The following is a 288358-nucleotide window of genomic DNA, read 5'->3' as shown; positions in this document are numbered from 1 at the left end:
GTTGTTCTGCGTGGCGAGTAAACGGAATTGACTCGACTCGAGCTCTCCGTCTCCTCAGTCCTGCACTCCCACATTGATGACCCCGCACGTTGTCAAGGAACATGTCGACCCAAAGCGATGACGACACCGCTCCGGCTCCGAGTGATGCTAACGGTATGGCTCATGTTAGCGCTAGCATCTCAGCAGTGAGGGTGAAGTTGCCCGAGTTTTGGCAGCACAGTCCCCGGCCATGGTTTCAGCACATTGAAGCCCAGTTCGAGCTGGGGGGAATAACGCGGGACGTTACGAGGTATTTCCATGTGGTGGCGGCGTTAGATGCCTAGACGACGGCCCGAGCTATGGGGCTACTGGAAGCCCCCCGGTTGTGGGAAAATACGGCGCACTCAAGGCATTCCTTTTGCAGCTCTTCGAGCTGTTGGAGATGGAGAAGACGGATCGCCTGTTGTCACTTAACGGACTCGGCGATAGCAAACCTTCTGAGCTGCTGTAGAAGATGTTGGCCGTTTTGGGATCGGCGGACCCCTCCAATTTCACCCATATTTTTATGCGGCAGCTTCCAGCGCCTGTGCGCACAGCGTTAGCCAACTCCCCCTCTCCTCCACCAAAGACTACCGCGCTCTGGGTGCGGCAACGGATAGGATTTTCCTTGCCAACCGGCAGCAGTTCGTTCATGCGATGCTCCCCACCCAGACCTCGCCCCCGCCTCTGGAGGACGCAGCGGGCACAGCGGCTGCGGTGTCTGCCCGCCGCCAGCGTGACAGCGGGTTGTGTTATTACCACAACAGGTTTGGTGCCTGGGCCAAGCAGTGTCGCCCGCCATGCAGCTTTAGTGTCCAGGGAAACGCCAGGGCCGGCGCTCATGAGCGCCGGCGAGAACAGCAGGCTGGTCGATTCGGGCGCTCAGCGTAGCATCCTGCCTGCATCAGCCGCGGACACCATGGCCGGCGGTCAAGGCCCCCCGGATGGATGCCGCGAACGGCACGCCCATACGTACCTACGCACCAGGTATGTGGAGATGTGTTTCGGCGGGCGGCGTTTCGGCTGGGACTGTTGTGGTTACACCGCCCCGAGCTGCCTCCCCGGCACGTTCAAGCCACTCCCCCAGCTCGGACGTGCCGGAAACATCCGAGCGCTCGGCTCGCGCTCTGAGACGAGCGCTGCACTGCACCAGGTGTTTGCCATCATCCATCAGGCACACCTGTGGCAATCAGGCAGCCTTCTACAAGAAGCCTCCCAGAACGTCTCTCAGTGCTTCGACGTACTGAACCCTGCGGTGAAGTTCTGATAAGCCCTCCAGCGTTCCTTGCTTTCTGTTTATTCCCCAGTGTCTTATCTTCGTGTCTGTTTCCTCCCAAGACTCTCCCTCCGCGATTTCCACGGCTCCCCGCGTCTCCCTCGTCCCCAGCGACCTTCACGTTTCTCCCCGGACCCCTCCTTTCGGACTCGACTTCCCGGATCTCGGACCTGGACTTTCTCGGACAACCCCCCTTGGATCACGGACTGGACTTTCTCGCCAGGTGCACGCACATTTTTTCAACACCTCCTGGTCATTTACATACCGCACCACACATTGGCTAAAAACACTCACACATAGTTATACACGCAAACCACGGGACACCACACATAGTTTACTCACACATCCCACTAACAGAACGCCTTTTTTCACCATACATTTCCCTCCCACAATAAAACCTCCCTTTGCAGCTTTGGAAGTTATCTCGTGTCTGTCTGTCTTGGGTTTCGCCACACGGGTCAGGTTCTGGTGCGCGAGCATAACAGGGACTTCGTTATGGCCGCGGTGTCGGTTCCCCTCCTGGGCGCGGACTTCCTGTTCGCCTTCAGGCTGCTGGTGGATGTTACAAATTGTCACTTGATCGATGCTGTCACTTTCGCTACATACCCGTGAAGTAATACTTGGGGTAGTATTGGTCGAGGATCAATGACCACACCGGATTATAGAACTCAGGTTTAATCGTGGCTCAGTAGGCAGATGTAATAACCATACATGGTAGTGGTGTAACCATAATAACAGTCCGGGTAGTACATAACACCTAGTGTAGTTCCAGTGGATATACATGGCGTTATAGCACTACATCCCCCCTGTTTAGTTTTCAATTTTATCATTACACAGAGGTTGCCTTCTCTTTTTTTTTTTTTTTTTTTAGACAACACACTCAGAATTGTCCATCTCAAAAAACAATAAACATATTCAGAGCCCTCCTTTTGTGTGTGATTGTCTCTACTCATAGTCCTGGTAGTGAGCTGGTTTGGAAACGGCTCTTCCGTATCTTGTGCGTACTGTCTTGTGTGTTTCACAGGTTTGGCTGGAAGAAGTTCCAGCTGCATGAGTGTCCCGTTGAGGTTCTGTGAAGCGGGTTCTTGCGCTCCTCAGTGCATGGGGGTGGTGAATTTACCGCAGGTGGCACCTGCCACGTCTGAGTTTGTTCCCATTTGATGTTTGCACAATGTAGCTCCTTGGCTCATCGCACTTTTGTACGACGGTGGCTGGATACCAAGTCCCTTTTTCCTTGTTTAGGACAGATACGTGCTGTCCGGGACCGAGTGGAGGTAGTTCTCTGCCGCTGCTGCGGTCATGATGTTCCTTCATGTTTGCTGTTCTCTGCTCCAAGTGGAGTCGGTTTTCCTCCTTGCCTGGGTCCCCTCGACTCGGCAGCAGGGTGGTGACCGGCCTTCCGAAGATCACTTCTGCTGGTGATGGTAGTTTACTGTCGATGGGTGTTGCTCTGACCTGTAGTAAGGCCACTTGTATGTTACCTCCTTGTCTCATGGTTTTCTTCACAATGGATTTGATGTGTCGCACATGCCTCTCAATTAATCCATTGCTTTTTGGATAGTGGGGTGAGCTTGTCACGTGCCTGATTCCCCAGTCAGCCGTGAATTTCTGGAACGCGTGCCCTGTGTACTGGGGTCCATTATCTGTAAGTATCTCGTCAGGCCTTCCAAAAAGAGACATGTACATTTCCATTTTTTGTGCAACTACCCGGCTGGACACAGGCATGGGCATTTCATCCACTAGAGGGAACTTAGAATATCTGTCCACAATCAGTAAATACTGATGTCCATTGATCTCGAATAGATCAGAAGCTAGGGATTGCCATGGTTTTGACGGTGTGTTGTGTGGGTTGAGAGGTTGCTGTGGATTTGCATCCTGATGTTCCACGCATACGCTACATGACCTGCAGACTCTTTCGATGTCATCGTTCATTCTGATCCAGTAGACACTTTCTTTCGCCAGTCGCCGTGTCTTTTCGATGCCCTGGTGTCCTACATGCAGCTGTTCGAGTATAGAATCAGTCATGGAGTCTGGGATGAGCACCTGTCTGCCTTTGAATATGACTCCTGCTTCAACTGCGAGCTCATCTCTGAATGACCAGTACTCACGTAGTTGTCTTGGTAGAGCTTTGATGTTGTCAGGCCATCCCTGGTGGATCAGCTCTTTCAGTGCATTGAGTCTTGGGTCGCTGGTGGTTTCCGTGCGGAGTGCGTCCTGTTTCTCGGGAGAGAAGTTTATCATTGCAACAGTGAGCATCTCTGGATCCTCGACTTCTGCCTCTATTCCGTCAATGCGCTCGTCCAGCTCGATGTTGCTGTTGTTCTCAGGGTTGGGTAGTCGGCTGAGTGTGTCTGCCAGGACCATCTGGTTTCCTGGTCGATACGTGACCTCGTAGTTGTATCCTTGTGTTTTTATCAGCATTCGCTGAAGCCGTGGCGGGGCGGCATGCAGTGGCTTTGTGCATATGGTAACAAGGGGTTTGTGGTCTGTAACTACAATGAATGACTTCCCATACAGGTAGGTATGGTATCGCTGCATTCCATAGACCATGGCCAGCATTTCTCGCTCTATGTTGCTGTACCTGGATTGGCAGTCGTCCAGTGTCTTTGAGCTAAAGCTATGGGTCTTTTGTTCTGCACTAATGCCACGCCCAGTCCTTTCTGTGATGCATCGACCTCAAGTGTCAGAGGTGTGCTTGGATCATAGTACTTCAGGCAGTCATGTTCGTTGATAACTGATTTCAGGTCCTCAAAGCTCTTTTGGTGGTCAGTGTCCCATGTCCAAGGCACGTCACTTTTCAGCAGCACCCTCAGTGTGTGTGCTTTGTCTGCAAACTTTGGGATGTAGGGTGACAGGTAGGTCAGCATCCCCAAGAATCTGCTCAGTTCATCTTTGTTCTGGGGTGTCGGCATTTTCTGGATGTCCCTGATTTTGGCTGGGTCAGGTTTGATACCTTTGTCTGTGTACAGGTTGCCAAAGAATGAGATGCTTGTCTGTTTGATTGTGCACTTGTCACTGTTGAACACAATACCTGTCTTGGCTGCTCTCTCCATCAGGTTGGTCAGATTCCTGTCATGCTCCTCTTCGCTTGCTCCGTAGACTGCGATATCATCGGCTATGCTGACGACACCGTTGAGCCCCTCCAGGATTTGGTCCATCTTTGCCTGGAAGAGATCTTGAGAGACACTGAGACCAAATGGCAAACGTTTCCAGCAGTATCTACCAAATGGAGTTCGGAATGTGGTTAGCAGTTGTGACTCTTCCTCTAGGTGTATTGACCAATATCCAGCTTTTGCGTCAAGTTTGCTGAATATTTTTGCATTTGCAAACTTCGGGTTCAGTTCCTCCACAGTAGGAATCTTGTGTGGGCATCTCCTAAGGCTGGCATTAAGCTTTTGGGGGTCTAAGCATATGCGAAGGGAACCGTCTTTCTTTGTGCTGTATGCCAGACTCGAGCACCAGTCTGTGTGCTGAACACATCTTGTTCGACTAGGTTATTCAGTTCATCTTTCAGTTTGTCTTTGATGTGAATGCTGCACTTACGTGGTGGGTCTATGAATGGTTCAGCATCCTTTTTCAGGAAGAGCTTGGCCTTTCCACTGAAGTTGCTCTCTTTAGGTCTGCACTGTTAGATATGGTCATTTTGGGTTTTGTCTGTCTTGTGTTGACTTTTTTCTGGTTTGCATGTCCTTTCTCGGTCACTGCATCTACATTGACAGTCACTAGGTTTAACAGTTCACATGTTGGCAGCCCAACTATGGCTGGCCCTGGTACGTCTACAACATAGAACTTTGCATTGATCCATTTGGATTCTTTGTACTGGCATGTAATGTCAATGGTGCCTAGGCAGGGGATGGCGTGACCACTGTATGCAGATAGCCTCCTGTTGGGTTTTTTTTTCAGTCGTTTCTGGGTGCATGCATTTTCCCCGTACATCTGCTTGAAAGTACGCAATGGGAGTGTGTTGCCTGACATACCTGTGTCTATCTTCAGACGTAGTGTGTATCCACGACCAGGTAGGTCAGGTGGTGTCACCTTCAGGACTGTGTACGCCTCCTCTCTGGCCGGCTTGCTGTCTATGCTATGCATGCACTTTTCACTGATAGTTATGGAGTGGAACTGTTTCTGGTAAGTACTTTCGTTCTCACTGTCTGTTTCACTGCCACTCTCTACAGCATGTATGCGAGTCCTGCTCTGTTGCTTTTTGTCTATATAGGTTTTGCGCTTGTGCTGTTTGTCTTGTGGTGTGTGGGACTTACTTCCCCCGCTCCTGCTCTGGCTGGAGTGTGCCTGGCACTCTCGTTTGGCCTTCCTGCAGCACCGCTCCCAGTGACCTTTTGCACCACACGCATTGCATTCATCATCATATGCAGGACATCGACGTGGTTTGTGGCTTCTCCCACAGTTACGACATATGCGGTCCCTGTCCACAGCGTGGATTCTCTCATTGTGTGACAGGCTAAGTTTGTCTAACTGTTCATTACCTGCTGTCAGGGCTTCATATTTTCGTCCCTCGGCCAGAACCTCTGCTAAGGAATATCCTTTTGGTTTGCTGTATAGATCATTCCTCAGGGCATCATGGGGAGTGCTCGCAATAATAAGCTCAATCATACGCTCGTTACGCTCTTCGTCTGAAAACTGACATTTCTGTGCTAGTGTTCTGGCTCTGGTCACAAAATCATCAATATTCTCATCTGGTTTCTGTCTGTGTTGCATCAGTTGCAGTCTATGGATTCTGAAATTTACGTTCAACTTTAGCTGTTTTTCAAAGAAGTCCCATAGTTGGGCAGGCTTTTTCTTTTCATCATCAGTGAGACCACTGGCGTTCAGTCTTTTTAATCCTTCATCTCCAATTCCACGACATATTTTCCTAGCTTGTTTAGCTGACCCATTTATTTCTTCATCTTCTAAATACAGAGTCATTTTCTGTTTATACAGTGAAATTGCCTCACCCAGGTCCGGGTCGGACCAATTCATCGTCGGTAGATGCGATGCCATGACGTCTCCTGTTACTAGCTAGCTAGTTATCTTTGCGGCTAGGTCAGCTCCGGCGCACTCTTGCTTGAATAATGACAGAAATTATCCACGGACAATTTTATCAGCCTATCTTCATTCTTTATAGAGAGTACTTTACCGCTGCCACCATGAAGTAATACTTGGGGTAGTATTGGTCGAGGATCAATGACCACACCGGGTTATAGAACTCATGTTTAATCGTGGCTCAGTAGGCAGATGTAATAACCATACATGGTAGTGGTGTAACCATAATAACAGTCCGGGTAGTACATAACACCTAGTGTAGTTCCAGAGGATATACATGGCGTTATATCACTACAACCCGTGCACACTGGGAGCTCCGTGCAGGGACGCTCGGCCTGTCGCCGCCGGAGACACATATCAACGACTGCTCGCAGAGTTCCCTGACCTCACCACACCCACGTTCTCGTCAGCGGTGGCTAAGCACGGCGTGGAGCACCATATTGCCACCAACGGCCCCCCGGTCTACGCACGTGCTCGGCGCCTCGACTCTGCTAAGCTCGCGATCGCCAGGGAGGAGTTTGCCACCATTGAGCGCCTCGGCATTGTGCGCCGCTCGGCAAGCACGTGGGCTTCTCCCCTGCACATGGTTTCTAAGGCTGAGGGCGGTTGGCGTCCCTGCGGCGATTTTCGTCGCCTGAACAACGCCACAGCCCCTGACCGGTACCCCGTCCCGCACATACAGGATTTCTCCGTCCACCTGGCGGGGGCCACCATCTTTTCCAAAGTAGATTCGGTGCGGGGCTACCACCAGGTACCGGTCCACCTCGGGACGTGCCCAAGACAGCGGTCATCACGCCATTTGGACTCTTCGAGTTCCTGCGGATGCCCTTCGGTCTCAGGGGGGCAGCGCAGACGTTTCAGCGGCTGAAGGACTCAGTGCTACGGGATATGCCGTTCTTGTTTGTTTACTTGGATGACATTCTCGTGGCCAGCGCATCCGCGGAGGAGCACCTGACGTAGCTCCGGCAGTTGTTCGAGCGGCTCAGCGCACATGGACCCATAGTCAACCCAGCCAAGTGCCAGTTTGGCCTGTCGTCCATCGACTTCCAACAGTCAGGATTGCTGCCCCCCTTGTGTCTAAGAGAGAGAACCCCAGAGCGGAGAACAGGTCCAGGCCCATCAGGTTGGCCCCACGGCGTGCCACATGAAAAACTGCATTGGGCACCAGCTTGGTTCCATAGCGGACAGTCACTTGGAGAGAGCCAACCAGATCGATTTTTGAGTCACCATACCCAGAGGACAGCTGAGGGTGCGGACAGTGGCACTGAACCGAAAAATTGACTGTAGGTATCAACATTCAGGAGAGACACGTCTGCACCGGTGTCCAACAGCAGGGGGATGCACACATCATTAATGTTGACTGTGCATGATTTGAATGACACTGGCCCAGAGCTCACCTTGTGAATGACGGCGGTTGAAGACTGGGGGGTGTGGCCCTCTACCCAGCCGGGGAAGATCGACAGACGTTGGCAAAGTGATTTTGCTTACCGCAGCTACGGCATGTCTGGCCACGGGCAGGGCAGTTCTGAGCCCCTGAAACATGAGACCGAGATCCACACTTACCACAGGACTGTTGAGGGCGGGGCCGAGAACGCCGTCGTTGCAGTTGCAAGACGTCCCCAGTGAAGTGGGCGCCCGCCTCGCTCTGGCTGGGTTGCGTCCCGAGGGGCAGCCGTGAGTAGAGGGAGGAGTCGTTGGCAGCTTGACTGGAGGTGGCCACTTGCTGTGTATTTAGCATAGCAGCACACTCAGCTGCTCCCTCAACCTGTAGTGCGATGGTAATTGCTCTGGACAGCAGCAGATCGTCTTTTTCCAGCAGGAGAGTCTCACGCACCTTTGCGTTGTTGGTGTGTTCGATTAGCTGGTCGCGAACCATCTCGTCCTGAAGCGCGCCAAACTTGCATGAGCCAGCTAGCCCTCGCAAATTAGCTACATACTGCTGCACAGACTCACCAGGCAGTTGGTGTCGCTGACGGAATATAAATCGCCGAAGGAGGGCACTCTGTGGAGCAGCGAAATGGGTGCTCATAAGTCCCACAGCTTCGTCAAAGTTTGTGACGTTCCCCAGAGTCCCGAGCACACGATGACCCTCTGCTCCCAAGCAGTGTAGCAACAGAGCCGTCTTCCTAGCCTGGCTCACGTCGTCGAGCCCTGAGGCGATGATGTAATTTTCAAAACTATGTAGCCAGCGAGTCCATGGTACCGGAGGCTCGCCAGGTAATGCCAGGAAGGGGGCAGGTGGTGGGAGAGAGATATCAGCCATCCTCGTCGCCAATATTGTATTTAGAAATCACGTTAGGACACAGCGCTGTCGCTCGACACAACCGCTACGTTGCAATCTTTATTTAGACTGACACAGCATCACAGGCAGACCCGATCAAACAACCCAGAGCCCGCAGGCATCGCCAATCGATCCCAGCACAATAGAACAGCACCAAATCAAATGCAGCACTGTCGATGTGTGCAGACATAACACATGTGAGTTCAGAGGGCTAAAGGACGAACTGATTCGAGATAGGCTCGTGCTAGGTGTTGCAAGTGAGGACATCAGGAGGCGCTTGCTGCAGCAGTTGAAATCTGTCAGCTTGCGGAACTGACAGAGAAACGCATGAAAATTACGGAGGGCCCACAAGTGCACACAGACAATGTGAATGCCGTGGACAAAACTCAAGGAAAAATGGTGGGGAGAGACTCACATTGGACCTGTAAATATTGTGGAAACAGTCACAAGCGGGGCAGAGAGCAATGCCCAGCCTATAATAAGACACGCCAAGCATGCAGCGTTTCACATCACTTTGTTATAGTATGTTAGGCTAGAAGCAAGTCCTGCAAAATAAAAAAAATCAAATGTGCTTGAAGATTTTGAACAAGGGAAAGGGGACACAGATACTGATGATAGACTGTTCCTTGCCACTGGATGTATTAGCACTGTGAAATCCCAGGGGCTCAAATGGTTTGTGCATCTGCGTCTGAATAAGAAAAGGCACGTGTTATATATTGTGATTATACCTGGTCCGTTGCTGCCACCTATAGGCAGACCAGGGTATTGATTTTACAGCGGACTTGGGAGTGTCATGTGACCGTTTTGTATAGTAAAACCACCGGCTGTCATGACGACAAATTTCGAATCCATCTGATTTGTGTTGTAAACCTAGAAGTATAAGTTGGGTAATACTCTAAGGAAGATACAACAAAGTGGTGACGAGGATCTTATTCGACATCCGCGTGTGTTTCTCTGCTCGTTTTGAAGATTCTGAGCCGGACTTTACTGTGAAAGCTGGAAGCTAGTAGGTTAGCAAGTTAGCTTCACCGTCAGAGGCTGCAGTGTCGGCAGAGGTAAGATACTTGTGAAAAATCAGCTAACGAGGCGAAAATGGCGGGGATGATTGGGAGCATTGGCCCCTTTAATGAAAATACTGAGCAGTGGAGCTCCTACACAGAACGTTTTGAATACTTTGTTCAAGCAAATGGGATTGCAGATGAGAAGATTGTGCCAACGTTCTTGAGTGTAATGGGACCGAAAACTTTTGCTCTGCTGCGTTGCCTGGTCCAGCCAGCCAAGCCTGGGACTAAAAGCTACGCTAACATAGTGGCTACGTTGACGGCCCATTTCTCACCCAAGCCACTGGTAATTGCAGAACGTTTTCGTTTCCATAAAAGAAACCAAGAGGAAGGGGCGAGTGTAACAGTGTTTGTGGCTGCACTGAGGAGGCTAGCAGAGCATTGTGAATTCAATTATGTGCTGAATGACACCATAAGAGACAGACTCGTGTGCGGGCTGAGGAGTGAGGCTACTCAGAAACGTCTGCTAACTGAAGGTTCACGCACACTGGATAAAGCTGTCGAGATTGCTGGGTCAATGGAGCTAGCTGCCAGGGAGGCTCAGCACCTCAGTGCAAGTGGTAAACAACACCAGGTCTCCACCGAGAACAAGGGGGCTCACGAAAAATGTTACCGATGCGACAAAACAGGACATTTTGCAGCTGATTGTTGGAGTAAGGACATGGATTGCAGGAAGTGTGGAAAAAGGGGGCACCTGGAACACGCTTGCAGAAGTAAGGGAGCTGACAGAAACCCAAGGCAAGTAACCAAAAAGCCAATGCCCAAATTCAAAAAGAGACAGTCTGTACACAGTGTGGAACCAAGCCACACCACCGCAGAGCCCAACAGCTCATCAGATGAGGCATCAGTGTATGTACTGTCAGTGCAGGGAGGTCCAGATGGATATTGGGAAACTCCACTGCTGGAGAGGAAACCAGTGCGCATGGAAATTGACACCGGCGCAAGTGTCTCCATCGTGTCATATGCTGTTTACAAGGAAACCTTGCAACACCTTCCATTACAACCAACCAGCCTCAAACTGAAAACATACACCGGCGAGTCAGTGCGAACAAAAGGCGTTGTCAATGTCACAGTCCTGGCGAATGGCCAGACAGCTAAACTACCATTGTATGTAGTCAAAGGAAACTTTGAATGAAGGAGATGTTGTGCTTCTCAAGGATGCACAAGTCAAGAGGAATAACTGGCCTATAGTAGTAGTGAACCCTATTCCCAGTCAAGACATAAAAAAGAGTGGATGTGAAAGTGGTCAAGCAGGGCACTCAGAAGGTGTACTCTAGACCTATCTCTGAAGTTCTGTTGCTCATGAAAGGGACGTAGTGTTATAATTTATTATAACAGGCTGCAGGAGTGTTGTGGTGGTGTTTGGGGTTGATTGCAATTTTTCATTCGCCTTTTGAATTGTGCCTGTATAGTTGCCGTAGCCCGTGCAACAGGCATGGGCGCAAGTCCATGAATACTGAGATGGTATCCAGCGCTTTACCTGTTCCCCCATCCATAGGGTCAGTGGTTGTGTCAAGAAGGGCATCCGATGTAAAATTTAGTCAAATTATTATGCGGATTCTCAAGACCATACCGGATCGGTCAAGGCCCGGGTTAACAACGACCGCCATCGGTGCTGTGCCCTCACAGGGTACCGATGGAAAGAGCCCATTCTCACTCCCAACTCGTCACATATGGATGCTTGTTGAGAATGACCTCTTCATCACTGTTCAACACTCTAGGGACCCCTTTAACGTCAGCTTTCAACGTGGAGGGACTGAGATCACTCATAGGCACAAAAAAAAAACCCTAACCCTAACACTAACCTCATTACATCAAAATGAGTTATATCACACTCAAATCAGTGTTTTTAGAGAACAAAAAAAAACGTCCCTGGTGCAGGTGTCACAGCACGATCTTCTCGGGGTAAATATTTTCCCGGCTAAGACCCCCTTGTCGAATTTTTAGCGTGTTTTTAGGTAGCTAACGTTCTGCCCGTTTAAAAAGATCGTGAAACATAGCCTTTGTGGCAAAATAACGTTAATATTATACAAATCTCGGTGTAACAGAGTTGAAAATGACCTCACTCAGATAAAGTGAATTCTCCCAAAATTTGTATTTTAACATGTTATTGTAATCCAATGCTTTTTGATGGTTTGAGTAAACCCAAGATGTTGTACCGCATTCACTAAGGTTAAATATGAGGCTGCGCGACTGTTTGTCTATTTATTCTCACTTTGACACATTTTGGGCATTTGCGCTATCCGTACCTTAGAGCTAGACCATTTCCGCGGGAGGTAAGCGGGCTTTGGGAGCGCTCCGCGAATAATTTGATATTTTAAAAAATGAACATGCTTTTCTTTGCAAACTATGGGTTGGATATAAATGTATATAAGTTGTACAAACTAATGCTCTCGAAACGTAACGATACAAAGTAATTTGTAAGTGTTTTAACCGAGTTAAAGTATAATTTTGGCGGCAACCACGCTGCGCTGTGCGTTATGGAGAGCATTGTTCTTATTTTGGTTTTACGCTATTTTAGACTTGTATGCAGTCGCGTTGCAGCAGAAATCTCATGGATTGTTGTTTTATTTGTGAATGCAGGTACGTGGTTTATGTATAATGTAAATGTGCAAGAACTTGGTTATGAATATTGCAAGAGTCAAGAATTTCTATGTTAAAACTATACGATCACTCAGTGCGCTATGCCAGTGCTGTCTGTCCTTTTGTTTGGTTTGTTTTGTACTTTTGTTTACACGAAGATTAATGAGTTGTGCATTTGATTTCCATGTAAGTTTAGTATGCTATGCAACGCATGAGGTTAGCCAGGAGAAACATTGTTTGCTAGCTCATGCACGAGAGAGCTAGACCATTTCCGCTGGAGACTTGTATGCAGTCGCGTTGCAGCAGAAATTTCATGGATTGTTGTTTTATTTGTGAATGCAGGCAATAAAAGCCACTATTAGGAACCCCTGGTCTGAATCTCTATCACGAACACCTGCACAAGTGAGGGTCGTTACACTGGTGCCGTGACTTCTTCTGGATCAATTGGATCAGCTCCGCAAGCAGATCGCCGGAGGTGCCGCGCTGCGCTGCGCTGCGCTGTCTTCCTGGTATGTGCAGCGTGATTTTTCTGGTGATTCCGTATATGACCGCTAGGGGACACTCTAACACTGCATTTAAGATATATCTATGGTAGTTTTAATACGAGGAAGTGTAACTACACTGTACATTGTCTAGCCATTTCTCTTTAATTTCAGTGTACTATATTGCTATATTTAGAAATATTTTTCTCACATCACATTTCTAGTTTTATTATTATTTCTTTTTCTAATTTTATGTTTCTAAAGGTATCATGGCTGAGGGAAATAACAGTCAGGTCAATGGGTTTAAAGGCTTCTCTGTAAATAGGGGCAGGGGTGCTCATTTTAATGGTCTGAATGCTAACACATTGTCTAGTGGGTATGGAAGTAAGAGTGCAGGTGGTCTTCAAGAACATGTTAGTGATGTTTGGGACAGGGGGCATAGTGTGAGCCCGGGCTGGTCTCCTAGTGAACAGTTTTTGAGGGTGGATGCAAAGACTTCTACTCCGGTGAATGATAGCATTGCCATGCAACGCCTGACTGATATGGTAGGCCAACTGGGAGAGCAAATAGGTAACTCCATTGCAGCTAGACTTTTATCTTCTGGACTTACTGATCGTACTAATACACATGATACACCTTTGACTGACAAACCAGCGACTGTTCTGACTTCAGGCCCTACACAACAAAACACAATGCCAGTAGTAGTTCATGTCAAGACTGAACGTGAACCTGTGACTTTTAGGGGAAATAGTTCTGACAAGTACTCTGTTCAGGAATGGATAGCCATGACAAAAGCTCACCTTAGGAAACAGTCTTACACAACAGCTGAACAGGCGGATGAGATACAAGGAAGGTTTTTAGGAAAGGCAAGAGACGTGGTCAAAGTAGCTCTGAGGAGTGATGACACACTTGATGTGAAGCAGAACCCAGATCTCATGTATGACATTCTAAAGCGATATTTCAGTCAGTCTTCATCATCACTTCCGTTGCAAGATTTTTACACCACACTGCCCAATCCAAAAGAAAATCCAGTCGACTACTGGATGAGACTAAACAAAGCAGCAGACACAGCTGATGAGGGACTGCACCGTCAGGGTAGGAGAATGGAGAACATAAGTGGAGAGGTGGCACAAATGTTTGCGAAGCACTGCCCTGATCCGCAGCTTTCCTCAATTTTGAAATGCAAGCCTGTCAGTGAGTGGACCTCTAAAGACATCCAGCTCAGGGTAGATGAATATCAAAGGGAATGGGGTGCGTCTGCAACATCTTACAGTGTCCCACAGCTGAAAAGTCACCCTGCAGCTGTGTTCGACAATGATTCAAACACCTGCGCTCACTCTGATTCTCATCGGATGGACCCCCAGTCAACTTGTCCACCATGTTCTCATGCTACGTCTTTGTTTCAGACTCCCAGCTCATCCTCAGACTCTGCATGTGTCCAGCAGAACGTCCAGCGACCACAGCGCATCCCGCCGCCACAGCATGTCCAGCCGCCACTGCATGTCCAGCGCCCACAGCACGTCCCGCCGCCACAGAATGCTCAGCAGCCTGATGATGGAGTCCTTGGCTGCATGATGAGCATGCTTGAGAGAGTCTTGGCCAGGGTGGAGCCGCGCAATCCTGAGCGTAGTCAGAAACGCCCCAGCCCTTTCAGCGCACCGCCATGTAGAGTTTGTGGAGATGTTAATCATTCCACCTTGTTTCACTGCAAATCTGACCATCTCCGTTTCAAGTGCCTGGCCCCTGGTCACTCAAGGCAACACTGTCCAAACAATGCCCCGCCCTAACTCAGCCCGGCTTCGGGAAACTAGCTGACCTGTATTCAGAGGGAGGCAATACAGGTCATAAAGAATCCTCCCACTCGCTAGACACCGATATTTTTGATTCAACTTTTAATTTTGTCAATTTTTCTCAATTTCAGTCAACAAACATTGTGTATCAAAACACTCAGACTGTGGGTGGCAGTGACAGCTTATTTTACGTACCAGTGAAGGTGGGCGGCAAAGTGACTCTTGGGGGTATGCTAGATAGTGGCTCAATGGCATGTACAGTCAGTGATACTGCTATGCGTAACCTGCTCTCTGTTGGGGCAGTGTGTGAAGCAGAGATTCTCCACCGATGTGACTCTCATTGGTGTCGGTGGTCGACGAGTGCACCCTAAGTCAGCCTTTTACATTAACATGGAAGTTAATGACTGCAAAATGATTGTGCCGATGATTGTAGTTGAAGGACAACATGATGACCTAATTATCGGAACCAATGTGATCAAACACATACTGTGTGAGTCAAAGAAGTGTAATACGTACTGGACAGCAGTTTCTGCACCGTCCTCTACCGACACTGAAACCGAACATTTTCTCTCCATGCTAGCTGGCTTGCATAGATGGGGCGCTGGTGAAATGCCTGACAAGATAGGCACAGTACGTTGCAACTCGGCCACTTGCCTTCAACCCGGCTGTGAATACCTTCTGTGGGGAAAGCTGCCAAAACTCACACATGTGTCTCCTGGTAGTGCGGTGATGACAGAGCCTACGTCAGCATGGTCTGCACCCAAAGCACTGATGGTCGCCAGCGTTGTCACACCCCTGTGGGCAGATGGATGGGTTCCCTTGAAAGTGATGAATGTCTCTGACAAGCCTTTGTTTTTGAGACGTAACGCTAAGCTTGCTGACCTGGTGCCCTGTGTCGCTTTGGAAGATTTAGACCTAGTCAGTGGTCATCAGAGCGCTTCCACCGTGCCTGCTACTCCTGTCTGTCCTGATGCAAGATGTGATGGGGAGAATCTAGAGTCCATTGGCCTGAGTGAGCTGGACATCAGCCTGTGTGATGCGTCATCGGACTGTAAAGACAAGTTGTCTAAACTTATTGTTCACTACCAGGATGTCTTCTCATGCAACCACCTTGACTGCGGCAAAGCAGAAGATTTTGTCCACAGAATCCACTTGATTGACCAAAAGCCATTCAGACTTCCTTTCAGACGTGTGCCAGTATCAAAAACTACGTCAGGTCTTAAGTGAAATGGAAGAAAAAGAGATCATTCGAAAGTCAACAAGCGAGTATGCCTCACCATTAGTCCTTATCTGGAAGAAGAATGGTGATTTGCGTGTGTGTACTGACTTCAGGTGGCTGAACAAGAGGACTTTGAAGGATGCTCACCCTCTGCCACATCAGGCCGATTGCTTGGCAGCACTTGGTGGCAATTCACTGTTCAGCACAATGGACTTGACTTCAGGATTTTATAACATGCCCTTACATGAGGATGACAGGAAGTATTCAGCGTTCACTACACCTATGGGGCTTTACGAATACAACAGGCTGCCACAGGGGCTCTGTAACAGTCCAAGGAGTTTCATGAGAATGATGACTTCCATTTTTGGTGATCAAAATTATCTAAGTCTGTTATGCTATTTAGATGATATTTTGATTTTTGCTCCTGATGAAAGTTCTGCCCTTGCACATCTTGAAGTGGTGTTCAAAAGACTCCGTGCCCACAACTTGAAATTGGCACCTAAGAAATGCTACTTTTTGAGGAAGTCTGTCAAATTCCTTGGCCATATTGTTGACGAGCATGGAGTTTCGACTGACCCAGGCAAAGTTGAGAGCATAAGCAGTATGACTGTGACTGACTTGATGGAAGCGGATGGAGTGACACCATCTGAGAAACGTGTGCGATCTTTTCTTGGCATTCTAAATTTTTATCAGCACTTCATCCCAGGATACTCAGCCCTTGCGAAGCCCCTGTTCTCACTGCTGGCTGGTCAGAAACAGAAGAAAGGCCGAAAACCTAGGTGTGCTGTAGTGAGCCGCAAACTAAAGTCAACCGACTGGACTACTGATCATGATAGGGCATTTGCTGAACTCAAACAGGCCCTCATAGATTCCGTTGTTTTGGCCCACCCAGACTTTAGTCAACCGTTTTTGCTGTCTACAGACGCCTCGTTGGATGGCCTTGGGGCCGTTTTATCTCAAGTGCGTGAAGGTGACTCAGTGGCTAGACCAATTGCATTTGCTAGCAAGTCCTTAACTCAGTCACAGCCCATCGATTAGAGTTTCTTGTTAAGGTTTGTAGAACGAACCCAATAGCGACAACACAAGACAAAGTAAAGCACCAACCTGGCAGGACTCGTAGAGGAGAGCCGGCCGGGCCTGGACAGAAGGGGGAGGCGCTTCAGGCGGAACTTGAGAATAGCTTCTTGAAAACGGGAAAACGTAAACTGCTCCCTTAAAGTCCGAAAGGGAAAAAACGTAAACTGCTCCTTTAAAGTCCGAAAGGGAAAAAACGTAAACTGCTCCTTTAAAGTCCGAAAGGGAAAAAAACACAAACTGCTCCTTTAAAGTCCGAAAGGGAAAAAAACACAAACTGCTCCTTTAAAGTCCGAAAGGGGAAAAAAAAAACACAAACTGCTCCTTTAAGGTAGAAGTCCAACCGAGTAATAAGATCCACAGTGAGAGAGGAGAAATTAGAATATCAAAAACTTGATCTCAACTAGAAAATCACGATGGGAAAATCCAATGGGGAAAACACAAAGAGAGTTCTTCTCCGAACAAGCTCTCAAGGAGAACTGACACAAGGGAATAATCAAACAAGCAAAAACACGGAGAATACTACAATCTGTACTCCACCGGGAGACACAGAAATGTCACAAAACTCGAGACGAAGAATTTACTCACGGGACTGTTCAGGACGAACTCGCGACGAGTTCTGGAAAGCAAACAAACTTATACTAGAGTGGTTAACGAGTAGGTAGGCTGCAGGTGTTTCAGACGCGCCCTTCCCCCGCTCTCATTGCTGGTTGCCAGGTTGGTCAACGGACCGAGCCCTAACAGTACCCCCCCCTCTACGGGAGCCACCAGGCGACCTGCCAGGCTTGTCAGGGTGACGGCGATAGAACTCAGCGAGCAGACCAGGGTCCATGATGAGCTGGCGGGATACCCAGCTTCGTTCCTCCACCCCATAGCCCTCCCAGTCAACCAAATACTGGAACCCCCGTCCCCTGCGTCGGACGTCCATCAGCCGACGGACCTTCCACTGTGGATGCCCATCCACAATCTCAGGGGGAGGCGGAGCTGGGGCCGGAGGCATAAGGGGGCTCTCGGAGACAGGCTTTACTCGGGACACATGAAAAACCGGATGGATCTTCATGGAGGCTGGGAGCTTAAGACGCACAACTGCAGGACTGGGTACTTCCTGGATCTCGAAGGGTCCAACGAACTGGGGATTCAGCTTCTTGGCAGAGGACTGAAGGGGGAGATCCTTGGTGGACAGCCAGACTCTCTGTCCGGGTTGGTAAGCTGGTGCTGTGGATCGGCGACGGTTAGCTCCTCGTCTGGCACATTCCGTAGCACGGAGCAGCGCAGCCCTGGTGATCTCCCAGACACGACGACAGCGGTCCAGATGAGTCTGCACGGAGGGAACCTCCACTTCGGACTCCTGTGCAGAGAAGACGGGCGGCTGGTAACCCAGGGATGCCTCAAAGGGCGAGAGGCCGGTGGCGGAGCTGACCAGGGAGTTGACCGCATACTCGACCCAGGGGAGAAACTGACTCCAGGAGGTTGGCTTCTTGGCAGCGACGCAACGGAGAGCAGATTCCACACTCTGGTTCATCCTCTCAGTCTGTCCGTTAGTCTGCGGATGATATCCCGACGAAAGGCTGACCGAGGCGCCCAACCCCTTGCAGAAAGCACGCCACACACGGGAAACAAACTGGGGCCCTCTGTCTGACACAATGTCCTTGGGAAGTCCATGCAAACGGAAGACGTGGCTCATCAGGAGGTCAGCGGTTTCTGAAGCAGAAGGAAGCTTAGGCAAAGCCACCAGGTGAACACCCTTGCTGAAGCGATCCACCACCGTCTCAAGGCCCCAGGTCACCACGCCAACGACCTTGGTCTCAGGGAGGACGGGACTTGGCTCCACCGTTACAGGTTCCTTAAGGTGTTGACGAGACAGAGCATCTGCCTTGGTGTTGCGGGAGCCAGGACGATAAGTCAGTGTGAAGTCGAACCGACTGAGGAAACTGGCCCACCGTGCCTGCCGACCATTGAGACGTTTGGTTGCCCGGATGAACGTCAGGTTCTTATGATCAGTCCAGATGGTAAATGGATGCTCTGCCCCCTCCAGCCAATGGCGCCATTCCTCAAGTGCAGCCACTACAGCGAGAAGCTCCCGATTACCAACATCGTAGTTCTCCTCGGCGGGAAGGAACCGGCGGGAGAAGAACGCGCAAGGATGAACCTTCTGGTCGGTCTCTGATCGTTGGGAGAGCACAGCCCCCAATCCGGTGTCCGAAGCGTCCACCTCAACTATGAACTGCCTCTTGGGATCGGGATGGAGTAGGACGGGGGCACTGGTGAACCTCTCCTTGAGCGACAGAAATGCAGAGCGAGCAGCTGGGGACCAGACGAACGGCTGAGAGGGGGAGGTTAGACGGGTGAGGGGTTCTGCTACAGAGCTGTAGTTTCGGACGAACCTCCTGTAAAAGTTCGCGAACCCGAGGAAGCTCTGCAGTTCCTTACGTGACTTAGGATCCGGCCATTCCACCACCGCTTTGATCTTGCGAGGATCAGCTCGAGTCTTGCCTCCCTCCACGATAAAACCTAAGTAGTCCACTGACTCAGAATGGAACAGGCATTTCTCAGCCTTGACGAACAGCCGGTTACGAAGGAGGCGTTCGAGAACCTGCCGCACGTGCTGGACATGCTCCTCGAGGGACCTGGAGAAGATGAGGATGTCATCAAGGTAGACGACAACGAATTGGTCGAGCATGTCGCGAAGGATGTCATTCATGAGTGCCTGGAACACCGCCGGGGCGTTGGTGAGGCCGAACGGCATTACCAGGTACTCATAATGACCACGGGGAGTCTTAAAGGCTGTCTTCCACTCGTCCCCTTTCCGGATCCGAACGAGATGGTAGGCGTTCCGGAGATCCAGCTTAGTGAAGACAGTCGCCTTGGTCAGGGGTTCGAGGGTGGAGCTCATCAGAGGCAGGGGGTATTTATTCTTGATGGTGATGTCGTTGAGTTGGCGATAATCAATGCAGGGTCGGAGACCACCATCCTTCTTCTTAACGAAAAAGAAACCAGCTGCCACCTGGGAGGATGAGGGTCGGATGAGCCCTGCCGCCAACGATTCTGAAATGTAATCGTCCATAGCAGCCTTCTCGGGAATGGAAAGGCTGTAAAGACGACTGCTAGGGAGAGAGGCCCCAGGACGGAGGTTGATAGCACAATCATATGGCCGATGCGGAGGGAGAGACTGAGCCCGCGTCTTGCTGAAGACCTCCCCGAGATCATGATACTCGGGAGGAACAGAGGAAAGATCGGGAGGAGGGGCAATCGGAACAGTCTGGACTGCTGGACCAGGTGCGGCCTGAAGACACCGGGCGTGACAGGAGGAGCTCCACTCCAAAATGTTACCAGACGACCAAGCAATGTGTGGCTCATGCTGAGCCAACCAGGGACGCCCCAAGATCACAGGAACTAAGGGAGACTGGATGACGAAGAACTGAAGGCTCTCCACATGGTTTCCAGCAATAGTGAGAGACACGGGACAGGACTGTCGGGTAACACTGGCCAGGCGGCGCTCATCCAGAGCAAAGGCCTCTATTGGCCTCTCCAATTCCTCACATGGAATGTTAGCTTGAGCAGCAAACGTAGAGTCCAAGAAACACCCATCAGCTCCCGAATCGATGAGTGCGCCTACAGTGAGCCGCTGGTCTGCCCAAGCCAGGGTAACGCTCACAAGATGGTTAGCCGGAGCAGGATGGCGGGAACAGGAAAGACGGCTCACTAGGATCTCCCGGGGTCCCAGTGAGCCTAATCTTTTGGCCGCGTAGGACACTCGCTGATCCGGTGTCCCTTAAGACCGCAGTAAAGACAGAGACCTGCCTTGAACCGGGCCTCACGTTCAGCGGGAGTCAGTCGTGTACGCCCAAGCTGCATAGGTTCCTCCTCTGTCACTGTCTGGGAGGAGGAGAGGCTTGCCACAGGGGAAGTGGAGTGCGACGAAGAAGAGCCCCCTTCGGAAGCTCTGGATGGCTGAGAGGTAGAAACGGTTCCCCGTAGACCTCGCTCGCGCCTTCTCTCGCGGAGACGTCCATCGATGCGGATGGCAAGACTGATAAGGTCGTCGAGAGAGGTAGGATCCTCCCGGGTGGCTAGCTGATCCTTGACGGCATCGCTGAGGCCCCTACGGAAGGTTACCCGAAGTGACTGGTCGTTCCAGCCACTCTCAGCCGCAGCCAGCCTGAACTCGACTGAGTAGTCAGTGACACTGCCACTGCCCTGCTGGATCCTGCTCAATCGGACACCCGGATCCTGACCGTACACTGGATGATGGAATACCTTCCGAAGCTCAGCCACAAAGTCATCGTAGGAAGAGCAGAAACTGGCCCCCATGGACCAGGAAGCAGTGGCCCACTGAGCAGCGCGGCCAGTCAGCAGGTTAGTCACGTAAGCAACTCTTGCAGCATCTGTGGTGAACCCCCTGGAATGGTGGGCGAAGACAAGCTCACACTGCATGATGAACGTGGCACAGGTCTCAAAGTTGCCATCAAAAGGCTTGGGATTGGAGATACTGGGCTCCCGGAAATCCGAAACATAAACGGTAGGATTGTCTAAGGCAACGGCTGCGGGCACTGCTGGAGGAGGGGCGGCCGGAACTGGTGGGACAGCTGGCTGGATGGTGATAGCCGCTGTGAGAGTTTGCAACTGCTTAAGAACCTCCTCTTGTTGGCTCGCGAGCGCCGCTTGCTGGGCCGAAAGAGAATCCACCGAAGCCTGGAGGGGTTGCACCTGAGCCCGGAGGCCCTGCATGGCAACAGCGGCCTCTTGTAGTTGCTGGCCGTGGGAGGCTGTAAGCTGAATCTGCTTATAGAGAGCAGCCTGGACAGGATTGGCGTCTAGGTTGTCTGGGTTCATAGTGAGGGCGAGTTCGTACTGTTAAGGTTTGTAGAACGAACCCAATAGCGACAACACAAGACAAAGTAAAGCACCAACCTGGCAGGACTCGTAGAGGAGAGCCGGCCGGGCCTGGACAGAAGGGGGAGGCGCTTCAGGCGGAACTTGAGAATAGCTTCTTGAAAACGGGAAAACGTAAACTGCTCCCTTAAAGTCCGAAAGGGAAAAAACGTAAACTGCTCCTTTAAAGTCCGAAAGGGAAAAAACGTAAACTGCTCCTTTAAAGTCCGAAAGGGAAAAAAACACAAACTGCTCCTTTAAAGTCCGAAAGGGAAAAAAACACAAACTGCTCCTTTAAAGTCCGAAAGGGAAAAAAACACAAACTGCTCCTTTAAAGTCCGAAAGGGGAAAAAAACACAAACTGCTCCTTTAAGGTAGAAGTCCAACCGAGTAATAAGATCCACAGTGAGAGAGGAGAAATTAGAATATCAAAAACTTGATCTCAACTAGAAAATCACGATGGGAAAATCCAATGGGGAAAACACAAAGAGAGTTCTTCTCCGAACAAGCTCTCAAGGAGAACTGACACAAGGGAATAATCAAACAAGCAAAAACACGGAGAATACTACAATCTGTACTCCACCGGGAGACACAGAAATGTCACAAAACTCGAGACGAAGAATTTACTCACGGGACTGTTCAGGACGAACTCGCGACGAGTTCTGGAAAGCAAACAAACTTATACTAGAGTGGTTAACGAGTAGGTAGGCTGCAGGTGTTTCAGACGCGCCCTTCCCCCGCTCTCATTGCTGGTTGCCAGGTTGGTCAACGGACCGAGCCCTAACATTTCTTGCACTGAAGTGGTCAGTTTGTGACAAGTTTAGCCACTGGTTGAAAGGCCACGACTTTACTGTGTGGACTGACAATAATCCATTGACTCATATTATGACTAAACCTATACTTGACTGTTGTGAGCAGAGATGGGTGTCAAAATTAGCCAGTTACAATTTTGACATCAAATATGTGCCAGGCCCAAGAAATATTGTTGCTGATGCTCTCAGCCGTGTCCCTTTTTGCAAAAGTGTCGGTCGCAGACTGGTCAGTGAACCACTTCATGACCTCACCAGAGAAGCTGCTGTTTTGTCTGACACAGCTATTCAACAGACCTTCAGAGAGTCAACCAACCAGTCTGTAATGGCAGAGAAGCAAACACGTCTTGTAGCCACAAATACCCAGTCCCTTCCTATGTCAGCTCAGTCTTTATCCACACAGGAAGTCTCTGCTGTTATCCAGTCACACACTGAATGGGCCTCTGGAGCAAGGACGCGTGCGACAGCCCTTGTGCGTCACCTACCCCAGCTCATTCCTGACAGTTTGCCCAGCCTGCCTGCCTTTACTGCTGGAGATCTCCGTGATGCACAATCTAGAGATAGTACGTTGTCTCGCATTCGTTTTTTTGTGGAGAGGTCTCGGAGACCATCCAGACGGGAAAGAGCACAGGAGTCGAGTCAAGTCCTGAGGCTGCTGAAACACTGGGAAAAGTTTGTTCTGAGTGATGACGTCTTGTACAGAGTGTCACGTGATCAAATTTCGAAGACAAGACGCCATCAGTTTGTTGTTCCTGATTGTCTGAAGACTAAAGTCTTGAAAGGAGTGCATGACAGTGCAGGTCATCAAGGTCAGTCAAGAACCCTGAGCATTGCCAGACAGAGATTTTTTTGGCTGCACATGGACAGAGATGTGAGAGAATACGTTCGTCATTGTCAGCGTTGTATAGTGAGCAAAATGACCGAGCCTGTAGGAAGAGCTCCTCTTGAAAGTATTGTCACTTCCAGACCACTGCAACTTGTATGCATTGATTTCTGGTCAGCTGAATATTCGCACAACAAATCTGTGGCAGTTTTAGTAATGACCGACCATTTTACCAGACTGGCTCAGGCCTTTGCCTGCAGGGATCAATCAGCCAAACAAGTAGCGAAAGTCCTCTGGGAGAAGTATTTCTGCATCTATGGATTCCCTGAGAGGATCCACAGTGACCAGGGTCCAAGCTTTGAAAGCGAGTTGATCGCTGAACTTCTACAGTTATCTGGTGTGCGAAAGTCCCATACTACTCCATACCACCCGATGGAAAATGGCAGCGTCGAAAGTTTTAATCAAACGCTGGGCGATATGATCAGAGCTCTTCCCTCAGAATCAAAGCAAGACTGGCCCAGACGTTTACAAACTCTCACATTCACGTACAATTGCACTGCCCATGAGACAACAGGATATGCACCATTTTACCTGATGTTTGGAAGGGTGCCCCGTCTTCCAGTAGATATCCTGTTTGGAAACATCTTGACTGACCCTGATGTGACCGACATTGGCAGATATGTCACGAAGCTGTCTGAGGACCTTAAGGAAGCCATGCTAATTGCTCAAGAGCATGTGACAAAGGAACAGAACAGACAGGCAAGACTGTATAACAGGAAAGCGAAAGGACCGACAATTGAAATTGGAGACCGAGTGCTTGTGGCTAATAAGAAAGAGAGAGGAAAGAGAAAAGTTGCTGACCGATGGGAGTCTATTGTTTACACTATGACTGAGCTGAATCCCCAAACGCACACATATAAGATACAGGACACTGTCACAGGGCGTGAGCGGACTGTCCATCGTAATCTACTTATGCTGGTGAATTTTCTTCCTATTCAAGATGTGCCACAGTCTTCTCAGTCTGGTCTCTCAATGTCCTCCGTCCAGTCCTCCGTCTCTGTCCATTCCATGGCCTCAGGTCAAGCTACGTCAGAGCACACTCAGACTCAAGTGTCCGTTCAGCAGGATGAGACTCAGTGTGGAGTTGATGATGTGCACAGTCTTGTGAGCGTCCCTGAACCTGAACATTACTCAGATATCCTGCCTGCGTCTAAGGAGAGAACCAGAGAATGGGTCAGTCACCTGAACAACACCCCAAGTCAACTGTCTCCTGAAGGAGGTGCTAGGGAGCCTTCTACTGACTTTACTAACGACGTGTTGACTGACAAGGTCCCAGACTCACACTCTGAACTCTCTCACGCCTCACTCACTGATGACACTGTCGATAGGGATGACACCTCGACTGTTAGTGGCCATCACACAGTTTTGTCTACAGTTACTTCTGACTCTGTAAGTGACGCTGCACATACTGTTGCACCCACTGAACTGCCTGAGTCTGCACCACACCGCACTACACGTCTGGGTCGTGTCGTTCGACCAGTTAACAGACTCCTTTACACTATAGCTGGACAAGATGTCACTAGACGACTGCGGCAGAATGTTAAGACTGTATGCAGCGCTGTAGTTTAAGCTCTTAGGGCACAAGTCTCTTTTTTTTTTTGCAGATCTTTCTAATGTCCTTAGAAGTGCGATACTAGGTGAACACTTATACCTACTTCTATGTGTATTGACAGTTTTTAGGCAAGTGTAGAATGTGTAAGGCATTCTATAACCGGTGGTTGGTTGGAGAGTTTTTGACGTCGCTCTCTGTCCACTGCATCCTTAAAGGATACTTCTAGAGTCGGTCTTGTGTGTAGTCCCATGACACCAGATGAATCATAGGTATAGTTTGCGAACATGTGTATAATTTTGTCCAGAATTCAGTGGGGGTGGGTGTAACAGAGTTGAAAATGACCTCACTCAGATAAAGTGAATTCTCCCAAAATTTGTATTTTAACATGTTATTGTAATCCAATGCTTTTTGATGGTTTGTGTAAACCCCAGATGTTGTACCGCATTCACTAAGGTTAAATATTAGGCTGCGCGACTCTTTGTCTATTTATTCGCACTTTGACACATTTTACGCATTTGCGCTATCCGTACCTTAGAGCTAGACCATTTCCGCTGGAGGTAAGCAGGCTTTGGGAGTGCTCCGCGAATAATTTGATATTTTAATAAATGAACATGTTTTTCTTTGCAAACTATGGGTTGGATATAAATGTATACAGGTTGTTTTTTTTCCGTTACAAACGGCTTACAAAAGCACGGGCACAATAACTAAGTTATCAGATAGAAACTATTTAGTATCTAGTGCTAGTAAATTGCATGGAGTGAACGTTCATATAACTGTCACCTATGAAAAGTGACAATGGTATGATTGTAAACATAACCTGAAAGTACACAATAGTTGGTAAAAATGCAAGTAATAAAGGCGTAGTATATTAAAATTCCTCAACATTGCACAAACAATAATCTATTTACAGAAACAAACAGTAAATACAAAGTCTGGCTATTTGAACAGGTTGTCTGAACATTTTTTAAAGATTTTGTGCAGCTTAATTATCTTTAAGTGCAAATGAAAGTGCACACATTCAACAATTAACTATAAATAGTAATAGAATGGCAATAGGATAGAATACAAAATAGAACAGTGAAGTGGAACATAGAAAAGTGGAGTGGATCTTCACTTCTTACAATTTCTATTTATCAGGGATACCACCAGAGGGCTATTTACTGTAACAAAATCAAAATAAAGAAATCCCAAAAGAGAAAAAGTGAGGCTTGACCTAGTGTTGTCAGTGCATCTTGGCTTTATACATTTCACAAAGACCAAACCAGAATGATGAGGTGCTACTAGGTCAAACCAGGTATAAGCAATTCTGATAGTCACACATTCACGGCTTTTTTCAAAAGACCTCATAGTTGAAATGGAAAAGACATGCACCACAGCCTAATTCACACCAACAGCTTTTGATTAAGACTAATGAAGAAAGTGAAGCATATAATTTGTAAAAAGGGAAACACAGCAATTTGTATAGATTTGTAGAAACGAACACCTGTCCTCTGGCCACTTGTATAGATTTGTAATAATGAACACCCATTTTCTGGTCACTTGTATAGAAGTGTAAAAATGAACATACATGAACAGAGATGAACATACTGCCTGAGAAACAGCAATTGAATGAAAAAAATAACTTAAAAATCAACATCACACTTGTGTATGGATGTGTGCATGAGAGAGACCGAGTTTGAGAATGCGTTACTATTTAAACTACATTATTTTTATTGAAATTTTGCTCGTCTCTCTTTCAAAGCAGTAAAGTGATCAATAACCCTCTCATTGAAATCAGGCATATTCCTGACTAGTTCCCTCTCCATGGAAAGCATGGCCAGTGCATTCAGACGTTCCTGGCCCATTGCATTTCGCAGGAACGTCTTAATTCTCTTTAATGTTGAGAAACACCTCTCAGCTTCAGCAGTCGTCATGGGAGTGGTTATGAGGACGTTCAACAGAGCCACAGTCTCAGAAAATGTCTCCTGGAGGTTGTATGTCAGTAGAACCTGGTACAGTGCCAGCGCACCACAGCAGTCTTTGAATTCTAGATTATCATAGATAAGAGATAGTTCCGTCTTGTTCAACATGGGATATGCCTTCACAGTGGCATTTAGAGCCTCAACAGGAAATGTATGACAGTGCTGTTCAAACATCTCTGCTTGTAGTAGTGTGAAACATACATGGTGGTCAGTGAAGGAGAACGTCTTTGGCGTGAGCCAGGATGGTATTGCAGACCTCTTTAGACAGCCTCTGCTACTCATTTTCTCCTAAGGCCCTCCTTGGTCTTGTGGTTCCTGACACTACTTGCTGCTGTGTTTTCTGTAATGCATCCACCATGGCCATATTGCGGTAGCATACCTCAAAACAATAGACATGGAAGGACATACTCACATTGGGTTCATCATTAAAAAGTCGAGGCTGGCCTCACATGCTCCGCGCAGCATTCCCCAACTAGAACTCTGTGCTGCTGTCCTGGCTGTTGAGATGACAGACTTAATCACAGATGAACTAGACACTGACATCCATAAAGTCACATTCTACACAGATCGCCAGATTATATTAGGCTACATTCACAACACGAGCAGAAAATGTTACGTATATGTCACCAACAGAGTTGCCCGCATCAGGAAATCCATGAGTCCGGAGCAGTGGCACTCTTGTCAGTACAGAACACAACCCTGCAGATCATGGGACATACTTCGTGTCAGCGGCCTTGTTGAAACACTGTTTTAAAGGCCCAGCCTTCTTGTCCAGAGACACATGCTTACAGTCAGAGACCTTTGCCCTCATAGACCCTGTTAAAAGGTCCAGGGGACGTAACCAAGAAAATAAAAGTATCCCGGGGGAATAAGAAAGGTGGGAGGCGAAACCAGGTGTAAAAACAGATTAACAAAAGGAACCCTTACTCAAACTACAGAATAAACAGGCAACTAAAGATGCTGGCTCTTAACTAACCAGGCTTTAACCAAAACTCAGATCAAACCAAACCGAAACAAGAACACTAATAAGTTTCACCCTCCTTCTCAAGGAGTCTAGACACAAGAGCTTGCTCTTTGGTTAGCAACAATGGCCCACTGGCCGTCTCGCTCCACACACTGCTACCAACAACGGCCCACTGGCACTATTGGGTGCCTCTCTCCAAGTTATATACCCAGCTGATGAGGAATTGGGGTCACCTGGGCTCAATCAGCAGCTCCACAGGAGGCGGGGCATCACCTGGAGAGGGAAAACTACAGACACATGGCACTAGGGCCATAACAGACCCTAATGCAGATGCAGGCATACGCCTACAGTGTAAGATTTGCTAGTAATATTTGATTTGCTAATGTCCCTTACGGCTTTCCGTAGCGCCACAACAAAGTCACGTGATGTACGTAACAACGTCAGTGGGAATCCGGTCGGTGAATAAACACCCAGCACGAGAGAAGTCGTCCTTGCTTTATTAATGTTATAAGTTAACATAGCCAGAGGGCACAGATCATTACATGGTGTCAGAGTAGCGGAGTTTAAATACCCAATATGGATTCGTACGGCGTTCCAGCTCCACGGATGGACTGGGAATCGGCGAACTTACCTGAAGCATGGAGACGATTTCGACAAACAACGGATCTAATGTTCAAGGGCCCCCTGCGCGGGGAGAACGAAGAGGAGAAATGCAGCTACCTCCTGCTCTGGATAGGGGAAAAAGGGCGCGATGTGCACAACACTTGGACACTCAGCGGAGAACAAGCCAAGAAGCTAGAAACGTACTACGATAAGTACACTGAGTACATCACCCCCAAAGCAAACCCGATTTATGCCAGATATAAATTTCATGAAAAGATGCAGGGAGAGAGTGAATCCTTCGAACAATTTGTAACTGAGCTAAAGCTCCTAGTCAAAGACTGGCTACCCAAATGCCGACGAGATGGTCAGGGACCGCATCGTGTTTGCCACCAACTCACCCAGAGTGAGAGAAAAGCTACTTAGCCAGGGAGCTGAGCTAACGCTAGAAAAAGCCATAGATGTAGCCCGCTCACACGAGCTAGCAAAGCAACAGCTAAAGTTTATGGGCCAGGGCAGCACACATGAAACGGTGCACGCAATAGGCAGAAAGACTTACAAACCGAACGCACCCAAAGCAGCTAACGCTAACTTCAGACAAAGGGAGGGTAACGTTAGCACCGCCGCCAGGGCGTGTAGCTATTGTGGAGGGCTACACGGCGCTAAAGCCACTTGCCCAGCTAAGGGTAAACAATGCATTAAATGCAAGAAGCTCAATCATTTTGCTAAAGTATGCAAGTCTAGCTCCCAGGGACAGACAAAGTACTACCGCGGCACAGTACATGCCGTCGGAGAGAACCCAGAAGAGTACACCACTGACAGAGAGCAGGAAGAACTGTACTTCGACAACATTACAGTGGAGAGCACCGCTGTGGGAGAACAGACAGAGCTGTACATAGACTGCATCTCAATAGAGAACAACGGAAAAAGCAACGAGCAGGCTTACGTAGAGGTTGGAATTGGCACACTTCCACAGAAGGTAACGTTTAAACTAGACACTGGGGCACAGGCCAATACTATTCCCACCAACCTGTTCCAGGCGCTGTTCAAAAATATGACACTGAAACCAGCAATACACAGACTCACTGAATATGGAGGAGGCGCGCTGAGCGTGAAAGGCACATGCAAACTCAAATGTAAGTACAGAGACAATGCAATGATGCTGGACTTTTACGTCATTGACACAAACGCCCCACCAGTCATGGCAATGAAAACATGCCGTGACCTAAACGTGGTAAAAATAGTGATGGCTGTGAGCGAGGAAAACAATGTCACATCACAGAGCATAATGGATGAGTATGCAGATGTTTTCCAGGGAATAGGAGAGTTCCCAGGCGAGTGCACCTTCCGCGTCACACCAGATGCAACGCCGGTCGTCTGCCCGCCATGCAGAATCCCCATCGCCCTATGCAGCAAACTGAGGGACGAGCTTGACAGCATGAAGAAAGGCGGCAAAATCTGTAAGGTAACAGAACCCACAGAATGGGTGAACGCACTCGTCATTGTTGAGAAGCCAAAGACAGGCAAACTTAGAGTGTGTTTAGACCCCAGAGCTCTTAACAAAGTGATACAACGACCTCACTACCCCCTCCCCACGCTGGATGACGCCACCACAAAGCTCGCTGGAGCTGAGTACTTTAGCGTGTTAGACGCGCGGTCAGGCTATTGGGCCATGAAACTGAGCACTGAATCCTCAATGTTGACGACATTTAACACAGTGTTTGGCAGGTATCGTTTCCTCAGACTGCCATTCGGAATCGTGTCCGCTCAAGACGAGTTCCAGAGACGCGTGGATGAAACATATGAAGGATTGGACGGTGTGACGGCCATAGTGGACGACATACTAGTGTTCGGCAAGACTAAAGAGGAACATGACCAGCGTCTCAGAGCGATGCTGAAGCGCACAAGGGAGCGAGGGGTGAGGCTCAACCCCGACAAGTGTCACATATGCATGTCCGAGGTAAGCTACTTCGGCCACACGCTCTCACACGAAGGCATCAAACCAGACCCACACAAGGTGAAGGCGGTCAAGGACATGCAACCCCCACAGAACAAAGCAGAGCTGGAGACAGTCCTCGGCATGATCAACTACCTCGCCAGATTCGCTCCACACCTCTCAGATAAACTCACCCCTCGGACAGCTTCTGAAACAGGACTGTTGTGGTTACACCGCCCCGAGCTGCCTCCCCGGCACGTTCAAGCCACTCCCCCAGCTCGGACGTGCCGGAAACATCCGAGCGCTCGGCCCGCGCTCTGAGACGAGCGCTGCACTGCACCAGGTGTTTGCCATCATCCATCAGGCACACCTGTGGCAATCAGGCAGCCTTCTACAAAAAGCCTCCCAGAACGTCTCTCAGTGCTTCGATGTACTGAACCCTGCGGTAAAGTTCTGACAAGCCCTCCAGCGTTCCTTGCATTCTGTTTATTCCCCAGTGTCTTATCTTCGTGTCTCTGTTTCCTCCCAAGACTCTCCCTCCGCGATTTCCACGGCTTCCCGCGTCTCCCTCGTCCCCAGTGACCTTCACGTTTCTCCCCGGACCTCTCCTGCGATCTCCCCCCTTGTCCCTCTATCTGGACCCCTCCTTTCGGACTCGACTTCCCGGATCTCGGACCTGGACTTTCTCGAACAACCCCTCTTGGATCATGGACTGGACTTTCTCGCCAGGTGCACGCACATTTTTTCAACACCTCCTGGTCATTTACATACCGCACCACACATTGGCTAAAAACACTCACATATTTATTCACGCAAACCACTGGACACCACACATAGTTTATTCACACATCCCACTAACAGAACGCCTTTTTTCACCATACATTTCCCTCCCACAATAAAACCTCCCTTTGTAGCTTTTGAAGTCATCTCGTGTCTGTCTGTCTTGGGTTTCGCCACACGGGCCAGGTTCTGGTGCGCAAGCACAACAGAACGTCGAAGCCATTATGGACCCAGGCAAACCCAAGGAGCGGACGGTCCCTGTGACGCCCCAGAGCTCCGTCCCCCTAGAGGCAGTAGTAAGAAGTCACAGTTGCCAACTTGCCTCTCTCAGCTCAGAGCTTACTACTGCCTTCACCCGTGTCACCGGAGAGATCAGCGATCTTCAGTCCGGCTCCCAGGCCGCGATGAGCGCGTTAGATGCCCTCACCGCGCATATCGCTGCGCTCTCCACAGCGATCTCCAGGATGAGCGACCACCCTGCCCTGGCCTCGGTCTCTGCCCCCAGCTCGGCCTCCGGTTTCCCCGTTCCTGGTCCCGACGTTCCCCCTCCGAGTCAACCCCCACTGGACCCCCGGTGCGAGCCTAACCTCCCCTGCCCCAAGGCCTTCGGTGGGGAGTTCGAGCTGTGCAGGGGTTTCCTTGGTCAGTGTGAGCTCCTGTTCAAACACCAGCCAGCTAGGTATAGGACAGGAGAGACCAAGGTAGCCCTTGTCATGTCCCTCCTCACCGGCAAAGCCCTCAGCTTGGCCATAGCGGCGGTAGGCCATACCGAGCAGCTCGCCTCGGACTATGGTGCCTTCAGCCGCGAGTTCAATCTGGTGTTCGACCACCGAGCTGACGGGCAGGACGCTGCCGGCCGCCTCCATTCCATCCAACAGGGAGCCAGGTCGGTGGCAGATTATTCCCTGGAGGTAAGGATACTCGCGGCAGACAGTGGGTGGGATGACACTGCGCTCAAGAGCGCGTACAGGAGGGGGCTGAGCGAGCCCATCAAAGATCTTATCGTTCGGGACCGCCCTGCCTCCTTCAACGAGCTCGTCGCCCTCCAGATGGACGAACGGCTGCGGGAGCGGCGCCAGGAACGCGCCCCGCGCGCTGGCCCCTCCCATAGACCAACCCCCGTCCGTCCTACCGGTGCCTTCCCTGGGTCAGCGTCCCGTGGGCTCTCTCCACCCTCACACTCCCCCTCGCAACCCTGGGTGGCTTCTGGATCCAGGCCGGAGGAGGAGCCCATGCAGTTGGGTCGGTCACGGCTCCCGCTGGAAGTTAGGGAGCAGAGGATGCATGGCCACCTCTGCCTCTACTGCGGGAGGTCGGGCCACTATATCAAGGCCTGCCCGACTCGCCCAAAAGACCCGGCTCACTAGTGAGGGGTGTCCTAGTGAGCCTGACGACCCTTCCTCAGCCCCAGCCCAAGAAGGAGCACAACCACCTTTTTCCGGTCACTCTCACCTGGGGTAACCGCTCACTGTCTGTTGGTGCACTCCTGGATTCGGGGGCGGACGAGTGTTTGATGGACACCTCGCTGGCCCGGCAGGCCGGCATTCCACTCGTCCCCCTAGACACACCCCTCACAGCCCAAGCCCTAGATGAACGTTCACTTGGTAAAATCACACACAGCACTGCTTCCCTCACCCTCACTCTTTCGGGTAATCACGTGGAAGCTATCCGTTTCTTGGTTTTGCACGCCCCTGGTGTTAGGAAGACCGTGGTTGGAACGGCACGATCCCTACATCTCTTGGTCTACTGGGCGGATTTTGGGTTGGAGCGTTGCGTGTCATGCCAACTGCCTTCGCTCCGCCCACTCCCTGTCCAGCGGCCTCAGACCCGTGCCTCCTCCCACGGATCTCACTGGTGTTCCTTCCATTTATCACGATTTAGCCCCTGTATTTAGTAAAGAGAGTGCACTTTCCCTCCCCCCTCACCGTCCCTATGATTGTGCCATAGATCTCTTTCCCGGGGCCGCCCTTCCCACCGGTCGGTTGTATAACCTCTCCGTCCCAGAGAAGGAGGCTATGCGCAATTATATCAGAGTCCCTGGCCTCAGGAATCATAAGGCCCTCGTCTTCCCCGGTGGCGGCGGGCTTCTTTTTTGTGGCAAAGAAGGAGGGCAGCCTGAGGCCTTGCATAGATTATCGAATGTTAAATAATATCACGGTGAAAAATAAATACCCACTCCCCCTTATGAGTTCCACGTTCGAGCCACTCACTCACGCCACGGTGTTCACGAAGCTGGACCTGCGCAGCACGTACCACCTTGTGCGCATCCGGGAAGGGGATGAATGGAAGACGACCTTCAACACCCACCTGGGGCATTTCGAGTACCTCTTTATGCCCTTCGGCCTCACCAACGCCCCGGCCGTCTTCCAGGCATTGGTCAACGACGTGCTCCGGGACATGCTGAACACGTTCGCGGTGGTGTACCTGGATGACATACTCGTGTTCTCCAGGACTGAGGAGGAACACCACCAGCATGTCCGCCTGGTCCTCCAACGGCTGCTGGAGAACAGGCTCTTCGTGAAAGCCGAGAAGTGCGTGTTCCACTCCGCCTCCGTGGAGTTCCTTGGCCACATCGTGGAGAAGGGGCTCGTCCGCACTGACCCCAGGAAGACCCGAGCGGTGGAGGAGTGGGCACGGCCCACCAACAGGATGCAACTCCAGCGCTTCCTGGGGTTTGCAAACTTCTACCGGCGCTTCATCAGGGGGTTCAGCCGTGTGGCCGCCCCCCTCACTGCACTCACCTCCAACCTCCGCCCCTTCTCCTGGACCTCGGAGGCGGAAGCCGCCTTCTTGGCCCTGAAGAGGCTGTTCACAACGGCTACGGTGCTCGCCCACCCGGACCCGTGCAGACAGTTCATCGTGGAGGTGGACGCATCGGACACGGGCATCGGAGCCGTCCTCTCCCAGCGGTCGGAGGAGGACCAGAAGATCCACCCGTGCGCCTTCTTCTCCCGGCGTTTCAGTCCTGCGGAGAAGAATTATGACATCGGCAACAGGGAGTTGCTGGCCGCCCACGCCGCCCTAGAGGAGTGGAGACACTGGCTGGAGGGAGCAGGGCAGCCGTTCATCGTATGGTCCGATCACAAAAACCTGACCTACGTACGGACGGCTAAGAGGCTCAACCCCAGGCAGGCGCGCTGGGCTCTCTTCTTCAGCCGGTTCGACTTCGCCCTCACCTACCGCCCGGGCACCAAGAACGTCAGGGCAGACGCCCTCTCCCGTCTGTTTCCCAAGGGGTCCCCTGACGCCCCAGACACCATCCTTCCCCCGGCCCGGGTGGTGGGTGCCGTCACCTGGGCCATCGAATCAGTGGTGAGAAGGGCCCAGCGCGCCCATCCCGACCCAGGCAATGGACCCCGGAACCGGCTATTTGTGCCTCCCTCTGTCCGGCCCCAGGTGCTGGAGTGGGGCCACTCCAGCCATCTTGCCTGCCACCCCGGTGTCTACCGAACGGCGGCCTTCATCCGCAGGGGTTTCTGGTGGCCCACCATGGAGGCAGACACCAGAGAGTTCGTGGCAGCCTGCACCACCTGCGCCCGCAGCAAGGCTCTCCATCGCCCTCCAGCAGGTCTCCTGCGCCCCCTTCCTGTCCCCGGCCGACCTTGGTCCCACATTGCCTTGGACTTCGTAACTGGCCTCCCCGTATCCCAAGGCAATGACACCATTCTGACCATTGTCGACCGGTTTTCCAAGGCCGTCCATTTTGTTGCCCTCACCAAACTCCCCTCTGCAGCCGAGACGGTGGACCTTCTCGTCTCCCACGTCGTCCGACCTCATGGGATTCCCCTGGACATTGTCTCTGACCGTGGTCCCCAGTTCACTTCGAAGGTATGGCAGGCCTTCTGTAAGGGGATTGGGGCCACGGTCAGCCTCTCCTCCGGGTATCACCCCCAGACCAATGGGCAGGCAGAGCGGGCCAATCAAGCCCTGGAGGCGGCTTTGCGTTGCGTTACCACCAGCAACCCCGCCTCCTGGAGCAAGTACCTGCCCTGGGTGGAGTACTCGCTCAACTCCATGGAGAGTTCGGCTACCGGTTTGTCCCCCTTCGAGTGTTCCCTTGGCTATCAACCCCCTCTGTTCCCCCATAAGGAGTTGGAGGTGGCGGTCCCGTCCACGAGGGCCCATCTCCGCCGATGTCGGCGCGTTTGGAAGACCGCCCGGGCCGCTATGTTGCGAGCTACAGAGCGGGCCCGGCGCAGCGCCAACCGGCGGAGAGTGCCGGCCCCAGCTTATCGACCTGGCCAGAGGGTATGGCTCCTGGCCCGGGACCTGCCCCTCCCTACCCTCAACCGGAAGCTGGCTCCCCGCTACGTCGGTCCCTACACCATCGACCGCATCGTCAACCCTTCGGCGGTGCGTCTCCATCTCCCTACCTCACTCAAGATCCATCCCGTCTTCCATGTCTCGCGCCTCAAACCGGTAGCCACCAGCCCCCTGTCTCCCCCTGTCCAAGCTCCTCCACCCCCCAGGGTCCTCGACGGTGGTGACATGGTCTGGGATGTCGACCAGCTGCTCGCCGTACGCCGCCGGGGGCGTGGGTACCAATACCTGGTGGACTGGGTTGGCTATGGGCCCGAGGACCGCAGCTGGGTTCCCCGGTCCTACCTGGCTGACCCCGCACTCCTGGAGGAGTTCTATCGGGCCCACCCCAACGCCATCGGACGGTCGCCCGGTGTCTCCCGTAGGAGGGGGGGGGTCCTGTTGTGGTTACACCGCCCCGAGCTGCCTCCCCGGCACGTTCAAGCCACTCCCCCAGCTCGGACGTGCCGGAAACATCCGAGCGCTCGGCCCGCGCTCTGAGACGAGCGCTGCACTGCACCAGGTGTTTGCCATCATCCATCAGGCACACCTGTGGCAATCGGTCAGCCTTCTACATGAAGCCTCCCAGAACGTCTCTCAGTGCTTCGACGTACTGAACCCTGCGGTAAAGTTCTGACAAGCCCTCCAGCGTTCCTTGCATTCTGTTTATTCCCCAGTGTCTTATCTTCGTGTCTCTGTTTCCTCCCAAGACTCTCCCTCCGCGATTTCCACGGCTCCCCGCGTCTCCCTCGTCCCCAGCGACCTTCACGTTTCTCCCCGGACCTCTCCTGCGATCTCCCCCCTTGTCCCTCTATCTGGACCCCTCCTTTCGGACTCGACTTCCCGGATCTCGGACCTGGACTTTCTCGGACAACCCCTCTTGGATCACGGACTGGACTTTCTCGCCAGGTGCACGCACATTTTTTCAACACCTCCTGGTCATTTACATACCGCACCACACATTGGCTAAAAACACTCACACATAGTTATTCACGCAAACCACGGGACACCACACAGTTTATTCACACATCCCACTAACAGAACGCCTTTTTTTCACCATACATTTCCCTCCCACAATAAAACCTCCCTTTGTAGCTTTTGAAGTCATCTCGTGTCTGTCTGTCTTGGGTTTCGCCACACGGGTCAGGTTCTGGTGCGCGAGCACAACACAGGACAGTGAGTTTATGTGGGATGCAGTCCACGACAAGGCGTTCCAAGAGATGAAGAATCTCATTACACAGCACCCAGGTCCAGTACTCTCATATTTCAACCTGCAGAAAGAGCTGCGACTCCAAGTGGATGCATCCAAAAGTGGCCTTGGGGCTGTCATGCTCCAAGACGGCAAACCAATTGCCTATGCGTCCAAGTCACTCAACAGCACTGAAGAAAACTACGCACAGATAGAGAAGGAGCTCTACGCTGTGGTCTTCGGCTGCAAGAGGTTCCACGAGTACATGTACAGACGAAAAGTGATTGTGGAGTCAGACCACAAGCCTCTGGAGGCAATACTAAAAAAGCCACTGGCAGCAGCACCACCCCGGCTGCAACGGATGATCCTGGCGCTCCAAAAATACGACATCCAAATTATCCACCGCCCCGGTAAGGACATACCGGTGGCCAACACACTGTCACGCAAGTCAATAGAACACCACGACAGTGACCTACAGGAAGGGATGGAGGCCCAAGTGCACACAGTCCTCAGCAACATCCCTGTGAGCGACACAAGACTCACAGAAATCAAGCAGGAAACAGCGCAAGATCCACAGCTCACCGCACTCAGACGAGCCACACTCACTGGCTGGCCAGACACAAAGAAAAAGTGCCCGCCCAGCATCCAGGAATACTGGAACCACAGAGCAGAAATCTGAGAATTGGACGGTATCCTGTTCAAAGGTGAGAGAATCATTGTCCCCCAAAAGCTTCGCAAGGACATGATACAGCGCATCCATGCCAGCCACCTTGGCGTGGAAAAAAGCAAATGCCGAGCAAGAGACTTACTGTTCTGGCCTGGCATAGGGAAACAGATCGAGGATGCGGTAGCAGACTGCAGCATATGCCAAGAACGGCGCAGCGTAAATGCAAAGGAACCAATGATGTCACACGCCATACCCGAGCGGCCGTGGCAAGTGATAGGCACAGACCTATTCACATGGAACTCACAGGACTTAATAGTCACTGTGGACTACTACTCCAGATTCTTCGAGCTAGAGAGACTTTACAGCTGCACCTCATCTGCCGTCATCATGAAGCTGAAAGCAGCAATGGCTCAACACGGAATCCCCGAGACTATCATCAGCGACAACGGTCCGTGCTACAGCTCTGGTGAGTTCCGCAACTTCTCACAGACATGGGGTTTCTCACACACCACCACAAGCCCCCACTACCCACAGAGCAACGGCCTCTCCGAGAAGACTGTCCAGACGGCCAAACGCATCCTGGACAAAGCCAAAGCTGAGAACAAAGACCCCTACATGAGCTTACTGGAGTATCGCAACACACCGGTGGACAACCTGAAATCACCGGCACAGCTACTGATGAGTCGGAGGCTGCGGTCCATTCTCCCATCAACAGCAAAACACCTGCAGCCACAGATCGCCAGTCAGGAGGACGTTCACGAAAGGAGAGAGGTATTTCAACAGCGCCAGCAGGCATACTACAACCGAACAGCCAAACCTCTGCCCCACCTGCCCGCAGGCACACCAATCCGCTTCCGGCAGGAGGATGGATCCTGGAGACCTGCAACTGTGGAAAGACCAGCGAACACAGACAGGAGCTACCACATCCAAACCAAAGAAGGTCAGATCTACCAACGCAACCGTCAACACCTGCGACAAAGCAGAGTGAACACTCACACTACACACACACACACACTTCACAGCATACTGTTACCAGCGCTAACAACAACACACAAGCCCATCAGCAAGAGCATGCTGAACCTCCAGACACGAACAATCAGCGACAACCAGACACACAGCCTGGTTACACCACGAGGTCAGGTCGCACGATCAAACCAAGACAAATCCTTGACTTATGAATGTTAAAAAAAGAGAGAATTTTACACCAACCTGTACTATACCTGCTATGTTTTGAAAAGAAATATTTACAGCGTTCACTTACCTTGTGTACCTACCTGCTGTTTGCAGTTGCCAGTAATGAAATGGAAAAAAAAAGATGAAACGTTATTACGGTGTCACATTTAGACAGTGAAGGAAATGTTTTACTCTACTTTGTTGCAGTCCAGTTATATAAGAGTTCCACTTTCATATTCTTTCTTATTAAGATTGTATTCGCTTATAAACGTGCTCAACGTGGTCTGTATCTCTGCAGAGAAAGCAGCACTTTTCAGAAAAAGGGAGATTTAATATTTGCTAGTAATATTTGATTTGCTAATGTCCCTTACGGCTTTCCGTAGCGCCACAACAAATTCACGTGATGTACGTAACAACGTCAGTGGGAATCCGGTCGGTGAATAAACACCCAGCACGAGAGAAGTCGTCCTTGCTTTATTAATATTATAAGTTAACATAGCCAGAGGGCACAGATCATTACATACAGGTCACAGCTTTCACTACCAAACCCTTGAAAATGAATTCGGCTCACGCCGGTTTGAACGCTTCTCCAGTTGGAAAACTCTGTCAAGCTATAGCCAAGCTAATCCTGAGGTCCTGCACAAAAAAACCCCTCAAAACTCAAAGATTTTCACAATTACTTCACAATCAAACAATATTTAATAAATCAACGGATGTGATAAATACCTTTAACTAAATATGTATGGTGATGTGATCGTATGTCGTCGCCTTCGACCTTCTTTTACTTCGTGTCGGTAACGGTGGGTAGCGCTCAGTTAAAGTAAGCGGTGGTGTCTCGCGTGAGTTTGGAGGCAAGGATACGTATGACGAAAGCACGTTAGTGCAAGCCCTCCCGGAACCCATAGGGATTGCATTGTAGAGCCTGCGATTTGGAAAAAGTTTGATTTTACATGGGAGTCAATCAGAGCAATCTGGGCGATTTTCAACCTGACTGAAATCGCCCAAAAGGGGCGGTACTCCATGGAGCACGACCTTACGCTGATTGGACAGTGACATACAGAGGCAGGTAAAACTGTCTAGAACAGTCACAACTACTGTAACACTGCGGTAGAATATGATAGAAAAAAATTCCCTCCTTTTTCCCCTTTGGCGGTGCGTTGCTCGATTGCCCTTATGAACAAACCGCCCATGATCTCAATCTCAGTCTCCCCAAATCACCCTCAAAGTTGTTACGTTTTGTCAGCTGTATTTATAGCTAGTGTGAACATAGTGACTCGTGACTCCACACAGCAACAAGAGAGAGCACAGAGTCGGGCTGTGTCGCTTAGTAACATGTATTCACCGGCTGTGCCCATAACGCAACTGAGGCATGTTACACAGGGCAAGGATACATCAATCAGTGCCCCCAGGGGGAGCTGTTGGCTGCATAACATTACCCTACAACATCTCCCTTCCTTTCATAGAATACAATACCAAATAACATAATGGATAGTATTAGCCATTAGAACATTGGTGCTCATATCCCAATACTAAATAGTGCAATGGAAATAGTGCATCAAGAAGGAACAGCAAGTCAACATCAACCAAAACCTCTGCAGAACAATAACGACAAAATGGTAGCATCAGAACATCCACAAGACCACTGAATAAGAACATTAGAAGTGAACATACAGTGTATGACCTAGAGGTCAAGTCTTTCTGGAGACTTAATCTGCCTCCCGCTCCGGGAGAAGGCCCGGCCCTGTAACTCACGGCATGGTGTGGTCACAGCTTGTGGGCGAGATGGCGGCGACCTCGGGGCTTACGACCTTGGAGACATTACCGGGCTGCTGACGACTTCCTCCATGCTGCCCCCGCTCACATGGCCCCCTTCAGCTGCACACGCGCCCACAGGCTGCTCCGGTGGCCGTTCTGTGTGGGCTGACGGCTGTGGAGGGGCAACCTCTGCTGGTCGGAGATCAACCCTGTTGCGACGGTACGTGGTTCCCTCCACGTTGACGAGATAGGACCGCGGTCCCACCTGCTTTAGGCATACTCCTCTCCTCCATCGGCCTGTCCTGTCACCCGGGATTGGTTTCATCCTGACAGGCTGGCCGACGTTTAGCTCTGGCAGATCCCTCGCAGTTCTGTCATATGTCAACTTCGCTGCCTGATGCTTCATCCTCAGCTTGTCTGTGACCCCAGTGATGATCTGAGGTGCTAGTAGCTGGTCGGCCACAGGGAGAAGAGTTCTCAGCCTCCGTGACATCAGCCGTTGTGCTGGGCTGCAGCGCATGTCCTCAGTGGGCGTGTTTCTCCAGTGTAGAAAAGCCTTCCAGGGGTCTTCGTCGGCCCGGTCTGCTTTTCTGCATAGGCCTTTCACAATCTTCACTGCAGACTCTGCTTTGCCGTTAGCTTTTGGGTGTCTCGGGGAGGACATGACATGTTCGAAGCCCCACTCCCTCGCAAATGCCCAAAACTCTCCACAATCAAACTGACCTCCGCAGTCGGAAATGACCCGGTCAGGGATACCGTACCGTGCAAACTGCGCCTTGCACCTTCGGATGGTCGTTTCTGCCGACAGGTCTGGGAGTAGATCAATCTCCCAGAAGTCTGAATAGTGATCCACCATGAGCAGGAAGTCCTGCCTTGCGTAGCTGAACAAGTCCATGCTCACCAGCTGCCAGGGATGTGTGGGGAGTGGGTGTGACATCATAGTCTCTTTTTGTTGCTCGTGTGCATACTCGTTACACACTGAGCACTGCTGCACATAGTCTTTGATTTCCCCCTGCATATTTGGCCAGTAGAGAGTATCCTGGGCCTGTCTATAACAAGCCTCACCCCCCACGTGGTTGTAGTGGATCCGTTTCAGCATCTCAGGATGCATAGTTTTCGGAATGATGACACGCTGGCTCCTAAAAAGCACACCGTCCTGTGCGCTTATTTCATCTCTGATGGCCCAGTATTCTCTGATGGCTATGGGGCTCTCCTCTTTGTGTTCTGGCCATCCCTCCAGCACAACCGACTTGAGTGTTTGAAGACACACATCCTCCTCTGTGTGTTTTCAAATCTGTGCGAGGCGTTGGCTGGTGACGTTTAGATAGTCTGCCTGCTGAATGGCTGCCGTGTCGTACTGCACCTGTTGCATGCTGCAGACCATTTCACGTCTGTACTGAGTGTCCGTTCTCTGTGGCGGGGTGGTGGCTCTGCTGAGCGTGTCACTGATGTACATTTCAGGGCCTGGCTTGTACATCACCGTGAGGCAGTAGTTCTGAAGTGTGAGGAGCATGCTTTGAAGGCGCTTTGGTGCACTGAGAAGGGGCTTAGTGAAGATTGACACCAGCGGGCGGTGGTCGGTCTCTGCAGTCACATCACCCCTCCCATATAGGTAGTAGTGGAAGCGTTGACAAGCGAATACGATGCTCAGGCACTCCTTCTCAATCTGTGCATAGTTTTGCTCCGTCTGGTTCAGCGCGCGGGAGGCGAACGCGACCGGCTGTCCCCCCTGAATCAGGCAGCAGCCCAAACCGGTCTGACTGGAGTCGCTCTGTATGGTGACTGGCTTGCTGACATCATAGTAACGTAGTACTGGCACCGCCGTGACCAGCGTTTTGATTTCTTTCATAGCAGCATCATGTTTGGGCAACCAGTGCCACAGCACACCTCTGTCCAGCAACCTTCTCAGCGGTTCACACACCTCTGACAAGTGGGGCATGAACCTCGATAAATAGTTAACGAAGCCAACACACCGCTGAACGCCTTTTGCATCCGTGGGGTTTGGCATGTCCAGGACTGCCCTGACCTTCTCGGGATCAGCTTTGAGGCCCTCCACCGACAGTATGTGGCCGTGGAAGCAGACCTCCCTCACACGAAACTGTAGCTTTTTTATGCTCAGCCTCAGCTTCACTTCCCTGCATCTGTCCATCAGAGCAATGAGGTTTGCGTCGTGGTTGCGAACGGCCTCCTCCTCCGTGTCCCCACAGCCGACTATGAGGATGTCATCGGCTATGGGCTCAATTCCTTTCAAACCGGCCAGCAGCTCATGTTGTTTCCTCTGGTACAGCTCTGGTGCGACTGACACGCCAAAAGGGAGCTTCAGCCATCGCTTTCTACCCCACGGCGTCCAGAACGTTGTCATCAGGCTGCTCTCCTCATCAAGGCGACACTGCAAGAATGCGTCACGCGCATCCACCAGGGTGAAGATACGTGCCTTAGGCAGCTTGTACAGCACGTCATCTAAAGTGGGCATGAGGTAATGCAGTATTATAATTGTGCCACTGTGAGGCGCTGGGTATAGAGGACGCATGCTTGCGTCATTACGTTCCTTATATAGGAGGCGCGCCATGTGATGAATCAGTTCAGATGTTGTTGAGTGATAGCTGTCAACGTGAGACTGATGTGTGTACAGCTCGCTAATAAATACGCCAGGCTTGGCTAAATGTTTCCTCATCTCCACCGTCCATCGTTTCTCCGAATGCAACGTTAGCTGCAACAGTATTGTGGCGAATTCAACTAGTGTTCCTGCTCCAAGTTCATTTGCATATTGCCCACGATGCAACTGAATTGTCGATGTTTTGGTTATGTTGTGGGATATTGAACATGTTAAAAACGGGCATATCTGTTACAGATAGCGGGGATGTGGTGGAAGGTAATGGGGACATTACGAGAGAAGTTGATTAGACAACATGCTGTTGTAACCAAGGGTTTGTAGATGTCGCCTATACTGTATGAAACTATAAAATAACAAATACGGAGGTTCCACTTTCACACGAGGACCACTTTATTTGGATTCTTCCCCCAACAGAACTCCACAGCAACAACACTGCGTACAGCACTTCCGCTCTCTCTTCAACCTTCAAAATAAGAGTTCAAGGCATATACTCTGGCAACAGCTTATAACAGGAACTTAAAATCACTAACAGGCAAGACCAGAAAAATAGGTTACATACCTCCCCTCCTACAAAAAGAAACGTCCTCGTTTAAAAAACAGTAACACTATAAGTGCAAAAAAAACCACAGGCTTGTCCAAAACATTATCAACCTGTCCTCCTAAATATACATATATAAAGCAGAAAACACACCCTGAAATCAAAAAAAGTGCATATCAATCTGCGAACCCCAGAAGGAACCCAACACCATAAAACAAAATCTTAACAATAACATTATGCATATTATCCCTCACATCACTGCACAGTCTCAATAAAGTATGCCACACTATGCCCCATGTACACCGGCAAGTTCTGATACACCATAGCATCCAGACATACTATATACATATGAGAAGAAAAAAATTTACCATCACAGTAAAAAAACATGTCAAGTGACCCCGACAAACATTCAACAGAAATTCCAACAGTCATATTGACTTGTCTGTGATGTTTTTTGTTTTTTGTTTTTCAAACAGCTAACCAAACGTGACAAAGTCCTTGAAACGAAGTGGTTTTCTCACAATCCTCCCAGAACGAGCAACAGTCTGTAGTGGCTCACTGGTGCCTGTAATCCGAACAGTCCCTGTGTCACCAGAGGCCAGCGGCTCCTCAGCCACAAAGTCCCTCTCTGGCGACCCCTCGTCCAGCAGCGAGGGAGCATGAAGAGGAGAAGCCGGCAGGCTATCTGAAAAACCAGCAGCCACCGGTAGTGTGTATGGTTTCAGTCTATCATAATGGACGACCTGCTCCTGTCCATCAAAGTCCAAAGGGCTGCCAATATGATAGGTGAGTCCAGGTTTACCCTCAGAGCCCAACACAGACAGGACCCTGTAGGGCCCCTTCCAGTGGGGAGCAAGTTTCATACGGTCCTCTGTCGGATTATGCAGCCATACCAGATCCCCTTCTGCATACGGCTGGTGACGGACCGTTCCATCATAGTACAACTTCTGCTTCTCGTGAGCGTCAGCGCCACCCTGCCTGGCACCAGCAAAAGCAGTCTCCAGCCTCTCTGCCAGAGAGGCCACAAAGTCAGCATGAGAAAGAGGTAAGTCCAAACGCACCAACTGAGATGGCACCAACACATCCACTGGAACACGAGCCTCCCGTCCGTGAGTTAGATAATACGGAGTGTAGTTGGTGCAGGCATGAACAGATGTGTTATAGGCGAAAGCCACCTGTTTCAGATAATCGTCCCACTCACCACCACAGGCGAGCAATGATTTGGCCAGCTGGTCAATGAGGGTGCGATTAAAGCGTTCAACCATTCCGTCCGACTTGGGATTATAAAGTGTAGTGCGTGTTTTCTTAATTCCCAGTAGCTGACACAGTCTTTGAACAATCTCAGCTTCAAATTGCCGGCCCTGATCACTGTGGACCACTTCAGGAACGCCATGCATCAGCACATAGTCTTCAAACAAACACTGTGCTACTGACTGGGCCATTTGGTTAGGGAGAGCATACAGATTCACATACTTGGTAAAGTAGTCTTCCACTACTAACACATACCTGTTTCCCTTAGAAGTCACTGGCAGTTCAAGGATGTCAGTTGCCACTCTCTGGAATGGCCAAGTTGCTCGGACGCTCCCCATCGGTGCATGATGCTTAGGCACCGGGGCCTTGCGGGTTTGACATGGGATGCACTGCTCACACCACTGTTGAATATCTTTGAACATGGAAGGCCAGTAGCAAGTTTTCCTTGCACGTTCCCACACACGTTCCACTGAGAAATGTGCCGATGTAAAGCCCCCATGCAGATGCTGCAGCACATCAGGGACCACCGAGGAGGGCATGACAACCTGACACAGAGCATCTCCAGTGAGGGGAGAGTTCACCGCCCTGCAGAGTAGTCCATTAACAACAGAGAGGCGGGGATATTCAGTCCATAATTTTCTAAGCCACCGGGAGCTACCTCTCATCCACCCCCTAGGTGGCCAAGAACCACTCCTGTCCATCCAGTTCAATACCTGCTTAATATCTGGGTCAGCCCGTTGTAGCTCCCTCATTTCTGTTCCATCATGTGACAGTGCATGCATGAAAGACAAATCCTGCGTCTCACTGCTCCTCTCCACACGCTGTTCCCCTGCGTCGAAGTCAGAGGTCTGGGGGTTCCCAGAGGGTGCTTGAAGCAGCTGAGTGTCTGTTTGGGGAACACTTGGCCCTTCCTCCGAGCCTATGACATTCACTTGTTTTGGCTGCCGCGTGGTGACATTTACCACCCTGAGCTCAGGGTCCTGAGGACGCCGTGAGAGTGCATCAGCATTACTATGCCGTTGCCCGGCCCTGTGCTGTATAATCCAGTTATAAGGGTCTAGTTCCAATACCCATCTCGCTCTGCGTCCCGTGGGATCCTTGTCAATAGAAATGCCGCGCAGGCCCAGCAGAGGCTTGTGATCAGTTACGATGGTAAAGGCAGCTGATCCAAAGTAATGTCTGAATTGGCGTATAGCCCACACTACAGCCCACAGTTCTCTGTCAAATGTAGACCAACGCCGTTCCGGGGAAGTGAGCGATTGGCTAGCGTATGCCACCACTCGCTCCAGTCCGTCCCTGTCCTGAGCCAATACAGCCCCAACTGCTTCCATGGAGGCATCCGTGTACACTTTAAAGGGGATGTTAAAGTCAGGCATGGTGAAAACCGGAGCAGATGAAAGCACCCCTTTCAGGTACTCAAAGGCTGTGTTACACTCAGTTGTCCATCTGAAAGGTGTGTCTTTGCAGGTGAGGCGATGCAGAGGAGCTGCACGCTGGGCAAAGTCCTTAACAAAGCATCTGTAGTAAGAGCAAAGGCCCACAAATGCTCTCACTTCGGTTGGATTCTGTGGTGTGGGCCAGGTTCTGACTTTATCTGTGTTTCGAGGGTCGGGCTGTAAGCCGTGGCGAGAAACAACATGTCCCAGGAACACTACATGATCTCGAGCCAGGTGACACTTCTTAGAATTCAGCCTGAGGCCGGCTGCCTGAATCCTGGAGAAAACTTCACGCAAACTGGAGAGATGGTCCTCAAAGGTGGGGCTGTATATTAGAATGTCATCGAGGTACACCATACACACCTGCCATGGGAGTCCTCTGAGCACCAGCTCCATCATGCGCTGGAATGTTGCAGGTGAGTTAGTAAGGCCCATTGGCATCGACCGCCACTGATAGAGGCCCCGGCCCATTGTGAAGGCAGTTTTCTCCCTGTCTCCCTCAGCGACCTCGACCTGCCAGTATCCATTAGAGATGTCCAACGTGCTGAACCACAGGGAGCCCGCCAGTGCATCCAGGGTCTCGTCCACCCTGGGGAGAGGATGAGAGTCTTTCACGGTTATACTGTTCAGGCGACGATAATCAATGCAGAACCTCCACTCACCATTCTTCTTCTTTATAAGGACAACAGGCGAGGCCCAGGGGCTGCAGCTTTCCTCAATTACCCCGTCAGCCAGCAGGGCGGCCACCTGCCCATCTGTTTCCTCTCTCTTTTCTGGTGAAGTCCGGTAGGCGCGCTGCCGTAGAGGAGGATGATCACCGGTCTTGATGTGATGTTGGATAACTGTGCATTTGCCAGTCCCTCCTTTTGATGTGCTGAATATCTCCTGATGCTCTGCCAGCAGTGCAGCCAGTTGTGCTTTCTGTTGCTGACTAGCGGGAGACTCCTCCAGTGACACAAAAGGCACATCACTGGATGAAATGGCAGAGACAGTCTCCGTCGGAACCTGTGGGAGTGACACGATTTCGGACTCATCCACAGAGAAAAACTCCTCCAGGTGCACGCCTTCCCTCAGTATAATGTCCTGATTTGTAGGGTTCAACACACGGGCTATGGTGACCCCGTCTTTCACAGATGTCACTGTGTGAGCTATGACACACTCACTTTTGCCTTTGAGGTTGGGTGATAAGTAGCCCACAAAGTCAGGGAGCTGGTCAGCGGGCCCAGGTGGGGACACACTCACAGGCACCAGCATCTCAGTGAGGGGGGGCAGTGTCATGACAGTGGCGATGGAAACATTACAAAACTCAGGAATCAGGTCTTTGCCACTCAGAAGTTGAAGTACAGTGTCCCATAGGTGCAGTTTGCCATGGGCATAATCCAGGAGGGCGTGATTTGTGACAAGAAAGTCCAGGCCCAGCAGCGCTGTTTGTGTGGACTCGCTAATGACGTGGAAAACATGCTGCCGGGAGGTCTTCCCCAGACGCAGTGTGAGACTGTTATGGTACCCAGTGTGTCAAGCATCTGTCCATTCACTGCCCGCGCAGCAATAAAGTCCGCTGTTAGGGGCCGCTTGTGCAGGGCTGGAACAGACATGCAGAAATTGTCACTGATAAACGACTCGGTTGCCCCTGAATCGACCAATATGTTAATTTCAGTCCCTTCAATGCTTCCCCTCACGTATGAGGTTCGCTGCTCTGTCTTGTCTGATGTCATGGCATTACTCGGGGAGGGGATAAGCATTCCTCCCTCCAGAGGGCCCATAGAATCTGTAGCTGGTGTTTGGGCCGCAACATCAGCTACATCTCTTTTCCCAACTGGTTTGCTGAGTCTTCCCTCTTGGGGGAGAGAAAATGCATGCCTCGCCGTCTCTGTGTTTCCTCATTAGAGGGGCTCCTAGCAGGTCTGGGACCCCGCCAACTTGTGGAGTTGGCTCGGTTGTTGCAGGGGGTCCAGTAGTCCTGTTTCTCCCTGGGGCCTCCTTCTGCTCGCCGCTCGCGCCAGCCACAGTCAGGTGAACGCCCTCTCTGTTCACCCCATGTGCGAGACCGACAGCCCTGCTCCCCACAAGTACACTGACACTGACCTCCACATACTGGGTGAGGGGCTTTCCGTTCATCTCTCCAGCGGCTGGATCGTAGTCGGTTGTTTTCCTCTGCCATTTGTTTCATTTCCATCCTCATTTCCCTCATAAGTCTATCCATAGCTCTGTACAAACCACTCCCATCAGATATGGAGTGCACCATAGCCGCTGCACTGCTTTCAGTGGGAGGCTGGCGTACGTGGGTGTTGACAAAGTCCATCTTTAGGGCCTCTCGGGCCATCTCACACCGGCCAGCAATGGTCAGGGGCTCAGCCAAATCAGTAGCTCCCTGCTCGTGACATTTAGCTCTCAGCGCCGGATCAAGTCCAGCCAGAAATCTGCGAAATTTCTCCTCTTTCTGAGCTATATCACCATATCCTGGGAATGTCTCTTGAACTAGCTTGCTTGTTTCTGCTGCATATACTTCCAGACTCTCTCTGGGAGCACGGAGGCGGGCAGAGAGGTTTGCTCTGAAACAGTCAAGAAAATGTCTTTGTCTGAAAGCCTCCTGCAATTTCTCCTTTACCTTAGCGTAATCCGCCTGAACGGCAGCTGGCAAGCTATCCCATAGCAGAAAAGCAGCCTTTGTTAGACGCGTTGGTAAAATCCACACCAGTTCATAGTCAAAGTCATCGCCAGTGCCTCCAACCAGCGCCTTCACCGCCACTTCGTATTGTCTGGCCCAGCAGGGGAAACTTTGTTTTTCCTCCCCGGAAAATGGCGGCGGGAGCTCAATCCTCACGTTGCTGACGAACGGCTTTTCTCCACGTCGCTCTCTGTCATTATAGTCCAGCGGATCCTCGTATTTCCACATGTTGCTCCTCAATTATCTCAGAAGACAGCAGCAAGATGAGTGAAGTCTTCGTGCACACACCGCGCCGGGTTTCCGACACGACGAAGCTCCGCCGTTGCTAACTGAGAAGCTAACTGACTCTCCAAACCTTTCCTTTCGGTAATTTAAACGTCTTTTGTAATGAATGAAAGGTCACGTGTTTAACTTGACCTACTCACGGATGTACGTGCAGTGCGTGTGACGTATACAGGAAGTTAGAAGCGCATGTTATGAAGGTTGTATGTCGGATGAACGCTAGTAAAAGCTACACAGTTAAGAACCTACGAAGTCGGCTCGTTCTTGAATTATTCTTATGTCAGTAAGACAAGGCGTCTACGGACATTACATGGTGTCAGAATAGTCTGTGTATCTGAACACGAGCGGTCATGCCGAAGTTTAATCCGCCGAGTGAATTCAAGTTTGACTGCCCCGTTGAATGGCCGAAGTGGAAACAACGGTTTTCGCGCTTCAGGCTCGCGACAAAGCTGGATAAAGACGACGGGGAGATTCAAGTGAGTTCGCTGATTTATGCAATGGGCAGCGAGGCTGAAAAGATATTCAGCTCGTTTGACTTCGCGGCGGAGGGTGATAAAGTGGACTATGATATCGTACTGAAAAAGTTCGACGACTACTTTATTCCCCGCCGTAACATCATACATGAGAGGGCGTGCTTCTATCAACGTAGCCAGCAGCCAGGAGAGACAGCGGAGATGTACATCCGGACATTGTATGAGCTGTCTGAACACTGTGAGTTTGGGGACAAGAGGGATGAACATATCAGAGATCGTCTGGTAGTGGGCATAAAAGACAAAGTGCTCTCCCGTCAGTTCCAGCTCACAGCGGACCTTACTCTGGTGAAAGTCATTGAACAAGTGCGCCAGGCGGAGGCAATAACAAAGCAGCTCAGCCTCCAAGCTAACCAACCAGAGGCCCAGCTGGCTAACGTCAATGTTGTCCGATGGCGGGACGAACGCCAAAACAAAAAGGGCGGACAGCGTCATGGTGGCAGCAGACCTGCAACCAACAAAGTAGATGAATGCGGGAGGTGCGGCAAGACGCAGCACACCGATGAGCGGAAGTGTCCTGCAACGAACAGTAAGTGCAACAAGTGTCATAAAAAGGGACATTGGGAGCGTGTATGTCACTCTAAAGCGGTGAGAGAAGTCACTGAAGAGGTTAAACAGCTGTACTTTCTGGGAGAAGTTGGCAAAGAGAGCAGTCAGGAAGATTGGACTGTTAGTTTAACAATAAGTGATGTACCAATAACCTTTAAAATTGACACGGGGGCTGACGCTACTGTTATCAACCAAGGGACATTTAAAAAGCTGAAGCCAAACATAAAACTGGGACCTCCTGACACATGCTTCATAAGCCCAGGTGGAAACATCAGCTGCATAGGACAGTTTCAGGCCACAACCAAATACAAGGAGAAACAATACTCCTTTCCAGTGTATGTGATCAAGGGGAGAGGCAGCTGTCTGCTGAGTCGTCCAGAGGCAGTGGAGATGGGTCTAGTGAAGCGGATGAATGAGGTCAGTGGAGTTTTCGGTTCAAGTGGACTGCTGAAAACAGACCCAGTGAAAATAGCTCTGGTGGAGGGTGCCCAGCCATACGCGGTGCATACAGCCAGATGGATACCGCTGCCACTTGTACCACTGGTTAAGAAAGAACTGCAGCGCATGGAAAATGAGGGCATTATTGAAAAAGTGACTCAGCCCACAGAATGGTGCGCCGCTATGGTGCCGGTGCTGAAACCGAACAAGAAAGAGGTTTGCTGCTGCGCTGACCTCAGGAGGCTGAATCGAGCGGTGAAACGTGAGAAATACGTGCTGCCCACTATGGAGGAAATAATGCCAAGGCTCGCAGGGTCAAAGTTCTTCACAACGTTGGATGCAGCAAGTGGGTTTTACCAGATCCCCTTGCATGAAGACAGCAGGGGGCTCACCACTTTCATCACCCCATTTGGGAGGTATGCTTTCTGCCGCCTTCCATTTGGTATAACGAGTGCTCCAGAGATTTTCCAGAGAAAGATGGCGGAAACTCTGACCGGGCTAGAGGGCACAGAGGTGTACATGGATGACATCCTTATACATGGAGAGACTGAGGAAATCCATGACCGGCGCCTAGCAGAGGCACTGGGGGTCATTGAAACAGCAGGTCTCAAACTGAACCAAGCGAAATGCAAGTTCAAACAGAAACAAGTCTGCTTCCTTGGTCATATCATCAACGAGGCAGGCATCAGACCTGACCCGGACAAAGTGGCCGGAATAGAGAACTTTCCTCAGCCCCAGAACGTGACGGAACTCAAGAGGTTCCTCGGGATGGTGAACTATTTGGCAAAATACGTCCCAGAGCTGTCCACTGTAGGTCAGCCGCTTTATGGACTGCTTAAAGCAACGACAGAGTGGCTGTGGGGACCTGCACAGAACACAGCATTCCAAGACCTTAAAGCAGCACTCGCCACCGCCCCGGTACTCACCTTTTATGATGTCACTAAGGCTACGGTGGTGTCAGCAGATGCCAGCAGCTACGGGCTGGGAGGCGTTCTGCTCCAGCAGCACGGGGAACACTGGAAGCCCGTGGCCTACTGCTCCCGACGGCTGAGTGATGCAGAGACAAGGTACGCACAGATCGAGAAAGAGTGCTTAGCCAGCGTCTGGGCATGTGAAAGGTTCGAGAAGTACTTGTTTGGGCTTGACAATTTCAGACTTGTCACCGATCATAAACCACTAGTGCCTCTCATGAACAGCAAAGACTTGGATAATGTGCCCATTAGGTGCCAGAGACTGTTAATGAGGCTGATGCGTTTCAATGCAGTGGCTGAATACGCACCAGGCAAAACTTTAGCTGTGGCTGATGCACTCTCCAGAGGCCCAGAGCAGTGCTACGGAGATGGTGCTTCTCATGATGATGTTGCAGCGCACATTGATGCCATCGTGTGCCAGGTGCCTGCCACACCTCAAAGGATGCAGGAGATAAAACAGAGCACGGATGGGGATCTGCAGCTCCAGACAGTGTTGGGCTTCATCAGACACGGCTGGCCTGAGTATGTCGATAAAGTGCCGGAGACAGTCAGAGACTTTTATCAGGTGAGAGGGGAGTTATCTGAGGTCGATGGTTTAGTCATCGGAGGCAGTCGTATCGTCATTCCCACAGAGATGAGGGAGGTGATCTTAGACAGAATACACGACGGGCACCAGGGGATAGTTAAGTGCAGAGAGAGAGCTAGCCAGTCAGTGTGGTGGCCCAAAATGACAGAGCACATTACAACAAAGATACAGCAATGTCAATTCTGCAGAGAACACAAGAACACACAGAGAAAAGAGCCTTTAATGTCAAGTGAGCTCCCATCCAGACCATGGCAGAAAGTTGGCATAGACCTGTGTGAGTACAAAAAGCAAAACTACTTGATAGTGTCTGACTATTATTCCAGGTTTTTGGAGATCCTAAATCTACCAACAACTACTAGCAGTCAGGTTGTAGCTAGGCTGAAGGCTACATTTGCACGTTTTGGTATCCCTGAAATTGTAGTTAGCGATAATGGGCCACAGCTAGTTTCAGAAGAGATGAGGAGGTTCAGTGAGGATTATGATTTCATCCATGTGACTTCAAGCCCACACTACCCCCAGAGTAATGGACAGGCAGAGAGGGCTGTTCAGATAGCCAAAAGCATATTAAGGCAGGAAGACCCTCTCCTTGCCCTGTTGACATACAGAGCTACACCCTCTTCTTCCACTGGAGCCAGTCCAGCGGAATTGCTCATGGGTAGGAGACTCAGAACCACCTTACCCACATTGCAGCATAACCTGAAACCGGCCTGGCCTAAAGAGGAACTGATCAAAACCGCTGACGCCGCAGCCAAATCGAGGCAGGCTTTCTACTACAACCGCAGGAACGGCGTGCGGACACTGCGCCCACTGAACTCGGGTGACGCAGTACTCACCAAACTTGATGGACAGAAAACATGGACAATGCCAGCAGTTGTTCACAGTCAGAGCTCCACTCCCAGATCCTACATAGTGGAGACAGCTCAAGGTGAACATTACAGAAGGAACAGGCGCCACCTGTTGGCCACACCTAAAACACTCACCTTTGTCAGCAGGGATCCTGACCATGTCACTCCAGGGGAGAGTGGAAACACGGATGAGTCCCGAGCAGCAGAAATGCCAACTTCCACACCATATGTTACTCGCTCTGGCAGGGTGAGCAAGCCAGCAATCCGGCTGGATTTGTGAGGCGTATGGACTTGTGTACTGTGGGAGATTTTTAATTTTTTGTGAAAAGGGGGACGATATACAGGTTAAAATTGTTGGCAGTAAATGTTCAGAGAAATGTTTAGAAAATAATCTTAGAGGGGGAGATGTAATGAATGAAAGGTCACGTGTTTAACTTGACCTACTCACGGATGTACGTGCAGTGCGTGTGACGTATACAGGAAGTTAGAAGCGCATGTTATGAAGGTTGTATGTCGGATGAACGCAAGTAAAAGCTACACAGTTAAGAACCTACGAAGTCGGCTCGTTCTTGAATTATTCTTATGTCAGTAAGACAAGGCGTCTACGGACATTACATCTTTCTTTTGCGGGACGTTGGCACAAGCATCCCACCGCTGCCACCAATGTAACCGAGGGTTTGTAGATGTCGCCTATACTGTATGAAACTATAAAATAACAAATACGGAGGTTCCACTTTCACACGAGGACCACTTTATTTGGATTCTTCCCCCAACAGAACTCCACAGCAACAACACTGCGTACAGCACTTCCGCTCTCTCTTCAGTCTTCAAAATAAGAGCCCAAGGCATATGCTCTGGCAACAGCTTATAACAGGAACTTAAAATCACTAACAGGCAAGTCCAGAAAAATAGGTTACATTATTTCCCACCATGAGGGTAAAGAGTAGGCAAATAGATAAGGTCACTTCTGTGGCCAAGAAAAGGATTAAGTTGAGACCAATACAAACTTGTGTCTGTTATGACTAGCTTGGCTTGTGGTCATTAAAAGCTTGCTTGTTAACTCTGAAAGGTTTGCTGAGAAGTCCATTATTTGCCCACGTCACAGTATTATACACTCACTGGCCACTTTATTAGGTACACCTTGCTAGTACCGGGTTGGACCCCCTTTTGCCTTCAGAACTGCCTTAATCCTTCATGGCATAGATTCAACAAGGTACTGGAAACATTCCTCAGAGAGTTTGGTCCATATCGACATGATAGCATCACGCAGTTGCTGCAGATTTGTCGGCTGCACATCCATGATGCGAATCTCCCGGTCCACCACATCCCAAAGGTGCTCTATTGGATTGAGATCTGGTGACTGTGGAGGCCATTTGAGTACAGTGAACTCATTGTCATGTTCAAGAAACCAGTCTGAGATGATTCGAGCTTTATGACATGGCCCGTTATCCTGCTGGAAGTAGCCATCAGAAGATGGGACACTGTGGTCATAAAGGGATGGACATGGTCAGCAACAATACTCAGGTAGGCTGTGGCGTTGACACGATGCTCAATTGGTGCTAAGGGGCCCAAAGTGTGCCAAGAAAATATCCCCCACACCATTAAACCACCACCACCAGCCTGAACCGTTGATACAAGGCAGGATGGATCCATGCTTTCATGTTGTTGACGCCAAATTCTGACCCTACCATGTGAATGTCGCAGAAGAAATCGAGACTCATCAGACAAGGCAACGTTTTTCCAATCTTCTATTGTCCAATTTTGGTGAGCCTGTGCAAATTGTAGCCTCAGTTTCCTGTTCTTAGCTGACAGGAGTGGCACCCGGTGTGGTCTTCTGCTGCTGTAGCCCATCTGCCTCAAGGTTCGACGTGTTGTGCGTTCAGAGATGCTCTTCTGCATACCTCGGTTGTAATGAGTGGTTATTTGAGTTACTGTTGCCTTTCTATCAGCTCGAACCAGTCTGGCCATTCTCCTCTGACCTCTGACATCAACAAGGCATTTTCGCCCACAGAACTGCCGCTCACTGGATATTTTCTCTTTTTCGGACCATTCTCTGTAAACCCTAGAGATGGTTGTGCGTGAAAATCCCAGTAGATCAGCAGTTTCTGAAATACTCAGACCAGCCCGTCTGGCACCAAAAACCATGCCACATTCAAAGTCACTTAAATCACCTTTCTTCCCCATTCTGATGCTCGGTTTGAACTGCAGCAGATCGTCTTGACCATGTCTACATGCCTAAATGCATTGAGTTGCTGCCATGTGATTGGCTGATTAGAAATTTGCGTTAACGAGCAGTTGGACAGGTGTGCCTAATAAAGTGGCTGGGGAGTGTAACTTAACAGGTTATGGGCCCAGGAGTCGTTCGGAAGAAACGTTTCTTGTTTTCCACCATTTAGAAAGTCGCAACGAACCGCGTGCTAACGGGTTGCTAGCTAGTGAGAAGAGCAAGCTAGAATCATGAAGCAGCGAGGAACAAGCAGGTTGCCTCGACTGACGTTCGACGGAGATGAGACTAAGTATGAGCTTTGAGAGACTAACATGTTGGGACATTTTCATTTATTAGGGCTAAAGGACACGGTCTTGGGAGAACCGAGAGCTGAGGCCGAGATAGCGGCAGACGCAAAGAAAAATGCTGACGCATATGCCGAGTTGATTTCCAAACTTCTTCCATTTACGAATGATGGAGACCACTGTGCTCTTCGGGACCTTCAAAGCATTTTTTGTACCCTTCCCCAGATCTGTGCCTCGATACAATCCTGTCTCGGAGGTCCAAAGACAATTCCTTTGACTTCATGGCTTGGTTTCTGCTCTGCCATGGACTGTCAACAGTGGGACCTTATATAGACAGGTGTGTGCCTTTCCAAATCATGTCCGATCCATTGAATGTACTATAGGTGGACTCCAATCAAGATGTAGAAACATCTCAAGGATGATCAGTGGAAACAGGATGAACCTGAGCTCAATTTTGAGTGTAATAGCAAAGGGTGTGAATACCTATGTACATGCAATATTTCAGTTTTTTATTTTTAATACATTTGCAAAAATTCTACAAAACCTTTTTCACTTTGTCATTATGGGGTATTGTGTGTAGATTGATGAGAAAAAAAGGAATTTAATCCATTTTGGAATAAGGCTGTAACATAACAAAATGTGGGGAAAGTGAAGGGGTGTGAATATTTTCCGGATGCACTGTACATAACTTTAGACTGTGGGAGGAAACCGGAGCCCCCGGAGGAAACCCACGCAGACACAGGGAGAACATGCAAACTCCACACAGAGGGCGACCTGGGATGATCCACCAAGGTTGGAAATTCCCCTGGGCTCGAACCCAGGACCTTCTTGCTGTGAGGCGACCACGCTAACCACTGCGCCGCCCACCATTATCCCTCCTCCACCAAATTTTACAGTTGGCACAGTGCAAGTCAGGCTGGTAACGTTCTGGCATCCGCCAAACTCAGACTCGTCCATCAGACTGCCAGACAGAGAAGCATGATTCGTCACTCCACAGAACATGTTTCCACTGCTCCAGAGTCCAGTGGCAGCGTGCTTTACACCACTCCATCCGGCGCTTGGCATTTGTCTGCTTCAATTCTGATGACCAATCTTACAAAGCAAAAGGTTAATCAAAAAAGTTCAAAGCTGAAATCAAACAATGTTCACTCAAACCCCAAAGCAAACCTCAGTAGGCGACAACAATTTGAAAATTCTGATATGGGTGGCTGCTGTGTATTTGTCTATGACCATTTGAAGTTATGTTCCTGCTTTAGCTCTACCTAATGACAAAATTGCACCAAATTCACCATAGTACCTCAGTGCCCTAACGTAAACATGTGGGCCAAATTTGGCTGAGATAGCACGATGCACTGATTGGTTATGTCAGATTTTGCAAATTGGCCCCTCCCACAACCTCTTGGAAAACTTTGGGAGCCAATTATAGCAAAATGGAAAAAAACAAAACAAAACTGTTCCAATGCCTTTGTTCAGCTTAGTCCATAAATGCTGTGTGTCAAATTTGGTTAAGATTGGACAACATTTCTATGAGTTACAACAAACTTTTTTTTTTTTGAAAAAAAAAGAAAATATCGAAAAATCTATGCGGATATGGGCGTGGCCTATTTAGAGAGAAGCGCATTGAGCCAAGGAACTTGGCAATGCATGGTTTATGAAAAATAACTTTAAAACTACGACTCTTCTAATTTGCGGTTCAGAAGTTACAAGCCAAAATGTGAAGTGTTATTATAGCGCCACTTAGGCATTGATATACGTATATATATATATATATTTTTTTTTTTTTTCTTGCCTGAGTAGTGGGGGAGTAACTTAAACCATCTGCCAAGTCTGGTGACTATGTGCATTTTATCGCAGAATAAAAAATAATTTGAACAAACAATAAGGTATTGTAATGTAAATCAGAATCAGAATACTTTATTCATCCCCGAGGGGAAATTGGGTAAAATATGTAAAATCATTGAAGGTAGTGTTACACTTCTTTTTAGGGTAATACAAAAATTACTCAAGAATCTCACGCATGCCATCTGTCATTTATTTATTATATTTTTTCTTATTTGTTGCTTTTGTTGATTGAGTCGGCATTGAACATCACCGAGAATATCACCAAGCAAGACATTTTGTCAGGATAAGACTGCTTATTATGAACCCATGCAGGAATAAACCGAGATCAAGATAGCAACCAATGTCCAGCTTCTGATTCATGCACCAAACACAACGCGGTGTAGTCAGGGCATAGCAGACCATCCTGGCTCCACTTAATTACTTGTTATGCCTATTATATCAACAGAAGAAAACATGCTGTAATAAAATATTGTCCCTCAAGAATTTCTTAAGACGTAATGGACGGAGCATCAATTCATTGCTCTCAATTTCTCCCTTACATACTCTAGGATAGGCAGTGGTTTTCTCATCAAAAAGGCACATACTCCAAGTCAATGCACTGCTAGCTAACCCTCAGTCCTGTAAGTATACACAAATGCCTCCAAATGAAATAAAAATGCAACCAAATTCATGACATTTAATGAAAAAACTAAGTGAAAAAGTCATGCTCTTCTCACACAAATGTAATTTTCTCAAGTTTTTAGTAAACACTGTAAACATTTTGCCAGAGAAATTTATACAGAACTCTACATAAACCCTTGCTTGGTCTTCATAAAGATTACAGGATTGCTTAAAAAAACAAAAACCCTTAGATTAAGGTAATGTGGTTTGTAGGAGGAAATTGTGACCATCTCAAATAGGAATTAAATGAAAACAGAGTTGTCAATGTTCCTTGTGAATTAGAAGTAACTATCTGTAGTCTTGAAAATCCACATTAAAAAAGGAAAAATATTTTGTTGCTTAACTGTTTTTATCTGTTCACAAAGATCCAAATTTCAATATGAGTGTTAAAAGCATATAATAACTCTATATCCTCAGTCCAATGTGGTAAGGGTCCTGTAACCAAAGACCACTACCTCCTCGGGTTACTTAAAAGCTGCTGAGAGGGTGTATTTGAGTGTTAATTTGAGTCATTTCAGAACAGCCTGCCTGTCTTGAGGGCTGATCTGCATGTGTGCTTCTAGGAGAGGCTCAGAGGCGCTGCTGGGGCCTTCCATGTCCTTCCCACATATATTCTCAAATAATTTCCTGTTCCTCTTCTTTTTGCTTTTCCGCTTTGGTTTTAAACTTCAGTCCATGGCCTGTGGACCAAAAGGAGAAGTTATAGTCACAATCGAATTGTAACAAACTGAAACTATACAGTGGTGCTGGAAAGTTAGTGAACTCTTTAGAATAAATCTGACCTACACTGTAATCAGATCTTCATCTAAGTCCTAACAATAGATAAAGAGAATCCAATCAGACAAATAACACAAAAATAAACATACTTTCATTTATTTATTGAGCAGAATTATCACATTACAGTAAATATCTTTGCTGGTAGGACCCCCTTGAGCAGCAATGACTTCAACCAAATGTTTCCAATAACTCTTGATCAGTTCTCCACATCAGCTTAGAAGGATTTTGGCCCATTCCTCCTTACAAAACTGCTTCAATTCAGTGATGTTGGTGGGCATCCTTGTATGAACTGCTTTCTTCAGGTCTCTCTCATTTCTTCCTGAATTAAGGTCTGGAATGGTTGAGTCAACCATCCATTGGTAACCTGACTTATGTGTTTAAAGTCGTTGTCTTGCTGCTTGACCCACTTTCTGTTGAGCTTCAGTCCACAGACTAACACCTTGACATTTTCCTGTAGCATTTGCTGGTACAATCCAGAATTCATATTTCTGTCAGTGATGGCAAGTTGTCCTGGTCCAGAGGCAGTGAAGCAGCCCCAAACCATGATACTGTGACCACCATGCTTCACGGTTGGGATGAGGTATCGATGTTTGAATGCAGTGTTTGGTTTTCACTGAACATAACGCTTCTCGTTTAAACTAAAAAGTTATATTTTAGACTCATCCTTCCACAGAGAATTCTTCCAATAGCCTTCTGGCTCATCCATGTGGTCTTTAGCAAACTTTATAGATGGGCAGCAATGTTCTTCTTGGAAAGCAGTGACCTCCCTCCTTGCTATCCTGCCATGCACACCATTCTTGTTCAGTGTTTGCATGATGGTGGACTCATGAACACTGACCTAAACCAATGCAAGACAGCCCTGTAGATACTTAGATGTTACCTTGGGGTTCTTTGTGATCTCCCGGAATATTATACGCCTTGCTCTTGGAGTTATTTTTGTTGGACAACCACTCCTGGGGACAGTAACAATGGTGTTGAAGTTCCTCAATTTGCACACCATCTGCGTTTCAGTGGATTAATGGAGCCCAAACTCTTTAGAAATATATATTTTTATAGCTTTTTCAAGCCTGGTGAGTATAAACAACTTCTTTTCTGAGGTCCTCAGACACCTCCTTTGCTCGAGGCACGGCAAACTTCCACAAACCCGTGTGGTGAAGATCGGACTTCGATAGCGAAGACCCAGGTTTATGTTCTTTCAATAGGGCAAGGCTTGCTAAACTCACACCTCATTGTCATCACATTGACTGAAACACCAGACTACAATTACCCCTTTAAATGAAGTGATAATCCTAGAGGTTCACATACTTTCTCCAACAAAGACATTTACTCTTGGATCATTTTGCTCAATATATAAACAAAAAAAGTATACATTTTCTGTTATTTAATTGGGTTCTCTTCATCTTTTTAGGACTGACATGAAGATCTGATCACATTTTTGGTCATGTTTATGGAGAAATAGTGAAAATTCTAAACGGTTCATAAACTTTCTAGCACCACTGTATCCATGTGTATTTGCTTAACATGCATGTACTGACTTAGACAGTCTGCCACCTCCTTGTAGGCTTTCTTTTTGCAGCACCCTCGGCACAGGTTGAAGACACATTTGTTTCCCTATGAAGAAGAAGACTCAGTATGTGGGATGGAGAAAGATTTACAAGTGTTCTTCTAAAAATCTGACTCCTCTTCCATTGTGAAGCACTTTAACCAGCTACATCAAGTGGCAATGAAAAAAAAAGTAAACTAATTTGGGGTTAATTTCAACTAATTTCGAATTAATTATTTGATTTCCCTTGAAATTCTAAGATAAAAACTATGTGATAGAATGGATTAAAGAACTGTCTTTCAGTTAATGTAAATGCAACTCCAATTATATAATTCTGTTTAAATTGTGCTTTTTAATTTTTCAGCAAAGTATGGCTTGAAATATGAAATGATTTAATATATATAAAACAGTGGCACACTTGTCAATTTCCTTTTACGTATTGTCGATTTTTCTAATTCACTAGCTTATGAATCTTACAAACACAATGTGATTATTTATTTATTTATTTGACAACACCATTGTATTTACCTTTGGGTTTCCACACTGTTCACACTTGATGTATTTAGCTGCAAAAGCAAAGGACAAAAGACACTATTAGCAGTCAGCAATGCCTGAGGAGATTGTTTTGCCATCAGTGCTATTTCAAGGTATCCAGTCATAATGAAAAGCCTTGGAAAATCACATACTCTGAATTAAAGGCTAATAAAAATACTTCTTTGAGTTTATTAAATCTTTAGAGCAGACCATATTCTTTTCTGAATGAATTAAGAAAAGCAAATTAAATGTGGTTTCCAGTGGTAAAATATCAGACAAAACAGTCAAAACAAGACATTACAGTAATTTCCATTTTACCTTGCCTTGATGACAAAATGAGGTGATAGGTAAAACTCACGTTTCTGCTCAAGGCAGAAGTTCTTGTTGGGGTTGCGGGCTTTTTTTTTTTGCTTGTTTTTGGAGAGCACATCAGCTGTCCTGTCAGAAATGTCTAGTGCTCTCTTCTGACACGCTGTCTTCTTCATCACCAATTCCTTGATGCTCCCATTGGCAACCAACTCCTTTGACCTGTGAGACACCATTTGTGATTACGAATAGTGTGTTTGAAACAATAAACACACCCAAAAACGCCAACAAAAATAACAAAAAACAACCAAAATAATAGTTGTTGGTTTCAAACAGATGCATCCGCTTTACACTGAAAGTAACAACCAAAGAACAGTTCTGGCAAGCACCAAGCATCATCATGTATTCAACATAGCTGTTGATCATCGGCGGCATGGTGGCCCATTGGTTAGTGCTGTTGCCTCACAGCAAGAAGGTCCTGGGTTCAAACCCCGGGGTTGTCCAAACTTGGGGGGTCATCCCAGGTCATCCTCTGTGTGGCGATTGCATGTTCTCCCCATGTCTGCAGTAGGTTTTCTCTGGGTGCTTCGGTTTCCCCCACCATCAAAAGAAACATGCGTGTTAGGGTTTATACTATGCCCCTGACCAAGGCAACAGGAAAAGAAATGGAGTTGGTCCCCGGGCACAGCATGAAGGTGGCAGCCCACTGCCCTGAGCTACACAGATCACATGGGTTAATTTGCAGTAACTGAATTTCCCCAAGGGGATTAATAAATTAAACATAATTAATAATTAATAATATCAGGCAGTTGACAGTATGTGGATCATGCCAGTCCCTATGTGTCTACCCATTACAGATGTCCTCCCAGAACTGACATAAAACTGCCATCGTAAGCTTAGTAAGGTCCTAGCAAACTTGCCCAGCAAGATCACAAGCTGTATCCGAGGTCGAGTTGGTGGTCTACCGGTTATATATTATATATTATAATCTAATCCGTTTTTTTTTTACACCATTGATTCACGTGCATTACTATCAACAATGCACTCCCAAACTTTTCAAAATACCCAAACCACATGCTCATCCACTTGACAGGGTGTCCGCAATAACATTTTCTCTGCCTGGCAAATGCACTACCGTCAGGTTATATGGTTGTAAAATTAAAACTCCAACGGAACACTCTCTGACTGGATGTTTTGAACTTTGACAGGAACATAAGTGGGTTGTGACCAGTGAGGACTACCAGATCAGCTCCAGCACTAGAGACGTACACCTCAAAGTGTTGGACTGCTAGGACAAGAGCCAGGGCCTCCACCTTGATGGTGGAATATTGCTTCTGGTGGCGATTCAGTTTCTTAGAGAAATATGCAACAGGCCTGTCTATTCCTAACACATCAGTCTATAGCAGCACCGCCCCCACTCCAACATCACAAGCATCCACTGCAAGCTTGAACAGGAGTGAGAAGTCCGGAGCAACCAGCATCAGTTCACTGACAATCCGCTGACCAGCTAAACTTAACTCCCTTCTTCAACAGGTTTGTAAGTGGTGTTGTCACAGCTGCAAAGTTGGGAACAAACCGCCTATAAAAGCCACACATGCCCAAAAGGCGCATTAGCTGGCGTTTTGTTTTCATAACAGGAAGGTCTAAAACGGCTTGCACCTTGACAGTCCTTGGTCACAATGAACCTTGACCCACCTGGTGCCCCAAATATGTGACTTGCCCCTTTCCAATCTCACATTTGGGCATGTTAATTACCAACCCTGCTTGTTTAAGACGCTCAAACAGCTGTCTCATATGTTCCATGTGATCAGACCACGAAGTGCTATAGCAAACCACATCATCCAGATATGTGACAGTGTTCTACAGTCTGGAGGTTACCAAATTCATTAACCTCAAATTTCGACACATACTGTGCATTGCTGATCTTATCAATACAGTCCTCCAGCCTGGGTATGCATCTGTTTTAGTTACGGTATTTACCTTTTGGTAATCTATGCAAGGACGCACAGTTAAATCGGGCTTGGGAACAGGGACTAAGGGAGAACTCAATTTACTTGAGCCTTGCTCGATCACACCAATTTCTTCCATGTAGAGCAACTCTGGTTTCACCTAAGCCCATTTTCGTGGGTTAATCCAGTATGGATGTTGTTTAATGAGGGTTGCCTCACCAGTGTCTACATCATGGGTTATTAAATTTATTAAGCCAGGGGTATCTCTAAACAGAGGAATATACTGGTCCACTAGATGTAATAATAATATTAATAATAATAATAATAATAATAATAAATCAATCTTATATAGCGCTTTTCTAATACTCAAAGTCACTTTACAATAAACGGGGTGAAACAAGACGACAGATAAACATAACACAGACATACAGGGGTAGATGGGAAGGGGGGCTACGAGAGGGAGAAGTGGCAGCCACACACGACGCCAGCAGTACTCTCCGACTTGGACAGATAGAAAAGGGAAAGTTCCTCTTTCTGCTCTGTGTTGAGATGACTCAGTGACTCGCTGAAATTGGCCAGGACACTGGAATTCTTAAGCCTATCTGTAACTGGTTCAACTGACCCAACCCCATCATCGTCACTCTCCCCCTCTTCCACAGCAACCTGAGATGTGATACACACAGCAGATCACCCATCCTCTTGATAACCTATATGGACCATAGAATTCCCCTAGCTTACCTCCACCCATGGGCAACAACACCAGAACCTGGTCTCCTGCTTTGAAGGTACGCTTTGCTGCTTTTTTGTCATAGTGAGCCTTCATCTGCCAAGTCACAAGCTGCATGCAGCCAGTCCTTGAATGACGCTATATACTGCAAAACCCCACCAGGAGCACCCTTCTGCAAAGCTGCCTGCAACAGCTGTTCTTTCACCATATTCAGTGGCCCTCTCGGTTGATGTCCATAAACCAGCTCAAAAGGGCTAAAACCTGTAGCCTCATTCACCAAGTCTCTGACAGCAAACAATAAAAACGGCATTGCTACATCCCGGTCATTTGAGTAACGAATACAATAGGTCTTAATCATAGACTTTAAAGTCCGATGAAAAGACATGGAGCAGAGCCTCCACTATGACCTTGGTCTTAACTGATTTCAATGGCACCGCCTCTGGAAATCTGGTGGCCACATCCACAATAGTCAGGGGATACTCATTCCCTTTCTTAGTTTTTGGGAAAGGGCCAACACAATCAATAAGTACTCTTGAGAACGGTTCCTCCATAACAGGTAGAGGGCAGAGAGGAGCAACTGGAATTGTCTGGTTGGGCTTTCCAACAACCTGACAAGCATGACAGCTACGACAGTACGAAACCACGTCTTTATGCATTTTGGGCCAGTAGAAATGTCTCCTGATTTTCTCTTGCATTTTACAGATGCCTAAATGACTTGGTAAGGATACTTCCTGGGCTAAACGCAGGACTTCCTTCCTGAAACTCTCAGGTAACACAATTTGAGTCATAACAGTCCACGGTTCATCCGCAGGATGATTACGAGGCCGCAAATTCCTCAATAAGACTCCATCTTGGAGAAAGAAACCTTCAGCCACAGCTTTCATGTCCTCAGCATTATCAGCCATCTCTCTTCATGGAGCTACAGAAGGATATTTTCCTTGCTGTGATATAAGGGCTTCCCAAGAAAACTGGGAGCAGGGGGACACCTCAGCTAGCCTAGCAGAAAAGGTATCAGTCAAACCACCAGACAGTTTATCCTGCTCGCTGGAATTTCCCTTTTCAGCAGCTAGAGCCTGAGCTCCTGTCACCACACATGCCATAAACACCTCAGGATGTTCTTTCTCCAAAGCCATGGTCTCAGGGACCTCACAAGGTGTCTCACTCACAACAGGTGTCACACAAATCTGAGTACCAGCCAAATCATTGCCCAACACAAAGGCCACTCCTTCAATGGGCAAGGAAGGAACAATACCCATCACTACTGGTCCATTTACAATGTTAGATGCCGGAAAATACTTTGTGCAGAGGGGCACTAACAAAACCACCTCCTACCCCCTTCACTGGGATAGAAGGTTATAAATAGGTGGCGGGTGGTAGGTTTAAGACACCCTGAACTATTAAGGACTGTGTGGCACCTGTGTCCCTCAAAATCGATCTAGGGATCATTTCGCCATCGGGTGCAACAGAAACTGCCCCTTTTGACACAAAACCTTCAAACCCCTTCACTATTGGGCAGGAAGGCAGGTTCAAACTGTCCACTTCACAGGGACTGATCTGAGTCTGGGCACTAATCAATCCCACAATTTTCCCTTCTTGACACTGGGACAGCTGAACTTCATATGGCCAGATGTTTTGCAATAATGGAAGATGACATCCTTTTGGAAAAAATAAGGCTTCTCATATCTTTTCCTGGGCCCTGGAGACTGAACAGAGGTGGGAGTAGATTTTGTCATGAAAGCCTCACCAGGTCCGTCAGTGGCAGCCTGCCTCCTATCCTGTCTGCCAAACTTTCCTTTCCGTAGCACTTCTCTGTGAGTTAACTCATAAGAATCTGCTGCCATAGCAGCTTTTCTTAACTCAGTAATGCCCATTCATTTAGATGTAGCTCCGTATGCCGAGGTAAACTGGTTTTGAACTGCTCCACCAGCATAAGTTGCCGCAGCTCTTGAAGGATTTGAGTGTTAGCGCTTGCTGTTAAACCTGTTAAACACAACCTCGTGTTTGCCTGGCCAAATCAAAGAAAGTTTCACTTGATTTTCGCTGCAGAGACCTGCACTTCTGTTGGTAGGCTTCTGGCACCACCTCATAGGCTGCCAGAACCACCTTCCTCACAGTATCATAGTCTCTGCTGTCAAAAGCATCTAATGCTGCTTAAGCTTCCTGGGCTCTGCCCTCAAGCACACTTTGGATAAGTAACATCCACCTATTTTCAGGCCATTCTAGCTCTTTGGCAATTTTCTCAAAAGCGTCAAAGAAACAGCCCACATCACCCCGATTAAATTTTGGCATGAGCGTCAAACAGCTGGAAACATCAAAACAAGCTTCGCGCTTACGTTTTAAGTCACTGTTGTTCACTTTAAGCTTCTCTTGCTCTAATGTCAGCCTTGCTAACTCAAGCTGAAACAGCCGCTCCCCCTCTCTCGCTCTGCTGTTTCATGTTGGGATCTTTTAGGTGTAACACCAAAATCAGGGTCTACACAATCTCTGGCTTTTAGTCTCTGGAGTGATGTCTACTTCACAATATTGCGCTACTGCAAGCAAATCTTTTATAAGCTTATGCAACTCACTGCGCCCAAAATCACTCCCACGAAACTCCTCTACGTTGAACGTTGCCATGGTTATTGTTATCAAATTCTCAAAAAATAGGCTAACCAAAACAGACAATACTAACAAAATTACTTCTAAGGTTAACTATTACAAAATAGCCTTACCAACAAAACACAACAAGCAACAAGAGGTAGTTCATAGGTCACTATAGTCCCAGAAATTGATATGAACAGACCACGCACAAAGCGCTCACGATGTTACTCGAAGACCACAAACCGATACACTGCAGTACACACCAGCAAAACACCTGCCACCATTAGCCAAGTAGCTCTCAGCTAACCAGCCAAACCAACCTGTTATCAACCTGTAGACCTACTATATCCCCGTTTTTAACCTCAACACACACGATAAATGCATTCACTAACTTCCCTTCTAGCTAGCTGAGTTTAACATACATACACAACCATCTGTTTTAAGTGAGAAGTTAGCACTGTGCAGCTATTCTGCACATAGCTGTATGTCTGTGGCCTACTTCTAATCCTAGCAACATACGGCTTTTCCCAAGCTGAATCCAACTCAATTTTGCCTCTTCTGGATGGTTTTTTTTCTTCTACGCCTTTATTGTATGAACAAAAGAACAAAATCTGGTCATAACAATAACAAATTAGCAAATAGTACAAATCACACTGAGCTATTACAAATTTTTTAGTATTTCACAAAACAATAAAAAAATTAGGAAAAAAATAATAAGACAGCAAGAGGTCTAATCAGAAATCAATATATCTATGTTTTTTTAAATATGCAAAGCTTGTTTATTTTGAATACATTTCAGTGCTTTCTTAAACTTTATTAATTCATTCATGAAGACTAAGAATAGTGGCCTGGCCTTAAAAAATCCAGGTCTATGGGTAAATTGTTTAGCCATAATAATCAGGCTATTGTACAACATTTCCATATTTTATTCCTCCATTATAACTCCAAATTTAATATACTTATAATCTAAATTAGGCAAATGAAAGTCCTTTTCAGATATCCAATTTGAAATAATTCCCAAAAGGCTCTAGTATATTTACAAGTAAAAGACAAATGTTCTAATGTTCTGCCTGTTAGGGTTTGTGGAAGACCCCAAGCGCACGACACCAGACAGAGATGGGGTTAGCCGAAAACTGGCGTACTTCATTCCTTACGCGTACAAATAGTCAAACACAGGAAGGCAATGAGCGACAAGAAAAACGGAAAGTCCAAGGGGAAAAACTCGCAGGTAATCCAAAACGGGAACATGGCAGGATACTTCCACGGGGAAACTTTGCAAGGGAAAACATAAACCAAGGGCTGGGGTGAGTTCGGAGAGAAAAGGACCGTGAGGGAAGAGTAGCCGCTACTGCGAGGAGGTTACAACACGAACTGACAACGGGTGCGTGGGAGGCCACCAAACTTAAGCCCAGCCCTGACGGCTAAGCCCGGCCCTGACGAGCTGATTGGCTGCCGGTGCGGGGTGGGCGGGCCACGGTGCAGGGTGGGCGAGCCGTAACAGTACCCCCCCTCCACGGGAGCCACCAGGCGACTTGCCTGGCTTGTCAGGATGGGAATGATGGAACTCAGTGAGCAGCCCAGGGTCCAGGATGAGCTGGCGGGAGACCCAGCTACTTTCCTCCGGACCGTAGCCCTTGCAGTCCACCAAATACTGGAACCCCCGTCCTCAGCGCCGGACATCCAGCAGCCGGCGGACCTTCCACTGGGGGTGCCCATCCACGATCTCAGGGGGAGGCGGAGCCGGGGCCGGAGGCATCAGAGGACTGTGGGAGACAGGCTTAACCTGCGACACATGAAACACGGGGTGGGTCTTCAAGGAAGCCGGAAGCTTCAGACTCACCGCCGCGGGGCTGAGAACCTTCCTGATCTCAAAGGGCCTGACAAACCAGGGGTTCAGCTTCTTCGCGGTGGACTGAAGCGGGAGATCCTTCGAGGACAGCCACACCCTTTGGCCTGGTTGATACGTAGGCGCCAGGGACCGGCGTCGGTTGGCTCCCCGACTGGCGCGCTCAGCTGCCCGGAGCAGAGCAGCTCTGGTCACCTCCCAGACGCGACGACACTGATTCAGATGGGCCTGCACGGAGGGAACTGCCACTTCCGACTCCTGCGCAGCAAAGAGAGGCGGCTGGTAGCCCAGGGACACCTCAAAAGGTGAGAGGCCGGTGGCAGAGCTGACCAGGGAGTTGATGGCATACTCGACCCAGGGGAGGAACCGGCTCCAGGAGCTGGGCTTCTTGGCGGCCACGCACCGGAGGGCAGACTCCACGCTCTGGTTCATCCTCTCCGTCTGTCCGTTAGTCTGTGGGTGATAGCAAGAGGAGAGACTAACAGAGGCACCCAACCCCTTACAAGGGCCCGCCATACCTGGGAGACGAACTGGGGCCCTCGGTCCGAGACGACGTCCAGGGGAAGGCCATGGAGATGGAACACGTGGCTCGTCAGGAGGTCCTCCGTCTCAGAAGCCGATGGGAGTCTGGGGAGAGCCACCGGGTGCACTCCCTTACTGAAGCAGTCCACCACTGTAAGGATCACAGTGTTACCCTGGGAGGGAGGCAGTCCGGAGACAAAATCCAATGCCACATGGGACCAGGGCCGGCTTGGAGTTGGGAGGGGCTGCAGCAGACCCCGCGGGTGCCTGGTCAGAGGCCTTGCTGCAAGCACAGACGGAGCAGGCCCTTACAAAGTCCCTGACATCGATCCGCATGGTGGGCCACCAGAAACGCCGACCCAGAAAGTTGAAGGTGCAGTGGACACCCGGGTGGCAAGCAAACTGACTGGCATGGCCCCACTGGAGAACCCGGGGCTGGACTGCATCCGGGTTCCGCAACGCCTGCCTGACCACGGTCTCGATGCCCCAGGTAACCACGCCAACCACCCTGGCCTCAGGAAGGATGGGAGTCAGCTCCTCTGTAGCTGGCTCCCTCCTCGGGTGTTGTCGGGACAGGGAGTCTGCCTTCGTGTTGCGGGACCCGGGGCGATAAGTCAGCGTGAAGTCAAACCGACTGAGGAAGCTGGCCCACCGTGCCTGCCGACCATTGAGGCGCTTGCTTGCCCGGATGAACGTCAAGTTCTTATGATCAGTCCAGATGGTGAACGGCTGTTCTGCCCCCTCCAGCCAATGGCGCCACTCCTCTAGAGCAGCCACCACTGCCAGCAGCTCCCGGTTCCTGACATCGTAGTTCTCCTCGGCGGGAGGAACCGGCGAGAGAAGAAGGTGCATGGGTGGACCTTCTGGTCAGACGCTGACCGCTGGGAGAGGACAGCCCCCAACCAAGTGTCCAAAGCGTCCACCTCTACGATGAACTGCCTCTTGGGGTCGGGGTGGAGCAGGACCGGGGCGCTGGTGAACCTCTCCTTGAGGGACTGGAATGCAGAGTGGGCAGCCGGGGACCAGATGAATGGCTGGGAGGGGGAGGTCAGCCTGGTGAGGGGTTCTGCCACGTGGCTGTAGTTCCGGATGAACCTCCGATAGAAGTTCGCAAACCCGAGGAAGCTCTGTAATTCCTTCCGTGATGTGGGATCGGGCCAGTCCACCACAGCCTGGATCTTGCGGGGGTCAGCCCGGGTCTGTTCCCTCTCAACGAATAAGCCCATAGTCAACGGAAGGGGAATGGAACTGGCACTTCTCTGCCTTGACGAAGAGCCGGTTCCGGAGGAGACGTTCGAGTACCCGGCGGGCCATGCTGGACATGTTCCTCGAGGGTCCTGGAGAAGATGAGGATGTCATCGAGGTAGACCACCACAAACTCGTCGAGCATGTCGTGGAGAATGTCATTCACGAGAGCCTGGAATACCGCTGGGGCGTTGGTGAGGCCGAATGGCATGACCAGGTGCTCATAATGACCCCGGGGAGTCTTAAAGGCTGTCTTCCACTCGTCCCCCTGCCGGATCCGGACCAGATGATAGGCACACCGGAAGTCCAGCTTAGTGAAGACTGTAGCCTGGGTGAGGGGCTCAAGGGTGGAACTCATGAGAGGAAGGGGGTACATGTTTTTGACGGTTATCTCATTGAGTTGGCGATAGTCAATGCAGGGTCGGAGGCCCCCGTCCTTCTTCTTCACGAAAAAGAATCCAGCTGACACCTGGGAGGATCAGGGCCAAATGAGCCCCGCTGCCAAGGACTCGGAGATGTACTCGTCCATCGCAGCCTTCTCGGGGATGGTCAGACTGTACAGACGACTGCTGGGAAGGGGTGCCCCAGAGTGGAGGTCGATAGCACAGTCATAAGGCCGATGAGGAGGAAGAGATTGGGCGCGGGTCTTGCTGAAGACCTCACTTAACTCATGGTACTCAGGGGGAACAGAGGAGAGGTCGGGAGGCGGGGCACTAGGGGCACGTCGGGGGGATGGGGCGGGAGCAGCCTGGAGACATTGGGCATGACAGGAGGAGCTCCACCCCATGATGGTACCGGAGGCCCAGGCGATGTGTGGCTCATGCTGCACGAACCAGGAGCGCCCTAGGATCACAGGGACTAACGGGGACTGGATGATGTAGAACCGAAGTCTCTCCACATGGTTACCTGCTATGGTGAGAGAGACAGGGTGGGTGCGTTGGGTGACGCTGGCCAGGCAGCACTCGTCCAGCGCGAAGGCCTCCATGCGCTTCTCCGGCGTCTCTCGCGGGATGTTAGCCTGGGCAGCAAACTCCGAGTCCAGGAAACACTCATCGGCCCCCGAGTAGAGGAGTGCGCCCACCGTGAGCCACTGGTCAGCCCAGGCCAGGGTAACGCTAACTAGATGGTTCTGTGGGGCAGGACGGCGCGAACAGGAAAGGCGGCTCACTAGGATCTCCCAGGGCCCTAGTGAGCCTAGTCTTTTGGCCGAGTGGGGCAGCCGCTGATCAGATGTCCCTTCTGGCCACAGTAGAGGCATTGACTCGCCCTGAACCGGGCCTCCCATTCGGGCGGACTAAGGCGCGTGCGCCCCAGCTGCATAGGTTCCTCCCCCGTCGTGGTCTGGGGCGCGGGGGGAGAAACGGCCACAGGGAAAGTGGGGCGAGCAGGAGTAGGGGTCCTGTTAGGAGTGCTGGACGACTGGGGAATGGACGGGGATCCACGCAGGGCTCACTCGCGCCTCCTCTCCCGGAGGCGTCTGTCGATGCAGATGGTGAGCTTGATCAGGTCCTCGAGGGAGGTGGGCTCCTCCCAGGTGGCTAGCTGGTCCTTGACAGCCTCGCTGAGACCCCTCCGGAAGGTGACCCGAAGTGACTGGTCGTTCCAGCCGCTCTCAGCTGCGGCCAGCCTGAACTCCACCGAGTAGTCTGTGACACTGCCACTGCCCTGCTGGATACGGCTCAGCCAAGCACCAGGGTCCTGGCCACCGACTGGATGATGGAAAACCTTCCGTAGTTCCGCCTCGAAGACCTCATAGGTGAGGCAGAAACTGGCCTTCATGGACCAGGAAGCAGTGGCCCACTGAGCTGCTCAGCCTGTGAGCAGGTTGGTCACGTAAGCGACCCGGGGCAGCATCAGACGTGAACATGCTGGGTTGGTGCAGGAAGACCAGCTCACACTGCATGATGAATGTGGCACAGGTCTCAAAGTCGCCATCAAATGGTCGTGGGCTGGAGAGGCAGGGCTCCCGGTGAACTGGGTTGAGCCCCACAGGGTTAACCGGGGCAGCGGGCCCAGGGGCCGGGTTACCCACGACTCCAGGGGCAGGCTGGCCCGGCGGCTGGATGGTGAGAGCCGCCGTGATGGTTTGCAACTGCCGCAGGATCTCTGCTTGTTGGCTCGCCAACGCCGCCTGCTGGCTCGTTAGGTTATCCACACAGGCCTGGAGGGGCCGGACCCGAGTCTGAAGATCTCTCACTGCGGCGGAGGCCGCCTCTAGCTGCTGGGTGTGGGAGTTAGTCAGTTGGATCTGTCCGATGAGAGCCACTCGAAGCCGACTGGCCGGTACGCTCTCTGTGTCGGCTGGGGTCGTCATGGTCAGTTCGTACTCTTAGGGTTTGTGGAAGACCCCAAGCGCACGACACCAGACAGAGATGGGGTTAGCTGAAAACTGGCGTACTTCATTCCTTACGCGTACAAATAGTCAAACACAGGAAGGCAATGAGCGACAAGAAAAACGGAAAGTCCAAGGGGAAAAACTCACGGGTAATCCAAAACGGGAACACGGCAGGATACTTCCACGGGGAAACTTTGCAAGGGAAAACATAAACCAAGGGCTGGGGTGAGTTCGGAGAGAAAAGGACCGTGAGGGAAGAGTAGCCGATACTGCGAGGAGGTTACAACACGAACTGACAACAGGCGCGTGGGAGGCCACCAAACTTAAGCCCAGGCCTGACGGCTAAGCCCGGCCCTGACGAGCTGATTGGCTGCCGGCGCGGGGTGGGCGGGCCACGGTGCGGGGTGGGCGAGCCGTAACACTGCCTACAGAATCACAAACATAGAATTGTTTTTTTTTTCTCCCATTGTTAAATCTTTGTCTCAGAAACCCATTACAAGGATAAATATCATTTCTCATTTTAAAATGAGTTTCTTTCCCTTTTGGTGAAATAGGGAGAGTGAGGTATCTGGTTCTAATTCTGCCTATATTCTCTTTAGGATATTTTTTTTAATAGATTTTTTCTTTTTAATGGTAGAGGAAAGAGTACGGAGGTAAGGGCACCCCTTACAATTTTGTTTGTGCATTTTTTCTCCATAAAATCGAGATTGTCCATGTAAAGTGAAGGCATCTTTGGTACTAACACGTCATAAGTCAAAATTCCTTTTATCATATTCACCATTGCTTATGGGATTGCCTTGATAACCACTGAATATTGTTTTGTTGTACACGTCACATTGAATTTATCAATGAATTCATTGTACTCTAGAACATTTCCTCTTGAATCCATCAAATGTAAAATAGACCAAATACCTCTCTCCACCCAATCATAATAACATAAAGATTTTCTTTTAAACAAGATACATCTGTTATTCCAGAACCCAGCCACTGAGGATGCACAAGCCAGTGCATTCTTAGTGCCGGTCCCAAGCCTGGATAAATGGGGAGGGTTGCGTCAGGAAGGGCATCCGGTGTAAAATCTTTGCCAAATCAAATATGCGGAACATAAATAAGATTTTCATACCGGATCGGTCGAGGCCCGGGTTACCAACAACCACCACCGGTACTGTTAACCAGCAGGGTACCAGTGGAAACTATACTACTGTTGGGCGAAGGAGAAAGAGAGGGGGAAGGCATGTCCAGAGGCAGCTGGAGAGGAGGAAGGGTAGGCGTGTGGAGGTGAGAGTCGGAACTTTGAATGTTGGCACTATGACTGGTAAAGGGCTGATATGATGGAAAGAAGAAAGGTAGGCATACTGTGTGTGCAAGAGACCAGGTGGAAGGGGAGTAAGGCCAGGAGTATCGGAGGTGGGTTCAAACTCTTCTACCGTGGTGTGAATGGGAGGAGAAATGGGGTAGGGGTAATTCTGAAGGAAGAGTATGTCAATAGCGTGCTGGAGGTGAAGAGAGTGTCAAACAGAGTGATGAGTATGAAGCTGGAAATTGAAGGTGTATTGCTGAATTTTATCAGCGTATATGCCCCACAAGTTGGGTGTGAGATGGACGAGAAAGAAGAATTCTGGAGTGAGTTGGATGACGTGGTGGAGAGGGTACCCAAGGAGGAGAGTGCTGATTGGAGCGGACTTCAATGGACATGTTGGTGAAGGGAACACGGGTGATGAGGAGGTGATGGGAAGGTATCGAGTCAAGGAGAGAAATGTGGAAGGACAGATGATGGTCGATTTTGCGAAAAGGATGGAAATGGCTGTGGTGAATACATATTTCAAGAAGAGGGAGGAACACAGGGTGACGTACAAGAGTGGAGGAAAGTGCACACAGGTGGACTATATCTTATGTAGAAGGTGCGATCTAAAAGGGATTGGAGACTGCAAGGTGGTGACAGGGGAGAACATAGCTAGGCAGCATCGGATGGTGGACTGTAGGATGACTTTGGAGACCAAGAAGAGGAAGCGAGTGAAGACACAGCTGAAGATCAAATGGTAGAAGTTGAAGAAGGAAAACTGTTGTGTGGAATTCAGGCAGGAGTTAAGACAGGTGCTGGGTGGTAGTGAAGAGTTGCCAGATAGCTGGGCAACCACTGCAGAAATAGTGAGGGAGACAGCTAGGAAGGTACTTGGTGTGTCATCAGGACAGAGAAAGGAAGACAAGGAGACTTGGTGATGTAATGAGGAAGTACAGCAAAGTATACAGAGGAAGAGGTTGGCAAAGAAGGAGTGGGATAGTCAGAGAGATGAAGAAAGTAGACAGGAGCACAAGTAGATGCAGCGTAAAGTGAAGAGAAAGGTGGCAAAGGCAAAGGAAAAGGCGTATAGTGAGTTGTATGACAGGTTAGACACTAAGGAAAGAGAAAAGGACTTGTACCGATTGGCTAGACAGAGGGACTGAGCTGGGAAGGATGTGCAGCAAGTTAGGGCGATCAAGGATAGAGATGGAAATGTACTGACAAGTGAGGAGAGTGTGCTGAGAAGGTGGAAGGAGTACTGTGAGGGACTGATTAATGAAGAAAATGAGAGACAGAGAAGGTTGGATGATGAAGGGATAGTGAATCAGGAAGTTCAGTGGATTAGCAAGGAGGAAGTGAGGGCAGCTATGAAGAGGATGAAGAGTGGAAAGGCAGTTCATCCTGATGGCATACCTGTGGAGGCATTGAGATGTTTAGGAGAGATAGCAGTGGGATTTTTAACTAGATTGTTTAACAAAATCTAGGAAAGTGAGAGGATGCCTGAGGAGTGGAGAAGAAGCATACTGGAACCGATTTCCAAGAACAAGGGCGACGTGCAGAACTGTAGCAACGGTATAAAGTAGATCAGCCAAAGCATGAAGATTTGGGAAAGAGTAATAGAAGCTAGGTTAAGAGGAGAGGTGACAATTAGCAAACAGCAGTATGGTTTCATGCCACGAAAGAGCACCACAGATGAGATGTTTGTTTTGTGAATGTTGATTGAGAAGTATAGAGAAGGCCAGAAAGAGTTACATTGTGTCTTTGTAGATTTAGAGAAAGCATACGACAGGGTGCCGAGAGAGGAGGTGTGGTATTGTATGAGGAAGTCGGGAGTTGCAGAGAAGTATGTAGGAGTGGTGCAGGATATGTATGAGGGAAGTGTGAGGTGTGCGGTTGGAATGACAGATGGGTTCAAGGTGGAGGTGGGATTACATCAAGGATCGGCTCTGAGCCCTTTCTTGTTTGCAATGGTGATGGACATGTTGACAGACGAGATCAGGAAGGAGTCTCCGTGGACTATGATGTTCGCGGATGACATTGTGATCTGTAGCAAGAGTAGGGTGCAGGTTGAGGAGAGCCTGGAGAGGTGGAGGTATACACTGGAGAAGAGGAATGAAAGTCAGTAGGAGCAAGACGGAATACCTATGCGTGAATGAGAGGGAGGACAGTGGAATGGTCAGGATGCAAGAAGTGGAGGTGACGAAGGCATATGAGTTTAAATACTTGGGGTCAACTGTCCAAAGTAACGGGGAGTGCAGTACAGAGGTGAAGAAGAGAGTGCAGGCAGGGTGGAGTGGGTGGAGAAGAGTTTCAGGAGTGATTTGCGACAGAAGGGTACCAGCAAGAGTTAAAGGGAAGGTTTACAAGATGGTTGTGAGACCAGCTATGCTATATGGTTTGGAGACAGTGGCACTGACGAAAAGACAGGAGGCGGAGCTGGAGGTGGCAGAGTTGAAGATGCTAAGATTTTCACTGGGAGTGACGAAGAAGGACAGGATTAGAAATTATTATATTAGAGGGACTGCTCAAGTTGGACGGTTTGGAGACAAAGCAAGAGAGGCAAGATTGAGATGGCTTGGACATGTGTGGAGGAGAGATGCTGGGTATATTGGGAGAAGGACGCTGAATATGGAGCTGCCAGGAAAGAGGAAAGCCAAAGAGGAGGTTTATGGATGTGGTGAGGGAGGACATGCAGTGGCTGGTGTGACAGAGGAAGACGCAGAAGACAGGAAGAAATGGAAACGGATGATCCGCTGTGGCGACCCCTAACGCCAGCAGCCGAAAGTAGTAGTAGTAGTTGTAGTAGACATCAGTTATTCGAGATCGGACAGCTATGCGGAGGGAAATTGTGCTTATAAACCAGTTTCCAATACAAGAGAGCCTGCCGATGAAATCTAGACAGCTTAACAGGTAGTTTAGCAATACAAAAATCACATCTTAACAGAAAATCTATCCCACCGCTTTTAGAAGGAATATTAAACCAGAATCCATTATTATTTTGTATGAACTGCTGTAACCATTTTAGTTTTATCATTCCATTCCTTGCCTCATAGTCAATCACATTTAAGCACCCTTTTTCTAACAATTTTACCACATCCCCTTTTCTAATATAATGATGTTTGTTTTTCCAAATAAAGTTGAAATTTGATGGTTAATTGACTTAATTAAATTGTCAGGAATTGCGAATGAAAAAGCTGGATACATAATTCTATATAATGTTTCAATTTTAGTAATCAAAATACGTCCGAAGATTGATAAAGCCCTCTATAACCATGAATTGAGTATAGATTTACTTTTTTTTTATAACAGTCTCAATATATAGTTCTTCTCCAGCTTTACAATCTTTAGTTAGAAGCACGCCTATGTATTTTACTTCTTTTTTTATTGGAATATAATACAAATTGTAAATTAGTATGATTAAAAAAAGTGGGTGGTCATGTATAGCAATTAGTTCACATTTTTTAAAATTTAAGTCTATTCCAGATGCTTTAGAAAACTCATCTATCTTCTTGATTAACAGAGGGATCTGTTCTGACCTCTTGAGGAAGATGGTAGTATTATCTGCCAGCTGAGTTATGACCAGTGATTGGCTAGCACATTTAAAGGCTCAATGTCTGGACTATTTTATTTTTTTTATTTATAAAAATAGCCAACAATTCTGCAACTAAAATAAATAAAAAAGGGGAGCAAGAACAACCCTGTCGAATCCCTCGTTTAACCTCAAATCTTTTAGATGGTCCTTTAGGGAGAGAAACGGAACTATTAACGTAATTATACATCATATTAATTACCTTTATAAATGTTGGACCCAAACCAAAATATTCTAAAGACTTAATTATAAAAGGATGTTCAACTAAATCAAAGGCTTTGTAAAAATCTAAAAACATGAAACCACTGTCTGCGATCAAATAATTATAATTTAGTAAATCAAGAACCCGCTTAATTTTATTATGTATCGACCTAATGTAACCCACTCTTGGATAACACACGTCTGCTAGGTTCACAAGGAGCAAGGACTAGAGTGCAATAACCACGCAACACAAGGGTTTAAAGTTAACTGCTCTTGGCAACTTTAGTTTGCAGTTAGAAAAAGTATGCAACGCATAAAATATTGTAGCGAATTCGGGGGACAACGCAACCACAGGAACTGCCGCGGCCGGGACGCGAACCCGTATCGCCCGCACCGCAGGAGGCATCACTAACCACTCGACTAAAGGGTCAGACCCGCTAGCCAGCGGCCAGCGTGTCTTCCTATCCATGCACGTTACAATATACATGGAAAATAACAGAAAATAACGGGCCCTTTAATGAAATAAAAATAAGGTAAAATGTCCTTTCGTGAATTTGCTCACAGTTCAAACTCTTTTATAGTTAGTCAGTCAAACTGTTTTGTCAAAGTCAGTGCGTTCAGATCAGATTGGCTTTGATCTGTCCAAGTTCAAACACAAGAATCCACGAGATCAAAAAGTATCGTTGGAGTGCACTCTTTTTTAACGTGTGTTCGCACTGGTACCAATCCAGGTGACTGGTACGATCCTACCATAAGGCAGATAGTCCATCTGCTGTTCAGCAGCAGTGTATTCTGGTTCTGGAATCAAGCTGGGTGGTTCGCCATCTACTGGGATCTTCTTCACAGATTTTCTCCCTCAATAAAAGACCTGACCGATTCGCATATGCTCCAATACCGAGCGATGTCGAGGCTGGGACTCTCAACGGGGTCAAAGGGTTTGTCTGCGGCCGATGTAGTTAACGTTTGGTTCCAACACCAAATCGACGACTGGACTTCTCTTGGGTTGAACTCAATACAGCACCAAACTGTAGACTATAGTTGGTTTAGCTAACTGAGTGATTCTCAAGCTCTTCATGAAATCAATAGCTTAATGCTTCTGCTCACTGCGCGCGTGCCTTCTTGCTGCTCGGCTCGAGACAAAAGGAAGTGGAAACTATCACGCGCAGACTTCCTTCCCAACGATAGACTGACATGACATCTAATTGGCTGATGAATGGCTACGTGTCCTCTGTTTGGCGTAGCATTGGTTAACTTACGACGCTGCCTTCAAATGCAGTCGGATTTCCAAATAGGACATATTCAGTCATTAGAAAGAAACCAATGAGACAATTATTTTCTTTTACGATTCAAGTTGTCTGTACATGTCCTCAGTGCACCTTATTTACCTCCATTTACATGTCACTCTGTGCATTTTCTTAATGTGAAAAAGAACATTTATTATCAGTTCTGTTCAACTTATAGATTAGTTAAACAGGTTTTACACCTGGGTTACACTATCTTTAAGAAACCCCGATTGATTTTCACTTATTATCTGCCCTATACCTACTTTCATCCGATTGGCAATAATATGCATAAATAATTTGTAAAGTTACATAACTAAGTTGTAAAGTTATTGGTCTCAGGTTATCAGGTTGTCCTTACCGGGTTTAGGTAACAAAGTAATAATACCTTGCTTCATGGTCGACATTAAGTTATTGTTTTCAATACATTATTTTAGGGCATTAAATAAAGTTATTGGTCTCAGGTTATCAATAAATATTTTGTCCTTACCTGGTTTAGGTAACAAAGTAATAATACCTTGCTTCATGGTCGACACTAAGTTATTGTTTTCAATACATTATTTTAGGGCATTAAATAACAGTTCTTTTATATCTTCCCAGAAAAAATTATAAAAGTTTGAGGTTAAACCATCTTGATCAGGAGCTTTACCTACTGACATCTGCTTTATAGTTTCATCCAATTCCTTCATTCTAATCTCAGAATCACACATTTCTTTAAATGTCAAATCAATTTTAGGAATATAATGTTTAATACTGTCAAGAAATGATAACGAATCCTCAACTGAATAGGATGAAGAGTATAATTTGAAATAGAATTGATGAATTTCGTCAGAAATTACCTTTGTGTGAGAACATTCTCTATTACTGATCATCAAAACACTTATTGTATTCTTTTTTGTCTCCTCCTTTCCAGTCCAAAAAAAAAAAAAGACGTGTTCTTCTCCCCTTGTTCTATCCATTTAGCTCTGGATCTAACATAAGCTCCTTGTGCCCTTTGGATGAACAAGTTATCTAATCTGGCTTGTAAACTCAATATTTTTGCTTTGTTTTCATCTGATAACTCAATTTTTTTTACAACATTCATTAATTTCTTGAACCAAATATATTCATCTTCCCTTTGCTGTTGACATCTGGTTTTACTAAATTTAATTGATAGACTCCTAACCTTATATTTAAAATATTCCCATTTCCTGCAGTAATATCTATTTCCGTATCACTTTTAATTTCCACCATTAATGCCTTTACTTCCTTAACATATTCTTCTAAATTTAACAGATCAGCATTGAACTTCCAATAATTTTTCTAAATTTATGATAACCATCTGGTTAGAATGCTTGGATGTAACTCGCTAACTGATATCTAATCCCTAACCGGTTTTATCGAACATTAATATGCATTAATCTTCAAATAATTCCCGGACGAGTGCCCCAAATTATGTTACGGACTAGTCTGGTTTAGGGGTTAATGGTTAAGCACGCAATACTAGTCCCAACCTGTAGTGTAGAAAAGATGGAAACGAGGGGAGAAACAGAAAGAAGGACTGGTTTCCAAGACTACAGAAATAGCCTGGAGGGGGGCTAGCTTACCGAGGTAGCAGGCTAGCAGTTAGCAGGTCCCTCCGACAAAGCCTCGGCCATATGGGTCTCAGCTCCCGTAAGCTGCGAACTCCATCTTGGTATGTTATTTCGGTTTAGGTTTGATGGTGTTGAGCAGGAAAGGTGTGGACTTGTAATGTCCTGAACAGCGTGCTCAAAGTGGCGTGTCCTGAGGCGTATGACGTCCTCTTATAAACACTGCTTAACCACACCTCCAATCATGTGTCAATGAAAACCAGTCCAAGTATGTAAGAAAAGGAAGAAGGAAAAAGGCAAATATAACCCCTATCACTTCTAACACACACACACACACACACACACACACAAATCCTCTCTAATATCTTATCAATACCACAATGGGAAATATCTTTTGACTTTACTGTATGTTTGTAACACAGTACTGTATGTACTGTGTTTTTGTTTTTTCTTTTTTCATCAGTCAGGTATCCTTTTTGAGAAGTGCTGCGGACCATCACTCTTGTTGTTATGTAACATTCCCAGCACCTAGCTATGACCCAACCTAATTTAACAGCATTGCCCAATGGGAGAGACATTAAATTCACTAGCTTTAACTGTAAAGGGCTCAATAACCCTATAAAATGTAGCAAAGTATTACACCATCTCCACGACCCAGGTGCCCATATAATCTTTCTAGAAGAGAACCATCTCAAAGTCTCAGATCATTTGAAGTTGAAGAAAGGTTGGGTGGGTGAGACTCGCAATTCCTCATTTCTGGGTAAATCAAGAGGTGTGGCTATTCTGCTGCACAAATCTCTTCCCTTTGTTCACTCAAATGTTATCTCTGATCCTAATAGTAGATTCAACCTAGTGGCTGGTCAGATTCATAATACTCGCGTGGCTTTGGCTAATGTTTATGTTCCCAATTGTGACGATGATGTGTTTTTTAAATGTTTTTTTCTTGACACTTCCTGATATGTCTTCACACTACTTAATATTAGGAGGAGACTTCAACTGCTGGCTTAATCCTCAATTGGATCGTTCCTCCTCCAATGTCTGCACACCTTCAAAGTCTGCCAAGGTAATCCAGTCTTTAATGAAGAAGTTTGCTGTTTCTGACGCCTGGCACTTTTTTATCCCTTCTATAAGGGAATATTATTCTCCCCCATGTCCATCATACTTTTACCTGTATTGACTTTCCCCTGGTTGATAATCGATTACTTCCATCTGTCTGCATGTAAATATGACACTATTGTTATGTCTGATCATGCTCCAATTTCTATGAATATCTATTTTAAAACCTTTACTAGTACACGCCTACTTTCTAATGAGGACTTTGTTAAAACTTTGTTTCACAGCAAAGTGATTTCTTTGAGAGTCTAAACCAGGGGTGGCCAAACTACGGCCCGCGGGCCACATACTTGGGCTGTTTAATCCGGTCCGTTGGGCATTTAAATTAATACTATAATTAATTTAAATGACTGGTATTCGCTATCCCCCCCCCCCGCAATACGTTATGGTTGGTTCCACTAGATGGCGCGCTGCAAATACAACCGGCCTTTTCTAATGTAGAGGCCAAGAGTCACTCATCTCTTCACCTGACCTGACCTTCACTTTTACCTCTTGTGTTGGGCATCAGAGCTTGTAGCAATCGTCCACTTTCACAAAATGAACGGACCAAAGAAGCGAAAAGTCAACAGCGAGTGCCGGGTTTTTAAGAAAGAGTGGACGGTGAAATATTTTTTTCATTGACATCCGATCAAAGGTCATATGTCTGATTTGTCAAGAAAACGGTATTGCGGTATTCAAGGAATACAATATCAGCCGACACTTCTCCACCAAGCATGCTAACTACGCTAGCAATTTGTCCTCTCAAGAAAGGGCGAGTACAGCTTCGAGGTTAGCAGCCAACTTACAGGCTCAGCAAAATATTTTTACCCGACAGTCAACAATTCAGGAGTCCAGCACAAAGGCAAGTTATCCATCTATTGGCATATAAATTAGCGAAAGCGAGCAAGCCTTTCTCTGAAGGAGAGTTTTTGAGGGAATGTATGGTGGAGACAGCAAGGCTTCTGTGTCCAGAGAGCAAAAGCAAAGCAAATTTGAAAACATCAGCTTATCGCACAGAACAGTGACTCACTGTATAAAACTAACTGACGAAGAATCGGCTTGTGGGTTAATCAAGAAAGCAGAGTCATTTAAGTTTTATTCGTTAGCACTGAATGAAAGCAGTGACAAAGGGCACTGCAAACCTTTTCATTTTTGTCAGAGGAATTAATGACAATTTTGAAATTACGGAGGAGCTTTTATCCATGGAGTCCATGAAAGGTACAACGAGGGGATCAGATTTATACAACAGGGTTGGATTGAGAGGCTGAAGCTACCTTGGTGTAAACTGGCAAATGTCACCACAGAAGGTTCGCCAAATTTAAAAGGAAAAAATGTCAGACTGCTGAAAAGAATCTAGGACAAGGTGAAAGCAGAGGACCCTGAGTTGGAAGTAATTTTCCTACATTGTATTATCCACCAGGAAGTCCTGTGCAAGACTGTATTGCAGCTTGATCACGTAGTGAAGCCAGTCATAAAACTTGTGAACTTCATACGGGCGAGGGGACTTAGTCATTATCAATTCATTAAATTCCTTGAAGAAACTGATGCTGACTATCGTGACTTACTTTACCATTCCAATATCTGTTGGCTAAGTTTGGGGAAAGTGTGTCAGCGAGTGTGACAGCTCAGAGGGGAGATTGGCTCATTTTTGGAGTCAATGGGGAAAGCCAACGATTTTCCTGAGCTGAGCGACGCAGACTGGCTTTGCGATTTTGCGTTCGCTGTGGACATTTTGGCACACATGAACGAGCTGATCGTGAAGCTACAAAGGAAGGATGTATTTGTGCATGAACTGGATTCGAGCGTGAAAGCTTTCAAAGCCAAGTTAATGTTGTTCTCAAGGCAAGTAATTAACAAAACATTCGCTCATTTCCCGACACTATATAGCAACGCTGGAAGAGGCACCTCAGCATGCAAAGAAATACAGCAAATCACTAAACGACCTGCATGGAAAATTCTGTCGTCGATTGTCTGATTTTGAAAAGATTGAGATGTCACTGCAGGTCACTCAACTATGGGACAGCACAACAGGAACCGCAGTTGGAACTGACTGAGCTCCAGTGTGACCCTGTCTTGAAGGAGAAGTTCACCTCCGTCAAGTTGAATCAGTTTAATGCCTCACTGAACGAGACCAAGTTTCCAAACATCCAACAGATGGCACAGAAGATGCTGGTGTTGTTTGGCTCTACCTATGTGTGTGAGCAAATGTTCAGTGTGATGAACATCAACAAAGCACGTCACACAACCCAGCTTACTGATGAACACTTGAGCTCTGTCCTGCGAATTGCCACAACAAAATTCACACCGGACTTTGATGCGCTCGCAAAAAGGGTGACCAGCAACACTGTTCCCATTAAATCAAGCACTCAGGGGTGAGTTTATTTTCATTACTTTTTGGGAAACAGATTTCACATTCACATAATTTATGCTAGTTATTTTTCCCCTCATCAACTAGTGGCCTGTCTTTCAATTTCTAAAACTAAGTGTGGCCAAAAAGTTTGCCCACCCCTGGTCTAAACAAAACGCCTGATGTGTCTACTTCAGTGCTGTGGGAAACTTTGAAGGCATATATCAGGGGAGAGATAATCTCTTATACAGGATATGAGAATAAACTTAGAAAAGAAAAAATGGCTAATTTGGCACAACACATATCTCAGCTTGATAACACGTATGCTACCTCCCGATCCCCAGAGATATAGAAGGAGCACCTTCCCCAGAGATATAGAGGGAGCACCTCTCCTTACAGGCAGCATTTGATATCCTTACGACGCATCGTACTACAGAAATTCTGCTCCAAACGAAATCAAGGTTTTATGACCATGGTGACAAGACCAGCAAGCTACTGGCACACCATTTACATCAGATATCATCATCACATGAAATCCCCCAGATTCCAACAAACAACTAACTAATAACTAACAGGTACAACTACTGAACCTTCGGAAATTAATAATATGTTTAAGGAATTTTTAGGTCTCTTTACGCATCTGAACATGTTTCTACACCTCCAAATTTTGATATATTCTTTAATAAATTAGATATTCCCTCCATTGAGAAGTCTGTCACAGAGGAGCTAGAGAAGCCAATCACTATAGCAGAACTCAATATAGCTACATTGCCTCCTACAAAGTGGGAAATGTCCAGGATCAGACAGATATCCTTCTGAGTTTTATTTTTTATTTTTTTTAAATTTATTTCTGATTTTTCCCTTTTTTCTCCCAATTTAGTGGCCAATTGATCCCTATTTTAATTCAAACACCCACCCTCGTATTGCATGCGTTCGCCAACTGCATCTCTCCGGCCGGCAGTCTCGAAGGAAAGCGCCTCCCCACTTTCGTGACAAGGCGAATCCAAGCCGAACCACTGTTTTTCCGACACACACAGAGACGCATTCACATGACGAACACAAGCCGACTCCGCCCCCCTCCCGAAGACAGCGTTGCCAATGATTGCTGCTTCACCGAGTCCGGCCATAGTCGGATCTGACGAGACCGGGGCGCGAACCCCAGTCCCCAGTGGGCAACTGCATCGACACCAAGCCGATGCTTAGACCGCTACGCCACCGCGGACAGCCTTCTGAGTTTTATAATAATTTTTGGCACAAGCTAGCCCCTTTGCTAATGGATATGTTTAATGAATCGTTCGATTTAGGTTGCATTCCTCAGACTCTTACACAAGCCTCAATTTCCCTCCTCTTGAAGAAAGGCAAAGATCCCGTAGCCTGCACCTCCTACCGCCCAATAAGCTTGTTATATTTTAGAGAGATTTGGTTTTGGGAGTAATTTTATTTCGTGGATTAACCTACTCTACTCTGCTCCACAAGCCTCAGTCAGGACAAATAAAATTAAATCTGATTATTTTCACCTCTATCGCTCTACAAGACAGGGTTGTCCTTTTGAGTCCATTATTTTTTGCAGTCACCATTGAACCCCTTTCAATAGCGCTCTAATCTAACCCCCATATTACATGCATATTTAAAGATGGAATAGAATTGAAGGTCTCCCTTTATGCAGATGACCTTCTTTTATGTTTCCAACTTGCCTATCTCTGTCCCTGCTACCCTTGCTACTCTTCAATCATTTGGTCAAATATCTGGATACAAATTGAAATTAAACAAAAGTGAGATATTTCCTATTACTACAGCTGCTAAGAGTTATCCTCTACACAACTTACCCTTTAAAATTGCCCAGTATAGCTTTACATATCTTGGAGTTCATATTACACACAAAACTGAAGACCTATACAAAGCTAACTTTGCCCCCTCATTGACCCGAATTCGGGGAGACTGTGAACGTTGGTCTGTGCTCAATCTTTCTTTAGTTGTGCGAGTCAATTCCATTAAAATGAATATTCTTCTCCGATTCTCCTACTTTTTCCAATGCATACCGCTTTTCCTTCCTCAGACTTTCTTTTGTAAAGTGGATAGTCTGACCTTGGAGTTTATCTGGAATAAGAATGTTCCTAGGCTGCGTGCGTAAACATTTTTTGTAAAGGCCTTGGCAACTTGGAGGGTTGGTTTTACCGAATCTCAGGTTCTATTATTGGGCAGCCAACATTAGAATTTTTAAATACTGGCTTAAATATGAGGCCTTTGATCCTCCCCCGACATGGCTGGTTATAGAGGCAAACTCCATCAAACCGGTATCACTGAAGGCTCTAGTGGACTCTCCTACACGTTCTTCTACTTATCCCTATACTATAACGTAATTGTTAAAACATCTCTTAGGATCTGGATTCAGTTTAAGCGCTGTTTTGGTCTATAATCATTTTCTACCTATCCCCCATTAGCTGCTAATCATGTGTTCCCCCTTCCCTGGCAGACCGTGCTTTCTTGATTTGGTCTAATCTTGGTATCAATACTTTTAAAGACTTGTATTTTGATAAGGTTTTTGCACCCTATCAGCAACTTTCGGACAGATATTCACTTCCTAAGCAACATTATTTTCAGATATTTACAGACCCATAGCTTTGCCCATAACACATTCCCCATGTTTCCCAACCTACCTAATGACTCCATTCTAGATGGTTTTCTGACACCAGTCCCAACCCTGAAAGGCTCAATTTCATATGTATACAACCAAATCAATCTTTTATGTGCAGTCATTAAACTCTATAAAGACCCTTTGGGAAGAGGATTTGGGGGTGGTAATACCAGAGAAAGTTTGGGCGGAGATTTTAGAACATGTACATGGATGATCCATCTGTGCAAGACATGGTCTTATTTAGTGTAAAGTGGTACACCGTACTTACTACACTAAGGCTTGGTTGGCTAAGGCATGATGGTGTATCACCAGCCTGTTATAGGTGTCAGCAATCCCCTGCACACCTCACACACATGTTTTGGCTTTGCCCATCCCTACAAAATTACTGGACAGACATTTTCAACACCCTATCAGAAATAACTGTGGAAAAAATAGAACTAAATGCTCTTAGTGCTTTGTTTGGGGTCACTGGGCTCCCCCTCTGGGGCCCTCCCCCCATCACCTTCCCTCTCTAAATCTAAAAAATAAGTTTTGGCTTTTCTCACTGGCTATAAGATTAATCTTGACCAGGTGGAAACTAACTGTATCTCCCTCTCATACCCACTGGATAAGAGACATCCTCTATTTTCTTAGATTGGGAAAAAAATCAGATTTTCATTAAGTGGCTCCTCCAATAAATTTGGGAAAATAGAGGGTACATTCTTTCAATTTGTTCAGAAAATGAATTTCCCATTTATCCTTGATTGAGGCAGCTCTTAGAGGGGTTGAGTTTGTTGTGACGTGGGTGATGTGCTGCTGCACTGACTATTAGTGTCTATTATTGACACAGTTTATTGTTGGCTGCTTGATAGGGTTTTTCTTTTTTTCTTCCTTTTTTATCTTTTTGTTGTTTGTTTATGCTTGTGTTTGTTTTCTTGGTTTCTGTGGGTTGTTGTGGTGTTTAGCAATGGGTCAATTGTTACTTTTTTTTGGCGTGTCTTTGTAAAGGGAATGTGCACTTTTTGCTCTTTGTAAATGCTCTGATGACGCGGGTGTATTTTTGACAAAATCTAGTAAAATTAAAAAAAAAAGAAAAGAAAGAAAGCATGGCAGCCAGACACCATCAACCAACTATTTGAGGAAAGCTTCAACACCGTAGTCCAAAACGTTGGTCGTGAGGCCAATGGGAGCTTTTAGGAGTGGCTGCATCCTTATAGTCTCATTCTTCAGGGCCTGCTTGGTGTCCGAAAAGGCCTTGTCCATGTCATTTGACCAATAGATTGCCAGCTTGCAGATTTTGGCCATGGGGGTCTCATACAGGGAGCGCATGAGCACAGTCTCTCAGAGCATAAACTGGTGAGAGCAATTCACTATCTCAAAAAAATCTGGAGAGCCTCAGTAATATCGGGCAGCAAGATTTTTTTCTCCCATTTTTCTACCCAGTTGTACTTGGCCAATTACCCCACTCTTTCAAGTTGTCCCGGTCACTGCCCCGGTTGCTGCCCCACCCCCCTCTGCCGAGCCGGAGAGGGCTGCAGACTACCACATGCCTCCTCTGATACATGTGGAGTCACTAGCCACTTGTCACTTGACAGTGAGGAGTTTCACAAGGGGGACGTAGCATGTGGGAGGATCACGCTATTCCCCCTGGTTCCCCCTCCCCCCGGAACAGGTGCCCCGACCGACCAGAGGAGGCACTAGTGCAGCAACCGGGACCCACATCTGTCCTCCCACCCACAGACATGGCCAATCGTGTCTGTAGGGACGCCCGACCAAGCTGGAGGTAACATGGGGATTCGAAGCGGCGATCCCCACGTTGGTAGGCAATGGAATAGACTGCCGTGGACACCCTGAGAAGTTGATGTTTGATCTGAATTTTTCAAGCTAAGAAAGTAAAGTCGTTGTTGAGCTCTTGCAATGATGTGTTCAGTGTTAATTTTCCACTTCAGGTTACTGCTGATGTATGTTCCAATGAATTTAAGGAATTTTTCCGTGGTGGTGATAGGGTCTCCATTCATTGGTATGTTTTTTTTCGGGATTCCGCATTCAACGGAAGTCAATAATGAGTTCTTGGGTTTTGGGCCAGCGTGTTCAGTAAGGAACGTGCTCTCTCCCTTCCTCCACATTGGCCTTATGACTTCGCCTTTGAACTCCTCCATGGGGCTGCTCTTCCCTCCGTGTGGTTATACAACCTCTCCCTTCCTGAGAAGCAGGCTATGCAGGACTACATCACGGAGTCCCTAGCCTCAGGTATCACCCGCCCTTCCTTATCCCCTGTGGTAGCGGGCAGAGATCTCTGACCCTGCATAGATTACCGGCAGTTAAATGACATGGGACCTGTGCAGACCTGAGGAAAATCAAGGCAGTGGAGGAGTGGCCCAGGCCCAATGACCGTCTGCAGCTATGGCGCTTCCTGGGGTTAGCCAACTTTTACAGGTGATCCATCAGAGGCTTCAGCCGAGTGGCTGTTCCTCTCAGCACCCTCACCTCCACCCTCTGCCGCTTCTCCTGGATCCCGGAGGCAGAGACCGCCTTCCAGGCCCTGAAGAGCCTGTTCATAGTGGCTCCGGTGCTCATCCACCCAGATCCATCTCGGCAGTTCATTGTGGAGGTGGACGCATCTGACACGGGCATTGGAGCCATCCTCTCCCAGCGATCGGAGGAGGACCAGAAGATCCACCCATGTGCCTTTCTGTGCTGGCACTTCACCCCCGCAGAATGCAACTACGACATAGGGAATCGTGAGTTGTTAACTGTCTTTGTGGCTTTGGAGTGGAGACACTGGCTAGAGGGGGCTCAACAGCCGTTCCTTGTTTGGTCTGATCACAAGAATCTGACCTACATCAGGACGGCTAAGAGGCTGAATTCCCACCAAGTGTGTGCTGGGCCCTCTTCTTCATGCGGTTCATTTTCACCCTCCCGGGTTCCCGCAACACCAAGGCTGATGCGCTCTCCTGTCAGACCCCCGCACTGCCTCTTTGTGCCTGCCTCTGTGCGTTCCCAGGTGCTTGAGTGGGGCCACTCCAGTCACTTCGCCTGTCACCCCGGTGCTCATAGGACGTTGTCCTTCATCTGCCGGCATTTTTGGCGGCCCTCCATGGAGGCAAACACGAAGGAGTTTGTCACCGCTGGTACCACCTGTGCCCGCAGTAAGACCACCTATTGGCCCACGGTGGGTCTCCTATGTCCCCTCCCAGTTCCAAGTCGTCCCTGGTCCCACTTTGCCCTGGACTTCGTGACTGGTCCCCCCATGTCCCAAGGTAACACTGTCGTTTTGACCGTCGTCGACCGGTTTTCCAAAGCTGTTCACTTTGTGGCTCTCCCCAAATTCCCCTCATCAGCCGAGACAGCGGACTTCCTGGTCACCCATGTCGTTCGCCTCCATGGCATCTCCCAGGACATTGTTTCTGACTGTGGTCCCCAGTTCACTTCCCGGGTGTGGCAGGCGTTCTGTAAGGGGATTTGCACCACGGTCAACCTCTCCTCCGGGTACCACCCCCAGACCAATGGGCAGGAGGGTATGTCTCCTTTCGAGTGCTCACTTGGTTACCAACCCCCTATGTTTCCCCGTCAGGAGTTGGAGGCTGCGGTTCCATCCACCAGTGCCCATCTACACCGGTGTCACTGCATCTGGAAGGCTGCCCATACTGCTCTGGTTAGCTCTGTGGAGCAGTCCCAGCGTGGCGTCAACCGGCGTCAGGTCCTGGCTCCTGCCTACCGTCCGCGACAGCGGGTCTGGCTCCTGGCCAGGGACCTTTCCCCCCCCAAAACACCCTCCCGGAAGCTCGCACCCCGCTACGTGGGGCCTTACCCCATCAAACGCATCATCAACCCCTCTTGCGGTAGGTCTCAGTCTGCCACAATCTCTGAATGTCCATCTGGTGTTTCATGTCTCGATGTTCAGGCCTGTGTCCTCCAGTTCCCTGTCTCCCCCTGTCGCAGCTCCTCCACCTCCCCATGTCCTGAAGTACAGTGACCCAGTCTTGTCAGTCAAGCAGCTGCTTGCGGTCCGTCGTAGGGGGCGGGGTTTCCAGTATCTGGTTGACTGGGAGGGTTACGGCACTGAGGACCGGAGCTGGGTTCCCTCCTTCCTTCCTACCCTGCTGGATGACTTCTATCGTGCCCACCCTGATGCTCCTGGGCAGTTGCTCGGTGTCTCCCATCGGGAGGGGGGTACTGTTGTGGTTCAGCCCCCTGCTCGGCCCTCTGGCTCCACCATGAGGTCACGAAGCAAATCTCCATCATCTGTCTCTGAAACATTAGGCATGTGTGCATGCTTGTAGAGTGTCGCATAGACATAGTCAACAACAACGCAACTGTCTACAATCTACAACCACCACACCTGCGAGTGATCAGCTCATCACCAGTCTACATGACCCCAGCCAAACTATTGTGTCGTAGCCAGAACGTGCCTAAGCGACAGTCGGTAATGTTATCTAGCCTACCCAGTTTACTCATGCCCACTAGCCAACTTGTCAACCCAAGTTTTCCTTCGTGTCTTCTAGTGCCCTGTTTAATCCTGTTTTCCCTGTCTCCTCAAGAACCCCTCGAGCTCTGCCCTCTCCCACGAACCCTAACCTCTCACTTGGAACTGCTAACTTTGGATTTGGACCTCTGAAGGACTCACTCTCTCTCACGGATTATGGACCCAGGAAAACAATGGTCGAACTTCTCTTGGACTCCTCTCTTGGATCACAGACCACAGACCCTTTTGCCTGCACGCACATTTCATACATTGGACACGCCATTTACATACTGCACCACACGTAAATACTTACACATAGCCTAGACACACAAGCTGTTGGTCATCACACACCCCACAAACAAGACGAACAACGCACCATAAACAATACACTTTATTCTTGTGTTTTTCCTTGCTTAATTTTGTTAATAAATCCACCCTCCTGGCGGCTAAAGATTCCACTGCCTGTGAAATGCCTCTGTTGAACTGCCTACAGCTGTTGCCATAACAATGTCTATAATTACTGACCTCTTCCAACTCTTTCGCAGGAATTCCTTATATTCACCATATATTTCAATCTTTACAATATTAATAATAACTTTATTTATATAGTACTTTTCTAAAACAATGTTAAAGTGCTTTACAAAGAAATAAAACAAGACAAGGCAAAAATAAGAATGAGCTCAAATAAGCATAAAAAGAGTTTGACTAAATAAAAACAAATATCAAACATTTGTAAAAGGTTTCACAAGAAGAAAAGGTTTAAAATGAGATTTACAAGAGACTTGGTTTGTCTTATTTCAATAGGACGAGAGTTCCATAGTGTGGGGGCTTTAACAGCAAAAGCTAGATTACTCTTTGTGACAAACCGAGACCTATAACAAGCAGGGCTCCATCTGCAGATCTTAATGGTCGAGAGGGTGTATACCAGGTCAATAAATCACAAGTGTATGTAGGAGCAAGACCGTTTAACCTCCTGAAACCATGTGGAATAAAGTATAAGGTGCAGAAATGTGCCCGTGAAGCATGGTATCATATGAGGCCGCATGGTCTCAGGTATAAGGTGCAGAAATGTGCATGTGAAGCATGGCATCATATGAGGGCGGATGGTCTCAGGTATAAGGAGCAGAAATGTGCATGTGAAGCATGGCATCATATGAGGCTGCATGGTCTCATTAAAGCCTTAAAAGTGATCAATAACACACACCGCTCATTTTCACACATTGACTACTTCATTGTTGATAAATGAAGTGATCTTGGATCTACACTTTGACCTTAAGCCCAAGGGATTTAGATTTTGGCGTTTAGACCCCGTTTTACTAGCAGAGGCAAACTTCTGCAACTATGTCTCGGAGTCAGTTAAATGTTTCTGTGAGACCAACCAAAATGAAGAGACTTCCGCATCCCTATTTTGGGAAACCCTCAAGGCTTTTATAAGAGGCAATATTATTTCATATACAGCTCACACAAATAAACTCTGTAGAGCACGTCAGCAGGTACTAGAAAAATCCAATGTAAATATTGACAATCTGCTCTCCACCAATCATTAACACGATTTATGCAAAGATAGGATGACACTTAAAACTGAGCTTGATCTTTTGCTGATGGGAGAGGCCGAGTGACTCCTCCTCCACTCGTAGGGGTCCATGTACGAACATGGAGACAAAGCGGGCTGTCTCCTGGTCCATCAACTAAAAGCTAGGGTAGCTGCAAAGCAAATAACTCAGATACGGGATGAGACAGGCTCCATTGTATCTGACCACAGCATGATAAACAACATTTTTAAAACCTTTTATTCCCGGTTATACATCTCGGAATCCCCAGATCACGATGCCCAGCTTGCTTCATTCACTGAGAAGCTAACCTTTCCCATGATCTTGACTAGTGACCAGCAAATGCTTGACACCCCATTAAAATTTAGCGAGTTAAAAGAAGTGATACAGTCTATGCAAAGTGGTAAATTCCCGGGACCTGACAGATTCCCGGTTGAATTCTTTTTTTGGGGTGGGTTCCATTTTTCTCCCCAGCTGTACTTGGCCAATTACCCCACTCCTACCCACATCCGGCTTCCCACCCGCAGACACGGCCAATTGTGTCTGTAGGGATGCCTGACCAAGCTGGAGGTAACACGGGGATTCGAACTGGTGATCCCTGTGTTGGTAGGCAATGGAATAGACCGCTGCGCCACCTGGGCGCCCCCTCCCGGTTGAATTCTATAAGAAGTTTTCAGACCAACTAGCCCCATTGCTATTAGAAATGTTCAGTGAGTTGCACTGTCTGGGATCTCTACAACCCACTCTCACACAGGCTTCAATTTTGCGGAATTTTAAGAAAGGCAAGGACCCATTGAGTTGTGCTTCGTTTCGTTCAATCTCGCTCCTACCGGTAAATGTCAAGATACTCGCAAAGATTTTTGCTCGGCAACTGGAATCAGTAATGGCTTCAATCATATCAGAGGACCAGACCAGCTTTATAAAAGGGAGGAACTCCTTTACAAATAGTCGAAGGCTTCTCGGCATCATTCATACTCCGCCATCTTCTACTAAACCAGAGTTGGTTGTGTCCCTTGACACTGAGAAGGCCTGTGACAGGGTGGAGTGGGCTTATTTATTTTCTTCCCTATGGCAGTTCGGGTTTGGCACTGGCCTCATCTCTTGAATCGAGCTACTTTATTCATCTCCTCACACGGCAGTATGCATGAATACTCAACGGTCCGAATTCTTTCCACTCTCTCGTAGGACACGTCATGGGTGCCCACTACCCCTGTTATTGTTTGCTATCGCTACCAAACCACTATTGATCACTCTGAAGGTGGAGAAAGGACTGAAGGGGATTCGGAGGTGGGGCACTGAGCATAGGGTTTCACTATATACCGACAATCTCCTTTTGTATGTGAGCGATCCTTTAGCTAGTATCCCTCATACTATTTCAATTTTGAAATCTTTTGGTGTGATTTCAGGATACAAAATAAATATCCACAAAAATGAATGTTTTCAATTGGCTAGAGATATCATCTATATTATCTATATCCTTCAGGCTGTCTAAAGCAGGATTTAAATATCTAGGTATTCAAATCACACGATCCATTCGCACATCACAGGAGAGAAACTTGACTACCATCACGACCACAGGCACACAGCAATCTTTGGTAGACCCCCAGATGAAATCACTACAATGGCTATCCAATCTAATGTTCAATCAATCAATCAATCAACCACGTTGCATTTTTATAGCACTTTTCTAGCTGCAACAGCCACTAAAAGAGCTTTACAATCAATTCATTCACACACAGTGTTATTGCCTGTACCCTCTTTAATCGCCCGTTGAAAAATCCTCATGCTTTGGAAATCCTCTCAGCCACCCTCTATTAAAGCGTGGCTAAGGGACATTTTGCTTCTATTTAAACTGGAAAAAATAACATTTAAACTGAGGGGCTCCTCTGATAGGTTTTAGTCTCACTGGAAGCCATTGATTGAATATGTTGATTGCCTCCCTCCTGGCGAGGTGGCGCTATAGAAATCGGGCTTGGGCTGGCAAGGGAAGAACCTTGCGGTTTGCCCACCATATACACAGCCAGCAGTTACCCAACCTCATTAAGCCCCAAAAGACCATTAAAATGGCTCAGATGCTAGTACAGTAGTTATTCTTTTATTTATTTACTCGCGCCTTTAGTTTATTTTATTTATTTGTATTTTTTTCCTTTTTCTATTTAATTTACTGCAATGTGGTTTAATTCTGTTCTGAGAAGGGGCCTGCGGAACGGGGTAGGAGTAGATAGAGGGGAGCCGAATGTGGGTAAATGATAATTATACGATATTATTTATGTTTATATTTAATATAATTATAAATATAAACATAAATAATATCTTATAATTACCACGTTATACTCTTACCTCATCAACAGAACTTTTTCTGTTGTTCTGGGTAACGACAGTTGAGTTGTAGTATTGAGGGATACTACAACTCAACAGAGCCATCGAGGAAGTACAACAGAAGAACAACAGAAAAAGTTCTGTTGTTCTAGGTAATTATATTATATTATAGAATTATAACCCAGCCAACTGTTCCCAAGCCCGGATAAATGGGGAGGGTTGCGTCAGGAAGGCCATCCGGCGTAAAATCTTTGCCAAATCAAATATGTGGATCATAAATAAGATTTACATACTGGATCGGTCGAGGCCCAGGTTACCAATGACTGCCACCGGTACTGTTAACCAGTAACCAGTACTATTGGAAACTATGCTACTGTTGGGCGAAGGAAGAGAGACGAAAGACATGTCCAGAGGCAGCGAGAGAGGAGGAAGGGTAGGAGTTTGGAGGTAAGAGTCAGAACTTTGAATGTTGGCACTAAAGGGAGAGAGCTGGCTGATATGATGGAAAGAAGAAAGGTAGGCATACTGTGTGTGCAAGAGACCAGGTGGAAGGGGAGTAAGGCCAGGAGTATCGGAGGTGGGTTCAAACTCTTCTACCATGGTGCAAATGGGAGGAGAAATGGGGTAGGGGTAATTTTGAAGGAAGAGTATGTCAAGAGTGTGCTGGAGGTGAAGAGAGTGTCAGACAGAGTGATGAGTATGAAGCTGAAAATCGAAGGTGTATTGCTGAATATTATCAGCACATATGCTTTGCAAGTTGGGTGTATGATGGAAGAGAAAGAAGAATTCTGGAGTGAGTAAGATGACGTAGTGGAGAGTGTACCCAAGAAGGAGAAAGTGGTGATTGGAGCAGACAGGTTGGTGAAGGGAACAGAGGTGATGAGGAGGTGATGGGTAGGTATGGTGTCAAGGGGAGAAATGTGGAAGGACAGATGGTGGTCGATTTTGCGAAAAGGATGGAAATGGCTGTGGTGAATACATATTTCAAGAAGAGGGAGGAACACAGTGTGATGTACACGAGTGGAGGAAAGTGCACACAGGTGGACTATATCTTATGTAGAAGGCGTGATCTAAAAGGGATTGGTGACTGCAAGGTGGTGACAGGGGAGAACGTAGCTAGGCAGCATTGGATGGTGGTCAGTAGGATGACTCTGGGGACCAAGAAGAGGAAGCGAGTGAAGGCAGAGCCGAAGATCAAATGGTGGAAGTTGAAGAAGGAAGATTGTTGTGTGGAGTTCAAGGACGAGTTAAGACAGGTGCTGGGTGGTAGTGAAGAGTTGCCAGATAGCTGGGCAACCACTGCAGAAATAGTGAGGGAGACAGCTAGGAAGGTACTTGGTGTGTCATCAGGACAGAGGAAGGAAGACAAGGAGACATGGTGGTGGAATGAGGAAGTACAGCAAATTATACAGAGGAAGAGGTTGGCAAAGAAGAATTGGGATAGTCAGAGAGATGAAGAAAGTAGACAGGAGTACGAGGAGATGCAGTGTAAAGTGAAGAGAGAGGTGGCAAAGGCAAAGGAAAAGGCATATGGTGAGTTGTATGACAGGTTAGACACTAAGGAAAGAGAAAAGGACTTGTACCAATTGGCTAAACAGAGGGACCGAGCTGGGAAGGATGTGCAGCAAGTTAGGGCGATCAAGGATAGAGATGGAAATGTGCTGACAAGAGAGGAGAGTGTGCTGAGAAGGTGGAAGGAGTACTTTGAGGGGCTGATGAATGAAGAAAATGAGAAAGAGAGAAGGTTGGATGATGTGTGGATAGTGAATCAGGAAGTGCAGTGGATTAGCAAGGAGGAAGTGAGGGAAGCGATGAAGAGGATTAAGAGTGGAAAGGCAGTTCGTCCTGATGACATACCTGTGGAGGCATGGAGATGTTTAGGAGACATGTCAGTGGGGTTTTTAACTAGATTGTTTAACACAATCTTGGAAAGTGAGAGGATACCTGAGGAATGGAGAAGAAGCATACTGGTACCGATGTTCAAGAACAAGGGCGATGTGCAGAACTGTAGCAACTACAGAGGTATAAAGTTGATCAGCCACAGCATGAAGATATGGGAAAGAGTAAGAGAAGCTAGGTTAAGAGGAGAGGTGATGATTAGCGAGCAGCAGTATGGTTTCATGCCATGAAAGAGCACCACAGATGCGATGTTTACTTTGAGAATGTTGATTGAGAACTATAGAGAAGGCCAGAAGGAGTTACATTGTGTCTTTGTAGATTTAGAGAAAGCATATGACAGGGTGCCGTGAGAGGAGGTGTAGTATTGTATGAGGAAGTCGGGATATGAAGAGAAGTATGTAGGAGTGGTGCAGGATATGTATGAGGGGAGTGTGACAATGGTGAGGTGTGCGGTTGGAAAGACAGATGGGTTCAAGGTGGAGGTGGGATTACATCAAGGATTGGCTCTGAGCCCTTTCTTGTTTGCACTAGTGATGGACAGGTTGACGGACGAGATCAGGCAGGAGTTTCTGTGGACCATGATGTTTGCGGATGACATTGTGATCTGTAGCGAGAGTAGGGTGCAGATTGAGGAGAGCCTGGAAAGGTGGAGGTATATACTGGAGAGAAGAGGAATGAAAGCCAGTAGGAGCAAGGCGGAATACCTATGTGTGAATGAGAGGGAGGACAGCGGAATGGTGAAGATGCAAGGAGTAGAGGTGACGAAGACATACGAGTTTAAATACTTGGGGTCAACTGTCCAAAGTAACGGGGAGTGCAGAAGAGGGGTGAAGAAGAGAGTGCAGGCAGGGTGGAGTGCGTGGAAAAGAGTGTCAGGAGTGATTTGCGACAGAAGGGTACCAGCAAGATTTAAAGGGAAGGTTTACAAGATGGTTGTGAGACCAGCTATGTTAAATGGTTTGAAGACAGTGGCATTGATGAAAAGACAGGAGGCGGAGCTGGAGGTGGCAGAGTTGAAGATGCTAAGATTTCCATTAGGAGTGATGAAGAAGGACAGGATTAGGAATGATTGTATTAGAGGGACTGCTCAAGTTGGACGGTTTGGAGACAAAGCAAGCGAGGCAAGATTGAGATGGCTTGGACATGTGTGGAGGAGAGATGATGGGTATATTGGGAGAAGGATGCTGAATATGGAGCTGCCAAGGAAGAGGAAAAGAGGAAGGCCAAAGAGGAGGTTTATGGATGTGGTGAGGGAAGCCATGCAGGTGGCTGGTGTGACAGAGGAAGATGCAGAAGACAGGAAGAAATGGAAACAGGAGATCTGCTGTGGCGACCCCTAACAGGAGCAGCCGAAAGTAGCAGTCATAGATTATATTATAGAATTATAAATTATAATAATATTTGAGGAAAGAGTGAGCCGAGCCCTTGATGCCAACCCAAGTCTCTAAGCGATGTAACAGGATGCTGTGATCGACAGTGTCAAAGGCAGCGCTTAAGTCTAAAAGAACTAAAATTGAGCAATCATCTCTGTCTGCAGTCAGCAGTAGGTCATTAGTGACCTTAACTAGAGCTGTCTCGGTACTATGAAGTACTCTAAAAACAGACTAGAAACTGCTGAAAACACTATTAGTGTTCATAGAAGAAACCAACTGAGATGAAATTACTCTCTCCGGAATCTTAGATAAAAAAAGACAATTTAGAGATTTGTCTGTAGTTACTTAACGACAGGGGATCTAAATTAGGTTTCTTAAGAAATGGGTGAAAAATGGTATGCTTAAAACTGTCTGGAAAAGAAGCAAAGACCAGAGAATTATTAAGAATTTGCAGAATAACAGGGCTAATAGTTGAAAATACCTCCTTGAGCAGCTTAATGGGAATGATGTCTAAGATGCAGGAGGAGGAGTTCACATTGGAGACTGTTCTCTAACACTGAAATTGTAGTTGGTTGAAACTGTGTAAAAAAGGCAAAATTAACATGGGGAATGGAATGAATGCAAGGGCCAGGCTGGATTTGGGACCTGATATTTTCCACCTTGTTTACAAAATGAGTGAGAAATGTTTCGGACAACTCAACATCAGGTTAAAAAAAATAAAAGAAAAGTGAAGGGACCATTAATAATAGAGTCAATTACTCTAAAGATAACTATGATTCTGGTTATTTTTTTTACATCAGTTCAGGGAAGTATGCTGATCTCACATCCTTAACTGCCTTCTGCTAAATTAACATTTGGTTTTTGAGGGTGTTATGTGCTAATTCGAACTTGTCGACTTTCCATTGTTGTTCAGTCTTCTACGGGCATGAGTGTGATCGTTCAGCCAAGGGGGGTTATTTGATTTTTGTTTTCTAGTTTTAAATGGTGCAATTTGGTCAAGGATGGATGGGTACTGATCGCTGAATGACTCTAACAGTGCATCTGGATTGAGGGAGGATATAGAAGGATTAAAGAATGATGAATTAAGAATATCACAGAATTTAACTGCAGAGCCAGAGAATGCCAGAGCATGTTTTAGGATAGTGACTAGGAATAGCGAGCTGTAGTGGAACTTTGAAAACAACAGCATATGATACTCAAGAGAGAAACAAGATGAGAGTACAAAGTCTAAAATGTGACCTTTGGAATGTGTGACCCCTTTAACAGATTGAATGATGTTAAAAGAGTCTATATGATCCAAAAAATGTGAAGTCAGGGAATGGGATGGACAACACACATAAACATAAAAATCACCAAAAATAAGCACCTTGTCATATTTCATATTTTGGCATGACAATAGATAGAAGGTCAGAAAATTCAGAGGTAAAACTAACTGAATTAGGGGGACTATAAATTAAGATGCAGGGTATGGAGGGGGCAGTGATTAAAAAACATAAAACCTCAAAGGAGATAAAATTATCAGAAGTAACAGGATGGCACTTAAGACCTTACTTATAGACACAGCAAAATCAGGGGGGGTAGCCTCAATCAGGGGAACAGTTTCCCCTGGAGACAGCCATGTCTCAGTAATCATCAAAAAGTCTAGATTATTAGAAACAATGATAAAGGACTTATTACAAAGAGATCTCACATTCAAGAGGCCAACATTGTTTGGTGTTTAAAGCCAAGTTAAAACCAACGGGAGTACAGCAAATATGAAGGAAATTGCAGATATTTGAGCCAGATATTCAGTTGTTGTTCTTTCTACTATTAGATATGTTGTGTGGATGAGAGGCACGGTGCCTAATAATTGTCTATATGGGGAAAACTCCCGGTGAGAGGGTCAATGACAGATGAGGCCAGCGGAGAGAGCCAGTAGGTGGAACAGTACTGTCAAGTGCCACCACAGGTGGAAGTGGAGGCTCCGGGAGGGAAGCAAGGGATGTAAACTGTCAGTCACATGGAGAGGAATGTAAGGCGTGCCTGCAGGTTGGCTGCTAGCTTCAAGCTACCCAGCCTGTTTTGATGGACTCCGTCAGCTCTGAAGGAGAGACGATCCCAAAACAGATCAAAATTGTCAATAAAACCAATATTGTGAGCTCTGCACGTTGAGATTAGCCACGTGTGCAGGAAGAGGATTTTGCTGAAATGCCCTACTCCACGGGCCAGTGTTGGAATAGGACCTGAAATGAAAAAAAAGGACTTTCCAGAAGGACTTAAAAAGCTGAAAAGGTCAATAAAATCCTTTTTGGTTAATTCAGATTGTTAATGAGCTGCATCGTTTGTCCTGACATGAATGATCACTCGACTGGTGGATGACGAGACTGAGCGGCTCAACCCCGGGAGTTTATTCAGCGTATCAGGGACTGTGGCTCCAGGGAAACAGTGAGTGGCTGCGTTGAGAAAACGGATGTTCCTGATTATGATATCCCCAATTATTAATATGGCTGGGGGGAAAAGGGGATGTTGGCTGTGGGTGTGGGTGTACACGATGCACACTGTGTGTTGAAATCGCTACTGGGGATGTGATATCCGAGAAAACAAGTGTTGTGACGAGGCAGTGACATCAGCACTGAGAATAGATTTCTCTGCCAGCTCGGGGCACGGAAGACTTCGACAGCGTCTAATCACGGCCTCTTTCAGGATCTTATGATGGGAAGAGGAGGTCATTACCTGGGATGAGGGGTAATGACCTTACGTTCCAACGGCCCACACGTTCAAAAGTTCACAATACTCTTGGCAAAAGGGTTTGCAGATGGTGTCTTCCAGAGATGTAGATCAGTGACTGTGTTATTGCTGATGTTTATTGAGCCACTGCAGACACCGTACCGAGGAACACTCAGTTATACAGGTTACTGGTCGAGGGCCCGCAAGGCGATAGTGCTGGATGCCAGCTACATGTATGTCGTCTTATTGCATCCTCGTCGTGTTGGTTAATAAACCAGGTTATGAATACTAACCCTGCGTCATTCACGAGAACACGAAACATGGTGTCAGAAGCGGAAGATTTTGGAACTTTCACGCACATTTTTTCGGCCGATACTTTTTATTTTTTCTAGCGAGGACAACGGAGCCACCTAGCCTACGGAGCTAATCAGCGAACATGGCGGACGGATTTCGGCGGCCCGACCCTCTCGTCTTTGATGGCGACATCAGTGAAAACTGGCGGATCTTTGAACAGGAATATGACATTTTCGTCACGGCGGCACACTCTGACAAGCCAGCCCGCACCCGTGCATACATTCTCCTCAAGTTAGCAGGACCAGGGGCCATTGAACGCGAACAGTCTTTTGTGTATGCAGCAGAAGTGAGAGCGCCCGGCGAGGGAGGACAAGTCCTGGTTCCCGCTGAATCCAAGGAGGATCCCGAATGCCTGACAAGAAAGTTTCGTGAGATATGCAGCCCACGGTCCAACATTACAATGGAAAGACACAAGTTCAACACACGCAATAAGAGGGCTGGTGAGTCCATTGAATCATGTCAGTGACTTGAGAATAAAAGTAAAAAGCTGCAACTTTGGAGATCTATGTGAAGAGCTCATTCGGGACAGATTTGTCTGTGGCATAAATAATGACAATCTGAGGAAAGTGCTATTGCGTGATAGTGACTTGACGCTAGCCAAAGCAGTCTCTGTCTGTCAAATACATGAGATGACGGAAGAGCACAACAAGACACTAGCCTCAACAGCATTATGCTACAAATGTTGATGCAGTCCAACCTAAATTCATGAGAATAAAAAAGCATGATAGAGACAAAGTGGACAATCAATCTGTAAAAATATGTCAAACAGAGCATTGCTAACTGCAACAACTGTGGAGGCAGTCATGCAGCCAGGAGAGACAAATGCCCAGCTTTTGGTCAACAGTGCAACGTCTGTAAAAAATGGAATCACTTTAAAATATGTTGTAGATCTGTACAACAGGACCACAACAAGCTAAAATTCAGGAGAGCTGTTCACCAGATTGAACCTGACCAAGCTGATAGTATTGCTGATGATAAATTCTATGTTGATGGCCTAACACTGCAGAAAGAACCACTCCAGCTACACCCGGTGCCAGATCTTCCCTGGTCCACTGTAGCAACAGACATCTTTGAGTGGCGTAATCAGCTGTACCTAGTTTTGGTAGACTCATATTCAGGCTGGTATGATATTGATCTGCTCCGTGATGCTACATCGGCAACAGTCATTACCAAACTCAAAAGACATTTCTCAGTTCATGAGGCACCACACACACTCCTAACTGACAATGGTAGACAGTTCACAAGTCAGCGCTTTAAGGACTTTGCTACACATTGGGACTTCACTCATGTCACGAGCAGCCCAGAGTATCCTCAATCTAATGGTTTAGCTGAGAGGGCTGTTCTCAGTGCAAAACAGCTCATGGAAAAGTCTCATAGAGATGGAAGTGATGTCTTTCTCAATCTGTTAAATCTCAGAAATGTACCACGTGACACAAAACTTGGATCCCCTGCACAAAGACTGATGTCAAGGCAAACACGCACCACTTTGCCAGTCTCAAGAAAGCTGCTTGAACCAGAGGTGTACAAGCCACTGGAGGTAAAGGCTCAGCTTCTTAACAAAAGACTGACACAGAAGTTATACTATGACAGAACGAGCCGACCTCTTCAACCATTGATGGAAGGACAAGTTATCAGAATGCAGACCCCTCAAGGCTACAATCGAACAGGCATGGTAAAGGAGATCTGCAAGGAGCCCAGATCCTATCTCATTCACTCAGAAGGAAAGCTGTACAGGAGAAATAGGCGCCACATTCTGCCGGTTGTCGAGCCTGCTCCAGCACAGCACTACCCAGACGACAGTGAATGTCAGGACGGTGGACATGAACTTAACAACCAGCACACTCCAACAAAAGTGTCACACAACACGCTGGACACTGAACAGTCACATATGAACACACCTACAGCTGTGCTACCTGTTAAGACAACTGGAAGTCTGTACACAACACGCTATGGTTGTGTCAGCAAGCCAGATCCTAAGTATAAAGATTGAATCAATTTGTCAGCTCAAAATTTTGAAGGTTATATCATTTAAGTTAATTCTCTGATTTGCTAAGAGCTGACATTGAGGTCTTTGGGTTTCGTTTCAGGTATCTTCACATATAAAAGACCTCATTTTGTGTTAAAGTATAACTATATGCTTTGCTAAGACAACTATTTTCATATTATTCATTAAGGGCAAATTGTTTTCTTTGCATTTGATAATTCTCACTCTGTGATTATTGAACAGTTATTTAATGTATGTTATTTGAAGGTTTGTTCAATATATGTTATTCAGCAAGTATTGATAATTGACAACATGGTTTTATTATGGTATGAGCATGAGCTAAGAAAGGAGGATGTAGATCAGTGACTGTGTTATTGCTGATGTTTACTGAGCCACTGCAGACACCATACTGAGGAACACTCAGTTATACAGGTTACTGGGCGAGGGCCCGCAAGGCGATAGTGCTGGATGCCAGCTACACGTATGTCATCTTATTGCATCCTCGTCGTGTTGGTTAATAAACCAGGTTATGAATACTAACCCTGCGTCATTCATGAGAACATGAAACAAGAGAAATGTGCAAGCAAATTCTCAGAGAGCATGTGTCTACAATTTCAGTAGCTGCTAAAAGGTGTTGAGGAGGCTATTTTAAGATTATCTAAAGCAAATGCTAACGTCATTAAAAATATATATCTAAAAAAAGAAACTAAACAGGGAGTGGTTACTCACGCTGGCCTAACATATGGCTGGCAGATCCAGTGAGGAAAGGGAAGGTCATTCTCCTGCATCTCGCCCAACTCCTTTCCTTTGGCTATTTCTTCCTGTATGTACATCAGATAATATGTGAGTGGAAGCTGTACACACACACACACACACACACACACACACACACACACACACACACTATATATATATATATTTATATTTTTAGCGTTTTTTCTCGGAAACCATCAATGTTGTTGATAAAAGGGCTCAACAAATGGGGAGCGGAATATTAAGATAGATGTAGGAAAAAAAACTTAGTACAGGCTTGTTTTGTGTGTCACGCTGTGCATCAGCTGCCAGTGTGATTAAACAACAAAGAAAAAACACATTCAAGAAATACTACGTTGCCCCGCGTGATGCCCCTAGTTACAGTGGACAGCAACCAATGGGGGGATAGAAAACATTACAATCAACGAGGTAGGGGTTGGGGCTTGTTTTGAAAGAGCAAGGATTAAGGGCAAGGGCACTGTTAAAAAAGCATACATTTAAAATATAACAAGATAACATCAAATGGGGTACTTTCATATACACTACCGTTCAAAAGTTTGGGATCACCCAAACAATTTTGTGTTTTCCATGAAAAGTCACACTTATTCACCATCATATGTTGTGAAATGAATAGAAAATAGAGTCAAGACATTGACAAGGTTAGAAATAATGATTTGTATTTGAAATAAGATTTCTTTTACATCAAACTTTGCTTTCGTCAAAGAATCCTCCATTTGCAGCAATTACAGCATTGCAGACCTTTGGCATTCTAGCTGTTAATTTGTTGAGGTAATCTGGAGAAATTGCACCCCACGCTTCCAGAAGCAGCTCCCACAAGTTGGATTGGCACTTCTTGCGTACCATACGGTCAAGCTGCTCCCACAACAGCTCAATGGGGTTCAGATCTGGTGACTGCGCTGGCCACTCCATTACCGATAGAATACCAGCTGCCTGCTTCTGCTCTAAATAGTTCTTGCACAATTTGGAGGTGTGTTTAGGGTCATTGTCCTGTTGTAGGATGAAATTGGCTCCAATCAAGCGCTGTCCACTGGGTATGGCATGGCGTTGCAAAATGGAGTGATAGCCTTCCTTATTCAGAATCCCTTTTACCCTGTACAAATCTCCCACCTTACCAGCACCAAAGCAACCCCAGACCATCACATTACCTCCACCATGCTTAACAGATGGCGTCAGGCATTCTTCCAGCATCTTTTCATTTGTTCTGCGTCTCACAAACGTTCTTCTTTGTGATCCAAACACCTCAAACTTGGATTCATCCGTCCACAACACTTTTTTCCAGTCTTCCTCTGTCCAATGTCTGTGTTCTTTTGCCCATCTTAATCTTTTTCTTTTATTGGTCAGTCTCAGATATGGCTTTTTCTTTGCCACTCTGCCCTGAAGCCCAGAATCCCGCAGCCGCCTCTTCACTGTAGATGTTGACACTGGTGTTTTGCGGGTACTATTTAATGAAGATGCCAGTTGGGGACCTGTGAGGCGTCTGTTTCTCAAACTAGAGACTCTAATGTACTTATCTTCTTGCTCAGTTGTGCAACGCGGCCTCCCACTTCTTTTTCTACTCTGGTTAGAGCCTGTTTGTGCTGTCCTCTGAAGGGAGTAGTACACACCGGTGTAGGAAATCTTCAATTTCTTAGCAATTTCTCGCATGGAATAGCCTTCATTTCTAAGAACAAGAATAGACTGTCGAGTTTCAGATGAAAGTTATCTTTTTCTGGCCATTTTGAGCGTTTAATTGACCCCACAAATGTGATGCTCCAGAAACTCAATCTGCTCAAAGGAAGGTCAGTTTTGTAGCTTCTGTAACGAGCTAAACTGTTTTCAGATGTGTGGACATGATTGCACAAGGGGTTTCTAATCATCAATTAGCCTTCTGAGCCAATGAGCAAACACATTGTACCATTAGAACCCTGGAGTGATAGTTGCTTGAAATGGGCCTCTATACACCTATGTAGATATTGCACCAAAAACCAGACATTTGCAGCTAGAATAGTCATTTACCACATTAGCAATGTATAGAGTGTATTTCTTTAAAGTTAAGACTAGTTTAAAGTTATCTTCATTGAACAGTACAGTGCTTTTCCTTCAAAAATATGGACATTTCAATGTGATCCCAAACTTTTGAACGGTAGTGTATATCATATAGTGGAGTGGTGCTGGGGCACAGTTGGAAGGGCAGACAGTTAAAATACAAAAATATAACATCTAATAAATGTCACGTGTATCATCTAATTGGGGGGGGGGATAATAAAGACATTGGTTTACTTGTAATTGCAAAGCAGATATTTTTTCCTGTGTCTACAGGTGGTGGCCAATTCATTTGTAATGTTCAAGGTGGACATATCAGGCTTGCAAATAATAACAGGCTTGCAGCTTCAGTCTCATCAGTTAACCGTTCTGTGTGAGCTGTTCTGCAAATGTTTTGTGAGTGCTCGGCTTCTGGTGTGTTCAGGGCTTAAGTGGATCATTTTTGCTGATGTTCATTTTTTTTCCCAATTGTGTGCAGCAAGCAGGGGTGTTGGCAGACATCATGAATTTTCCTATGCAGAGAAAATACTGATTTCATTTGTAGTTGTTTGCCAACATTTGAATTAGATCTTTATGTTACAGTGCCTTGGAAAAGTATTCAACCCCCTTGACAGTCATCACTAATTTCTGTATTATAAAAGACACGCACATCTGTTCCTGAACAATATTATTTTTGTGAAACCATAAGCTCTAAAAGCATGTTTCCAAGCCAAAATAAGTTATGTTTTACTGAATTTTTATTAATAAATTAAAAAGTAAAATATAGTGCTTGCAGAAGTATTCAACTCCTTCTGCTCTGAAAGCTCCAAGTTTGCACAAATAACAAAATTATTCCTAAAACAAACTCAGATAAACACAACTGGTTATACAGTGCATCTGGAAAGTTTTCACACCCCTTCACTTTCCCCACATTTTGTTATGTTACAGCCTGATTCCAAAATGGATTAAATTCCTTTTTTTTCTCATCAATCTGCATACAATACCCCATAATGACAAAGTGAAAAAAATTTTGTAGAAATTTTTGCAAATTTATTAAAAATAAAAAACTGAAATATTGCATGTACATAAGTATTCACACCCTTTACTCAGTACTTGGTTGAGGCACCCTTGGCAGCGGTTACAGCCTCAAGTCTTCTTGGGTATGAAGCTACAAGCTTGGCACACCTATATTTGGGGTATTTCTCTCATTCTTCTCTGCAGATCCTCTCGAGCTCTGTAAGGTTAGATGGGGTGCATCACTGCACAGCTATTTTCAGGTCTTCCAGAGATGTTCAATGGGGTTCAAGCCTGGGCTCTGGCTGGGCCACTCAAGGACATTCACAGACTTGTCCCGAAGCCACACCTTCGTTGTCTTGGCTGTGTGCTTAGGGTCGTTGTCGTGTTGAAAGGTAAACCTTCGCCCCAGTCTGAGGTCCTGAGCGCTCTGGAGCAGGTGTACATCAAGGATCTCTCTGTACTTTGCTCCATTCATCTTTCCCTCGATCCTGACTAGTCCCCTAGTTCCTGCCGCTGAAAAACATCCCCACAGCATGATGCTGCCACCACCATGCTTCACTGTAGGGATGGTATTAGCAAGATGATGAGAGGTGCCTGGTATCCTCCAGACGTGACATTTGGCATTCAGGCCAAAGAGTTCAACCTTGGTTTCATCAGACCAGAGAATCTTGTTTCTCATGATCTGAGTCCATTAGGTGCTTTCTGGCAAACTCCAAGCGGGCTGTCATGTGCCTTTTACTGAGCAGAGGCTTCCGTCTGGCCACTCTACCATAAAGGCCTGACTGGTGGAGTGCTGCAGAGATGGTTGCCCTTCTGGGAGGTTCTCCCATCTCCACAGAGGAATGCTGGAGCTCTGTCAGAGTGACCATCGGGTTCTTGGTCACCTCCCTGACCAAGGCCCTTCTCCCCCGATTGCTGAGTTTGGCTGGGCGGCCAGCTCTAGGACGAGTCCTGGTGGATCCAAACTTCTTCCATTTACGAATGATGGAGACCACTGTGCTCTTCGGGACCTTCAAAGCTGTAGACATTTTTTGTACCCTTCCCCAGATCTGTGCCTCGATACAATCCTGTCTCGGAGGTCCACAGACAATTCCTTTGACCTTATGGCTTGGTTTCTGCTCTGACATGCACTGTCAACAGTGGGACCTTATATAGACAGGTGTGTGCCTTTCTACAGGTGGACTCCCATCAAGATGTAGAAACATCTCAAGGATGATCAGTGGTAACAGGATGAACCTGAGCTCAATGTTTAGTGTCATAGCAAAGGGTGTGAATACTTATGTACATGCAATATTTCAGTTTTTTATTTTTAATAAATTTGCAAAAATTTCTACAAAACCTTTTTCACTTTGTCATCATGGGGTATTGTGTGTAGACTGATGAGAAAAAAAAAGGAATTTAATCCATTTTGGAATAAGGCTGTAACATAACAAAATGTGGGGAAAGTGAAGGGGTGTGAATACTTTCCGGATGCACTGTAATTAAAGTGCACCTGTAAGATATTAAAGTAACGGTCTCACTTATGGGTATAAAAATCACTCTGTAAAATTCATTAGACAGGCGTGATCTCCATCAGAAAATGAAGACAAAGGAGCAGAATACTGAAGCAAGAGACTACTACTACATTTGGATGTTCCCGTTAGGGGTCGCCATAGCGGATCATCCATTTCCATCTCTTCCTGTCCTCTGCATCTTCCTCTGTCACACCAGCCACCTTGCATGTCTTCCCACACCACATCCATAAACCTCCTCTTTTTCTCTTCCCTGGCAGCTCCATTTTCAGCATCCTTCTCCCTATATACCCAGCATCTCTCCTCCACACATGTCTAAACCATCTCAATCTTGTCTCTCTTGCTTTGTCTCAAAACCGTCCAATCTGAGCTGTCCCTCTAATATACTCATTCCTAATCATGTCCTCCTTCGTCACTCTGCCACCTCCAGCTCCGCCTCCTGTCTTTTCGTCAGTGCCACTGTCTCCAGACCAACATAGCTGGTCTCACAACCATTTTGTAAACCTTCCCTTTAACTCTTGCTGGTGCCCTTCTGTCACAAATCACTCCTGATACTCTTCTCTACCCACTCCACCCTGCCTGCACTCTCTTTTTCGCATCTCTCCTGCACTCCCCGTTACTTTGTACAGTTTGACCCCAAGTATTTAAACTCATACGCCTTCATCACCTCTACTTCTTGCATCTTCACCATTCCACTGTCCTCCCTCTCATTCCTCTTCTCTTCAGTGCATACATCCACCTCTCCAGGCTCTCATCCACCTGCAACCTACTCTCACTACAGATCACAATGTCATCCGCAAACATCATAGTCCTCGGAGAATCCTGCCTGATTTCTTCCATCAACCTGTCAGTCACCATTGCAAACAAGAAAGGGCTCAGAGCCGACTCTTGATCTAATCCCACCTCCACCTTGAACCCATCTGTCTTTCCAACCGCACACCTCACCACTGTCACACTTTCCTCGTACATATCCTACACCACTCCTACATACTTCTCTGCAACTTCCGACTTCCTCATACAATACCACACCTCCTCTCTCGGGACACCCTGTCATATGCTTTCTCTAAATCCACAAAGACACAATGTAACTCCTTCTGGCCTTCTCTATACTTCTCAATCAACATTCTCAAAGCAAACATCACATCTGAAGTGCTTTTGTGGCATGAAACCATACTGCTGCTTGCTGATCGTCACCTCTTCTCTTAACTGAGCTTCTATTATTCTTTCCCATATCTTCATGTTGTGGCTGATCAACTTTATACCTCTGTACCCAGCTAGCAGGGAATGTTCCCACAACATTGGCTAACATTCCCTACAGGTTCTGCTTATGTTTTAAAGAAGTTGTTTTCATCTAATGTTCAAAGAACATTTTAAGGATGTTTACCATTTCAAATAATGTTCCTATAACCTTAAATGTTAACAAAGGAAGAACGTTTCAGGTGCAACATTCTGAGGATGTTTTAAGTATGTTGTTGAAGCAACAGATTATAGAATGTTCTTCCGCTAAAACATTCCTGCAATGTTACATGATAACAAAGGAAGAACATTTGCAAAGCAACATTTTGAAAATGTTTTCAGGATGTTATTAAGGTCTGAAATTACAGCACGTTTTTCTATAACACGTTCCCAGAATGTTATCCTAGGAGGTTCTGTGGACGCAACGAAAACTTTCTGCTGAAAACACTAAGAGAACATTCTGAGATTTTTCTCCTAACATTGTCAGAACGGTTTAATAACAAAAAATTGCTAGCTGGGTAGTTGTTACAGTTCTACACATCGCCCTTATTCTTGAAAATTGGTACCAGTATACTCCTCCACTCTTCAGGCATCCCCTCACTTTCTAAGATTGTGTTAAACAATCTGGATAAAAACTCCACTGCCATCTCTCCTAAACATCTCCATGCCTCCACAGGTATGTACTTCAGAATACTTAAGTATGAGACAAAGTGATTAAAATACAGAAGGCAGGAAAGAGTTACAAAACAATATCCAAGTGTTTGGATGTCCCATGGAACACTGTTGGATCCATTGCCAGAAGTGGAAGCTGTATCACACCACCCAGACGCTTTGTAGGACAGGCCATCCCTCAACGCCAAGTGTCCGAGCAAGATGTGGGCTGGTGAGGAAAGCCACAGATGATCCTGCAATCACTTTGAAGGAGCTCCAGTGGTCAGTGGCTGAAAATGGAGTACATGTGCATGAGTCAACCATATCACAGGCTCTCCATAAATCTGGCCTGTATGGGTGGCAAGAAAGAAGCCATTGCTCAAAACTATGCATACAAAAGTACACTTGGAGTTTGCTACCAAGCATGAGCGAGACCCAGCTAGGATGTGGGCAAAGGTTTTGTAGTCAGATGAGACGAAAGTTGAGCTTTTTGGCAAAAACTCAAAGCGTTATGCATGTCGCAAACCTAACATTACTCATGCCCTAAAAAACACCCTCCTTATAGTGAAGCATGGCAGCGGCAGCATAATGTTACAGGGTAGCTTTTCATCTGCAGTCACTGGGAACCTTGTTCAAATTGAGGGAAGAATGGATAGAGCTAAATACAGGGAAATATTGTTTTGTTCTCTGTTTTTATGTTTTTATTGGTATCATTTTAAGAGAAATTTTAGATATATATTTTTATCTTTTCTGTTGCACTGCTGTGGGCTGGTAGAAACTATTTTTTATTTTTTTTACCTACACAGGTACATAATGGAAATGACAAATTAAATCTTGAATCTTGAATCTCTATTATGACAATGCCAGAATACAACGTAGAATCCACATCAATAGGCATAACACACCAGCTGCATTGGTGCTGTGACCTTCGGGATTCAGCAAGCATCGACGTCATCTTGATCGCTGTGAGAAGCTCATCATACTCACCTTTATTCCAAGTTGGTCACTTTCAGCTGTGTGGGATATTTTTTCCCCCTATTGTACTTGGCCAATTACCCCACTCTTCCGAGCCATCGCGGTTGCTGCTCCACACCCTCTGCCGAGCCAGGGACGGCTGCAGACTACCACATGCCTTCATGTGGAGTCGCCAACCGCTCTTTTCACCTGACAATGGGACGTTTTGCCAGGGGGATGAAGCACGTGGGAGGATCACACCATACCGCCAGTCCCCCCCTACCCCCAAACAGGCGCCCCGAACGACCAAAGGAGGCACTTGTGCAGCATTCAGCATGGCCCCAGTCTCAGCCCTCACTCCACAGCTTTCACCCACAGCAGCCAAATTTACTCCAGTCCTGACCACTGTGCTCACTCTACTCTTCCAGGTATCAATATCCCTGCCATCCAGTACCAATGCCCACCACTCATTTTACACAGTCGTCAGCATCTCTTTCAGCTACTCAGTCCAGTCTTGAGTCAGTTCATTGCCAACCAGCTCCAGCCCTCACTCTAGCCATTGATGTGAATGGTATGCATACTCAATCTCTTGTGCAGGTTGCGGCCCCTGCACCAGCCCCAACACAACAGTTTGATCCAAGGCCTTTTCAGAGAAGTAACTGCTGGGTCTGTGGTGATACCAGCCATTCCTGCACTGCAGGAAAGCGTAACTATGTCTCTCATGCTTCACTCATGGTCATTGGAAGAGGGATTGCAACAGTCATAGACAGAGACAAATGGGTCAGGCTGCTGCCAGTCGGAGTCAGCCTTTGGAAAACTAGAACACCCACACTCAGACAGGGGCAACGTGGGAGGTGAACAAAAACCCTTCAGTGAAGATGAGCCAAATCTTGAGCTTCTCTATGTTAATACCTGTTCAGCCATTTCAGAAGGACACCAAGTCATGGTTCGAGGATCAGCAGAGGTGCCTGCATTCAGTGACTTCTATACCCAGGTTGCAATGAATGACAAAGTTGAACTCAAGGGCATGAGAGATTCAGGATCCATGGTTTGCACTCTGAAAGAGGAGGCAGAATGCATACTGAAAGAAGCTGGAGCTCCTGTGGGAGAACCTCGACCAGTGGAACAAATTGTGCTCGTTGGCTATGGAGGAAAGCAGACCTACCCTAAATGTATGCCTTGACACGGAACATCTATGGAGTAAAATGCATTATCCCTTTTTTAGTACTACCGGGTCAGTGCGATGAGCTCATCATTGGCTCTAACGTCCCCAAACAACTAATGTGCGTCATGAAAGGCCTTAGTGACTACTGGAGGTGCATATCTGCAGGGTACAAGCATTCACTTCTTATGAGCATTTCTTGGATATGATGTCATGCGTCACCAGATGGAGGGAGATGAGGTTCCCAACAAGATCAGCACTGTGAAGCTGCCTCATACAGCTACACTACTCCCTCAGCATAAACACCTAGTGTGGGGCAGGCTGCCCTGCAATATACCAGTGTCTCCAGCCAGTAAAGTCCTTGTGAAGCCTTGCATCTCTATAACCAGAGCGACAGGCCTTGTTGGACAGGTCATCACACCGATGTGGAGGAGATAGGTGGGTGCCCATGAAGATGACTAATCTTTCATCAAAACCAATAACTCTGAAGTGCAATTACAAGATCGCTGATGTATCACCTTGTCTTGCAGTGGAAGACCTCGACATCCAGCAGGACTCCAGTAAGATGAAGAACAGAGCGCCAGAACAGGTCATCAGGCGACCTGCCACTGATGCTAACTTCAAAGACAGGCTCTCCAATCTGGGTTTGAGTGACCCTGACACTGACTCATGCCATGCCAGCCTCTGCCCTAAGAGAGAGCTTGTTGAGGAGTATGAGGACATTTTCTCCAGACACCCATTTGACTGTGGTGAAGCAGAATGATTTGTACACTGCATTTACCTGAAAGATGACCGCCTATTCCGCATGCTGTACGTGAGAGTGCCCCCTGCCCACTGCCAACAGCTCCGGCAAGTACTCAGACATGTAGGAGAAGGAGCTCATCCACAAATCCATCAGCGATTATGCATCTCCTCTCGTCATGGTCTGGAAGAAAGAAGGTGGACTGAGGATTTGTATGAACTTCAGATGACTGAATGCACGCACTCTGAAAGATGCTCACCCGCTCCCTCACCAAGCAGACTGTTTGCAGCACTCAGAGGCATTGCCTTCTTCAGCACAATGGACCTAATGTTTGGGTTTTATAACATCCATCCCCATGTGCGAAGTGGACAAAAAGTACATGGCTTTCACAACACCTGTTGGCATATACGAGTACAAAAGCATGCCTCAAGGGCTTTGCAACAGTTCAGCTTCCTTTATGCAAATGATGTTTAACAACTTCGGCAACCTCAACTTCACCAGTCGACTGTGCTATTTGGACGACCTCCTTGTCTTTGCTCCCACTGAAGAGGAAGCTCTTAGCAGGCTCTGGTTGGTTTTACAAAAGCTGAGAGACAGTAATCTCAAGCTGAGCCTGAAGAAATGTCATCTCCTGCAGAAGTCAGTCAAGTTCCTCGGTCATCAACCAGAGTGGAGTTGCTGTGGATCCAGCTAAGGTGGATGTATTTTCTCACATGCCAAGAGAAGCCCTAATGTAGGAGGATGGTTGCACTCCCTCTGTGAAGAAACTTAAGAGATACTGTCATGCTGTTTCTAAGCACAGTTTTAACACAGATTGTTTGAAATACAAAGAAAGGTAGGTGTGGTTTTATGATTTCATAGCTATTGGCTACTGAAATTCAGAGCGATCGTCTGGGTGTGGCTGGGTGGGCTAAACGCTGTGGCTAAATGGCTTGCTGTAGAAAAACAAGAAATTCACTGGTGACAGCCCCCTTCCTGCTCTGTCGTCACTTTACCAAAAAAAAAAAAAAAAAGGCGAGCAACGAGACCACCGACGGCAGCTTTGAGGTTGAGGATGTGGAAGTGGAAGACGATTCCTCTTTCTCAGTGGAAGTTCAAATCAAATCAAATCAAATCAATTTTATTTGTATAGCCCAATATCACAAATTACAAATTTGCCTCAGTGGGCTTAACAGCAACACAACATCCTGTCCTTAGAACCTCTCATCGGATAAGGAACAACTCCCTAAAAAAAACCCTTTAACAGGGAGAAAAAAATAGGAAGAAACCTCAGGGAGAGCAACAGAGGAGGGATCTCTCTCCCAAGACGGACAGCGTGCAATAGATGTTGTGTTCACGCAATTTACATAATACAACATTGAAAGAGGATAACAGAATTATAATGGACATAAAATTTATGAAGAACATGATGCACAGGATGCCAAGCAGTGTCCACATGCCAACGGAGCAGTCCAGGACCCAAGCCACGCGACCAGCATCAACATGTAATAAAAGAAAAACTTATGTGAGGAGTGGAAGGGCAGGCAGCATCCAAATGGTGACCACCATCACCACGGAGACCTGGCAGGAGAACCGACTGCACATGCATGCAAGAGAGACTCACGTGATACCATTCAAACACAGAAAAAGAGAAAGGAGAAGACATCATTCAGAGAGAGAGAAAAGACATGTTAGAGAAGAGAACAGTTTGCAATAGCCATTAGCCATAATCAATTAAGTCATCAATTCATCATAATCTATACTCTGTAATCTATACTCGATTATCTCATCGACAGAACAGTGGTTGGTAAATTCATTGAGGCAGAAAACCAACCCGCCATCCAGTACAGGTTGTGAAGCACTCAACTTATAGGCAACTAATTGTAAACTAAGGCAAAAAGATGAGTTTTAAGTTTGGATTTAAAGGACTCAACAGACTCTGATAGTCTGATGGCAGCAGGCAGGTTATTCCACAACAATGGAGCCCCATAGGAAAAGGCCCTGCCACCAGCTGACTTCTTTTTAACTTTGGGTATACACAGGAGCCCTGTATTTTGAGAACCAAGTGCTCGAGATGGCATGTAAGGTCAGACAGGTAGGATGGGCCAAGCCCATTTAGGATTTTATAAGTCAGCAGAAGCACCTTGTATTCTGATCTAACATGGATAGGAAGCCAATGAAGGGGGGCAAGAATTGGTGTAATATGGTCAAATTTCCTAGTTTTAGTTAGGGTTCTAGCAGCAGCATTCTGAACCATCTGAAGACTTTTAGTACTAGAATGTGGCAGACCTGAGAACAGAACATTACAGTAATCAAGTCTGGATGAAACAAATGCATGTATTAGAGTCTCTGCGTCAGCCATGGAGAGAAAAGACCGAATTTTAGCTATGTTACGTAAGTGAAAAAAGGCAGTCTTGGTGATTTCTTTAATGTGCTTATCAAAGAAAAGGCTGGGATCAAACGTAACACCAAGATTTTTGGCTGCCACACTTTGTGAAACCACAGAGTTGTCATCGTTACTTGATCAAATTGGTGTCTGTGTCTAGCAGGGCCAATGAGTAGCATCTTGGTTTTATCTGAATTTAAAAGCAGAAAGTTAAGTGACATCCAGTTTTTCCCTGAGGCAAACCATATTTAATGTCAGAAAATGTTGATATAATATTATTATAGCAGACACAATGTGTTCTTCCAGATAAGTAGGACTTAAGCCAAGAGAGAGCTAAGCCAGAGACACCAAAATTACAATTTAATCTATCTAAAAGTATACAGTGATCAATGGTGTCAAAGGCTGCACTGAGGTCCAGTAGTAGAAGCACAGAAGTGGAATCAGAGTCGACAGCCAGTAGAAGATCATTTACCACTCTGGTCAGAGCAGTTTCAGTGGAGTGACAGGGCCTGAAAGCTGACTGAAAAGGTTCATATAGATCGTTTTCTTTTATATGGGTCAAAAGTTGTTGATACACCACTCTCTCTAGCACTTTAGAGAAGAATGGAAGATTAGAGACTGGCCGATAGTTATTAAGAGACCCTGGATCAAGGTGCGGTTTTTTAAGTAGAGGTTTAACCACAGCTGTCTTAAAACTGCTGGGCACAATGCCAGTAGTAAGAGATAAATTAACGATGTCTAGCATTGTAGGTCCAAGAAAAGGCCAGAGGTCTTTAAAAAGTTTTGCTGGTAAGGGTTCAAGTAGGCAAGCAGTTGGTTTAGAAGCTGACACGAACTTAGTCAAAGTATCAAGTGAGATAGTCTCAAAAGCTGTAATAACTGGAACTGACAGTGACTCATTGTGTAGATATGAATTTAGTATGACAGGATCTGCAGGAGTAGATGGAGTTGAAGAACTAATTTTGTTTAAGATCTCATCAACCTTATTGCAGAAAAAAATCTAGAAATTCATGGGCTGTGAATGGTGAGCAGCTAATAGACGACTGCTTTTTATTAAGTTTAGATACAGTGTCAAAGAGAAATCTGGGGTTATGTTTATTAATATCTATTAAGTGAGAGAGATACGATGTTTTTGCAGTAGATAAAGCACGCTTGTATTTCAATAAACACTCGTGCCACGATAGGTAAAAAGCTTCCAATTTTGATTTTCGCCATTTACGTTCCAGTCTCCTGCAGGTCCGCTTAAGAGCACATGTCTCATCATTAAACCAGGGTGTAGGCCTCTTTAGTCGCCTAGCTCTGGTAGCGAGAGGTGCAACTGAATCGAGGAGACTAGAGAGGGCCTAGAGAGGGACTAGAGAAGTTGACTATTCGCCTCACGAATATGTTGCTCAGCTAATACAACCATATTCCTTGGAGCCAAAAGGGTGCATCTCTGCTTTTATAGCATCCTGCTACAGACATGCCGTCTATGCTAATGGTAATTCATGACGCGGCAAGTTACCACATTTGCGCCAAGCCGAAATCAGTTACTCGACCGCTGATATCTCTTGTCTGGCCATAAATATGATTTTAGGGCTACCATTTGTCTAATTGAGCACATCCAAACACCTTACATCGATTAACAACAGGAAAAGTAGGATTTTGATGCAAGTATCTCTTTAAGTCCTTCTTGGGCATGGTCTTCTTCTATCAGAGCTTCATCCCTGGATGCTCAGCCATCACCAAGCCTCTATTCGCTCTAACAGAAGGCCAGAAGAGGACATGATGGGCTGGTCAGGCTGGGGGGAGTGCTGGCATTTTCAGAAAGTTGACCACTGCAGATCGGAGCCCTGCATGTGAGAAAGTCTTTCATAGGCTCAAGAGTGAGCTTCTCAATTGTGCTATGCTAGCTCACACTGATTTTTCAAGGCCCTCATAAGGCACATCCCATTGCCTTTGCTAGTAAAACCCTTAGCAAGTCACATAAGAGAAATCCTGCCCATATTCTTGAGTTCAAAGCCTTGAAGTGGAGTGTCTCAGAAAAGCTCTGTCACTGGTTGAAAGGACACAACTCCACAGTATGGACAGACAAAAATCCACTCACCAATATACTGATCAAGTTCATAGCTTAAAGCCTATGAATAGAGATTGATGGCCACATTGTTGTCCTAGAGCTTCAACTTGAATTACATTCCAGGTCTGAGGAAGGCTGTGACAGACGTGCTCAGCCATGACCCCTTCGCCTCTTCCATCAGCAGGCACCTCATTCGGGAGCCCTACAGTAGCTTAGGGCAGCTCTCTAAATGTTAAGGATCAAGTGCTGCTTGTCAACAAAGGAGAATGGGGCAAGAAAAAACTGGCTGACAAGTGGGAACCCATGCTGTATACTGTTGTTGACAGGAACCCCAAAACTCATATTGACAAGATCAGTGATGTCTTTGGCCAGTACAACGTCATGCACAAGAACCTACTTTTGGATGTGAGTTTCCTCCCTGTCTGGGATCCACTGGAGAGTCAGTCTTTTGACAGCTCATCTGATGCTGGTGGTCTTAGTGTCCATGGAAGAGATCGATGGACTTAGTAGGCTGATGAAAGAGTCCTCTCAGGCACAGATATCTTTGTGGGTCCTGTCTGACTCAGACCACAATGTTGACGGGAGACACTGTAGCAGAGAAGCTTGTTTCACAGCTCACAGATTAAACTAATACCCACTGTGATGAAGTGGATAGGATGGACAATGCGTATGTTGCCCCTGCCTTACCTGACTCACAGATTGACACAGTCTCCACTCTAGTCAGTTCTCCTGTTGAACTCTGAAGAGACACAGACTGTTCCTCTTATCGACTCTGACATACTTCTGGTCACTGACATGACAGCCCAGAGTGAAATTTGCCCAGACATGACTCTGACCAAGTTATGATTCGAGATAGAGAAGTCATAAAAGCTGGGAAGGGTGATCAGTCAACAAGCTCATAAAAAAATATGGTTCAGAGACCCATTGCATGGGGTGTGTTGCCACCATACAAGGCCCAGTCTATAGCATAGGAAGCTTTAAAGTCACATCATTAAGCATTCAGAATGTGTGTTTAGTTGAGACAGTGTGTCGGACAATAGTACCAGGGGACCAAGTGTAATGGGGTGTAGGCTTCACCATTATGTTCTTGAAGGGTTGGAGGCCTGATCAACCTTCCTAACACCTATTGATCTTTTTACAGATCTTTTTTTTTATCACTTTAGTTTTTATTGAAGTTTTTAGGTCAATACAAACATGGCATCCGTATTCAGAAGTAAACATTGAATTATCTACATTTACTTGCACACAAGCCCAACGGGGCAACTCAAAACAAACAAACAAAAAAACACACAAAAAAATGAACTACATGAGCTTCCTGTGGGTCTAACTTTCCAGTCTTAAGTGTTGTCATGAATTATGTTGTCGCGTGTTTGCTCCTTAAACCATGTCCATTTCTTCCACTGGTCTTCCATCCGAGGTACTGTAAGTCTCAATCGATGAGTCAGTTTTTCCATTGTATGAATGTCTTCCACTATTTCCATCCATTGTCCTTGTGTGGGGGCGTCCACCTGGCACCATTTTCTTGTGATTGCCTTCTTAGCCGCAGTCAGCAGTATCTTAACCAAACATCTATCACTTGGCCCTATATCGTCGTTTTTAAAATTACAGAAATAGAGGGTCATATAGCTCTTAGGGAAGTCATATCCAAGTACCTTTTGTATTACATCGTGAAGCATCTCCCAAAACATCGCTAGCTTATTACATTTCCAAAATATATGCGAGTGGTCTACATCCTCTGTTCCACATTTCCTCCAGCATGACAGTTTGGTGCTGGAGTATCTATTTTTGATTTTTGGTGTAATAAAAAAACGTATCAGATTTTTCCAGGAGAATTCCCTCCATATCCGCGAACTAGTGGAGGATTGATGAACTTTCCACATATTCTGCCAGTCCACCTCTGTAATTTCTGTGCCAAATTCTAATTCCCATTTTTCTTTTATATATGTAGTTGAGTGTTTATTAGTTGTGAGAGCTTGATATAGTACAGATATAGTCCTAGATTTTCTCCCTTTATATGCGTTGATTATAATTTGAATCACACTGTTCCATGGAGGGTCCTCTCCTGATACGTTTGTTGTAATAATCCCTTAATTGTAAATATCTAAAGAAGTCATGATTCTCCAAATCAAACTTGTCTTTCATACCCTGAAAACTCTCCATCTCCCCTTTTTCCTCTAGAGTGCACCATGCTGTGATTCCCCAGTTAACCCACAGTTTAAAAACTGTGTCATGCCTCGCTGGAGTAAAGTCTCTATCATATGCTACCCATCTCAATAACTGTATCTCATCTTGTAATTTGTTGATTTTAATCAATTTAAACCATAAGTCCAGTGTAAATAATGTGACTGAATCCATGTGGGTTTTTGTTTTCTTGTATACTTCTTTATCCCCTAAAATATTCTGGATAGGGTACCCACCATATTCCCTTTCCATGACTTTCCACTTGGCCATGTAATCTTGCCTACACCAGTCAACAGCATATCTCAGCTGGGCAGCTCTGAATATTCTTTTAGATTTGATAAACCCATACCTCCCTTTTCCTTTGAGAGTTGGAGAGTTTCATACCTTACTCTGGGCTTCTTCCCTCCCCAAATAAATCTAGATATTGTCCTATCCCACCTATCAAATTGAGCTTGAGTCAACTCTACAGGCAACGATTGGAATAGATAAAGAAGCCTTGGTAGAATATTCATTCTAACTGTCTCAATTCTTGAGCTGAAGTCAAGTGGCAGAGTGGACCATCTATCAATATCCTTTTGCAACACATCGTTGATCTTGCCGTAATTTGCTTTATGTAATTTAGACAATTCCTTGGTAATGTAAATTCCCAAATATTTGATTTTGTTTAGATTCCAATTAAAGTCAAATTTTCCCTTGGATTCTGTGGTTGGAGTATAATTGAGAACTAGCACCTGTGTTTTTGAGATGTTAATTTTATATCCAGATAAATGACCATATAGTTCTAGTAGCTTCATTAGTTGAGGGAGTGATGTATGTGGTTGCTCAAGATAGGCTATGACATCATCAGCAAATAGCCCCACCTTGTGGACAGTGCCATTCACTGTCACTCCGTTAATTCCTTCATTTTGGCGAATGGCCTCCGCTAAAGGCTCAATGAATAACGCGAACAGTGTCGGAGACAAACAGCATCCTTGTCTTGTCGACCTCTGCAAAATGAACTTGTTCGTTAAACTCCCGTTTATTTTAATCCGAGCATTAGGTTGTTGATATAATGTTTCAATGCACTGTATTGACTTATTGCTGAACCCTAGTCGTTCCAATACTGCATACAAAAAATTCCAAGACACCCAATCGAATGCTTTTTCTGCATCTAAACTTACTAATAGTGTAGTTTGTTTTCTCTTACTCGCTTGATCAACAATATGCAATGTCCTTCTGATATTATCATACGTTTGTCTTTCTCTCATGAATCCTGTTTGATCTTAATCTATCAAATCACCTATGAATGAGTTTAACCTTTTGGAGATAATTGTCGTATATATTTTATAATCTACATTTAATAATGAAATAGGTCTGTAGTTCCCACAATATTCTTTATCCTTTTCCGGTTTTGGAATGACTGTGATTATTGCCTCTGACCATGATGGTGGTATCTTATTATTGTGAAGTGTCCAATTGAAGGATCTCAGAAGTATCGGTGCCAGCTCTTCCCTAAACACTTTGTACCATTCTGCAGGGTATCCATCGCTGCCCGGGCTTCTATTGTTTGTCAAAGAATTTATTGCATCTATCACCTCTTCCATCTTGATGTCAGCTGTTAATTTGTCATTTTGGAGCCGTCCAATTGAGGGTAAATCTAATGAATTCAAAAAGGTATTAATTTCCGCTTCGGGTGCAGGTGTGGGTTGTGAATATAACTCTTTATAAAATCCCAAAAATATGTCCTCTATGCTTTCTGGTATATTCGTTAACTCATTTGAATGGGGGTCTCTGATCTTATGTATATGGCCAACTGCTTGCTGTTTGCGAATACGTTTTGCCAACAGTTTAGTTGCGCGCGGGCCTGTTTCATAATATCTTTGTTTGAGAAACAAGCTTTTTTTCTCAACTTCATCTAACAGTTCTTTATTAATGTCTGACTTAGCCGATTTGATTTGCTCCAACACCACGGGGTTTCCCGCAGTCTGGTATTCCCTCTCCATTTCTCTTAACCTGTCCGTATTCTTTCTGGATATAATTGATCTTGCCTTTTTGATCAATGCTGAACGCGCTATTAACTTTCCCCTGATGACCGCCTTCATGGCATCCCAAAATATTGTTGGGTCTACTTCCCCATTGCTGTTTTCTTCTAGATATGTCCGAATATCCATCTTTAACATAATCTTACTCTGCTCACTATTCAGTAGACCCACATTAAACCTCCAAACCGTATTTCGCTTTCTACAATTCAAATTAATTTCTAAATATACTGGATTGTGATCTGAGATATCCGCCCCTCCAATCCCACACTCCTTTACTCTGTAAATATCGTCTTTGCTCATAAGGAAATAGTCTATTCTTGAATGAACTTTATGTACAGCTGAGTAATGTGTATAGTCTTTTTCCTGAGGGTGTAATTGTCTCCACACATCATCCACCCCCATGTCTTCCAGTGATATATTTACAAATCGAGTGACCTGTGTTTTAGTCCTTTTGATACTGGTCGTATCCATTTTGTGATTCAAAACGACATTCAAATCTCCCCCACAAATTAAGACCCGCTCTGACTCGTTTGCTATCTCATCAAACAAAGATTTAAAAAATCTTTTATCACTTTCAGGAGGGGTGTATATATTTACCAATGTCACTGGTTTGTTCTCTAACCTCCCCTTCACTATAATATATCTCCCCTCCTTGTCTCCAATCTCCCTATCATAATCGAATTGAGTTTTGTTTGATATTAAAATTGCAACACCTCTCCTGCGCCCTTCCTTGTAGGAGCTATAATACGAATGTCTGTACCCATATTTCTTAAGTTTCCAATGCTCTATCTGTGTTAAATGGGTCTCTTGGAGGAATATGATTTGTACATCCTCCTTTTTTAGCTTAATCATAACCTTTTCCCTCTTCTTTAACATATTTAGACCATTAACATTCAGCGACATTATTTTAGTAGTGTGAACCATCTAGACATATTGATACTCTTTTTCCATATATTCCCACAGAGCTCCAAACAAAAAAACTACAAATATAAAACACATGGGATAGGCCTACAGCCTTGTCTAGGCATGTCCAACGTTTGGCAACCATATGGCCTACCTCTCTCCGTGGCATGTGATGAAAAAGCCTTTTGTAATGGAGCTCAACTCAGTCAGAACGATACCCATCCTACTTTCTCCGATAGGCCTGGAGCTTCTCTTTCGCTCGTTGTGCAGCTTCACGTCTTCCTTTCGCGCCTTGGACTCGTTGCCACCCTGCTCGCGTCCCAGTCGCCTCCACCTGCTCTGTGGCCATGGTTGCCGTGTCATCATCTGGTATCTCGATGTCGCAGCCTCTCGTCTTCATGTCCATCGCAGCTTCCCTGGCATTGTCGTATGTCTTCGTTCCGTTGTTCCAGTGGATCCTTATTTTGGCGAGGGGTGTCTGGAAACGAATTCCTTTACCCTTGAGCACTTTCTTAATGCCCAAATATGATTTTCTTTTCCGGACCACTTCAGCTGCGTAATCGTGATCAAAGTAAATACGTTTGTCCCCTATCTCTATCTTATTCTTTTTCCATGCTTTCTTGAGAATCATTTCTTTTATATCAAACTGTTGAAAGTTCACCACTATTGACCTGGGGGGAGCTGTCGGAGGGGGTTTCAGAGCGAGGGCTCTGTGAGCTCTTTGTATCTGGAGATTGGTCCCTTCTTCTAAGTCAAGTTGAGTATTCAAGAGTTGTTCCACGTACTGGGTAATGGAGCCTCCCTCCGTTTCCTTTGGCACACGAAAGATTCGAATATTGTTCCTCCTTGACCTCCCTTCCAGGTCCATTATTTTTTCTTACATCTGGCGCGTTTGGATCGACATGTCCATCAGTAGTTCTGTCGAGTCCGCCTGCCATTCCTCTAGCTCGGCTATGCGCTTCTGGGCTTCACTCATGTGCACTTTCTGCGCCTGTATTTCGCCGTTGCTCTCTGCAAACTTCTGTGTTATTTCTTCTCTGAAGCAAGCAATCTCTTCCTTCACTTCCCTTTTCAACTCATCTTTGAGGCTGGCAAAGTCACCTCGTAGGTCTTGTTTGAATTCTTGTATTTCTTTAGCGATAGCTGCTAATCTGGCACGCAAGGTCTCAGCTGTGTCCGCCGCCATTGTAGCTTCTTCAACCTCGTGTTTGCTATTACCTTGCTCCGACTGTTTCTTCGCTCCCTGTGTATCTGGTGCGTTACCCTTTTGGACTGTACGGCTACCTTTATTCGAATTACCTCCTCTTCTCATTTCCCCTTTTTTTGCGTCGAGTTTAGTGTTTTAGAGGATTTATTTTAGCCAACTTGCGAGAGGCAGAAAGTTGTGCTGCTATTCAAGTCGCCATCTTACCGGAAGTCCCTACAGATCATATTTTAACTGAACTCAAAGAGGAGATCTTTGCATTAAATGGTCCAGAGAGGCAAAAGTAAATAGTGTCATCATAGAGCCTTGGTGTTGAAGTGAAACTTTGTTGTACGATGATTTCGGTGAAATTCAGTAAGGGTGACTGTAACAGGTTAATATAAACAGTTTATGTATTTCACCAAAATATTCTCTTTCATTATTTCCCTCCTTTTGAGTCTGAATCTCCTGCTTGTGTGTGTTTTGGGGTTTGTGTGTGTGAACGGGTTCAGTGTGGCTACATAGGTGTGTGCGTGCACGTGCGGATCAAAGCCTTTTCCAACTGATCAATAGGGGAGCCAAGTCTGTCACACGCACACACAGCTGATGCTTTTGTGCATTGTATTTACAATCACTGAACTTTACTTAAGAAACAGAAACCCAGTACTGCCTCCTGCCTCTTTATCATGACAATGCCAGAACACAATGCAGAATCACCATCAATAGGCGTAACACACCAGCTACATTTACATCTTTCTAGGTTAAACAAATGTCATTAAAACACCAGTACCTGGCAGCGCAGTCGCAGCTGTTTGCTAATGTCAGCAAGCCCCTCCAGGTTTTTCACCTTGGCCAGCTCCTTCCTCAGGTCTTGGTGAATCTGTAGCCTGCTCACGCACAAACAATTACACACCATACAGGTACAATTTTGCAAGTACTTGTTTGTTCTTTATTTTGGTGTTAGTATCAAATATTTTCTAAAAGAATAGTAACAATGTACAATACAAACAACTTTATTAATCCTGCTAGGGGCAATTTGTTTGGAGCAGCTTGTATATCCAAAGGAATTGAATCAAGTGAAACTGGACTTGGTATATATCCGTGAAGACGTTTCACCTCTCATCCAGGAGGCTTCATCAGTTCGTGCCTTTCTGACTAGACGAAGGTAGTCTGACTGGCTGGTGATGAAACTCAGAATTTATCCTCTTGGAGTCGTCAGAGCTATAGATGTCCATGGGTCTTTGTGTCCCGATGTTTACCAACGCCCGTCACTAACCGAGCCATAGATATGAGTGGCTCTTTTGTGTACCGATGATTGGCCGCGCCCGTCGTTATTGGAGCTATTGATATGCGTGGTTCTCCTGTGCTCCGATGTCCAGCTGCGCCCGTCGCCATCGGAGCTATTGATTTGCATTTGTTTAGCAGCGATGGTCGTTGGGGGTGTTAGTTTCGACTTCATTATTCAGTGGTCATGAGAGTCGTTGGAGCCGTTAGTGACCAACTGTTGTTCTTGGAGGCTAGGCTTCTTGAGTCTCCTGGGTAGAGATGAAAGGACGGTATTGTAAGTGGGAGATAGGTGGTGTCGCACACCTCCTCCTCTGTTGAGGGATGTTTTTTTTTTTTTAGCTCTGACAACGACTCCAAGAGGATAAATTCTGAATCTCATCACCAGCCAGTCAGACTAGCATCGTCTAAGCAGAAAGGCACGAAATGAGTGTAACAGAGTTGAAAATGACCTCACTCAGATAAAGTGAATTCTCCCAAAATTTGTATTTTAACATGTTATTGTAATCCAATGCTTTTTGATGGTTTGTGTAAACCCCAGATGTTGTACCACATTCACTAAGGTTAAATATGAGGCTGCGCGACTGTTTGTCTATTGACTTTCACTTTGACACATTTTGGGCATTTGCGCTACCCGTACCTTAGAGCTAGACCATCTCCGCTGGAGGTAAGCAGGCTTTGGGAGCGCTCTGTGAATAATTTGATATTTCAATAAATGAACATGTTTTCTTTGCAAACTATGGGTTGGATATAAAGGTATATAAGTTGTACTAACTGATGCTCTCGAAAAGTAATGATAGAAAGTGATTTGTAAGTGTTTTAACCGAGTTAAAGTATAATTTTGGCGGCAACCACGCTGCGCTGTGCGTTATGGAGAGCATTGTTCTTATTTTGGTTTTATGCTATTTTAGACTTGTATGCAGTCGCGTTGCAGCAGAAATCTCATGGATTGTTGTTTTATTTGTGAATGCAGGTACGTGGTTTATGTATAATGTAAACATGTAAGAACTTGGTTATGAATATTGCAAGAGTCAAGAATTTCTATGTTAAAACTATACGTTCACTCAGTGCGCTATGCCAGTGCTGTCTGTCCTTTTGTTTGTTTTGTTTTGTACTTTTGTTTGCACGAAGATTAATAAGTTGTGCATTTTGATTTCCATGTAAGTTTAGTATGCTATGCAACGCATGAGGTTAGCCAGGAGAAACATTGTTTGCTAGCTCATGCACGAGAGAGCTAGACCATCTCCGCTGGAGACTTGTATGCAGTCGCGTTGCAGCAGAAATCTCATGGATTGTTGTTTTATTTGTGAATGCAGGCAATAAAAGCCACTGTTAGGAACCCCTGGTCTGAATCTCTATCACAAACACCTGCACAAGTAAGGGTCGTTACACTGGTGCCGTGACTTCTTCTGGATCATTTGGATCAGCTCCGCAAGCAGATCGCCGAAGGTGCTGCGCTGCGCTGTCTTCCTGGAATGTGCAGCGTGATTTTTCTGGTGATTCCGTATATGACCGCTAAGGGACACTCTAACACTACATTTAAAATATATCCATGGTAGTTTTAATACGAGGAAGTGTAACTACACTGTACATTGTCTAGCCATTTCTCTTTAATTTCAGTGTATTATATTGCTATATTTAGAAATATGTTTCTCACATCACACTACAGTTCAGTATTCAGTATTTTTCAGGTGGTGTGACAGCAATTTTCTGCATTTGTCATTTCTATTTTTATTATTATTTCTATCTCTAATTTTATATTTCTAAAGGTATCATGGCTGAGGGAAATAACAGTCAGGTCAATGGGTTTAAAGGCTTCTCCGTGAATAGGGGCAGGGGTGCTCATTTTAATGGTCTGAATGCTAACACATTGTCTAGTGGGTATGGAAGTGAGAGTGCAGGTGGTCTTCAAGAACATGTCAGTGATGTTAGGGACAGGGGGCATAGTGTGAGCCAGGGCTGGTTTCCTAGTGAACAGTTTTTGAGGGTGGATGCACAGACTTCTACTCCGGTGAATGATAGCATTGCCATGCAACACCTGACTGATATGGTAGGCCAACTGGGAGAGCAAATAGGTAACTCCATTGCAGCTAGACTTTTCTCTTCTGGACTTACTGATCGTACTAATACACATGATACACCTTTGACTGACAAACCAGCGACTGTTCTGACTTCAGGCCCTACACAACAAAACACAATGCCAGTAGTAGTTCATGTCAAGACTGAACGTGAACCTGTGACTTTTAGGGGAAATAGTTCTGACAAGTACTATGTTCAGGAATGGATAGCCATGACAAAAGCTCACCTTAGGAAACAGTCTTACACAACAGCTGAACAGGCGGATGAGATACAAGGAAGGCTTTTAGGAAAGGCAAGAGCCGTGGTCAAAGTAGCTCTGAGGAGTAATGACACACTTGATGTGACGCAGAACCCAGATCTCATATATGACATTCCAAAGCGATATTTCAGTCAGTCTTCATCATCACTTCCGTTGCAAGATTTTTACACCACACTGCCCAATCCAAAAGAAAATCCAGTCGACTACTGGATCAGACTAAACAAAGCAGCAGACACAGCTGATGAGGGACTGCACCGTCAGGGTAGGAGAATGGAGAACATAAGTGGAGAGGTGGCACAAATGTTTGCGAAGCACTGTCCTGATCTGCAGCTTTCCTCAATTTTGAAATGCAAGCCTGTCAGTGAGTGGACCTCTAAAGACATCCAGCTCAGGATAGACGAATATCAAAGGGAATGGGGTGCGTCTGCAACACCTTACAGTGTCCCACAGCTGAAAAGTCACCCTGCAGCTGTGTTCGACAACGATTCAAACACCTGCGCTCACTCTGATTCTCATCGGATGGACCCCCAGTCAACTTGTCCACCATGTTCTCATGCCACGTCTTTGTTTCAGACTCCCAGCTCATGCTCAGACTCTGCATGTGTCCAGCAGAATGTCCAGCGACCACAGCGCATCCCGCCGCCACAGCATGTCCAGCCGCCACTGCATGTCCAGCGCCCACAGCACGTCCCGCCGCCACAGAATGCTCAGCAGCCTGATGATGGAGTCCTTGGCCGCATGACGAGCATGCTTGAGAGAGTCTTGGCCAGGGTGGAGCCGCGCAATCCTGAGCGTAGTCAGAAACGCCCCAGCCCTTTCAGCTCACCGCCATGTAGAGTTTGTGGAGATGTTAATCACTCCACCTTGTCTCACTGCAAATCTGACCATCTCTGTTTCAAGTGTCTGGCCCCTGGTCACTCAAGGCAGCACTGTCCAAACAATGCCCCGCCCCAACTCAGCCCAGCTTCGGGAAACTAGCTGACCTGTATTCAGAGGGAGGCATTACAGGTCAGAAAGAATTCTCCCACTCACTAGACACCGATATTTTTGATTCAACTTTTAATTTTGTCAATTTTTCTCAATTTCAGTCAACAAACATTGTGTATCAAAACACTCATACTGTGGGTGGCAGTGACAGCTTATGTTACGTACCAGTGAAGGTGGGCGGCAAAGTGACTCTTGGGGGTATGCTAGATAGTGGCACAATGGCATGTACAGTCAGTGATACTGCTATGTGTAACCTGCTCTCTGTTGCGGCAGTGTGTGAAGCAGAGAGATTCTCCACCGATGTGACTCTCATTGGTGTCAGTGGTCGACGAGTGCACCCGAAGTCAGCCTTTTACATTAACATGGAAGTTAATGACTGCAAAATGATTGTGCCGACGACTGTAGTTGAAGGACAACATGATGACCTAATTATTGGAACCAATGTGATCAAACACATACTGTGTGAGTCAAAGAAGTGTAGTACGTACTGGACAGCAGTTTCTGCACCGTCCTCTACCGACACTGAAACCGAAAATTTTCTCTCCATGCTAGCTGGCTTCCATAGATGGGGCGCTGTTGAAATGCCTGACAAGATAGGCACAATACGTTGCAACTCGGCCACTTGCCTTCAACCCAGCTGTGAATACCTTCTGTGGGGAAAGCTGCCAAAACCCACACACGTGTCTCCTGGTAGTGCGGTGATGACAGAGCCTACGTCAGCACGGTCTGCACCCAAAGGACTGATGGTCGCCAGAGTTGTCACACCCCTGTGGGCAGATGGATGGGTTCCCTTGAAAGTGATAAATGTCTCTGAAAAGCCTTTGTTTTTGAGACGTAACGCCAAGCTTGCTGACCTGGTGCCCTGTGTCGCTTTGGAAGATTTAGACCTAGTCACTGGTCATCAGAGTGCTTCCACTGTGCCTGCTACTCCTGTCTGTCCTGATGCAAGATGTGCTGGGGAGAATCTAGAGTCCATTGGCCTGAGTGAGCTGGACATCAGCCTGTGTGATGCGTCATCGGACTGTAAAGACAAGTTGTCCAAACTTATTGTTCGCTACCAGGATGTCTTCTCACGCAACCACCTTGACTGCGGCAAAGCAGAAGAGTTCGTCCACAGAATCCACTTGATTGACCAAAAGCCATTCAGACTTCCTTTCAGACGTGTGCCACCGAGCCAGTATCAAAAACTATGTCAGGTCTTAAGTGAAATGGAAGAAAAAGAGATCATTCGAAAGTCAACAAGCGAGTATGCCTCACCATTAGTCCTTATCTGGAAGAAGAATGGTGATTTGCGTGTGTGTACTGACTTCAGGTGGCTGAACAAGAGGACTTTGAAGGACGCTCACCCTCTCTACCACATCAGGCCGATTGCTTGGCATCACTTGGTGGCAATTCACTGTTCAGCACAATGGATTTGACTTCAGGATTTTATAACATGGCCTTACATGAGGATGACAGGAAGTATTCAGCGTTCACTACACCTATGGGGCTTTACGAATACAACAGGCTGCCACAGGGGCTCTGTAACAGTCCAGGGAGTTTCATGAGAATGATGACTTCCATGTTTGGTGATCAAAATGATCCAAGTCTGTTATGCTATTTAGATGATATTTTGATTTTTGCTCCTGATGAAAGTTCTGCCCTTGCACGTCTTGAAATGGTGTTCAAAAGACTCCGTGCCCACAACTTGAAATTGGCACCTAAGAAATGCTACTTTTTGAGGAAGTCTGTCAAATTCCTTGGCCATATTGTTGACGAGCATGGAGTTTCGACTGACCCAGGCAAAGTTGAGAGCATAAGCAGTATGACTGTGACTGACTTGATGGAAGCGGATGGAGTGACACCATCTGAGAAACGTGTGCGATTTTTTCTTGGCATTCTAAATTTTTATCAGCACTTCATCCCAGGATACTCAGCCCTTGCGAAGCCCCTGTTCTCACTGCTGGCTGGTCAGAAACAGAAGAAAGGCCGAAAACCTAGGTGTGCTGTAGTGAGCCGCAAACTAAAGTCAACCGACTGGACTACCGACCATGATAAGGCATTTTCTGAACTCAAACAGGCCCTCATAGATTCCGTTGTTTTGGCCCACCCAGATTTTAGTCAACCGTTTTTACTGTCTACAGACGCCTCGTTGGATGGCCTTGGGCCGTTTTATCTCACGTGCGTGAAGGTGACTCAGTAGCTAGACCAATTGCATTTGTTAGCAAGTCCTTAACTCGGTCACAAAAGAACTATCCAGCCCATCGATTAGAGTTTTTTGCACTGAAGTGGTCAGTTTGTGACAAGTTTAGCCACTGGTTGAAAGGCCACGACTTTACTGTGTGGACTGACAATAATCCATTGACTCATATTATGCCTAAACCTAAACTTGACTGTTGTGAGCAGCGATGGGTGTCAAAATTAGCCAGTTACAATTTTGACATTAAATATTTGCCAGGCCCAAGAAATATTGTTGCTGACGCTCTCAGCCATGTCCTTTTTTGCAAAAGTGTCAGTCGCAGACTGGTCAGTGAACCACTTCATGACCTCGCCAGAGAAGCTGCTGTTTTGTCTGACACAGCTGTTCAACAGACCTTCAGATAATCAACCAACCAGTCTGTAATGGCAGAGAAGCAAACACGTCTTATAGCCACAAATACCCAGTCCCCTCCTAAGTCAGCTCAGTCTTTATCTACACAGGAAGTCTCCGCTGTTATTCAGTCACACACTGAATGGGCCTCTGGAGCAAGGACGTGTGCGACAGCTCTCGTGCGTCACCTACCCCAGCTCGTTCCTGACGGTTTGCCCAGCCTGCTTGCCTTTGCTGCTGGAGATCTCCGCGATGCACAATCTAGAGATAGTACGTTGTCTCGCATTCGTTTTTTTGTGGAGAGGTTGTTGTGGATTTTTCTTATCCTTTTAATGGGCTCTTGCCCCAGCAACCTCTGGGAAGAATAATCATCGGACAAATATTGGAGCAAACAGAAAATCTTTAATGCATCTGCAGATGGAGAGTCATATAGTCACAGAAGTCAGTCTGTGAGGATATGCTCTAAATTGAGCTGGAGGTAGTGGTTTTTTATAGAGCAGTCCGTCGCGTCATACCCTATGTTCCTTGCATTAACCAAGGTATTGTCTTACAAACGAATGCAGGAAAACATCTACGTTAATCATGTCCTGTGTCCGGTGTGTGTCTGTGGGTCCGTTGCACCTGTCTTTGCTGTACCAGGCAGTTCCTGGGATGTGGCAACGGGGAGGCAAGCATGATAACAGTTGGTATGTGGCCCCATCAGAGGCAAGCATGATAAGAGTTGGTATGTGTGTCTGCAGTGAGTGAGAAGTTTCATACACACAGAGAAGTGGAAAACCACAGAGTACATACGGAGTGCATATGGAGTACATTTTGTACTCCACAAGGTCTCGAAGACCATCCAGACGGGAAAGAGCACAGGAGTCGAGTCAAGTCCTGAGGCTGCTGAAACACTGGGAAAAGTTTGTTCTGAGTGATAACGTCTTGTACAGAGTGTCACGTGATCAAATTTCAAAGACAAGACGCCATCACTTTGTTGTTCCTGATTGTCTGAATACTAAAGTCTTGAAAGGAGTGCATGACACTGCAGGTCATCAAGGTCAGTCAAGAACCCTGAGCATTGCCAGACAGAGATTTTTTTGGCTGCACACGGACAGAGATGTGAGAGAATACGTTCGTCATTGTCAGCGTTGTATAGTGAGCAAAATGGCCGAGCCTGTAGGAAGAGCACCTCTTGAAAGTACTGTCACCTCCAGACCATTGCAACTTGTAAGCATTGATTTCTGGTCAGCTGAAGATTCGCACACCAAATCTGTGGATGTTTTAGTAATGACCGACCATTTTACCAGACTGGCTCAGGCCTTTGCCTGCAGGGATCAATCAGCCAAACAAGTAGCGAAAGTCCTCTGGGAGAAGTATTTCTGCGTCTATGGATTCCCTGAGAGGATCCACAGTGACCAGGGTCCAAGCTTTGAAAGCGAGTTGATCGCTGAACTTCTAGTTATCTGGTGTGCGAAAGTCCCATACTACTCCATACCACCCGATGGGAAATGGCTGCATCGAACGTTTTAATCGAATGCTGGGCGATATGATCAGAGCTCTTCCCTCAGAATCAAAGCAAGACTGGCCCAGACGTTTACAAACTCTCACATTCATGTACAATTGCACTGCCCATGAGACAACAGGATATGCACCATTTTATCTGATGTTTGGAAGGGTGCCCCGTCTTCCAGTAGATATCCTGTTTGGAAACATCTTGACTGACCCTGATGTGACTGACTTTGGCAGATATGTCACGAAGCTGTCTGAGGACCTTAAGGAAGCCATGCTAATTGCTCAAGAGCATGTGACAAAGGAACAGAACAGACAGGCAAGACTGTATAACAGGAAAGTGAAAGGACCGACAATTGAAATTGGAGACCGAGTGCTGGTGGCTAATAAGAAAGAGAGAGGAAAGAGAAAAGTTGCTGACCGATGGGAGTCTATTGTTTACACTATGACTGAGCTGAATCCCCAAACACACACATATAAGATACAGGACACTGTCACAGGGCGTGAGCGGATTGTCCGTCGTAATCTACTTATGCTGGTGAATTTTCTTCCTATTCAAGATGTGACACAGTCTTCTCAGTCTGGTCTCTCAAAGTCCTCCGTCTCTGTCCATTCCATGGCCTCAGATCAAGCTACGTCAGAGCACACTCAGACTCAAGTGTCCGTTCAGCAGGATGAGACTCAATGTAGAGTTGATGATGTGCACAGTCTTGTGAGCGTCTCTGAACCTGAAAATTACTCAGATATCCTGCCTGCGTCTGAAGAGAGAACCAGAGAATGGGTCAGTCACCTGAACAACACCCCAAGTCAACAGTCTCCTGAAGGAGGTGCTAGGGAGCCTTCTGCTGACTTTACTAACGACGTGTTGAATGACAAGGTCCCAGACTCACACTCTGAACTCTCTCACGCCTCACTCACTGATGACACTGTTGATAGGGATGACACCTCGACTGTTAGTGGCCATCACACAGTTTTGTCTACAGTTACTTCTGACTCTGTAAGTGACGCTGCACATACTGTTGCACCCACTGAACTGCCTGAGTCTGCACCACACCGCACTACACGTCTGGGTCGTGTCGTTCGACCAGTTAACAGGTTCCTTTACACTATAGCTGGACAAGATGTCACTAGACGACTGCAGCAGAATGTTCAGACTGTATGCCGCGCTGTAGTTCAAGCTCTTAGGGCATAAGTCTCTTTGCTTTTTTTCTTTTTTTGCAGATCTTTCTAATGTCTTTAGAAGTGCGGTAATAGGTGAACACTTATACCTACTTCTATGTGTACTGACAGTTTTTGGGCAAGTGTAGAATGTGTAAGGCATTCTATAACCGGTGGTTGGTTGGAGAGTTTTTGACGTCGCTCTCTGTCCACCGCATCCTTAAAGGATACTTCTAGAGTCGATCTTCTTGTGTGTAGTCCCATGACACCAGATGAATCATAGGTATAGTTTGCGAACATGTGTATAATTTTGTCCAGAATTCAGTGGGGGTGGGTGTAACAGAGTTGAAAATGACCTCACTCAGATAAAGTGAATTCTCCCAAAATTTGTATTTTAACATGTTATTGTAATCCAATGCTTTTTGATGGTTTGTGTAAACCCCAGATGTTGTACCGCATTCACTAAGGTTAAATATGAGGCTGTGCGACTGTTTGTCTATTTACTTTCACTTTGACACATTTTGGGCATTTGCGCTACCCGTACCTTAGAGCTAGACCATCTCCGCTGGAGGTAAGCAGGCTTTGGGAGCGCTCCGTGAATAATTTGATATTTTAATAAATGAACATGTTTTCTTTGCAAACTATGGGTTGGATATAAAGGTATATAAGTTGTACTAACTGATGCTCTCGAAAAGTAACGATAGAAAGTGATTTGTAAGTGTTTTAACCGAGTTAAAGTATAATTTTGGCGGCAACCACGCTGCGCTGTGCGTTATGGAGAGCATTGTTCTTATTTTGGTTTTATGCTATTTTAGACTTGTATGCAGTTGCGTTGCAGCAGAAATCTCATGGATTGTTGTTTTATTTGTGAATGCAGGTACGTGGTTTATGTATAATGTAAATGTGTAAGAACTTGGTTATGAATATTGCAAGAGTCAAGAATTTCTATGTTAAAACTATACGATCACTCAGTGCGCTATGTCAGTGCTGTCTGTCCTTTTGTTTGGTTTGTTTTGTACTTTTGTTTGCACGAAGATTAATGAGTTGTGCATTTTGATTTCCATGTAAGTTTAGTATGCTATGCAATGTGTGAGGTTAGCCAGGAGAAACATTGTTTGCTAGCTCATGCACGAGAGAGCTAGACCATCTCTGCTGGAGACTTGTATGCAGTCGCGTTGCAGCAGAAATCTCATGGATTGTTGTTTTATTTGTGAATGCAGGCAATAAAAGCCACTGTTAGGAACCCCTGGTCTGAATCTCTATCACAAACACCTGCACAAGTGAGGGTCGTTACATGAGGAAGCCTCTTGGATGAGAGGCGAAACGTCTTCACGGATATATACCAAGTCCAGTTGCACTTGATTCAACTCCTTTGGATAACCATGACCTGGATGAATGAGAACATTCACAGACAGCAGCTTGTATACAAAAACACACAAATAAATAACACAAACAATATAACATGCCAGGGAGCGAAATGTGGAATAAAACGTATAAGATCTGTAAGTAATTAATAATATTGATAGGCTAGATAAACACAATAAAATGATCGGACAAAAAAACATTATGGAGCATTTAGTAGTCAAATTGCAGCAGGAATGAATCATTTAGAAAAATGGTTAGTTTTACAAGCAGGTAAAACATAATGATGCCCTGATGGCAACAGAGAAAATTCACTTGCTAGAACATGTCCAGAGGAAGCCAAAATACTTGGTGAGTTCTAGAGGATAAGTTGGTTGTAAAAAGAATTCAGATCTCCTTGTTTCACTACGGTGAACTTAGAACATTTAACAATGCTATTCAGGCTGTGAAAATAGCATATAAAAGAAAAACTCAGAAGACTCAATAAAAGATTGATAAAAGCGACAGAGGGTGACGGGACTGACAGAAAAGGAATTTAGTTTACAGAGAAGGTGAATTCTCTGTTGCCCCCGCTTCACAATAGCCTCAGTGTTCACATCAAATTTAAGGTGGTCACCGATGATAGTACCCAAATATTTGTATGATGTAACCATTTCCACACTTTCATTATGTATGATGCACTCCTGGGTTGCATCTCTGTTACATCTAAAATCTACAATCAGTTCCTTGGTTTAAGAAAGATTTAAGAAGTTGCTATCACACTAAGAAATAAAATCAGTGAGAGCATTCCTGTGGACTGATTCTGAACCTCGGAGAAGTGTCAGCAAAACAGTGTGCATTCACACACACACACATACACTTACGTACGTGTGGTGCCAGAGCTTGAAGAGATGGGCTCTTACAAAGGACAGGGTGCAGGGAGGGTAATCTTTTACTACCTCCAGATATTCCTCAGCCATCTCCCAGACAGGGGGGCTGCGCCCCTCAAACAGTGCTGGATTATGGAGGTTACCCTCTGAAAAAGGACACAGATAGAACAAATATAAAATTGCCACTTGCAGCTTTTATATAGTCATGCTTTTACACCATTTCCACAAAATGTTTTATTTTTTTTTGTAATGTCCATGTGTTTTTATAAGATTGAGCTGATTATACAACAAAAATGTAAATAGGGCCTGTGAAAGTATGGCGCAAGTTTAATTTGTATTGGTTCAGGAAAAAAGATACCTTTGGAGAAAAAAACTGTTTTTCAAAACATCCAATATGGCAGACATTGTGGGTCCTAGAGGCAAAATTGTTCATCATGATGTTAATGAAATACATAAGAGTTCCAAGTTTCTGGTTTCCCTGTGTCCCAAGGTAACACTGTCATTTTGACTATTGTCGACCGGTTTTCCAAAGCTGTTCACTTTGAGGCTCTCCCCAAACTCCCCTCCTCAGCCGAGGTCCGCTGTATATGGCATCCCCAGGACATAATTTCTGACCGTGGTCCCCAGTTCACTTCCCGGGTGTGGCAGACCTTCTGTAAGGGGAATTGGGTCATTGTCAGCCTCTCCTCCGGGTACTAACCCCAGACCAACGGGCAGGTGGAGCGGGTGAACCAGTGCCTCGAGGCAGCCCTGCGTTGTGTGATCATCAGCAACCTCGCCTTGTGGAGCAAACATCTGCCATGGGTGGAGTACGCCCTCAACTCCATGACCAGCACAGCACAGGTATGTCTCCTTTCAAGTGCTTGCTTGTTTACCAACCCCCTATGTTTCCCTGTCAGGAGTTGGAGGCTGCGGTCCCGTCCACCAGTGCCAATCTCCGCCGGTGTCACCACGTCTGGAAGGCTGCCTGTACCGCTCTGGTTAGATCTGTGAGCGGTCCCAGCGCGGCGCCAACCGGCGTCGGGTCACAGCCCCTGCCTACCATCCGGGACAGCGCATCTGGCTGATGGCCAGGCACCTGCCCCTCCAAACACCCTCCCAGAAGCTTGCACCCCGCTGCATGGGGCCTTACCTCATCGAATGCATCATCAACCCCTCTGCCACCATCTCTGAATGTCCATCCGGTGTTTCATGTCTCGATGCTCAAGCTTGTGTCCTCCAGTTTGCTGTCTCCCCCTGTCGCAGCTCCTCCACCTCCCCGTGTCCTGAAGGACAGTGACCCAGTGTCGTCGGTCCAGCAGCAGCTTGCGGTCCATCGTAGGGGGCGGGGTTTCAGTATCTGGTTGACTGGGAGGGTTACGGCCCTGAGGACCAGAGCTGGGTTCCCTCCTTCCTTCCTATCCTGAGGGACGATTTCTATCGTGCCCACCCTGACACTCCTGGATGGTTGCCCGGTGTCTCCCATCGCGAGGGGGGTAATGTTGTGGTTCAGCCCCCTGCTCGGCCATTTGGCTTCACCATGAGGTCACAAAGCACATCTCCATAATCTGTCTCTGAAACACCAGGCACGACTGAGTGCTTGTAGAGCGTCGCGTAGACGCAATCAACAACAATGCACCTGTCTACAATCTACAACCACCAAACCTGCGAGTGATCAGTTTATCACCAATCTACAAGAACCCAGCCAACTCATTGTGTCGTCGCCAGAATGTGCCTAAGCGACAGTCGGTAAGGTTGTCTAGCCTACCTAGTTTACTCGAGTTTTCCTTTGTGTTTCCTTCGTGTCTTCTGGTGCCCTGTTTAATCCTATTTTCTCTGTCCCCTCAAGAACCCCTCGAGCTCTGCCCTCTCCCACGGACCCTAACCTCTCACTTGGAACTCCTGGCTTTTGGATTTAAACCTCTAAAAGACTCACTCTCTCTCATGGATTACGGACCCTGGAAAACCACGCTCGGACTTCTCTCTTGGATCACGGACACCTTTGCCTGCATGCATATTTCATACATTGGACACACCATTTACATACCGCACCACACGTAAAGTAAATACTTGTGCATAGCCTAGACACACAACCCGCTGGTCATCAAACATAGTTTAGACACACATCCCACAAACAAGATGAACAATGCACAATACATTTTATTCTTGTGTTTTTTCCTCGTTTAATTTTGTTAATAAATCCGCCCTCCCGGCAGCTAAAGATTCCGCTGCCTCTGCCTCTTTTGGTTCCGCTCCAGCTGTTGCCATAACAATCACCCTCAAAATGAATGTGATTCTAGATTCTATTGTGATTCTAGAATGTGATTCTATTCTATTAAATGTGACTCAGGTCACATTTAAAATGCCTGTATTTCTGGCATATTTTCAGTGATCAGTATACTTTAGATATTGTAATAATAAAATTATATCACACCTTTCTAAACAATGTTACAATGTGCTTTACACAACAGGATAAAATAATAATAATGAAAAATTGATGTAATGTACCAAGCGGATTTTGTATTGGGACAGAAGTCCTCAAAGCCATTTTTGATGTCAATATGAAAAAAAAGAAGTATTTTGGACCATTTCCACACAACTCTGATTGTCCATACAAAGAAGGTTTTTAATCCGACTAAACAAATTTGGAAAACAAAAGGGTAAATAGGTCTCACGAATATATTAAGTCTTTTTAGTTCACGCTGATACACAAAAAAAAACTTTGTGGAAAAAAATTCTCAGTGTCAATTAGACAAAATAAATCATTGTTGACCTTAGAAAGATCAGTGAATATCACATTCCTATTTCTGTCTGTCTGTCAATCTGTTGTTGTTGACAGTTTTAGATTTCTCGGTTTACATATCAGAGACATACATGGTCTCTCAGCACCAACTGCATCCTCAAAGTACAGCAGAGACTGTATGTTCTGAGGTGTCTCAAGAGTTTTGTTATGAGTACGAAAATTCTGACAGGGCTGCAGACTGTGACTGATTGATCACATTTTGTGATTTTTTTTTTCAAAGTGCGAGTGATTTTTTTTCAAAGGTAGCACCACTGCGACTGCACAACTAATGGACACTTAGAAAACAATAATTTCTCTTTTAGCCTTCTGATTGAAACTGTTCTGATATGATTGTGCCTTACGAATGTCTACAATAACTCTAGTCACACATAAGGCTGAGGATGGAGAAGGCAAATATGTGACCAGTAGGGCTGTCCCAAATGCATTATTTTGGGCCCCGAACCTTCGGTAGTAATCAACAGCAAATATTCGGAGCTTCGGCTTTGGGGGGGGGGGGGGGGGCGTCCATTCTCAACTAAGATGGACAACATTAGTGGTGCAACACGTCTCGATTTAATTCAAGCTATTAATTGTTAAGGATTCTGTTGTCCTACCGTATTGTTATTTGTTAATAAAAACATTTTCCAAAAGGTCTGGTGTGTTTTATGCATGTTTGTAATCCCGAGGGATTTGGGTGAATGAGGTCCCATCTATACTTTTTGTTACGCAACAGCTTGTGACAAATTTTCTTATCATGGATAAATTATAGACCTACATAAATGCTCATTATAATAAGCTCAGAATCCGAGACAACGCCAAGAAAGCGCTGTGAAACAGAAACGCAGAAACAGCATACTAGCTGCGGCAAATTTAAGATTTGAGATTTATATTTATACGATTTATACTTATTTATAATTTCTTCATTGTCATTTCTCAGTACTCACTAGGAGCAGTGGACAGGGCCAACTCCAGTTCCACACCCTATCAGCTTTTAGCCTAAGTCTATAACGTTTTACAACCTGAAACCAACAAGAGTCAATCAAAACACCCATATTTCTTTGATAACAACAATACTTTTTATGAGATAGCCGTAACGGTAGGCTTAACAGTGTAATAATCCGACATTTTTCTGACAAATCACAAATCACTCAGAAATAAAATTATTTTCACCAATTACCGACACAGTAAAGAACGAAAAATAAATTAAAAAACTGTAATAAATAGAACAAAGGTAGTGCAGCGCAGCTGAGGTCTTAGACATTTTGTCTTCTCTTTAACGGCCAACATGAAGTGAAGCGTGACGTCACTGCTGTGAGTGAGAGTGATGTCAGGCACCACAGCTGAGATGGTATATAGTTCCACATTCTAACAGTGCAATTAAAAAGCATAAATATGGTACAAGAAGGTGCTGACAATTTATTTTTGCAGGTCACCTTTATTGATAGACTGCATTTAGAAAAACAAAAAACAAAAACAAAAAAAAACCGAATATCCGAATCCCAAAATTGAAAACCCAACAAACAAATATTGGGATAGCTGAATATTCGGGTCCAGCCCCTAATGAATAGCTATCATACTCGTTTTAACGACCGCGGAGGACAATGTTATTATGTTCATAAAAGCAATTCTATGCACTGACCCCAAACAATAACACACAGCTATTAATGCAACACAGTAACAGTGTGGTCAGCTGGTCTTCAGGTTGAAGATTTTTCATTTCTGTCCACTTGTGTTCCCTCGCCAGCTCTGTTCGCTGTCGCGCAAGACTTTCCAACTCTCCATTAAGTGACTTGAACTTACTCATCCACATGTCTGATGCCTTCAGGTCAGCAACTTCCAGCTCAAAGTCTCCGATAGAGACCCCGGGGATGCATGTCAGGTCGATTTTGTCCACTGCACACTCATGTGGATGAGTGATGAACTTGAAAAGACCAGTGCGCGCACGAAATTCTCCAAAACGTGCTTTGAATGACTGCAGGAGATTGGACGTAAAGCCAACTAGCTGCTGGAGATCTAGATGTTGAGTGGAGTCACTTGCTACGCATGCATCTCTAAATTGTTGCAGTCTTTCAAAGTGCAGAAGACGACCTGTTTCAATGTCCCTGAGAAAGACTTCCAGCTTGCTTTCAAATGCAAACACTGCTTGTTGAAGGGATGAGATTGTATTTCCAATACCTTGCATTTTCACATTGAGCTGGTTCAGATGGCCAGTTATGTCCACGAGATAGTGAAACTGCAGGAGCCAGTCAGTGTTGTCTAGCTCAGGATGCTTGACGCCTTTAATTTCAAGAAAAGTCCGGATTTCACTCAGGCAAGCTGCAAAACGGCTGAGCACCTTCCCCCTTGACAACCAACGCACGATGCTGTGTAAAAGCAGACCGGGATAATGATTCCCAACTTCTTCTAACAGAGCTTTAAACTGGCGGTCATTTAAAGCTCGGGCAACAATAAAGTTGACCACTCGAATGACCAGCGACATCACCTCACCAAGCTCCTGGCCACACATCTGAGCGCAAAGCGCCTCCTGGTGCAGGATGCAATGAAAACTTAGGATGGCTCTCTTTTCATGTTCACGGAGAAGCGCTACAAATCCTTTGTTCTTCCCCAACATACAGGGTGCACCATCAGTACAGACAGAAATAAGTTTATCCATCGGTAGTTTTTTTTCTTTAGCAAACTCCATGAAAGACGTGAATAAATCCTCTCCTCTTGTTGTCCCTTTCATTGGCAAAACAGCCAAGCTTTCCTCACGCAGTGTGTCACCTGCAGCATACCTGGCAATTATACTGCACTGAGATAGATGGCTAACGTCTGTTGACTCATTTAACGCGAGAGAAAAGTATGTCCCGGCGTTTATGTCCTTTATTTGTGTTTCCTCGACTTGATTTGCCATCATGATGCTACGATCGTGCACAGTTCTTGCTAACAGGGGCATGTCTTTTATTCGTTTGATTATCTTGTCTTTATTTGGGAAGTCATCAAACAGTTCATTGGCCACATCAAGCATGAATGTTTTGGCATACTCGCCATCTGTGAATGACTTTCCATTCCTTACTATTGCCAAAGCACCCGCAAAGCTAGCGGAATTCCCGTCACCTTGCTTGGTCCACACACGTAGTTGCTGCTGACTCGTCTGCACTTTCCGCTGTAGCTCCTCGCATGCCCTTTTCCTGCTGTCCCCCGCTGGATATTTTGATGCAAATGAAGCATGGTGCGTATCGAAGTGCCGCTTTATATTTGACCGTTTCATCGATGCAATTTTATCATTGCATATTAGACATACCGCAGATCCTGCTCTCTCCACAAATGCAAATTCCTCTGTCCACGTAGCCTGGAATGCACGGTAATCATGGTCTTTTTTTCTTTTCGCCATCTTTTCCGTTACAAGGGTTGAAGCGGATAAACTAGTTGGCTATCTGATAAAATTGATTTCTTCACCTTTACAATGACCCGGACATGCTCGCGAGCCATTGGTTCCCGACCCGACCCACGGGTGACCCGTGACCCGTGAAATTTATCTTCAAAACTAATTTCTGTTTACTTTAAAATGACACCGTATTATTAAGAAATATCACAAGTATTTTAAAATCAGTTCCAAACTGATTTTTTTTTAAAAAAATGTCCAACTCAAAATTGTCTGGGAGCCATATGCCGTTACCGGAAGAGCCATAGGTTCCCGACCGCTGCTGTAGGAGATGCCATTCTTTGGAGGATTGGCATGACTTATACAGTGGTGAAACAAAACAGACACTGGTGAAGTAGATGGTTCAACACAGAAGAGCTAATTCATCAGGCCAGGACTCCACAGTCGACACCCATCTACAGACCAGTGGTCAGTCCTTCGAGAATGAGGATGTGCACATCCTTGATAGGAAGAAACATTGGTTTGAATGGGGAGTCAAAGAGGCCATCTATGTGAAGCGGGGATGACCAAACCTGAACCGGGGGGGGGGGGGGGGCTAAGCGTACATCTGTCACCATCTTAAAATGCTGTGATTGACACCATTCCTGAATTCTCTGAGAATAGTACACATTGCCATTGTAACTCTTGTTAATGGTCACGGCAAATTGGATATGAAATGTATTGTTGATTTTGGTCGTTACACCACTGTATTGTTTATAAGGACGGGGATACCTGTAGTCAGTTTTAACTGAGGAGGTCACTTAGATGAGTGATAAAACGTTTCTCTCAATAAACATTGTGTCCAGATGAACTGATTAAACTTTCTGTTGAATCATCACTCGGTTACGCTTAGACAGCGGTTATCCTTCTCTTCTCTCCAATCAATTCAATTCAATTTAATGATGCTTCATTGGCATGGCTGCATTAATTGCAATGTTGCCAAAGCAGGTGACAGCAAAACAGGTTAACAGAGTACCAAAAAAAAAGGTAAAAGGAATAGATAGAACTGGCAGAAACATAGAACAGCACTTGAACAACAACTGACAATAATTGAGAGTGTTTTGGTTACTCACTGACCCTTAGGCTATGGCATTCTGACACATATTGTGCCGCAAGGTGTGCACTTTGGCCTTCTCCTAAAATAAGTGGCCATTGTTCTTTCTCATCCAGGAGTAGAAAATTTGGAATCTGGTTTTCAAATTTCTCCTGGTATTTTTCTCTTATGTTCTGGAATTTCTCACAATTTAGGAGGAAGTGCATCTGTCTCGACCTCACCTGCCATACAGTGACCACATATTCTTTGCTCTGTTGGTAACCAAGATTTTTTTGTGTCTGCCCTTTCCAATGGCTAGACTGTCGTCACTGAGCCTGTACTTGGTAAGGATCTGTCTCTGCTTACTATCTCTGACAGTGGAGAAATAGTCAGCCAATTTGTATTCTCTTTTTAGGGCCCGATAACATTCTAATTTGTGTTGTAATTTGGTTTCTATGTCCCAATGTTCTAAATATGAGTTTTTGCATTGTTTGATGATTTGGTTTACTCTAATCTGTGGTTGGTTAGCAGTGCTAGTCTGAAACTCACCTATGTTAGTGGTTACAGAGTTAGTTAGTTTCAGAACCAGCTGACTGAGGGGACTCCTCCTTAGCTCTTGGATTTAGAATGCTTTAAATTGCAATGTGTCATGGGGACTTGATTTAAGGTGCATCAAGAATTTAAGTGATCTTTTTTGAATATTTATTATCAATGGGAAATGGCCTAATTCTGCCCTGCATGCATTTGTTGGTGTTTTTTTTGTTGTTGTTGTACATTTAGCAATTTTCAACAGAATTCTGCATGCAGAGCTTCTACTGGATGTTTGTGCCATCTAGTGTAGTCTTGCTGACTGAGTGGACCTCAGACTTCACTTCCATATACTGCAATGGGCAGGATGACACTGTCAAAGATTTTGGACCAGATTTTAATTGGGATGTCTGTTTTATAGAATTTTCTTTTTATTGCACAGAAAGTTCTTCGGACTTTCTCTTTAAGTGCATTCACTGCCGGACCAAAGTTTCTCGAGGCACTGATTTTCAGTCCCAGGTAATCATGATTTAATGTGTGCTCTAGGGCGGTGTTACCTAGAGTAAATAAATAGGTGTCTACTTTCCTGACACCTGGGCTTCTTCTGGAAGATCATATATTTTGTTTTAAGTTTACTGCCAAGGCCCAGTTCTGACAGTATTTCTCTAGCAGATCCAGATGCTGCTGTAGACCTTGTTCTGTGGGTGACAGCAGCACCAGGTCATCTGCATAGAACAAGAACTTAACTTCTGTGTTGTTTAGGGTGAGGCCAGGAGCTGCAGATTGTTCCAGTAACACCGCTAACTCATTGATGTAGATATTAAACAGGGTTGGACTCAAACTGCAGCCCTGTCTCACCCCTCACCGATCAACTGGTGTACTCCTGGCTCTTGGCTTTGACAAACACCCAGTTAGGATAACCACACTTAACCAGGGCCTGTTTAATGTGGGATTTCTCCCCTTCCTTGGCCGCTGTGTCAGTAGGGTTGTTGTCAGCTCAGTGGTACAGCGTCCTAATGATTCCTAGTTTGTGCTCCAGTGAAAGCCTTAAGTACTGATCAGTATGCGTTGGTTTACAGTAAACAACAATCAAATGTCTGCTCTAACCAACTGTAATTTCACAGTTTAAGAAGGCTAACTTGTCATTTTTCACATCCTACCTGGTGAACTTGATATGGTTGTCCACAGAGTTAAATGTGGTCGGTGAAATGTTGTACAGCCTGAGATTTAATTTAAACCCAGGTGTCGTCAACATTTCTGAGCTAAAGGCTAGGTGGTGACCCTGGCTATCAGAATCAGAATCAGAATACTTTATTTATCCTCAAGGGGAAAGGACTTCACAGCCCTCTTTTCCACTTCCTCCATATACAAGTTGGCCACTATAGGTGAAACTGGGGAACCCATAGCACACCAAGTTTTCTGCCTATATACAAACCCCAATTCCAATGAAGTTGGGACGTTGTGTAAAATGTAAATAAAAACAGAATACAATGATTTGCAAATCCTTTTCGACATATAATCAATTGAATACACTACAAAAACAAGATATTTAATGTTCAAACTGATAAACTTTATTGGGTTTTTTTTTGCAAATATTCACTCATTTTGAATTTGATGCCTCCAACACATTCCAAAAAAGCTGAGACAGGGGCATGTTCACCACTGTGTTACATCACCTGTCCTTTTAACAACACTCAATAAGCGTTTGGGAACTGAGGACACTAATTGTTGAAGCTTTGTAGGTGGAATCCTTTCCCATTCTTGCTTGATGTACGACTTAATTTGCTCAACAGTCCGGGGTCTCCGTTGTCGTATTTTGCGCTTCATAATGCGCCACACATTTTCAATGGGAGACAGGTCTGGACTGCAGGCAGGCCAGTCTAGTACCCGCACTCTTTTACTACGAAGCCACGCTGTTGTAACACGTACAGAATGTGGCTTGGCATTGTCTTGCTGAAATAAGCAGGGACATCCCTGAAAAAGACATCGCTTAGATGGCAGCATATGTTGCTCCAAAACCTGTAAGTACCTTTCAGCATTAATGGTGCCTTCACAGATGTGCAAGTTACCCATGCCATGGGCACTAACACGCCCCCATACCATCACAGATGCTGGTTTTTGAACTTTGCCCTGATAACAATCTGGATGGTCCTTTTCCTCTTTAGCCCGGAGGACATGATGTCCATGATTTCCAAAAACAATCTGAAATGTGGACTCGTCAGACCACAGCACACTTTTCCATTTTGCGTCAGTCCATCTCAGATGAGCTCGGGCGCAGAGAAGCCGGCGGCGTTTCTGGGTGTTGTTGATATATGGCTTTCGCTTTGCATGGTAGAGTTTTAACTTGCACTTGCAGATGTAGCGACGAACTGTGTTAACTGACAATGGTTTTCCAAAGTGTTCCTGAGCCCACGTGGTAATATCCTTTACAGAATGATGTCGGTTTTTAATGCAGTGCTGCTTGAGGGATCGAAGGTCACGGGCATTCAATGTCGGTTTTCGGCCTTGCCACTTACATGCAGAGATTTCTCCGGATTCTCTGAATCTTTTGATGATATTATGAACTGTAGATGATGAAATCCCCAAATTCCTTGCAATTGTATGTTGAGAAACGTTGTTCTTAAACTGTTGGGCTATTTGCTCACGCAGTTGTTCACAAAGTGGTGAACCTTGCCCCATCCTTGCATGTGAACGACTGAGCCTTTCGGGGATGCTCCTTTTATACCCATTCATGACACTCACCTGTTTCCAATTAACCTGTTCACCTGTGGAATGTTCCAAACAGGTGTTTTTTGAGCAGTCCTCAACTTTCCCAGTCTTTTGTTGCCCCTGTCCCAGCTTCTTTGGGACGTGTTGCAGGCATCAAATTCAAGATTAGTCGAGCGGAATAAACCGCCGTTCTTGCAATCCGCTCGTCATGTGGCTGGGAGGGTCATATCCCAACCTCGCCGTAACCACTCACGGCAAGAGCGTCCACGGGGTAAGGCATTCATTAGGCCACCCTTACCCGAGGGATAGTGGGTGTAGATCGGTGTAGTGTTCGGGGACTCGTCGTTCTCCAGCGACCCCTCTGGCCCACCCGGGCACCTGCAGCCAAGCAACTGAAAGCATTCTCCCTATGCCTCCTTCGCGGCTTGAAGGTGATGCAATCCATGCGAGGCTTCAGTGTGTAAAATAGCGAGAGCAGCCGACACGAGTTTGAAGGAAGCTGGTGTTAAGTCTATCTCCTTCCTGTGGAAACGTGAGCGAGGGGAGTTATTCGACAAGAATTCCGGCCATATGCCATTGGGTTAATCGGGTGGGATAAGGGGAAAAACTAGAAATAATTTTTTTTTTAAATTCAAAATTAGTGAATATTTGCAAAAAACAATAAAGTTAATCGTTTGAATATTAAATGTCTTGTCTTTGTAGTGTATTCAATTGAATATAGGTATAAAAGGATTTGTAAATCATTGTATTCTGTTTTTATTCACGTTTTACACAACGTCCCAACTTCATTGGAAGTGGGGCTTGTAGTACTGCCGCCTGTATGTGAAGTACGTGGCCTGAAAACAGATACACTTGGGTCAGTGTGAAGGGTGGTCCTATTGCTATGGGTGGGGTCATCCTGAAGTTTTATATGGACAACCTCCATATAATAAGCTTAATAAGAGACTATTTGTTTCATTCACCTCAATAATGATGTCCCTCACCTTTATCCACAAAACCCATAGTGTTCTGAATGTGAGGTTCAGTACTGCCTACCAATGGGTTAAGAATAGATGCCAGATACTTAGAGATCAGGAATCAGGAACATTTATTTGTCATTTCATTTCATGCACTTGCGTACATGAACTAAAAACTAAATATCGTTTCCCCCAGCCCACAGCAGTGCAATGCAAAGACAAAAACACATATCCAAATGTCAAGAACACATATACCTAAACTACTACAAAAACTACAAAACTATAAAAACACAAATATCCAACATATCAAAAAAAAAAAAAATTTTTTTCACTGTCCAAGAGAACGAACACCAGCCGGGATGACTGTCGGAACTGCCGGTCTGCATGGGCTGGCAGTTAGCTTAGCCTGCCCCGCTTCCGCGTCTTGTCAGACCGCCCACGGTGCTTCCTCTTAGGGCACAGCTCCGGGCAGGGGCCGTGGTCCTTGGGCCCCCCGGACGCTGCAGACCAGGCTTCCCCAGCCAATCCAACACCAGCTCTCCCAGCCAGACACCCTTGACACACCTCCCCGCATGGCACATGACGACACCAAAAGCACAGTCAATGCCAGGCGAGGCCGCTGCCAGACCACCCTCGGTGTTATGGTAACTGCCCATCTGTATGGGCTAGCAGTTAGCTTAGCCTGCCCCGCTTTCATGTCCTGTCAGACCGCCCTCGGTACTTCCTCCCCGGGCGCTGTTCTGGGCAGGGCTGTGGTCACTGGGCTAAAAGGATGCAGCAGACCAAGCTCTCCCAGCCGATCCAGCGCCAGCTCTCCCAGCCATCAAACGACGACAACTTTGACACAGATGTGGACAAAGATACTGCATGGACGGTGCTGAGTGAGGCTACCACAAACATGAGTTCATGCCGCCATCTTCCCACACTGGTACTGGGTGAGGCCGATGCAAACTTGAGTTTGCGTCACCATCTTCCAACACCGGAAGCGGAAACAGAGATGTTATAGGTTACTGAGTTAATGATAACTACAATAAGCTGTAATGGCACATCCTGTTTATGTATCTTAGGTAAACCATACTGACTAGGTGTAGCTTACCCTGCTTAATAATCACAATTCGGTCATTAGCATTGTTCTTTTCTAACCGTTTCAGACAATGTATCACCTTTTTCTTGTAACCACTACCTGGATCTCGTTTCAGGAGCTCATAAGTATTTATATCAGTAATTCATTCATTCATTCATCTTCAGCCGCTTCTCTGGGGTCGGGTCACGGTGGCAGCAAGCTAAGTAGGGCACTCCAGACATCCCTCTCCCCAACAACACCCTCCAGCTCCTCCTGCAGGATCCCAAGGCATTCCCAGGCCAGACTGGACATATAGTTCCTCCAGCGAGTTCTGGGTCTACCCCTGGGTCTCCTCCCAGTTGGCCGTGCCCTGTAAACCTCCAAAGGAAGTCGCCCAGGAGGCATCCTAATCAGATGCCCGAACCACCTCAACTGGCTCCTTTTGACGCGAAGGAGCAGCGGCTGTACTCTGAGCCCCCTCCAGATGTCCGAGCTCCTCACCCTATCTCTAAGGCTGAGCCCAGACACCCTACAGAGGAAACTCATTTCAGCCACTTGTATCCGCCTTTATGTTGGTAAGTAATGGCATAATTTTCTCATTATAGTCTGTGTGGTTAAATAAAACAGTGCATCTACTTTTGTCCACTGGAAGGATGATGATGTTATTGTCCTTACTGAGAGTCGTGAGTGCATTCCTCTTGTCTCTGCTGATATTGGACAGCGGCACCTTCACATTGCTGAAGCAAGCTGAAACTTTCGTCATGTATTTCATCAAGTCTCGGCATGTATCTGGCATCTGTCTATCTGTCTGCCATTGAGGGTGCCATCCATTGTCTGCCAATGTCTCTGGCATGCAGCAAGTAGGTTGAACTTCTTTTGCTGCCTGATTTTCGACTTTCCACATTGTGTTAGATGAGCCTTATCCGTGAACTCAATCACATGTTGGAAAGTGGACTCATGTAGACGTGATGTCTCTGTTGGATCTGCTCCTCTTTAGCTTTCAACGCATCAATTGTAAAATTAGTTTGTCTCACCCGTTCGTTCAACAGCTGGCTCTGTGCCTTCTGGAGGATCTTAGCTCGGTTAGCTCAGTGGCCCTTGACCAAGGATTTCATTTGCAGGCTCTTAGGTGTAATTCTGCTCCGTCTGCACCTGAGGCTGAACCTCAGGCGGTTCTTGTAGTCTACCAGCTTACATGCCGTCCGCTCATACCCATGTACAAGTTTAAGGCCATCCTCGACAAAATGAGTCAAAATGTCTTCATTCATCCTCAATAATCCAGGTAAGGAAATCCCAGGAAGTTGAATCAGTTCATCTGGACACAACGTGTAGTGGGAGAACCGTTTCATCACTCATCTAATTGATTTCATCAGTCTCAGCTGACACCTTATAAACAGCACAGTTACAAAATGACTGAAACCAGCAATCAGTTTCATAATGGTCATGTGTACTATTTAAAAAGGATTGGGAAGTAGTTGTAATCACTAATCAATTAATTAATTATGCTACTGCGTGTGCCATGCATCAATATTCAATGAATGACATTAACAATGTAACAATGTACATTGTTACATCATGCCAATAAAGACATTTGAATTGAATGGAACTGCTGTCAGGATCGGTCTACCTGATACTTCCAGCAATTAGATGACTTCGTGCTTTCAGATGAGCTAACAGCTAGAATCTGTTTTTCTTGAAGTTTGTGTGAATAAGCTACCTGTGCCCTTTCTTGGCATGTGCGCTTGACTTATCAGTATAGCCTACTGCATGTGCCTTGCATCAATATTCAAGGAAGGAAGCTTAGCTCAATAATAACACTATTATTACTTGCTTCTGTTATTATTTTCATCATCATCACAAAAAAATGCTATTTAGTCACATACACCAAGGCTTATATTTTTAATGGGTTTTTTTTTCTTTCCATTTCACTTGGTGAGGTGTTAGAATAGCATATAGCAGGGTGGCCTGTGTGTGGTCAAATTGTGGTTTATCAATTTGCAGCGCATTTCTCAAATGCTGTGTAGCTACAGATACGTTGTCAGTGTGGTGCATGTGTTTTCTTAATTTGCTTGTTTTTTTCACTGAGAAATCTGTCTTTTCAGTTTGTTCTCAGCTATCATAACATGTGTGGTGAAAAGGAATTTGTCTTACATTTGTGTATTCATTTGCACTGCTCTCCCTTCCTCCCTCTCTCTAAAAGGTGTAATTTCAGAAAACCATTTCTGCAGCAGCTCAATGGCAGGAGAAAATGAAAAGGATGTGTACAGATAGCCTTGGCTACTAGAGAAGGTGGAAGACAGTAGCCTCATGCAGCCAGCCTTAAATATCCAAATCCAATCAAGTTTTTTCACTAATAGTCTGGAAAGGATCCATTAGAAAATCCACTGAGCCCAGCAGCTGGAAGTCCCAAAAGAGCAGCAGCAAACTAGGGTAGGGTTTACATTATGATGACGGTGCTGCTCTCTGGTTTTGGATTCCAAATATTCACTAGTTTTGCCTTAGAAATAATTGGAAGGTTTTTTTTCCCAAAGTAAAACAAGCTACAGTGAGCAGCTCAGCCATTGTTGTTTTCCAAATACGGTTGGTCATCATCATCTAAAAAAACGGAGCTGGTTAAATTTAGACAAGGCTAGCCAGAAAGAAATGCAAGGGCAAAGAAAGGTGAGAAAAGATGCAGAACTATTGTTTTATTGTTGAGTTGTAGTGTTGTTATTTTGTTATAATGTTGTTCTCGGTTAATATAGTAATCTTGTATTCTTGAGCTGTTATTGGACACTTACTGAAAGTTTTAAAGATAGAAAATTAAGATAAATATTTCTGGTTCAAACACATTTTTAATATATCTGTTTTATCTACTACTCTATATTTTTTACGAACACTCTGAATAATTCTACTGTAAGTATTTACATAAAGTAGGGCTACAGAAAAAAAAATAAGTACAGCGGGTGGCTGAAAGAAAAATGAAAACAACTGCCTCATGATATTCTAGTTTACTTTAGGTCATGTCAGTATTATTGCGGCCAATGAAATAGGGCCAGTATATTCGGGCTGATTGTTGGCAGTCATTCAAAATGCCGTTGGTCTGAAGGCACCAATGCTGGGCCAGCTGCATCATTATTGGCCCACAACAATAGGGCCGCAATCATGCCAATTGTTCATTACTAGCTGGGATTGTTTTAATTACAATCACTACTTAATTAACAGTAATTTGTGTAATTAATTGGCAGCAATTTAAAGGGTTACCAGCCATTTAACTGAACGTCTTATGTTAAAAAGTGGTTTTAGAGCTGATTGTTTGTGTAGATGTTCCTCACCAGCACTCATTACCCCCTGCACTCCTGTCTCCTGAATGCAGCGCAATACATCACTCAGATGCTGGATGTTGCCATTGGCAAAGACCGGAATGCACACAGCTTTTCTGCAGAAAATACAAATTTATGACTTGGAGAATGGAGACACTAAACTGCAAAAAAAACAACAAAAAAAAACAACAAAAAAACAAAACAAAACCAAAACACACACACACACACACACACACACACACACACACACACACACACACACACACACACACACACACACACACACATCCAGCCATTTTCAAAAATCAGAATATGCATCATTATATCTTTAATTTGCTTCATGATTGCTAGTTTATAAATACAATACAGGATACAATACTACAATACTCTTTGCAACAGGAAAAAGGTATTGGCTAATCACATAAGTTTTCTCAATAACTCACAAGAAACAGAAGAATAACATTTATGTTATTTTAGCCCAAAATGACCTGTTAAGGCACATTTCATTGGCATTGCAGCTTCGGAAATTTTTCTTAATCTGTCCATTTCTTAGCTGTAAATCACCTTTCGCAAGTTTTCAAAATCGTACTTTTGAGGTGTTTTAGTAAGAATTGTATTCTTACAGCATCAAATGTGAAAAAAATCTGTTACTATGTATATTGATTGCTTCCTACAAATAAGATAGCTAGCAGTATTGAACTCGGTCACATAGGTATTCTCATCTCAAAAGAGATCCTGAACAAAGTACTTTTTAATGCATACTGTGTTGCTAGTTACTTTCTGACTTATCCTGTCTGGTGTAGTCTACATCTATAGTATTCCACTCATTTGGTTTACTGTTGTTTTGACCATTTGGTAACATGAAAAATCCTAGGCCTAATCTAAAAGTTTCAAGTGTAAGACTACCAAACTTGACTACATTTTTGAACATTAGATTAAAACACGTTACATAGCTTACCTTACAGCTCTGATGTGCTCCCAGCTAGCTATGCCCGTCGTGGCTCCTTTCTGGTCTTTGGTGCGGCCGTGTACTGTTAGCAACTGAGAAATAGATGAAGAGTGACAAATTTTAGCTCTTATTACATTTACTCATTAGGCAAACATCTTCATCAAAAGCAACTTCCAACAGAGTCAGCAATTAGCATATGAATTTAAGTGGTGCAAGCTAGCACCAAAGACCATTAAATAGTAATCATACCATAGTCAAGAGTACATGTCATGTGAAGTGCATTTAGTATAACTACACCTTGGATAATTATGAGGTGTCGAACAGGAGAATAAAAACTCAAAATAGATTTTTGTATATTGACACAACAGTATAACAGACATACTATCATCAACATAAAAGCATAAAATGTCAAGTGCAAGTAGAATAAGGACACAATTGTGGCCATCAATAACAATGGTGTCTAAGAAAGTTGGGGCACAATAGTAATAGTCGATAACAGTATTAAAGGATTCATATTCAATGGAAACAGCCACAAGACAGCTGACAAATGTTGTTTAGAGAACATTCAAGGTTTTAGGTAGGCCTGAAAAAGTAATGACTTAAGGCTTTTCTTTAAATATGTAAGCGAGCCCATAGCTCTGAAGGAGGCCAGGAGTTTATTATACCATTTTGGACCCGGGTGAGGGAAAAGTTCGAACCATGTCACTTTTGTAGAAGGCACAGATAGTAGTCTAGCAGAGGAAGAAAAAAGGCCGAGCAGGAGTGTATATATATATATATATATATACACTACCGTTCAAAAGTTTGGGATCACCCAAACAATTTTGTGTTTTCCATGAAAAGTCACACTTATTCACCACCATATGTTGTGAAATGAATAGAAAATAGAGTCAAGACATTGACAAGGTTAGAAATAATGATTTGTATTTGAAATAAGATTTTTTTTACATCAAACTTTGCTTTCGTCAAAGAATCCTCCATTTGCAGCAATTACAGCATTGCAGACCTTTGGCATTCTAGCTGTTAATTTGTTGAGGTAATCTGGAGAAATTGCACCCCACGCTTCCAGAAGCAGCTCCCACAAGTTGGATTGGTTGGATGGGCACTTCTTGCGTACCATACGGTCAAGCTGCTCCCACAACAGCTCAATGGGGTTCAGATCTGGTGACTGCGCTGGCCACTCCATTACCGATAGAATACCAGCTGCCTGCTTCTGCTCTAAATAGTTCTTGCACAATTTGGAGGTGTGTTTAGGGTCATTGTCCTGTTGTAGGATGAAATTGGCTCCAATCAAGCGCTGTCCACTGGGTATGGCATGGCGTTGCAAAATGGAGTGATAGCCTTCCTTATTCAGAATCCCTTTTACCCTGTACAAATCTCCCACCTTACCAGCACCAAAGCAACCCCAGACCATCACATTACCTCCACCATGCTTAACAGATGGCGTCAGGCATTCTTCCAGCATCTTTTCATTTGTTCTGCGTCTCACAAACGTTCTTCTTTGTGATCCAAACACCTCAAACTTGGATTCATCCGTCCACAACACTTTTTTCCAGTCTTCCTCTGTCCAATGTCTGTGTTCTTTTGCCCATCTTAATCTTTTTCTTTTATTGGTCAGTCTCAGATATGGCTTTTTCTTTGCCACTCTGCCCTGAAGCCCAGAATCCCGCAGCCGCCTCTTCACTGTAGATGTTGACACTGGTGTTTTGCGGGTACTATTTAATGAAGATGCCAGTTGGGGACCTGTGAGGCGTCTGTTTCTCAAACTAGAGACTCTAATGTACTTATCTTCTTGCTCAGTTGTGCAACGCGGCCTCCCACTTCTTTTTCTACTCTGGTTAGAGCCTGTTTGTGCTGTCCTCTGAAGGGAGTAGTACACACCGGTGTAGGAAATCTTCAATTTCTTAGCAATTTCTCGCATGGAATAGCCTTCATTTCTAAGAACAAGAATAGACTGTCGAGTTTCAGATGAAAGTTATCTTTTTCTGGCCATTTTGAGCGTTTAATTGACCCCACAAATGTGATGCTCCAGAAACTCAATCTGCTCAAAGGAAGGTCAGTTTTGTAGCTTCTGTAACGAGCTAAACTGTTTTCAGATGTGTGAACATGATTGCACAAGGGGTTTCTAATCATCAATTAGCCTTCTGAGCCAATGAGCAAACACATTGTACCATTAGAACCCTGGAGTGATAGTTGCTTGAAATGGGCCTCTATACACCTATGTAGATATTGCACCAAAAACCAGACATTTGCAGCTAGAATAGTCATTTACCACATTAGCAATGTATAGAGTGTATTTCTTTAAAGTTAAGACTAGTTTAAAGTTATCTTCATTGAACAGTACAGTGCTTTTCCTTCAAAAATATGGACATTTCAATGTGATCCCAAACTTTTGAACGGTAGTGTATATATATATATATATATATATATATATATATATATCCAGTTAGTCAAGTGTAAATTTTCTGAGTTTATTTTGCTCCTTATTTGTTGAGCACTATCCCTACCGTTGAGTGTTTCTTTTAACAAAGTGTTCTACAAACCCCAATTGCAAGGAAGTTGGGACATTGTGTAAAATGTAAATAAAAACAGAATACAATGATTTGCAAATCCTTTTCGACCGATATTCAATTGAATACACTACAAAGACAAGATATTTAATGTTCAATTTGATAAACTTTATCATTTTTTTGCAAATATTCACTCACTTTGAATTTGATGCCTGCAACATGTTCCAAAAAAGCTGGGACAGGGGCATGTTTACCACTGTGTTCCATCACCTTTCCTTTTAACAACACTAAATAAGCGTTTGGGAACTGAGGACACTAATTGTTGAAGCTTTGTAGGTGGAATTCTTTCCCAGTCTTGCTTGATGTACGACTTCAGTTGCTCAACAGTCCGGGGTCTCCATTGTCGTATTTTGCGCTTCATAATGCGCCACACATTTTCAATGGGAGACAGGTCTGGACTGCAGGCAGGCCAGTCTAGTATCCGCACTCTTTTACTATGAAGCCACGCTGTTGTAACACGTGCAGAATGTGGCTTGGCATTGTCTTGCTGAAATAAGCAGGGACATCCCTGAAAAAGACATCGCTTGGATGGCAGCATATGTTGCTGCAAAACCTGTACTATGTATGTACCTTTCAGCATTAATGGTGCCTTCACAAATGTGCAAGTTACCCATGCCATGGGAACTAACACACCCCCATACCATCACAGATGCTGACTTTTGAACTTTGCGCTGATAACAATCTGGATGGTCCTTTTCCTCTTTAGCCCGGAGGACACGACGTCCATGATTTCCAAAAACAATCTGAAATGTGGACTCATCAGACCACAGCACACTTTTCCACTTTGCGTCAGTCCATCTCAGATGAGCTCGGGCCCAGAGGAGCCGGCGGCGTTTCTGGGTGTTGTTTATATATGGCTTTCGCTTTGCATGGTAGAGTTTTAACTTGCACTTGTAGATGTAGCAACGAACTGTGTTAACTGACGATGGTTTTCCTAAGTGTTCCTGAGCCCACGTGGTAATATCCTTTACAGAATGATGTCGGTTTTTAATGCAGTGCTGCTTGAGGGATTGAAGGTCACGGGCATTCAATGTTGGTTTTCGGCCTTGCCACTTACGTGCAGAGATTTCTCCAGATTCTCTGAATCTTTTGATGATATTATGGACTGTAGATGATGAAATCCCTAAATTCCTTGCAATTGTACGTTGAGAAACGTTGTTCTTAAACTGTTGGACTATTTGCTCAGTTGCGCAGTTGTTCACAAAGTGGTGAACCTCACCCCGTCCTTGCTTGTGAACAACTGAGCCTTTCGGGGATGCTCATTTTATACCCAATCATGACACTAACCTGTTTCCAATTAACCTGTTCACCTGTGGAATGTTCCAAACAGGTTTTTTTTTAGCATTCCCAACTTTCCCAGTCTTTTGTTGCCCCTGTCCCAGCTTTTTTGGAACGTGTTGCAGGCATCAAATTTAAAATGAGTGAATATTTGCAAAAAAACAATAAAGTTTATCAGTTTGAATATTAAATATCTTGTCTTTGTAGTGTATTCAATTGAATATAGGTCGAAAAGGATTTGCAAATCATTGTATTCTGTTTTTATTCACGTTTTACACAACGTCCCAACTTCATTGGAATTGGGGTTTGTATATCACTGCAGTTCTTTCAACTGTATGACTGTACGGAACACCAACAGCAAGGTTTTGAGCTTTGTGGACAGCAGCAGGGATCCATGTAAGCATACAAAGAGGGCAACAATGTGTGGATCATGGAAGAAAATCAAGTGTGCAGCATATTTCCGGATTCTTAGCAGCATTTGGATTGCATGGGCTTAGAGACCAGTGAGAAGAAAGAAAGAAAGAAAGAAAGAAAGAAAGAAGGAAAGCCATTTTATTTTGTCATTGTACACTTGTTCAGTTACAATGAAATTTGTTTTCTGCATTTAACCCATGCCGCCCAATGACTGCTGGAATAGGCTCCAGCATCCCCGTCACCCTGAGAGCAGGATAAGCGGTTCAGATAATGGATGGATGGAAGGATGACATTTAACCCATTTTATTGTATAGGAGCAGTGGGCAGCTGTGGTCCAGCGCCGGGGGACCAACTTCAGTTCTTTTTCCTATTGCCTTATTCAGGGACAGAGGCAGGAATATTAACCCTAACACGCATGTCTTTTTGATGGTGGGAGGAAACTGGAGCACCCAGAGGAAACCCATGCTGACATGGGGTGAACATGCAAACTCCACAAATAAAGGACCTGGGACAGCTTGTGGTTTGAACCCAGGACCTTCTTGCTGTGAGGTAACAGTGCTAACCGCTGGGCCACCATGCCGCCTGCATTACACAACTGTAACCAAGAGCTAACTAGAGCCTGGACCAGGAGCTGGGGAGCAAGTTCAGTTTGGTAAGATCTAATTTTTTGGATGTTATACAAAGTAAAGTGGCACGAATGGGAGACAACCATCAACTGTCACTCCAAGGTTGCTCGTAGAACCAGTCATGATCATCAATATACAGAGACTGATCGATATGTTCCTGAAGATGGAGGATTTGATAAGGATTAAAAGCAGCACTGTTTTTAACAAACTGAGCTATAGTGACGTTCAGCCATTCAAGCAGATTTGTCAGCAAGGCAAGCAGCAACCCTCACTGACACCTCAGTGTCTTTTGCAGAGAGGAAAGGTAGAGATGGGTGTCATTAGCATAAGAATGGTAGGACAAGCCTTGTGCAGATATGATTGTAGCAGTAGTAGCAACAGAACCTTATTTGTCTCCTGAGGAGCAACTGGTTGTGCAGCAGTTTGATAGATATGATGCAAGTTAAAAACACTCAAGGCAAATAAAAAAAACATGTAAAAACATAGCACATATACATTATAGAATTAATTAAAACAAAGTAAAAAACAAACATGGTTGAGTGCACGAGCTGATATTACCTTTTTCTATTGGAGTTTAAGAGTGAAATGGCTGAGGGTATGAATAAGTATTTATCTGTTGGTTTTAAGCAACATTTATTCTTCAATTCCAGCTACTCCTGTAGATCCTGTCTTACCAAATTCATATCTATAAAATTAGTCCCTGTTATTACAGCTTTTGAGAATCTCTCTTGATACTTTGACTACGCTCGTGTCAGCTTCTAAACCAACTACTTGCCTACTTGACCATTTACCAGTCAAACTTTTTAAAGGCCTTGGCCTTTCCTGGTCCCTACAATGCTAGACATTGTTAATCTATCACTTATTACTGGCATTGTTCCCAGCAGTTTAATGACAACTGTGGCCAAATCTCTGCTTAAGAAACCGCACATTGATCCAGGGCCTCTTAATAACTATTGACCAGTCTCTATAATCTTCCATTCTTTTCTAAAGTACTACAGAGAGTTGTGTATCGACAAATTTTGACCCAAATAGCAGAAAACTTTCTATATGAACAAATTTAATAGGCTTTCGAGGCCTGACACGCCACTGAAATTGCTCTGACCAGAGTGGTGAACAATCTTCTACTAGCTATAGACTCTTGTAGGGGCCAAAGTATAAAATGTATATATTTATATTGAAGCCTTAAGATAGGTCAGCTGGTTGCAACCTTCTAGTGGTCAGATATAACACTGACATTGATTTATTTGTTTTTTAAAAATGTTTTATTAATTCAATTTCAACATCAGAAATACAATATAGATAACAGTAGTACCAGTTGATTACTACAATAACAACTGCAAATAAAAACAAAAAACAAAAAACAAAACCAAAAAAAAAACACCAGGGGTTACAAACAATGTATGACACAATCAAAATAAAAAAGCGCAATGTAAAAAAAGATCAAATGTAGGCTACAGTTATAAAAATATGTTAAATTTGGAGCATAAACTAACAGTTTTCACAGCTTTCTTATTACATGAGGGAGACAATGTTCTAAGGTAGGATTCTGCTTCAATTGTAAAACTATAAAAAGAGGGTTTAATTTTCAACACTTTACATTTATGAATATAAAATTTGGCCAGCAATATGATTAGATTACATAAATAGAATTCACTTTCAAATTCCCTCCTATAATTCGTAAAACCAAACAATACCTCCTTAAAGCAAAGTACAAAAGCATCATAGAGACAGTCCAAAATGCAACGACAAATGCCTTGCCACAGTCGAGTGTGTTCACAAGTCCAAAACAGACGGAATACCGTCTCTGGGTACATGTTACAGAAAGTACAAACAAGATCAATATCTTTTTTAAATCTTACTAAAAATGACTAAACAGGATAACATCGATGAATTATCTTAAAAGAAATTTCTCTTGACTTTGTTAACCAGTAGATATCTATTGGGAAGAGACCAACATTTTTTCCCAACATAAATCCTGACCAAACGCATTCCAGATTGCAATTACATATGGAACAGAGATACAATCAGCTTGGAATAAAGTGTGGATTTTTTTTTAACTTTTACAGGCAGCTGATGAAAAACACAATTTCCCTATAGGTGTGTCTACTGGGTCAAGCGAAGGGGTCACAGCAGAAGGTGGAAAGGTATAACCCCTATAGAGCATGCTAATACCAGACGGAATGGCATCAAAAACAATAGCAAATTGTTTAGGGCTCACAGGTATCTTATAATAACAAATAAATTCTCGATAATCAAAGGGCAACCCCTCCAGGTTGAAAAGTTGACTAACAAGTACAATACCATTCCTAAACCAATTGTCAAAGAATATAGATATCCTTCCGTAACAAATATCTATATTGTTCCATATAAAATAAAAACGTACACTACCGTTCAAAAGTTTGGGATCACCCAAACAATTTTGTGTTTTCCATGAAAAGTCACACTTATTCACCACCATATGTTGTGAAATGAATAGAAAATAGAGTCAAGACATTGACAAGGTTAGAAATAATGATTTGTATTTGAAATAAGATTTTTTTTACATCAAACTTTGCTTTCGTCAAAGAATCCTCCATTTGCAGCAATTACAGCATTGCAGACCTTTGGCATTCTAGCTGTTAATTTGTTGAGGTAATCTGGAGAAATTGCACCCCACGCTTCCAGAAGCAGCTCCCACAAGTTGGATTGGTTGGATGGGCACTTCTTGCGTACCATACGGTCAAGCTGCTCCCACAACAGCTCAATGGGGTTCAGATCTGGTGACTGCGCTGGCCACTCCATTACCGATAGAATACCAGCTGCCTGCTTCTGCTCTAAATAGTTCTTGCACAATTTGGAGGTGTGTTTAGGGTCATTGTCCTGTTGTAGGATGAAATTGGCTCCAATCAAGCGCTGTCCACTGGGTATGGCATGGCGTTGCAAAATGGAGTGATAGCCTTCCTTATTCAGAATCCCTTTTACCCTGTACAAATCTCCCACCTTACCAGCACCAAAGCAACCCCAGACCATCACATTACCTCCACCATGCTTAACAGATGGCGTCAGGCATTCTTCCAGCATCTTTTCATTTGTTCTGCGTCTCACAAACGTTCTTCTTTGTGATCCAAACACCTCAAACTTGGATTCATCCGTCCACAACACTTTTTTCCAGTCTTCCTCTGTCCAATGTCTGTGTTCTTTTGCCCATCTTAATCTTTTTCTTTTATTGGTCAGTCTCAGATATGGCTTTTTCTTTGCCACTCTGCCCTGAAGCCCAGAATCCCGCAGCCGCCTCTTCACTGTAGATGTTGACACTGGTGTTTTGCGGGTACTATTTAATGAAGATGCCAGTTGGGGACCTGTGAGGCGTCTGTTTCTCAAACTAGAGACTCTAATGTACTTATCTTCTTGCTCAGTTGTGCAACGCGGCCTCCCACTTCTTTTTCTACTCTGGTTAGAGCCTGTTTGTGCTGTCCTCTGAAGGGAGTAGTACACACCGGTGTAGGAAATCTTCAATTTCTTAGCAATTTCTCGCATGGAATAGCCTTCATTTCTAAGAACAAGAATAGACTGTCGAGTTTCAGATGAAAGTTATCTTTTTCTGGCCATTTTGAGCGTTTAATTGACCCCACAAATGTGATGCTCCAGAAACTCAATCTGCTCAAAGGAAGGTCAGTTTTGTAGCTTCTGTAACGAGCTAAACTGTTTTCAGATGTGTGAACATGATTGCACAAGGGTTTTCTAATCATCAATTAGCCTTCTGAGCCAATGAGCAAACACATTGTACCATTAGAACACTGGAGTGATAGTTGCTTGAAATGGGCCTCTATACACCTATGTAGATATTGCACCAAAAACCAGACATTTGCAGCTAGAATAGTCATTTACCACATTAGCAATGTATAGAGTGTATTTCTTTAAAGTTAAGACTAGTTTAAAGTTATCTTCATTGAACAGTACAGTGCTTTTCCTTCAAAAATATGGACATTTCAATGTGATCCCAAACTTTTGAACGGTAGTGTATATATATCTAAATATCTGTATATATAAAATAAGGACTGATGGGGCAGCCCTGACCTATGCCACGTTGTAACTCAAATCTGGGGGATGTACCACTTTTCAATTTAATCACGCTATATCCATTAGTGTACAATGTTGTAATTGCTCTGGAAAAAAAAAATTACCAAAACCAAATTTGTTGAGTGATTTAAAGATAAATGTGTGTTCAACTGAATCGAAGGCTTTGTAAAAGTCCAGGAAAAGGATGAAACTTTCAGTATTAACCAACTCTGGGTAATCTAATATATCAAGTACAAGTCTAATGTTGTTAGAGATATACCTATTCCTCATAAAACCAGACTGAGTTTCATCTATGATATCATCAAAAACAGTTTTAATGCATTTAGCAAAAACAATGGCGAAAATTTTGTAATCATTATTTAGAAGGCTAATCAGGCACCAATTATCAACAAGTAGCAAGTCTTTTTTGGGTTTAGGAATAAGGGTTATTAAGCCGTGTTAAAGTGGGAGGGACAACACCTTTGGCAATACTCTCACAAAATACCTCCAACAAAAAGGGAGACAGTTCCTCGGAGAAAGATTTATAGAACCCTGAAGTAAAACCATCTACACCAGGGGATTTGTTGTTCTTCAGACTATTAATTGAGTCCACTATTTCCTTAAGAGAGATTGGACAATCACAAAAATCTTTGTCAGCAGTGGTGATTGGATTAGTGTCAGCCAAATTATCTAAAAAAAGAGACAGTACTATCATCACAATATTCAGAACCATATAGATTCTTATAGAAATTGGAACAAAAGTTGGCAATCTGCTTCGCATCATCACAAATTATGTTCTCTATCCTAAGTTGATGAATGGTATTACTTTTGAACTGGGATTTTTCTAACCTAAAGAAATATGCCGAGTTCCGTTCCTCTTCTTCCAGCCAATGCTTCCTAGACCGTACAAAGGCCCCTTTAGCTTTAGAGTGATAGAGCTGGTCCAATTTTTTCTGATATTCAAACAGTGTATCTTTTTCTTCTGAGGACAATTTATCAGGAAAAATAGAGGATAAGGCAGTAATCATGGAAATCAGCTTTTCTTCCTCATACCTTTTACCCATCGCAAGATTACTACAGTACTTCCTAAAAAATGTATCCCCCTTCAAATTTTAGAAGCCCCCATTTACTTCCATATACACAATCAGCCTGGGCCTCATTCCAGAAGATTTGTATTAATTATTTAACCTTGAGTTGAACTGCTTCATGACACCAAACAGAACTGTTAAGTTTCCAGTATGAATTCTGTGAGCAATTGCCAGTAGAGGGCAGTAAAGATATATGAATTTGTACAGCCTTGTGATCAGTTAACGGGGTGGAAAGAATGTTAACATTTGCAGAGTCTTTATGATGTTTGAGATTAACACTGACACTGATTTAGGATATATTAGGGAACCCCTGGTTGATGTCATCAGCACTCGCCAGGAAAAGACAGGTGCACACATTAGGCTACCTGAAAGACGCCAAGCTGACACAGTTTTTCAATGAGATTTACCTTATTTCGATTATTTCATTTCGTTTTGGAAAGGAAGGTCAAGTTTTGTTCTTTTGTAAACTTTGGGTTGTCATGACATACTTTTTTGTTAGGCAGCATTTTCCACCTGCTGCTAGGTATTAGCCTCAATTTGTACTGCTACAAACACACACACATGTTTGTTCACTCATTCATTCAAGCAAGCACCAAAAAGGCAACACTCGCTCAAATAACCAGTAAAATAAATCGAATAGAACCTCTTCTTGACACATATAGCAATCTGAGTGAAGTGACACGTTATATGAGCACATTTGATAAAATGAATGGATATTTCGGCTCAGCTCAACAGAAAGCAGCTCCCCTGATTAAGAATGATGATGATGATGTCGCTGATAATGATGATGATGATGACGACGATGATGTCACCGATTATGAGGATGATGTGGAGGAATACGGTGATGAAGATGACTTTGTGCCAGTAAAGGCACAGAAAGAGCGAGGAGGGACCACCTTCTCATCAAGACAGCCCCAGGTACACTTCCATGTTGGTCACAGGAAAAAAGAGAGAAGAGCCAAGGATTAGACAACCAATCACCAAGGATAGAGGCAGTACAGCACATAGGAACTGCTCTTGTTTTAAAACTGCTGAAAGTGATTTAGTTAGTGTTATGGAGAAGCAGAATAGGATTACAGACATGCTGGTCAAAGAGCACAAAGTAGCAAGTTTACCTTCCAGAGACATCCCTGTTTTTAGAGGAGAGCCACTAGACTACCTGAGCATTATTAGAACATTTGAACACAGTATAAGGATAGAACAAGTAACAATCGTGATAGGCTACTCTTTTTAGAGCAGCTTACTGAGGGCCAAGCACAAGCTCTTGTAAAAAGCTGTTTACACATGAAACCACAAAGAGGCTACAGAGAAGCCAAAAGACTCCTACAAAGCCATTACGGAAACAATGTCCTCATTGCCAATGCATACCGGGAGAAGGCTTTGAACTGGAACCCCATAAAGCCAGAGGACGGCAAAGCATTGCACTCGTACTCACTGTTCTTGCGTGGCTGCTACAACACAATGCTGGGTATCGAAGCACTGGAAGAAATGAATCATGCAACCAGCATGAAGTGTGTGATATCTACGCTTCCATTTAGACTAAGGTGGAGGTGGAGAACAACCACTTACGACTACTATGAACATACCAACAAAAGAGCCCAGCTCTGACATTTGGTTGAGTTTATTGAAACATGCAAACATAGCCATAGATCCATTGTTTGGTGATTTGCAAGATGTTGCACACAAGAAGGACAGTACACCAACCAGAGCTTCCAGCTCACAGTCCACCACTCCTGCAGTTTACAAAAGAAGTAGCTTTGCGACCACAGTGACCTCCAACAGTGCATTACCAGAACCAGCGGCCTCCAGGAATACAGTTCAAGAACCACACACCACTACGAGTACTCGCAGTACAACATTCACTCTCCAACTGCAATGGAAATCACGGATTAGACACATGTGGAACATTCAGTAACATAACCCACGATGAGAAGATCTTCTTAAACAAAAGGGGATATGTTTTGGTTGCCTTACAAGAGGGCACCTCAGCAAAATGTGCCAGAAGAGGATGACCTGCAAGGGATATGTTTCGGTTGCCTTACAAGAGGGCACCTCAGCAAAAGGTGCCAGAAGAGGATGACCTGCAAAGAGTGTTCGCTGAGGCACCCAACAGTCCCGCACATGCAAAGGCAGACAGAACAGCAAGCAAGGCAAGGGAAAACATCTGTGCACAGTGCAACCTGTCTGATTTACTGGTACAGCATTTCAATCACGACTTCCCTGAAAGAGCTGATGATGAGAAGACAGAGATGTTCCAAGAGGACAAAAGATTCATGAGCATCATGGACGCAGCAACACTAGAGGATGGGCACTATCAGCTGCCACTGCCATTCAAGAATGACAACGTAAGGATGCCCAACAACCGTCAAGTTGTACAACAACATGCATCCTGTCTGCAGAGGAAGTTCAGGAAAAACACACTATACAAGGAGTAAACAACATTTCTGGAAAACGTCATAGACAGGGGTCATGCTGAGGCTGTGGCAGAGTCTGAGCCTGATAAAGAAGACGGAAGAGTGTAGCACATACCATACCACAGCGCGTACCATCCAAAGAAGGCCATCATCTGTGTCGTGTTCGACTGTTCCGCCTCATACCATGGAGTATCACTCAACGATGAACTCATCCAAGGTCCCAACCTGACCAGCACACTCATATGTGTCTTACTACGCTTCAGGAAGGACACAGTTGCCTTTATGGTTGACAGGCATGTTCCATCAAGTCAGAGTCAGACCATCGAACAAAGACTTTCTCCGCTTTCTATGGTGGCCAGGAGGTGACTGTGACCAGAGCCTTGCTGAATACAGGATGACTGTGCATCTCTTTGGAGCCACTTCCTCATCCAGTTGTGCCAGCCATGCACTCAAAAGAACTGTAGAAGACAACAAGGGCCACTTTTCTACAGAAGCCAGTCATATTGTCCAGAACAACTTCTACGTATATGATTGTCTCACATCCTTCCCTACAGAAGACCATGCCATACAGCTCTGCAAGGAACTTAGAGTGCTTTGTGCTCGTGGTGGATTTCATCTCATGAAATAGATAAGTAACAGCCGAGCAGTCATAGCTTCTGTTCCCAAGGATGAGAGAGCAAAGGAAGTGAAAAGTCTGGACCTGGACTTGGATGATCTTCCCACTGAAAAGCCCTTGGAATCCAGTGATGAGTGGATGATGACCTGTTCAAGTACAAGATCTCACAGAGCAACCAAGCCTGTACCAGGAGAAGCGTCTTATCCATCGTCAGTTCAGGGTTTGACCCACTCGGCTTCATAGCACCATTCACCTTTACGGCAAAGTACATCTTGCAAGGACTATGCAGACTGGATTATGGATGGGATGACAAGGTTCCGGACACCTACATTCAACTGTGGCAAAGATGGCTCTCTGATCTTCAAATGATAGAAGACTTCCACATAAGCAGATGTATCAAGCCTGCGAGCTTTGGTGAGATCAAGTCTGCACAGCTACACCATTTCAGCAATGCAAGTGAGAAGGGCTACGGGACTGTGTCTTACTTAAGACTCACAAACACCCAAGGAGAAGTGCGTGTGGCATTCCTGATGGCAAAAGCTAGGGTAGGGCCTCTCAAACAGATGACCATACCGAGGATGGAGTTGACAGCAGCTGTCCTAGCTGTTCGAATGGAAAGGATGACAGCCACAGAGCTACAGATGCAACTAGACAGTTCAGTGTTCTGGAGTGACAGTACTTCAGTCTTAAAGTACATAAAGAACGAAACCAAAAGGTTCCAGACCTTCGTTGCCAACCGAGTCAGTGCCATCAGGGAAACATCGGATGTCAAGCAATGGCGATACATCAACACCAAGGACAATCCAGCTGATTTGGCCTCCTGCGGTCTCACTGCTGCAGCGCTCTCAGGATGTCATCTCTGGAGAAATGGACAAGCCTAACAAGAATGGCCCAAACTACCTCTCTCAGCAGTGTCGATCAGCCTGGATGATCCGGAAGTGAAAAGAGAGAGACTAACCGTCAGTGCAATTGTGGAAGAACAGTACAACAGCACCAGCACTCTGATCCACCACTACTCATCTTGGAACACTCTTACCAGAGCAGTCGCCTGGTTTCTCAAGATCAAGCAGCTACTACAAAAGCTCAGTCTGAGAAGGAAAGAAGTGGTTAGAACACTCCAATCTCAAGAATCAAATCAAACCAAGCAGAATGAACTGATTAAAGAAAACATGACCAAGTTCAAAGCATCGCTCACAGCATCCAATCTGTTGTTGGAGGACATTAGAAAAGCTGAGACCGAGGTTGTGTGCTTCTGTCAGCAGCAAGGATTCAAGGAAGACATTGCACGTCTAGAAAAGGGCCTTACTGTCAAGAAGGACAGTTCAATCCTAAGGTTAGACCCTAGACTAGACAATGGCCTGCTCAGAGTGGGTGGAAGATTAAGCAGATCATCAATTCCAGAGGAGACCAAGCGTTCAGCACTCTTGCCAAAAGACCATCATGTTTCCAAGCTGCTACTCCAAAACATCTATCAGCAAGTAGGACACAGTGGTAGGAACTACATGCTGTCTCAGCTTCGGCAAATATATTGGATCCCCTACGCAAACTCCCTCGCAAGAAGGATCATATCACAATGTGTAACATGCAAACATCTCCACTCCGCTCTGGGTGACCAGAAAATGGCAGAATTGCCTAAGGACCATGTTAACACCTGAGCTGCCTCCCTTCACATATGTAGGTGTTGATTACTTCGGGCCTATTGAAGTAAAGAGAGGACAAAATCTGGTCAAGCGTTATGGAGTCATCTTCACCTGTCTGTCTAGTAGAGCAGTCCATGTAGAGATAACCCAATCCCTTGATACAGACTCATGCATAAATGCATTTAGGCGCTTCATTTGCAGGAGAGGCCAAGTAAAGGAAATCCAGTCTGATAATGGCACAAATTTCATTGCTACTGAAAAAGAACTGAAACGGGCACTCAAATAATGGAATATGAGTAGGATCGAGGATGCTCTCCTACAAAAAGGAGTAAAATGGACCTTCAATCCACCAGCCGGTTCACACCATGGTGGAGTGTGGGAAAGATTGATCCGTTTGGTCAAAAGAATCCTTCTATCCATCACAAAGCAGCAAACTCTTGATGATGAGAGCCTAGGAACTGTCATGTGTGAAGTAGAAGCCATACTCAACAACCGTCCACTGACAACAGCTTCAAGTGACCCGAATGATTTAGAACCACTCACCCCCAACCACTTACTACAGCTTAAGGTGCAGCTATCCTCCCACCTGGAGTGTTCCAAAAGGATGACATCCAAGTCAGGCGCAGATGGAAACAAGTGCAATACATAGCCAATCTCTTTTGGACATGATGGGTGAAGGAATACCTGCCCCTAATACAATCAAAGCAAAAGTGGACACACACCAAAAGGAACTTCAAACCTGGAGATATTGTGTTGGTGGCAGACACAAACGCCCGCAGAGGTTCGTGGCTCCTGGGAAGAGCACCTGAAGCTAGAGCAGACTCAAGGACATGTTAGAAGTGTACTTCTGAGGGCTAAGATTAGCACACTGGAATGAGCAATCGGCAAGGTCTGCCTGCTGGTCGAAGCCTCAAACTGAAGAAAGAATGACAAAGCCAAGTACACTACACACACATACACCATCATTTGACATTTGCATTACACATGTAGAACTTAGAAGAATAGATCTGTAGAAACCCAACAGAAAATAGATCCAGAGGACTAGAATTAAGACTTCATCTTGCTTGTTATGTAACCTGGCTCCATAGTTTTTTGTTTAGTTTATTGTTACATTACACGTGAAACAACAGGGGCTGGTGTGTAGGAGCCAAAGTATAAAATGTATATATTCATATTGAAGCCTTAAGATAGGTCAGCTGGATGCAACCCTCTAGTGGTCAGATATGACACTGACACTGATTTAGAATATATTAGGGAACCCCTGGATGACATCATCAGCACTCACCAGGAAAAGACAGGTGCACACGTTAGGCTAACTGAAAGACGCCAAGATGACAGTTTTCAACGAGATTTACCTTATTTCGATTATTTCATTTCGTTTTGGAAAGTAAGTTTAAGTTTTATTTTTTGCTTTCTTTTGTAAACTTTGGGTTGTCGCGACATACCTTTTTGTTAGGCAGCATTTTCCACCTGCTGGTAGGTATTAGTCTGAATTTGCACTGCTACAAACACACACGCGTTCGTTCAATCATTCATTCAAGCAAGCACCAACAAGGCAGGAAGACGAGTCAACTACCGTGAGTAACTCAAAGACAAATGAATTGAAACGTTGAAGTAAAGTTAACTTAAGACTCATCTTGGTGATAGAAACGGCCCGATAGCATTGCTTTAGAAAAGGCCATAACATCTCTGATTCCCACTCTGTGCTTCTACTGCTGTGCCTTAGTGCAGCCTTTGACACCATTGATCAATGTGGACTATTAGACAGAATAATTTGTAATTTTTTTCGTCTCTGGCTTAGTTCTCTCTTGTCTTAAATCCTACTTATTTGGAAGAACACATTGTGTCTGCTATGATATTACATCAAAATTTTCTGACATTGAATATGATGTACCTCAGGGTTCAGTTCTTGGCCCTCTAATTTTCTCGCTATATTTCACCTCTTGGGAAAAAAAATATACGTAGCCATGGAAAAAATGTCCTTTGCTATGCAGATGATACTCTGCTGTATGTGCCTAAAAGGGCTGATGATCGTAATCAAATGACTAATTTAGAAGCCTGCCTGGCTGCTGTGAAAATTGGATGTCACTAAATTTCCTGCTTTTAAATTCGGATAAAACCGAGATGCTGGTCATTGGCCCTGCTAGACATAGACACCAATTTAATCAAGTAACAATAACAATCGACAAGTCTGCAGTTTCACAAAGTTTAACAAAATGAAACAAGGAAAAACACAAGCATAAAGTGTATTTTGTATGCTGCGTTGTTCGGCTTGTTTGTGGGATGTGTGTCTAAACTATGTGTGATGACCAGCGGGTTGTGTGTCTAGGCTATGTGTAAGTATTTACGCTACGTGTGGTGCGGTATGTAAATGGCGTGTCCAATATATGAAATATGCATGCGGGCAAAGGTGACCGTGGTCCGTGATCCAAGAGAGAAGTCCAAGAGAAGTACGAGCGTGGTTTTCCAGGGTCCATAATCTGTGAGAGAGTGAGTCCTTTAGAGGTCCAAATCCAAAAGCCGGGAGTTCAAATTGAGAGGTTAGGGTCCGTGGGAGAGGGCAGAGCTCGAGGGGTTCTTGAGGAGACAGGGAAAACAGAATTAAACAGGGCACCAGAAGACACGAAGGAAACACCATTACCGACTGTCGCTTAGGCACATTCTGGCGATGACACAATGGATTGGCTGGGGTCTTGTAGATTGGTGATGAGCTGATCACTTGCAGGTGTGGTGGTTGTAGATCGTAGACAGGTGCGTTGTTGTTGATTGTGTCTACGCGATGCTCTATCAGCGCACACAGACGTGCCTGGTGTTTCAGAGACAGATGATGGAGATGTGATTTGTGACCTCACGGTGGAGCCAGAGGGCCGAGCAGGGGGCTGAACCACAACAGTCTTCATGTTCTGCTAGGCTGCTGTCTTTTTTGATGATGTGACATTAGCTTTAGTGGCTACTGATTTGTTGTTTACCGACAGACGCTCCTCAAGGGCTTAGCTGTATCACAGGCCATGGCTGCACGGGTCTCGGCGTTAGCTTCTGAGCTAGCACTGCTAATGCTAGCTGTGGCATTACTATTGTGCTCACTGACATGCAGCTCATCCAAATTAATAAACCTGTTCCCCAGCTGAATGTCTGGTAAGACATTAGTGGTACTGTGTCTGATTGTTCTATTACCCTGGACAGCGTCTGTCCAGATCTTGACACTGCAGGGGGGTAGAATAGGTCTTTGGTCTTGCTCCCCACTTTAGCCAAAAGCACATATCCAGATCCGTTGTGGTGTCGATCTCAAGCGGGTTCGAATCCGACTGGGAATAGTGTCCGCATTGTCATCAGCGTGGGGCTCATTGTGCCTGAAAGCCACTTCGCAACGCATTTCATGTCATTGGTTCTGATCGTGAGCTGGTTCCGGGACATCAGCTTGGGAAGCAGCAGTGAGAATGTCAATAAGTTGTTTTGTCCTCTTGTATTTTGGTAGAGCATAGATTCGTTTTTCGAGCTCTGTGATTTTTCTGGCTGAGCATGGCACAGCTGGTGTATTCAGTGGAGGGAGGAGGGGGGGGCATTTTTCCCAAAGCAAAACAAAGCCTCCAATTATAAAACAAGCTCCACAAAAAGCCAGTCTCGTTCTTAAGAGCAGCGGAACTCATGTTTCAGCCTCAGTGCCATGGACAGACAAGTCTCTTCTCTTAAAAGAGATGAAATCGGAAAACTCCGTGAAAAACGTTGTCCCTTTTAAAAATAATCTAGTTCTTAAATACTGCTCGTGGAGAAGTAGCAAAAAGGAACAAAAAAGTAGGAAAACTTGGAAAGTCAAAGAGCAAAGCGGAGAGCAAGAGTAAATGCATCTGCACTGTAGCGTGGCGGGAGCAAGGCAATAATTCTATGGATTGAACTATGATACTAGAATATAGAATAACATTTTATTTCTTGGATCAAACTTCAGAATCAGAATCAGATTTTATTGCCCATGTAAGCTTGCACACACATGGAATTTGACTCCGGTTTCATGGCTCTCTCAGTGTACTTAACATAGAATAACAACAACAATCTTATACATAAGGACTGACTATATACAAGCGAAATAAGAGAAAATAAAGTGCAATGGTCCATTGAATATATCAGATATACTGAATTAAATGTTAGCAGGTTACTTACATACATACTACCTGAGGTAGATGAACATGACAGAGTGTACCAGGATATGTACAATGTACAGTATATACAACTAGGGTTGGGTATCATTTGGATTTGAATGATTCTGATTCCAATTCTGCTTTTCGATTCCAGTTCTTAACGATTCTCGATTCTGGTTCTTTGAGAGGCGGAGTCAAAACAGGTCACATGCTTATTTCACAGAAGAAAAAAATTATTTGAAAAAAACTTAATACAAGCCATTCTGTTTTAAGAACGGATCATTCGTGTGAATGTCTCATTCTTATATTTACATTTAAAACAACTATCTTCATACATGAAGATGAAGAATTAAAGACAGTCTCAACCTGGTCCGGACTACCAGGTATTAAACTCCTTAAATTGGAAACAGTTCTTGTTTAGAAAAATTTGCATATCTGCCTTCTCAGCCTGCATACGCCAGCATTCAGCACAGAAAAAACACATTTCAGAATTTGCATACGGTTTATAGCAATTCACTCATGTATAAGTTGTTTGCTGTCTCACTGCTGCAAATAAGACAAATGTTATTAATTTTCACGTACCCAATTGCGATGAGGTGCTGCTTGCTGTTTGCTCAGGGTTGGCTGAGAAGGACGCCGAGGCAGGAGATGGAGACCGGCACAATGTGTCAAACACGGTACACAGGTTAATTTGTATACCATGTAGGCGAAGGTGTTTGGCCATATTTGTTGTGCATCCTATCCTCCCTTGCACAAAATAATTTTGCCACAGGCTTTGCACCGTGCCAACCCTTCATTTTCCAAGACAAAATGAAGCCACACTTTCGACCACCGCTTGCTCTGGTCCATGATGGCTCACATTTAACTTGCGGAGGCGGAAGCTACAGATGCTGCATGCCCCCACCATGGAAACTGAAACTAACTGTAGCACGAGTAAAATGTATTTAGGAACCAATAAGCAAAATCGAAATTTGAATTTCTTAATGATTCCTTCGGAATCGGGATTTTGGAACCGGAACCGGTTCTCAATGCCCAATCCTATATACGACATGGTTAGATTTATTTGACAATGTTAAGCGTTCCTTTGAATAACCAGTGATTAAAGTGGGCCAGAGCTACCCAGATCCCGACACCGGCACTTCCCCCCCTCCCCCAAGTCAACCGGAGCTGAGATCCGGCACTCTGTAGACAGGAGTAATTTCAACCTTTTTCTCACAGTACAATTTAAAACAAAAAACATGATACAGCCAATTCACAAGCATCACAAAATAAATCGCAAATAAAGTCGTTCTTCTATTTTTATACTACTTTACTTTTTCTAAAAGTTTGAATGATATCGCATCCTCACATGACCCGCACCTGCCTGCTGTCTGGCTTCACCAGATTTGACATCAAAAGAGACTGGCTTCACACTCACGGGTCAGGGTCAGTTCACCGCACCAGGCAGACAAGACTCGAGAGAGCGTCAACCTGCTACCTGCACTATTATCTTGGATTGGGGGGCATAAAGAGTGAGTATCTTCAGTGTATTTCCAATAGTATTTCCAATAGTTTTGTCTAGCTCTGCTGTGATTTTCATTCAAGCAACTAACGTTAGCAAACGTAACGTTAGCTAGCTAGCTAACTAGCTATCTTCCACCTGGTATCTGCCCACCTCTCTAATACAGAGATCCCCGACTTACCATATCCCACTTTAACCCCTGTGAATAACAGCCCGCGGAAAGAAACTGATTTTATACCTGGTTGTTTTGGGGTACAGTGCTCTATAGTGCCTGCCAGAGGGGATAAGTTGGAACAGGTTGTGACCAGGGTGTGATGGATCTGCAGTGATGTTGCCTGCCCTTTTCCTGACTCTGGAGATGCATAAGTCCTGAATGAAGGGCAGGTTGGCACCAATGATTTTCTCTGCAGACTTAACTGTCCATTGTAGACTGTCCCTGTCCTGTTTGGTGGCCGATCCAAACCAGAGAGTGATGGATGTGCGGACAACAGACTGGATTATTGCAGAGCAAAACTGAATCAGCAGTTCCTGAGGCAGGTTGAACTTCCTGAGCTGACATAGAAAGTACATCCTCTGCTGGGCCTTTTTGACGATTGTGTTTGTTGGATGCCCACCTTAGGTCCTGGGAGATTGTGGAACCCAAGAAATCTGTAGGTTTTTACCACAGACATCGTGCTGTGGAGTATGGTGAGGGGGACAGTGTTAGGGGGCTCCTCCTTAAGTTCACTCCAGGTTCACCTCCAGGTTGTTATGGCAGCACCAGAGGGCCAGCTGTTCAACCTCCCATCTATATGCAGACTCGTCACCATCCCAAATAAGGCAAATTATGTCGTCCGCAAACTTCAGCAGTTTAACAGATGGGTCCGATGTCATCCACAAATTTCAGGAGTTTGACAGACGGGTCTCCTGAGATGCAGTCATTTGTGTAGAAGGAGAAGAGTAGAAGGGGGAGAACAAATCCCTTGGGAGGGGGGGGGTGCGCCAGTCCTGATTTTCCAGGTGCTGGATGTGATTTTCCCCAGCCTCACCTGCTGCCTCCTGTCTATCAGGAAGTTTTTAATTCACTGGCAAATGGGGGCTTGTACTGTGAGCAGGATGAGTTTGGAGTGGAGGATATCTGGGATGATGGTGTAGAATGGTGAGCTGAAGTGTACAAACAGGACCCTTGCATGTGTTCCTGGAGAGTCAAGGTGAAAGAAGATGTAGTGTAATACCAAGTTGACTGCATCCTCCACTGACCTGTTTGCTCGGTAGGCAAACTGCAGGGAGTCGAGCAGAGGGCCTGTGATTTCCTTCAAGTGTGCTAACATCAGCCTCTCAAAAGATTTCATGATCGCAGACGTTAAGGCAATGGGCCTGTAGTCATCTAATCCTTTGTTATGGGGTTTTCTTGGGGGCCGGGATGATAGTGGAGAACTTGAAGCAGGAGGGGACTTCACACTCTCCAATAATCTGTTAAAGATCAGTGTGAAAATGGGGGCCAGCTGGTCAGCACAGACTTTCAGACAGAAGGGTGACATGCCATCCGGGCCCGGTACCTCCCTGGTCTTCTGTCTCTGGAAGAGCTGGTCCATGTCCTCAACCCACATCCAAAGTGTGGGTGGAGATTTGGTAGGGAGGGGAAAGGGGCTGGCAGGGGGCAGTTGTGGCCGGGGAGAGTGAGGGGTGTGAAAGTGTGCTTATCAAACCTGCAGTAAAACCCATCATCAGCCAGTTGACGGTTCCATACAGTGTGGGGGGACGGTCTCCTGTAGCTGGTAATGCCTTTCAAACCTCTCCAGACTGATGCTGGGTCATTGGCAGAAAACCCGTTTTTCAACTTTTTAGTGTCACACCTTTTTGCCACTCTGAACTCCTTTGTGAATGTGTTTCTGGCTTGTTTGTACCGGATCCTATCTCCACTCCTGTAGGCTTCCTCTTTAGCCTGACAAAGCTGCCTGAGCTTTGCTGTGAATCAGGGCTTATTGTTGTTGAAGGTACAGAAAGTGTTGGTGGGCACACGCACACAAAAGCTGATGTAAGATGTCACAGTGTCAGCAACAATGTCCAGGTCATTTAGATGCAGCCTCAAAAACACTCCAGTCAGTGCAGTCAAGGCAGGCCTGGAGCTCCAATTTTGACTCAATGGTCCATTTCCTCACAGTTTTAACCACAGGCTTTGCAGATTTTAGTTTTTGCCTGTAGGTCGGGAGAAGATGAATCAGACAGTGATCAGAGAGTCCCAGGGCTGTATGGGGGATAGAGTGATAGGCATCCTTTAATACTGTGTAGCAATGATCCAGAGTGTTCTTGCCCCTGGTGGGAAGTTGAATACACTGTCTGTATTTTGGCAGTCTGTGGCTGAGGTTTGTTCTGATAAAAATCCCCAAGGATAACGAGAAAGGAGTCTGGATATTTGCGCTCCATATCTGTAATTTGATCAGCCATGTGTTTTATCATCTCTTTAACACATGCCTGGGGTAGGATATAGACACCGACCAGAATAAATGATGAAAATTCCCCACAGTGAATAAAATGGTCTACAGTCAGTGAAAAAGGTCTCTAAGTGAGGGCTTTTTGATTTCCTCAACACTGTGAGGTTGTACACCTCAAAACCGTACACTAACATTCATTTATCTAGAAGCACTTGCCGCCCCCATCACCGTTTTTCCCGATAGCTCCGTTTCGTGGTCCACTTGGAGGAGTTGGAACTGCAACAGATGAAGTGTACTTTTCACTATGTTCTCACTAAGCCAGGTTTCAGTGAGGCACAGGGTGGTAGATTTGGAAAAGTCCAAGTTTTATCTGTTTAGGAGTAGCAGTTTGTCCATCTTGTTGGCCAGAGAACAGACATTCGCCAGATGGATTGAATGGAGTACAGTTTAAAACCCACACTGTCACAGTTTAACGAGTGTGCCAGCTCGCTTCCCTCATTGGCATCTCCGCCAGAGCCCGCACAGAGCTCCCTCAGCTAAAAGCTCAGCAAGACTTTTGTTAAAACGTTCAGTTAAAGTCTGTACAAAAAAAAAAGTCTGTTCAGTTTGTCCAGTGAATATTTGGGGGCTTAAAAGTTCTTCCCTGCTGTATGTAATCAGTGGGCACTGGAACCTAAACAAAGAAAAACTGAAAAACTACAAGAGAGTGCAGAACCGAGGCTACCATACCCCGGTGCCATATTGTCTTATTTCAAAAAAAAAAATTTTTTTTATATTTGATGGAGAGTTGATGAGGAATGATAAATTGGGCCAATCCTCTCTTACCACGGCATTCGGCCATTTAATATTATTAGCATGCCCCTCTCTTGAAGCACGACGCACATCCTGTCAGACACGGAAGTGGGGCAGGGACAGGCTAAGCTAACTGGTAGGCCATGCAGACCGGCTGTTCCGATAACACCAAGGGCGGTCTGGCGGTGACCTCACCTGGCGTTGACTGGTGTTTTTGATGTTGTCGTGTGGAGAGCGGGGAGGTGTGTCAAGGGTGTCTGACTGGGAGAACTGGTGCTGGATTGGTTGGGAAGGCTTGGTCTGCTTTGTCCGGTTGCCACAGGGACCACAGACCCTGCCTGGAGCAGCTCCCGAGGAGGAAACATGGAGGGCAGTCTGACAGGATGTGTAATCGGGACAGGTTAGGCTAACTGCTAGGCTAGCCCATGCAGACCGGCGGTTCTGACAGTCATCCTGGCTTTTTTTTTTTGGTTTGGATATATGTGTTATTTTGAACATGTGTGTTCTTGAATGCTTAAATGTGTTTTTGTCTGTATGTTGCACTGCTGTGGGCTGGGGGAATCATCATTTCGTTTCACTTCATGATCGCAAGTACATGAGGTGAAATTAGAAATAAGGTGTTCCTGATTCCTGTGTAGGCTCCTCTGCAAAAATGTTGTCTTCAGACAACAATGCATTTCAAACTGGCAGAGATAGATAGCACGATGACGATGCATTTGTGAGTTATGGCAATTTTGGTATAATGGGTCTCACCTACATATTTTAAAGCCAACTATAGGAAAACAATAAAGAATATGAAAAAAAAATGGTCGACAACATTTCAGGACAGTCTAGATATGCTGTGTGCCAAATTTGGTGAAGAGTAGACTAACTTTGTTCGAGTTATAATGAAAACATTTTTCTCAAAATTGTAAAAATGGCGGACATCAGAAGAAATGGGAATGGGCGTAGCCTACATGGATATATGCGGAATGAGCCAAAGACTGCAGCACAAAATAAATTTTGTGTCTACAGTTAATGTTCACTAAATTACGGCTATTTAAATTTCATAGGTATACTATAGCGCCACCTTTAGTAGGCTAAATGGCACCAAGTTTTGTATGAGGCCTTAATTTCCACCCCTTGCATACATGTACCAACCTTGGTAATGTCAGATTTTGCTAAACAGACCCTTCCCACAAACCTTTAAAGAAGTTGGAAGCCAATTACAGCAAAACGACATGGAATATCAAAAAACTTAAAGAGATACTTTCATGTTGTTTTTGAGTACATTTTTAACACGGGTGGTTTGGATTACCGAAAGGTAGGTGTGGTTTTATGATTTCATAGCTATTGGCTACTGAAATTCAGGGCGGTCGTGTGGGTGTGGTTGGGTGGGCTAAACACGGGCTGAACCGCTTGCCGCTTGCTGTAGAAAAACGAGAAATTCACTGGTGACAGCCCCCTTTCCTGCTCTGTCGTCACTTTACAAAAAACAAAATTGCGAGCAACGAGACCACTGACAGCAGCTTTTAGGTTGAGGATGTGGAAGTGGAAGATGATTCCTCTTTCTCAGTGGAAGTTGACTACTCACCTCGTGAATATGTTGCTCAGCCAAATACAGCCGTATTCCTTCGAACAAAAAGGGTGAGTCTCCGCTTTTATAGCGTCCCGCTACAGACAAGCCCTCTATGCTAATGGTAATTCGTGACGCGGCAATTTACCACATTTTCACCAACCGGAAATCAGTTACTCAACCGCCGATCAATTAAGCTCAATCAAGTTACATTTTTTATAGCGCTTTTCAAGCTGCAACAGCCACTCAAAGCCAACATCTCTCTTCTGGCCATAAATGTGATTTTAGGGCTACCATTTGTCTCATCAATCACATTCACACTCCTTACATCAATTAACAACAAGAAAAGTTGGATTTTGATGCAAGTATCTATTTTTAAATAACTTTGTTCAGGACAGTCCAGACATGCTATGCGTCAAATTTGTTGAAGATTGGACTAAATTTCCATACGAGGACACTCAACCTGATGATGATGATGATGATGGACTAAATTTGTGGGAGGTATATGTTTGGACCCCTAAAATTAATCTAAACAAAATGCACTCTGTGGACACACCACCTGTGGGGATGAGCACTGGGATAGGGTGCAGGCCGGGGGGCAGGCAAAGGCAGGGACCAGGGCATGCCAACTTCAGCCATCACAGAGGTCCTCAGGATGTGGAATCACCTCTCTGGCAGCGAAGGAGCCTGAGCTGGTATGGGAGGGAGAGCAGTACCAACAACATATAGTTGGGCTCACCTCCACACATAGCATGGGCTCTGGTACCAAATTCCTGGAGAGGGGCTGGACTCTTTACTTTTCTGGAGTTGGCCAAGGTGACAGGCGCCAGGTGGATGTGGGGATACTCACAAGTCTCCGGTTGATGCGCGCCATGTTGGGAGTTCTCCCCGGGGAATGAGAGGGTCGCCTCAATATGACTGTGAGTTGCTGGGGGAAAGGCTCAGACTGTTGTGTGTACTAATGCACCCAATAGCAGTTTGGAGTATCCGGTCTTCTAGGAGTCTCTGGGTGACGTCCTGGATAGGGTTCCACTTGGGGACTCTATAGTTCTGCTGGGGGACTTCAACGCTCACATGGCCAATGATGAAAAAAACCTAGAGGGGTGCAATAGGGAGGAACGGCCTCCACGAATCGGAACCCGAGTGACGCCTTGTTATGGGACTTCTGTGCAAGTCATAGATTGGCCATAACAAACATCGTGTTCGAACATAAGGTAGTTCATAAGTGTACTTGGTATCAAAAGACCTTAGGCTGAAGATCGATGACAGAGTTTGTGGTTGCATCATCAGGTCTGCGGCCATACGTTTTGGATACTTGGGTGAAGAGAGGAGCAGAGCTGTCAACTGATCACCACCTGGTGATGAGTTGGATCAGATGGCGGGGAAGGCTGCCAGACAGACTTGGCAAACCCAAACGTGTAGTGAGGGTGAACTGGGAACATCTGGCAGAGGCCCCTGTCCGTGAGGTCTTCAACTCCCACCTCCGGAAGAAGTTCTTGTGTATCCCAAGGGAGGCTGGGGACATGGTCATGGAGTCTGAGTGGGCCATGTTCAAAGCCTCGATTGCAGATGCGGCAGGTAGGAGCTGTGGTCATTGGTGCCTGTCAAGGTGGCAACCTAAGAACCTGCTGGTGGTCACCGAAGGTGAGGGAAGCCGTCAGGCTAAGCCTTTTGGGCTTAGGTGGCCCAGGGGTCTACTAAAGCAGCAGACATGTACCGGGAGGCCAGAAGGGCTGCGGCTTCAGTGGTTGCGGAAGCAAAAACTCGGGTGTCGGGGGAGTTCGGAGAGGCTATGGAGGAAGACTTTCGGTTGGCCTCAAGGAAGTTCTGGCAAACCATCCAGTGACTCAGGAAGGGAAACCAGGGCGAGACTCAGGCCGTGTTCAGCCAGGGAGGGGAACTGCTGACCCAGACTGGGGACGTCTGGGCTCAGCCTAGGGTAAGGAGCTCAGACATCCAGAGGGAGCTCGGAGTAGAGCCACTGCTCCTTCACATTGAAAGGAGCCAGTTAAGGTGGTTCAGGCATCTGATTAGGATGCCTCCTGGGCGCCTACCTTTGGAGGTTTTCTGGGCACATCCAACTCGGAGGAGACCCCGGGGTAGACCCAGAACTCACTAGAGGGACTACATATCCAATCTGACCTGGGAACACCTTGGGATTGCCCAGGAGTAACTGGAGGGCATTGCTGGGGAGAGGGACGTCTGAAGTGTCCAACTTAGCTTGCTGGCACTGTGACCCAACCCTGGAGAAGAGGCTGATGATGAATGAATGAAAAAAAAAGCAAAACAAAACAAAAACAATAGGATTCTAGCACTACATGAAGCTTGGATCCCTAATTAAAAGAATATGGAAGGAACAAATATTCCTATAATGATCATTATCTGTGCTTTGCCAAATATCATATTCGTATTTGGGAACATCCCTACTAAACTTAGCACAAAAAGTAAGGAAATTTGTGTTTAGTAGATTATTTCTTTGTTGTAACAATGCTTCTTGGCAATAAATCTTATATCAGGCACCTGTTTGTCAGCACCTGGGGTACCAGAAGCTCAAAATAAGAGTCAAAAGCAACAGCAAAATAAGCTGTTTGGCGTTAGCAGAGAAGATTTGGCAAATTTTTCATGGGCAAACCCACATACTCAGCTCTGCTGCTCATCCCACAAATGCATGTTCCTTACAAATGTGGCACCATTTAAAAGGGAAATAAACAGGCTTCCAACGGTATAAGATTTATTGCCAAGAAGCATTGTTACAACAAATAAATAATCTACCAAACACAAATTTCCTTACTTTTTGCGCTAAGTATATTTACTAGATCATCATGTTTTTTTTAGAATAATGGACAAACTGCTGAAATAACTAATTTCTTCTGCAGTGGGTGCTGCTACAAATTTACCATTGAAATTGAGCAATTTAAATTTGTCCAATCCAGATTATGAGAAGAGTCCATCTGCAGTCCGGCAGTCTGTCTAGACAGAGTTCATCGAAATACCACTTGTTGACGTTGAGACGTTGCAGGCTTTAAGCGCTTAAAGTCAACTTTATCTGCCTTAAATACAATTAGTATATTCTTTTTTAAATATTTCTGCTTAATAATTTCAAAAATATCTGGATTTGTATCAAATTTCAAATTACTGTGATCTGTTGTATTCCCCATTTTACTATTGTTCATGAGGATTTTAAAGCTACTTGAGAGAATAGTTTTATGGCAAAACATTACCTTTTAAATGCTACTAATTTTGAAGGTATCCCTAAGCCCTAGTGCAAATAAAGAAATAAAAAAATGTGATAAAGATTTGCTGATTTGCCGTTTTGTCAATTGCGGAGCAAATTCTTACCTTTTGACAAAATCCTCAAAGGCAGACGAGAAGTGATACATTTTACATATTTTTAGACTAGCATTTATCGAATGTAGATTTTATGTATATGCTATAATCAGTCACTTTGATATTTTTGGTTATACACAAATGAAAAAATATAACTCAGTGTTAGAATCACATGATCAGCGATTATTTTCTTACATCATTCAAGTGACATTTAACAGAATTTTGGGAATTGCAGTCAACTAAAACAGCATACTGCTTTGGCTACCCAATGGGCAGAAATTACTTTATGCAGCTTTTAACTGACTAAAATATGCTTGGACTACAGTGAAATCAAACAACAAGACTCGCATAATGTCAAGTTTGTATTATAATTATATAATGTGTCATTATATAATGTGTCTCAACTATTAGCTTCTTCAAAACCACAAATTTAATGATCGAAATTAATTAATTAATGTTTGTTAGTTTAACAAAGGAGTCAACTGTCACACCTCATGGCGGGTAAGTCTAACGTGTATGACACTGCACAAATGGCATGTGACACAATCATGTTCATGATAAAAAATGTTTTTTCAAGAATATGGACCTGATGATTAAAAACTTGATCATTCAAAGAGTTGTTTTTGCACTCATGTGATGCCCAGGTTTTTTTATTTTTATTTTGTTATGATTTACAACTGTTTATTTTCAAATGTAGGCCTATATCTAAGGAAAGAGTGGGTCCAATGGGGTCTAAGGGGCTTGCAGTTCCAAACTTAGCCACTGAGCCTATACAAGCCATACAGCTATCATTGAAATTAATGGGCTGCCATTTTCTGTCTGTCATCCAGACTTTAATGCACCCATGGGGGAAATTAATTTATCAACAACGTATTCTATAACTCAAAGTATGAAACCTTTCAATTGGATAACTTTCAGGTTAACAATGGGAAAAACGATTAACATTTCAAGATTTCAAGAGTCAAGATTTCAAGATTTAGTTTATTTGTCATTTCATTATGTACCTGCGTACATAAAAAAGAAAAAAGAAAAAGAAAAAACGAATGCCGTTTCTTCCACCCCACAGCAGTGGAACAGTAAAGATAAAAATATATATATGTAAAAATTCGCTAAAAACGATACCTCTAAAAACATAAAAACAGAGAGAACAAAACAAAAAAGCACAAACACATAACAACACAGTCCATTCAAGTGCAACATAGTCCATTAAAGTGCAATTTCAGTTCAATGCTGACAGCTGGTGTCTGTCAACGAATGACCAGCACTGATAGCATGACCGTGGGGGGGGGGGCAGTTTGTTAATGATCCTGACTGCTTGTGGGTAGAAGCTATTTAGCATTCTGCTGGATTTAGCACAGATGCTCCTGTACCTCTTTCCAGATGGCAGGAGGGAAAACAGGTTGTGAGAAACGTGGTGGGCAACCTCAATGATGCTGGAGGCTCTGCGAACTCAGCATTGATGGTAAATCTCCAACAGGAAGGGGAGAGGAGCACAAATGATCTTGCTTGCGGTCTTCACTGGTGTTGTTCAGTCGCTTTGCAGTTACCGAACCAAGAAGTAAGATCGTAGGTTAGAATACTATCAATGGTGCCCCTGTAGATGGTAGTGAGGGTTGGAATGGGGAGGCTTGCCCTTTTAAGTCTCCGGAGGGGATGGAGCCACTACTGGGCCTTTTTAACAATGGCCAAGGTGTTAATGGTTGAGTCAGGTCATCCGCCAGGTGCACTCCCAGGATGATGTTACTGACTCTCTCCACAGTGGTACCATTGATGGCCAGCAGCGTATGATGGTGCACTTTTGAGGCAGGTCGGCACTACTGCTTCGCTGAGTGAGGTGTTGAAGATATCTCCAAAAGCATCTTTCAGCTGGTCTGTGCAGTCCTTATGAACACGCCCAGGCATGTTGTCCGGCCGAGCAGCTTTGCATGGGTTGACACTGGCGAAGGCCAGGTGGAAGTATCTGTGCCTGACTGTTGTTAGTTACATCAAAATGTGCAAAAAAGTAATTGAGTTTGTCTGGTAGGGAGGGATCTTTATGGCATGCCCGCGGGGGTGCGGATTTGTAGCCAGTTATTGATTGAAAACCTTGCCACAAGTGCCATGTGTCCTTATTATCAGTGAAGTGACTGTTGAGCTTTTGTCCATACAATCTCTTCGCCTCCTTGATACCTCAGGAAAGATTTATCTTGGCCAGACCGCCTCCCTAGAGCTTTTCAGATTGTGAAGCTGCTCTGCGGCGTGTAAGCCCACCCATTTGAATAGCAGTGTCTGTGATGTTTTCATTTAGCCACATCTCGGTAAATACGGAGAAACAGCAGTTCCTCACGCTGCGCTGGGAAGCTCTCAAAAGTCTGATATGGTCCATTTTGCTGTCCAACGTTAGCCAGCATGACTGTCGGAACTGCCGGTTGGTATGGGTTAGCAGTTAGCCTCGCTTGCACGCCTCCACGATTGCCCCGCTTGCGTGTCCTGCCACACCGCTTTCAGTGTTTCCTCTCAGGCGTAGCTCCAGACAGGGCTGTGGTCTATGGGCCCACTGGATGTAGTAGCCCAAGCTCACACAGTTGATTTAATGTTAGCTCTCTGAGCCAGTGTTTCTCATTGCTAATGTCCAAAAGAAACTGATGATCATAGACACATTTCCCTCGCATTCCACATGATGACACAAATTTAAACATAGACATAGACAAAGATACTGCATAGTCACACACGTTCAGTCAACAAATGAGTTGACTGAACAATATATATAACAGAAAAGAGCATGGGGCCCAAGACTGAGCATTCTGAGAATCAGCATGCAGCCTGTGCAAGCAAGGTTCCAAAAGAAATTCTAATGGAGACTTAAAAGCACCAAATCTGTGTCATCTGCATTTATATTTGGCTTTTTTAAAAAGGGGCAGGACTACATCCTGTTTAAAGGGTGTGTAAAGGGTGAAAGAACAATTCCCTTAACCACAGCTACTAAGTAATCTTTCTGAAGGCCTGATGGGCAAGACTTCTAGTGTAAAAGGGAAACATTTGTGTGTTACAACTATAAGCAGATCAGCAAGGTAGATGAGCTCGAGAAGCTGTAAGCCATGTGGTAGAAGTTACAGTTCCATCCCCTCTTCTGTGGTGTTATGCTTAGGTCTTAGTTGAGGAAATAATCAGCAGCAAGATATAGTGTTGTGCCCAAATAGCACGGCAACCCAATTTAGAAATGTAATTCATTGAAAAATGTAGTTTATCGAGGAGTTTATTGAGTCTTGCCCTGTACATTTTAACAATTATTCTAAATCCATTCATCCATCCATTATCCGAACCACTTATCCTGCTCTCAGGGATGCTGGAGTCTATCTCAGCAATCATTGGGCGGCAGGCGGGGAGACACCCTGGACAGGCCGCCAGGCCATCTCTCTCACATCCACACACACTCACACACGCACACGCACACTCACACTCACACACACACGGGGGCAATTTAGTATGGCCAATTCACCTGAACTACATGTCTTTGGACTGTGGGAGGAAAGTGGAGCACCCGAAAAAAAACCACGCAAACATGGGGAGAACATGCAAACTCCACACAGAGGACAACCCGAGGCTCAAACCCAGAACCTTCTTGCTGTGAGGCAACCGTACTAACCACCATGCCACCAGCAAAACAATATTCTTTGTATAAGTTTGTATTGTTTTCAGAGTCAATAATAGAGTATGGTGTAAAGAGGGAATTTAATTGCTTTGCAAAAGTATGCCTTGGCAGTAAAAAAGTTTAAATGTTGCGATAGAGCTATAAATTAGAATTATAAATCTATTCCATACCTGACATCCAGCTTTCTCCAGCATCTGGGCATAGCACACAGTCTTGTCAATTTCCTTGAACACACGAATCTTGCATGTGATCGGCACTGAGATCTTCTCATTTGCCAACTTCACTATGGGAAATGAGTAGCTCAACATTAGTAAGGAAGTACATTTTTCAAACAAGTCAGAAAGTGAGTTACAAAATTAATTGTAAAAGGCTGTAACATATAATGGATATATTGTTTCTGTTTTTTTTTTCATAAGTACTACTTGCATACTATAGCTGGGCTGGAAAAATATACAATCACAATATTTTTTTCCATAAAGATCAATATTGATATATATCATGATATATAATTTGATAATGCTGCCAGTTTGAAGAGTATCCTGACAATGACTAAACGATGAAGAAATCAGAGGGTTCATTAGTTTAACTTAACATATCTGTGAATGTTCTCATTCATCCAGGTCATGGTTATCCAAAGGAATTGAATCAAGTGCAACTGGACTTGGTATAGTATATCCGTGAAGACGTTTCCTAGCTTGGTCTAGTCAGAAAGGCACGAACTGATGAAGCCTCTTGGATGAGAGGCGAAACTGTCAGGGCTCCTAGTGTTTTCTCCGTTTTCCTCAATGTTGTCTGTGCTGCTGGTCCCTCCCCCTTCTGTCTGTCTGGAGGTTGGCTGGGAGCTGGGCTGGAGCTAATCACCTGCACACCTGTCTTCCATCAAGCCTCATCAGCCACCTACTCTCCTGGTCCATAAAACCTGGTTCACTCTCCCACTCGTCGCCAGATCGTCTGTTTACCTTTGTGGTATAGTTGCGTTGGCTCGTTGTTTGCGGTTTATCTCTGTGCCAGCCGTGTGCTCTTTGTACTCCCTTTCTGTGTTGACCATCAGCTCCAGCTTCCAGTCCTGCTCTGTCCCCAGCCGTCCTGACCCAAGACCTGCTCGACCAGCCTCCAGTTCCCCTTCCTCATCCTACCTGGTGTCTCTCCAACTCCCAGCCTCCATCTTGGATTTCCACATGCCAGTGAGACCATTCAGACTGGCAAGACCAGCGTCCTCTATTAAACCTTTTTCTTCTCACTATCTGGGAGTTCCTTGTCTGTGTCTGTATCAGTGATTGCCCAGAGAACACATTGGTTATTATGACAGAAACGTCTTCACGGATATATAACAAGTCCAGTTGCACTTGATTCAATTCCTTTGGGTTTAACTTAAAACAATGTAAACATTTAACTGCAAATACGGCTTGGTTTAGAATTTTTTGTGTGATAAAAGTATACATTGAATAACATCTAAATGTAAATATTTAACTTTCCAAACATGCATTATCTGCAAAACAATAGTGACCATTTGCCAGTTTTTGCAGCCTGACAGTAACTACAAGTATCAATGGTATCAAAAGCAAAAAAAAAAGCTTTGTCACTTTAGATTCAGATTCAGACAACTTATTTATCCCATAAGGGCAATTCAATTTCACAATCTACCCAGACCACAAACAAACTGGTGAGGCTTACTGTTGTAATATATTGACTCCGTGACCAAGCAGTCTGGCCCAAATAAACATATCAATATTGTTGGTCTAGGGAGCTACATGAGACATTTCAACATCAGGTGCAATGACAGCTACATTTCTATGTGCTGCGGTGTACGCCCCTGTCAACCAGATATGGTATATCCCAAAAATGCTGAGGGGCGGTCATTCCAAAAACAATGGTTCTCTGGAAATGTGTGGCTGGGCTACTCACTGCTGATTCAATTAATGTTTTTAGTTGTCGGCGTTTCCTCTGAAGAGAAGTATAAAAGCAGAAAACATGGAGCATTGGCATAAGAAAGTGGAGCACTGCTCTTGAAAAGAATCCTGCAACACTCAGTCACAGAGATGCACATGATAAGCATGGTGAGATGGACCAATTACATAAAAAAGGCACTACAGTCTTCATTTAATGTATCAGATCTAAAGGGGGTGGAAGTTAGAGAGGGAGAGAGGCAGACAAACAGATAAATCCTGACCAGGTTAATTGATCTGACAGTATATCTTGCACGGCAGGGACAAGCATTCCAAGGTAGAGATGAGAGCAACTCCAGTAACAACTGTGGTAACTTCCTTGAACTGGTGGATATATTTTCCCGCTATGAAAGTGTGCTGAAGATGCATATAGAAAAAGTTGCTAGTAAGGCCCCAGGTGTCATTGCTCTCTAATAGAAGCCAAAATGACATAATTGCAGCACTGGGTACTTACATCAGGGGGGAGATACAAAGTGAAATAAAAGAGGCTGAAATGTACTCCATCCTACTGGATGAAACCTCTGATGTTTCGCACCAAGAGCAAGTGTCGTTTGTGGTGGGTTATCTTCATGACATGCAAATAAAGGAGAGCTTCATTGAGATGTGCAATGTTGATACAACTACAGGACAGAAGCTGGAAAATACTGTGCTCTCCCTTCTGCAGAAGAATGACCTAGAGCTGAAGAATGTGTGGCCAAGGCTATGATGGAGCAACCAACATGAGTGGCATGTATAAAGGTATTCATGCCAGAATACACGTACACAATGAGAAGGCCCTCTATGCGCACTGCAAAGCGCATGGTCTGAATTTGGTCCTGGTGGAAGCCTCAAAGTCTAACAAACATTTTGTGATGTTCTTCAACCTTGTGGAGAAGCTGTATACTTTTTGCACTGGCTCCCCAAAGCGCCATGCTGCCTTAGTGAAATGGCAGCAGTCTCTGTATCCTGGACAGCATGTTGTGGGGCTCAAGAAACTGTCAGATATCTGATGGGCTTGCAGAGAGAGAACATCGAAGGCCCTTCAGAGAATTCTGAAAGCTGCTATGAAGCTCCTTGATGACATCAGTGAAAGCGATCCACTTGACCTGGCCCAATCGGATGCTAAGATGTATAGAAATGTGATCAACTTTGTATTTATTCTCTGCCTGGAAATCACCACCCCAGTGTTCCAAGTCACTGCTCTAGCATCAGATTCTCTGCAGGAGCAAAACTTGGACCACTCCACTGCCTACAAGGTAATTGATGGCGTGCTTCACACATTGCAAACAATGAGGTCTGGGGAGAAGTTTGAGGAAATATTTGGAGGCGCATCACAGAAGGCCGAGAGCCTCAATATTCCAATACCTACTGTAGTGCCTGGTCAGGAGAGGAAACTGAAAGTGTCAATACCTTTCCAACACAGCCCAACAATGTCTCAAGCGAGTGATCAGTTTGAGTCTGTAGACGTAAAATTCTGGAGCAGTGTGTACTATACATTTCTGGATACTATGACTGAGGAGTTTAATAGAACGGCCAAGACGGTCATTATAACCGTTTTGGATTTTCAAAGTTTATTAACTTTGTGGGGAAAAAAAAGATACAGCCCTGCTCCTTCCTAAATGTCCCTGAAATAGCATACGTATATTTGCATTAAAACGAGTTTTAGATCAAAAAGTTGCGATAAGATCTACCTAAAACGACCATGAGATATTAATGCATTGCATATGTTAGTATGTCTGTTAGGAAACGACTGACATCAAAATTAACATGTTAACCACTATAATACCATTTCTAAACAATTTAAATTTCAGAGAGACATGGTCGAACTTGAATAGCAAAATTGAAAAAGTGAAAATATTACCTGAAAAACAAATCGGAAAACAAATATTGCTAATCTAACAAATGTAACAAGGCCTATAAAACGTGAAATATGAAAGAAAAAAAAACAACCTGAAAATAACCATTTAAACAGTCCCAAACAATGACCAGAACTTTAAAAACTACTAAAACGACCATGGTGGTCATTTTGACAGTTTTGGATGTTCAAAGTTTAATAACTCTGTGTGCATGGGGTGGGGTGGGTGGGGGGGTACAGACCTGCCGCTCCCTAAATGCTCCTAGAACTGCATACACACACACACACACACACACACACACACACACACACACACACACACTATATATATATATTTTCACCCTTTTTCTCCCCAGTTGTACTTGGCCAATTTCCCCACTCTTCCGAGCCGTCCCAGTCACTGCTCCATCCCCTCTGCCAATCCGGGGAGGGCTGCAGACAACTACATGCCTCTTCCGATACATGTGGAGTTGCCAACCACTTCTTTCCACCTGACAGTGATGAGTTTTACCAGGGTGATGTAGCGCGTGGGAGGATCATGCTATCCCCCCCCCCCCCCCACTTGAGCCTCACCCCTGAACAGGCGCTCCTACCAACCAGAGGAGGCGCTAGTGCAGCGACCAGGACACATACCCACATCCAGCTTCCCACCCAAAGACAAGGCCAATTGTGTCTGTAGGGACGCCTGACCAAGCCGGAGGTAACACCGGGATTCAAACCTGTTCAATAGTTTTCTTATGTATTTTTATGTTTTTACTTCTGTATTAATTGTTGTTTGTTTGCCTGCCCAGGGACTGCAGATGCAAATTAGCTGCCAGCTAACTTTGGTGCAATTGTAAAATTGTGCGTTGTCCCTGTCAAATAAACAATAAACGAAACGAAACCGGCGACCCCCATGTTACCATGCCACACGGACGCCAAACTGCATATATTTTCATTAAAATGAGTTTGAGATCAATTGCACTAAAAAAAAAGTTACGATAAGTTATGAAAGTTATGATAAGATCTACCTAAAATGATCATGAGCATCAAAATGACCGCACATAATTTGCGCATCATCGTGTGCATCATGTCCTTCATAACATTCAGTTCTTTTTTTACATTTCACATTTTATAGGCCTTGATACGTTTGTTAGATTAGCAATACATATTTTCCGTTTTGTTTTTCAGGTATTATTTCCAACATGTCTGGGTACAGCCCCTGTTTCAGACACAACCACAACCACCAGCGATTTTAAATTGTTTGAAAAATAGAATTTAAGTTGTTAAAATGTTAATTTTGGTGTCAGTAGTTTCTTAACAGACATACTAACATATGCAATGCATTACAGAATATAGAGTTTAAAAACCGTGACCGCCTATGGTCGTTTTAGTAGTTTTTAAGTTCTGGTTGTTTTGGGGACTCTTTAAATGGTTATTTTCAGTTCTTTTTTTACATTTCACATTTTATAGGCCTGGTTACGTTTGTTAGATTAGCAATATGTGTTTTCCGTTTTGTTTTTCAGGTAATATTTTCACTTTTTCAATTTTGCTATTTAAGTTCGACCATGTCTCTCTGAAGTTTAAATTGTTTAAAAATAGTATTGTAGTTGTTAAAATGTTAATTTTGGTGCCAGTCGTTTCCTCACAGACATACGAACATATGCAATGTATTAATATCTCAATTGGGTATTTACCTTGACAGAATATAGAGTTTAAAAACCGGCCGTCAATTTGACCGCCCAAGGTTGTTTTAGGTAGGAGTGAAATCCCGGTCATTCTAGTGTTAAACAAAATTTGATTTTGAGTACAGTGTTTAGAAAATTGAACAAAAATGTCAGAAGACATTTAAATATTAGGGATTATTACCTTCAACAATTCCAAAATGAATGTCTAATTGTATTTGCTATGGTGATACAATAGACTAATTCGTGTCGTAAAATCAGGTCTCCTTAAAGCACACAAATATGATAAATGTAAAAAGTACATTGATTTTATAAATTCATACATATTATAACTTTTATGCAGCATGTTATGCATAATGTAACTTTAGTCTCCCACTTCATGCTTTTGACAAATCCCTCTGCTGGTATTTGTCTCTATACCACTGAGGATAAATAATTCCAATTCTTGGCTGTCCTGGACACAGCAAAGGTTCCAAATGATGGTGGTGATTGTACTGTGTCTTGTTGCATTAACCAGTAATGTCCACTGCTATTTCTTTCAGCTATTAAGACACCCTAAGTATGCAAGCTTTTAGCGGACTGCAGCATGGATGATGAGGCATGGATGATAAGTTGCACACTGAGGAAATCATCAGGATGCTTTTAAACAGGGTAAAACCTGTTTCATCCCCAAGTACCAGGTCAACACCAGTCATATGGCAATGCTAAGGCTGAATAGTATGCAGGACATGGATACCCTACCTCACTTCCTTAAACATCAGACAGCCTGCTGATAGTGACAATACCAGAGAAGAAGCACTGGCTACACGTCAGCACACACACATGCACAAACAAACACCAATCATCTGTGTTATCAGCGATCACTTAGTTTTTAATCCTTGTAGTTCCCCTCTTTGATTTTTGAAATAGAAATAACTTGATGCCCTGTAAGAAATGCATCTAGTACCTGCTGATCAGTGGACTTTTATGGCTGGGCGATGATGACAATATCAAATATCATAACATTTTTGACTGAATACTTCTATCCATCCATTCACTATCCAAACCGCTTATCCTGCTTCCAGGGTCGCGGGGATGCTGGAGCCTATCCTAGCAGTCATTGGGCGGCAGGCGGGGAGACACCCTGGACATTAGAGGACAAGCCGCCAGGCCATCGCAGGGCATATTTGTATTTGAATACTTCTATCAATGACATAATGATATTTTGGGGATGACTGTTGGTGGTTTCATATATTTACATGAACATTTTGAAAAATCATTAGTACTATCTTTATGCATGCTCAATAATCCAGGTTAGAAAATCACAGAAAGGTCAATCAGTTCATCTGGACACAACATGTAAACTAAACAGAATTAAATTTAACTTGCAGATTTTCTCCAACACAGATATCTGCTTGGATATAGTATGTATGCCCCCATTTACTGATATTGACTGCCGTTTGTTGAACTTGATTGTAACATATTATATATATATATATGTAACCCATGTATTTTCCCCTACATAGGAAGGGTTAATATCCCCTTGTATTATTTCCCATGATTTTACTTATTTACGTGTAATACCCCCTATCGCCAATAGAGGGAGCAGCAGACCAAATATCGTTAGCCTCATAGGATAAATGCCCAAGTCATTTTTTGGCCAAATTGAGATGCCTACATGCGTTCTCCTCAAACTGCTGCATCACCCTGGATTAGTGCCTATGTCCTAAGCCAATCAGAACACTTTTTACATTCAAAAATGACAATCTGCCTAAGTCACTCGTGTGACTTGAGCATTTTTACGTTGAAAAAAATAAAGAAAAAAGTTGCATACAAGAAAGGCTCCTGGTGCTCGGCTTTCTCTCTTTCCTTATCTGGTAAGATAATTAATATTTCTTTGATTTACTGTAGGCCTAGTGTAAATGTACTCAGTGGATATGAAAATGCGTTTTTTCTTATTGTCCGAAAATCGTAAAAAATGACTTAGGCATTTATCCTATGAGGCTAACGATATGTAGGTCACTTTTCCCATGATTGCGTCAGTCTGGAGTTGATCAGCAAAGCAGATCTCTGTAGAGCAGTGTTTCTCAACCGGGGGTCCGCGGACCCCTAGTGGTCCGTGGTGTAATTGCAAGGGGTCCGTGAAAATAAAATCTTTAAAAAAAAGATCCTATGACATTTATAGAAATAGGATTATTTTACTCAAATGTGACTGATACCTTTATCTACCTAAACTATAAAGGGACTTTTTTTTCTCTAATTAAATCTGTTTCACAAGTGCAATTTATTGTATTTTAATAAGAAATCTCGTTCCTGTTTGCATTGTTAAAAGTTACTGCATGACGCTGTTAACACAAACTTAACACGATCTGCATCCGTTTCCAAATTATGAGCCCCCTAGTGTTTCAGTGGGCGTACACCATTCATTTCTTAATAATGATTTTATTTTGAAACATCTGCAGGAAGGCGTTGTGGTAAAACTCAGTAACTTGCAAGATTCAGGTTAGCACTTGAAATTAAGCTAATGTTATAAACAAACAAAGAAGAAGATGATAAGCACAGTTACACGAAGAAGTAGAAGTAGAAGAAGAAGAAAAAGAAGAAGAAGAAGTCGTGACAACATGGAGAGATGGCTCAAATTAAAAAAAAACGGACGAAGGAGACTCGGGGCCACCCGAAAAGAAAACCAAAACAGACAGCAAAAAGAGACTTTACAAAGAAGATTACATGATGTAGCGAAGTTGCTACCACGTCAGAATTGTGCCAATTGTCCTGTTTTACCCATCAGGCACTGCGTGCAGATTGTCAGTTGTTATTAAATGTTTTGTAAGTGTTTTATGTGGTTTTATGTGTTTATGTGATTACTATTTGTTGTGGTGTAATTGCAGTTGTCTTTCTGTTGTGTAACCTTGTAACTGAATCCCTGAACAACTTTGTTGTTCGAGTTGATGACCGCCATGTATTGTGTCACATTTCGGTAAGTTCTCGTTTCTGTGTGAGCTCAATAAAGGGGCTGCAAAGTTAACTTTGTCGTTGCTCCTACGTTCGCCACACTGGTGTCAGAAGTGCGATGGAGCGACCGTAAGGCCATCGGAAGCGCATGCGCCCTGAGGCGTGAAGGAGCTGATATGCTTAGGTGGGGGGACGCGCTTCCCGAAGGAGGGGGGTAGTGTAACGTGCATGGATAAAAAGACACGCTGGCCGCTGGCTGGCGGGTCTGACCCTTTAGTCTAGCGGTTAGCGATGCCTCCTGCGGTGCGGGCGATACGGGTTCGCTTCCCGGCCGCGGCAGTTCCTGTGGTTGCGTTGTCCCCTGAATTCGCTACATTGGTGTCAGAAGTGGGATTGCAGCCAATACCCACAAATCGAAGATGGCAACGTCAAGAAAAAGCTTCGATGTAGAGCTCCGGCAGATTGAGGACTTCATCGAGTGTCTGGAAAAAGGGCTTTTCCGGGGAGAGAGCATCGCCGCTCGGAAGAAGATGTCCCGCGGAGGAAGGGCGGACGGAGCCAGCGCCCCCAGTCCTTCAGGACCCGACACGGCCGGCCGGTTCAGCGATTCGGAGGCGGCAACTGCCGCCGAGAAGTCGCGGCCTACTCTGATTTCAACACCGATCATGTCACCGCCGGCCACCACCCACCCACTACCAACAGCCGTCATTCCGCCGCCGGCCGACGCCATGTCATCGCTGGCCGCCGTTGTATCCACCGCCGTCTCATTGCCGGCGCCGGCCGCCACCCATCCACTATCAACAGCCGCCATGCCGCCGCCGGCCGACGCCATTACGTCACCAGTCACCGTCACCACTTCGCTGACCAACGTCACTACAACCCCAGCACCCCCTGCTAATGTGATGCTGCCATCCCCAAGCATCTTCAAGCTCCCACGGTATGCGGGCATCACGGCCCTGGAGCCATACCTAGCTCAAGTGAAACTGGTAGCAAGTCACAACCAGTGGAGCACCCAAGACACTGCGGCTGATGTTGCCCTGGCGCTCGAAGGGAATGCGCTGCAGGTATTGCTCGACCTTATGCCGTCAGAACAGCAGGATTACGAGACACTGGCCGCTGCTTTAGACCGACGCTTTGGTCAACGGGTCTCTACTGACAGCATGCGAGACCGACTGGCCCGCCGGCGCCGCCAAGAGGGCAAGACCCTGGGAAGCTATGCAGCAGACATGCACTTCCTTGCACATCGTGGCTACCCCACCTTTGATCCAGCAGCTGGTGACGAGTTAGCCCTGAGTGCCTTCATCCAGGGGCTCACCCCAGAGAGGTTGAAGGAGCACCTCCACATCACGGCACCTACAGCCTTCAAGACTGCATTGGAAGAGGCAGAGAGGGTGGAGGCTGTAATGGCCCCACACAGCCAACCGACCATATCCCCCATTAAGAACTCTTCCCAGATCGGCAGAGTGGGCCACGCACACGGTCTCTATCTTTGTTGCTCCATTGGTGGACACCGCTGCTGGGCCCTTGTGGACACAGGGTCCACCATCTCTATTGTGCGTCCAGGGGTGCTGCCAGAGACAGAGTGGAGGCCCACCACCTGTAAAATCAGAACTGTGACTGGGGAACTAAACAGCATGCTGGGGAAGAGAGCACTGCAGGTGCGGGCAGGGAAAGTTGCAGCCACCCACGAATTTTGGTTGGCTGAAATACAAGACCCTTGCATCATCGGGCTAGATTTGCTGACTCGCTGGGGGGCTCTGGTCGATGTGTCGAGTAATGCCATTCATCTTGGCACAGAAACCTTGGCCCTCCGGCGCCGTCCAGAGAGGAAGGTGGGACGTGTCCACATCCAGCCAACTCCACCTGTCACCATGCCGCCACCGCCGCCCCCACTTCCACTGCCAACCAAGGGGATGACGACACTGCCCAGCCCACCAACAATGACGACGACTCTCATTGAGGCTACCATTCCTCAGACACCCTCGCCGGACACTGTTGCCGCCATCCAGGATCTGTATCAGCGGAGCAGTGAAGGGCTGGACCCTCAGCAGTCAACAGCTGAAAGACCTGCTCCAACAGTTCGCTGAGATTTTCGCTGCACGTGAAGAGGAGTGCACCCAGACCAACCTGGTGCAGCACACAATCGACACTGGTACAACCCCACCCATTAGACTGCGACCCTACCGGTTAGCGCTTGCCAAGCGTGAAGCTGCAGAGCGGATGATTCTAGAGATGGCTGCGGCCGGGGTGATAGAGCCATCCAATAGCCCTTGGGCCGCCCCTGCCATCCTGGTCAAAAAGAAAGATGACACCTGGAGGTTCTGTGTGGACTTTTGTCAGCTGAACAATGCAACTCGCAAGGACTCCTACCCCTTGCCCCGCATTGACGACGCTCTGGACCACATCGCAGGGTCACAGTGGTTCGGCTCACTTGACCTACGGAGTGGTTACTGGCAGGTGGAGCTGGTACCAGAAGCCAGACCCAAGACGGCCTTCACCATCGGTCAGGGACTCTGGCAGTTTCGTGTGATGCCCTTTGGTCTCTGCAATGCCCCCGCCACGTTCGAGAGACTAATGGAGAGGGTGCTGGCTCACATTCCCCACAACCGGTGCGTGGTTTACCTTGATGACCTTCTGGTTCATGCCGCTGACTTCGAGCTGGCGCTAGAGAACCTCCGTCAGGTCTTCCAGGCCATTCGAGGGGCGGGCATGCGCCTGCACCCCAAGAAATGCAACCTCCTTCGACGTGAGACCAAGTTTTTGGGCCATGTGGTGGGGGCAGAGGGCGTGGCACCTGATCCTACTAAGGTGGAGGCGGTCGAGAAATGGCCAGTTCCGGGAAACGTCAGCGAGGTGCGCAGCTTCACGGGGCTCGTCTCCTACTACCGACGTTTTGTCCGCAACTTTGCCTCCATTGCCAGTCCCCTACACCGTCTCACCGAGAAGGGACGGGAGTTCCACTGGGACGACAACTGTGCAGCCGCCTTTGCCCGGCTCCGCACTGCCTTGATCACTGCACCCATCCTGGCCTTTCCTGATCCTAAGTGCCGCTTCATCGTGGACACAGATGCCAGCAATGTGGGGCTGGGGGCCGTCCTGTCTCAGGAAGTTGCTGGGGGAAAGAGAGTGGTGGCTTACTACAGTCGTGTCTTGAGCCGCCCTGAACGCAATTACCGCGTTACACGACGCGAGCTCCTGGCGGTGGTCGCGGCGTTCAATCATTTTCGCCCCTATCTCTATGGCCAGACCTTTCTCCTGCGGACGGATCATGCGGCCCTGATCTGGCTGCTCAGCTTTAAGGAGCCCGAAGGCCAGGTGGCAAGGTGGATTTAGGAGCTGCAGAGCTACGACTTCGAGACCCAGCACCGAGCTGGACGCCTGCACAGCAATGCAGATGCCCTCTCCCGTCGTCCCTGCAAGGATTGTAGACATTGTGAGCGCCAAGAGGAGCGAGACAGAGCAATCCTCCAAGTGTCCACCACGCAGCAGGTTGAGACAGAGGAGGCGTGGCTGATGGCAATGGACAAGCAGGAGTGGCAAACAGCGCAGGATAGTGACAGTGGGTCGACGCCAAGGCACGCCCCCGCTGGCAAGCTGTCTCTGCCATGTCGATGGAGACCAAGGCCTACTTTTCCCAGTGGGCCACCTTGGCCCGGCGTGATGGACTGTTGTACCGGGTCTGGCAAGCGCCAGGCCGGGGAAGAAGTGTGTGGCAGTTACTGGTGCCCAAGGACTGGCGCCAACGAGTGCTACGGGCAGCCCACGGCTCGGTTGGGGCAGGTCACTATGGGGTAGCAAAGACGCTGAACAAACTGCGCCAACGGTTCTACTGGGCCGGATGCAGGCATGACACTGAACTTTTTGTGCACTGTTGTGATGCCTGCACTGCCAAGAAAGGACCAACCAGACGTTCCCATGCCCCTCTACAACAATATCAGGTGGGGGCCCCCATGGAACGGGTCGGTGTGGACTTTCTTGGCCCATTTCCCACCACGGACAACAGAAACCGGTACGTCCTTGTGGCCATGGACTACTTTACCAAATGGCCTGAGGCGTATGCGGTCCCAGACCAGAGCGCTGCCACTACAGCCGAGCGGCTGGTGTGTGAGATGTTCTGTCGGTTCGGTGCGCCCGAAGAAATACACAGCAATCAGGGGCGGAACTTCGAGGCACAGGTATTCGCTGAGGTGTGTCAACGCATGGGGGTGAAGAAGACCAGAACAACGCCCCTCCACCCCCAGAGCGACGGACTGGTGGAGAGGTTCAATCGAACGCTCACCACACAACTCGCTATTGTCACCTCACGGCACCAGCGAGACTGGGACTGTCGTCTACCCCTGGTCCTGTGGGCGTACCGGTCGGCAGTACAAGAAAGTACTGGGTGTACACCGGCCGCGCTCATGTTCGGGAGAGAACTGCGGACCCCTGTGGACTTAGCCTTTGGCACGCCCTCGGGTACTGACCTTCCCAAGATACCCGGTTTTGAGTACCTGCAGGACCTCCAACAACGTCTGGCCGAGGCACATGAGTTTGCTCGGCAGCATCAGGAACAGGCAGGTGCAAAACAAAAGCGGGCATATGACACTCGTTGTCAGGGCCGCTCCTTCACCCCAGGAGCAAAGGTGTGGGTCTTCAACCATACCCGGAAGAGAGGAGTCTCCCCCAAGCTCGCCAGCCAGTGGGTGGGGCCCTGTGAGGTGTTGGAGCAGCTTTCGGATGTTGTGTACCGGGTGAAACTGTGTGTCCGGGGGCGGGTGGTAGTTCTGCACCGGGACCGTTTGGCACCTTACCGCCCCTCGGCTAAAGAACATGTAGATCAGTTTAGCCCACCCGGGACGGTCCCTCCTACACCCACAGGCCCTACCAACCGGACAGACAGTGGGGAACAGGGACCCGTGCCCCCACGGCGGTGGAGACGGCTTCCCCTTCGCTATAGGGACTTTGTTGTCGGCTGAGGACAGGCGACACGCTGGACGGGGTGATGTAGCGAAGTTGCTACCACGTCAGAATTGTGCCAATTGTCCTGTTTTACCCATCAGGCACTGCGTGCAGATTGTCAGTTGATATTAAATGTTTTGTAAGTGTTTTATGTGGTTTTATGTGTTTATGTGATTACTATTTGTTGTAGTGTAATTGCAGTTGTCTTGCTGTTGTGTTGTGTAACCTTGTAACTGAAACCCTGAAAAACTTTGTTGTTTGAGTTGATGACCCCCATGTATTGTGTCGCATTTCGGTAAGTTCTCGTTTCTGTGTGAGCTCAATAAAGGGGCTGCAAAGTTACCTTTGTCGTTGCTTCTACGTTCGCCACAATATTATTTGGATTTACGGCAACTGATTCGGAACCTTAGCAGCCTCTGTGTTTTTTATGTGGAGAGGTACTGTCAAACCACGCCATGAAACTGGCACACCTGCAGCGGCACCTAAGCACCAGGTACCAGTCATCATTGGGCAAGACTGCTGACTTCTTCAAACGAAAATTGTCGGAGTTCAGGGGAGCGCAAAATCACATGCGTGCCGCACGTCAGACTTCAGCAACTTCTCTTCAAGCATCTTACCAGGTAGCTTTGCTAATCGCTAAAGCTAAAAAGCTGTATACAATAGCAGAGGAGCTAATTGCACCAGCAGCAGCTATCCTAGCTGAAACTGGTGGATAAAAAAGCAGCAGATGCAATCCGGTCAGTACCGCTGTCTAACGACACAATATGCCGCAGAGTGGATGAGATGGCTGGTGACATTGTTCAGCAGGTGACCGATAAACTGAAAAGAGCGGGCTCTTTTTCAGTACAGCTAGACGAGTCTACTGATGTGAATGGAGAAGCCCAGTTGGTCATGTTTGCTCATTTCAAAGATGACACAGTCAACGATATAGTTGAACACATCGTCTTCTGCAAGCCACTACCTGAAAAAACTACGGGTGAGGACATTTTTAATTTGATTGACTGTTTTTTTGCTCGCATGTATGCACAGACGGGGCAGCGTCTATGACAGGTCGGCACCGCATAGTTGTCTCTCGCATCAGGCAGGTAAACCCCAACATCCAAAGCATGCACTGCATAATTCACAGAGAAGCGTTGGCTTCAAAACGCATGAGCCCAGAACTGGACAATGTTTTGACTGACGCTGTGAAAGTGATTAACTTCATTAAATCACGACCTCTCAACGCAAGACTGTTCCACAAGCTGTGCGACGAAACAGGCGGTGACCATCATCAGCTGCTGCTAAATACAGACGTACGTTGGCTATCAAGGGGGAAAACACTACAGAGACTATGGGAACTGAGAGAGCAGGTGCGCGATTTCCTCTCCGAACATGGACATCCTCTGGCTGCTAAACTTGAAGAAGACCAGACCTGGTTGGCTCACCTGGCTTACCTTGCTGATGTTTTTGGCCGTCTGAATGAGTTGAACACGAGCTTGCAAGGTGATGATAAAACTGTTCTTCAGATGTTTGATAAAGTTTCAGCATTCATGAGGAAAACTGACCTCTGGTTGAGACGGTGTGAAAAGGGGGATGTCAGTAATTTCCCTCAGCTTAACTCTTGGATAGCTGACATGAAACAGAACATGAAGCAGAACATTTTGAAAACTGTAAAAATGCACCTGGCCAAACTGTCAGCTGAGTTTCAATCCTACTTCCCAGACATTGAGGACATGTGTACTAGACATGACTGGATACGCAGGCCATTCATGCCCAGCAGCATGGATACAGCACCAGAGCAACTCCATGAGAGCCTCATTGACCTGTCTTCAGACAGTGGCTTCAGACTGAAGTTTTCAGAGACATCACTAACACAGTTTTGGTGCTGTGTGGAGAAGGAGTACCCAGAGCTTGCAAAAGAGGCTCTCTACCAGTTGGAGCCATTCGGGTCTACATACTTGTGTGAGGTCACTTTCTCAGCTCTGACACACATAAAGACCAAACAGAGAAACAGACTTCAAGAGAGAGGTATCATTACAGCTGTTGCCACTATTCAACCCAGGTTACAGAAACTCATGAGCGGCAGACAAGTACAAGTGTCTCACTAACGGTTACACAGCACATCTCACCACACATGAACTTTTCACCACACCACACCCAAGTGGCACACAAACAGTGAGGATGCTTTGCTTTGAAAACACACACACCATCTGCCTCTACAGACAAAACTAAGACTTAACTATACAATATCCATTGAGATTTCATACTTACGTTTGTTTTTGTTCTTGCAGAGTGCATAAAAATTCTGTTTTGTTACATATTTCTGGAAGTTACTGCATAAAAATTCTGTTTGTTACTTATATCCTAAAGTTACTGCATAAAAATTCTGTTGTTACATATATCTGAAAGTTACTGCATAAAAATTCTGTTGTTACATATATCTGAAAGTTACTGCATAAAGATTCTGTTGTTACATATATCTGAAAGTTACTGAATACATATTCTGTTTTGTTACATATATCTGAAAGTTACTGCATAAGAATTCTGTTTTGTTAACTATATCTAAGTTACAACTGAAAGCTCTTATTTTTGCCCCAAAGAGTGAATAAATGCTATAATGCAATTTAAAATGCAGTTTCTACTGTTTCTATCAAATTGCAACCCCCCTCCCCCAAGATCAGGTGGAGGGGTCCTCAGGGTAGATCAAAAATACGCAGGGGGTCCCGGACCCCAAAAAGGTTGAGAACCACTGCTGTAGAGGACGTTATTCCAGACATCGACAAAGATTTAAGATAAAGATAACCTTTTAACTTCGAGTTTGTTTCATAAAACCTGTTGTATTAACACAGGAGAAGTGTCCGACTGTGAACAGCCCACCCTTTAATTGTTTTCTTTCTGAGTTAATCAAGCGAAAGCTCCGGTGAGTTAAATTTTTTCCTCATGTCACGAGTCATGCTAGCTAAAATATTGGGTGCTTCATGTATTGCTAGCTCATGAAACAGCAGCGTCGTTACTGTTTTCTTTTACTGATTTCGTGATATATATTTCATTTTCACAATAGTAAAGTTCATATTTCATACAGATATTTAAAAACCAATCGGAGACCAAGTTACATATTTGATATGACTCTCTGGAATGTTTAGCTCACGATGCTAATAGCTAAGCTGTAGCTATGTAACGTTTGAGCATTCGGTTCATGTGCGTTCATGTGAGGTAACGTGAGTTGATGCTGAATTGATTTATAATTGATATAGAAGTTAAACTGTACAGTCGAGATTTAGATAAGACTCCTAACTGAACCCCTGCTATATGCAGGTTGATTTTTTTTGGGGACTTGAAAAGTGTTGAACGGCGAGCCAGGACCCCCGAGCCGAGCGCCCTTGCTCGAGTCTGCATGCATGCGCTCCACCCGGCATGCTCTCTTCAGACAGCAAGTTCTCAACTCTGCACGTTGCATGCGCCAGGAGCAGTACCATCATTCGCGCCAGGGTGCAACAACATGCAAGATGCAGCTAAGCAAACTTGAGCTATTTTCCAAAATCACACTACCCGGGTAGATGGGGGATTTATTGACTTTTATTTTATTTTCAAGGTTGCAACCGATTTAGTCATAGGAATTATAATGTGTACTATAGATGTGTTTGATATTTTTGACCTTATTGAGAAGGGATTTGAATACTGATCATATTGATAATAAAAGACCGGCATTTAATGCTTTTTTCTAAAACCTCGTCAGTGTGCCTTTTATACTCCTCCTAGAGTCAACCTAGAGTCTTAAACCCTTTACTAGACTGTTAAACCGATTGAGTCCTGATAAGAATTACTTGGTTAGATATCTTGGCCCAAATAGAATTTGTTACACACACAAAAACACACACACACACACACATATATATATATATATATATATATATATATATATATATATATATATATATATATATATATATATATATAGCATTTTTTTCCGAAACCATGAATGGTGTTATAAGTGCTCAACTAATGAGCAGAATATCAACACAAGATACAGCACAGATACTCATCAGCTGTGCTTATCTTATCAGCTGTGCTTATCTGTGTCTTATCTTATCAGCTGTGCTTATCTGTGCACTCATCAGCTGCTGTGCACGAGGCGCGAAACAGGCCTGTACTGCAATGCATTAAAACTTTTTTTCCTGTATCCGTGTTGATACACACACACACACACACACACACACACACACACACACACACACACACACACAAGTACTTGTTCCGTCTCTCTTCAAAACATAATCTCACATTTACTGTTGTATTTTTAATTAATAAAATTCCAGGCTATTATCTTATTTTGTGTGTAGTCTGTAGTCTTCTGTTTAATTTTTTTTTATCTCATTGTGTGAACTTAAGTTGACCAGTAGATAGCGCTGTTGTGTATTCAAAGAACATGACCTGCTGATACGGATTCAGTGGAAAAGACTCGTCTTGTTATACAGCTTCAGATTTGGTTTGAGAAAATCTTAATTAATGTAGATATGTTTCATTTACCCCATGTTTGGTTGCCAGAATACATCTAAATGGAGTGACACTGATGGTAGGTGCAGTAGTAGCCTGTGATAGATATGTTTCTCATGTTTTCAGATGGAATAGACTTTTCTTGATTCCATGATTTAAACCCACAGTCCCTGAATTGCAGGTCTGGCTTTCTAAATCTTGGATTTCCAGGCACAAAAGTATTTTTGAAGCTAAGCATTTGCATTTATTTTCTTAGTCTGTCTCCAAACAAAATGTGTTTATTGTGACATCCTGCAACCCACATGGCCCCATTACTGCGACCCAATTATAGATTTCAACCCATCATTTGCAAATCATTGCTGCACACCATTTTATCCTAAGCAACCAAAAAGAGATTTGGCTATGTTGGCTGGTCCAAAGTCTCTACCAGAGAGAGAGAGCAAAAGAAATCTTCCACAACCACATGTCTCATTTCACTCTCTGCTCCTTTTCAGGAGGCCTGGACTTGATCCTGATGCCAGGCTTAGGCTTTGACCAATTCAGGAACCGTTTGGGACAAGGGAAAGGCTTCTACGACAACTACCTGGAGCGCTGTATCAGACACCCCAAGGGCAAGTCATACACCATTGCCTTGGCCTTCAAAGAACATCTGTGTCAGGAGATCCCAGTCAATGACAACGACGTGCTCATAGATGAAGTCTTGTATGAGGACAGGGAGTAGAAGACTAGACAGACTTCAGTCATGATGAAATGGACAGACCACTGCAGTAGTGGGAGTATAACCAAAATGATTATATAAGAATGACTAGGGCTTTCAAAGTTATACAAGTTCTCTCAGCAAATCTAATTGGGTCTATTAAATTGTGGACAACGAAAAATCCAGTTGAAATATAAAGTGAAAGCTTTGTCCTCAAAAGGTTATGTTTCAGTTTATATTTAACAAAAACAAAAGTTTGTAACCGTTGCTGAAAATAGGCACCTACAACCATCTTGTATTATTGTACACAAATTATAATTACTACTACTACAGGAGAAGCAGTCAACATCCTGCTCAAACCTTAACTGATGTCAACTACGCAGATGATATTCCCCTTCTCGCTGAACACATTGAACATGCTACCATGCTGTTGCACAGTCTTGAAATTGCAGCGAAACAAGTAGGTCTCCACTTCAACGCTAGGAAAACTGAATTCATCAACTACAACCAAGAAGGAATCATCTCCTCATCAGTTGGTCATAACATCAAATCTGTCTCGGAATTCATTTACTTGGGAAGGAACATCGAATCCACTGAAAGGGATGTGCAACTTTGAATTGGAAAGGCTTGGGGTGCCATTGAGGGACGTCATCTGGAAGTCCACGTTACCAGACAAACTGAAGCAGGAATTTTTTGAGCAACAGTTGAGTCCATTGTCACTTATGGATCATCTTCTTGGACCCTCAATAAACAGCTTGAATCCAAACTTGATGGGGCTTTCATCAGAATGCTGCGTGCTGCACTAAATGTATCCTGGAAGAAGCACCTTACAAAGAAGTGTCTCAACGGCAATATATCCACCATCTCAAACACTATCGGAGAACGAAGGGTTCGACTTGCTGGTCATTGCTGGAGGAGCAAGCAAGAACTGGCAAGCGACACTCTGCTTTGGTCATCCAAATGTGGAAAGACGTGTGGGAAGGCCTGCAAGAAATTACATCAATCAACTTGTTGACGACACAGGAAGTCCATCTGTGGATCTTCCAGCTGCTATGCCGGATAGAGACAGGTGGCGTGAGAGGGTCAGATCCATCCGAGGATACTCAACCAGATGATGATGATGATGATGACGACAACGACGACTACAAGAGGATACTTAACCTGATGATGACGACAACTACTACTACTACTACTACTACTACTACTACTACTACTACTACTTTCTGCTGTTCCCATTAGGGGTCGCCACAGCGGATCATCTATTTCCATCTCCCTGTCCTATACATCTTCCTCTGTTACACAAGCCTCCTGCATATCCTTTCTCACCACATCCAAACCTCCTCTTTGGCCTTCCTCTTTTCCTCTTCCCTACCAGCTCCATATTCAGCATTCAAATTATAATTACTGACTGAGAAATTTTGAAGACTGTAAAAATGTCAAGAAGCTTTGACTGTTTTCATGTCAACAGTGTTAAAATTTTCAAATTATTGCTTGAGTTTACATGATACCCTTTCTGGGTTTAATTCTCTTTTTCTACTTGTAGGATGCCTATACAGGTCTGGAAATTCAAGGGGGGCAACACTGGAAGTCTCACTGATGGAATCATTCGATCCTTCCACTCCTTAACAGTGCATGCCAACTGGGTAAGCACCCAAAACCCAGAAGCAGAGGAAGCTGTCAACATTCTCTGATTTCTATGAGGAAGATGAGGACCAGCTGAAGACAGAGTTAAAGGCCTTCCACTCCAACTTTCCTCCAAAAGACCTGCAAGAACTCCTCGCCATACTGAAAGAAAACAGGGGCTTGCTCATCTTTCTAACCTTAGTGAAAATGATAAGAACCTTTGCAATACTGCCAATGTCACCAGCTTCTGTAGTGAGATCATTTTCAAAGCTGAAAATTATTAAGAACAAACCGAGAGGTCTCTGTAGACAAGAATGGCTCTCTGACCTTCTCCTGTGTGCCATAGAGCAAGACATCCAGATAAAACATAGTGAGATCATCAGAATCTTCCAAGACATGGCACCAAAGAGGATGCTCCTTTAAAACAGAAGTATGATCCTGCTCCCTTCATCTGAGTACACAGAACGTACTTGGCCTAATTGTTGCAACTGAATATAGACACAAAAAAAAAGGTTGCTGTTGTTGCTGATTTTGAATGGTTATTTATTTTATGGACCACTAAAGTTTGCACAGTGGCACTGTTTTCTTTGTTGTTGCCAAGCTCTGTCCTTGTGATGCTAAAGACCATAGTCTGTGTGAATTGATACAATAATTTTGTAGAAACCTGTTGAGTTTTAAACATCTGCATGAGTGTATGGGTATTGAAATAAAGAAACATGTAAGTACAAGATGTGCCACTGTAACGTTATTTTTTCAAAATAAATAATTATGAGTAGGATGCCCCTTTTTTTTCACTTGAGACTGCCCCCCAAAATGTCTGTGCATGCCACTGTTCTTTTGGACGGAGTTGTACAATCCTTTAACCCAGGTTGTAGAGGTTGCAAAAAAAAAAGCCCATTCGATGGCGCACATCCACAGGCACTGTTAGGGGTTTTTTTTTTTGGCCTAATCGTTTTTATTGGCCTGCATTCATATCAAGTGATGTCAAGTTTCTTTCTGCAAAATCAAAAATGGCTGACATTTGTCTTATTTTCAGTGGAAAATCCAATATTGTATGGTAGTTTCAGGATTAAAATGCATTTTGATAAAATTTCTAGCAAGAAATTTAACTTTTTATTTTCATAATCTTCGTTCAGTACGTGTATAGGAGCTTTAGTTTGTTAGTTATTATGAAGATTCTTACATGTCTCACCAGAAAATTGTTGGAATGCAACATTTTCTATGCTCAAATACAGTCCTTCAATGGTCAACCATTGGTCCAGTGCTGTTGTTTTTTGTTTTTCTTGCCCTTTTGTATCTGTTTAAGTCAGAGAGTACTGCTGGCATCATGTGTGGCTGCCACTTCTCCCTCTTGTAGCCCTCCCCCTTCCCATCCACCCCTATATGTCTGTTATGTTTATCTGTTGTCTTGTTCCACCGCTGTTTATTGTAAAGCAACTTGGAGTGTTAGAAAAGCACTATATAAGTTTGATTTATTATTATTAGTGTTATTATTAGTAGTATTTTTACCACTGATATACAGTCCATCACAGTATAAAATTATATATGATCTTATATTTTCTTAAATTCTTTTTTACTTGCACAGCCCCTCTACATACAGATGATTTGTTTACCATCAATGAACTATCCATCACAGTATAATTGATCTTATATCATAGTTTCTTCTTTACTTGCACAACCCCTCTATATAGTTTATTCATTTATCACTGATGTACAGTCCATCATAGTATTATATTTTCTTATATTTGATCTTATACCATTTTAACTTATGCACTATTTTATGTTTATGCCTTACGTTCTCATTTTTAGTTTGTATTACTTTTTTTTAAAACGTTTTTGGCATGAGCATTGTCGAAGGGAGACAGAGAAATAAGAATTAAATTGCAGACTACTGCCTTACTGTAATTGTTGGGAATATGACAAATAACTCGAACTTGAAATATTGTAGCGGATCATCCGTTTCCATTTATTCCTGTCTTCTGCATCTTCCTCTGTCACACCAGCCACCTGCATGCCTTCCCTCACCGCATCCATAAACCTCCTCTTTGGCCTTCCTCTTTTCCTCTTCCCTGGCAGCTCCATATTCAGCATCCTTCTCCCAATATACCCAGCATCTCTCCTCCACATATGTCCAAGCCATCTCAATCTTGCCTCTCTTGCTTTGTCTTCAAACCGTCCAACTTGAGCGGTCCCTCTAATTTAATCATTCCTAATCCTGTCCTTTTTTGTCACTCCCAGTGAAAATCTTAGCATTTCCTATATAGTTATACACTTGGCAAATAAGAGATGGTGATTAAGTGGATGCATGCTGCTGTCACAGACAATATTAATCTGAACTATTATGTTATTTGTGTTTATATGTAACTGATGATGTTCTTTCAATAAAAAAAATTTTCCTATCGTTGAGTGTTTCTTTTAACAATGTTATATACAAATGTATATATATAAACAGATGTGGGGAAAAAAAACTTTAATACATTGCAGTACAAGCTTGTTTCATGTGTCACACACTCATCAGCTGCCAATGTGGTTAAACAACAAAGAAAAAATACACCGCCAATAAATACTACACTGCCCGGCGCCACGCCCCTAGTTCTATCCTGAACTCCTTCTGCTGACCTGCTCAACAACTACCGAGAGATGTGTTCTGAGATGTGGCTGTGTTCTGAGCCCCCTCCTTTTCTCCCTCTTTACCCACGACTGCCTGCCAACTCATCCTTCAAATGCAATAGTTAAGTTTGTGGATGACACCACAGTCATTGGCCGCATCACCAACAATGATGAGACGGACTACAGGGATGAGATTCAGCACCTCACATCATGGTGCACTACCAACAATCTGGTTCTCAATGTGCAGAAGACGAAGGAGCTGATTGTGGACTTCAGGAGGTCTAGAAGCTGCAGCCACTCCCCCATACACATCAATGGTGTGGAAATGGAGTGAGGTTCCAGCTTTAAATTCCTTGGAGTCCACATCAGCGAGGAACTTTCCTGGACATCAAACACCCAGGCCCCTTCTGAAAAAGGCCCAACAATGCCTGCATTTCCTGAGGAGATTGAGGAGCGCTCATCTATCCTCCAAAATTCTCGCCAACTTCTACCACTGCATCATAGAGAGCATCCTGACCATCTGCATCTCAATGTGCTATGGCAACTGCACATCAGTAGACCAGAAAGCTCTGCAGCGGGTCGTCAAGACGGCCCAGCATATCACTGGTACCCAGTTCACAGCCATACTCACAGCCATAGGATGTGAGGGTCTAAGGACAGGATGTTTTGTTGCTGTAAAGCCCCTTGAGGCAAATTTCTAATTTGTGATATTGGGCTATACAAATAAAATTGACTTAACTTGACATTTATCACAAATGCTGCCTTTGGAAGGGTCTCAGAATCAGCAGAGATCCCACCCACCCCAACCATGGACTGTTCTCCCCGCTGCGCTCTGGGAGGTGTTACAGGAGCCTAAGAGCCTGCACTACCAGGCTCAAAAACAGCTTTTTTCCCCAAGCTGTTGCCCACCTGAACCTGGCTACCCACTGAATGCCTGTGATGTTTTAAAATATTTTTGTACTCATGTTCTTCTTCTTTTTTTCTTAACTTATTTTTACCTTTTGGTCTTCATCTGTGTATATCTTACACTGTGTTTGTCTATGTCTGTCTTGCACTGTTTGATGAAGCTGCAGCCCTTATTTCATTATTAACATGTGCCTGCATAATGTTTTTAATGACAATACATTGAATTGAATTGAATTGAATTGAATTGAATTGAATTGAATTTTATCTCCCCTGTTAACTCGGGAATATTTTATTATTTTTTGTTTATATCCCACCGAGTGGAAACGTTGCAAAAGCAGCCACCTTAATTGCGGACTGTGTGCGAAGACAATATCAACACAACCATTGTTTTATTGTTGGTGAGTTTAACCTTTGCAAGCTTGAAGCCACGCTACCCGGATTTCAGGAAGGAATCAGGAACATTTATTTGTACATGAAATGAAATGAAATATTGTTTACCCCAGCCCACAACAGTGCAATACAAAGACATATTCAAAACCTACAAGAACACATATATCCAAAATACAAAAAAACCCTACAAAAACTACAAAAATACATATATTCAACATATCCCACAAAAAAAAGAAGAAAAAAAGCTGTCTTTATGCAGTATGTGGACTGTAAGGCTCATGGCAACAGAATTCTTGATCAATGTTATGGCAACATTAAAGACACTTACACAGCCGAGGCGAAACCTCCACTAACCAACTCTGATCATAATGTTGTTCATTTAATTCCCACCAAGAATAACCTGCTTAAAAGCAGTAAAACACTAGCAAAAACTGTATATGTCTAGGACAATGACGGCACCGAAACTCTGAAAGGTTGCTTTTCTTGTACCGACTGGGATCTCTTTCACAGCTGGGACTTAGAAGAGGCAACAGACATCATTACAGATTATATTAAATTCTCAGAAGAAAATAACTATGTACCCAAACAACAAACACTAAAGAATTTAAAAAGTGGATAGCTCAAACCTTGGGGAAATGAGGAATATTCAAAGAGAACTTAATGATAATTTACAGAAGGACAAGAGAAAACAGAAGGAGAAATTTGAAAGTCACTGCTCTTCAATGAACACCGAAAAAACTGTGGGATTCTATGAAATCCATGATGAACATGGTCCTAACTAAAATGTCTCTGTTTTAAATGATGTTGAAACGTCCAATGAACTAAATTACGTTTAGGCAAGGTTTCAAACTAATTATTTCTTGCAAGAGCAAAAAGTGGCTCTAGATATATTACCTGCATCTGACTGTCCAAAGAGTGATGTACTCTAAGCCAATCAGAGACGACTTTGGGAGGAGTTTAAAAAAAAAGAGAGCGAGAGGGGGAGAGTGTTCCAGAACATAGCGGAGCAGTTTGCCGAGTTATCGTTTTGTCGGTAGAAATTGAGTTTAGTGTCGAAGCGAGTAATATTTTTTTGGACTGAAATACTTCTCAGGATTTGCACACGTATTGTATTGTAACAGCTTCAAGTCCTGTGCATCTCGACGTTTCGCAACTCATTCTTCCCCAGTTTGCCATGGAAGTTGGCTAGCCTACAGCCAGTTAGCTTAACGTTAGCTATTTTGCCTACCATTTTATTTTTCTTACTTAGCTAGCCAGCTTTGTGAAAGTGTATAGTCTAACTATCAAGCATGGACGTTTTGCCAGAACTGTCATGGTTCAGTTCAGTTTGTGCAGAGAAACCAGAGGCGAGAGGATTTCGTTGAAGCTAATTAGCTAGTTAGCGCTGGACCTTTGCGATCAGCACGGACCGTGTGACATTCATCAACACTACCCTGCTGCATGATCTAACCGCCCCGCGGTCCACTCATGAATCATTTGCGTGGTCGCGTGAGTAAGAGGAGACTATTCAAACACTGACTATCAACCTGTTCCTTTTGGGAGTTTGTTCCATTGTTTTTTGTGTACCAACATATGGGCCCCATCGTTTAGAAATCCAAGCGCTTGGTAATATAGTTCACCATTGCTCTGAGTTGAACTGTTTATTTGGAGACCTTTATTCAGGACTTTGTCTGATATTACAAATGCATTATTGGGTCAAGGTTATTTAGTAAGGTTTTATAAACTTGATATATTTGATAGCTTTTCAATTCTGTATTCTAGTATTTGGTTTGCGATTCCAGAGGGTTATTCCTTTTTGATAGTATGCTGATGTGATAACGTACGAGGGATTTGTTTGTTTGATAAAGAAATACTGTTCTGATACATATCGAGAGAAGGAAATATATAAGAACAATAGCTTACCAGAGAATAAATGTTATTTCTTTATTATTGTTGTCCTGAACCTTCTATTATTCTAAGGTTTATTGTTTTCATTCAGCCGCTGAGAATTCAGGATCCTGTTTAAGGAAAATTTAAATAGTAGCCAACATTTTTGGAGGCACTGCTGGGATCTTTTTTTTTTTTTTACTTTCTTTTTACCAGATAGGCAAGATTTTTTTGTTGTTGTTGATAGTCAATAACAGTTAACTTACTAACTAGTTAATTAACTGCAATAGAAGGAGTGAAGTTTCATTGTATTGTACAGCAGCATTAGTTGTTCACTAAACAACATGGATTTTTGTCAGGCTATTGAGTGGATCCACCAGAAGAATGTCAAGTCTTTCTCACGCCATATTACTGAGCAATGTGCCAATAGATATTGGGGAGGAGACCCAATATCTACTGGCAGGTCTTGAACACAGTGAAAGTGTGTTCAAGACCTCCTCTCCCTAAGGTCTTGAACACAGTGAAAGTATTTAGTCATCCCAAAATTTGTGGTCGCCGTGGGGACCCCACTGACACAAAATTGTTCCTGTTAATGGAGAATAGCCGTGATATAACCCCTGATACTGTACCTCCAGAAGTAGGTATAGAATGAGAGGCTGGGCCCTGGGCTGTGCATGTAGTTGAAAGACTTGCCACCTCAAATGTTATTTCTGAGGAGGACGCATTCCGCACAAAGTTGTTATTACTACTACGACAGGAAGGCAAATAAATCTATGGAGGATTTTCAGGCCAATGTAGCGAACTAAGCACTTATTCCCCCGACGAGCTGCTGGTGAGGCCTGAGGTTCATCCTGCATCAGTCGTTTCCTGTAGACACATTACTATGACTGTCAAGAAAATTTCATCAAAAGAAGTTTTCTTGAAACGTGGAACTCTGCTAGCCCACATTTTTCCTGTAGCCCCTGTGCCCCTGGCGATGGCACAGAATGCTGCTAAAGCTGCAGTCAAGGTGACCCCTGCATCTTTTGATTTTGGATCCTCTCCTATGCCAGAGGAGGCAAAAAAGGCATCTCTGTGAGAGAATGATGGGGAGGAAAGAGGTCTTCTCTCTCCACGAGTGGGATGTTGGCTGTTCTAAGAGCACAAAGCATGAAATAAGACTAAAAGATGCCAGGCCCTTTCAGAAGAGGCCATGTCACTTACCGCCTGCTGACTTTGACGATGTGCTCCAACACTTGCAGAATCTCCAACGCCATGGCATCATCTCTGAATCGCGAAGTCTCTATGCATTGCCAATCGTACTCATACACAAGAAATCAGGCAAGTTGCGAATGTGTGTGGACTATCAAACCATTAACCTTCAAACAGTACCAGACCAGTACACTGTCCCAAGAATGGAAGATGCTCTTCACTGTTTGTCTGGGAGTAAATGGTTCACCATCCTTGATCTGAAAAGCGGGTACTGTCAGATACCCATGAGCGAATCAGACAAAGAAAAGACCGCTTTTATTTGTCCATTTGGCTTTTATCAATTCGGTCGCATGCCCCAAGGAATTTCAGGAGCACCTGCCACTTTCCAGAGTCATGGAACATACAGTCAGTGACATGAACTTTCTGGAAGTGTTAGTGTATCTCAAGGACTTAACTGTGTTTGGACAAACCCTCAAAGAACATACGGAGCAGCTGCTCAAAGTTCTTGACCGGTTGAGAGAAGAAGGTTTGAAACTATTGCTTCACAAGTGTCAGTTTGGCAGGACTTCCGTCACCTACGTTGGACACACTGTGTCACAGGATGGAATAGCGACAGGCCCATCCAAGATTGAGGCTGTAGTCTCTTGGCCAAGACCCCAAACTGTGACAGTGCTCAGATCCTTCTTAGGGTTCCGCAGTTACTATCACAGTTTTGTCATTTCTCTAAACCCTGCCATCCCCACAATGAACTTCTTCAAGAGTATTCTCCCTGCTCCCTTTCCAAAGGGTGTCAGACTGCAACTCCACCCAACAAGACTTACTACAAGCCTTCTGAACCCTTTGGGTCTCGATGGAGTGAGCATTGTGAACATGCTTTTCAAGATCTCAAGAACAGGCCTACCTGGGCACCTGTGTTAGTATTTGCAGAGCCACAGAAGCCTTGTGTTTTGCATGTGGATGCTAGCCTGGACAGACTAGGTGGTGTGCTATACCAAGAACACGGTGATGGACTACACCCAGTTGCAATCATCAGCAGGAGTCTCTCTTCATCTGAGAAAAAAATATCCAGCACACAAACTGGAGTTTTTAGCTCTCAAATGGGCTATTTTGGATAAACTTCATGACTACCTCTACAGAGCCACCCTACATTGCACATCTTGTACATGCGTACAATTGTACTCCAAATGAGGCTACCGGGTATTTGCCATACTTCCTCATGTTCAGAAGGGAAGCCTGTTTACCAGTAGATGTTTGCTTCGGGATGTCGGCCGATGGAACATCAATAACCTCCCACCTGAAATACATAGCGAGGATGAAGAAAGAACTGCAAGAAGCCTGTCAGTTGGCTCGATCCACCTCCACAAAAAAGAACCAAGGTAACAAAGAAAGATATGACCAGAAAGTGTGTTACCATTGCTTGAAGCCTGGGGATAGAGTCTACTACTACTACTACTACTACTACTTTCGGCTGCTCCCATTAGGGGTCGCCACAGCGGATCATCCATTTCCATTTCTTCCTGTCCTCTGCATCTTCTTCTGTCACACCAGCCACCTGCATGTCTTCTCTCACCACACCCATAAACCTCCTCTTTGGCCTTCCTCTTTTCCTCTTCCCTGGCAGCTCCATATCCAGCATCCTTCTCCCAATATACCCAGCATCTCTCCTCCACACATGTCCAAGCCATCTCAATCTTGCCTCTCTTGCTTTGTCTCCAACCCGTCCAACTTGAGCGGTCCCTCTAATATAATCATTCCTAATCCTGTCCTTCTTCGTCGCTCCCAATGAAAATCTTAGCATCTTCAACTCTGCCACCTCCAGCTCCGCCTCCTGTCTTTTCATCAGTGCCACTGTCTCCAAACCATTTAACATAGCTGGTCTCACAACCATCTTGTAAACGTTCCCTTTAACTTTTGCTGGTACCCTTGTGTCACAAATCACTCCTAACACTCTTCTCCACCCACTCCACCCTGTATGTACTCTCTTCTTCACCTCTCTTTTGCACTCCCCGTTACTTTGGGCAGTTGACCCCAAGTATTTTAACTCATATGCCTTTGTCACCTCTACTCCTTGCATCCTCACCATTCCACTGTCCTCCCTCTCATTCACGCACAGGTATTCCATCTTGCTCCTACTGACTTTCATTCCTCTTCTCTCCAGTGCATACCTCCACCTCTCCATGCTCTCCTCAACCTACACCCTATACTCTTGCTACAGATCACAATGTCATCCGCAAACATCATAGTCTACGGAGACTCCTGCCTGATCTCGTCCATCAACCTGTCCATCACCATTGCAAACAAGAAAAGGCTCAGAGCCGATCCTTGATGTAATCCCACCTCCACCTTCAACCCATCTGTCATTCCAACTGAACACCTCACCACGGTCACACTTCTCTCATACATATCCTGCACCACTCCTACATACTTCTCTGCAACTCCCGACTTCCTCATACAATACCACACCTCCTCTCTCGGCACCCTGTCGTATGCTTTCTCTAAATCTACAAAGACCCAATGTAACTCCTTCTGGCCTTCTCTATACTTCTCAATCAACATTCTCAAAACAAACATTGCATCTGTGGTGCTCTTTCATGGTATGAAACCATACTGCAACTCGCTAATCACCTCTCCTCTTAACCTAGCTTCTATTACTCTTTCCCATATCTTCATGCCGTGGCTGATCAACTTTATACCTCTGTAGTTGCTATAGTTCTCTATATCGCCCTTGTTCTTGAAAATCGGTACCAGTGTGCTTCTTCTCCACTTCTCAGGTATCCTCTCACTTTCCAAAATTGTGTTAAACAATCTAGCTACCCTCATTTTCTCTTTGCTAATCCACTGCACTTCCTGGTCAGATCCAAAACCCTTGCGGGGCCTGAGCTCCCCACTCTACAGCGGTAAAGCTGTGAACACGTTAGGGACTCTTAAAGCTATATAGATATTAACACTGAATCAACGGACTAAGTAACTGCTGTGTTACAACCTCCCCCACTTAAAAACCTGATGCCCCCGTCAGTCTGTCTCTCCATGGCATGCATTAAACCTGCAATTTGCTTCTGCAAAGATATTAAAAAACTATACAGCAGTGTTTGATAACCGGGTGGACTGACACTGTGCTACCTACAAGTAAACCTGGAACGAAGTTGGTAGTCCTTGAGGTAAAATGGGGGAGCTCGCCTCCTCTGTGGCCTACTCTGTGTTTGGGATGAACTATTTTCAGGTTCTTACAAACCTGAGGTGGTTGTACTAAACTCAGAGGCATTAGGGTTCAAGGAGCTTTGCGACTGAGATTCACTTTGTGTCTCTAACGTCTCACTCTGAGGGGCTTGAGATGGTATATAATTAGCTTCCCAGTCCTCTTCTTCCCTCAGTGTTGAAAGGTCTCTGTTTTCTCCTACCTCCACATCCCTGATACATGGGGATTCTTGGACTTCCTACTCCTCATCAGTTGTCGTGGAAACCTGACTAGGTACACTATGAACACCATTCTCACTTTGTATTTCCAAATTTGCAGGCAAGACTCCACAAGGAAGCAGCATGTCACGATGCAGAACTCTTTCTCTGCCCTCTTCATCCTCAGGCCTTACCACATAGACTGGAATATTTTCAACTTCAATTTTCATGATGGCTGTTCTCCGCACAGCCATCATGCCGTATCCCAAGTGTGTTCCCCGCGCGGCTGTCACGCCACCTCTGAAGTGTGTTCCCCACGTAGCTGTGCCTCTGCCCCCGAAGCCTGGTCCCCGGGCGGCCATGCCGCCGCCCCCGAAACCTGGTCGCCGAGCGGCCGTCACGCATACATCACTGCATCTTGGTCATCCTCCAGAGCTGCTCTGCCCTTCGGTCCTGCATCCTGGTCGTCCTCCAGATCGGTTCCATCCATCGGTCCAGTCCTCAGGCCATCCACCTGAGATCCTTGGCTCCGTTCATCCTCCCCCAGACCCCTGCGTTCTTCCTGCTTGGTGCTTGTGGTCCGTTCGTTTGGGACGTCGGGAATCCGTCCCTTTGGGGGGGGGGGGTCCTGTCATGGGTGTGTGAGCTGGGCCATCGGGGCTCGCCCATCCCCATCCCCTGATTGTTGTTTCAGTTCACCTGTGCCCGTGTGCATTAGTGACCCTGATTGCCCGGCTTCATGCACCTGTTCCCTTTTCCCATTGGCTGTGCAGTTCCTGTGCACCTGTGCCCAATCCCCCTCCCCTTTCTCCGATTGGCTGTCCGGTTCTTGCCTCGTCCTGCACACCTGTGCCCAATCTCCCTTCCCTTTCTCGGATTGGTGGTACGGTTCCTGCGCACCTGCACCCAATCTCCCTGATTGCGCCCCGCCCCCCCCCCCCCCCCCGGTATATATGCCCCGTGGTTTCTCAGGGTCCTTGTTGAATCGCCTCATATACTCACACACTCACAGAGACATTCACAGAGACACTCACAGAAACTCTTAGTCGCTGGATGCGCCACGTCATGTTGGGAGTTTTTCCCCACTGTCTGGACCTGCCATCTGTCCCTGATGTTTATAGTTTTGCGCCACATTATGTGAGTTTTTCCCACCGTCTGTACCTGCCATCTGTTCCTGCTGTTTATAGTTTTTGTGTTATTAAAGAGTTGTTAAAGCCCAGCCTGTCCTTGCTGTCTGCATTTGGGTCCTCTCCCTGCTATATGCCATCTTTGTCGTTCCAGCTGGTGCACATTTAAATGCTACTCAGGCAAATCTATTGGCCTACACCACTCTATTAGCTAGGAAATTGATACTGTTCAAATGGAAGGAGGCTTCCCCTCCTACTTTTGCACATTGGATTGCAGAGGTTATGCAGTCATTTAAATTAGAAAAGATTAGATATACAATGAAATAGTGCTGAATGATTAATCGAACTGAAATTGTGATGTAACAGAATGCAATTTTCGAATCGCAAAGGCTGCGATTTAAAAAAAATACATTTTTTGGCTACATAACCTAACCAATCAGAGGGTCAGAAACACCTGGCCATGTGGGGTTCACGTACCCACATTCTACCCTACGCTCATGTGGCATGCGAGTGAGAGCAGTAAATGAAGAAAACATCTTGATACGCTACACTTTGACTTTAATATTAACATTACTATCTTGTGAAAATGGCTTCGGCAGAACCAAACACTGAAAAGGTGACTTTAGTGTCAAAGAGGAGCAGTACCGTCAGTTGTCTGGACCTATTTTGGATTTAGGAAACAAGATGCTGAACAGAGTCAGGTATTGTGCAGAATGTGCCTTGCTACCGTAGCTACAACACGGGGCATCACTACAAACCTGTTCCAGCATTTAAGAAAGCATCACAAGGTCATGTATGACAATTGCATGGCTAAAACCACAACCACCAGTGTGTCAAGTAGGCCAAATACCCCCCGGCAGAGATCACTGATGGAAATGTTTGAGAGTATATCTCAAATAGAATGAGATTAAAATCGGCACAGTGAAATTATTCAGGTAGTGGTGGAGTTCATAGGGGAAGATATGATGCCCCTCAACACGTTGACAAAGACCAGGTTTACGGCTTTGGTAAAGACACTCGAACGGTACAGCATGCCATCCCGCACATATTTTAGCCAGGTTGCCATACCAAAGCTATATAAATCATGCAGGCTGAGAGTCGCAGTGGAGCTAAAAACAGCGGGGTTTATATGCTACTACCATGGACATGTGGTCAAGCCGTACAGCAGAACCCTATCAGAGTCTGATCGTGCATTTCATCAATGAAGAATTCGACCTCAAAGCTCGCTGTCTTCAGACTGCTTACTTCCCGAACAACCACACTGGGGAGAACATTGCAGAGAGCCTGAGAGAAGGGCTAGCCAGCTGGGACCTCGATGAAGAAAAATATGTCTGCCTCACGACAGACAATGCATCGAACATGGTGAAAACAGCGCAGCTTAACAAGTGGACCAGGCTCCAGTGTTTCAGCCACCAATTATATCTTGCCATTGGTCAGTGTGTGTGTGGGCATGTGTGTCTATTAGAAAGAGTGAGAGCGAGCGAGTATGAAGAGAACGTGAAAGATTAAGAACAGAATGGCTGAATGAAAGATTACGTTTGTTTTCTCATATAGCTGTGTGTGTGAGTGTGTGTGTGTGTGTGTGTGTGTGAGAGAGAGACCTGCAAACCATCCTTGCTGCAGTTGTGGATGCCTACAGCAGGCTTGATCTATAAGTCAGCACCACCAAGACTGAGGTGTTATGCCAATGGAGGTCCAGCCCCCCACCCACTATGCCTGTCTTCACTATAGAACACCAGCCACTCTCAGTTACTCCATCTTTCAAATACTTGGGCAGCATCCTTTCTGAGGGCTGCAACACTGATCACGGAATTCATAATAGAATCAAACAAGCCTCTGTAGCCTTCAGCAAACTCTGATGTAAGGTCTTCCAAAACAAACACCTCCACCTGCACACCAAAATTGCCGTTTACAAAGCCATCTGCATCTCAACTCTCCTATACAGCTGTGAAGCCTGGGTCACATACAGGTTGCTGGAGTGGTTCCACATAAGGTGTCTGCATGTCATCAGGATGCCTCAAGAACATCTGCCACGTCAAGTCCTGTATGGACAGCTTCATCTGGGCTGCCAGTCCGCAGGTGGTCAGAAAAAGTGATACAAAGACCAGCTAAAAACATTGCTTAAGAAGTGTTGTATAGACCCCTTGAGGTTGGAGCAAGCTGCCATTAACCATTCCTACTGGCAGGAGATCTGACACAGAGGTATAGAACAGTTGGAAATGGAGAGAAATGTGAAAAAAAACACAACAGAAAAGACTAAGTAGGCACACAACCATGCCTGCCCCATTAACTTAGACGTTATATGCCCAATATGCAATAAAACTTGTGGATCAAGAATTCGACTCTAGTCATCAAAGAACACACCGTTAACAAGGAGGCATGTCATCATCGGACTTGATGGGCTGCTGTGTGCTTGTAATAGCCTAGTAACACACAACTTAAATTGTATAAAGTACACTAATTTATTTTCTTTTCATTTCTTTCAGAAAATGCAATGAAAGATGACAGTGTCAACAGCAACAGGGCTGAGCAAGAAGCTGGTGGGGCATTTCTCCCACAGCTGGAAGAAGAAGGCAGCAATCACTGAGGTACAGAGGGAGCTCAGTCTTCCTGGGCACACCTTCATAACTGAGTGCCCAACAAGACGGGAATCCAAAGAAATGATGATTGCAAGAGTGCTGGAACAGACCAAGGCCATATCCCAGGTATTGTCAGGCGATCAAAATACATGCCCCCTCGTCCCGACCTTGCAGGATACTGATGTGTTAGAGTCCATTCACAAGGTGCTACATCCTCTCCAGGAATTTACTGATGTGCTTTGTGGAGAGGAGTACGTCAGCAACTCCTACCTCAAGCCACTTCTCCATCTTCTGGCCACATTAGTCCTACCTGAAGTTGATGAGGACATTGACCTGTCTAGATCGATTAAAACCAAGGGGCTGGCATACCTCAATGACAAATATAGCGACCCTGACACCCAGGAGCTTTTGGACGTCGCGTCATTTCTGGACCCGAGGTTCAAAACATAATACATCTGTGCAGACCACATTTGTACCATTAAGACCCAACTGGAGACTGAAATGGAACAGTCAGCAAGATATATATGTAATAAAGTTAAGATAAAGTCTAATAATAATAGTAATAATAACAATAATGTTCTTGAATATGATAATGACAATTTTATTCTCACACACACACACACACACACACACTGGACACATAACGGCTGTTATTTTTTTATTTGTTTTAATCTGGCAGGAGAAGAGGTCCCGTACTGAAACCGTTTCAAAGCTTCAAAGTGCAAAGCTCTCTGCAGAAAAGGCAAAGAAGTCTCTTGGCAGACTGGCAAGACCAGTGTGGCATCCCCTGCTTTGCCTGTGCAACTTGAAGATGTCGTGGAAGCGGAGTTGGAATAGTTACCTAGGGTCTCATTTATAACCGTTGTGTACTTAATGGAGCCTGAAAAAGACGTACGCCACTTCCCACACAAAATTTGTGATCTATAAAAACAAACTTAGCAGGTGAATGTGCGCACCTGTATGTAAACACAGATGGGTGGTGAATTGAAGCCAGATTGTATAATGAGCCTCTCACACATTTAAGTATGGTTTTTTTTTGTTTTTGTTTTTGGAGCACGCCATTTTCGGCTTTTGTACGCACGTACACTTTTAGTAAGGCTCTTACGCACTGTTTGATAAATGAGACCCCTGATGACCACTTGCATTGACAGAGAAGAAGATCCCCTGGCCTGGTGGAAGCAGCACAAGATCAACTTTCCACGACAGCAAGTTGGCCCACAAGTATCTTTGTGTACCAGCCACAAGTTCCCCCTCAGAACATATGTTTAGCACTGGATAGACTTGTACTTGTTCGACCTTAAAACCAGCAAAAGTCGATATGCTGGTTTTCCTAGCAAAAAATCTGTGAGCTACCGAGAACCATACGGTAGGATGACATAGAGGCTGGCAGAGCCATACTCCTTGTGCACTTAAGTCTGTGTGGCTTGTTACTGTGTAACTGACTGGAAATCAGTAAGATTAATATTTAGTGTTCGGTGTTTCTTTTTCTTTTTAGATTTCATTAAAAAATGCAATCGACATATTTACATATTACATGTTTATTACAACGACTTTGAGTAATCTATATAATTTTAGAGTGGTAGAGCCACAGACTTATTTTTTATGTTTATGCACTTTGGTTTTTGTGATTTGTTACTGTTACTGACTAGAGATCAGTAAGATTCATGTTTATTTTCATATATTTTTTATAACTCAAAGTTGTTAAATGGCAGAACAAGCTTGTTTCGTGCTCAATGCACTCATCAGCTGCCTACATAGTTACAGTAAACGTCCTTATTTATATCGGTTGCCTACGTTCTATGTGCGGTGTTCAATTTCAGGGTAGGGCCAATCTACTGTTGGAACATTGGTACATTTGAACTGGGTAGTTCAAATGGTGGGTTCAACAACTTTGAGCTATAAAAAATATATCTTTGCTCCTGAATTGTTCAGCTCTTTTTTCTACATCGAGGTTTCATTGCAACATCCTGTGGACAGGCCTGTTGTTCTAAAGTGCTTTGTTGTTTCTCGTTCAGATTTTGTTAAAAAGTTGTCATGATAATTATATTACCTTAGACTTATAGTTAAATCAGTCAATATTCCATGATTGAAGGTTTTTCTTTGTACAATTCAGTAGTTAATATGATATATTATTCATATCAATTCATGCATCAATTCATCTCATGTCATCATAACACATAGGCCTGGCCTACAGGGAACAGCAGTTTATATGTTGATAGTTGCGCTGGTCATACTATAGAATTATTTATTGCTGTGTTTAGTGGATAACAAAGAAAATAATAAACTTTGAAAAAAAAATTGCATACTAAATCGCAATCGCAATATTGGTCTAAAAAAATTGCAATTGGATTATTTTTCCCAAATCGTTCAGCCATACCATGAAAGGATCTAGTATATCCAAATTCCACTCGACATGGAAGCCCTTTTTAGACTTTGGAGGAGTTAGATCCTTGGTTGGTGGCTGGGGTTGATGGGCTTGCAATCTAGTTCTCAACCCTTTCTCTTCTATTATCCTTTTCTCTTTTGCTTATTTTATTAATTATTTCAGTTACATTTCCCCTTTTCTTTTGATCATTCAATTTATGCTTGTTACTTGTTTACTTTGTTAGTTTTTGTTATGGTTTAATCTAATTCATGCTGTGTCAGGTGGCATGCCATGCGAGGTGGGAGTGTGATGTTGCATGGGTCTGTGGGGAGGGTTGATGAGCAGTGGATTGGGGTTAGAGCTGTGGGTGTTTTGAAAATTAAAAACTGAAAATAAACCTTGTTTTAATAAAAATATGAGGCAGCATTTGTTTAGCAACAACTTTTTAGATTTTGTTTCAAAATAAACGGTAATTTTGAAATATGCTGATAGTTTTGAGGAAGTTAGATATCTAGGCCAGCTTTCCTTAGGAGGTATGGACTGAGGCAATCTTAAAATAATTTGTACAGCCAGATGTAAGGGAACTATTTACAACTGAGAGTAGAACAGAAGCTATGGCAGTCAGGGTTTAATTTTATTACTAATCAGGAGGCTTAAACTGAATCTTGTTATCTGTTGCTCATATATACTCATCTGACTTTCCTCACCCCTTTGTCTTTTAAGCAAACTTACCCATTTTTTCCAACAGCTCCCATTCATCTTGAAGAAATACTCCATAGTGACCTTGAAAACAGTAAACATTCAGATAAGTCAAGTCACCTCACATAGTGTGTTCATATAAATAGTGTTGTTTGAGTCAGAAAAGGAAACAGATCCTGATAATTCTACATCTTCCCTAAAAAAACTGCTTGTCGTGGCAGTTGGTGTTACTGATGGCAAAAGGTTCTATGGCCAACACCAATGTCAGTTACTCTACACCATCAATACCATTTTGTAATAAAAAAATAAAATAAAAAAAAACTTACGTACAGAACTTGAATACCAACCAATAATTAGTATTTCCTGAAAAAAAATCCCCATTTTCAAACCCAGGATTATAATACCTATCTCCTGGTCTTCCTGGGAATCCTAGGCTGTTAACATGATCAGTTATATGTGGTGTGGGCTGTAAAGTTTACAAATGGGCTAACTGAATAATCATAAGACTATTTCTCATAACTCCATACAGATTAAACAAACAGTAGTTTACCCACACTTTGGAAATTATAGAACAACATCGTTATACATTATTGAACAAATTCTAGTACAACATTGTTAATTCATAAACTTCAATGTTAACGAATTTGCAATGCATGTATAAACCATCCACATGTCAGATGGTATATGAGTTTTCTGAATTCGCAGCACTTTTGGGAATTCACAGCAACGTAGACTTTCAACTGCTGGCTATTTTTAATTTTACTTGACTTGAATAATACTTTGCATTTTCAATTTTTAAAGAAGTTCAGGTCCTTGTTGTGAATTGTGCTGAAATATTTAATTCTGAATGACAAATTAAAGCCCTTTTGTTTAGCCTACAATGATATGGAATTGTAGAGGGTCTTCAGCTCATTAGCACTCCAGAAACCTTGATAAATAAAGCAAAGTAGCAGAGGCCCGACTCTAAGGAAAAGATCAAAGTACAGGAGATGATCAATTAATTAAAAGACAAAATGTTTATTCCTCAAATAACACTTATTAGTTCGATTGGGCAGTACGGTGGCATAGTGGTTAGCGCTGTCGCCTCACAGCAAGAAGGTCATGGGTTTGAAACCCGGGGTTGTCCAACCTTGGGGGTCATCCCAAGTCCTTTCTGTGTGGAGTTTGCATGTTCTCCCCGTGTCTACTGTGGGTTTCCTCCGGGTGCTCCGGTTTCCCCCACCATCAAAAAAAGACATGTATGTTAGGGTTAATACTCCTGTCTGTGCCCCTGACTGAGGCATGGCAAGACGAACTAGAGTTGGTCCCCAGGCGCTGCATGGCAGCTGCTCACTGCTCCTAGCTACACAGCTAGGATGGGATAAATGCAGAGGAAGAATTTCCCCACGGGGATCAATAAAGTTGTAAAAAGTAAAAGTAAAGTAACAGGTTTCAGCGCAAACCAAACTAGACATCCTACTACATGATGATACATACAGAGATGGTCACTTAGACACAGCATACTACTCTGTATGCTGTGGCTAAGTTGCCATGATGTACAAGTTGCCAGAATCAACTGTTTCCCCCTCCAGGCAAGGAAACGCTTGATTTCGGCAACGTTTTTACCTTTATTGGATTACGGTGACCTGCTCTTTATGCATGCACCTGACTAATGCCTAAAGAAGCTGGACACTGTATACCATTGTGCTTTACATTTTATTAGGGAAATTATTAAATGTTATTAGGCTGAAGAAGGAGGCCTTTCGGGCTTGGTTGGCCCAGATGTCTCCTGAAGCAGCAGACAGGTAACAAGAGGTCAGAAGGGCTGCAGCTTCGGTGGTCACGGAAGCAAAAACTCGGGTGTGGGACGAGTTCGGCGAGGCTATGGAAGAGAACTTTGGGTTGCCCTCAAGGACGTTCTGGCAAACCATCCGGCGACTCAGGAGGGGGAAGCAGGGCATGACTCAGACTGTGTTCAGCCAATGAGGAGAACTTTTGACCTAGACTGGGGATGTGGTCGGGCGGCAGAAAGAACACTTTGAGGAGCTCCTGAACCCGGCTAACATGACCTCAGTGGAGGAGGTAGAGTCTCAAGACTCGGGGGAAGCCCCACCCATATCCCTGGCAGAGGTCTCTGAGGTAGTTAAGAAGCTCCTTGGTGGCAAGGCGCCGGGTGTGGATGAAATCCGTCCTGAGATGCTCAAGGCTCTGGACATTGTTGGACGGTCTTGGCTAACATGCCTCTCAGTGTCACGTGGAGGTCAGGGAAAGTACTTGTGGAGTGGTAGACTTGAGTGGTGGTTCCCATACTTAAAAAAGAGGACCGGAGGGTGTGCTCCAATTATCGAGGCATCACATTGCTCAGCCTCCCTAGAAAAGTCAACTCTAAGGTGCTGGAAAGGAGGCTCCGACCCATTGTCGAACCTCGGATCCAGGAAGAACAATGCGGATTCCGTCCTGGCTGTGGAACAACGGACCAATTCTTTACACTTGCGGAAGTTCTCAGGGAGGCATGGGAGCTTGACCAGCCAGTCTATATGTATTTTGTGGACTTGGAGAAGGCTTACGACTGTGTACCCCGGGGCACTCTGTGGGGGGTGTACTGCCGGAGTATGGGGTACAGGGGCAGTTGCTTCAAGCCATCCGGTCCTTGTATAAGCAAAGAGAGAGCTGTGTCCGCATTCTCGGCACAAAGTCAAACACGTTTTCGATGGGTGTTGGACACCGTCATGGTTATCCCTTGTCTCTGATTCTGTTTGTGATATTCATGGACAGGATCTCAAGGCACAGCCAAGGTGAGGAGTGTGTCCATTTTGGGAACCTCAGAATTGCATCTCTGCTCTTTGCAGATGATGTGGTTTTGTTGGCTCCATCAGAACACAACCTCTGGCGCGCACTGGGGCGGTTTGCAGTTGAGTGTGAAATGGCCGGGATGAGAGACAGCACCTCTAAGTCTGAGGCCATGGTTCTCTACCGCAAAATGGTGGATTGCTCCCTCTGGGTTGGGGATGAGTTGTTGCCTCAAGTGAAGGAGTTCAAGTATCTCAGGGTCTTGTTCTTGAGTGAGGGTAGGATGGAGCGGGAGATTGACAGGCTGATTGGTGGAGCATCAGCAGTAATGCGGATGTTGTACTGCACCGTTGTGGTGAAGAGGGAGCTGAGCCGGAAGGCAAAGCTCTCAATTCACCAGTCAATCTTCATTCCAACCCTCACCTATGGTCATGAGCTTTTGGGTAGTGATCGAAAGGGTGAGATCGCTGATACAAGCGGTTGAAATTAGTTTCCTCTGTAGGGTGTCTGGGTTCAGCCTTAGAGAAAGGGTGAGGAGCTCGGACATCTGGAGGGAGCTGAGAATAGAGCCACTGCTCCTTCACATCGAAAGGAGCCAGTTGAGGTGGTTCAGGCATCTGATTGGGATGCCTCCTGGGCCCTACTTAGCTTGCTGCCACCGCGACCCGACCCCGGAGAAACGGCTTATGATGACATGAGATGAGATTTTATTAGTTGCTGTGGTAATCTCGTACACCATTTTACTCTCTGTGCGCTGATGCAAAGTGGCTATCTCTGTATGTCTGCAGACTTTCGCATTGGTTGGCTTTTACATATAAACACTTCCTTGGGCTGGTTCCTACTTATCTGTGTACAGACGAGTAAAACCAAAATCAATATGGCCTATGCTCTCACGATATTCTACAGATGTTGGTCCCCAGAGTTAGAACAGAATTAGGCAAAAAAAACTTTTAAATACACTGCCCCTTCTTCATGGGATAATGTACAGAAGGACCTGAAATTCACAAAGCTGATTACAATGGGGGAATTTAAGTCGATTGGTCTCTTGTGATTGCTCCTAAATTTTTCAAAGAATTGCCTATGCATCATAACTGGATTTTTGTCTTTGACCTTGTATTGCATACTGGATATTGTGCTCATTCATTTGTAAAGTTTGACAGTTTATTTGTCTGTTTGTATTGTTTGTGTTTATTGTTGTAACAATGTTTATGCTGCTTTCTCAGCGAGGTCACTCTTTAAAGAGATTTTAATCTCAATGAGCCTTTTACCTGGTTAAATAAAGGATATATATAATATACTGTGAAAGTGCAGGCTTTCGCTACATTGTTTCATACAATGATACTGTATGCAATTCATAAGGAAGCCAGCAAGTGAAGTCAGCATCAGTTGTTAATACTAATGTAAAATGGTGTAAAGAATTAACGTAACTCCAGTATAAATATTGTACCACCACGACAAACCGAGTGTATGTATACAATCACCTCGTTTTGCAATCATCTGGGGACATCCAAGGTTGAGGTCAACTGCATCACAGTAGTCCTGGGCTAGCAGAGCAGCTTGCACAAACACCTCTGGGTCATTGGCACAGAACTAATCCACAAACAGAAAATACATAGTAGTGAGAATTATATTCTGATTGGATATGAAAAATTTGCTATTATTTGTCCAGAAAGCTGATTTTCTTAATTAACAGCAATAAGCTCCACTTGTTGCTATGAGACGCAGGAAATCTATTTGTGTTTTTGTTTCTGTTAAAACACTTAGTCTGCACACAAAATACTGAGTGTTAAAAGAATTCTTCATCTGTTGCAACAGAAGGGGAGGCTATTCAAAGTTCTTGTCAATTCAATTAAACCCAATGAGAGATTCTTGGTGAACATAAAATCTTTTCTTCAACTTGTCATTGACCCCTCTTTCAGGCATCAATAATCAGAAAAATATCCCAATGACTATCGGTATATAGCTGCATATTTATAATGGAAATACTTGCTCCTGTAGAATAGCTTATAAACTTGTTGAATAGCCTATTGTAAAAATTATACTCACAATCATGATAAGAATGGCAAAAAAAATCATGTAATCATGTAATGCAAACATTTTATTAAAATAAATTGGGCTTCGAGACTTCCGGTAAGATGGCGACTTGAATAGCAGCACAACTTTCTGCCTCTCGCAAGTTGGCTAAAATAAATCCTCTAAAACACTAAACTCGATGCAAAAAAAGGAGAAATGAGAAGAGGAGGTAATTCGAATAAAGGTAGCCGTACAATCCAAAAGGGTAACGCACCAGATACACAGGGAGCGAAGAAACAGTCGGAACAAGGTAATAGCAAACACGAGGTTGAAGAAGCTACAATGGCGGCGGTCACAGCTGAGACATTGCGTGCTGGATTAGCAGCTATCGCTAAAGAGATAAAAGAATTCAAACAAGAGCTACGAGGTGACTTTGCCAGACTCAAAGATGAGGTGAAAAGGGAAGTGAAGGAAGAGATTGCTTGCTTCCGAGAAGAAATGACACAGAAGTTTGCAGAGAGCAACGGCGAAATACAGGCGCAGAAAGCACACATGAGAGGCCCAGAAGCGCATAGCCGAGCTAGAGGAATGGCAGGCGGACTCGACAGAACTACTGATGGACATGTCGACCCAAACGCGCCAGATGCAAGAAAAAATAATGGACCTGGAAAGGAGGTCAAGGAGGAACAATATTCTAATCTTTGGTGTGCCAGAGGAAACGGAGGGAGGCTCCATTACCCAGTACATGGAACAACTCTTGAATACTCAACTTGACTTAGAAGAAGGGACCAATCTCCAGATACAAAGAGCTCACAGAGACCTCGCTCAAAAAACCCCTCCGACAGCTCCCCCCAGGTCAATAGTGGTGACCTTTCAACAGTTTGATATAAAAGAAATGATTCTCAAGAGAGCATGGAAAAAGAATAAGATAGAGATAGGGGACAAACGTATTTACTTTGATCACGATTACGCAGCTGAAGTGGTCCGGAAAAGAAAATCATATTTGGGCATTAAGAAAGTGTTCAAGGGTAAAGGAATTCGTTTCCAGACACCCCTCGCCAAAATAAGGATCCACTGGAACAACGGAACGAAGACATACGGCAATGCCAGGGAAGCTGCGATGGACATGAAGACGAGAGGCTGCGACATTGAGATACCAGACGATGACACAGCAACCACGGCCACAGAGCAGGTGGAGGCGACTGGGATGCAAGCAGGGTGGCAAAGAGTCCAAGGCGCGAAAGGAGGACGTGAAGCTGCACAACGAGCGAAAGAGAAGCTCCAGGCCTATCGAAGAAAGTAGGATTGGTATCGTTCTGACTGAGTTGAGCTCCATTAAAAAAGGCTTTTTCATCACATGCCACGGAGAGAGGTAGGCTATACGGTTGCCAAACGATGGACATGCCTAGACAAGGCTGTAGGCCTATCCCATGTGATGGGCAAAATGTCAAGTCTAGAGTGGGGCCCTTTCTGAAAAGGATTTCCCCTTCACCTACCAACAGGGACTCGGGGTGGTTAGGCCCCTTTAGTTGGAAGTTATTTTTGTTGTTGATTAATGTGTTTTATATTTGTAGTTTTTTTGTTTGGAGCTCTGTGGGAATATATGGAAAAAGAGTATCAAGATGGTTCACACTACTAAAATAATGTCGCTGAATGTTAATGGTCTAAATATGTTAAAGAAGAGGGAAAAGGTTATGATTAAGCTAAAAAAGGAGGATGTACAAATCATATTCCTACAAGAGACCCATTTAACACAGATAGAGCATGGGAAACTTAAGAAATATGGGTACAGACATTCATATTATAGCTCCTACAAGGAAGGGCGCAAGAGAGGTGTTGCAATTTTAATATCAAACAAAACTCAATTCGATTATGATAGGGAGATTGGAGACAAGGAGGGGAGATATATTATAGTGAAGGGGAGGTTAGAGAACAAACCAGTGACATTGGTAAATATATATGCCCCTCCTGAAAGTGATAAAAGATTTTTTAAATCTTTGTTTGATGAGATAGCACACGAGTCAGAAGGGGTCTTAATTTGTGGGGGAGATTTGAATGTCGTTTTGAATCACAAAATGGATACAACCGGTATCAAAAGGACTAAAACACAGGTCACTCGATTTGTCAATATATCACTGGAAGAGATGGGGATGGATGATGTGTGGAGACAATTACACCCTCAGGAAAAAGACTATACACATTACTCAGCTGTACATAAAGTTCATTCAAGGATAGACTATTTCCTTATGAGCAAAGACGATATTTACAGAGTAAAGGAGTGTGGGATTGGAGGGGCGGATATCTCAGATCACAATCCAGTATATTTAGAAATTAATTTGAATTGTAGAAAGCGAAATACGGTTTGGAGGTTTAATGTGGGTCTACTGAATAGTGAGCAGAGTAAGATTATGTTAAAGACGGATATTCGGACATATCTAGAAGAAAACAGCAATGGGGAAGTAGACCCAACAATATTTTGGGATGCCATGAAAGCGGTCATCAGGGGAAAGTTGATAGCGCATTCAGCATTGATCTAAAAGGCAAGATCAATTATATCCAGAAAGAATACGGACAGGTTAAGAGAAATGGAGAGGGAATACCAGACTGCGGGAAATCCCGTGGTGTTGGAGCAAATCAAATCGGCTAAGTCAGACATTACTAAAGAACTGTTAGATGAAGTTGAGAAAAAAAGCTTGTTTCTCAAACAAAGATATTATGAAACAGGCCCGCGCGCAACTAAACTGTTGGCAAAACGTATTCGCAAACAGCAAGCAGTTGGCCATATACATAAGATCAGAGACCCCCCATTCAAATGAGTTAACGAATATACCAGAAAGCATAGAGGACATATTTTTGGGATATTATAAAGAGCTATATTCACAACCCACACCTGCACCCGAAGCGGAAATTAATACCTTTTTGAATTCATTAGATTTACCCTCAATTGGACGGCTCCAAAATGACAAATTAACAGCTGACATCAAGATGGAAGAGGTGATAGATGCAATAAATTCTTTGACAAACAATCGAAGCCCGGGCAGCGATGGATACCCTGCAGAATGGTACAAAGTGTTTAGGGAAGAGCTGCCACCGATACTTCTGAGATCCTTCAATTGGACACTTCACAATAATAAGATAGCACCATCATGGTCAGAGGCAATAATCACAGTCATTCCAAAACCGGAAAAGGATAAAGAATATTGTGGGAAGAACAGACCTATTTCATTATTAAATGTAGATTATAAAATATATACGACAATTATCTCCAAAAGGTTAAACTCATTCATAGGTGATTTGATAGATTAAGATCAAACAGGATTCATGAGAGAAAGACAAACGTATGATAATATCAGAAGGACATTGCATATTGTTGATCAAGCGAGTAAGAGAAAACAAGCTACACTATTAGTAAGTTTAGATGCACAAAAAGCATTCGATCGGGTGTCTTGGAATTTTTTGTATGCAGTATTGGAACGACTAGGGTTCAGCAATAAGTCAATACAGTGCATTAAAACATTATATCAACAACCTAATGCTCGGATTAAAATAAACGGGAGTTTAACGAACAAGTTCAGTTTGCAGAGGTCAACAAGACAAGGATGCTGTTTGTCTCCGACACTGTTCGCGTTATTCATTGAGCGTTTAGCGGAGGCCATTTTCCAAAATGAAGGAATTAATGGAGTGACAGTGAATGGCACTGTCCACAAGGTGGGGCTATTTGCTGATGATGTCATAGCCTATCTTGAGCAACCACATACATCACTCCCTCAACTAATGAAGCTACTAGAACTATATGGTCATTTATCTGGATATAAAATTAACATCTCAAAAACACAGGTGCTAGTTCTCAATTATACTCCAACCACAGAATTCAAGGGAAATGTTGACTTTAATCAGAATCTAAACAAAATCAAATATTTGGGAATTTACATTACCAAGGAATTGTCTAAATTACATAAAGCAAATTACGGCAAGATCAACGATGTGATGCAAAAGGATATTGATAGATGGTCCACTCTGCCACTTGACTTCAGCTCAAGAATTGACACAGTTAGAATGAATATTCTACCAAGGCCTCTTTACCTATTCCAATCGTTGCCTGTAGAGGTGACTCAAGCTCAATTTGATAGGTGGGATAGGACAATATCTAGATTTATTTGGGGAGGGAAGAAGCCCAGAGTAAGGTATGAAACTCTCCAACTCTCAAAGGAAAAGGGAGGTATGGGTTTACCAAATCTAAAAGAATATTTCAAAGCTGCCCAGCTGAGATATGCTGTTGACTGGTGTAGGCAAGATTACATGGCCAAGTGGAAAGTCATGGAAAGGGAATATGGTGGGTACCCTATCCAGAATATTTTAGGGGATAAAGAAGTATACAAGAAAACAAAAACCCACATGGATTCAGTCACATTATTTACACTGGAGTTATGGTTTAAATTGATTAAAATCAACAAATTACAAGATGGGATACAGTTATTGAGATGGGTAGCATATGATAGAGACTTTACTCCAGCGAGGCATGATACAGTTTTTAAACTGTGGGTTAACTGGGGAATCACAGCATGGTGCACTCTAGAGGAAAAAGGGGAGATGGAGAGTTTTCAGGGTATGAAAGACAAGTTTGATTTGGAGAATCATGACTTCTTTAGATATTTACAATTAAGGGATTATTACAACAAACGTATCAGGGGAGGACCCTCCATGGAGGTGAACAGTGTGATTCAAATTATAATTAACGCATATAAAGGGAGAAAATCTAGGACTATATCTGTACTATATCAAGCTCTCACAACTAATAAACAAATGGGAATTAGAATTTGGCACAGAAATTACAGAGGAGAACTGGCAGAATATGTGGAAAGTTCATCAATCCTCCACTAGTTCGCGGATATGGAGGGAATTCTCCTGGAAAAATCTGATACGTTTTTTTATTACACCAAAAATCAAAAATAGATACTCCAGCACCAAACTGTCATGCTGGAGGAAATGTGGAACAGAGGATGTAGACCACTCGCATATATTTTGGAAATGTAATAAGCTAGCGATGTTTTGGGAGATGGTTCATGATGTAATACAAAAGGTACTTGGATATGACTTCCCTAAGTGCTATATGACCCTCTATTTCTGTAATTTTAAAAACGACAATATAGGGCCAAGTGATAGATGTTTGGTTAAGATACTGCTGATTGCGGCTAAGAAGGCAATCACAAGAAAATGGTGCCAGGTGGACGCCCCCACACAAGGACAATGGATGGAAATAGTGGAGGACATTCATACAATGGAAAAACTGACTCATCGATTGAGACTTACAGTACCTCGGATGGAAGACCAGTGGAAGAAATGGACATGGTTTAAGGAGCAAACATGCGACAACATAATTCATGACAACACTTAAGACTGGAAAGTTAGACCCACAGGAAGCTCTTGTAGTTCATTTTTTTGTGTGTTTTTTTGTTGTTGGTTTTGAGTTGCCCTGTTGGGCTTGTGTGCAAGTAAATGTAGATAATTCAATGTTTACTTCTGAATATGGATGCCATGTTTGTATTGACCTAAAAACCTAAATAAAAACTAAAGTGATAAAAAAAAAAAAATTGGGCTTCTAGGCTATATTTCTACCCACAAGTCCAGTGGCGTCTCTGGCACAGAAAGCCTGGTGGGGCACAATAAACTCTGTATGGGCAGCATCCGACTCATCAATGACACTACACAAACCTACTTGATGAATGAATCCAAACACAAACACACCTCATCAATGACATCCCAAATGCACACATTAACATGGTGCAGGAGTTAACAATAATAAATAATGGATTACATTTATATAGTGCTTTATCTTGACACCCAAAGCGCTCCACAGTGAAGTGGGAAATTCACCTCAACCACCACCAATGTGTAGCACCACCTGAGTGATGCACGGCAGCTATTTTGCACCAGAACACTCACCACACATCAGCTTGAGTTGGAGAGGGAAGAATCATTGAGTGAATTACAGGGGGGATGATTAGGTAGCCAGATGGAGAAAACCAGTTTGGGAATTTTGCCAGGACACCAGGGAACCCCCTTCTCTTTGTGATAAGTGCCATGGGATCTTTAATGACCACAGTGAGTCAGGACCTCAGTTTAATGCCTCATCCGAAGGATGGCTTAGTTAGCAGAAGTGAAAATGGGGATATGAGTGACATCATCAATAACGGCATTTGAGCTCAAAAAAACTGTCATATTACCTTGTTATATAGCATCACATTACAAATCCAAAGTTATCAAGCAGTATACAATCATTGTGGTCTGCAATCAATCAATCAATTAATCGATCAAGTTGCATTTTATATAGCGCTTTTCTAGCTGCAACTGTAATAACACATCCAAAGCAACATTTCAGAGCAGGGAAACAGGGAAACCCCTTGCTTTCTGCATCTTAACCTGAAAAAATTACATGCCTTGTAATAATGCAAAACAGACTCACCAGTGATGTTCACTGCTTGAAAAGAAAAGATGCATGACAATATTTCAACTGGGCAAACTTAGCAATATCTTTTCTAGCGAAGTCCACCAATCCATTAACAAATTCATTTTCAATTGAGAGCACAGAAAGTGCATTTAATCTGTTGCCCCATGGCATGAAAATGTCTTAATCCTTTCAACGTTGAAAAGTTTCTCTGCACGCCGATACTGTTCTTGACCTATCTACTTTTGGCTGCTCCCGTTAGAGGTCGCAACAGCGGATCATCCGTTTCCATTTCTTCCTGTCTTCCGCATCTTCCTTTGTCACACCAGCCACTTGCATGTCCTCTCTCACCACATCCACAAACCTCCTCTTTGGCCTTCCTCTTTTCCTCTTTCCTGGCAGCTCCATAATCAGCATCCTCCCCCCAATATACCCAGCATCTCTCCTCCACATATCTCCAAACCATCTCAATCTTGCCTCTCTTGCTTTGTCTAGCAAACCGTCCATTATTTATTTATTTATTTTTATTGGCTGCTCTCAGCATGGGGCCAACATGATCGTGCCCCACAGTTCATTACTGAAAGCGCGTTGAACCTGCACACTGTTTTCAACTGCTCACTTGGTTAAACGAACACTGACGGGCCACATGCTCACCAAACGAAGACTGCTAACAATAGTACTGACCTTTACGCAACAGGTAAAGGAAGATAATAGGAATGTATCGCACAGCGCTACTGTTTTCACATGTAATAAACATGCAACAATGTTAGTTACTAAGAAGAAATATATATATATAGATATATATATATATATATATATATATATAGATATCAACATGGATACAGGAAAAAAGATTTTAATACATTGCAGTACAGGCCTGTTTCGTGCATCTCACACTCATCAGCTGCTAATGTTTTTTTTTTTACAAAAAATCATACAGTTTACGTTGCCCAGCGTCACAACCCTAATTTCGGTTGGACAGGGACCAATCAGATGGGGAAACATTCAAATTATAACAACCAATGGGGTAGGTACTTATGATGCACAGCAACCAATGGAGGGGTAGAAAACATTACAACCAATGGGACTGGGGTTTGTTTTGAAAAGCATTTAGGGGCCAGGGCATTTTTGAAATGGCATACATTAAAAACATAACAAGGTAATTTATGTGAATTATATATTGGGGTGGTGTTGGGGCACAGTTGGAAGGACAGGCAGTTAAAATGTTTAAAAAAAAAAAATATATATATATATATATATATATATATATATATATATATACAGTGCTGCTTGAAAGTATGTGAACCCCTTGAGCAGTTTAATGTTTCTGTTGTTTTACAATGATTTTCTTATTTTATCATCACCAGTTTTTATATATGAAATGTCAGATATATGTTTATCAATTGCATCTACTTGTTTAGTGGGACTACTACATGAAACATGAAATTAGTGTATGTGCAAAAGTAAGTGAACCCCCAGCTGCATTGGTTAAGTCAGGCAGGTAACAGACTTAGGTGAAACACATTTGGGTGCTTAATTAATCATTTAAGCAGACCAATGAAATGAGACATCCTTGGGAAAGGGCTTGGCCTGCATTAATTAAAAGAGAGAGGAAACCAACCAAACCACTGCGATCCCATACAAATCAACAATGTCGAGAGCAAAGGTGATATCCAAGGACATGAAGAAGAGGGTAGTGACAGCCCATCAGTCTGGGGAGGGCTATAAGACCATCTCCAAAAGATTCCAGCTCCATCCATCCACTGTAAGACATATAATTTAGAAATGGACAGCCTTCAACATGACAGCAACTCTGCCAAGAAGTGGACGCCCATCAAAACTATCACCCAGAAGCACCAGAAAAATAATAAATCAGGTAAAGGCCAACCCACACATCACCTCTAGAGAGTTGCAGACCTCTCTGGTAGCATCTGGGACAAATGTGCATGCGTCTACAATCAGACAAAAATTGAATAGCCATGACATTCATGGGAGGGTTGCTAGAAGGAAGCCTCTGCTCTCAAAAAAGAACAAAGCTGCCCGTTTCAATTTTGCCAGAGAGCACTTGGACAAACCAGAGGCCTTCTGGAAGTCCATTCTCTGGACAGACGAGTCCAAAATAGAATTATTTGGTCACAATCAAAACCAACATGTTTGAGAAAAGCCAACACTGCATATGAAGAAAAGAACCTCCTCCCAACAGTGAAGCATGGTGGTGGAAACTAGAAGGTCTGGGGCTGCTTTTCTGCTTCTGGACCTGGACGACTCCATATTATCCAAGGAACCATGAATTCTCCGGCATATCAACAAATTCTTGACCAGAATCTCCTGCCATCAGTCAGGGAGTTGACGCTGGGACGGAAATTGATTATGCAACAAGACAATGACCCAAAGCATTCCAGCAAAACTACAAAGACATGGCTTCAGAGAAAGAGGATTCATACTCTGGATTGGCCCAGTCAAAGTCCGGACCTTAATCCAATCGAAATGTTGTGGTGAGACCTGAAGAAGTTGGCACATACCAGATGTCCCTCCAAGCTCTCTCAACTGGCTGAGTTCTGCAAGGAGGATTGGGCAAAAATCCCCATAAGCAGATGCGAGTAACTGGTTAGTGGTTACAGAAGACGTTTGGTTGAAGTAATGGCTGCAAAAGGAGGAGCCACAAGCTACTAATACAAGGGTTCACATACTTTTGCACATGTTAAATTTTCAGTTTTTGTGAAATAAACCACCTTTTTTGAATTAAATAATGAAAATATATCGCTTTTTGTGTGTGTGTCCATTATTTGGAAGGTGTGCTTTACAAATTGGGATTTGGATGTATGTGTAATAAGCTTATTTTAATGTTTTTTACAAAAAAAGTGACCATGTCTGGAGGGTTCACAAACTTTCAAGCAGCACTGTATATAGTGTGGCGGACACTAGGGGCTATGCCTCTCACCCAGCAGTACTGTGAGCTGGGGGCGTGGTTTACGTTCCCGGGCTTGCTGGTGCAGGGTTGTTCCTGCTGTAGTTTGGTTTTGGAGCTGAGGAATAAACAGCAAACTCACCTTCGTCTCCTGTGTTTTTTCCTCATCCTGCCACATTGGTGACCCTGATGTGATCATGTTTGGAGCAGAAGATGAGTGTGAATCCACTTCGGCCACGCCGCCCCAACTCTCACAGCCGGCCGTTCTCGCCGCGGCTGTGAAACTCCCAGAGTTCTGGCAGAGCGACCCGGCTTCGTGGTTCCAGCATGTCGAGGCGCTGTTCCACCTGTGTGGAATCTCTGCGGACAACTCCAGATATTATTTGGTCGTCGCTGCGCTGGACCAGCAGTCCACATGCCGGGCCATGCAGCTGTTGCGTGCCCCTCCGCAACACGATAAATACGTGGCCCTCAAACATCTTCTGCTCCGGAGGTACAGCCTATCTGCCGCAGAGAGGACAGATAGAATCCTTTCCCTATCCGGTTTGGGCGACGGGACGGCTGTGGATCTCATGGACAATATGCCGTCGCTGTTAGCCTCGGACGAAGGTGGATTCCTTTTCCCGCACATTTTCCTGCACCAGCTTCCGTCTCCTGTGCGCGCGGCTTTGGCTAACTCCCGGTGTCTGGCCGCTGGTGACTGCCGAGGTTTGGCTGAGGAGGCTGATCGGGTACTGCTGGCTACCAGACGGTTCTCTGTGCGGAGTGTGGCATCGGAGCCTCTGCAGCCGGCGTCGGAGGATGCGGACCCGGCGCTGGTGGCTGGAGTAACTGCCCGGAGACGGCGCGGGAGAGGCCTCTGTTTCTTCCACCAGCGGTTCGGCGGCAAGGCGAGGCGCTGCGTCCCTCCGTGCACGTTTGAGGCGCCGGGAAACTCCAGGGCCAGCGCTCAGTAGCAGCTGTGGGCGCTGGCGGATGTAGTGAGCTGCTCTTCATTAAGGACACAATGTCAGGAAGACAGTTTCTGGTGGACTCAGGCTCGCAAAAGAGCCTACTCCCTCCTGCTAAGACAGACAGGTCGCCCATTGCGACGTTTGGCACAAGGTTGGTGACTGTTTGTTTCCACGGGCGCCATTTTGAGTGGGACTTTGTAGTGGCTGCCATTACTGTTCCTATTATCGGCGCGGATTTTCTGTGTGCTAATGGTCTGCTGGTTGATGATGCAAACCGCCGTTTAATTGATGCTGTGTCTTTCGCCACTGTTCCGTGCGAGACAGGGGGAGCCGGGCCGTTAACACACGCTAACTTTTTAGCATTAGGGGATGTTTTTCAGCGTTTGCTGGTGGATTTTCCATAGGTGACTACGCCTGCCTTTTCCACCGCGGTTACTAAACACGGGGTAGAACATTTCATTCCCACTCTGGGACCGCCAGTTTTTGCGCGCACGGTGCCTCGACGCAGTAAAATTGGCTAAAGCCAAGAAGTTCGCCATCATGGAGAGTCTGGGTATAGTGAGGCGTTCCAACAGCCCGTGGGCCTCGCCGCTTCACATGGTGCCCAAGGCGGATGGGTCATGGCGGCCTTGCGGCGACTTTCGCCACCTGAACAACGTCACCGCCAATGACCGCTATCCCATTCCACACATACAGGACTTTTCCATACGCCTGGCGGGTACCACTATTTTCTGGACCTGGTGCGCGGCTATCATCAGGTTCCCATGCACGCAGAGGACGTGCCCAAGACAGCAGTGATCACCCCATTTGGGCTTTTTGAGTTCATGCGCATGCCTTTTGGCTTGAAGGGGGCTGCGCAAACCTTTCAGAGGCTGATGGACTCGGTGTTGCGTGACCTTGATTTCGTGTTTGTTTATCTCGACGACATATTAGTGGCCAGTCCGTCAGCTGAAGAGCACCTGGCGTACCTGAAACACGTTTTCCGTCGTTTGGACGAACACGGCCTGATAGTCAACCCGGCCAAGTGTCAGTTTGGACTGCCGGTGATTGACTTCTTGGGTTACCGCATTTCGCCGCAAGGCGCGGTCCGGTTGCCTTCTAAGGTGCAAGCGGTGGCGGAATTTCCCCGCCCGGTCTCTGTTAAGGCATTGCAGGAATTCTTGGGCATGGTGAATTTCTATGACCATTTCCTCCCTCACGCTACCCTCCTCCTTCAGCCACTTTACAAAGCCCTGCGGCTTAAGAAGGCTAACGACCCTGTCGACTGGACTCCCGAACGGGTCCAGGCCTTTGACGGAGCTAAGTGCGCCCTGGCTAATGCTGCCCTCCTCGCCCATCCCACACCCACGGCGTCCATAGCTTTAACAACCGATGCATCTGACATAGCCGTGGGGGCTGTGGTTAAACAGCGTGTGGCGAATGCGTGGCAGCCACTCGCATTTTTTAGCCGCAAACTGCGAGATAGCGAGCGCAAGTACAGCGTTTTTGACTGGGAGTTGCTGGCACTGCACCTTGCATCCCAGCATTTCCACTTCCTGCTGGAGGGTCGCCACGGCTTATGTGGATCATAAAACGCTGACTTTCGCCATGTCCAAGGTGACTGAGCCGTGGTCTGCTCGTCAGCAGCGCCACCTAGCGGCAATCTCCGAGTTCACAACGGACATTCAGCATGTGGCCGGGAAGTCCAACCCTGTTGCTGATTGTCTGTCGCGTGTGCTTGTGTGTCCTGTGCACCTCGGTGTGGATTTCTCCACTATGGCTGCCGACCAGCCCAGCGACCCGGACGTCCTTGCCCTTAGGTCAATGCGTACCGGCCTCAAGCTGGAGGACGCTGTGATGCAGGAAGGCAGTCCTGCCCTCCTCTGCGATGTCTCCACCGGCCGTCCCCGCCCCGTTGTTCCAGTGGCCTGGAGCCGTCGAGTTTTTGATTCAATTCACTCCCTCTCGCACCCTGGAGTTCGGGCGTCGTTGAAGTTGGTCGGTTCCAAGTTCGACTGGCCTGGCCTCCGCAAGGATGTAAAGGGGTGGGCCGCTGCATGTGTAGCGTGCCAGCGCGCTAAGGTCCACCAGCACACTAAGTCGCCCCTCGAACCGTTTCCGATCCCGGCCAGACGTTTCGACCACGTGCATGTGGACCTGGTGGGCCCTCTACCTTCTTCACAGGGTTTTACGCACCTGCTCACAATGGTGGATCGGACCACCAGGTGGCCAGAGGCTGTCCCTCTGTCCTCCACAACAACCTCGGATGTTGCACGCGCTTTTCTTTCCTCCTGGGTCGCCCGTTTCAGCGCTCCGTCAGATATCACCTCAGACAGGGGCCCCCAGTTCGTGTCAGAGCTCTGGTCGGCACTTGCGCGATCCTTGGGTGTGCAGGTACACTGCACTACCGCGTACCACCCTCAGGCTAACGGCTTGTGTGAACGTTTTCGCTGGTCGCTCAAGGCAGCGCTGTGCACTGCACTCTCAGATGGTAACTGGGTGGATCGTTTACCTTGGGTTATGCTCGGGTTGCGTTCAGCTCCTAAGGAGGACCTCGACGCTTCGCCTGCTGAGCTGGTGCTCAGTCAGCTGCTCCGCGTCCCTGGGGAATTTTTGCCTGGGAGTTCCGCTCCTCGACCCCGTCCGGCCGTTTATCCTTTTTTGTCCGACAGCACTCAAGTTCCAGGCCCCATTCACCATTGTTTTCCGCGGTCGTTCGTGCCTGCAGAGCTCATGTCGGCTCGTTTTGTTTTTGTACAGCATGATGCTCACCGCTCGCCCTTCCAACCCCCATACGATGGCCCATTCCGGGTTCTTGAGACGGGTCCTAAGGGTTTTGTGCTGGATATGGGTGGGCGTAGGGAACATGTCACGCTTGATAGGCTTAAACCGGCGCACAGGGTGGCAGGCGAAGTTGTGTTTCCGGCCCAGGTTCCCCGTCGGGGTCGTCCTCCTTCCAGGACCCCGGCAGTGTCTTCACGGGTTCAGCGTTCTGCTTCTCAGCCGACTTTGGACAGTGTTTCACCTACTGTTTCGGCTGGGGGACAGCGCAGCCGTTATGGCAGAACGCTTACGCCTCCAGTGAGACACTAATTTTCTTTCCATGAGTCCCTTCTGGGTGTTCGGGGGGGGGGGGGCTGTGTGGCGGACACTAGGGGCTATGCCTCTCACCCAGCAGGACTGTGAGCAGGGGGCGTGGTTTACGTTCCCGGGCTTGCTGGTGCAGGGTTGTTCCTGCTGTAGTTTGGTTTTGGAGCTGAGGAATGAACAGCAAACTCACCTTTGTCTCCTGTGTTTTTTCCTCATCCTGCCACAATAGTATATAAAACCCTAATAAATGTCATATGTGTATCACCTAATGGGGGGGGGGGGGTAATAAAGACGTTTTACTTTCAGTGTCTAAAACTGGTGGCCAATTCGTTTCTATTGTTCAAGGTGTACATATCAGGTCTGCAAATAATACAATACTTTTTCTGCCCAGCACAGGTTTACATCTTTTACCCCTAACTGAATATGCACTACTCTTTGCAAGGATTTTCCATGAGACAGAATAGCTGATATTCTTGTCTACCAATGACCAAGTGTGGTGGCTTAAGACCGTTGCATTTTTCGCATGCTCATTTCTGAAGCTACTCATATGGGCGTTAAACTCAATTTTAAAAGGGCCCTCTGTTAATCCCACGTAAGTGTCCACATTGTAGTTGTCTTCTCTTGTCACCGATGCCTGGTAGATCAGCGTTTCTTAAACCTCTCCTGGAGGACCACTTGTCCTACATGTTTTAGATCTCTCCCTGCTCCAAACACAGCTGATTTAAATGATCAGTTTTGTTATTAGGCAGCTTCGGGAGCTCATAACGAGTTGATCATTTGAATCAGCTGTGTCGGAGCAGGGAGAGATCTAAAACATGCAGGACAAGTGGTCCTCCAGGAGAGGTTTGAGAAACGCTGTGGTAGATGACTCCCTCTATCTGGCATTTTCCTTCTAGAGGACACAATGTCTTAACGCGGCATTTGCAGTTGGAGGTGCTTGGTTGCGGTGAGGGGGTTGCGGTGAGGGGGGCTACAGCATCACTGTGGCCTCTAATATTGGAAAACAATTTTTCAAGCTTTTGGATGAGTGCTTTACCCCAGACCACCAATTGAGGAAAATATTCAACAGAAAAAATGTCAAAATGAGCTACAGCTGCGTGCCAAATGTTCAGCAGGTTATTTGATCCCACAACACAAGCATCATGGCCAAGGCACAGACCCCCTCACCGCAACCAAGCACCTCCAACTGCAAATGCCGTGTTAAGACCGTGTCCTCTAGAAGGAAAATGCCAGATCGAGGGAGTCATCTACCAGGCATCGGTGACAAGAGAAGACAACTACAATGTGGATGCTTACGTGGGATTAACAACGGTCTTAAGCCGCTACATTTGGTCATTGGTAGACAAGAATATCAGCTATTCTGTCTCATGGAAAATCCTTGCAAAGAGTAGTGCATATTCAGTTAAGGGTAAAAGATGTAACCTGTGCTTGGCAGAAAAGTATTTTATAAGTTGAAGACCTGATATGTCCACCTTGAATAATAGAAACGAATTGGCCACCAGTTGTAGAAACCGAAAGAAATATTTCCTTTGTAACTATAAGTAAAGCATCTTTATAATCCCCCCCCCCATTAGGTGATACACATATAACATTTATTAGGTTTTTTTTAAATATACTATATATATATATATATATATATATATATATATATATATATTTTATGTTTTAACTGCCTGTCCTTTCAACTGTGCCCCAACACCACCCCAATTTATAATTCACATATATTACCTTGTTATATTTTTAATGTACACCATTTCAACAATGCCCTGGCCCCTAAATGCTTTTCAAAACAAACCCCAGTCCCATTGGTTGTAATGTTTTCTACCCTTCCATTGCTGGACGACATGCTGGAGAGGGTACCCAAGGAGGAGAGAGTGGTGATTGGAGCGGACTTCAATGGACATGTTGGTGAAGGGAACAGAGGTGATGAGGAGGTGATGGGAAAGTATGGAGTCAAGAAGAGAAATGTGGAAGGACAGATGGTGGTCGATTTTGCGAAAAGGATGGAAATGGCTGTGGTGAATACATATTTCAAGAAGAGGGAGGAACACAGGGTGACGTACAAGAGTGGAGGAAAGTGCACACAGGTGGACTATATCTTATGTAGAAGGCACCATCTAAAAGGGATTGGAGACTGCAAGGTGGTGACAGGGGAGAGCGTAGCCAGGCAGCATCGGATGGTGGTCTGTAGGATGACTTTGGAGACCAAGAAGAGGAAGCGAGTGAAGACACAGCCGAAGATCAAATGGTGGAAGTTGAAGAAGGAAGACTGTTGTGTGGAGTTCAGGCAGGAGTTAAGACAGGCACTGGGTGGTAGTGAAGGGTTGCCAGATGGCTGGAAAACCACTGCAGAAATAGTGAGGGAGACAGCTAGGAAGGTACTTGGTGTGTCATCAGGACAGAGGAAGGAAGACAAGGAGACTTGGTGGTGGAATGAGGAAGTACAGCAAATTATACAGAGGAAAAGGTTGGCAAAGAAGAAGTGGGATAGTCAGAGAGATGAAGAAATTGGCCAGGAGTACAAGGAGATGCAGCGTAAAGCAAAGAGAGAGGTGGCAAAGGCAAAGGAAAAGGCGTATGGTGAGTTGTATGACAGATTAGACACTAAGGAAGGAGAAAAGGACTTGTACCGATTGGCTAGACAGAGGGACCAAGCTGCAAAGGATGTGCAGCAAGTTAGGGCGATCAAGGATAGAGATGGAAATGTGCTGACAAGCGAGGAGAGTGTGCTAAGAAGGTGGAAGGAATACTTTGAGGGGCTGATGAATGAAGAAAATGAGAGAGAGAGAAGGTTGGATGATGTAGGGATAGTGAATCAGGAAGTTCAGCGGATTAGCAAGGAGGAAGTGAGGGCAGCTATGAAGAGGATGAAGAATGGAAAGGCAGTTGGTCCTGATGACATACCTGTGGAGGCATGGAGATGTTTAGGAGAGATGGCAGTGGAGTTTCTAACTAGATTGTTTAACACAATCCTGGAAAGTGAGAGGATGCCTGAGGAGTGGAGAAGAAGCATACTGGTACCGATTTTCAAGAACAAGGGCGATGTGCAGAACTGTAACAACTACAGAGGTATAAAGTTGATCAGCCACAGCATGAAGATTTGGGAAAGAGTAATAGAAGCTAGGTTAAGAGGAGAGGTGACGATCAGCGAGCAGCAGTATGGTTTCATGCCACGAAAGAGCACCACAGATGCGATGTTTGATTTGAGAATGTTGATTGAGAAGTATAGAGAAGGCCAGAAAGAGTTGCACTGTGTCTTTGTAGATTTAGAGAAAGCTTATGACAGAGTACCGAGAGAGGAGGTGTGGTATTGTATGAGGAAGTCAGGAGTTGCAGAGAAGTATGTAGGAGTGGTGCAGGATACGTATGAGGGAAGTGTGACAATGGTGAGGTGTGCGGTTGGAATGACGGATGGGTTCAAGGTGGAGGTGGGATTACATCAAGGATCGGCTCTTAGCCCTTTCTTGTTTGCAATGGTGATGGACAGGTTGACGGAAAAGATCAGGCAGGAGTCTCCATGGACGATGATGTTCGCGGATGACATTGTGATCTGTAGTGAGAGTAGGGTGCAGGTTGAGGAGAGCCTGGAGAGGTGGAGGTATGCACTGGAGAAAGAGGAATGAAAGTCAGTAGGAGCAAGACGGAATACCTATGCGTGAATGAGAGAGAGGACAGTGGAATGGTCAGGATGCAAGGAGTGGAGGTGACAAAGACATCTGAGTTTTAATACTTGGGGTCAACTGTCCAAAGTAACGGGGAGTGCAGTAGAGAGGTGAAAAAGAGAGTGCAGGCAGGTTGGAGTGGGTGGAGAAGAGTGTCAGGAGTGATTTGCGACAGAAGGGTACCAGCAAGAGTTAAAGGGAAAGTTTACAAGATGGTTGTGAGACCAGCTATGTTATATGGTTTGGAGACATTGGCACTGACGAAAAGACAGGAGGCGGAGCTGGAGGTGGCAGAGTTGAAGATGCTAAGATTTTCACTAGGAGTAACGAAGAAGGACAGGATTAGGAACGATTATATTAGAGGGACCGCTCAGGTTGGACGGTTTGGAGACAAAGCAAGAGAGGCAAGATTGAGATGGCTTGGACATGTGTGGAGGAGAGATGCTGAGTATATTGGGAGAAGGATGCTGAATATGGAGCTGCCAGGGAAGAGGAGAAGAGGAAGGCCAAAGAGGAGGTTTATGGATGTGGTGAGGGAAGACATGCAGGTGGCTGGTGTGACAGAGGAAGACGCAGAAGACAGGAAGAAATGGAAACGGATGATCCGCTGTGGCGACCCCTAACGGGAGCAGCCGAAAGTAGTAGTAGAGATTGCTTGCTGTGCATCATAAGTACCTATCCCATTGGTTGTTATAATTTGAATGTTTCCCCATCTGATTGGTCGCTGTCCAACCGAAATTAGGGTTGTGACGCTGGGCAACGTAAGCTGTATGATTCTTTGTGACAAAAAACAATAGCAGCTGATGAGTGTGAGATGCACGAAACAGGCCTGTACTGCAATGTATTCAAATCTTTTTTCCTGTATCCGTGTTGATATTCCGCTCCTCATTAGTCGAGCACTCACAACACCATTGACGGTTTCGGAAAAAAACGCTATATATATATATATATATATACAGTGCATCCGGAAACTATTCACACCCCTTCACTTTCCCCACATTTTGTTATGTTACAGCCTTATTCCAAAATGGATTAAATTCCTTTTTATTCTCGTCAGTCTACACACGATACCCCATAATAACAAAGTGAAAAAGGTTTTGTAGAAATTTTTGCAAATTTATTAAAAATAAAAAACTGAAATATTGCATGTACACAAGTATTCACATCCCTTGCTATGACACTCAAAATTGAGCTCAGGTTCATTCTGTTTCCACTGATCATCTTTGAGATTGTTCTACATCTTGATTGGAGTCCACCTCTAGTAAATTCAATTGCTTGGGCATGATTTGGAAAGGCACACACCTGTCTATATAAGGTCCCACTGTTGACAGTGCATGTCAGAGCAGAAACCAAGCCATGAAGTCAAAGGAATGGTCTGTGGACCTCCGAGACAGGATTGTATCGAGGCACAGATCTGGGGAAGGGTACAAAAAAAATTCTACAGCTTTGAAGGTCCCGAAGAGCACAGTCATGGACGGATTAATGCACGGGCCAACGGGGCCCGGGCCCCCAAAATTAGCGAAATTACGTCCTCTGAAATCCACCCAATGATTACCCCTTCTATAAATAATCATTACAAGAGGTAATGTCGATTACCAGGGTTTATATAAGACATGATTTCACTAGATTCTCAATCACGGTGGCAAAATATTTTTTTCCAATTGTATGCCAAAATATTCCTGTATTATTTCAAATATGGAATCATTAGCACCAATGTACAATTAAATGTTATAGGCTACACACACAAACAAAAACAAAAATCATTAAAAAATTAAAATAAATTGCATCATGGGCCAATAGATTTGCTATTGACGATCATGATTCACGTTCAAGTACGTAGCTACGTCACTGTAGGCTATACAGAAAACAAAAATGGAGAAGAGGCGTTAAGCTAGTGGGTTCCTTAAAAGAAAAACAAAACAGGAAAAAGTTGAAAGACAGGCGTCCGAGTTGCAAAAGATCCCAAAATTGGATAGTTTTTTTAAAAAGGAAGAAACTCAAACTCCGGATAAGGATGAACAAGAAGCGCTACTACCACCAAGCGTTAGCAACTGTGATGAAGCAAGCAACGTTAGGCCTACTGAAGATGAGCTAATGTTAACAGCAACCGCCGTGAATGGACAGCAGCAGCATTTGGATAAAAGTGGCTGCTCATCAGCAGGCGAGCTAACTGTCGCCACGTTCGGGGGGTTACTGCAGCAAGAGCAACCGCCAAGCCCAACCGTGGAGAAAAACGGTGATGAGCAGCATGACGACAATCACAAACAATATATCAGCGATCCTTGGGAGTGGGGTGAGAAGATTAGTGAACATTTAATGTGTTGTTTGCTTCAGAAGGGTCCGACAGCTTGTCAGAATAGAAGCAAGACATATCCTGCATCTGCTTGGGAAATCAATGGAAAGTTAAGATCATTTTCTAATGAACTGTTTTTATGTCGTTTGCCCAACGGGGAAGAGGTGGCTCGTGAATGGCTGATTTACTCTCCATCAAATGGACGCGTTTTTTGTTTTGCCTGCAAATTATTTGTAACGAAAAAGAATGCGTTTGTCGATGGATTCTGCGACTGGAAGCACCCAGAGCGTGTTGGAGAGCACGAGAAAAGCCCGGACCATCGGAACAGTATGGTGGCTTTAATGTATCGGTCAAGGGGAACTGGGACTGTCGATTCTGCTCTTGTTCAGCAGTTCGAGTCAGAATGTCACTATTGGAAGGAGGTCCTGCGACGAGTTGTATCAGTGATTACATTTCTGGCTGAGCGTGGATTGGGATTTCGTGGCAGAGATGAATTTATTGGGCTCTGAACACAACGGAAACTATTTGGGTATTCTCGAGCAAATGGCCCAATACGATCCGTTTTTAGTCCAGCATATCGAGAAATATGGTCAAAAGGGTAGGGGAAACACCTCTTATCTAAGCTCAACAATTTGTGAAGAGATTATCGATTTGATGGGGGAAAAAATGAGAAGTGTTATAGCTGCAGAACTCCAGCAGGCCAAATATTTTTCCGTAATTGTGGATTCAACGCCCGATATATCCCATGTTGATCAACTGACCTTTGTTTTTAGATTTGTAAGCACTGATGGAAAAGTCGTTGAATGATTTATAGCATTTGAGCCCATAGAAAACCACACCAGCGCAAGCCTCGCGGATTGTGTGCTATCAATGATCGCCGACTTGGGTTTGGAGCTGGAAAATTGTCGTGGGCAATCATATGACAACGCTATAGTCTAGTCAGTTAAGGCAAAATGGCTGCAAAAAGTCATTCACATTTGAGCCTATGTTTTTCTGTTAATTTAGAGTCCAATAAAGAAAAAAATGCAAGGAGCCCAAAATTTTAGGTGGGGGAAGTCTCTGAAATGGCCACGCCCACTTTTTAGGCCTGGAAATCAGTATCTTGGCTCCTGAATGTCGCAGAGAGCTGATCATGGGCTCAAAAGAAGCAGAAGCACCACATTTATATAAGCATTATGAACAAACATATACCCCAAAACCTTTACTTTTTCAGATATTTTAAGAAAACTAATTTTTACTGGTCACGTTTCACGTATCAGCTCCTGAAGGTTGTAAAAAGCTATATTTGACATGAATCTCATTCGCTGCCTATGTTATAAAGCATGAAGCACAATACACACACGAATCATGAGTTTAGAAAATATCTTAGTTGTCTGTGGTTCTTCTTATCACTTGGGATGTAATGCCGCCTCTGACCACAATTACAAATTGGCGCTGTTTGTTTATCAAGTGGTTGATTCTACAGGAAAGGAAGCAGAAGTGCACATGTTTCAGTAAAGCTAGTTTACTGTAAACATTTGCCAAAATATGACATGCATGCCTCATCTGGCCTTCATATCAGTGAGTTAATTTGTTCCTGACCTCGTGGATGGATGGTAAGGAACAGTGTTGTTTTATTTTTGTATGTTTACCTTGTAAAACATTATTTTCACCTTAGCTCATATGTGTAGGCCTAACTAGCCTTGCAAGCATGACTTGCTCGATACACTCGACAGCACAGTTGCACAGTTGTAGTATTTGGCTAAGGCATTACCTACTTTTGGACAGTTGGTGTTTGTGTGTCTGCTTGCTCTACACATGTTGGTTAATTTTGGGCATTTTTAGTTGGCTGGTATGAAAGGGTGAAAGTATTTGTAGTAACAACACTTTTATTATGCTATATTTGGACACACTTTTATTGGACTATATTTTGTATCTATGCAGAAGAATAAATAACATTGTTTATTGCATGCTATTTTTGTGGGAGGGTGGATGTATTGTGCCATACCAGTGAAACATCACTCTGTTACAAACTTGTGTACAGAAAAATCAAGTTTAAATTAGTTCTGATTTTCCATGATCAGATGATCCCCCATCCTAACTATGGAACTAGGGAACAAGACCCTGTGCATTGTCTGCAAGGTTAGTTTTCACGTGTGTGCTTCAGTAGTATAATGTTTATGACATCAATGAGTCCAACAGTGTTAGTTTTCATGCGTATTCCTTCAGTAATGTAATGTTTATGACAGCAATGAGTCCAACATTTCATTTCTAAATTCATGACAGGAATCTGGTGGAAGGGACATAACTGCTGTCACAGCTCCTAAGCTGCTTCACCAAGTAAAACTGTTTGAGGAATCCGGACTGATCACCAATGATATCAATCTTTCACAGAGACTGTCAGCTGTCAATGCAGAAACTTTACAGGATGGATATAAAATCCACAAGAGTTGCTATGATCGCTATAATAACAGCCATTTCAATTGTGCGAAGGATCGTAAACGGAAAAGAGAACTGGACCTTGCAGATCACCAGACTATTGGGGCAAACACACGAGAAAAGGCTGGGCCTAGTCTTGCGTTTGGAGCCGAACTTTGCTTCTATTGTGAAGAGCCAGCCATTGAGAACCCCCGGAAGAAGGACAAATCAGAACCATTGTTAGCTGCTGCGGGAAAAGAAAAGTCAGCAAAACATGTGAAGGATTTCACAGACAATCTAGAGATGATGGCCAAAGTCCTGAATGATGGCAAAATACTCAGATTACTTGAAACTGATGTTAGATCACGGGAGTTATTCTATCACAGGAAGTGCCACTCAAGATACCGTAACAGGTGAGCCAGCACAACATACCCTTTTAAGTTCAATTCTTAAGTTGAGCTATAGTCGGGCCATATATATATATTTTAATAATTTGATTATTTCTTCTTACTAGATACAGTTCAGCAAGCTGCAGGATAAAGCAAGAAAGAACTTCATCACAGAACTCCCCAGACATGATCCAGTATGCTGAATATATCGCCATGGAGGAAGTAGGGAACTTCATTGATGACAGCTCAGAAAATGTTTTTGATCTTCACAAACTCGAGAATATTTATCTGCAGAAAGTTGAAGATTTGGGCTTCGACCGGCCCAAATCTCACTCTACACGATTTGCTGAGAAACTCTCGAACAGCTGTCTGGACATAAATGTAGTGCAGAAAGAGACAGGGGCACATTACAGGGTTATTAAGAAGGGTAGTTTGGACAATGTAAAACAGCCTGCTACAACTCCCTTGTCCCCCTGTCATTGAATGGGGTTGGACTACCGAAGGAGAGGAACTCTTCGTCAAGTGGAGCACAGTTTCCACAAGAGATACATTGGCTCAAGTAACAGGGGTGTGTAGTTGCAGATCTAATAAGTGTACCTCATGTTCTTGTGCTGGCAGAGGGATGAAATGTCTCATTTATTGCAAGTGCCTCAGCAAGTGTTTGAATCCAGTCTGATGGGATGTGTGAGGTTAAAATAAAGATTTTTTTGGACCTCACATGGTTTGCTTTGTTTCTTTGGTGGTTACTGGGTCCCTCCTCTTATAACAAAGAGTCAACTTGAATACTAGCACTCCATGAGTAGATGTAACACTTTTACTCAAACAAACTGTATAGCCTTCTTGCACAGATTTGGCTAAAGTTGATTGCATGCTGCTGATCAATTCAATGGAAAAAAGAACATGTTCATGAATAGCTCAAAACGTGAAGGTTTTAGGGCATACAGTATATTTGTTCAGAGCACTACTATAAATAGTTATTTCCACATCTTTTGAGCCCAATATCAACTCGGGGCAACCTCCGAGAGCTGAGCCTGAGATATACTCCCAGGGCTAAAAAGTGGGCGTGGCCATGTATGTGACCAGTGAAAATTAGTTTTTTGTAAATACCTGAAAAAGTAAAGGTTTTGGGGTATATGTTTGTTCATAATGCTTATATAAATGTGGTGCTTCTGCTTCTTTTGAGCCCATGATCAGCTCTCTGCGACATTCAGGAGCCGAGATACTGATTTCCAGGCCTAAAAAGTGGGCGTGGCCATTTCAGAGACTTCCCCCACCTAAAATTTTGGGCTCCTTGCATTTTTTTCTTTATTGGACCCTAAATTAACAGAAAAACATTGGCTCAAATGTGAATGACTTTTTGCAGCCTTGACCCCATATTTGCCCTTAACTGACCAGACTACTAGTAACATGTCTGGGCGCTACAATGGTTGTCAGGCCCATTGGAGACAACGCAACCCTCTTATTCACTACATCCCTTGCGCTGCCCCACTCCCTGAATTTAGTAGGGGTTAACAGTGTTGAGAACAGCTGCCCAACCGCTAGTAATTTTTTTGAGTTTTACAGTTACTGTATAATTTCTGTTCCGCGTCTACCTACCGTTGGAACAAAGTTTTTCATGGTGACAGTGACAGCCGCTCCCTAACGCTGAAAACATTATCGGATGCTAGGTGGAGCTGTCGAGCCGATTCAACGAAAGCACTTTGCCAGAGTTATGTCCCGATCAGAGAAGCCTTGATGGCGTTATCTGAGGATGTGAATCAATCAGCTGATACTCGAAGGGAGGCTGCTTCATTGCATGGTAAACTGGGCGAACTTGACACTGTTTTTATGGCTAAATTTTGGAACACTGTTTTGCAACAATTTAAAATGACAAGTGTTCAATTGCAAAAGAATGACATTGACTTAAAGACAGCAGTCGGATTACTGGACTCTTTGAGAAATTTTGTAGCTTCGCTGCGAGATCAGTTTGAAGACTTTGAAAGATCTGCCACAAGCGTCAACGGTGTTTCTAAACAGTACCAGCATGAAGTGCATCGCAAAAGGAAGCCGAGGGTGTTTTCTGATGACTCGAGCGAACCTGCAGCATCACTGGAAGGAAGCCAGAAGTTCAGAGTCGAAACTTTTAATGTTATCACTGATCGATTACTGACTTGTCTGGATCACCAACTGCAGGCCTATATGCAGGTGAACAATCTTTTTGGGGTGTTGTTCGAAAAGAACCCTGCTGATTTGAGTGACGCTCACAAGTGAGCCATGGAATTGGCTGCTGCTTATCCAAATGACTTGGAAAACGATTTGGCCAACGAACTTTTACAGTTCGTTTTTTTTGTGAAAGATGAGCCTGGTCAACAATCCCCCACATAACTGCTGCAGATGTTGATCAAAAATGGGCACAACTCGACCTTCCCAAACGTTTTTATCGCAGTGAAACTGTTCCTGACTTTACCCGTCACGAATTGTGAAGGTGAACGTTCCTTTTCGCGATTAGCACGTATACAAAACGAACTAAGATCAAAAGTGGGCCAAAAGAGGCTGAAAGCATTGTCAGTTATGGCTATCGAATCAGACCTATTGAGATCCATAGATTTTAACGATGTCGTCGAGGACTTTTCCAGGAGAAAGTCAAGGAGGAAGACTGCCTGAGACAAGGAGATAAGGCTTAAAGCCTGGTAAGACCACGGGGGTTTCTTACTTAATGCTGTGTCTGCTGATTTGGCGTTTGGAGATGTAACTTAAAGGCCGGCTCAGGCAGGCTAGGTAACCATCTTCGCCGTGAGACGATAATTGGGTCGTCTATTGGTCCTATATCGTGTTATCTTGTGCGCTCGTGTTTGCCACATTTACGGGCACTATTCGTTACTGTTGTATCCTGAAAAATCACTGTCACATCATGGTTGGCTTGCTGATAACTTTTTTATTTACTTTATTATTCACGCGTTTTCCAATATTGATACCAAAGCGTGTATTCCGATTCTTTTCGGTGCTTGTATAAATTGTTGGCACATGTGAGGTGTGTAAAATGCTTTTTATAATCTTGTAACCTTACTGGTTATGCTAAGCTAATTAATTCCTACTCAGTATGGGCGCAGCCATATTTAATGTTTATTTTTTGTTATAGTTTGTGGCAAATTATTGATTTATTTAGTAAGTAGCCGTGTAACAAGCGGGATAATGTACAGCGAGCCGGTTGTCGGGGTTTATTTCGTAATAATAACCGGCTCGCTGTATATTATCCCTTACATATTCAATGCATTCTGGGAGGTAATGTTAACGTAACGTTTGCGCGCCTTAGCAGTTAGTGCTGGTGACGGGGGAAATAATAATAACAACAACAACAATAATAATAATAATGTAACGTTTTGTAGGTCCTTTAATAATATCACATGCGTTGCGTTGTTTCCGGTGATTACTGTAAGTCACATGACTAATCAAAACTGCTTGGTGAAATTGCATTCACACTCTCTGGTGTTGTTATAGGGGGGCCACGTGAATTATTGTGCCCCGGGCCCCAGATAGGTTTAATCCGTCCCTGAGCACAGTGGTCTCCATCACTCGTAAATGGAAGAAGTTTGGATCCACCAGGACTCTTCCTAGAGCTGGCCGCCCAGCCAAACTGAGCAATCAGGGGAGAAGGGCCTTGGTCAGGGAGGTGACCAAGAACCTGATGGTCACTCTGACAGAGCTCCAGTGTTCCTCTGTGGAGATGGGAGAACCTTCCAGAAGGACAACCATCTCTGCAGCACTCCACCAATCAGGCCTTTATGGTAGAGTGGCCAGACGGAAGGCTCTGCTCAGTAAAAGGCACGTGACAGCCCGCTTGGAGTTTGCCAGAATGCATCTAAAGGACTCTCAGATCATGAGAAACAAGATTCTCTGGTCTGATGAAACCAATATTGAACTCTTTGGCCTGAATGCCAAACGTCACGTCTGGAGGAAACCAGGCACCTCTCATCACCTTGCTAATACCATCCCTACAGTGAAGCATGGTGGTGGCAGCATCATGCTGTGGGGATGTCTTTCAGCGGCAGGAACTGGGAGACTAGTCAGGATCGAGGGAAAGATGAATGGAGCAAAGTACAGAGAGATCCTTGATGAAAACCTGCTCCAGAGCGCTCAGGACCTCAGACTGGAGCGAAGGTTTACCTTTCAACACGACAACGACCCTAAGCACACAGCCAAGACAACGAAGGAGTGGTTTCGGGACAAGTCTGTGAACGTCCTTGAGTGGCCCAGCCAGAGCCCAGACTTGAACCCCACTGAACCTCTGTGGAAAGACCTGAAAATAGCTGTGCAGCGACGCTCCCCATCTAACCTTACAGAGCTCGAGAGGATCTGCAGAGAAGAATGGGAGAAATACCCCAAATATAGGTGTGCCAAGCTTGTAGCTTCATACCCAAGAAGACTTGAGGCTGTAATCGCTGCCAAGGGTGCCTCAACCAAGTACAGAGTAAAGGGTGTGAATACTTATGGACATGCAATATTTCAGTGTTTTATTTTTAAGAAATTTGCAAAAATGTCTACAAAACCTTTTTTCACTTTGTCATTATGGGGTATTGTATGTAGATTGATGAGAAAAAAAGGAATGTAATCCATTTTGGAATAAGGCTGTGCCATAACAAAATGTGGGGAAAGTGAAGGGGTGTGAATACTTTCCGGATGCATGCATGCATGCATGGATGGATGGATGGATGGATGGATGGATGGATGGATGGATGGATGGATGGATAGATGGATAGATGGATAGATAGATAGACGTAGGAAAAAAACTTTGAATACATAGCAGTACAAGATTGTTTCGTGCGTCGCGTACTCATCAGCTGTTAATAATGCATTAGCAGATGATGTATTAAACTGCTAAGTATTAAAAAAATTTTTACTGCATCTATATTAACATTCCGCTCCTCATTAGTTGAGCACTTCTATCATCACCATTGATGGTTTCTGAAAAAAACAAAACATATATAGTTAAGGTCAACATTTCCCTAAAATTCTGCCCAATGTTTCTATCATTCATAAAACTTTACATAGTAAAACATTCATCAATGTTAAGGCCCCTATTTGGCACATTTTGGTAAAATAAATCTTCAGGTTTGCTTTATACCAAATGTAGTGAAAATTGAGGTGGTCAAAATTATTGGCTGCCATGTGATTTTTTTGCTTTCAAACCACACCTGAGCAATCAATCAGCATTGAACTTTACTTAAGGGACTCCAATGAACAGGGCTATTGGCACTTGAACACTTGATTGAGAGGGACTACTCTTAAATTCTTGGTAAGAAGTAATTTCATCATGCCAAAAAGTAAAGAAATCAGTCTGGAACTCAGAAAGAAGACAGTGGATGCTGATCTTAAGGGGGAAGGCTATACTGTCATTTCCAAGTGTTTCACAGTGTCTAGAACAGCTGTACGTTGCATCATTGCCAAGCACAAGGAGACATATTCTGTTAGAAACAACCCTGGGCTTGGTCGAAAGTGCAAGATTTCAAAAACTTTGGAGAGGAAAATAGTCAGAGATGTCAACAACAATCCCCGGATCTCTGCCAAGATGACTGTTGCTGAACTGGCCTCTTCTGGACTTGATGTTTCAAGGAAGACTGTTGTGAGGGCTCTTCATCATGGTGGGCTTCAAGGTCATCATCCAAGAAAAACTCCATTGCTCACAAAGAGACACATCAAAGCCAGACTGAAGTTTGCCCATGAACATTTGAAACATGGGCATGAGTTTTGGAAGTCTGTCCTTCGGTCTGATGAGACTAAACTTGAGCTGTTTGGGCATATGGATGTTGCTTTTGTTTGGCGAAGGATGGAGAGGCCTTCAACCCTAAAAACACAGTTGCCAGTTAAACATGGTGGTGGGAGCATGGCGATCATGAAGAAAGAAGATTATATTGAAATTTTGAAGGATAATGTAAAGAAATCTGCTGCCAGTCTAGTGTTAGGTCGCTGCTGGGTCTTCCAACAAGACAATGACCCGAAGCATAGTACATCCAAGTTGGTCCAAAACTTTTTGAAGGACACCAAAATCAAGGTCCTGGAGTGGCCCTCTTAGAGCCCAGATCTCAATCCTATTGAGAATCTGTGGCGGGAGTTCAAGGTTAATGTCCATGCTTGAAAACCACGCAATTTGGATGAGCTGGAACAATTTGCCATGGAAGAATGGGCTAAGATCCCTCAAGAGACATGTGCCAACCTAGTTAGGAACTACCATAAGAGGTTGTTGTCAGTTGTGAGTCAGAAAGGTTACAATATTGACTATTAATTGTCAGAGGGCTAATAATTTTGGCTTTGTCATTTTTGATTTTTCTTGTTTCAATTTAGCGCATCAGTAAAATATCTTAATCAAGCTTAGTGGAGATTTTTTCTTTGCTCTTTTGGAAGCAAGTAAACTATAAACACTTTTCGTTATGGTCATTTCCATGGAAAAGTTAAGAGTTTTGTTTGATTTCATAAAGGGGGATAATAATTTTGACCTTAACTGTATATATATTACTTGTTACACCGAATTATCATGTCACGCACTGTTACACGCGACATCTGGTGGGGCCAGCCCCCATTGGCCCCTAATGTAGAGAAGCCATTGCAAAAGCCAAGTGCGCTGTTTGTTTGTTTCAGTCATTTGCTGATTCAGGTGGAGCCTCCAATTTAGGAGGTGTGCACGTGGTGGTTGAGTGCAACTGTGTAGTTGTCAAATGTATTATGTTACAAAAGCAAATGAATAGCAACCAGTACATCGATTATTAATTAAGTTTTACTGTGAATTTAATATATGCCTCAAAATGTTCTCGATGTAATAAAGCGCTGATCGACATTCAATTTATCAATATCTTATGACATCCCTGATCTTAACCTTTTGAATCTGCAAAAGTGAGGGCTACTGCATGATTCTCACCATGTCAAGTATCCCAGTGTGAAAAGGGAAAAATATGCACTGTGTACCAAGTGAAGGAACTATACCCCACCCCATCTTCATCTGTTTTTTTTTTTTGTAACTAGCCAAAAAGTGAAGTCATCATCCATCCATTATCTGAACCGCTTATCCTGCTCTCAGGGTCGCGGGGATGCTGGAGCCTATTCCAGCAGTCAATGGGCAGCAGGCGGGGAGACACCCTGTACTGGCCACCAGGCCATCACGCACAGACTCACAGACAGACAGACAGACAGACTGACTGACTGACTGACTGACTGACTGACTGACTGACTGACTGACATTCATTCATACCTAGGGACAATTTAATATGGCCAATTCACCTGACTTACGTGTCTTTGGACAGTGGGAGGAAACCGGATCCCTGCAATTTAAAGTGTCCGTTATTTTTCATTACTATACCTTTTTTGGGGGGGGGGGGCTTCTCACCTGTACAATAAGGGGTCTATCTTCCTGACAGACCTCATTGTAGAGATTTTCCCTCCTGTAGTTAGCATCACGTACAAAAACCTGCGCATGTAGCATGGGAGTGAAGCAAAGCTGGGCGCCATGACGACGACTCAGCAAGCGCCAGGCAAGTTCGCTCTGGTCCACCATAGGCGCTACAACGAAACGCGCCCCTTTCAGCGTGGTTTTCCAGAAGTCAAAGCCCTGGGGCTTGGCCATCACAGCTGCCTTTAAGAGAAAAAGAGAGAAAGTATTGCTTCTAGGTTATTGGAGATCTTTTTTCCCTGTTTCGCAAAAAAGAAACAAAACAAAACAGAAAAACAAAAATAAAACAAAACACAGCTATAGCAATTTAGTTTGACAGTGTTTTCGTTAAGCACAGTGGTCAATGATTTTATGATATTTCAATATAAATGCCGACACACATCTTATAACTAATTAGTTTCAATAATTTCAAGCTATCTTTATAATATGTTGCCCTTGATCGAGGCATGCCTGAGCTAAGGCGGTAGTTTATTAAATATAATCCAATGCAAGACTTTTGACTCTCAGAAAAGTCTTTCTTAATAATCTATTAAATATTAGCTTGGTTCACTCAGTAAGCTGTTATGTACTGCATTAATCATCATGAAACAATAAAACGCAGAGCCCATTAGCAAAACGGACAATTTTGGTAAACGTGTATGACATCGTGAAAATGATTTAAACTAAATATATCCCTTTTTCTCGATCTATGCTCGCTCCAGCTCTCAAGCAAAACTATCACAAAAAATAAAATAAAAATAAATTTCACCTAGACTCGTGTTTTGTTCAAAGACGGCTGAGAGTTAATAGTTACCTTTCGTTAAATTCGCTGTGTTACGACTAAATGTTACCGATGAGAAACAAATGTCGGAAACTATGGGTCCTTAAAAAAGATACCCTTTTCCTTTCCTTTTCACTTTTACTTGCCCATGCTTGTAAAGCGTCACATAGTCCGTTTTGAGTTCAACAGTTGTACAAAATAAATTAAACAAACGAAACAAAGACGAAGAAACTTGCATCTTGCCAAAAGAGTTTGCCACAAGGTTCTAGATTATCCATCAATCAATTATGTAAACCGCTTATCCTGCGCTCAGGGTCGCGGGGGTGCTGGAGCCTATCCCAGCAGTCATTGGGCGGCAGGCGGGGAGACACCCTGGACAGACCGCCAGACCATCATAGGGTTCTAGATTAGAATCTATTTAATATATTGCAAGGGTATAATTATGACGAGGATAAAATATCACAATCCGATAAATGCTGAATACATTTCACTGCTTTCTTGTTTTCTGATATTTTAAGCATGAAAAATAGGTTTCCATATCTGTGAGAATGATTCTGAGAATTTGTTTTGGTTTACATTTCTTATCTTGTGTATGTAAACTTTTCCCAGTATAATATTGTGGCAAACCGGAAGAAAGTCAAGAGGCAGAGATCTCTTTAAATTGGAGTTCCCGTGTCCCATACACCGTGCGACCCCGGGATTGCTCTTTTATTTGCCCCCAAAATAGCTGCCGAACAATGGGTTTTCCCCCCGAGGTCACTATTAAGAACATCAGTTTTAGTGTCAGGAGTGATTTGTGACAGAAGTTAAAGGGAAGGTTTACAAGATGGTTGTGAGACCAGCTATGTTATATGATCTGGGAACAGTGGCACCGATGAAAAGACAGGAGGTGGAGCTGGAGGTGGCAGAGTTGAAGATGCTGAGATTTTCATTGGAAGTAACGAAGAAGGACAGGATTAGGAACGTTTATATTAAAGGAACAGCTCACGTTGGGTGGTTTGGAGACAAAGCGAGAGAGGCAAGGCTGAACTGGCTTGGACATGTGTGGAGGAGAGATGCTGGGTATATTGGAAGAAGGATGCTAAATATGGAGCTGCCAGGGAAGAGGAAAAGAGGAAGACCAAAGAGGAGGTTTATGGATGTGGTGAGAGAGAACATGCAGGTGGCTGGTGTGACAGAGGAAGTTGCAGAGGACAGGAAGTAATGGAAACGGATGATCAGAAGTAGCCAAAAGAAAAAGACTATTGCTGTCGATTGATCTTTAATTATAGCGCACCTGGGCTGAGGTTACTTTCAGGTACAACATAAAAATGAAAATTCCATATTCTACAAAAACAAAAACAAAAACAGCTCTGTCAACAATGAAAAGCAGGAACGCTGACATGAATAGGTTATGTGTGGTGGAATGAGGCACAAAACATGCTTAACTTTATTTAAGTAGTTTTCTGAAGTGAGCTACGATCTTTGTTGCATAGGTCTATGGCTTTCAAAACATTGGAAAAGTTTGGTAAATCATTTCCTCTGATGCCAGGAGTTGCCTCAGGTTGGCGAAGTATTTTGCCTCGGGGTTTAACCAGCATGGCAACATTGGAAACATTTACATCAGCGTTTTTTTTCTTTTTTTAATTTTATTTTTGATTTAACAATATATACAAAATTCACATATAAACTCACACAAACATGGCTTCAAATGACCTCTGGCCCACCCACAACCTGAAAGAGGACCTTACTCAAAGGAGTAGTAGTAAGTCAAAATTGAAAAAGAAAAATAACATATATTAATAAATACAACGTAAATAATGAGAGGCTATGTGATCAATCCTGGTTTATTCAAACGATTAATGGTGAATCAATTCTGGTTAAAAAAATTATATCAAATCTGAAATAAGCGGTGGCAAGGTATCCATATAGGTCACACAGGGTTGTCAAATCTTTTGTAAGGTGTTGTATTCATTTCTTAGAGTATATGTAATCGTTGCGAATAGAATATTCATTTCAAAACCATCTAGTTATGAGGATATGGGGATCAAACTTGCATTCCATTGCTATACACTTCCTAACAATGCAAAAAGCTATTTCTGAAAACCTTTTTTGAAAGTTCATTAAATGCGCACTAATGGTTATAAGATTCCCCAGTAGGCAAAGTTGTGTTGTTTCTTTGGTTCCTTTACAGTTAATACTTACGTCACAAAAATGTTAAGCCAGTTACAACGGTATGTAAGAGTACCCTGCAATGTTGTGTCCTTGTAAAAAATACAGCAGAGCGAGAGCAGCAACAGACAGAGCGAGCTAACAGACTTACAAGTCTCTTCTTTTTCTTTTGAATCTTTGCTGTCACGCAAAAAAACCCAAAAGGTTTGTTGAAAAAGCAATGTTATGTTAATTGTACTCTACTAGCCTTTACTAGAAAACCTAAGAAATGACACGCAGTGCCTTTTATTGGCTGAGGAGGGCAACAAAAATGCATTGCCGCGTTTAGCCTGCCGGGAAATAAATAATAAAAGAAGAGTAAAACGGGAGGGGGCGGGGCTCGCTTGCGTTTTCTCTCTCGCGATATCTGGCAACCATGACACGCATTGTTTTTTTGAAGAGGCAATGGCTAACACGGGTATCAACGCCATGCGTGTACGATTATATTTTGATTATCCGCCACCCACCCTCGGTGACTGCCGCATGTGTTGGGTGCTCGTGGATTTGAATAAATGTCGTGTGGTAGCGGATCTTGAGAGCATAATCCGAGATAAGTTTAATTTTAGTCGTAAAAACATATTGAACTTGTTCATTGAGGACTGCTACCTGCCCCACACAGAAAGCATCTATGTGGTGCGTGATAATGACAGTATCAGGTTCGTAATTAAAGTTATCTGGTCTGCCAATTAAATTCTAAGCGATTGGAATCCCACTCCAAACCAGCAACTAGTTAAGTCATAGTGATCACTTGTAGCTCTTGCACCCTCATATGAAATTATTCTTTCAGAGCAGGAGGGACTAACAGTTAAGATTTGGTTATTAGAATTGTTGCGATTAACTCGAAACAACACAAATCAGTGAGAACTGTTATCTGTATAATATGTATGCAATAATAAAAATAATCCGCATTATTCTTTTGGCAGCACGGTGGTCCAGTGGTTAGCACTGGTGCCTCGCAGCAAGAAGGTTCTGGGTTCGAAACCCCAGGCCGTCCCAGGTCCTTTCTATGTGGAGTTTGCATGTTCTCCCGTGTCTGCGAGGTTTCCTCCGACCATCAAAAAGACATGCATGTTAGGGTTAATACTTCTGCCTGTGCCTCTGACCAAGGCAATAGGAAAAATAACGAGTTGGTCCCAGGGCGCTGCACCACAGCTGCCCACTGCCCCTATACAATAGGATGAGTTAAATGCAGAAGACACGTTTCATTGTAACCAAGCAAATGTACAATGACAAAAATAAATGGCTTTCGCTCTAATATTTACAACGGGAAGCTCTATTCCTAGAGAGGCACAACCAAAGTGATGTGTAAGATAACTGCAGACAAATTCTTCTGTGCTTAATTCAACAGGGTGAAGGCAGACAGTGTGGTCCAGTTGAGTGGGTACAATGGCTATTCTGATAGCTCCAGTGAATTCTCCAGGAAGAGACTGAAGTGCATAGAGGAGGGTCAACAAACAAAGACTGGAGTCAGGAAATCAGGAAATGTGAAATCAGGAAAGACAAAGAACATAGAGATCAAGCAGGTGACAAGTGATGAGAAGAAAAAGGATGCACAACGAAAGCATTTAAAGAAGAGGAAATTGAAAGAAGTGGAGGAGACTGGACCTATGGCAATTACTGAACTCAATGCTTCAACCCAAAACTGCTTGACTCCTGTCAGCCCGCCTGCCAATAGCACTAAAAAGCCTGTAACACTTAAGCCAAATGTTAATAAGAGAGCAGGAGCTGAACATAGCTTCTCTTCAGATTCCTCTGACAACAGCACTGAAGAGGATGTGGCTGCTAAAAAAACAGCTCTCAAAGTGCCCAGTCTCCCAGTTCCCTCCAAGGTATCTCCTAAAGCCAAACTCCCTGATGCCAACTTACACCATAAGCCGTCCTCATTGAGTAAAGACTCTCATGAGTGTCCCACAAAGATATCATCTGATAGCCTGCTGAAAAAAACTCCTTTAACTCAACTCACCACCCCCAAAACTTGCAAAGTGGGAAAAAGGGATAATGCCCCCTCTATAGCACAGCCAGGTACCTCTGCTTTACAATCTTCAGCCTGTGCACAAATACAGATGTGTTGCTTTGCTTCTTTCCCTGCTGAGAAACGTGTAGAACACCCTGGAAAGTCTGACTTAGACACCAGCAATGTGGAGGAGGTGAAGCTTGTGAACGAAAAGATGGTTCAGGGCTTTCTAATGGAGCAAGCCTCATCACTGAGTGATCCTCTTTGGGCAGGACACAGTCAAGGGAAACCCAAGTTTGATTGTCGAGGAGAAAGGGGCAGGGATAGAGGAAGAGAAAGGGATGGTGCCAAGGATAGGAGCAGTAGCGGTTCAGGTGGAGAGTCTAGTTTCAATTCCACTGAGAGCCAGCAGTGGAAGCAGCCATCTTACCAGAGTGATTTATCGACCAACTGTTCAGTGGTTCTCCAGGTGTGTCAATAATCGTCAATATCTTTGTTCCTTCAATTTTTCTTGTAGTAATGTTTTGATTCTAATTCACCTATAAGAAATATGTGTTCTAATAAGTGACATCATTTACCAAGTTTTGGATTCCAGTAGTGTTATTTATCCATTTAATTGCTACACAACCAGGCTGAGACTTTACCCAATAGGAACTACAGTGACCTGCCTTTGCTAGCTGCCCCCCCACAAGTGGGACAGACAATTGCCTTCAAGGTAAGCCTTACAAGTGTACATTGTCTGAGAGAATGTTTCATACTTTTGTGAGACTTTGTTCCAGTTTTATCAGCCATGACTATCTTCTCAATTCAGTACACGTATATATGTCTGATCTAAATACAGTGAGAGTGTGTTGGTTCAACCATTAAAAAGGTAGTAAACCTTTAATCACATATTATGAGCGGAAAATATGTAGGTATTTCCCCAAGGTGATAAGACGGATTGCCTAGGTGATAGATTAAAAAAAAAAAGAAAAAAAGGCCACTTTGAGGGAGAAAATCTATGCGGAAATTTTCTAGGGTAAAACACACACCCCAATCAATCCACCAGTATGACCCAACTGGCTTTAATAAACTAAATTCTGGGTAGACCTCTAAGAAACTGGGGTGTGGTGTTCCACCCCAGCACTGCTAACTCCAGCCCTCCTTCTCCACTCTGCTCTTATTGTGGGCAGTGACAAGTGTTTAATTACTCTTCAAGCATGCAGTGGCACTCATTATAGGCTATGTATAGGCAACTATGTGCCATGGAGAACCATGTCAATGCAGGATTTATGTACAACCAATAACTACACCAAGTGAATTCACTGATTAGTCTTTCCCCTTTTGTTGAAGGTGACATCTGGTGTAGTGCTGGGTTGGATATGGAAAACCTGTGTAAATGTTCACAGAAAGTTGAATCAGTTCATCGGGACACAACATTATTGAGAGAAGCGTTTCATCACTCATCTTAAGTGACCTCTTTAGTCTCAACTGACTGCAGGTATCCCCACCCTTATAAACAATACATTGGCATAACGACTGAAAACAACAATGGGTTTCATATGAAAATTTCTGCGAGCATTAACTAGAGTTACAATGGCTATGTGTACTATTCACAGAGGATTTGGGAATGTTTGCAGTCACAGCATTGTAAAATGGTGACAGATGTAATCTTAGCCCCCCCCCCCCCCCCCCAGTTCAGGGATGGTCGTTTCGCCTTAACATAGATGGCCTCTTGGACTTACCGTTCAAACCAGCGTTCCCCTGTATCAAGGATGTGCACATCATCATCCTTGAAAGTGGCCACTGGCCTGTAGATTGGTGTAGACTGTGGAGTCCGGGTCTGACGTGTTAACTCTTCTGTGTTGTGCCATCCTCTTGGGCGGTGTCTGTTTGGTTTTCCCCAATGTACAAGTCACTGCAATTCTCCCAGCATTTAACAGCATGCACTACATTGCTCTGTTTGTGCCGGGGGACCCGATCCTTGGGGTGGACGAATTTCTGGCGCAGCATGTGTTTGGGTTTGAAAGCAACTGAAACGTGATGTTTGGAAAATACGCATCTCAACTGTTCCGACACTCAGGCCACATATGAAATCACCACTGGTGTACGCTTAGACAGCTGTTGTCCTTCTCTCTTTGATCGGCTTGTGGACTGTTTGGGCGTCCTCCTGGCTTTGACAAATGCCCAGTTAAGATAACCACACTTAACCTGGGCCTGTTTAATGTGGAATTTTCCCCCTTCCCCGGCTGCTGTGGGAATTGTGAGGATTGCCATTAATTGTACATCGGGGAAACCAAACAGATGCTAGCCAAGAGGATGGCACAACACAGAAGAGCTAACACGTCAGACCAGGACTCTGTGGTCTACACCCATCTACAGGCCAGTGGCCACTCTTTCAAGGATGAGGATGTGCACATCCTTGATAGGGAGGAACGCTGGTTTGAATGGTGAGTCAAAGAGGCCATCTATGTTAAGAGGGAACGACCATCCCTGAACCTGGGGGGGGGGGGCTAAGAGTACATCTGTCACCATCTTACAATGGTGTGATTGCAAACATTCCCAAATCCTTTGTGAACAGTACACATTGCAGTTGAAACTCTAGTTAATATGGCAATTTGCATATGAAACCCTTCGTTGTTTTTGGTCATTATGTCATTGTATTGTTTATAAGGGTGGGAATACCTGCAATCAGTTGAGACTGAAGAGGTCACTTAGATGAGTGATGAACTTAGATGAGTAATGAAACGTTTCCGTCTCAATAAACAGTGTCCAGATGAAGTGATTCAGCTTTCTGTGATTTTCTTACCTGGATTATTGAGCATGCATAAAGACAATGCATATTGTTTTCCTTGACACATGGTTGCCTATGTCTGTTATAGGCTGCTGTAAATATCTTCAAATCAAGAGGAAAGGAGTAGAGAAAACCTGTGTTAATATTGAAGTACAGAATGTGTAAAAGAATACCAGCTTTCTTTGTGTATATTTCTTTGTGTATGTGTGTGTGTGTTTGTGTTTTAACAGCTTGTGGAACTAACTGAGAACTACACACCGGAGGTGTCAAAGTATAAAGTGAGTTGAATTCGCAGCAAATATGGTGGGACTCCACTCAGAATTTCTACTACTCTTCATGTTAACCTTGCCGATCTTCTGAGATGAGATCCCAAAGTAATATAACTCTTGTGTCAAGTTTTGAACTGCTGCAATGCCATGCTACTCTCTGATGGATGACGTTTTGATGATTGCTTAGGTGAATGGTGCTGCATTTGTGTGTGCGCAAAACTTGGTCTTTTTTGACATTTCGTAAGGTTGGACTCATATTTTTACCCAATCACTAGCCTAAGTTGAGGGAAGATGGTTCTCTTTCTGAACTAATGGATAGCCACATTTTTTGCTGCAGTTTAAGCCTTTACTGTTTCACATGATTCTTCCTAGTATGCTTGTTTTCTGAGGCAAATATTATATAAACCCTTACACAAAGAGTATTCCCCAAACATGTTGTGTAATATGTTTCAAAATTGAGTGGTGCTAAATATGCTTCATGTGGAAATGTAAGAGATACAAATGACTGACCATAATGCTACATTTAGTGAGTACAATTATCCAGCATGATAATGCGCTTGATTTTCATGTTATTTGTTGTCATTGCTGTCAATTTCAGGAGGGGAAGGTTGTCGGCTTTGATCCAGCCAGCAAACAAATTGAATTGGAGCTACTTCATACTATCCAAAGTATGGCTAACTTTAAAACAACTTGGTTGAATTTATCTTGCTTTATCTATCTATCTATCTATCTATCTATCTATCTATCTATCTATCTATCTATCTATCTATCTATCTATCTATCTATCTATTTTAAAATAGAAGTAAATAATAAAGGAAATGTTTTTCTCCTTTTTTATAGCAGGCCAACAGTGTATGTATGTATGTATGTATGTACATACACACCAATCAGCCAAAACATCAAAGCCACCTGCCTAATATTGTGTAGGGCCCTCTCGTGCCACCAAAACAACTCTGACCCGTCGAGGCATGGACTCCACAAGACCTCTGAAAAGGTCCTCTGCTATCTGGCACGAAGACATTAGCAGCAGATCCTTTAAGTTCTTTAAGTTGTGAGGTGGGGCCTCCATGGATCAGACTTTCCTTTTCCAGCACATCCCACAGATGATTGATCAGATTGAGATCTGAGGAATTTGGAAGCCAAGGCAACAGCTTGAACTCTGTCATGTTCCCCAAACCTTTCCTGAACGATGTGTGCAGTGTGGTAGGGTGCATTATCCTGCTGAAAGAGGCCACTGCCATCAGGGAATACCATACCATGAAGGGGTGTAGCTGGTCTGCAACAATACTTAGGTAGGTGGTACGTGTCAAAGCAACACATACATGAATACCAGGACCCAAGATTTCCCAGCAGAACATTGCTCAGAGCATCACACCGCCTCCGCTGGCTAGCCTTCTTCCCATAGTGCATCCTAGTGCCATCTCTTCCCCAGGTAAAAAATGCACACGCACCTGGCCATCCAGATGATGTAAAAGAAAACATGATTCATCAGACCAGGTCACCTTCTTCCACTGCTCCATGGTCCAGTTCTGATGCTCACATGCCCACTGTAGGTGCTTTTGGCGGTGGACAGGGGTCATCATGGGCACTCTGACTGGTCTGCGGCTACGCAACCCCATACACAGCAATCTGCAATAGACTGTGTGTCCTGACACCTGTTTATCATAGCCAGCATTAACTTTTTCAGCAATTTGAGCTACAGTACTACGGCTCTTCTGAGTGATTGACCAGACAGGGTAGCTAGCCTTTGCTCATTAATGAGTCTTGGGCGACCATGACCCTGTTGTTGGTTCACCAGTTGTCCTTCCTTGGACCACTTTTGGTAGGTACTGACCACTGCATACCGGGAACACCCTACAAGACCTGCCGTTTTAGAAATGCTCTGACCCAGTCATCTAGCCATCACAATTTGTCCCCTGTCAGAGTCACTCAGATCCTTATGCTTGCCCATTTTTCCTAATTCTAACATATCAGCTTCAAGAACTGACTGTTCACTTGCTGCCTAATATATCCCACCCCTTGACAGGTGTCATTGTAACAAGATAATTAATGTTATTCACTTACCTATCGGTGGTTTTAATGTTTTGGCTGATCATTGTATATGGATATAATATATATTTGTCCATCACTCTACTACACTCAATAACCCCTAATGACAAAGTAGAAAGATGATTTTCGAAATTTTTGCAGATTTATTAAAAAACAAAAACTGCAATCTCATATGTATTTAGACTCTTAAGTCAGTACTTTGTAAAAGCCTCTTTGGCAGCAATTACAGCTTCTTGGTTAAGTCTCTACAAGCTCTGAACAGCTGGAATTAGGCAGTTTATCCCATTCTTCCTGGCAGATCCTCTAAAGTTTTGCCAAATTGGATGGGAAGCATCTCTGAACTGCCATCTACAGGGCTTTTCACAGATGTTCTATGGGGTTTAAGTCTAGGCTTTGGCTCAGCCAGTCAGAGACTTGTCCTGAAGTCTTTTCAGCTTTGTCTTGGCTGTATGCTTCGGGTCATTGTCGTGCTGAAAGGTGAACTGGTGCTCAGCCTGAGGTTGCATGCATTCTGGAGCAGGTTTTCTTCAAGCAGCACGAAACATTGAAAGCGGATAACAGAAAGGATTTATAAGATATATGAAGAATATAATATATATGAAGAGTGATGAGGAGGATGTGATGAGAAAAGGACTTGTACCGACTGGCTAGACAGAGGGACCAAGCTGGGAAGGATGTGCAGCATGTTAGGGCGATCAAGGATGGAGACGGAAATGTCCTCAAGCAAGGAGAGTGTGCTGAGAGGGTGGAAGGAGTACTTTGAGGGGCTGATGAATGAAGAAAAAGAGCAAGAAAAGGTTGCATGATGTGGGGATAGTGAATCAGGAAGTGCGGTGGATTAGCAAGGAGGAAGTGGGGGCAGTTGTGAAGAGGATGAAGAGTGGAAAGGCAGTGGTCCTGATGACATACCTGTGGAGGCATGGAGATGTTTAGGAGAGATGGCCGTGGAGTTTTTATCTAGATTGTTTAACACAATCTTGGAAAGTGAGAGGATGTCTGAGGAGTGGAGATGAAGCATACTGGTACCGATTTCCAAGAGTAAGGGTGATGTGCAGCACTACAGCAACTACAGATGTATAAAGTTGATCAGCCACAGCATGAAGATATGGGAAAGAGTAATAGAAGCTAGTTTAAGAGGAGAGGTGATGATTAGCGAGCAGCAGTATGGTTTCATGTCACGAAAGAGCACTACAGATGTGATGTTTGCTTTGAGAATGTTGACTGAGAAGTATAGAGAAGGCCAGAAGGAGTTACATTGGGTCTTTGTGGATTTAGAGAAAACATACAACAGGCTGCCGAGAGAGGAGGTGTGGTATTGTATGAGGAAGTCGGGAGTTTCAGAGAAGTATGTAGGAGTGGTGCAGGATATGTATGAGGTAAGTGTAACAATGGTAAGGTGTGCAGTTGGAATGACAGATGGGTTGAAGGTGGAGGTGGGATTACATCAAGGATCGGCTTTGAGTCCTTTCTTGTTTGCAATGGTGATGGACAGGTTGACGGACGAGATCAGAAAGGAGTCTCCGTGGACTATGATGTTTGCGGATGACATTGAGATCTGTAGTGAGAGTAGGGTGCAGGTTGAGGAGAGCCTGGAGAGGTGGAGATATGCACTGGAGAGAAGAGGAATGAAAGTCAGTAGGAGCAAGACGGAATACCTATGCGTGAATGAGAGGGCTTATTTTCACCTGACAGTGAGGAGTTTCGCCAGGGGGACGTAGCACATGGGAGGGTTATGCCATTCCCCCCAGGCCCCCCCCCCGAACAGGTGCCCCAACCGACCAGAGGAGGCGCTAGTGCAGCGACCAGGACACATACCCAGGAGGCGCTAGTGCAGCGACCAGCACACAAACCCACATCTGGTTTCCCTCCTGCAGATATGGCCAATTGTGTCTGTAGGGACGCCCACCAAGCTGGAGGCAACACGGGGATCTGAACCAAGATCCTTGGTTGGTAGATAACGGAATAGATGGCTACACTACCTGGCCGCCCAGGGCTTTTTTTGTTGTTTTTTTTTTTTTTTTTGTCCCAAGATGTGAAGCAGGGCATTCATTAAACAGAAAATTAAGTTTGTATGGTCTAAAATCCAAAAATAAAACTCAACATTCTTTTATTCATTCATTCATTGTCCAAACCGCTTATCCTTACTCAGCGTTACGGGGGATGCTGGAGCCTATCCCAGCAGTCATTAGGTGGCAGGCAGGGAGACACCCTAGATAGGCCGCCAGACCATCACAGGGCTGACACACACACCTTCACACCTAGGAACATTTTAGTATGGCTGATTCACCTGACCTACATGTCTTTGGACTGTGGGAGGAAACCTGAGCACCTGGAGGAAACCCATGCAGACACGGGGAGAAATGCAAACTCCACACAGAAGACAATCCCCAACGTTGGACTACTCCGGGGCTTGAACCCAGGACCTTCTTGCTATGAGGCAACCGCGCTAACCACTGTGCCACCTCAGAATTATTAATTATTATCATTATTTTATCTGAAACACTGAAAGATGACCTGGCTACTAGAGAGCTGCCTGGTACACTCAATGCCCTGATTGACTTGGTTAATGGCACTGATACATGTTTAACCCAGTGACAATGTGAAAGACGAACCAGCTTCTCTCAGTCTCTCCCCCGTACTGTTACTTTTTAAAAATGAAAACTGTTGTTTGTTGGTGGCCATTTCTCATCACTGAAACTATTTTTCATGTAGGCTCCTTTGTTCTCTTAGACTTGGATTTTTTTTGGGGGGGGGGTCTAGAATAGCTCTCTCAACTTTTTTCCAGGAATTCCTGGAATGCCTGTTTCTAATATGGTAACCCTAATATACTCACTGTGTCTCTCAGCCTTTGTGGTGCCTGGGAAGTTTGACCTGGTTTATCAGAACCCAGACGGGTCAGAGAGAGTTGAATATGCTGTGTCCCGTGACTCAAGGGTAAGTCATGTTATCGTTTCATATGTCTTCTTTACAACTCCTAAAGCATGGGTCTAACCTAAAACATATGCCAAAAAAATCACATTGTTTCATTCAGACAGATTTTTGGTAAAGTCAGATCTTTGGAGAAGTGTAATTCTTTATGAGCACTCAGCTCTGCACCGAACTAGTCCAAAGAGGTAGCTGAAAATCAGGGGTCTCAGTCTGCTCCAATTGGATTGCAATGAAAATTATTTGAGATCTTGAAGCAATTTCAAGAAACACAAAAAAAAAAAAAAATATATATATATATATATATATATATATATATATATATACACTACCGTTCAAAAGTTTGGGATCACCCAAACAATTTCGTGTTTTCCATGAAAAGTCACACTTATTCGCCACCATATGTTGTGAAATGAATAGAAAATAGAGTCAAGACATTGACAAGGTTAGAAATAATGATTTGTATTTGAAATAAGATTTTTTTTACATCAAACTTTGCTTTCGTCAAAGAATCCTGCATTTGCAGCAATTACAGCATTGCAGACCTTTGGCATTCTAGCTGTTAATTTGTTGAGGTAATCTGGAGAAATTGCACCCCACGCTTCCAGAAGCAGCTCCCACAAGTTGGATTGGTTGGATGGGCACTTCTTTGAGCAGATTGAGTTTCTGGAGCATCACATTTGTGGGGTCAATTAAACGCTCAAAATGGCCAGAAAAAGAGAACTTTCATCTGAAACTCGACAGTCTATTCTTGTTCTTAGAAATGAAGGCTATTCCATGCGAGAAATTGCTAAGAAATTGAAGATTTCCTACACCGGTGTATACTACTCCCTTCAGAGGACAGCACAAACAGGCTCTAACAGGTACTATTTAATGAAGATGCCAGTTGGGGACCTGTGAGGCGTCTGTTTCTCAAACTAGAGACTCTAATGTACTTATCTTCTTGCTCAGTTGTGCAACGCGGCCTCCCACTTCTTTTTCTACTCTGGTTAGAGCCTGTTTGTGCTGTCCTCTGAAGGGAGTAGTACACACCGGTGTAGGAAATCTTCAATTTCTTAGCAATTTCTCGCATGGAATAGCCTTCATTTCTAAGAACAAGAATAGACTGTCGAGTTTCAGATGAAAGTTCTCTTTTTCTGGCCATTTTGAGCGTTTAATTGACCCCACAAATGTGATGCTCCAGAAACTCAATCTGCTCAAAGAAGTGCCCATCCAACCAATCCAACTTGTGGGAGCTGCTTCTGGAAGCGTGGGGTGCAATTTCTCCAGATTACCTCAACAAATTAACAGCTAGAATGCCAAAGGTCTGCAATGCTGTAATTGCTGCAAATGGAGGATTCTTTGACGAAAGCAAAGTTTGATGTAAAAAAAATCTTATTTCAAATAAAAATCATTATTTCTAACCTTGTCAATGTCTTGACTCTATTTTCTATTCATTTCACAACATATGGTGGTGAATAAGTGTGACTTTTCATGGAAAACACAAAATTGTTTGGGTGATCCCAAACTTTTGAACGGTAGTGTATATATAAAAATAAAGAAAGAAATGTTCATGTGATACTTAGCGCTGTTGGTTAACGGTAGAATGTTTTGACTGAAATTTTTGCAAGTCAAAAATTCAAAAAGCAGAACAACAATGACAAGATCAAGTTTTAAGTTTATTTTCGTATGCAACATTGCAGGCAATGCAATGAAATACTTTCATGCAGGTTCTCTCTTCGAGCATTAAGACAGTTTTGAAAGTTGAAAGATAAAAATATAAAGTAAAACCAGAATATAAAGGCAAATATAAGAAAAATATAAGACAAAAAAAGATGCAGAAGGTAGCAAACTATGCCCTTAATGCTCATATCAAAGCCCATTCTAGATTCTAGTAAGATCAGGATAGTCCATCTCTGTGGACTGTGTGGGCGTATTCAGGCAGTGTATCAGTGAGATTGAAAATCTTGAATTTCAAATATTTAGCATTGTTGTCTCACAGTAAGAGGGTCCTGGATTCGAACCCCAGGCCATCCCAGGTCCTTTCTGTGTGGAGTTTCCATGTTCTTCCCGTGTCTGGGTGGGTTTCCTCTGGGTGCACCAGTTTCCTCCCTCCATCAAAAACATGCATGTTAGGGTTAATACTCCTGCCTGTGCCCCTGACCTAAGAAATTGGAAAAAAGAACTGGAATGGGTCCCCGGGCGCTACACTCTGGCTGCCCGCTGCTGCTAGCATAGGATGGGTTAACTGCAGAAAACGAATTTCGTTGTATGTATGTACAATGACTGATAATAAAGAGTCTTCTTCTGATGTGGCCGTTATTCAGGATGGTTACATTGATCACTACTGCTGTTTTCTGCTCCTTGTCGAGCAGCACAGTGTCTGCTCAGTTACTTAGCACCTGCTTGTCAGTCTGGAAATGGAAATCCCACAGGATTTTAGCTCTGCCATTCTTAACCACCCTTGGCAGTCTCTCCCATTTGGACTAGGGGACCTCCAGTCTGTATTCAGTACAAATGTCCCTGTACACTATCCCAGCAACGTGGTTATGCCTTTCAGTGTACACTTTCCCAGCTAGCATCTTTCACCCTGCTACTAATTGCTGGACTGTCTCAAGGGTGTCTTTGCACAGCCTGCATCTTGGATTTCTTCTGGTGTGGTAGACCCCTGCCTCAACCGATGTGGTTCTGAGTCCCTTTTCTTGTTCTGCTATGATTAGAGCCTCTGTGGCTCTGATCATACAGGCATGAAGGCTTTTCTAGCCACTTGTATGATTTCTTGATATCAGCCACATCTTGTAACTGTTGATGGTACATCCCATGGGGGGGGGGACTTAGTCTTCTATAACACCTCTTCTTCTTCTTCCCCACTCTCTTGTCCTCTGCTCCCTGATGTTCCTTGTTTCATCCTGGATAGTGGCTCTGACACTCACTAACAATCGGCCCCCATCTTTTTGCTTATCGTATAGTCTCAGGCTGCTGGACTTCAGGTGCAACCCTCTATGCATTGTGAGGAATTTCTGTGTCCTGACAACTGTGGCCTTTATCTCCGCCTTTGCCCAGCTTATTATTCCAGCTGGGTATTTGATGATTGGTAGGGCATATGTGTTGATAGCTTGGATCTTGTTCTTCCCATTGAGCTGGCTCCTGAGGACCTGCCTCATTCTCTGGAGATATTTGGCTGTAGCTGACCTTGCTGTCTCTGTGTGGTTTCCATTTGCCTGTGGAATACCCAGGTACTTGCAACTGTCCTGTGTGTCTGTTATCCTGCCATCTGGTAATTTAACACCTTCAGTCCTCACCACCTTTCCTCTTTTTCCACCATTCGACCACACTTGTCCAGTCCAAATGACATCCCAATGTCGTCACTGTAGCTCTTGGTGAGGTGGATTAGCGAATCAATGTCTCGCTCATTCCTTGTAGCAGTTGGATAGCTCATTAGGTAGGAATGGCAGCTTTTCTGCCAGAGACTGGGGTTCAAACCCCAGTTGGAACGAGTCTCCAGTAAGAGTTCATTGCATAAACTCCTAATGCTATACAAGTCTCAGATATGAGTGAGAGTAACACGAATAGAATCATATCGGCTTGGACATTGCCTGGAGTAACAAGGTCTGTGTCAGGTGTTGAGGAACCAGGACAACCTGATGAGAAATGGGCTACTGGAACAAGACATTCATGGACAAAGGCCAAGAACCTGGAACTGATATATATAATCTCCATCTCACCCTTCTTTTTTTTCCCGGGTGGTGTGTTTCTTCCTCAAGCTCGGTTCCTCTACCAAAGGCTGGGAGTTTGAGGGTTCTGCGCTGTATCTTAGCTGTTCCTAGCACCATACTTTTCTGGGCAGAGACCTCAGATGTTGTTCCTGGAATCTGCTGGAGCCACTCTCCCAGTTTGGGGGTCACAGCTCCTAGCGCTCCTATTACCACTGGGACTACTGTGGATTTCACCTTCCACATCCAATCTAGTTCTTCCCTCAGCCCTTGGTATTTCTCTGACTTCTCATGCCATTTCTTCCTGTTGTTGCTGTCACTTGAGATTGCTACATTGATTACTACTGCTGTCTTCTGTTCCTTGTCAACCACTACAATCTTTGGTTGGTTAGCCAGTACCTGCTTGTCAGTCTGGAACTTGAAGTCCCACAGGTTCTGAGCTCTGCCATTCTCAACCACCTTTGGCGGTGTCTCCCATTTGGACTTGGGAACTTCCAGTATGTATTCAGTACAGATATTTCTATAACTATCCCAGCCACTTGGTTATGCCTTTCAGTGTATGCTTTCCCAGCTAACATTTTACACCCTGCAACTAAGTGCTGGACTGTCTCAGGGGCATCTTTGCACAGCCTGCATCTTGGGATCTTTGGTCTTCTCTGGTCTTGTCTGGTGTGGTAGACCCCCTGCCTCAACCGATCTGGTCCTGAGTACCTATTCTTGGGCTGATATATATATATATATGAAATCCAGTGAGTCAAGTAAATTCTTTGAGACAGTACAAGACTGTTTGATGCCATAAGCAATCATCAGCAGCTAATGTGATTCACATTAGAAGCTGATGAGTGCACGACGCATGAAACAAGCTTGTACTGCTATGTATTAAGGTTTTTTTTCTTTCCTACATCTATATTGATATTCCCGCTCCTTTGTTGAGCACTTTTATCAACACCACTGACGGTTTCCAGAAAGAAAAAAACCTATATATATATATATATATATATATATGTTTTTTTCTTTTAAATTATAGAAGTTAATTTGTACGTTGAAAATTGTAAGCCTCATCACAAAGTGAAGATTTTTATTTTTTTTTTTTCCTACTGTTATACTACATATCAACAGTGATATGTAATAATTCTGCAAATGAAGATTTTACTTTTCTAGGTCAAGTGTTTGTTTTTCTGTTGCTATTTTCTATTGCTGATTGTTAGAAGTCCAGTAAGAACAATGTTTGACTAAACAATGGTTGTAATTAAATTATTTGTATGGGCATTAATTTCAAAACCAGTCTGGCTTGACTTTGTAGTGATGCTTGTATGTCCGAGCAAACCCTAACACACATGTAAAAAAGACATGCATTTTAGGTTAAGTACTCCTGTCTGTGCCCTTGACCCAGGCAACTGGAAAAGAACTGGAGTTGGTCCCCGGGTGCTGCACGGCGGCTGCACACTGCTCCTAGCTACACAGCTAGGATGGGTTAAATGCAGAGGAAGAATTTCCCCACGGGGATCAATAAAGTAGTAAAAAAAAAAAAAACAACAAACAACTTGGTAACAATATACATAAGGTCAATTTTACCTGGAACACTACAAATAGAAAATTATCTAATCTTAAACCGCAATCAGTTTTTGGTCAGAAAATTTGCAATCAGAATTTTTTTCCTCAAGGCATTCAGCCCTACTGCGAGCCAATGAATTTGTCATGGCCTATCGCCTTAATCTATCCCTTATACTCAGCCATGTTCACCATTATTACAAAAACAATTGATTTTACAACATGGTAAAACAAGAAATAATTAATTGGGGTTAAATACTTTACATAAAGCCAATTTTTTATAGTCTTGGTGTCACAGGAAGGGTACAGTGCTTACTGTACAAGTAAAAAGGATTCTGTAAGTTATGACACATGGTAATGTTTGAATTAGTAGTCTGTAATGAATCCAACAAGCTGTATTAAAAATGATTGTTTGGACATGCATATCATTAATGTGGTCCTGTTCTGCATAGCTGGCTACCGACTCGGCATGCACAGGCACCATGTATGAATAAGCAACAGTAGTAAAACTGCTTTCTGTGCTTTTGCTCAGGCTTGCGACCCCTTCTTCACCTTGATTTGGGCTGTTCCCCCAGTTACATTCACGCCCCGCCATTTGTTTTTTTGTTTATTGTGCAAAATTGAATTAGATTTAGCATGATTAGATTTGTTTTAAAATTTGAGAAATGCAGAGGGGCGGCATGGCTCAGGAGGTAGAGCAGGTCATCTAGTAATCGGAAGGTCACTGGTGTTAGTTTCAAATAAGACAACTGTACTTATTTAACTGAGTTTTATTTGCGCTCTCAACAGCAAGTGGCCACAGCCTACCGAACATTTCAACAAGTGCCTTTCACTAGCAGCACGCCTTCCTCCTAACAGGAGGGTTACCGTAAAGACTGCAGTAGAAGTGACTAACAAAACAGGCTACCGTATTAACTGTATTATAGGCACCAACAAAAGTTAACAACAAACTTAACATTATCTCCCCTCTTTTTTAAAAACAAAAACTGCAAGGATAATATGTCAGGAAAACAAAACAAATGCTCAGTTATCAACAGTCAGACTCAGTCATCTAGCTTCCATTGTCCATTATTCAGTGCCTTAAGTAATACCAGGGAAGAGGCTCCCTTTTTGGTCAGATAGTCTGCCAGCTGTTCCTTTGTAGCTGACCACAGAATACGATGAATCCTTTTGTTCTGGATAAGTTATTTGATGCCACTTATTCTGACATAGAGCTGACATGAGTAGTCTGAGGGACTCTAATGAGCATGTAGGTGAGTCCTTCTGTAGATCTTTAGTGTTGAATTCTTCAAAACCCCTAGCCACAAGACGTGCTTTGGGTATTATGCCATCAGGAGTTTCTTTCAGTGTACACACCCATGTAGTGGACACATGCCTTTGACCCATATCTTTTACCTCCTCAAACACCCCATCATTCTTCCAGCTACTGATTTCATCTAGTTTAGCCTTATCAAACGAAACACCATCTGTGACTAATACATAATTTTCCTGCATATCAGAGCATAGTTCTACACTATCCAGTGGATTAACCCGAAGATTGTCTACCTTAGTAAGATCCGCTGACCCCATAGTACCAGCAATGTCAGATGGTTCTAAGTACTGTAGGTTGTACCAGTTTCTGTTATTTCCTGTAGCCTTTCCTGCTCGTCCCATCACTTTAGCTCTGTTAGACGCACCTGTTACATTATCCACAAAGCTGATTGTTTGACCTGTTTTCAGCCCTAGGGAGGCTCCTACCCTTATGCCTGTCTGTTGATTATCCTTATGATTGTTACCTTCAGTGACATCTGTATCATTGTCTGTAACACCCCCAGCCTCACCGTCATTGTTCATATCAACATCTATGTCACAATCAGTACCACGTATGTTCCCACTGTCATTGTTAACAACATCAACATCACTATCAGTAACAGGTACATTCATATTGCCCTCAGTAACATTCTCCCCAGGGTGCTCTAGACCCCCACTAGCACTTACTTCACTCTTATCAGCCTTCCGCAGCCTAGAATGATGAACTCTGACATAGGTCCCACCATGGCGTACAAAGATCACCACCCCATCTTGTCCTATCACAACTCCAGGACCTTTCCACTCAACACAGTCTGTCCTTTTGTAGAACACCTTGTCCCCAGTTTCATACTTCTCATCTGTTGGACGAAGTTGCTTTCGTAGAGCTCTTCTGATTCTCTCTGAGCACTCTGCCTCTGTGAAAGCTTTCCTTGCTGCATGTAATGCTGTTATGTGCTGTCCCACCCATGCACTCATAGTAGTTCCCTCCAAAGCAGGTGGCTGATCCACTAACACAGAGGGAAGGTTCGGATTCTGTCCAAACACCAGCTGATGTGGGCTGAAGCCATCTACGTTCTGCATTGTGTTCTTTGCCATGAGTGCCCAATCCAGTGCAGTTTTCCAGTCAACTCCGTTGTCAAGTTTTACCTTCAGCATTATCTCTGAGCGTTTGGTTATGGCGTTCCAGCAAGCCATTGCTCCATGGACTATAGCCAGCAGTCGTCTTTATCTCGATGTTGAAGTTCTCTGCCATGTCTCTTATTTCCTCATTATTGAACTCGCCACCATTGTTGCTGAAGAGACGCTCCGGTGGACCATGGACACTGATCCAGGAATGTACAAAGCATTTCACTATCACACTTGGTTTCTTTGAGGTCACAATGCCACCCGCACTGAAGCGTGTGAAGTGATCGATAATGTGCAGGTACCACACATTCGGTTCTAGCTCATGTAAATCTACTGCCACAGTCTCATTGTATCGGGAGGCCATGGGCAGACCAACAGCAGGCTTGGGCTTAGGCTTGCTGTACTTAAGACATATCTCACATTTTCCTACTATCTCTTCTAGAATAGCAGTGCTCTCATCATCAGTGTTTCCAGCATTTATCAGCAGCTTCTTCAGTTTGTCAACTGATGCATGTCCGAATTGCTTGTGAAGTTTCAGTAAAGCTTTGTGTTTTTGTGCCTTAGTCATATTCTCTGTGATGGCCAGGACCACATTCTCATATGTATTGCATGGGGACTCATTATCCATTATGTTCAGACAGTAGTGTCCTGAGGAGGTCATCTCCAGAGCTATGGTTGCTGAAACATTATTGCTGTATCGTTCTCCAAGTTCAGCACAGCTCCTGCTCTCTTTAGCGACGTTTTACTCAGCAGTAAAGGGATGTCAGATGGGACCACTTCTGTTTCTATACAGCATTTTGTTTCTCCTATCTTGGCTGGTATCTTGACCTTTTTTGTCGAATGTACAACTCGCCCATCCCCAAACTTGAAAGGCTTGCTACTCTCTGTGTTAACTATTTTCTGTACTTCTTTCTCATTTAGTCCCCCTACATAGTTATTCAGCCATTTTTCACCACAGACAGTCCTTGTGCATGCCGTGTCAATGACAGCTGATCCCAGAGCCTCAACCATGAATATTTCCGTATCCGATTCCTTAGAAAACAGCGTTACATTACACTCATCAGGTTCTTCTGTGCATTTATTTTCTTCTGTCACCTTTACATGTTCTTTCTTATGTGGGCAATCTTTCACCCAGTGGAATGTGCTTTGACAAATCCCACACTTTGTTCGTCTTCCGTACTTATCAAGTGGATTTGTGCCTGCGAGTGGTCCTCTAGCTTGCACACTTTGGGCTCGTGGGTGCGGTTTTCTTTGATCTGTGTAGTAGGCTGCATCCTGACTCACATTAATGGCTCCCGCCTTCTACTCATGTTTTTCTCCGAATATGCGTTTCAGTGCTGACTTCATATCATCAAAAGTGTGCTTACCACATGCAGTCAATGCCAGTTGCTTGTCTTTCACATCAAGACCTGCTGTATCCAGTAGTTTAAACGCCAAAACAGCATCGGGTAGAACCATCTCGAATTTACGGATGCTATTGTATTTCTGTTCAAAATCAACAATAAAGTCTACCATCGAGACGCCATTTTCCCTCGATATTCGATCAAACTCAGAATAGGCTTCGTAGGCCCGGTCCTTCTCTTCTCTCAAAAAACCTTGTCAAGTTCCCCAAACAAAGTGGTCATTCCATCATACTTATTTAGATCATCTACATTTATTCCTAAAGCAGTATCCCTCGCTCTACCTGTCAACGATAGAGCCACAGCCAACACTTGCTTTTTCTTGTCCAAGTTCGTCACTCGTCTCCATATTTCCACTTAATTTTTCCAGTTTTCATACGGCTTCTTTTCATCAAATCCAGGAGGCTGTCTGAAGTCATTCGAGGCAGCCATCCTCTGCTACCAATGTTAATTTCAAATAAGACAACTGTACTTATTTAACTGAGTTTTATTTGCGCTCTCAACAGCAAGTGGCCACAGCCTACCGAACATTTCAACAAGTGCCTTTCACTAGCAGCGCACCTTCCGCCTAACAGGAGGGTTACCGTAAAGACTGCAGTAAAAGTGACTAACAAAACAGGCTACCGTATTAACTGTATTATAGGCACCAACAAAAGTTAACAACAAACTTAACAACTGGTTCGATCCCCGGCTCCTCCAGAGAGGGTGTTGAAGTGTCCTTGAGCAAGACAACGAACCCCTAACTGCTCCTGATTAGCAGGTTGGCACCTTGCATAGCAGCCTCCACCATCAGTGTATGAATGTTTGTGTGAATGGGTGACTGTGAGGCACACGCTGTAAAGCACTTTGAGTGGTCAGTAGACTAGAAAAGTGCTGTATAAAAGCAGCCCATTTACCATTTTAGAAATGGTCTAAATGCTGAGAACAGGACTTAAATGTCCACAATGTCTTACAAGTATGTTAACCACAACTTTCTCTGAGACACAAATACAATTTCTAGCTATAGAAAGTAATTCCACAGCTGTGTTTCTAAAATTTGATTATATTAGTCTATGAAAAATATCTTTACATCTAGTTTTGAATCTGTGTTTGTGAAGAACATCACATTAGGAGGTGACTGATCAAATCCAGCCAATCAGTTAAAACAGTCACTGATTAAAGGCAGGTGCCAACAACACCTGTAGCCATGGGTGCAGAGTTGTGATTATTCTATTATTGTCCAAAATTATCCAAATGAAAATTTACTTTTGGGATAAAATTGATTATTGGCCCAACCCTAATTATTTCACTCCATTTTGTCGTACCCAGGCTAGTGTTAAACTTTTGGCAGCGTTCTCTTACATCAGTATCCAATAATCAAAATATTGGCACAAGCTTGACTACCCCTGCTAATCAGATTTTGGATGTGATGGGTATCTGTTAGTGTCCAGGAAAGGACAATTGTGGTATACTGATGGAGGCATGATGGACGCATATAACATGTTCTCTGCATTTATTTAATTTTCAAATAAATCAGATTCCTTCAGATGTCACTGTTTTAATTCAGTTATATCTTCCTTTTTTCTTCTCCAGGTTACAGAACATTGGGATTCCTTGCTGGAGCCAAGGCTTGTCATTTAACATTTCACCAGAGAATTGTGGCAGGCATTTGCTTGTCTTACACCATCCTTGAGCGAATACATTTTCTAATAAAATGTGCTGTGTGCGCCATTTCATTTTTTAGGAAATTGTCTATTATTGTCTATTAATCAAGGTGAATACTAAGTTTTTGTTCATACCACAAGTTATGTGGTAGTTAGGAAAATGGTAAATGAGCAAATATAGATCTTCCTTTCCCATCTGCATTTCCTTGTTTTCAAGTCCCCACTTGTCATTTTTGTTTCATCTCTACCTCATCGATTATTGGTTCTCAGAAGGGGATGCTGCTGTCAGCACATCACCAGTTGGTCCAACAGACAATGTGAAACGATTGCGACTATGATTGGTAAAGTTCTACCAGGGGTGCAAGTCTGCCACAAGAGGCTGGGATGCAAAAAACTGCTTTGGGCCCCAAATCAATCTCTCTCACAGAATCTGGTTGTTAGCTTGCTCAGCTTGTGCTAGTAAGGTGTGTGTACTTTAAGTAATTTCACATTATTCCCATTTCATATTCAGAATAACCACTGGCTTTGTCGAACAAGTATTTTCTTGGGTTTTTAAAACTAAAAGTCATTTTTGATGATTTTATTTTAAACGGTGATGAAAGCAGAGGATAGCACTGTTATTGCCAGAGATTTTTTTTTCTGTGGGGGTGTGTGTGAAAAATATATTTATCACCATCATGTAACAGATTAGAAAGCCCTTGTAAACTACAGTGATGTGTTTGGGTTCTGTGAATGACTTGCACTTCACCAGTTCCGTAATCTATGGAGGTCATAGGAGCACAGCTGATACCTCAAGTCTCTTCCACCATCCCCTATCCATCGCAGCTCTCCCTGCCTCCACTACGCTCATCTGTAGCCATTCTCCGATGTTGTTTATTAATAATGATAATTAATTAAAATAAACTATTAAGCACTTTTGGAAAACCAATTCTAAAGCGCTTTACAGAGTAGGAAAGAAAAGCAATACACAAAATATGCAATTTAAAGAAAAAGATACAATCAAAGATAAATGTAATAGAAACAATTTAATTAGGCACGATAATAAAATTAAAGGTATCCAATATAGTTTTTTTTGTGAACAACTTGATTGCACAGGCGTTGTTTCATGTTATCTCCTGTGTCAGAATCCCAATAGAGATTTTGACAGCCCAGAGCATATTGTTTATGTGACAAACACTTTGCGAACTATACAAATTACTGCTACTAATTTCGGCTGCTCCCGTTAGGGGTCGCCACAGCAGATGATCCATTTCCATCTTTTCCTGTCCTCTTCATCTTCCTCTGTCACACCAGCCACCTGCATGTCCTCTCTCACCACATCTATAAACCTACTCTTAGGCCTTCCTCTTTTCCTCTTCCCTGGCAGCTCCATATTCAGAATCCTTCACCCAATATACCCAGCATCTCTCCTCCACACATGTCCAAGCCATCTCAATCTTGCCTCTCTTGCTTTGTGTAGCCCGGGTGAGAAAAGGTTGGGTTTAGTACAGTTGTTAAATGCGTGTAGTTTTACTGTGTCCGTAGGGATTTGCTATTGTCTGGGGTTCGCATCCCGTCTGCCTAAAAATTAAAAAAAAAATTAAAAACTAAGCAAGTTTGATTGGAATGTACATGGGCACACACGCAGCAGAGCGCATGTACAACCTATTCTGTATGGCATATAAGAGTGTTTTATTGGTTGTCAGATAAGGTAATTGGTTAATGTCAGATTATTGGATAATGTCAGATAAGGGCAAATCTTTATTGTGATTGGATGGGGGGCGGGAGTAGAGAGAACTTTAGGGAAGAAGAAGGCGTTCCAGAGAGTTCGTGAGTGAAGGTCTCAAGTCAAGTGGTATTCCACTGCTTTCAATCTCCTCAGCATTATCCTGTATTCTGCTTTAATTACATACTTGTTAAGAGTCGACTCTTACATGTTTGATCAAACGTGTAAATTGCAAGGTATATTGAGTAAGATTATATTCAGAAGTTTGAGATTGTGTACGTAAATTCTCCCTGTTAACTTCGTTTGCTAGCTCAATCAGTTTACGTTAGCTGATTGCTCCCGATTAGCTTGGGTAGTTTAGTTTGTTTAGTTTATTGTTTATTTAACAGGGACAACGCACAATTTTACAATTGCACCAGAATTAGCTAGCAGCTAATTTGCATCTGCAGTCCCTGGGCAGGCAAACAAACAATACAGAAGTAAAAACATAACAATACATAAGAGAACTATTGAACAGGCAGACAAAGAACAATCAAGACAAAATAAAAACATGAAAATACATCACAAAACCAATCTCAAAATTTATAAGTACAATCTGATCTATTTAAAACAGTGGATATAAATAGCAATCTGGCCTATATGACAACATAATGAATATGGATTTCATCTATTCAGCAACAATAAATATAAACAGTAAACTGACCTGAAACACCAATAACAATCTGACCTAAACTAGTTAGGCTAATCTACCCTTTACTTTAATGACAGCAGTTGTCATTCGAAATACGGTCTTTTACTGACAACATATAGGAGTCGACTCGGTTTTATAGCACGTTTGAAAGACGTGTTTTATTTTCTGTATGACCCCAGTGTTCTTTACGAGTGTCTTGCTAGGCAAATATGCTGGCAAGTTAGCTTATCTGTATCGTTTATACTCTGCCTTGTTTCGGTGAGCCTGTAGCTCATGGGGCTGAGCAATAGTATCCGGCAGTACATCAACCCGGTCACGCGCACCGCGCATTAAGTTTCGTATACGGCAGTTCATCGCTGGAGTTTGATCATCGTTCACGCTCTGTGCTAAGTAGACGCGTATAGAGCTCTCTGTTGCGTTTAAGTCACAACAGTGTGACTGTAGTCTAGGACACTGCAGCTTTAAGTTTTACTACAGCCGGTTTACGGCAGTAACACGGGACGTGGTTGATGCTATGCTGTACGTGTATGTGACGTTTACTGTGGCGGCAATAAACACAGTTTGATTCAAAGTCGTGGTCCGAGTTTTGCTGGACACAACATTGGCGACGAAGATGGAGTTTTCACTCACGCCTCTCTCTCCCTTCCTGGCTCTACCCGGCGAACCACCGGTTCCTTGGACTCGCTGGCATGAATGTTCGAGACATTCATCGCGGCTGCGGGTTTGGTGGACGTGGAAGACTCACGGCAGAGAGCCCTGCTGATATACAGCTTGGGCAGCGAGGGTCAGCGGATCTTTAGGACGCTTGGATCCACTCCTACATACGCGGCTTGTGTTGCTAAGCTCGCTGGACATTTTGCCGCTCCACAGAGCGTCATACTCCGGCGGATTGTTTTCCGTCAGCGCCAGCAGCGCGCGGGTGAGTCAGTACATCACTACATAGCTGACTTGAGGGGTCTGGCTAGCCTCTGTAAATTCGGGGCTCTGGAAGATGAACTAATAAGGGACCAGCTGGCAGAACACACCAATAACCATAAAGTCAGAAAGAAACTGCTCATGTCCCCTGATGATTTGACTCTGTCGAAGGCAGTGGAAATAGCATGCCAGGTGGAGCCTGCAGCTGGATTAGCATCTCAATTATCATGTTCCCCACTATCCATGCTGGCAACACAGACTGTACAGCCCGCCTCGACTCCACCCGAACCCTAGGTGAGCAACGCAGAGGTGAATTTTGCGGGGCGCCAGAGAGCGCCAACACGCACGGCATGTAGTAATTGCGGCTCTTCAAATCACCCCACCCGTAGCCCTACCTGCCTGGCCTAAGGACAGACATGTTCACGTTGCGGCAAGTTAAACCACTTTGCGAGGGTTTGTCGTTCCAACCCTGCTGCTTCCCCTCAAACGCAAAGTGTTTCCCGCCCACCGGCGCCAACGACCATCCATTCAGTAAGCTCCCAGGCCCGGCCCTTCAAGTGCTGCACTGTGGAATTGGACGGGGTGTGTTTGCCGCTCCTGCTAGACACAGGGGCTTCAAAGTCGTTACTGAACGTGTCCACAGTCCGACGGTTTTTTCCCCTGCGGCACATCCGGACTGATGCGGAGGACCTGTACGGCTATGCCAATTCCAAGATTGGTATGGTGGGTACCGTAGACTTTTCAATTCGGTATGGGACCAAAGCCCTCATCTCATTCACTTTCCAGGTGTCCCATCATGGAGCTAACCTTATGGGTCTGGATTTGTTCTGTGACTTAGGGTTCTCTCTCATGGACAATGCTGGCTGTACCATCCTGGCTGTGGGCCTGTCATGGCAGCAGCGCCGGCCTTCTCTGTTCAGCGGCCTGGGCTGCCTAACTGCTTTTAACCACCAGCCCCTCCTGAATCCTGAGGTGTGCGCAGTCATCCAGCCTCTGCGCCACCTACCTATTGCCCTGCGTGACGACGTAACTGCTGAACTGGGGAAGGTGCTAGACGCAGGCATGATCGAGCACGTGGACGCATCGCCCTGGATCTCCAACCTGGTGGTGGCAAAGAAAAAAATCAGGAGGGCTGCGTCCATGCATCGATCTCAGGTCAGTGAACAAGGCGGTGATTCCGGATAAGTACCCACTACCGACAGTAGAGGAGTTGACGGCCAAACTTCAAGGCTCCTCCGTGTTCTCAAAACTCGACCTCCGCCAGGGCTACCTGCAGGTCCCACTACACCCAGACAGCCGTGACCTCACTGCTTTTGTGACACACACTGGGGTTTACCGTTACACACGTATGCCATTCGGCCTCAGCTCTGCCCCCAGTTGCTTTCAGAAAATTATGTCCACCATATTTGCCGGCATTCCTGGGGTGGTCATCTACCTGGATGACATTGTGGTGCACGGCCCGACTGCAGCCGTCCATGATGAGCGCCTCACTAGGGTGCTCAATGTCCTCGCCAGCCACAATCTCACGCTGAATGGCGAGAAGTGCACCTTCTCAATACCCACCATCGAGTTTGTGGGTTTCCGCCTGACTGCTGATGGCGTCAGCCCGCTCCTTTCTAATGTGGAGGCAATACAACGCCTCCCTGAACCCACATGCTCGACCTAGCTCGCTTCCTTCCTGGGTATGACGGCCTATTACTTGCGCTTCCTGCCTCAGTATTCTTAAACCACAACCCCACTACGAGAACTCCTAAAAAAGGATGCGGCCTGGACATGGACCCCGGCCTGCTCTGCAGCTGTGCGCCAGCTTAAGGAACAGCTTACATCTCCCCCGGTGCTGGCACATTTTGACATTAACAGCCCAACTATAGTGACCTGTGACGCCTCCAACACAGCAGTGGGCGCTGTGCTGTCCCAGCTCCAGCACGACACCGAGTGCCCTGTTGCATTCGCCTCTCGCTCACTCACTGCGGCTGAACAGAAATACTCCGTGGGGGAGCGGGAGGCATTGGCATGTGTGTGGGCGTGTGAGCGTTGGCACATGTACCTGTATGGGAGGCACTTCACGCTGCGGACTGACCACCAGGCCCTTACGTCCCTACTAGCTTCGTCGGGGTCAGGACACAAACCGCTGCGGGTCCACCGCTGGTCCGAGAGGCTCCAGCAGTACGACTTTTCCCCTCAGTTCACCCCAGGTCGGGATAACGTAGTGGCGGACCTTGTTTCCAGAGCTAGCCCTGGCCCCACACCAGACTCAAGCCCAGACCTAACGGAGCCAGACCTCATTCAGATGTTGCACGCACCACTCCAAGCTGCAGTTTCTCTCCAGGACCTCCAGCTTGCCTCGGAGGCGGACCCCCTCCTCTCCCAACTGCTTATCTTCATCTGGGAGGGCTGGCCCTTGACGGTCCCTGAGGACCGTACAGCAGGGTCGGGGAGGAGCTGTCCTGTTGGCATGATGTCTGCATGGCTCGGGGGCTCTGCACAGTGGTCCCTGTCGGCCTGTGGGCACGTATCCTGGCCATGGCCCACGAAGGTCATTTGGGCATTGTGAAGGTGAAGCAGCGTTGCAGGAGCCTTGTGTGGTGGCCGGGAATTGACAGGGACATCGAGGCCATGGTAAAAGACTGCACAGCCTGCCTCGTCAGTGGGAAGACCGGCCCGCTGGCCCCACCCCCACTACAACTAGTACACTGGCCTGCCACTGCCTGGGGGCACATCCAGGTGGATATCTGTGGGGAGCTCCACGGCATCCCGCATAGTCAGCGCTTCCTTGTGGTGGCATACGACCTCCACTCTAAGTGGCCGAAAGTGATCACTGCGGGTTCGGTCATGACCCAGGTGGTCACTGCCTTCCTCGCCTCTCTGTTCTCCAGATGGGGGATCCCTAACAGAATCACTATGGATAATGGCCCGCAGTTTATCTCAGCTGAGTTCGCAGCTTTCCTGGCAGACAAAGGGATCAACCACATTTGCACTGCCTTTTACCACCCAGAAGCCAATGGGGGTGTGGAAAGGTTCAACCAAACACTAAAAAACGGCATCAGGGCACATCTGGCTGACGGTCTACCTTTCTCAGCTGCTTTACTTCACACCATGCTGCACTACTGGGCGACACCACACTCAACCACAGGCAGCTCACCAGCCCACCTCATGATAGGCCGGGAGCTCCAACTTCCTCTGGATCGCCTGCAAGCACAGTTGGCTACCGCACCTGCATCGGTAATGCCGGTCCAGCACAGCAGCAGGGTCGCTGGCCGTCAACGTCAGATGAAACAGCGGTTTGACAGTAGGCGTAAAGTGCGTGCGCCACAGTTCACAGTCCTGGACTGGGTCCGGGTCCATCGGCCGCACCGGGGTCACAAATTGCTCTCCTTCTGGTTGGCACCACTGTAGGTCACCAGTCAGCTAGGTGCAGCGACATTCCGCCTCTCTGATGGGTCACGGTGGCATGCCAGCCGACTTCACAAGGTAACTCCACCTAACACCACACACCCCAATGCCTCGGAGAACTGGGGTTCCATGGCAGCAGACTGTGACTTTCCCATAGCACAGCCAGAACCCGCAGAGGGACACCCAGCTGAGGGTGGGGGCCCCGCATCTGATCATGAGGCCCGGCCAGCTCGAGCTCGGACTCCACCAGGCTATGTTACGGACTTCTGACGTTTAGGTTAGTTAGAGCGTGGCAGAATAATCCACATGGCTACACTGGTAACTGGTAGTCCACCCAGTTTACCTAGTTGTGATACAGTTCATTCATGTTCACTGTTCTGGTGATTTCTGTAGAGGGGGGGAGAAAATGTTGCGTATAAGTCACAACAGTGTGAGTAGTCTAGGACACTGCAGCTTTAAGTTTTACTACAGCCGGTTTACGGCAGTAACACGGGACGTGGTTGATGCTATGCTGTACGTGTATGTGACGTTTACTGTGGCAGCAATAAACACAGTTTGATTCAAAGTCGTGGTCCGAGTTTTGCTGGACACAACACTCTCCTGGACACGAACAGAGGTTTCCTGGCATTGTGGGAGTGCAGGAATGAGGAGACGGAGAGATCGAGTTGAGTCAATTCCGTTTACTCGCCACACAAAACAACACCGATACAGCACAATCTCTCGTGGCAACCTGCTAACCGCTAGGCTGCTGCAAACATGGCTCCCCCAGGAAACCCTAAGCAGTGCCTACGTCAGCATTCCGAATGTCCACCTTAAAGGAGCAGCAGCCCCTTGTGAATCTACCCTCATTTGTGTATCACCACACAGGCCCCCCCAGAATTCACCATCACGAAAAATTGCGACTCGGGGGGCGGACGAGGTGGCCAAAACGACTGCGCTAAATAGGTATGGGGGCGGGGGCTGGGGTAGGGGACAGAGCCGGAGCCCTGGCAGGGGCCGAGGCTGGGCCAGGGGCCTGAGTAGGGGGGCGTCCACGCCGTGAGGGTCAGGGCCAGTTCGACCGACCCACCCAGGTCCAAATGGGCAGGCTTGAGACGGTCCACTGAGACCTGCTCCGGCTTGCCCCCCGTGTCAACCACAAAGTTCTTAGGCCCCGCTTCCAGGACGCGGAAGGGCCCGTCGTAGTGGGGCTGCAGGGGGGTATGGTGGCTGTCGTGGTGGATGAAGACGTACCTGGCCGACAGCAAATCCTTGGGGACGTAGGACTGAGGGGAGCAGTGGTGAGATGTAGGGATCGGAGCGAACGCGTTGACACTGTCCCGGGCCACAGCCTGATGAGAAGCTGCAGACCAGGGGGCCACAGCGTCCGCGAGAAACTCACAGGGGACACGCAGCGGCTGGCCGTAAACCAACTCGGCAGACGAGGACTGGAGGTCTTCCTTGGGGGCAGAGCGAAGGCCGAGCATGATCCACGGGAGGCGATCGACCCAGTTGCTGTCCGTGAGGCTGGCACGAAGAGCGGCCTTCATAGACCGATGAAACCGCTCACAAAGTCTGTTGCCCTGCGGGTTGTACGCTGTGGTGCGGTGGAGCTTAATCCCCAGCCCCTCTGCGACTGCAGTCCAGAGCTCCGACGTGAACTGCGGACCCCTGTCAGAGGTGAGGTCAGCCGGCGTGCCAAAACGGGCCACCCAGGACCCGATGAACGCCCGGGCCACCTCAGTAGATGTGGTCAATGACCGGGGAACAGCTTCCGGCCACCTGGTGGTCCTGTCCACCATGGTGAGAAGGTGAGTGAACCCGTGGGAGGGGGACAGGGGGCCCACCAGGTCCACATTCACATGGTCAAAACGACTCTCGGGCACCAGGAATGGCGCCAAGGGGGCTTTGGTATGACGTGTACTTTGGAACGCTGGCACGCCACGCAGAAGTCAGCCCAGGCCTTGATGTCCTTT

General features: G+C 45.1%; 2 protein-coding genes, 1 long non-coding RNA gene and 1 pseudogene across 5 annotated transcripts; 3 read left to right on the top strand and 1 right to left on the bottom strand.

Annotated features, from left to right (window-relative positions):
- Nucleotides 1–57387: 57387 nt before the first annotated feature.
- Nucleotides 57388–256903, bottom strand: dus1l (dihydrouridine synthase 1-like (S. cerevisiae)). 2 transcript variants are annotated; one of them, XM_056287527.1, is made up of 14 exons: nucleotides 256872–256903; nucleotides 256016–256261; nucleotides 226014–226122; nucleotides 221797–221847; nucleotides 184702–184814; nucleotides 152504–152586; nucleotides 151558–151661; nucleotides 135789–135936; nucleotides 124523–124619; nucleotides 103705–103796; nucleotides 61198–61367; nucleotides 60834–60871; nucleotides 60298–60373; nucleotides 57388–58665 (listed from the first exon to the last, which is right to left on the bottom strand). In XM_056287527.1, exons 2-14 carry the CDS (start codon nucleotides 256250–256252, stop codon nucleotides 58601–58603), a joined length of 1383 nt encoding a protein of 460 aa, XP_056143502.1. In that variant the 5' UTR covers nucleotides 256253–256261; nucleotides 256872–256903; the 3' UTR covers nucleotides 57388–58600. The 2 variants fall into 2 exon arrangements, with proteins under 2 accessions (XP_056143502.1, XP_056143503.1); XM_056287528.1 differs by having other exon boundaries at nucleotides 256827–256902.
- Nucleotides 190521–203038, top strand: LOC130119118 (5-formyltetrahydrofolate cyclo-ligase-like; annotated as a pseudogene).
- On the top strand, nucleotides 247217–248216 carry LOC130119119 (uncharacterized). Its single transcript, XR_008810825.1, has 3 exons — nucleotides 247217–247470; nucleotides 247939–247996; nucleotides 248141–248216. It is a non-coding gene; the product is annotated as an uncharacterized LOC130119119 (long non-coding RNA).
- A 959-nt stretch (nucleotides 256904–257862) lies between the features above and the next one.
- On the top strand, nucleotides 257863–279963 carry coil (coilin p80). 2 transcript variants are annotated; one of them, XM_056288204.1, is made up of 7 exons: nucleotides 257863–257982; nucleotides 260377–261451; nucleotides 261614–261697; nucleotides 263986–264033; nucleotides 264623–264692; nucleotides 268919–269007; nucleotides 279629–279963. In XM_056288204.1, the coding sequence occupies exons 1-7, from the start codon at nucleotides 257978–257980 to the stop codon at nucleotides 279674–279676; spliced, it is 1419 nt and encodes a 472-aa protein (XP_056144179.1). In that variant the 5' UTR covers nucleotides 257863–257977; the 3' UTR covers nucleotides 279677–279963. The 2 variants fall into 2 exon arrangements, with proteins under 2 accessions (XP_056144179.1, XP_056144178.1); XM_056288203.1 differs by lacking the exon at nucleotides 257863–257982 and adding an exon at nucleotides 259434–259684 and having other exon boundaries at nucleotides 279629–279962.
- Nucleotides 279964–288358: the final 8395 nt, after the last annotated feature.

The sequence above is a fragment of the Lampris incognitus genome, chromosome 10 (assembly GCF_029633865.1).
Source record: "Lampris incognitus isolate fLamInc1 chromosome 10, fLamInc1.hap2, whole genome shotgun sequence".
Taxonomy (NCBI): Eukaryota; Metazoa; Chordata; class Actinopteri; order Lampriformes; family Lampridae; genus Lampris; species Lampris incognitus.
Note: the sequence above shows the minus strand (reverse complement) of the source record. Positions and strands in the feature narration are given on the sequence as shown.

Excerpts from the sequence above, each read along its gene's own strand:
- dus1l (XM_056287527.1), bottom strand. The coding sequence starts at position 256,252 with ATGGCCAAGCCCCAGGGCTTTGACTTCTGGAAAACCACGCTGAAAGGG. Across the intron at positions 184,815-221,796 it reads GGAGCTGTTGGAAAAAATGG|TGAAGTTGGCAAATGAGAAG; the intron begins GTAAGTTTGCTT and ends CATTTCCCATAG. Across the intron at positions 152,587-184,701 it reads TGGAGAAAGCTGGATGTCAG|TTGCTAACAGTACACGGCCG; the intron begins GTATGGAATAGA and ends TCTATTTCTCAG.
- coil (XM_056288203.1), top strand. The coding sequence starts at position 259,434 with ATGGCTAACACGGGTATCAACGCCATGCGTGTACGATTATATTTTGAT. Across the intron at positions 264,034-264,622 it reads CGGAGGTGTCAAAGTATAAA|GAGGGGAAGGTTGTCGGCTT; the intron begins GTGAGTTGAATT and ends TGTCAATTTCAG. Across the intron at positions 269,008-279,628 it reads CTGTGTCCCGTGACTCAAGG|GTTACAGAACATTGGGATTC; the intron begins GTAAGTCATGTT and ends TTTCTTCTCCAG.